General features: G+C 41.8%; 7 protein-coding genes, 1 long non-coding RNA gene and 1 other non-coding gene across 9 annotated transcripts in view; 4 read left to right on the top strand and 5 right to left on the bottom strand.

Annotated features, from left to right (window-relative positions):
- The first annotated feature begins 16,394 nt into the window (after window positions 1–16,394).
- Window positions 16,395–65,428, top strand: shoc1 (shortage in chiasmata 1). Its single transcript, XM_007906517.2, has 25 exons — window positions 16,395–16,456; window positions 18,474–18,667; window positions 20,430–20,592; window positions 21,189–21,294; window positions 24,572–24,728; window positions 26,119–26,235; window positions 27,437–27,566; window positions 28,091–28,185; window positions 29,467–29,709; window positions 30,372–30,674; window positions 31,180–31,299; window positions 34,116–34,292; window positions 35,484–35,591; window positions 37,257–37,441; window positions 37,818–37,890; window positions 40,464–40,530; window positions 45,854–46,038; window positions 48,198–48,315; window positions 53,670–53,781; window positions 54,245–54,369; window positions 55,821–55,914; window positions 57,527–57,658; window positions 58,847–58,996; window positions 60,674–61,853; window positions 65,285–65,428. The coding sequence occupies exons 1-25, from the start codon at window positions 16,395–16,397 to the stop codon at window positions 65,383–65,385; spliced, it is 4,497 nt and encodes a 1,498-aa protein (XP_007904708.2). The 3' UTR covers window positions 65,386–65,428.
- LOC103187140 lies at window positions 27,505–29,668 on the top strand. Its single transcript, XR_488853.2, has 3 exons — window positions 27,505–27,566; window positions 28,091–28,185; window positions 29,467–29,668. It is a non-coding gene; the product is annotated as an uncharacterized LOC103187140 (long non-coding RNA).
- Window positions 65,429–67,874: 2,446 nt separating the features above from the next.
- Window positions 67,875–77,999, bottom strand: gng10 (guanine nucleotide binding protein (G protein), gamma 10). The gene is made up of 3 exons (XM_042332640.1): window positions 77,693–77,999; window positions 70,336–70,466; window positions 67,875–68,795 (listed from the first exon to the last, which is right to left on the bottom strand). Exons 1-2 carry the CDS (start codon window positions 77,771–77,773, stop codon window positions 70,341–70,343), a joined length of 207 nt encoding a protein of 68 aa, XP_042188574.1. The 5' UTR covers window positions 77,774–77,999; the 3' UTR covers window positions 67,875–68,795; window positions 70,336–70,340.
- A 6,085-nt stretch (window positions 78,000–84,084) lies between these two features.
- dnajc25 (DnaJ (Hsp40) homolog, subfamily C, member 25) lies at window positions 84,085–91,484 on the bottom strand. The gene is made up of 4 exons (XM_042332639.1): window positions 91,084–91,484; window positions 88,770–88,922; window positions 86,843–87,313; window positions 84,085–86,155 (listed from the first exon to the last, which is right to left on the bottom strand). Exons 1-4 carry the CDS (start codon window positions 91,408–91,410, stop codon window positions 86,033–86,035), a joined length of 1,074 nt encoding a protein of 357 aa, XP_042188573.1. The 5' UTR covers window positions 91,411–91,484; the 3' UTR covers window positions 84,085–86,032.
- Window positions 91,485–96,043: 4,559 nt separating this feature from the next.
- Window positions 96,044–127,879, top strand: smc2 (structural maintenance of chromosomes 2). Its single transcript, XM_007906518.2, has 24 exons — window positions 96,044–96,307; window positions 100,881–101,030; window positions 104,038–104,160; window positions 104,956–104,994; window positions 105,359–105,469; window positions 107,259–107,303; window positions 109,546–109,779; window positions 111,055–111,204; window positions 112,145–112,378; window positions 114,036–114,195; window positions 114,413–114,530; window positions 115,069–115,207; window positions 115,448–115,567; window positions 115,793–115,997; window positions 116,854–116,989; window positions 117,910–118,034; window positions 119,549–119,742; window positions 121,893–122,036; window positions 122,119–122,313; window positions 123,586–123,786; window positions 124,995–125,111; window positions 126,119–126,279; window positions 126,715–126,862; window positions 127,497–127,879. The coding sequence occupies exons 1-24, from the start codon at window positions 96,140–96,142 to the stop codon at window positions 127,677–127,679; spliced, it is 3,600 nt and encodes a 1,199-aa protein (XP_007904709.2). The 5' UTR covers window positions 96,044–96,139; the 3' UTR covers window positions 127,680–127,879.
- A 3,152-nt stretch (window positions 127,880–131,031) lies between these two features.
- LOC103187143 (neuroendocrine protein 7B2) lies at window positions 131,032–142,970 on the bottom strand. The gene is made up of 6 exons (XM_007906519.2): window positions 142,828–142,970; window positions 142,177–142,397; window positions 137,609–137,758; window positions 135,938–136,050; window positions 132,900–132,950; window positions 131,032–131,454 (listed from the first exon to the last, which is right to left on the bottom strand). The coding sequence occupies exons 2-6, from the start codon at window positions 142,388–142,390 to the stop codon at window positions 131,356–131,358; spliced, it is 627 nt and encodes a 208-aa protein (XP_007904710.1). The 5' UTR covers window positions 142,391–142,397; window positions 142,828–142,970; the 3' UTR covers window positions 131,032–131,355.
- A 6,610-nt stretch (window positions 142,971–149,580) lies between these two features.
- ecpas (Ecm29 proteasome adaptor and scaffold) lies at window positions 149,581–211,097 on the bottom strand. Its single transcript, XM_042332638.1, has 49 exons — window positions 211,027–211,097; window positions 203,706–203,836; window positions 203,149–203,265; window positions 202,515–202,633; window positions 201,299–201,448; window positions 200,061–200,217; window positions 199,005–199,144; window positions 195,506–195,587; window positions 194,513–194,632; window positions 193,362–193,447; window positions 191,821–191,899; window positions 190,921–190,970; window positions 189,672–189,738; window positions 189,459–189,581; window positions 188,640–188,743; window positions 188,258–188,384; window positions 187,738–187,818; window positions 185,396–185,606; window positions 184,587–184,678; window positions 180,920–181,051; window positions 180,482–180,644; window positions 180,220–180,392; window positions 178,851–178,952; window positions 175,967–176,090; window positions 173,784–173,929; window positions 173,330–173,384; window positions 171,925–172,039; window positions 170,621–170,689; window positions 169,434–169,551; window positions 169,110–169,277; window positions 168,501–168,580; window positions 166,938–167,043; window positions 166,690–166,737; window positions 165,190–165,311; window positions 163,454–163,604; window positions 163,286–163,351; window positions 162,714–162,803; window positions 161,734–161,800; window positions 160,817–160,908; window positions 159,373–159,439; window positions 157,907–158,098; window positions 156,833–157,044; window positions 156,002–156,045; window positions 155,608–155,800; window positions 154,985–155,120; window positions 154,233–154,338; window positions 154,042–154,130; window positions 153,875–153,946; window positions 149,581–152,861 (listed from the first exon to the last, which is right to left on the bottom strand). The coding sequence occupies exons 1-49, from the start codon at window positions 211,046–211,048 to the stop codon at window positions 152,722–152,724; spliced, it is 5,496 nt and encodes a 1,831-aa protein (XP_042188572.1). The 5' UTR covers window positions 211,049–211,097; the 3' UTR covers window positions 149,581–152,721.
- Window positions 211,098–215,011: 3,914 nt separating this feature from the next.
- Window positions 215,012–215,083, top strand: trnak-cuu. Its single transcript has one exon. It is a non-coding gene; the product is annotated as a tRNA-Lys (tRNA).
- Window positions 215,084–286,950: 71,867 nt separating this feature from the next.
- The window catches only part of LOC103187146 (leucine rich adaptor protein 1-like), a 13,516-nt gene continuing 12,108 nt past the window's right edge, over window positions 286,951–288,358 (bottom strand). The window contains exon 2 of the mRNA XM_007906522.2: window positions 286,951–287,727. Within this exon, the coding sequence (XP_007904713.1) occupies window positions 287,338–287,727 (390 nt within the window). The 3' untranslated portion in view covers window positions 286,951–287,337. The remainder of the gene's footprint in view (window positions 287,728–288,358) is intronic.

Genomic DNA, 288,358 nt, shown 5'->3' with positions numbered 1-288,358 from the left:
TAAAGTGAATTGACTATATTTTGCTGACAACCTGCGGCAGCCATTTGCGCACAGCAATGTCCAACAAACAGTCGTGGATTGAGTGAGCAAATTATTAGTGTAGTATTTTTGAAGGAATTATTACCCCGGGAAAGCGATCCACTAATCAAATAACAAATGAGTTCCTGCTTACTGCTAGGTAAACAACAACAACAACAATAACTTGGATTTATATAGCGCCCTCCACACAGGACGGTGTCTCAGAGCGAAAAGAAAGGTCTTCAGCAGAGACCTGAAAATGGGAAGGGAGGGAACGAGACGAAAGGAATGAGGAAGGCAGTTCCAGAGCCTCGGGGCATAGTGGCTGAAGGCACGGCCACTGAGGGTGGAGCGGAGGACTCGGGGGACGAGGAGGAGGCCAGACCTGGAGGTACTGTGTTGAGGAGAGAGGAGGTCAGAGAGGTAGGGGGTGCAGAGGAATGCAGGGACTTGAATATGAGGGTGAGGATCTTGAAATCTATCCTCTCAGGGACAGGCAGCCAGTGCAGTCTGGCAAGGACTAGGTTGATCGGGGAGCAGAGTTCATGCGGTGAGAATTCGGGCGGCAAAGTTTTGAATGATTTGGATTTTATGGATGGTAGTGGATGGGAGACCGGCGAGGAGGGCGTTAGAGTAGTCCTGCTGAGAGGTCACAAAGGCATGGACCAGGATTTCAGCGGCTTTTGGAGAGAGGTATTGGCGGAGAAGGGCGATGCGTTGGAGGTGGAAGAAACAGAGGAGTGTGGAGTATAGAAACTTGCCTAAGGTTTCGCCTTGCCCGGGAATTGAGTCCAGGTCCTCTCACTTGCGAGGTGAAAGCTCTAACCAATACGCTACAGTTCCACTTTATGTATAATTTCCTTTTATCTGTCATGCGGTGTGCAGTCTCTCCTTGGAGCGATGTACCTTATTTATCTAATCCCAGAGAATTTAGATGCAGATTGGCAGGAGCCAAGTCTTGGAGACCCTAAAATTTACATTGGGATATTGATGGAGTTCAGCAAGTTGAAATCACAGAGACTACCATTGGAAACCATTGGAGAGTTTCCCTCTGCTTATTTAGTACCACCATAGTACCTGTTAGGGCTTTGTCTTTGAGAGCTACCAGGAGCCAAGTGAGAAGAATCCCAGCCTCCAATGACTTGTCTGCCCTTCCCAGTCCTGCCAGGGAGGCTGGTCTGCATCAACAGAGCCCCGTTGACTCAGGTATCAGCCCATTGAGACTACCACAGGATCGACTTGCCAAGAATGTCACTTGCAGAAAACTCATCCCCAAAACCCCCCCCACACAACCCCCCCCGAAAAAAAAAACTTCTGTTTTATGCCCTTGCTAGGTTTTGATGGTTAAGAGATGCTTAAGAGAATCCAACCAAACTGAGAATTCCATGCAAACCACTTACACATGGAAATCCCTGTGTATTGGAATGGAATGCACATTCTCGCCCTGGAGGGAAACATCCTCCTTGCTCAATTCTGGAGCGAATTAGATGGATAGCAGATCACTAGAAACTGCTTGTGATTCAATATAACTCTGAGACCCAAACAATATCCACTGAATATGACTACAACACTGTATAAAACGTTATGCTACTAAATTCCTAATCTCATCCTTCACCTTGTGATTTCTCTTGCTCTGTAGAAAAATGTATTTGTTTTGCCACGTTTGCCTACAAATACAGTCACTCCATTTCATAGTAATTCCTGTGCAGCACTTTGAGACGTCCTTCCGATGTGATGAGGCACTATATCAAATGCTACATCAAATTATTATAAATCTCTAAACAGATTGTTTCTAGTTCAATCAGGATCAAGTGGGGATTGCTGTAAATAAATAAATAATAAACCTTGCATTTGATATAGCACTTTTCATGTCTTCTAGATAATAATAATAATAATAATAATAATCTAGATGTCTCAAAGCGCTTCACAGAATATACTGTAAAGTGATTTGACTGTATATTTGTGAGCGAAACACGGCAGTCAAATGCGCACAGCAGATCCCACAAACAGTCATGGAGTGAATGACCAAATTATTATTTTTTCTTGAGAGATTATTATCAGGCATATGTTTAGAGTAAGGAAACTTGCCCAAGGTTTCACTCTACTGAGAATTGAACCCAGGTCACTCGCTTGCAAGGCGAGTGCTCTAACCACTGAGTTACAAGAGTGTATTGCTGTTCATATAGAAATATGAAATTCTACAAGTGATCTGTGAGTTCGAAAGCCCCCATCCGCTCAAATGCCTGCAGCATATCTCAGTCGTGCAGACTCCAACTTTGATTTACTACACACTGGGTTATTTTTATTTATTTTATTTATTTCTCATTCCTATATCTGGAGACACCAAAATATCAATAAATAATGACACGGAAACACTCCTATAATAATAATAATAATCCTTGCATTTGATATAGCGCTTTTCACGTCGGGAGGACGTCCCAAAGCGCTTCACAGAACACACTGTAAAGTGAATTGACTGTATATTTTGTGGGCGAAATGCGGCAGCAATTGCGCACAGCAGTGTCCCACAAACAGTCGTGGATTGAAGTGATCAACTTATTATTTTTTTTCTTGAGGGATTATTATCAGGCGTGTGGAGTAAAGAAACTTGCTCAAGGTTTCACCCTGCCAGGAATCAAACCCAAGTCTCTCGCTTGCGAGGCGAGTGCTCTAACCACTGAGATACGGGACTCCACGGTAGATGAAATTTCTATTTGGATAGGAGCATAGGCGCATGATATCATATAAAGGCCATTGCAGAGAACAACCATCCTGGGCCAATATTAATGGTTAAGGCAACAATGCAGCTTAGCGGTGTGAATAAGCACTGATACATTTTACTGTATTTGCCCTCTGTATACAGTGTTCACAAAGTTCTGTTGCTGTCACGTTTTTTTTCAAAAGTGAAGTGACCAACAACTGAAACATGTGGAAGAATGATGATAATTATATTTAGAAATACTTAATTGTATTCGGTACAAGTGTTTAACTGTATTTAGATGTCCAGAGGGTCAGTGTGTGTGAGCTCCATCATTTTCATGGCAGATAATGATCCAGGTTCAGTGCCACAACTTCAGTAACATGCATGGAGTGACGAGGATGTTACTGGTATCAGACATTGTTACACTCGACTCAACTGCAACAGAAAATAAAAATTCACTGTAAGAAAAAAAGACAGAGGGTGAACATCTTTGTTCCTTACTGTTAAAGACTTGTTTACAACTTCAAGTTTCATTATTTAATCAAATCGATTAGATTACTTTTAACAAAACTACTGCAGATGCTGAAAATTTGGTATAAACATAGAAGTCGCTGGGAACACACAGCAGGTCAGATTACTTTTAACATACTTGGAAAAATATATATATTTTTGAAGAGTATGTATACATCATATGTATCTCCAAAAGCAAGCTAACCACACACCTTTGAATTTTTTTTATGATGTCCTGTCTGTTATATTTCTTGATGGAATATGGCCAATAATGGAATTTGACCAAATGTGAGTGATAATTACTGACATGGGTTTTTTTGTTGAAGTACAGCTTGAAATCAGGCATGTAAAGTTAGGGGAAACGTTTTGCATTTCTGGTTAAGGGTAGGTATAAATATAGTAACTAAATTATTTACTGTATATTGCACAAAAACAAGTTTAAATATTTGAGTTATGCAAATATATTTGCTATCATACAGGTACTACATCTTTACTTTTCAGTTTCTCAAGTTTGAGAAAATGAAATTGTCACTGGTACGCAAAGCACATCCTCAGGAAGGAGCAGATGACTTCAAGTTTATAGTTTATGATAATTTGTCAATTAAGCTTATGCTTAGCTTTTGCTTTTGTTTAAAAAAGGAACTTCTCAGTAGCCACTTTCATGCAGAAAAAAGATTTCTCAATCGTTATAGGACTGGCAGGGTAAAACCTTGGGCAAGTTTCCTTACTCCACACACCTGATAATAATCCCTCAAGAAAAAAAATAATTTGGTCACTCAATCCACGACTGTTTGTGGGACACTGCTGTGCGCAATTGGCTTCTGCGTTTCACCCACAAAATATACAGGCAATTCACTTTACAGTATATTTTAGAAGTCATGAAAAGCCCTATGTCAAATGCAAGGATTATTATTATTATATTGTCTCTACCAGTTCAACTCCAGGTAGATTTGCTCTGATTCCTGCATTTTAAAAAAAACATTTTTTGGTTCAAATTATTTTACTCAATATAGCAAATTGTTTCAAGACTTAGGACTACCACCTATTGGCTATTTGTGGAATTAATTAAAGATATATAACTGTCACTCATTGAAGTACCTGAATTATGGGGAGAAGGTCTGTTGTACATTTTGTCAATTAGATACACAGTTAATGGGTTCTATTATTACCTCATTGTGACAGTATGATTAGGTTTTATTATTATGAATAGCAATCATTAATACCTCGTTGTGACAGTATTATTGCCTCCATTATTGAAAAGAAAATGTAATAATAATAATAATCCTTGCATTTAATATAGGGCCTTATCATGTATTCTAGACTTCTCAAAGCGCTTCACAGAATATACTGTGAACTGAATTGACTATATTTGTGGGTGAAACGTGGCAGCCAATTGCACACAGCAGTGTCCCACAAACAGTTGTGGATTGAGTGACCACATTTTTTTTCGAGGGATTATTAGCCCCAGAAATGTAATTCGCCAATTAACTAACAACCAGGTTTCTACTTACTGCTAGGTAAACAGAGGCATGTGGAGTGAGGAAATTTGTTCAAGATTTCGCCCTGCCGGGAATAGATCCCAGGTCTCTCGCTTGCAAGGCGAGTGCTCTAACCACTGGATTCCCACGTAGAGTTCTCCTCAATGTAGAGAAACAACACGCGATCAATAGGGTATTATTGCCTTTGCTCACAAAACATAATCACTGCACTTTTCAGTTTATTCTGTGAAGCACTTTGGGATGCCCTCCCAACAGGAAATGTGCTATACTAAATGTAAGAATTATTATTATTATCATTTTATTCTTACATATTTCTATTGGGCTTCCCATTATAAATATGTAATGAAAGGATTGCTATTTTTAGCAATCACAATTTGATTACCCCCAAGATGTGTTATGGGTAAATAGCACTCACATAGAAATTTGTTTTTAATGTTAATTATGATGTGATCCTTGACTACAGATTAATGTGCAATTGGCTTGATATTACCTGCTGATTTTTTAGATTGTGCAGAATAGATAATGTATCAGACATATCATGCCACTGATAGGCAATTGGGTATTTATGCAAATAGAAAATTGTGCTTAGATGAAGCATTGCCCTACATTATATAATGTAGATACATAAAATTTTGCATGAAATCAATCTTTCAGCCTTTGTGAGAAGAAACCCAAACCCTGAGCTAATTACACAGGTCCCGAAGGATGAAGCCCAAATAGCATCACCTCACAATTGCATTAAATTAAAATCTGTTCCTGTTCATCAAGCAAATAATCATAGAATCTTTGCATTTATAATAGTGCCTTTCACAATGGTTTCATAGGATATTCTGTAAAGTGTAACAACTGTGTACTTTGTAGGAGAATGTGGCAGTCAATTTACACACAGAAATGACCCACAAACAGCCAAGGAGTCAATGTTGGGGGTTGTTGGCCAGGAAAAACTCCTTCTCATTTTGAAAAGCATTCTACGATCTTTGACATTTGAAAAGACAAACAGGACCTCAATTTAACATCTTGTCTGAAGGACGGCACCTCGTACAATGCAGTAACCCCTCAGCACTGTATTAAAGTGTCAGCCTGACTTTGTGAGTTCAAAGTCTTGACATGGGCCTTGAATCCACAGTCTTCTGACTTAGGCGAGTGGGCTACCAACTGAGCCAGTCTGAGATCTAAATGCCACTTAATACAAAAGTGTTGAAAGGGTTTCTGCTCTATTTCTAACTACATAATTTATTAGTAATGAGGAGACTGGGTGTAAATTATTTGTATAACCAGTCTCCACCTTATTAGTCAATTTTCGAGGTTTTTAGGTTGGGTAACAATGTTCTACCCACTGTGCAGAACATTGATGACATCTGTGGAAAAATAACTTTTCATATTTGTAAACTGAGAGGCCCTCCAAATTTCAAAGTAAAGAATATTTTTTGTTAAGCAATGGCCTGAAATAGAATTCTTATTTCTTCCGTATTTCATCACTTTGATTATCAAATTCCCAAAGACAGACTACAATATTAAAAAAAATTTAATGAGAAACTATTTTTCAACAAAGAAACACATTACAGTCGAACACTTTTAAAGTAATATTATAAGAAGTAATGGTAAACAAAGTGTGTCTCTGACATTTAACTTTTCTTTTCACATGTTTTAATGTTTATCCTTCCATTGATTTGCTGCTGGAACTATTTATTTAAATTGTTACCTGAAGAATGACATGAACAATAATGCAATGACATGAATCCAATTGTTAGTCGATTAGCAGATCACTTTTTCGGGGGTAATAATTCCTTCCAAAAAATAATAATAATAAATTGGTCACTTCAATCCATGGCTGTTTGTGGGACACCTCGCTGCTCAATTGGCTGTTGCATTTCTCCCACAAAATGTACAGTCAATTCACTTTACAGTATATTCTCTGAAGCGCTTTGAGGTGTCTTGAAGACATAAGGCGCTATATCAAATGCAAGGATTATTATACATTGACCGAAATGTATTCGTTCTCAATTGCTAATATTGCTGAACCAGTGCTTCCCCTAATGGCCAAGTTGGCAAAGTCAACCATTAGCATTGAGTAATACACAAAGCTGTAGGTTGAATCGTTGTAGCTGTTCTTTTCTACAGGTGGCCTCAGCATCCTTGGCCTATGAGAGAGAACTGAGAGAAGCTTCTCCTGGTTACTAGCTACTGATGCTGGAGGACACTGGCTGAGGACATGATCAAATTCATCTTTAATGGCCCAATTCATTGTCAAGACTAACACAGAAAATCTGTACTGAAATGGATTCAGCATTTGCTAATGTACTAATTTACTTAGGATGCCAACATGCAGAAATTTCTACAAATATTTTGAGGGCACATTATTTGTGAAACATAACACCGCCTGATAATGTCTCCAAACTGTAATCATATCTATTTAAAATAAATATTTTAGGCAGTACACTCTGTATGTTACAAATCAAAATGGAGTGATCAGCTAGTGACTTAGAGATATCATACTTACTATATCTAATATAATATATAATTATATTGTACTAGCTATAATACTAAAGAAAGTAGTTGAAGATTTCGCAACATTGACAACTACAGTGAAGCAGACATACACTTACTTTCATACAAAAACAATTCTATTAAATGATGTTTCCACTACTCATTTTAATGTTTATTCTAAATCCTTTCCATTTCTATCTTTGGTACAGGTTTATGTCAGTGCATTCAATGGACTTATTCAACTTCACTCATTTTTTTATCTGGTCTTATTTTGTTTGCTTTTCATTTGTTGAAGTTCCACGATACACTTTCATAGGTATCTGCTGTTTCCTGTCAGAGATATTGTTGTTCCCCAAATACTTAATACTTTATTCTCTCTGTATTAGAGTTCCTGCAAAACATTTGTTGGTTCCAGAAAGGCAACTAATCAGTTCCTAAAAAGGTCTTTTAGAGCTGGCCAAACTGACTTGGCCTGTGATACTCCCTCCTTTGAGGAAGTGCTGTGTCTCTGTTCACTCAATGTATGAACAGAGACATTCACTCTATAATAATAATAATAATAATCCTTGCATTTGATATAGCGCTTTTCACGTCGGGAGGACGTCCCAAAGCGCTTCACAGAGTACACTGTAAAGTGAATTGACTGTATATTTGTGGGCAAATGTTCACTCTATTTGGAGAATTTGGATAAACAAAACCCCATGTAGCCGAGGTAATGGGGAGGTGGGGCAGAGATTTGGTCTGGCAAGCTGGAATTTCCAGCTAAATGCAATTAGCTCTTTTCACATGTTTCAATGTGTGTGTATGTGGGGTGGGGGGGAGTTTAAACCCTTCAAAGTTTCAAAGGAAAGTTTAAGTGCAGGAAACCTCCTTCATTTAAATCTGCTGTATCCTCGTGCCTCAAATTCACCTATTTTCCTTGGGTTCAAAGCTTTGACTGTATGGCACCCTTGGGATGTGCTCTTTATGTGAAAGGTGCAACAAAGATGTAATTTGTTGTTATTGTAATTCCATAACCAGTTTCCTACTGTATAATAATCTTAAGTAATTAGATTCGGGGAGCGGATGAATTCCGACCCCGGTGTGGTTGAATCCTTTTCAACACCATGATCCTCAGGGACATTTTCCCACTCCCTCATTGCACAATATGGGTGTAGGGAGGAAAGTAAAGATTTGGTAGCCAACAATTAGGTGTAAACTGAGAGCTGAATCACAGCAATGCTGTGAAGGTTTACTCCTCTAATGCCTGGTAACTGCCCTTTTCCCAAAATATGGCCATTGCTCCCACCCTGGGGCGTTTTACAGGTTTCAGTTAAATATTCTTTAAAATTACGCACCCGCCCAAAGCTGTTTATTCACAGTGCGGTTACCCCCGTACTGGTTTCCTACTGTGCACTGACCCAACAGCTGAAACGTGCGGACGAATGATGATAATTGTATTCAGAAATGCTTAATGGTATTCAGTCCAAGCGTTGAACTGTATTTAGATTGTGCAGAGGATCGGTGTGTGTGTGTGTGTGTGTGTGTGTGTGAGTGAGAGCGCCACCGTTTTCATGGCAGGTTAACCATCCGTCTCCGGGAACAAGGACGGAGTGACGGGGAAGTTGGGAGCAGACATTGCTGCACTCGAGTCATTTGCAATAGGAAATAAAGATTAATTGTAAGAAACCCCCCCCCCCACACGATCGTCCAGGTGACTCTGTGGCTGCCGTGCACCACACAAACCCCAGCCCACGCTGGTCAGGTTGGCTCCAGGGCTCTCTGGGCTCTCTGGGCGGCCCGGCATCAAAACAGGTTTGTAGCCCAAAGGAGTCAAATAAGTCGCCCAAACGTAGCGCAAGGTCACGTGCCGCCTCCCACGCGCCTCCCACGCGCCTCCCTCTCTCGAGACCCAACCGCCGCCAACTTCAAACCGAACCGGAAACCTCGCGCGAGCGGCCACGTGCTGAGTGCACGGGGGGGGGGGGGAGAGGGGACACGGCGTCACCATGGTGACGAGGCGGTGAATGGGAGGCGGTGATTGGCTGGCGGCGGCGGCGTCAGCGTCGGTGTGACGCGCGGAGAGGAGGGGCGGGGTGTGTGTGGGGGGGGGTGTTACCCTGGAGTTGGGTGCAGTGCCCCCTCAACCCACCGCGGCTTCAAAGCCACTTGACAGGATTTTTACCTCATCTCTCCATTGAATCTGATTTAAATGATGATTTGGTAAAAAAAAAAGCTCAATGTTCCAGATAGTGAAGCTCAGAGGGAAGGCATTAATTGCTGAGGAAGTGGTAGCCATTATTTTTCTGGCCATGTAAGATTTTAGTGAGGAAGATGATAACGCAGCATCGATGACCTTTTTTTTGTAAATTATCCAATGCCTTAAATTTGCGTGCGTTTCAAATGATTAGATACGGTAGTTTCCCGCAGCTCCGTGGGCTGCACTTTGCAGAGTGAAAACCTTTTTTTGCTGTACTGTTAATTTTGCAAACCTCTTATTTTGTTCACTGTCGTTTCCCCTTTTTTTTTTTAAAAAAAAGCCACGTTCAAAAATTGCGTCTTTCAGTTTAAAATATTTGGTTCCCAAAAAAAGAATTGAGTCTCCGACGACCTTTGTTTTCTAGAACAACGCAAATCATGTTCATTTGTATATGTACCCTATGGAACTACCTCCCTCGAGCTTGACCTTGGCCCCTCTGCTCGTCTTTATATTGCGCCTAAAGACTTTCCTCTTTGACGGTGGCTAAAATCACCTCCTTTCTCCCCGGCTCGCGTCAAACTCTGCCGTCGTTCAGTACTCTTGAGGTGCTACCCCGCGTGAACCGGGCTACCTACCTGCCCGTACCCTCCGTTCCTCCGGCTCCGGTCTGCTCCACGTCCCCCGCCCCAATCGCCCTACCATCGGTGGTCGGGCCTTCAGCCTCTCAGCCCCGAGGCTCTGGAACTCTATCCCCCAGTGCCTTCACCGCCTCCTCCCTTTCCTCCTTCAAGGCCGGTCTCAAGACCTTTCTCTTTGACCGAGCCTTCAGCTCCCCTCTCGACTCTCTACCCCCTCCTCGCTCCCTCCCTTCCCTCCCCTCACCCTGACCATTTCCCCCCTGCTCGGGTCATGACCCAACTGTGCAGCGCCTTGGGACGTCCTCCTGACGTGAAAGGCGCTTTATAAATGGAATCTTGTTGTTGTTGTTGTATATGAGTACAAATTGTTGCATGTGATGTTAATGGCTGTTTACCCGTAGTAGAATCCCATTATAACTCCTCGTTATTAGGCGGATTCGATAACAGGGGTTAGAGTGAGATCTCCTTTTACCTATGTATGCTGCAGCTGGCCAGCTCATGCGTTCACAAATATTTCCCCACTGTGAGATTGTAATGTTACTATCAAAGTTTTATTAAGAAATTTGGATTGCATACTGGAAATTGCAATTGATCGGATTTAGCACTTTCTCTCCTTGTTGCAGGAAGTACATATGGTGAGGATATCTATAGTGTCGTTTTCAGTGACACATCAGAATGTTTGCAGCTGTTAAATATTGTGCCATGGACTATCTTCATGAGGTAAAGAATAACAATATTTGTGTTTCGAGTGCAGAAGAGCAAGTGTTTGCCGTGTTAAAAAATGTTAAAACAATTTAAATCAAATATATCCATATCTGTGCTAGGTACCCCCAATTTCGCTTAAATAATAACAGTTGCATTTAACAATTCTTTACCATGTTGTCGAAACATCTTAAAGCGCTTCACAGGATTTTCTGTGGAGTATAGTAATTGTGTATTTTATAGGCAAAAATGCCAACCAATTTACATGGCAATGTCCCATAAATAGCTATGAAGTAAAGAGTGTCATGGCTGAACAGATAAGATGGGAACTCTGTATTCTTTCTCATCCAATTGATGCACCTTCGCCAATGCCATCTCCCCCCTCCCGTGTCAGCCTAGATTCTGAGCTATGTTGGGATTTATTTGGACTTCGTCCCAATGTGAGGCTTAAATCCACATTCTTCTGACTCCGAGGTGAGAATGCTATCAACTGAGTCTTGGAAGTTTACTTTTTGACATCTATCTGAAATGCTTTCATACCTACATTGATCATATTTATCTTCAACATGACTGACCTATTGAATTGATAATTAGGCCTCTCAACATGTGTGTAATGGGAAACAAACAGACCTTTCTTGAGCATACATTTCAGAGTGAAATAATAGATTGATATAGCTAGGAGGCTTTTCAGGAGGAGCTCTGCCTCCCATTTTACAGAATGTCAAAGAATGCAAAAAATTAGTTGGCCTTTGCTCAGGACTTTTTTCCCCTTTTTGAAACTGGTGCATTTGTATTTGAAGTTTGAGCTTCATACAAAAAAGGAGGAACACCACATTTAGAGAAGGTAAACTATCATTTATTTCCTATTTTTCTCTTTTAATCCTACTTGGCACAATGTGGCTAAGATCCATCAAGTATGAAAGAGTGAAATATTGAAGAAAAAACATGGTGGGTCTAAAGCTATGTGTCATTTAGTTTACATAGATAAAGATTAAAGTTGTTGTTGCTTAGTTAGGTTAATTTAATTACAACAATGTTTTAATTTTAAAGGCTAGTAAGATGTTTGCATTTTTAAATGACTTGGAGGGAGATATTGGGGGCAGGGATTCTTCCCACTCAGCTCCTATTAACCCTGCAAGCCAAAGCCCTAATGGGGAGGGTGATCCTAGCTGGACAAACAGCAGGAAAGTTTGCCAGACAGTGATATCAATGGCAAGCTATGTGGTTTTAGCTGGTTAGACACCAGCAGTGCCTCACTTTGGGGGTCTCCAAGCTTGTCAGTTGCCAACCTGTGCCTGTAACTAATGCTCTCTGGAATTAGGTAAGCAGGATGTAACCCTGTAGGGAGAGAATGGAATTGCATTCCAGTGCACAGGAGTTTTCCTGTGTAGGTTTGAGTACTCAATATGATTGAATTCTGCATTAAGTTAGAGAGGGATATAGTTAAATCCGAGGCAAGTATTCTGAATTTAAATAAGGCTAATTTTGTAAGTATGAGGAAAGATTTAGGTAAAATAGACTGGAGAATAAGATTAAGAGGTAAAAATGTAGACCAACAGTGGCAAATATTTAAGAATGTAGTGCATAATTCTCAGCGGTCGCATAGTCCCTTGCGGAATAAGCGTACCACAGGGAAAGCAATTCATCCGTGGCTAACTAGAGCAGTTAGGGAAAGCATCAAATTAAAAGAAAAAGCTTATAAAACTGCCAAGAAAAGCAGCAAATCTGAAGATTGGGAGAGTTTTAGAAACCAGCAAAAAAAACCTAAAATCTCATTAAGAGCGAGAAAAAGGAGTATGAGGATAAGCTAGCTAGGAACATTAAGTCAGATTGTAAAAGTTTTTATAAATACATTAAGAGGAATAGGTTAGTGAGGGTAAATGTAGATCCACTTCAGTCAGAGATGGGAGAAGTTGTAATGGGGGATAAGGACATGGCAGAGTCCCTAAATGGGTACTTTGCATCTGTCTTCACCCGTGAAGACACAACACGTCTGCCAACAATAGAGATGCACCAAGGGGATAAGGACAGGGAGCAACTTAGGGAAATTTTCATTAGTAGAGAATTGGTGCTAGGGAAACTGTTAGCACTAAAAAGTGACAAATCCCCTGGTCCGGATGGCTTGCATCCCAGGGTTTTAAACGAGGTAGCTTGTGAGATAGTGTCTGATCTTCCAAAATTCCTTGGATTCTGGAACAGTCCCCATGGATTGGAAGATCGCAAATGTCACACCACTATTTAAAAAAGGTGGAAAGGAAAAGATGGGGAACTGTAGGCCAGTTAGTCTCACATCAGTGATAGGAAAATTTTAGAATCGTTGATTAAGGATGTAATAGTGCGGTATTTAGGAGAGCACAATATAATTAGGCCAAGTCAACATGGCTTTACAAAAGGGAAGTCATGTTTGACAAATCTCATAGAATTTTTTGAGGATATTTTGAGTAAACTAGATAAGGGTGAATCAGTGGATGTGGTCTATTTGGACTTCCAGAAGGCATTCGATAAGGTGCCGCATAAAAGGTTAGTCCAAAAGATAAGGGCCCATGGAATTGGGAGGAGCATATTAACGTGGATTCGGGAATGGTTAACGGGTAGGAAACAAAGAGTAGGGATAAACGGGTCCTTTTCAGATTGGCGGGATGTGACTAGTGGAGTGCCACAAGGATCAGTCCTTGGGCCTCAGCTATTTACCATCTACATCAACGATCTATATGAGGACATCAAAGTTAATATATCTAAGTTCGCGGATGACACAAAACGAGAAGGAAGTGTCAACACAGAGGATGATATTAAAAAATGCTGCGGGACATAGATAGGTTAGGTGATTGGGCAGGTAGGTGGTAGATGAAGTATAATGTAGGGAAGTGCGAAGTCATCCACCTCGGTAGCAAAAATAGTAGAGTAGGTTATTTTTTAGAAGTCTGCAGGTGCAGCAGCAATTAGGAAGGCGAACGGTATGTTAGCATTCATTATGAAAGGATTAGAGTATAAGAGTAGGGAAGTCTTGCTGCAACTGTATAGGGCCCTGGTGAGACCACACCTGGAATATTGTGTCCAATTTTGGTCTCCTTATTTAAGGAAGGATGTACTTGCCTCGGAGGGACTGCAGCGTAGATTTACTAGGTTAGTACCAGGGATGAAGGGGATGAGTTACGAGGATAGGCTGACCAATTTGGGCCTATATTCTCTAGAATACAGAAGAATTAGTGGGGATCTTATAGAAACCTATAAGATCATCAAAGGGCATGATAGAATAGATAGTGGGAGATTGTTTCCCCTGGTTGCTGAAACTAAAACCAGGAGTCACAACCTTAAAATCAGACGCCAGCCCTTTCGCACTGAGTTGAGGAAGTACCTCTTCACTTAAAGGGTGGTGAATGTATGGAACTCACTACCCCAAAGGGCTGTTGATGCTCAGTCCTTGAACATATTCAAGACTGAGATAGATAGACTTCTTATTGCAAAAGGTATTAAGGGATATGGGGATAAGACAGGTTTATGTTATTAGCTGCATTAGATTAGAATATCAGCCATGATTGAATTGCTGGGCAGGCTCGAAGGGCCGAATGGCCTACTCCTGCTCCTATATGTTATGTTAATGTGTGTTGGGGTACTGCAGAAGTCTAAACAGTTAAAAATGCATAGCTTGCCATTAATATCGCTGTCTCCAAGCTTTTCCACTCCTTGTCCAGCTAGGACCACCCTATCCGATAAGGCTTTGGCTTGTAGGGTTAACGGGAACTGAGTGGGAAGAATCTCTGCCCCCATTGACTGGTCTGCCCTTCCAAGTGCTACTGCTGAGCAAGTCTGGCTGTGTTGTTGTGAGCAGTGCCCAGGATTACTGCGGACCCGCCTGCTCAGGTCCCGGACAATGGCTCGATTCTGACAGTCCACTGCCAAACAAAAGGAAAACCTCTTAAGCATGGTGGTTTGTTTCCGCAAGTATCAGACACCCGGTTGACCAAAATAAATAAATAAATAAATAAATAAGATGTAATATTTGTTTTAACTGGTGTAGGTGTTGACCAGGCAAAAGCTTACAGTAAATTGGCTACTACTTCCAGCACCCCACCATCTAGACTATGTAGACAACTACTGCTACAAAGGTAGACTCGACAATGATACTTACAGAAGGCCGTGGACCCGAGGTACCTGTTATTTTTACTTTTGGTTTGTTAAATCTTTTGTTAGTTCGTGCCAGTCTAAAATGCATTTCTTATTAAGGAATCCAAGTTGTAAATTACTTCTTCTGGTAATCAGAAACTTACCGAAAGTACACTCTGAAAATACGTTTTGACCTCATCGATCTGCATGGATGCTCACTCCATGTTATGAGCCAGTGTAGAACCTCAGTGTCATATTTGACCACAACCATCTTTCAAACCCTACATCCAGGTTCTCACTCACTTGGCTTTTCCTCACCTGCAACATCACCTATTTACAGAGGAGTCCTGTAGCACAGTGGTTAGAGCACTTGCCTCGCAAGCAAGAGACCTGGGATCAATTCCCAGCAGGCAAAAACTTTGAGTAAGGCAAGTTCCCTTACTCCACACGCCTGATAATAATCCCTCAAGAAAAAACAATACTAAATTGATCACTTCAATTCACGACTGTGGGACACTGCTGTGTGCAAATGGTTGCACCCTCCATGCAGCAGGTCCCACCTGATCCGTTCCGCCATTGGTGTGGGAGCTTTCGGACATTCTGCCCCCATGCTGTTTTGCACACAAATATACAGTCAATTCACTTTACAGTATATTATGTGAAGCACTTTGAGAAGTCGAGAAGACATAAAAAGCACTATATCAAATGCAAGGATTATATTATTTATTATTATTTACACCACTACCTTTCTTCCCGGGCTGCTGAGACCCTCATTTATACTTTCATCATCTCAAGTCTTGTCTATTTGACAATTAATACTCTGCTCACCAGAATTCTTAGCTTTTCTCTCGACAAGCTGCGGACCATACAGAACTCTGCAGCCCATATCCTGTCGAGCACCAGGCTCCAAAAGTTTATCACTCACATACTCCCTCGGATCCACTGGCTCCGTATCTCTCAGCAAATTTAGTTCAAGATCCTTGTCATTACATTCAAATGCCTCCATGGCCTCTCCCCTACCTACCAACCTCATGCAACCCTATCATCTGGTTGCTCCATCCACTCAGTAGGTCCCACCTGATCCATTCCGCCATTGGTGTGGGAGTTTTCAGACGTTCTGCCCCCATCTTTGAAACTCCACACACAGACAGGTGGAGAGAGAATGGGAGGAACAGCGCAGGGCTGGCACTTGGTGTGTGTGTGAGTGTGTGTGTGTGTGTGTAAGGAGAGAGGCACTGGCATTGTATAATTTCTATTGTGACAGTATAAGTTACGATAAAAGGTTTTGTTTAGTAACTTTCATTGTATTTTGCGTGATGACTACATTGTAATTACATCCACAATAAGTGTTGTCCCAGTGACGTGGTTCTCTGCTGCAGCTTATTTCATGAATAGTTGTACTACAAAGTCAAACATTTGAATGTTGTCGTAAATTTTTTTTAAATGAAGTTATTTGGTGCTTTATTAATTTTTAAAGCTTTTTCTTTAGAAGAAGAGAATGCTAACATGCTGAATTACACTTGGTAGGGACAGTGATTTCTTCCTGCAAACTACTGATGGATGGTTGTGTATTGACTGAATGGAAGAAACATGTCTACATAGATGATTTTCTTGAGAGGTACTATCCAAGCGTTTGCTTTTTAAATAATTTTCTAATGTTGACTTTTAATGCACTGCATGTTACAATTTTTTACTACCCTTTATGCCCGTCCATGATATTTCATTTCTCAAGGTCTGTCCTCATTGTTAAAATTATATAGTCTTCATGTAACCTTTAGTGCGCCCCATGGTTTGGTAATTCTCCATACAAGGAATTGTGAAGGTTACTTTGAGTCCTATCACTCCATTGAGCATTGTGCTGGTATAGTAACTCAGCAGGGAGCGTTTATCATTTTCAAAAGAGAGAGAGGGTCTGTTAGATCAAAGCATGCCTGTGGCAATTAAGGAATCTGTTTATACTAGTACTCTGATAGGAAAATATTAAGTGTAACTTGGAGCTCATTGGCTGAACTGCATATCAAAGACATTATCTGGAGAGTGGATAAGGCAAGAGATTAATTAATGCACTGACGTGTAAGCTTTTTATATTCATCAGACTATTCTGTCTGTTCCTGTAAGTTATCCTTTAGAAAATGAAAAAAACATCATTTTTGAGGAGAGAATTCCTGATTGTATTACACTAGACAGTATTCAACAAAAATCTTAATTCAATTTGTTAACGTTATGGTATTTTGAATGTATGCTAACAGAAGTGGAAAGAAACCAGTTATTTTTAGAACCTGTTGAAGTTTTTCTGTTAAATGGTGTATCAGAATTTCTCTAAAGAGGACATCATAGTAATCTGTGGTCTTCTGCGGTCACATAGGATGCAAGATTATATTTTACTTGTTTAATTGTTCTCATAGTCTTTTGTGTCATATTGTTGCTCCTGTGGTATATACACAGAGCAGCAACAACAACAAAAATGAACAGTGTATAGAAAATGTCCGATCTTGTCTTAGAAAAAGAGGCAGCACTTTCTATAAAAGGAGATAGTTCAAAACTATTATTAAAAAAATTATTTATCAGGCAAGCATCTTGTTTTAACATCTCATTTGAAGAACAGCACCTCCCATAATGCAGGACACTGCCAGCACGATTGTCTGTAGGACTTGAACCCACAACTTTCTGACTCATAGACACTGGATATTGTTACCATCCAGTTATTTGTTATGTTTTAAAATCAAATAAAACTTGCAACTAAAAATAACACCCAATGTTATAGCTGATAAAGATAGGCAAATGGGATGAATAGATTAATAAATACCTAAAAATAACATTCTAGTTAAATTAGACAACATTCGTGTATAGCTGTAATCAAGTTTATCTTCTGGGGAGCCTGAAATGTTGAAACGATAATACTTGTATGAATCTTTTGATGGGACAGAACAGTAAATCTGTATGCATGTCAATATCTTGGGGCTTTTTTCATCTTGGCTTATTCATATATGTGATGATTGCTTAGTTGCACGATCCTTTTTTGTTAATCTGCAAAAAATTTCATTCATCTAAAAGATAGTAGGTCAATAATTATATAATAAAAATGGAGGATCTTTCAAAGCGCTTCACAAGATTTACTGGGCAAAAGATCACAGGAAAATTTGCAATAAAAAAATTAAAGTTGATGCTGATTTTATAATGCTGGTTGGCTTGTGCCTCCAACTGGCCAGTGATGAAATAGCAAGTTGATTTTTGTAATTTTGGGGGACAGCCGGGTGTCTGACTCATGCAGAAACCCATCACCGTTAAGAGTACCCAAACCAAACTGAGATTTTTATGCATCCCACCTACACAAGGAAATCCCAGAGATAGATTGTTAGAATGGAATGTACACTCTCTTCCTGAAGGGATGAATCCTGTTTACCTAATTCCAGAAAGAATTAGGCGCAGGTTGGCAAGAGGATCCCAGAGTGCGTTGGGGTACTGCTGGAGTTTAACCAGCTAAAGCTCCATAGATTGCCATTGATATTGCTGTCTGGCAAGCTTTCCCGCCAGAGGGGAAATCTATACAAAAGAGAAGTGATTTCTTAAAAAAAACTATGTAAACCATGTTCTCATTGGTTTCTTGTCTTCTTGCAATGTTTGTGTTTTTTTAGGGTATGTGTTTCTTTGGTGGATCCCCCAATTGGTGTTGACAGTTTGGAGATTGTGCCAAGTTCAAATCCTAACTCTCAGATTGACATAGATGATGTGAGTTCGTTTTTAAGGAGCAATGTTTTGCATAACATAAACGATGAGCAGGAGACCTTTGAGAAGGATGCTAAACCTGCAGACGTGAATTCACAAACAGGTACTGTGCTGATATTGGTCAGCGAAGAGGAATTGAATTATATCAAACCAATCAATGAGATATGAATACACTGTAGCTTCTGTAATGTCTATCTAACTTTATGGGACTTTGTTGTGTGTAATTCCTGTGAGCGATTTGAGATGTCTTCCCGATGTGAAAGGCGCTATATCAGAAAACAAGGATTTATAGTGAAGCTCTGATAACAATGCTACATAGCTCAATATCCTGACTATTTCCCATAAGAAGTGTTAATTATGATTCTCTGATAACTAGTTCCGGGCACCACACTTTAGGAAGGATGTCAAGGCATTGGAGAGGATGCAAAGGAGATTTACCAGGATGGTACCAGGAATGAGGGACTTCAGTTACCAGGAGAGGCTAGAGAAGATAAGATTATTCCCCTTGGAGCAGAGAAGGTTAAGAGGAGACTTAATAGAAGTTTTCAAAATTATGAAGAGATTTGATAGGGTGAACAAGGAGAAAATATTTCCACTGGCGGGTGGGTCAGTAACCAGAGGACACCGATTTAAAATAGTTGCTAAAAGAAACGGAGGGGAGGTGAGGAAAAATTTATTCACACAGCAAGTTGTTCGGATCTGGAATGCATTACCTAAAAGGATGGTGGAAGCCAATTCGATAACAGCTTTTAAGGGAGAAGTAGATAATTATTTGGGGAGGACAAGTTTGCGGAGTTATGGGGAGAGCGCGGGGAAGTGGGATTGAATTGGATAACTCTTTTCAAAGAGCCAACACAGACACAATGGGCCGAATGTATAATAATCTGATTCTATGATTCTAGTCACTCTGGATATCTCAGAACATCTCAGGATTTCTCATTTTTAATATAGTGTTTCATGTAAAATACCTTTGATAAATCATCGATGGACAAAGCAAACCCTCAGTTGCAACAAAGTATAAAGTGCCAGGACTACACTTATTGATTGGATGGTGGGTAGGTTTTGGACCATGGCATTTTCTTATCCAAAATGCATGGGCTCACTCCATTGCCACTTCAATGCACCTGCAGAAAGATGAAATGGCACCCGGTATCAGAGGAGCACAAATGTCTGACTTCCAGGTTATTAGGCGGTCGACAACATCATTTCTTGCGCATTGTGCATGTGGCTGCGACCTGGTGACCCGGAAGTCGGTTATTTTGATATTCTTTGTGCCGGCAATGTTTCCTGTTTGCGCATGGATGCGCAGCTAATGCAGAAGCATTGACCAGCCCATTATAGTGCTGATTGGGATTTTGTGTACCCCAACTAACATTGTTATAATGGGGGTCAACAGTAATTAATGGAATATGATTGGGAAAAGAATATTTGTCAAGGAAGCCAAATCTAATAGAATGGAATTGTGGATTGTTGAGTCAAGTTATTAATAATAATAACAAAAAAATCCTTATCTTTGGTAAAATACCATTTACTTTGGGAGGACGTCTCAAAACACTTCACACCTGTATACTGTAAAGTGGAGGGACTGTGAAAGCTGGTCTTGTCCAAGAGACGTACATTGCCTTCTCACGAAAGCGTGTGGATTGTGAGTGGAGAGGGCAAACAATAAGGTTGGTTCAGGGAGCTAAACTGTAGGTATAAATGATTATAACTTTTACAAACTTCAATGTCATCATATATAAGATTGATCCAAGAATATGTAGATGATTAAAAAGGTTGAATGGAAAGTAGCACATATTGATGTTTTTCCTTGGGTGCATAAAATGCTTGTGTTTGTTAAAGTGGATTTCCTATTTTTTTTCAAGATTTGTTTATGCAGAATGAAGTGGTATTTGTTGATTATCTGCCAGAGTTTTGCAAACAGTTACCAAGGTTGCACAACCTTTGTGGCAGATTGAAAATGCATGCTTTACAAGATCCTTTTGTAAATGCCGAAGGAGAGCTTTTGACTGAGGGGTTACTTTTCAGGTAAATAGAAAATAAAAATTGCTATGCTGTTTCTAATGTCTCCCCAAAAGCACATGCTGCTGCTCCTTCCTTTTCTTTCCCCAGCTCCCATTATCTATTTTAGAAGCTGAGAGCAATTTTTGAAAAAGTAATTTTTATTGGCTCAAAACTAAGTTTAAAATCTTGAGATTTCTTAGGAACACATTTATTAAGAAGGCCCTGTCAATCAGCAGAACTTCAAAACAAAGTTAGGAGTGGGGCCTGAATGCACCACAAATGTAAATCAATGATCAGGGCCTCCAACGAATGATGGCACCCACTGAAGTGGTGATGCCTTATCACTAGTCCAATGTACCTCCTTGTTAATAGTAAGGATTTTTAATTCAAATGACTACTGTATATCTTGTTTATAAAGAACCAAAAAACATTAAGCTAAAGTTTGCAGTATTACGACTGTTCTTCAATTGTAGGCTTTTGTTACTGAACCATGATATATGAACAGTAAACATATATTTATCTAAACATTTCTAAAGTATCTTGGTCTTATATAATTTTGTAGGTGATCTTAGCACTTAACTTACCAAATGTGGCTTTTGACTATTTGACGCATCTTTTAGGGATTGCTTGGTCTATCAGTCAGAGAAGGATATTGCTGCTGCAGAAAATACTGCAATAGATTTGGCTGAGGAAGATTTTAGTGCATTTTCACAGTTGGATGAAGAGGTACGTATATACCAGATCAGGATTTTGCTTTTGGTGGGCAATAAGGAAGGGGAAAATACTTTGGAAGCAAGGGGGGGAGCAAGGAGAAGGACCGGTGGGATGGAGTTCCAGAGGGTGGGGGCAGAGAGGCTGGAGGAGTGACCGCCGATGGTGGGGCGGACCAGGCGGGGGACGTGCAGCAGGCCTTCTGAGAGGAGGTAGTGGACAGTTCGATATGGCATTATCAGGTCACAGATGTAGGGAGGAGCAAGGTCTCAGAGGACTTTGAAAGCGAGGACGAGGATTTTTAACTCTATCTTCTGGGGGATGTAGAGCCGGGCGAGAGTGGGGGTGATAGGATCACAGAGCCTTGTGTGGGAGATGACACGAGCTGCAGAGCTCTGAATGATCTGCAGCTTGTGGAGGAAGAGTTGGGAAGGCTGACAAGCAGGAAGTTGGTGTGGTCGAGCCTAGATATAACTAATGCATGGATATGGGTTTTGGCGGCTTGAGGGAGAGGCAGTGGTGGAACTGGGCGGAGGTGGGGGAAGGCAGTGCGGGTCATGGCGCAAATGTGGGGTAGAAAGGATAGTTGAGGGTCAAACAAGACCCCAAGGTTGCAGACTGGCTCAGTGAGGTGGAGTGTGCAACCGTGGATGGTGATGCTGTCAGTGTATGAGGTGAGGAGGCGCTGACGGGAGCCAATCAGGAGAGCCTCGGTCTTGTTGAAGTTCAACTGGAAAAAGTTGGCTCTCATCCAGGACTTGATGTCTGACAGACATTCTGTCAGGACAGCAGTGGGCCTAGAGTTCGGGGGGGAGGAAGAGAGATAGAGTTGGGTGTCATCCGCATACATGTGGAAGTTGACCCCATGTCTGCGGGTGATGTCACCAAGAGGGAGTAAGTTCAGGTTGAAGAGGAGGGGACCAAGGACAGAGCCCCTTGCCACACGAGACGATGCGGGGGCTTAAGGAGAAGCCGTACTTGGAGACAAAGTGTAGATGGTGTCAGAGATAGGATATGAACCATTCGAAGACAGAACCATGAAGGTTGAGGTGAAAGGAGAGAGGATAGAGTGGTCAACAGCATAAAAGGCAGCAGAGAGTTCAGAGGACGACGAGATAGAGGGAACCTTGGACACAATGTGATTTGTCACTTTGACCAAAACTGTTTGTGTACTGTGGGTCTTGGAAAGGAAAGGGAGGTAAAGCCATAATAATTATGTTTCTCTAGTGTATAAAAGGGAGCAAAGAATCTCTGGTCCTTCCTTAAAATATCAGGAGAATGGTAAAAAGACACTGAAAATATATTTTGTGTGTGTGTATATATGCACAAGAGAGAGCTGATTCTTTGCACTAATTTACATTGTGTACAATTGTAGAGTCCTGTAGCTCAGTGGTCAGAACACTCGCCTCGCAAGCGAGAGACCTGGGTTCGATTCCCGGCAGGGTGAAACCTTGGGCAAGTTTCCTTACTCCACACACCTGATAATAATCCCTCAAGAAAAAAAATAATAAATTGGTCATTTCAATCTATGACTGTTTGTGGGACATTGCTGTGTGCAATTGGCTGCCACATTTTGCCCACAAATATACAATCAACTCACTTTACAGTCTATTCTGCGAAGCGCTTTGAGACGTCTAGAAGATGTGATAAGGAGCTATATCAAATGCAAGGATTATTATTATATCACCTGGGTCAATAGAAAAGTACAGACGCACTTTTCGCCAGAATTTGTCAAACGCTTTCCTCCACTACAAACCTGCTATAACTATAGTTTCAAGCCCATGGGCCTCCTGGCCGTTTACCTGACGTCACTCTGGGAGAGCGGCTCCGGACGTCATGCACGGTGTAGCGCAAGGAGCAAATGGGCTTCACTCAGAGGACCCGCTGTTGTGATTGTCTGTGTGTTTGTGTGAGAGAGTATGTGAGTGTGTAGGATTGTGTATGTGAGAGTGTGAGTGTGTAGGATTGTGTGTGAGCATGTGAAGGTGTGTGAGTATGTAGGATTGTCTGTTTGTGTGAGAGTGTGTGAGTATGTAGGATTGCCTGTGTGTACGTCTCTCTATAAGCATTTGTGAGTGTGTGTATTTGTCTTTCCCGCGCTGTTTGTGAGTGTCTGTGAGTATGTCTGTGTCTCCCTCTCCTCTGTGTGTTTGTGGCTGTGACTGTGTTTCTCTCTATGTGTTTATGAGTGTCTCTATGTGAGTGTGCATCTTTCTCTGAGAATGTGTGTCTCTCTGTGAGTGTGTGTGTCTTTCTCTGTGTTTCTGAGTGTGTGTGTGTCTCTTGTCTGTGAGTGTGTGCGTCTCTCTCTGCGTCTGTGAGTGCGTGTGTCTGTCTATGAGTGTGTGCGTCTTTCTCTGTCTGTGAGTGTGCGTCTCTCTCTGTCTGTGAGTGTGCACCTCTCTCTGTGTCTGTGAGTGTGTGATTCTGTCTGTGAGTGTATGCGTCTCTCTCTGCATCTGTGAGTGTGTGTGTCTCTCTCTGTGTCTGTGAGTGTGCGTCTCTCTTCGTCTGTGAGTGTGTACATCTTTCTCTGCGTCTGTGAGTGTGTGCGTCTCTCTTCTGTGTCTGTGAGTGTGTCTCTCTGTGTCTGTGTATGATAGGGTTAGGGTTAGGGAGTCCTGCAGCTCAGTGGTTAGAGCACTCGCTTTGCAAGCGAGAGACCTGAGTTCAATTCCCAGGCAGAGGGCGAAACCTTGGGCAAGTTTCCTTACTCCACACAGAGCCTAATAATAATCCCTCCAAAACCCAAAACAATAATAAATTGGTCATTTTCAATCTACGACTGTTTGTGGGACATTGCTGTGCGCAATTGGCTGCTGCGTTCGCCCACAAATATACAGTCAATTCACTTTACAGTGTGTTCTGTGAAGCGCTTTGGGACGTCCTCCCGACATGAAAAGCGCTATATCAAATGCAAGGATTATTATTATTATGATAGGTTTGATAGACATAGATATCATAGCTTCTATGCTTTAGATAACTTTTTTATTTCTGCTTGCTGTATTAATGCAATTTAAGTTTAAAGCATGAGATCGGAACATTTTAAAAAGGTATTTTGTTGCAATGAAACATTACATATTTGTGTACAATAAATTGTCTTTTAAGTTTTAGGTGTTTAATTCTGAATTATGACGAGTGATATTTCATAGCAGTGGATAGCATGGGGATAAATAATGGGGATTGTGAATGATTAGCAGGTGGTGTGCATGGACTTGGGGAGTCTAAATAATAAAAATGGGACAAGCATCAATAAATAAAAAATAGTAATAAGATATCTTTTCTTTGACAGTCCTGGATGCTGCCTGTTGAACTGGATATTTGCAACACAATGGAGTTTAAATGGATCACACATGGATCCCCACATGGTTCAGAACTTAAAGAACTTTTACATCTGATGGCAGAAGATGTGTCAGGAATTCAATCACCAGAAGTGATTATAAATAATGGTGAGATATTTGGAGATGAGGGTGAATAATCACTGGATGCCCTCCAACCACATTTACCCACAAAGTTGAGCTACCAAAACTGGACTCAATATTACACATGATGTCTCCAGCAGCACTGTCTGCTATGCTCCTAAATGTATGGGATTGTGTAATATCCCCTATATATACAAAAATATTCACTTGCATTTATATGATGTCCTTCCCATGAGGTATCATTTTGGAGTGCTTAGAGGCACTTTTGATGCAAATATCATGTAATCTGTTATTATCTGACCTAGGTAGGCATGTCCATTTTACGCAATTGATAAAAAACAACAAAATTTCATTTATAGAGCGCCTCTCACGTCGGGAGGATGTCTCAAAGTGCTGAACAGTCAGGTGTCGGGGCCTGAGCATGGCAGAGGGGTGGTGTAGGGGTAAGGGAAGCCAGAGAGGTGGGAGGGCGACCAAAGGCACGATTGGAGAGATTTGAAAACAGATTTAAAAATAACTACCCTGCTCTGAATGTGTTCATACAAAACTCTGCCGCCCGCGTTCTCACCTGCACGAAACTCCACTCCCCGATCACCCCAGCCTTGCCAGACTGCACTGGCTGCCTGTCCCAGAGAGGATCGATTTCAAGATCCTCACCCTTGTATTCAAGTCCCTGCATTCCTTCGCACCCCCCTACCTCTCTGACCTCCTCTCTCCTCAAAACAGTACCCATTGCCTTCGTTCCTCTGGGTCTGGCCTCCTCCTCGACCCCCGAGACCTCTGCTCCACCCTCGGCGGCCGTGCCTTCAGCCACTATGCCCCGAGGCTCTGGAACTGCCTTCTTCACTCCTTTCGTCTCACTCCCTCCCTTCCCATTTTCAGGTCTCTGCTGAAGTCCTTTTCGACCGCGCCTTTGGTCACCTTCCCACCCCCTCCCCCTGGCTTGGTCCTAGGATCCGTTACTATAAAGGGCTCTGAGACGCCGTCCGGCGTGGAGGGCGCTATATAAATTCAAGTTGTTGTTGTTCTTGGTCTGACCATTTGGCAGAAACCCATTTCTCAGGAAGGAAGCAAGACCTGACAGAATATGACTGAACCATTCATGCCCTCCAAACATCAGTTCATGATAACGATCAGGGAACACCCATAACATTTTTTCTTACTGACTGAAGAAAATGTATGGCATGGGAATGCAACCATGTGATTCATTGTTGTGGTGGCTGTAAACATTAGTAAGTCAATCAGTCACACCAGTTGGTGTAAGATTTATTACCTGCAACTTTAAACCAAACAGTAAAAGAATGCTCCTGAGGTTAGCACGTTATAAAAATCTACCCTGAATTACACAGTTCCACAATTTAGCAATTAGAGAAATAGACTGACTTATGTAAGACTGACCAAATGTTCTTTCTTAAAGATTTCAAAACTAAGCTTATGATGGATCTGGAAATCTCTGAATTTTGTGACAGTACAAATTATTCATTGAAAGATAATGAAGCAGTTATTAAAGCCACACAGGATATTATTGATCCAGGTAGGTAATATTTTATTCAGTGCCTGCCTTATGTTATCCTGTTGTAGTAATCCTCATATTTGATATAGTGCCTTATCAAGTTGTTGAAACATCTCAAGGTGCTTTAGTTTACAGGACTTTCCTGTGAAGTATGTTAAATATAGTGACTACAGTACTTGTAAGTGAACGTAACAGCCAATTTGCGCACAGGAATTTTCCACAAACAGCCACAACTAAATGTATCTGTGGGATTGTTGGCGAGGACAGGAGAAGAAACTCCCTCCTCTTTTTGAGTAGTGCTATGGGAACTTTAACATCTACCTAAACAGACGAGCAGGGCCTTGGTTCAACCAATGGATGGCTCCTCCAACAATGCAGCACTCACCCACTATTGCATGGAGTGTCAGCCTAGATTTGAGGTCAAAATCCTGATCTGGTGCTTGAGCCCTTCTGACAACCTTCTGAATCAGAGGTGCGAATGCTACCACTGAGCCAGGCTGATAAAAATACGATTGACTGTTTTAATTAACAACAGCAACAACTTGCATTTATATAGCGTCCTCCATGCTGGGCGGCATCTCAGAGCGCTTACCAATGGCCGAGGCCGAGCCTGGGGAAGGGGGAAGGTGATGGTAGAATCAGTCAAAAAGGAAGGTCTTCAGAAACGACCTGAAGATGGGGAAGGAGGGGACGAGGCGAAGGGGTTGAGGGAGGGAGTTCCAAAGTTTTGGGGCGTAATGGCTGAAGGCACAGCCGCTGATGGTGGAGCAGAGGATTCGGGGAATGCAGAGCAAGCCGGACGCAGTAAAGCGGAGCCAGCGGGTACTGCTGTGGGGAGAGAGGAGGTTAGAGAGATAGGGGAGTGCCAAAGAATGGAGGGATTTAAACACTAGACTGAGGATCTTGAAGTTGATCGGTTCTGTGACAGGGAGACAGTGGAGATTGGCAAGGACTGGAGTAATCGGGGTACGAAGTTTGGTGCGGTTGAGAATGCCGGATGGCGGTGAGGAGGGCGTTAGAGTAATCCAGCCGAGAGGTGACAAAGGCATGGACAAGGGTTTCAGCAGCTTTTGGGGTGAGGTAATATCGGAGGTGGTCAATGTGGCGGAGGTGGAAGAAAGTTGTGCTGGTCAGGGACCGGATGTGGGGGAGGAAGGATAACTGGGGAAATGGGTGAATTAAAATCGGTGAATTCCAATATTGTCATGAATTGTGTTTTCAGTTTGCTGTAAAACGATTAGCAACTTGGAAGTAGAAACTCCATTGACTCCTCCATGTTCAACCGATCATATGGAAGTGACTTTCTCAACCAAAGCACTACAAGAGGAGGAACTCTCTCCAGTAAAAATTGAGTAGGCATAATGTATTTATTGAAGGATAATTTCTGTGCATATTTTGAACAAACCTGATTCATGTTTTTCTATGATTTAAAGACTTTCTTGTAGAAGCTTTTATAACTCCTTTGCAGAAATGACAGTTGATGTCACCAGCTTCCCATTCACTATGTTTTCAGGAAATCGGTGATGTTGGTTTCTTTGTATTACAGCTTAAATCATTTGTCATTCATTTAGCTTACATATACAAAGATGATATTCCCAATATCCCATGAGGCAATACTTTCTTTTCGACAGTCCTAACCTGATAACCTTGTTCCTCCTAACTATATAAGTATAGCTCTGTTTTGAGCTTCATTTTAGTTATTTTTACCTTCCTTTGGAAATATTGTACAATTCGGTTCCCAATTTATTTTCTACATTATTTTAAATTTTTGAAGGATGCATATTTCGTTCGATATTACAGAGACAAATTTTTGAAGGATGCGCATTTCGTTCGATATTACAGAAACAAAATATCCTGTTGTTTTTTGCTTTTTTAGTAGCTTTTTATCCAGCACAGAAAACTATTTACTGGAGGTTCAAATCAGGCAATCGGAAAATGTCCTCAGATCTTTTGAAGCTCTGATGTTGGGAGGTAAAGTTCCTAAAATTATATTGCTAGTAAATAAAAGGGGAAAAAATCACTTAAACACTAAATCGGATATACACACTGTATTTGTCAAGATTACAAACTGTCAAAACAGAATGTTTAATCAAAAATAATCGTTACCCACGTCAGAATTACAAATTACTATTTTATTTTTGAAAGAAAATAAATACATCCAACCACTGGCCTCCTTTTGTTTCTTTATCTAATCATTTAAATGTGTTTCCCGTAAGCAACAATCTTGAACCTTGAAAAACATACGTTTTCCACATGTTTATGGAGTAATTAACCTTTTTAAAATTCAGAGCAATTACTTAACTTAACATTTTCCATTATGTAAAGCATAAATATGTCACATTTGCCTTCATCCATGAAAATAATAAGGAAAGGAAGGGTATGAATTTGAGTAAGAATACTTACAGTATAACAAGAACACAAAGAGAAAAAAAACTTTTGTGAAAACAATCGAAGGAAACAATAAGGTTCAATGGAAACAAAGATTTCAACAGTGGATAATGGACAGAAACAAATTCCAAATAAACCAGTCTTTGAATCATTTCAACATTAGCCTTTAAAAGAAAACACGCAGCAACCAAGTAAATAAATAACCTTGTTTCACTCAAAACCATTAAGCCGAATCTATTCAAGAGATTATTTTCATTCAGAAATCTTAAGTCAAAAGTCAAGGCACATTACCAAGGTTGAGATTAGTAAGAGGAAATTTAAAAGATGCCTTATTTTTACAGAATATTATTTAGTTTATTCCAATACTCCAAAAGCAGGAACAAGTACACCAATGCAATAAGGTGATTTAAAAATAATTTGGTCACTCAATCCATGACTGTTTGTCAGACACTGATGTGCGCAATTGGCTGCCGCGTTTTGCCCACAACATATACAGTCAAATTACAGTATATTCTGTGAAGCGATTTCTGGCATCTTGAAAATATGATAAGGTGTTATATTACATTTAAGTATTATTATTAAAGTACATGTGTTGAGCTATGCAGAAATGAATGAAAAGGTGATGAAAAAGTGAACCTTTGCTATAATATATTGCTGCTTACAAATTTGCAGAAGGAGTCATAAATTCAGTTCTATGGTTAAATCCTTGATAGCGTTATGTTGCTTATGTTTGCAGTAATAGTAACAATTTAGAGGAGCAAGTTAAATTTCACCAGTTTAAATTTGAAAAAGTCTGACCTATAAAATATTTTGCAATTGATTTGTTTGTGATTCTTAAAATGTATTGTATTTTACTTTTTATAGAGCCTCAAATAAAGCAACCTCCTTTTCACCACACACCAGTCTGTGTGACCTTTGAACTGCTAAATGCCCAGCCAGAGGAGGTGACAAAGTCTTCAGTAAAAGCATTGTGGGAGGAATATATAAAATCAAATAGAGTGCAAGAGGACAAAATCGAGGAGCTGCATGCAGATCAGTGCGAAATAAGAGATTTACAAATTGTGAAGATGGAAGAATTTTCATTGGTTACCATGGATCAATTTGAGAGTAAGTGCACCATGCTTAAAAAATATAGGTACTTGTATGATACTGTGTGTCTCATTCTTGAATTAACCATTTTTTTCTCAATCTTAATACTTAATTTGTCTGAATCTTCCCCCAATGCATTAAATATTCTTTTGTAGGTAGGTGCTTAAATTATAGAATAGATTATAAATGCCTCAAATGTGCCTGACCCACAGAGGGTTGGCTCGATTCCGACATTCTGTTGCCAAGCATGTCACATTAATAATAATAATAATAATCCTTGCATTTGAGATAGTGCTTTTCACGTATTCTAGACGTCTCAAAGCACTTCACAGAATATACTGTAAAGTGAATTGACTGCATTTTTGTGGGCAAAACGCGGCAGTCAATTCGCACAGCAGTGTCCCACAAACAGTCGTGGATTGAAATGACCAACTTATTATTGTTTTTTTTGAGGGATTATTATCAGGTGTGTGGAGTAAGGAAACTTGCCCAAGGTTTCTCCCTGCCGGGAATCGAACCCAGGTCTCTTGCTTGTGAGGCGAGTGCTCTAACCACTGAGCTACAGGACTCCATGTTAGAGCCAGCTCAACTCTTGAGGAGATGTGGTTACCTTCCCCCCCATGAGAGCATAGTCATCAATTACTGTGGTGATAAAAAGTTATTTCCTTCTTGTTTTCCAGAATGTTCTGATAACTCTGCTTTAGTTGCTGAGAGTAACACCACTGCCATTCAAGCATACCATGAAAATGAAGCAATGCATTCCTGTGAACAGCAGGACAGTGGTGTTAAAATGTTACCCTTACAGTCAGAGAACATGTTGGCTGTTCCCTATAACTTATGGTTTCATGATACTGTGAAACCATCTCCGATAATATCTTGTCAGGATGACTGTGATCCTCTCAACAGCTTCATAATGCTAAGGTCAAAGCAGATTCCAACTCTCTGTCAGACAAAAGGTGATACTGAAAATCAGATAGACAACTGTGAGTACATAATTCTTTCTCCCATTTCAGTTGAGGAAATTTTGAGTTAATCAATTAAGAATGGATAGTATTATGTTAACTTATATTACTGGGTAACTAGGAATGATAACAGTTATCATTCCTCATTTAATATTAACAGTACTTTGAGTATAATTGTTGGTTATTATTTTCCACAATTAATTAACCACAGCATTACTATACACTGACTAAAATATCAATTGTTTTAGCAATAGAATGCACAACTTCATCACTGTCTCACTGGTTAAAATAAGCTTTGAATCTGTTGATTTTAATCAGTTGCTATACTTTTCTACAATACGCATTTTACATTAAAAACCTGTGAAGTAAGGAGAATCCCCAAAGTCAATCCTTGAGAATTTCATGTATTGAGATACATGAATTTAATTTTTTTGTGCTTTTCACAAAAGAATGTTTTTGACCTATTTATTGAAAAATTGTTTATTTTCTGTTTAACGTTTTGAATTGCCTTTGTTTTATATTTTAGTTTCAAAAGCAGATGAAAATGCTTGCAACATTGCAGTGAGCAGTGAATTGGTAACAGCTTCACCAAAGAAACCTGATCAGTTGGATTTAAGTAGTAACTTGATAGAAGTTCAAGCATCAGGTATTCAGATCAAAAGCTCTGGTTGCTGCCATGTTAAATTCTCTTAGGAAGGAACATTTTCAAGCTCTGAAAACTGACTTTTAGTGTGCTATTTCCAAACACATTTTAATGACATGCCTGATATGGATAAAATGCATGTAGGAATACCACAATTTTGACATTGTTATTCATTTTATGTTTGGAATGTTATTTTTAGTCTGATCCTTGCTCCTTGCATTATATCGGATCAAAACAACAAATAGAACAGTATATAAGAGAGTGGACCAATGTACCTTTGGCATTTTTGTTGTAGATTCAGAGCTGAGTTTGCCCTATTAACTTCATGTCAGCAAGAATTTTAATTTAACTTGTTTGTTGGCATCAGGTGTAGAGCTGCAATGGTAAATTCGGAAGCAGCTTATTCAAATGCTAGTTTATCAAACTAGCTGAACTTCTTATTATCCCTGTATATAATGATTTAAATATTCATCACTCAATGGAAGTGATGTTTGTCTGAGCTGTGAGCAGGAAGATGGTGACAATGCTGTCATTGCTGAGCTGATACTGAGCTATTTTGCTCACTAGGAAGCTCGCAGGGAGTTCCTGGTACCTGCCATCCTCCTACTGAGGGTTCAATTCTGCACTTGTTGGATATGAAATGACCAACTAGTAACTGTCCTCCACTGGATTGTTGGAGTCTCTTATAATTTTGGCCTGGTCTCTGTAGATAGCTCTCCCTGGACACACAGCTCACTCGTTCGATACTCTTTCAGATACATTGCTCATTTTACTTCACTCCTGAAATGTGCATAGTGAGTATACTCTGATTTTTCTGCAGCTTTTAAAATGGTTGCCAAATGACTGGTTAATTTGATTAGGCAAAACTTCTAGTTAGGTCTGCTATCTAGTACAAGGCCTGTGATTGATCTATTAATTAACATAAACAAAGGAATATGCACTGCAGATGATAACATTTAACTGCTTGAGATTAAACAAAGCTTTTTGAAAGACATCTGGTTAAGTCTACTTTCCTTGGAATGTGTGTTTGCCATTGATTATGTTCAATGAATGAATGAAAACATTGGAACTTCTTATATAGCCATATGGTTTAGACTAGAGTATCTTGCAGTCTTTGGAAACACAGAACACGGTGTCCAAGAGAATGTTTCATCTGAAAGACCTTGTTTATGAACTGAGACAACATAAAAACAGCCAAGAACTGATAGGCTTGTATAACTTAGTACATACTTCACAGCTTGTTATGAGGTACAGTAGGAGCACAAATTGTACATCTGATAATGTTTTTGAACAGGTTTTGTTCACACATCATAACACTACCCTCAATACAATGCAATTTTAGCATTGGAGTTCTGTAGCTTAGTGGTTGGAGCACTCGCCTCACAAGTGAGAGGACCTGGGTTCAATTCCTGAGAAGAGTGAAACGTTGGGCAAGTTTCGCTTACTACATGTGCTGCCATTCACCTAGCAGTAAGTAGGAACCCGGTTGTTAGTCGATTGGCGGATTGCTTTTCCAGGGGTAATAATCCCTTCAAAAAATAAACAATATAATAATAATTTGGTCACTCATTCTACTACTGTTTGTATGCCAATGTTGTGTGCAAATAGCAGCCATGTTTCGCCTGTAAAATATAGTCAATTCACTTTACAGTATATTCTGTGAAGCGCTTTGAGACACCTCAAAGACGTGATAAGGTGCTATATCAAAAACAAGGATTACTATATTTTCTTTTGACTTCAAAGAAGTCAAACAAGAGAGTTGTAATTAAAAAAAAGTTGCTGTTGTACTTTAAATAGAAATTAGTGGTATTAAATAGAAAAAAGATATGAAACTAAATAATTTTGTAATGGTGTTCCTCTTAAAATTATCCCTAATGGTGAGACTATTAAAGGACGATGCTGCACTGCAAGTGTCAACTAGACCATATTTCTGGAAGGGCTTCAGGTTTCCGAGACTTTTTATATACTGTCATTTGCAGACCCTAAGTAAAGAATGATTGAACGTTTGTTGTGCCAAGATTTTAAACAGTGACAGTGGCAGTGACTTGTTTGAAATTGCCAAACATAATATTACTATCGGTGAGGAAACTTTGCAGTAATCATATTTAGAGCATATGGAGAGCAGAAGCTTGGTACCTTTCCTTATGGAAGGAGGGAAAATTGGGTGTTACTCCAACTTGCTCTTGGAGTACAGGACTCCACTTGTGTGGAGTCCTGTAGCTCAGTGGTTAGAGCAGTCGCCACGCAAGCAAGAGACCTGGATTTGATTCCCGGCAGGGTGAAACCCTGGGCAAGTTTTCTTACTCCACATGCCTGATAATAATCCCTCAAGAAAAAAACAATAATAAATTGGTCATTTCAATCCACAATTGTTTGCGGGACACTGCTGTGCGCAATTGGCTGCCGCATTTCGCCCACAAATATGCACTTTACAGTATATTCTGTGAAGCATTTTGAGACGTCTAGAAGACGTGAAAAGCGCTATATCAAATGCAAGGATTATTATTGTTGTAGGCTGCATCTACCAACTCAGGAAAAATATTGATAGATGTCTTCAAGCGGGTCAGCCTCTTCTCCTTTGGGAAATGTTGTGTAATAGGGAAGACATAAAGAGGGTAAAACAAGCTCAAAAACAAGCATTAGGATAAAACAGAGCACTGTCACTACTTCAGTCTAAAAATGTTTCAAACTCAGATCCAGTGGATGAAAAGTGTTCAGTACCATTCAATGTTTCTCGGTATAATCAGATGAAATTCACAAATGAGGTCTATTTTTATAATGAAACACTAAAAATATGTTTTTTTCTTTCCTTCTTACAGCCAGCCAGTGCCAAGCATATTATCTGTTGGAGGCTACTGCAATCCCTGTGCTCAAAAATTTAAAGAGTTGTGTTGCTCCCATGGTGGTAGCAAGGACCTTTACTGAACTCAGTTTTGACCACAGTAGGTTTTTCATGAAACAGCAGGAAAAGGTAGTCAGTGACAGCGTTGAACAAGGTTAGTCTCAAAATGTTTTCCATACTAGTTGAAGTTTGCCTGGGCAAGTCATACATTTTAAACACAAATAAAATGTAGAACAGGCACTAAGACAATGAATGGAAAAGAAATATGATTTTTGATTTAGTTGACCAAAAAAAAGCATCCTGACTTAACCTAAATGTTTATTTTCATATATTGTTGTTCTCTGTATGGCATAAAATAGCTTTAAAGTAAACACCTGCTCTATCTTTGGATCGAACTGAAAAAAATCTACTTTGTGACAAACTATTATAATAATTCACAATCAGTGCCTCACCCTATCTCTGTAACCTCATAATTCCCTCTGGTCAGCGGGCACTGGCCTGCTTCACATTTCCCTCCCCGCCGTTGTCAGTGGGCTTCCATCAGAATCCCTTTGACGTGCTCCTTCTCTCAACTCCGAGGTCCACCTCAAGACCTTCCTCTTTGACTTTCAGTCATCTTCATCCCCCGCCACCCTCCCCCTTGGTCCCAACCCCATAGCCCCCACCCCCAGTTTCAGTCCAAACCTTAGGATGCCTTGAAATATCCTCATGATATGAAAGGAGCTATACAAATTTTCATTTGTATTTTATCCTCAACTATTTATGAGAAAATACCCTGTTGGTGGCTTTATCTGACATTTTCACATGTATATTTCCATAAAATGATGCAGTTTGGTAGTCAGGAACAAGAGCCCTGACAGATTGTCCCTTCTGTAACTCAAGGGCATGGAAGCAAATTCAAACACTGAGTACTACTCCAATTGAAATGAGTTAATAGCACAGACTGGGGATCAAATGTGGGATATTACTGATCCGTATGATTCGAACTGAGAGTGGGGGCTGAGGGAGTGGGAGGTGAAGGAGTGAGAACAAGGAGTGGTGGGGGAAAACATGGACGAAAACATAGTCAAAGGGAAAGGTCTTGAGGTGGACCTGAAGAAGGGGCAAGTCAAAGGGGCCTTGGATGGAAGACCAACTGTTAATGGTGAGATGGGGAACGTGAAGCAGGCCAGTATGTGTGGTTTTGAGGAGGTCACGTGAGTTATTACAGCACAGACTGGGGATCAAATGTGGCATCTTCCTGATCCGTGTGGCTGAGCATTGGATAAATACACTGAGCCATTGACACAGCCTTAATATAAGTTATTCTGATGTGTAAACACCACTTATATATTTTCTGTTCTAGGGAGGAGTGATCAAAAAGAAGTTCAATTGTATAAACATGCAGCACTTCTGCATCTTTTGGTGACAGTCCGTGATCTTCTAATGATGTGTGACCTGGACACAGCTATAGGTATAGACAAGAGGATAGGAGCCAGTGGGTTCACATAACTGACTCGAGTTAAACTGGAATTAAGACACAAGACTAAATACTGATAGAATTATGTTTCCTTTTTTAGAGCTTGTTTTTAAAAAAAGTTTTCATTTTTATTAAACAGATATAAGTTTAGGCCTGGTTAAATCTGTGCACCTTTTTGCATCCCACAATCATCTCTTCGTGTACCTCATCATGTAAGTTCTGGCTATTGTTTTGGCTCTTTTTAGAACTTCCACCATCAGTTAAGATGATGCAACTGCCTTTGATATGGTACTGCAATCTCACTGGTTTTCAATCATGTCTTTGCCTGTTACATTTAAAAGAACAATAGAAAATATATTAACTTGTCAATATTTCTGTTTCCGCAAATATATTTTGTAATAAATATACAGACATTTAGAAAATAGAATTTTATAATAATAATAATAATCCTTACATTTGATATAGCGCTTTTCACGTTGGGAGGACGTCCCAAAGTGCTTCACAGAATACACTGTAAAGTGAATTGACTGTATATTTGTGGGTGAACGCGGCAGCCAATTGCGCACAGCAATGTCCCACAAACAGTCGTAGATTGAAAATGACCAATTTATTATTTTTTTTGGTTTTGGAGGGATTATTATTAGGCTCTGTGTGGAGTAAGGAAACTTGCCCAAGGTTTCGCGCTGCCTGGAATTGAACCCAGGTCTCTCACTTGCAAAGCGAGTGCTCTAACCACTGAGCTACAGGACTCCACAGGACTCCATTTTGCATGCATAAATATCAGAAATTATTTATCAAAATCTCTTCCATAAGAAATAGGCCATTGATATGATTATTTGCAAAGATAACAGTACATTGTTAGCTAATTACAACAACAACAACTTGGATTTATATAGCGCCCAGCACGCCGGACGGCGTCTCAGAGCACTTTACAGTAACGGATCCCGGGGCCGAGCCAGGGGGAGGGGGAGGAAGGTGACCAAAGGCGCGGTCGAAAAGAAAGGTTTTCAGCAGAGACTAGAAAATGGGAAGGGAGGGAGCGAGATGAAGGGAGTGAGGAAGGCAGTTCCAGAGCCTCGGTGCATAGTGGCTGAAGGCACGGGGCTGCCAAGGGTGGAGCGGAGAACTTGGACGAGGAGGAGAGCAGACTCGGAGGAACAAAGGCAACGGGCACTGTTTTGAGGAGAGAGGAGGTCAGAGGTAGGGGGGTGCAGAGGAGTGCAGGGACTTGAAATCAAAGGTGAGGATTTTGAAATCGATCCTCTCTGGGATAGGCAGCCAGTGCAGTCTGGCAAGGACTGGGGTGATCGGGGAGCGGAGTTTCGTGCGGGTGAGAATGCGGGCGGCAGAGTTTTGAATGATTTGGATTTTATGGATGGGAGACCGGCGAGGAGGGTGTTAGAGTAGTCCAACCGAGAGGTGACAGGCTTGGACCAGGGTGTCAGCGGCTTTTGGGGAGAGGTATTGGCAGAGACGGGCGATGCATCTTAATTAAAATTAATTAAAAGTAAAAAGTAAATTATGCAGTTCATACTGTATAAAAAAAACTGATAAGAAGAGCTACAGACCGTCCAAGAGTCAGCTATTTATGACTAAAAGCAGGAGTAATGAAATGGCTTGTTTTTAATCATGATGTATCAGTTACTTTCTCATTTACAGAGTATTTATTCAGAGCCAAAGAAATGTATGTCAGCACTTTGGGTTCCTGTTTAGAAGATATTTGGAAGAAACTACGAATTGTTCAATACATCAGTCAGAGAAAACAAGAAAGAAACCCTAAAGTAACCGAACTTCAGAAGCAGATTTCTACATGGATACAAATGGATCATACAAATGAACACAAGGTATTAACAATTTTAGAAGGCAGACATGCTTTTGGGAAATGTTATCCTCCTTTCCCTGGTGATTTTCTCCCTTCATCTTCTGAAGATAGTGTAGTTCCACAGGCTCCAACAGCCCTTCACTGTAGCACTCAAGTGATTCCTTTTCTTGTGTGAACCTAGAAAATGAATATTGGTAATTAAACATCATTCCCATACAAACTATGTTGCTTTTACCTGCTACAATTTTGCCTTTTGTTATGATTACATTACATTGAGGGTACTTCGAGGGCTATTTGTGATTGTAGTCTCTGGTCACTGATTTGACAGAAATAACTTTGTATTTTCATTTGTGGTATTTTTTGAATTTATTTGAAATACATAACCNTTTTTTTAACAGGTATTAATCATTATCAGAATGGATTCAGACTGTGTCAGAGCTACACTTACTAATAACCTCATCAAGGTGAATGGTAAGATATAAGGCTTGAAGCATCAAATCATGTGTGGAATATGTGTTCAAATATTGATTTGAGTGGGCCCAGTGAAATTGTGTAGATTGAATTCCACTTAGAATCCATTAATGTATTTGTTTCTAATAAGCTTATCATATTTCATAGCAAATGGGATTTGCAGCTAATAGGATTCAGCTGAATAAATCATCTGGCACAATGTTGGCACAATGAAAGAAGACTTAATTCAGTTCTGCTTAGTTCTGACATTTAGTTTCTTTAGAATTTTTTTTAGAATAACATACCATTTGACAGTTAAGATGTGGGTCTACTATACATAAAGGCATATTCATCGCCTGTCCAGCAGGCACAGTGAGCTCTTTTCTAAAACAAATAATTGGAAAATGCATAAATAAAAGACCTACTCTCCTTTGTTGCTGGTACAAAGTGAAAGCAACATGAGACAACCTTGTGTGCTTTGATACTGATGAGGCTAATCCAGAATTTTCACTCTTATATTGTATCTCTGTGCCTCCATCTTTGACTCCAGCACCTCTGCTGTCCTGCGGATTGTCTATCAGACATCAAGTTTGGATGAGAGCCAACTTTCTCCAAGTCGGAGGCCCTTATCCTTAGCTCCCATCAGCGCCTCCTCACCTCAGGTGCTAACAGCATCACTATTCATGGATGTACTCTCCATCTTACCGAGCCAGTATGGAACTTTGGTGTCTTGTTCGACCCTCAACTGTCCCTCTAAACCCCACATCCGTACCATGACATGCTCTGTCTTCCCCCACCTCTGCAACATTTCCTGCCTCCAACACTGCCTTTCCCCTCAGGCCTCCGAGACCTTCATCCATATATTCGTCATGTAAAGACTCATATATGCTAATTCCCTGTCTCCCTGGCGCTCACAACTCTTCCCTCCACTAGCTGCAGATTATTCAGAACTCCTGCACCAGGGTCCGTGAGCTGATCATCCCCTTCCTCGCACGGCTTCACCAGCTCCCCTTCCCACAGTGGATCAAGTTTAAGATCCACGTCCTTACTTTCAAAGTCCTCCACAGTCTTGCTCATCCCTATCTCTGGGACCTATAACACCTTACTAACATTCCCGCCTACTCACTGGTCTGCTCCATGTCCCCCGCACTGCCCACCCCACTATCGGCAGTCTGGACTCCGGCCCTTCTGCCCCACCCTCTGGAATTCGATCCCAGAATCCCTTGGCCTTACCTTCTCTCTTGCCTTCTTCAACGCCCATCTCAAGACCTTCCTGTTTGACTGTGCCTTTGGTCATCCTCCCACCCCCGCCCCTTTGTTTTTCACCCCTCTTGATTCCAACAGCCAGGTCGGGTGGAAACCCTTGACTCTCCATTGCTTTTGAAAGTCATCCTGACATGAATTGTGCTATATAAATGCAATTTGTTGTTGTAGTGCTTTTGAGGATCAGCATAATGAAAACACTGGTGCAATGTCATCTGTAAAAGAGGATTACAGCAACAACCATAAGCAAACCCATTTTACTTAATCTTATAGACTCAGTTTGACCTGTCATGAGGAGTGTGCAAGTCACAATGCAAGTTTTTGCTCCATTGCTGCATAAAATAGGTGAAATATAGCAAAGGTGAGATGTAATATGGGTAAGAACCTCTGTGGTCTAATTTGCAGTATTTTATAACAACAACAAATTCCATTTGTAAAGTGCCTTTCACATCAGGACGAAGTCCCAAGGTGCTGGACAGTCAGAGATTTGGACCTGAGCAGGGGTTTGGGATCAGGAGGGGTGCAGGGTAGGGGTAGGAGGGTGACTGAAGGTATGGTCGAAGAGGAGGGTCTTGAGACGTGCCTTGAAGGAGGCAACCGAGGGAACAAGGCAAAGGGACTGTAGGTTGGAGTTCCAGGGTGGGGGCAGAGAGGCTGAAAGTCCAACTGCCGATGGTAGGGTGGAAGGGAGATGTGGAGCAGATCAGAGCCTGCTGAGTGGAGGGAGCGGATAGGTTGATATGGGGTAGCAGATCACAGAGGTAGGAAGGAACAAGGCCTAGAGTAATAAATGCATGGCTGAGGGTTTTGGTGGCCTGAGGGGAGAGGCAGTGGCGCAGACGGGCGATGTTGCGGAGGTGGGGGAAAGCAAAGCGGGTCATGGCATGGATGTGGGGTAGAAAGGATAGTTGTTGGACAAGACCCCAAGATTCCGGACTGGCTCAGTGAGGTGGAGTGTGCAACCATGGATAGTGATGCTGTCAGCGCCTGAGGTGAGGAGGCACTGACAGGAGCCAATCAGGAGAGCCTCGGTCTTGTTGACGTTCAACTAAAGAAAGTTAGCTCTCATCTAGGACTTGATGTCTGACAGGCAGTCTGTCAGGACAGCAGTGTCCTGGAGTTGTGGGTGGAGGCAGAAAGATAGAGTTGGGTGTCATCCGCGTACATGTGGAAGTTGACCCCATGTCTGCGGATGATGTCACCAAGTACATGCTGAGGAGGAAGGGGACCCAGGACAGAGCCCGGAGGAACCCAGCGTTCCTGTGGGCCAGCATGACTTACTTCCAGTTAGTTAGTTGATTACCTCTGAATGTGTCACTTCCTTTTTGTAGGTTTAAAACCAGCTGCAGTGCTTCCGGAGGAAAGTGGTGTTCTGGGATGCCAGGAAATTTTAAACTGGTCAGTAAAATTCTGTTTTTAATCATCACTTTTCAATAGCTATGGAAAGGTGCAGAAGAAATACAACAATAATAACAAGATTACATTTGTATAGCGCCTTTCACATCAGGAGGACGTCCCCAAGTGCTGGACCGTCAGAGTTTTGAACCCGAGCTGGGGGTCAGGATTGGGGAGGTTGGAGGGCAGGGGGGGAAGCAGGGTGATCAAAAGAGCAGTCAAAGAGGAGAGTCTTGAGATGGGTCTTGATGGAGGCAAGGGAGGGCCGAGGTGGAGGGACTGGGGAATGGAGTTCCAGAGGCAGAGTAGCAGAAGCCTGCCCGCCAGTGGTGGGGATGGCGAGGTGGGGAACGTGAAGCAGGCCAGAGCCCGCTGAGTGGAGGGAGTGTGCAGAATAATAGGGGGTTAGGAGGTCGCAGAGGGAGCAAGACCATGGAGGGCTTTGGAGATGAGGAGCAGGATCTTGAACTGTACCCTCTGTGTGATGGGAAGTCAGTGGAGTCGGGCGAGGATGATGGTGATAGGGTCACAGAGACTGGTGCGGGAGAGGACACGGGCTGCAGAGTTCTGGATTATCTGCAATAACAACAACAAGATTACTTTTGTACAGCGCCTTTCACGTTGGGAGAACGTCCCAAGGCGCTGGACAGTGTACAGCATTTCTGACCCGTATCAGGGAGGAGAAGGGAAGGGAGGGGAAGGGGGGTGGCCGATTGTATGGTCGAAGAGGAGGGTCTTGAGGCGGGACTTGAAGGAGGCTAAGGAGGGGATGAGGTGGAATGATTGGGGTATGGAATTCCAGAGATTGGGGGCAGAGTGGCTGAAGGCTCTCCCGCCAATGGTGTGGCGGGTGGGTCGGGGGACGTGGAGCAGGCCAGAGCCGGCTGAGTGGAGAAAGCGGGCGGGTTGGTAGGGCGTTAGGAGGTCACAGAGGTAGGGTGGGGCGAGGCCATGGAGGGTTTTGTAGGTGAGGACCAGGATCTTGAACTGGATCCGCTGAAGGATATGGAGTCGGGCGAGAGTGGGGGAGATGGGGTCACGGAGTTTGGTGTGGGAGAGGACACGGGCTGCAGAGTTCTGGATTATCAGCAGCCTGTGGAGGGAGGAGTTGGGGAGGCCGATAAGCAGGGCGTTTGCATAGTCGAGCCTCGATGTAATGAATGTGTGTATGAGGGTTTTGGCGGCCTGTGGTGTGAGACAGTGGCAGAGCCGGGCGATATTGCAGAGGTGGTGGAAGGCACGGATGTGGGGTAGAAATAGGTAGAAATTTTCATGTATAAGCCCATTGCAAGTACGTAGCATCAAAGTCACTTAGCAGCAACAGGAATTTCATTGATTTTTAGAGACTGACTGTGAAACATCTGTAAAAGTAAATGAAAGAAAACTTGTGGATTTTCTGCTCTGCTTTGATTTTATGTCACAGTTAAAATATAGAAGCTTTTTTTGTTTGAGGTCAAACAGTCGGTATGTCACAAGGACTGAGTCGAATAGTCGTCCTTTATTCCATCTGACTAGTTCTTGGGTGGAATATGTTCCAAAGGTTCTAATGAGGAAGCTCACCGAATAGAGGACTTTACAAAGACAAGGCCAAGGCCCTTCACTGGGACTCAGTTTGAATTGCCTCACTAACTCAGAGTATTTTCTGCTGGCCATTCATACAGATTTGACAGTAGCTTTGGAGACTTTTGTAATGATCCTCAGTGGAAGGAGTTGTATGACTAATGGCAGGCATTTTTGGGAAGGCATCTGAATTTAAAATAGGGGAGGAAATACTTTAAAAATTAAAGAATTTATACATTAGATTGGTTCAGAAAATATGCAGCTTAAACTACTGTATGACTAGAATGGATATTTATCTTGTTGACTTTTACAAATTCCTCTTAAAAACACACTTTCTAACATTTTATAAATGAGCCTCATATATGTTGTTTGCCAGATGTGCAATACTGTGGAGAGACCTGCTCTTATTTACAAAAAAAATTAGCTAAAAGAATCTATAGCTTCATAGGGTCTAATTGTTAAGATGCAAATGATTGGATTCAAATGTGATGAGATTCAAATGAATCCTTTTTAAATGCTGGTTTACTGCAAAAATTTACTGAAAATTGAGGTAAATGAGAGATGTTCCATGCACAAGTCCTGTGAGAATCTATCAGGTGCCATGATGTGCACATCTATACACATTTCCTCACTCATACATTGCTACCTCAGTACAGTCCTTCCTCACCCAGGACAGCGGCAATATCTTGGACAAAATAGAATTTACCAAGGGGGAATTTTAAAAAAAATCTAGGGATGATAGTTGACCCATCAATCACCATGTTCAAATTGTGTGAGGCAGCAATAAGCAAGACAAGCAGAGTGCTGGGTTACATTGAATAATCTGTTAAATTCAGAATCCCAGAAATCAGGCTCATCAGTTGTTTGGTTAGGCTGCACCCGGAGTAATTGCTAAGAGTTCTAATCACTGCAGCAAAGGCATTGCAGAGGAGAACGATGAGAACGATTCTCGTGTGAAAAGGATGGGATATGAGGAACAACTAGATAAACTAGTTCTGTTCAGCCTAGGTATCTGAACGGGGAATCTTCTGGAAATACTGGGGATTTATAACGCACTTTGCTGAAGCAGTAGCTCACTTATAGTGCTGAAACCGTCATCCATGCATTTATTACCTCCAGGTTCGAGAAAGCCAACTCTCTGCTTGTTGGCCTTCCTAACTCTTCCCTCCAAAGCTGAGAATCATCCAGAACTCTGCAGCTCATGTCCTCTCCCACACCTGGCTCCGTGACTGTATCACCCTCGCCCGGCTCCACCGGCTCCCCATCCCCAGAGGATAGAGTTTAAAATCCTTGTCCGCGCCTTCAAAGCTTTCCACAGCCTTGCTCTTTCCTCCCTACCGCTGTGACCTGCTACCATATCGATCTGTCGGCTCCCTCCGCTCAGCAGGCTCCGATCTGCTCCATGTCCCCTGCCCGGCCTACCCCACAATCGGCGGACTGGCCTTCAGCCTCTCTGCCCCCACCCTTTGAATCTCCATCCCACATTCCTTTCACCTTGCTCCTTCTCTTGACTCCTTCAAGTCACATCTCAAAACCCTCCTCTTTGATCTTACATTTGGTCACCCTCCTACCCCGACCTTCTCTGCCCTCCACCCCTCCTGATCCCAAACTCCTGCTCGGGTCGAAATCCCTGACAGGCCAACACCTTGGGACCACCTCCCAATGTGAAAGGCACTATACAAATGTAATTTTCTGTTGTTGATATTGTCATGAAATAATGATAGGCTGGGAAATAATATTAATCCATGCATTTGATACATAACCTTATCACCGCATTGAAATGTCTCAAAGGACCTCACAGGGAAAAATGTAAAGTGGAGTGACTATTTTGTGGGCGAATTTTGTAGGTATTCCAAAAGGGTGAGAAAAAATGGCCAAAGAGCCTTCTGTATCCGAACCTATTCTGTGATCTTATGTTAGATTTCTCTGACTCTTCTATCAAATCTGTCCTGTGCCCAGCTGGCAGGTTAAATCTCCTTGTAATGTGACATGACTTATGTCACTTAACTCCTCTTCCCAAGTTAAAGTATTGAGTGGGGGCTTGGTCAAGATTGAATGATATTCAGAAATGTTTGATGAATGGATTAGGATTAGAGTAGTGTATCTCCATTATGTGGTACTCAAATGCAAAATAAAACAGAAGGTAACTGAGCCACCATATGGCCATTTTATAGTGTGGCAGGCCAACTCGTCAACACTGGAAGCTGGCTGTGCTTGATCATTGTGCCAGAGCTGCAGAGGGCAGGAGATGGATAATAAAAAAAAAATTAATATAACCAAATTGAAATAAAGCAGTTTATTGTATCTAAGTGGACTTTTTAATATTATGTAAAATATAGGTTCATATTCTTTGAGCAAATGAGATCCATTGATCAGATTCATTTATTGTATCATTTTATTAACTAGTTTTTTTCTATCTCATTCCCATTGTTTAGTACACAATCTTTTGGGTGTTGAACTCAGGTTGCACTGTATGCACGTACAGCTCATTAATTTGCAAAGTAACATGTGATTTGATATTTCCAACATGGTGCCAGGAACTGCTTTGCCATTAATTCATTCTGAAACTTAATCTGGTGCTAGGTAACATGTCTAACATAACCTAAGTAAAATTCTCAAAAGTAACTGCATTATCAAATTTCTTCTTCAATTAGACCTCTTAGGCTTATTAGGAAATATTAGTGGGGCTTGATTTCTACTGTAGCATATTCATACTCGACGAGATGCTTTTGCTATGGGTATTTAATTTTTTCACACATCACAAAACCACATTATACACAGCTTTCACTGATTCATTATTTAGTTGAAGCAATATCAAACAACACTTGTGCGAACTACAACAGTGTTCATGAAGCGGTTACCCAGCATTTGTCAGTGCATTTAGGAGAGCATTAGTGTAATTCGGAAGGGGTGGAGATAGAAATGGAGTCCTGTAGCTCAGTGGTTAGAGCATTTGCCTTGCAAGCGAGACACCGGGGTTCAATTCCAAGCAGGGCGAAACCTTGGGCAAGTTTCCTTACTCCACGCGCCCAATAATAAATCCCCCAAAACAAAAACAATAATTAAATTGGTCATTTTCAATCTACGACTGTTTGTGGGACATTGCTGTGCGCAATTGGCTGCCGCGTTCGCCCACAAATATACGTCAATTCACTTTACAGTGTGTTCTGTGAAGCGCTTTGGGACGTCCTCCCGACGTGAAAAGCGCTATATCAAATGCAAGGATTATTATTATTATTATGACTGTTTGTTGGACACTGCTGTGCGCAATTGGCTGCTGCATTTCGCCCACAAATATACAGTCAATTCACTTTACAGTCTATTCTTTGAAGTGCTTTGAGATGTCAAGAAGACGTGAAAAGCACTATATCAAATGCAAGGATTATTATTATTATATGCTGTGCAATATGCTTCAGATATTTCCACTCATGTTTTCCAAAGATATCCTATTTGTTTATGATGCTGTTGTTTATTATTTTGTAGTTTTTTTAACTCTAAACTCATCACTGTGAAGAAAACTGTATGTTGTCCCAAATGATAATACGTAACAGTCAATTTAAGTTTTTAGTTATGATAAGTATGTTTGCCACATATATTAATAGATTTTAACTATTAATGTGACTGGAAATATTTACACCACATCATTAAGCAGCTCTGTTGTTGAAATTGTTGTGGTAATTTGATGAAGATAATTATTTGCAAAACAGTACTGTTTATTCTTTTAAATGATGCTGTGATTTCCTGTGTGTTCTGTTCTATTTCTCAGTTTGCAAATGCATTCCTGTTTGGTGGCATACAACTATCACATTGGAGCTGATTTTCCCTGGGGCCATTTCAATCTGGTGGTGGAATATGATTATGTGGAGAATTCATGTTGGACAAAGCTTTGCAAGCAGCAGAATATAAATCATATGACATTTAAAACCATACTTCCTAAGGCTCCAGAAACAGGTCCGAACGAGTTTTATTAATTTATTGTGTATAAAATGGAATTAATTTGGATGGATTTCTTTGAAGTTTTATTTTAATTAATTCATTTGGTGATCCCCAAATGCAGTGTTACAGGCCACTATATTATCTACTATCCATCTTATGAAGGCTCAGACCTGTGCTTGCCAGATATCTGATAACCAATTAGTGACTATCCGGCAGAAAGGGGTGTAAGCATGGGCTGCTTGTGGTTGAACTGGCTTAAAAGGGTGATGTATACAGCAATAGAATATCAATATGTGGAGTCCTGTAGCTCAATGGTTAGACCACTCACCTCACAAGCGAGATACCTGGATTCGATTCCCAGCAGGGCGAAACCTTGTGCAAGTTTCCTTACTCCACATGCCTGATAATAATCCCTCAAGAAAAAAAAATAATAATTTGGACACTTAATCAAAGACTGTCTGTGGGACACTGTTGTGCGCAATTGGCTGCCGCGTTTCGCCCACGAAATATAGTCAATTCACTTTACAGTATATTCTGTGAAGCGCTTTGAGACGTCTAGAATACGTGAAAAGCGCTATATCAAACGCAAGGATTATTATTATTATCATTATTGAGTCTGTGGGAGCTGGATCTTCAGCACTCCAAGGCACTTTTGCTGACTGATTAGCCTGGTTCATTGGTGGCACTTGGAAAGGCACGTCAGTCAGTGTGAGTATGGATTCTTCCCAGTCTGCTCCTGTTAACATTACAAGCCAAAGATCTAACAAGTAGATGGGCTCTTAGCTGGATGAGCAGCAGGAAGTTTGCCAGGCAGTGCTCACAATGGCAAGCTTTGTGCTTTTAGCTGGTTAAACTCTAGCTGTACCCTAAAGCCACTCTAGGATCTTCAAAACGCAAAGTGCTTTACAGCTGTCTGGGCACCCAACCTGGGAGCATATTTTCATGCTAAAAAGTATTCTTGTATTTTGTTTTACAAGAATAAACTATTCAGCCTCAGAAAAATAGGGTTGTCTTTTCATTTTCAATTTGGGCTCCGTGTTCTGCCCTTTGCCAACATCAGTGTATGGAGGAAATAGATCACGATTCCTAGGAAGTGTTTGCTGTGGCAATAAACATGAATAATTTTGAATAACATCTGATTGAGCTTCAACTTAACTGCCAACAGTAAATTACGCTGCTTTATATCTAACATTGTATGTAGTGTTCACAGCTGGCAGTCTGTGAATTCACTTGGTACCAAACAAAGCCTTAACTCTTAACAGTATGAAAATAGTTTCTTAAAGAAGTTGGTTACCTTAGTGATTCAAAAATGTTCAATTAGCTTGTCTGCTAAATCCTCCCAAAGGCGTGTGAACTTGTAATTAAGAGGTCGAAGGTACATCAGGACATCTCAGTCAGCGCTTCTGAAATGATACAAATGAGCATTAAAGTCATCAAAACTGTTATCAACCTCATTCCTCTCAGGTCACTACATGGATTAATAATAAACATCATAATAATAATAAGCCTTGCATTAGATATAGCACTTTTCACGTCTTCTAGACGTCTCAAAGTGCTTCACAGAAGACTGTAAAGTGAATTGACTGTATATTTGTGGGCGAAATGCGGCAGCCAATTCCGCACAGCTTTACATTAATAATGTAATAATAATGTAACAGGATTACATTAGTTTTAAGAGGGAACTGTCACCATGGACTCCTCTCTGATGTTGAATAGCAACAGCCAGCACATCCTCACATCTCGGACTTTGTCACCATTGGAATTACTTTTTTCCGTGTTCTAGAAAGGTTTTTAGTAAGTCAGAATACACCCGGGATATACTATAAAATGTAGTGACTCTTCATTTTGTCTTGCTTACCTCTCTGTATGCCAGTCCAGATAGGCATCAAATTACTCTTTAAGTTGACCTTTTACACTCATCAGGATGAGCCTTGCCAGTTTTAGACAATGAAATGCATCATCCACTTTTGTCACCTCTATTCTCAGCATCAAGTAGTCTTTCACCATATATAGCACAGGTAGATGAAGAATAAGGAACTATTCACTCTGCCCCCAAATGGATCTTAACCCCAATCTAAACAGAGCACCTTACATCAGATATCCTTGACTTTTATAAAAATTTTTGTCTAAAAATGTGTAAACAGATATATGAATAACAGTCCTTTTAATTCTAGAAGACTCACTATTGATGAAATCTGAGTCATTGTTGTTAGAACTGCAGATTCCATACACTTTCTTGATGTCTGAAAGTTTATTGAACACTCCAGCCATGCTCCAACTTCTGGAATCAAGGTATTTGATATGTTTTATTAAAAGATAATTTGGCCATTGATTGCCAAGTCCCTGTGATGTCTCCTTGTTCTCGCTTAGTGAAGATAGTGGGAGTAGTTTATAGACTCCCGAACAGCAGTCACAGTATCTCTCAAGGTATAAATCAGGAAATTAGCAGAGCATGTAGTAAGGGAAAAACATTAATTGTGGGTGATTTTAATCTGCACATAGATTGGGACAACCAAATTGGGAAAAATATGATAGAGGAAGAGTTTATAGAATGTATTAGGGACAATTATCTAGATCAGTATGCCGAGGAGCCAACCATTTTGTGCAATGAAGCAGGGCTGATCAGCAAACTGGAAATTAAGGCTCCTCTAGGGCAAAGTGATCATAATATGATGGAATTTAGCATTAAGTTAGAGAGAGAAGTAGTTAAGTCCGAAGCAAAGGTTTTAAATTTAAGTAGAGCCAATTTTGCTGGTATGAGAGAGGATTTAGCCAAAATAAATTGGGAAATTAGATTTAAGGACAGTAAACCAGCAATGGCAGACATTTAAGGTTATAGTGCAAAATTCCCAGCGAGCACATATTCCTTTGAGGAATAAGAATGCCACGGGATAGGTGGCCCAACCGTGGCTAACTAGAGCAGTTAGGGAAAGTATAAAGTTAAAGGAAGAAGCCTATAAAACAACTAAGATGAGTAGTAAACCCAAGGATTGGGAGAACTTTAGGGATCAACAAAAGAGAACCAAAAAAGTGATTAAGAGGGAGAAAATGGAATATGAGGGCAAACTAGCGAGGAACATAAAGACAGACTGCAAGAGTTTTTATAAATATATAAAGAGGAAGAGGCTGTCAAAGGTAAATGTGGGTCCGCTACAGACAGAGACGGGGGGAAATTATAGTAGGGGACAAAGACATGGCAGAGTCATTAAACAAGTACTTTGCTACTGTCTTCACCTTAGAAGACACTGAAAACTTACCAAGAATAGAAGGGAACCAAGAAGAAAATATTAGCGAGCAACTTGGGGGAATTAATATTAGTAAAGAAATGGTTTTAGGTAAATTATCAGGTCTTAAAACTGATAAATCTCCTGGACCTGATGGCCTACATCCTAGGGTTTTAAAGGAGGTGGCTACTGAGATAGTGGATGGCTTGTCTTTGATCTTCCAAAATTCTCTGGATTCTGGAATGGTTCCCATTGATTGGAAGATTGCAAACGTAACACCACTATTTAAGAAGGGTGGGAGAGAAAAGATGGGGAACTATAGACCAGTTAGTCTGACATCAGTGGTAGGGAAAATTCTTGAGTCCTTAATTAAAGATGTCGTTATGGAATTCCTGGAAAACCATAACAAGATTAGGCAGAGTCAACATGGCTTTACAAAAGGGACGTCATGCTTAACTAATCTTTTAGAGTTTTTTGAAGATGTATCTAGTAGGTTAGATAGGGGGGAACCTGGAGATGTAGTATATTTAGATTTTAAAAAGGCATTTGACAAAGTGCCACACAAAAGGCTATTGCACAAGGTTAAGGCCCACGGGATTAATGGGAACATATTAGCATGGATTGAAGAGTGGCTAACAGGTAGAAAACAGAGAGTAGGGATAAACGGGTCATTCTCGAATTGGCAGGATGTGACTAGTGGAGTGCCACAAGGATCAGTGCTTGGGCCTCAGCTATTTACAATTTACATCAATGATCTAGACGAGGACATTGAATGTAACGTATCTAAATTTGCGGATGACACTAAACTAGGTGGGAGAGTAAGCTCTGAGGATGATGCAAAAAGATTGCAACGGGATATAGATAGGCTAGGGGAGTGGGCGAGTAGGTGGCAGATGGAATTTAATGTGGGGAAGTGTGAAGTTATTCACCTCGGTAGAAAAAATAGAAAAACAGATTATTTTCTAGAGGGGAGAGATTAGATAGTGTTAGTGTTCAGAGGGATTTGGGTGTCCTTGTACACCAGTCTCAAAAAGTTAGTTTGCAGGTGCAGCAAGCAACTAAGAAGGCGAACGGCATGTTAGTGTTCATTGCAAAAGGTTTAGAGTACAAGAGTAGGGAAGTCTTGCTGCAACTGTATAGGGCCTTGGTGAGACCGCACCTAGAGTATTGGTCTCCTTATTTAAAAAAGGACATACTTGCCCTAGAGGGGGTGCAGCGTAGATTCACTTGGTTAGTTCCTGGGATGAGGGGACTGATCTATGAGGATAGGCTGAATAAACTAGGGCTGTATTCTCTAGAGTACAGAAGAATTAGGAGAGATCTTATTGAAACATAACATTCTTAAAGGGCTGGATAAAGTAGACACTGAGGGTCTATTTCCCCTGGTAGGAGAATCTATAACCAGGGGTCACAGTCTTAAAATTAAGGGTCAGCCTTTTAGAACAGAGTTGAGGAAACATTTCTACACTCAGAGAGTAGTGAATTTATGGAATTCGCTACCCCGGAAGGCTGTAGATGCTCAGTCCTTGAACATCTTCAAGGCTGAAACTGATAGATTTTTTAAAAATAGAGGGATTAGGGGATATGGGGATATGGGGATAGGGCAGGTAATTAGAGTTAGGTCTGAAGATCAGCCATGATCTTATCAAATGGCGGGGCAGGCTTGAGGGGCCGAATGGCCTACTCCTGCTCCTAATTCTTATGTTCTTATGTTCTTTTACTGATGTGGTGTTGTCGCATGACTACATTTGTAGCATAACAGGTTTCCATATTCTGTGGTAACCGTTTCTATACCTAATTTCTTTAGAAATCTAAATATTTGAAGTTGTAATGGATGTTACACTCCTCATCCTATAATGTGTAACCAACTAGTGACTGTCTTCCTTGGGAGGGACCCGGGGTCTCCTTGGTTCTGGACTGGCTCCAGGATGACATGCTTGGAAATGTTACACATTAAAAGTATTGCTAGCCAGACTAATGTGAGGGATATCTAATCTGACGCATTGGAATTTCCGACTACGTGTACTACAATACTGGCATTATAGTCGCCTGTGCAGAACATAGCGAATAAGGCTGCTTGTGCTTCTGATGCTCTGGTTTCTGATGCTCTTTCATATGGAAACTGGATAAAATGGACATAACATAACATGTAGGAGCAGGAGTAGGCCATTCGGCCCTTCGAGCCTGCCCTGCCATTCAATCATGGCTGATCTTCTAATCTAACTCCAGCTAATAACATAACCCTCTCTTATCCCCACATCCCTTTTGCAATAAGAAATCAGTCAATCAGTCAGTCAGTCTGTCTGTCTGTCACTAGTAAACAAAATTGTGGAGAGTATTGAATTGAGAATCCTGACCAATACTAATTTACTGTTAGCAAGGATTCATCATGTTAGAGGCAATAATATACCAAGGCAGCGGGGCTAGAGGATCTAAATTCAAGTTGTGTATAAACCATACTTTCCTGCTTGGCTGTAATGTAGCTGCTCGTGAATCTTAAACATTTAAGACTATCAGGAAAAAGAAAAAGGAATGATGACATTTCTTCAAGATTCTTTAACAGGTAGATGTTTTCAAGTGTTGAGCATCTGTTGGCTGAATTTTAGCTTTCTTCTCCACCCCCTTACAATAGAAAACTTCAAGCCTAAGTTATCATACTGATTTTATATTGTGGTTCTGAAGTCCCAGAATTCACTTTTATATGGATTCTGGACTTCTGGCCATTTTTATAGTTAATGAATTCTATGCATGCACTGACATCTTGACATAATTGCAAAAGTTTTGTGATTCTGTGTCAACTTATTCCAATTCCACAAATCGTCACCACACAGTGAAGCTCCTGTACGTAGAGACAATATTTGTAGTTCATATGGAGTAATCTCATATTACTGGGAATCAAACTACTTCTGTCATGGAATCATAGAATTATACAGAAGAGGAGGCCATTCGGCCCATTGTATTTATGCTGGCTCTTTGAAAAGAGCTATCCAAAACAAATCCCACTCCCTCATTCAATCACTCTGCTCCAAGGAGAATAATCTTAGCTTCTCTAGTCTCTCCAGATAACTGAAGTTCCTCATTCCTGATAGCATCCTGGTAAATCTCCTTTGCACCCTCCCCAATGCCTTGACATCCTTCTGGTGCCCAGAACTGAACACCGTACTTTAGCTGAGGCCTAACCAGTGTTTTATAAAAGTTCATCATAACTTCCTGACTTTTGTATTCTAGTCCCTATTTATAAAGCTTAGTATCCTGTATGCTTTTTAACAGTTTTATCTACCTGTCCTGCCACCTTCAAAGATTTACTTATATGAACCCCCAGGTTTCTCTGTTCCTTCACCCCCTTTAAGATTGTACCATCAGCTTATATTGCTCATTCTTCCTCCCAAATTACATCACTTCGCATTTCTCCACATTAAACTTCATCTGCCATATGTCTGCCCATTTTACCAGTCTGTCTATGTCTGTCCCCTTGTAGTCTGCTACTATACTCCTCACTGTCTCCCAACAATATTCGCCCAGCTTAACAGCACCATTTAAAAGCACGTGCTTGCCAATCAGAATCTTTATTGCCTAGAAATACAATCGCTGCACTTTACATTAAATCCCGTGAAGAACTTTCAAGGATTCTGACCGCACAATTAGGCACTATATCATATGCAAGAATTTTATGTTTAGAGCACAGAATATTGTCCCATTGATTTTTCCACAATCACAAGCATGGTTGGTACCACTCTGCTCTGCAATCAATGACTATCTTCTGCTGGGAGAGTTAATTAACCCGCACTGGATGAGACTTTAAAACGAGGACCCGTTTGCCTGTTTAGGTGGGTGTTAAAGATCCCATGACACTATTCGAAAAGAGAAGGGAGATTCTCTTTCCCGGTTTCCTGACCAACAATCCCCCAAATAAAATTGTTCATTTACTCCATGACTGTTTGTGGGACATTGCTGTGCGCAAATGGCTGCCGTGTTTAGCCCACAAAATACACAGTAAATTCACTTTACAGTATATTCTGTGAAGTGCTTTGATATGTCTTAATGAAGTGATACGACACTATATCAAATGCGAGGCTTAATATTAGCCTAACACTGCATCTAGCAGCTCATATAAGCAACGGAGACTAGCTTGTTTAATTGACCAGCAGTCCAGAAAGTGAAAGTCACAACTTGATGGTTCAGAATCAAGTACTAAATAAGAGGAACAACCAGAACAAGAAAGATGTTTCTTCTCTTACAAATAAACAGTCCAGTAAAACTTTTATTAAGAAACAAGCAATTTTTTTTTACTAGTTAGTAGTGTAGTGCACTGATTCATTGTGGGAATTTGAATCCATTTTGGTTTAGTCCAGATGCCCACTATTGTTAATACATCTGGGTTCCTGAAAATTCCCCATTAATGCGTATCAGTTTACATTCCAGATATAATATTACCCTTTTGGAGAGAAATAGTAATCCGACACTACACTTGTTTGGAGGAACAGATCACTATGCTATTATTACAGTGGATGAATGCACAGCTATAATCATGCAGGTATGGGGGACGGGGAAATTATATCAGTGATTAAATTAGTACGCTTGCTGTGCGCAATTGGCTGCCTTGTTTTGCCCACCAAATTTACAGTCAGTTCACTTTACAGTAATATTCTGTGAAGCGCTTTGAGACGTCTCAACAACGCAATTATTATTTATGTTTCAAAGAAGAAACGTCTGAACACTATTTTTACTTTAACGGAAGAATAATACAGTGTTTGCACTATGTCCTATATAAAAACTCAAAAAAACAGTATGCTGCTCATACTGGTAATAATCTATTCAAAATAAATGTGGTCGCTCAATCCACGATTGTTGTGGGACACTGCTGTGTATAATTGACTGTTGCATTTCATCCACAAATACAGTCAATCCACTTTACACTATATTCTGTGAAGTGCTTTGAGATGTCTCACCGACATATATGGTGCATGGATTATTATTATTATAACAATTGTTTTTAGGATATTGAGGAACTGGCTACTACTGAGAGAGCCTCAGACGCTATTATCTTGAGACTAACAACTCTAGCATTGCAATATAGCTGTGTCTGGCTCATTTTCTACCCAAAGCAAGACCTCAACTCACAGTAAGTGGACCATCACATTTCCAAATCATTCTGTTCTCCCTTGAAGTCTTTGAATGTGTGTTCTGTAATGAGCTAACATCTCCACAGTCCAAGCTCTCAGCAAACCCAATCCTCATCGCACTAAGTCCACTTCCAAAGTAGTTTCATACTGAACCCTCCCCACCCCATCAAAACAAAATCCTACAAGGTCTGGGAGGCTTGATTGATAAGTGTTGCATAGTCGTTGTTTCCAGGATTTACCAGAAAGTTCTGAGATATAAATGTTTCACTTGCATCTAAGTCCTTATAAAATAGGCTATATTCCAAAATACAGTTCCATAATAGTCTTGAGACGACATTAGTAAAGTAGCTAATGGTAAAAGAGCTAAATCAGAATTGGGGTTGTGCCATCTCCTGACTATATTAAGAGTCTGACATTACCATGAAGAGGTACAAGAGTTTCAGCAGTGAGGGATTAGTACACTACAAAGTTATTCATGGAATTCTTGATTGGTTCAGTCATTTAAGCATTTCAAATAGGACCACAATGTCCTGGGTTTGACTCCTGGTGAGCCCTGGATTCCTGGTACACAACAACAATAGACATATCAAATAGTCACACTGTAGTGGACTATCACAGTTATAGTTCTGCTATCAAATACTAGTGGGTTTTAGGCTAAGTGTCCTTGTGCCAATACTTCTCTCCGAAAGCCACTGAAACCCTGGTCCATGCCTTTGTCACCTCTTGGCTGGACTATTCAAACGCCCTCCTCACCGGCCTCCCCTCCACTACTATCCATGAAATCCAGATTATTCAAAACTCTGCCGCCCGCATTCCCACCCGCACCAAACTCCACTCCCCGATTACCCCAATCCTTGCCAGACTGGCCTGGCTCCCTGTCCCAGAGAGGATCGACTTCAAGATCCTCACCTTTGTATTCAAATCCTTCCACTCCTCCGCACCCCTCTATCTCTCTGATCTCTTTCCTCAAAATAGTGCCCGTTGCCTTCGTTCCTCTGGGTCTGGCCTCCTCCTTGTCCCCCGAGTCCTCCGCTCCACCCTCGGTGGCCGTGCTTTCAGCCACTATGCCCTGAGGCTCTGGAATTCCCTTCCTCACTCCCTTTGCCTCGCCCCCTCTCTTCCTATTTTCAGGTCTCTGCTGAAGACCTTTCTTTTCGACCGCGCCTTTGGTCACCTTCCTCCCCCTCCCCCTGGCTCGGCCCCGGGATTCATTGCTCTGAAGCGCTCTGAGACGCCGTCCGGCGTGGAGGGCGCCATATAAATACGTTGTTGTTATTTGCTTTCAACTCTTGTTTATTCCACTTAATTAAGTTTATTCCACTTAATTAAGTTTATTCCACTTAATATTTCAGTGGAATAGGTCGCTTGTATATATTTAATAAAATGTTATCAAATTAAGTTATTTCATTATTTTTCAAATGATCTTTCTTATGATATCGTCACCTCTCAGGTACTGCTTTAATGGAAAAGTGTTTCACAATCTTGCCCTGATCTATGCAGCCTTGGTGCCATTTGTGCTGAAATCAGAAGAAACTGAAGTGAAGGTACAAAGTGATTAATCTGTTAAAGGAATTAAGTTTCCCTTGGTAATAATCACTCCCTCCCAAAAAAATGCTAACTTAATCCATGACTGTTTGTGGGGCACTGCTGTGTGCCTGCTGGCTACTGCTTCACCCACAAAATCCACTTTACAGTATATTCTGTGAAGCTCTTTGAGACGTCTCAACATGATAAGGTACTATATCAAATACAAGGATTATTATTATTAACATATTAGAGCACCTGGATTTGAAGGATTCTTAAATAACGCTCATAAATTTGAAGCGAGATTTTTGGTAAGTTATTTTAAGAACTACGTATCATTGTGAAATGATACAACCTTACCCAAATGAGGGAGGATCTGTGAGAAAGCATTCCTGTTGGCCCTATGTACACAAGCTGAGAAACCTGAGAATTTTACTTGTAAAACAATTTAATCCTTGTTATTGTTATGATAAAGCAGCTTGACATTGTAACCCTAGTGCACAACAAGATGTTAGGACATGGATTTTCACACATGATAATAGTAACTTAGCTGAGGTGGCGTATGAAAGAGTTCAAAGAAAGAAGAAAAACAAGAAATGCCATTCACATAAAAATGTCTTCACGTTTCCCACGTTGATGTTATTTGTTCTCACAAAGGTGAAAACAACAACAAAATTACATTTGCAAAGCACCTTTCATGTCGGGAGAAAATGACAGACTCTGCTGCACACATCTTATCAGCACTACTACACAATCTTCTTTTGAGACATCAACTTCTGTCCAGTTTTGTGAATCACACAAAGCATTAATTACAATTGAAGAAACGTACCAAATGAAGGTAAACAGTTTGATGGAGACTCAAAACTGTAGTGATGAGAAATATTAATAAAGTCATGGAATTATACATTTTACCAATAACCAAAGGATTGATTTAACTTTCTGGCACAGGAACCACAACCAAACTGGTCAACAATTAATTGGACCAGCATCAGCATTCAGTGCAACTGAAGCTATTGTACGTTGTGACATAGACCTTAGCCAAAAGTTGCTTTTTGCGATCTCGCCATCTTATTTTCTCTAGCAAGGACCAACTTCAATCCACACTGGCTCCCATCAGTACCATTTGTAAAATCATGTAAAATCAAGCCAGCGAGCATAAACAACAACAACAAATTACATTATTATTGCAGAACCTTGCACATTGGGAGGATGTCCCAGGTGCAGGACAGTCAAGGATTTGGACCCGAGCTGGGGGTTGGGATGAGGAGGGAGGGGAGGGTAGGAGGGTGACCAAAGGTGTGGTCAAAGAGGAGGGTCTTGAGACGGGCCTTGAAGGAGGCAAGGGAGGGAGCGAGACAAAGGGAATGTGGGATAGAGTTCCAAAGGGTAGGGGCAGAGAGGCTGAAGGCCCGACCGCCGATGGTGGGGTGGGCCGGGCAGAGGACGTGGAGTTAATGTCACATTAACATTTTAAAAAGGCTGTTTTAATGATATCCAATCCTAACGTTCCTGAATGTAGTAGTGAAGCTCAGTTCTTACTTTATAAAAAAATGTCTGTAAAGGACTGTAGAGCATTTAGTAGTATTTACTGAGTTAAACTGCAAATCCAGTTAGTTTGTGCTTTGCTTTTAGGTTGTAATCTTACCAGGAATTGCACAGACAGCCAAGGTGATTCGTCAAATAGCAGACTTAACTTTGATTTCATCTGATCGGGATCCATTCATCTGGCTTGACAGGTCTTGGCTTACCACTCTTCCAACAGAGGTCTGTTCCATGTTATAGTTTAAGAATATTACCTGTGTTTTTGTAGCCATCTAAAGACCCTATATTCCAAACAAAAGGCCTTGCCTTGCTAATATAAGCCTGGATTTGCAGCAAGGTTCCTGGTTGTCAGGCAGTTTGACCCACCTCTTTAAATATTAAAATCTACAGCAAGTGGGAAGTAGAAATTTTACCCCAGAAATGATGGTTCCTACTGGGAGTGGAAGCTAAGGTGGAAAGTTGAATTGAGGTTGAATATTTCTCAAATAAATAAATTTCTATCTCCACATAAACAGCGCATAAATGTTGGGAATCCTGCCTCAATGATAACTGATAGCCAGAGCTGTTTGAATTGTTGGTCCTTGACCATGTTTACATTGCTTTTGAGCACTAATTGAGAAATGATGTGCAGTTGGTTTCCAGGAAGCTGTGTGGCCATTACATAATCTGTTTACTGAGATGTAATCATAACTACAATTGCAGCAGTGAGTAACCTACACAGATCACATTTTTTGCACACTGGATGGATACTTTCATAGGATGTAATTATATGTTTAGTTGATCTTATTGTAAAAATTGCCTCTTTTGAATTGGTGGATCCCTGATTGTTTTAATGGAAATCGTTTACTGGTTCAGGCAGACTTACTGCTATTGTTTTCATAGAGCATTTGAGAAAAAATATTTTGTCAAAACAGGGCAGAAGTGCTTTCTGTAGAAACTATTTCCAAATTTATTTTACATATTAAAAAATTCTCCTACCTGCTAGCAGATGCCTATCTTTTTGGAATTCTGCTTTTGGGTTTTGTTTGCTGCGTGCCTGAGCTAATCAGGTGATTTAGGTTACAGGCCAGCTTGCCTGTGGAGTAATTTGTCAAGCCTCGTGGCCCTATATTAACACAGTACACCCATTCTACAACACACACAACATGCACTATCACGTATGTTACATGAGAGGAATAGAGAGCTAAAGTGGCTAGTTTTCATTAAATCTAAAATGATACAAGATAAGGTTACATGCTTAGAGAGGAAATATTGGAATGCACAAGACTGGAAAAGACAATTAATTATAGTTTGTCTATCAAGTCTCAAAAAAGCTATTGTGCTAATTTTTTAAAAATGAGAAGAGGTGGAAGGAAGTCCATTGTAAAGATATTAGAGATAATGTGATTGAATGGATTTTTTTTGTTTCAGGAAGAGAAGCAGCTAGTTGCTTTCCCTAGTTTAAACTCCTTGGTAGCACAGTTGATGTTGAACAAAGCTCCATCACTGTTGTGGATGTTGTCAGCAACTGTAAATGAACTACAGGAAATCCTTCGAGAGGTACCAGGAAAGGTTCTAAAGGTCTGACATTTATTTATATTTGAATGGTTTGAATTCTATACTGACGTCAAAGGCAGCTGAAGTACATGCACAATCCACTGTTTTAATAACATTGTAGGTCGCAAAAGTAAACCTTGAGCTGTTATTGTCATCATCAGAATCACAAGATTGTAAAATAGCCCAAAACTCACTCCAATCCACCTAAAGATACTTTTGTCTGTCATAAGGATCTTCTAAAGACCTATTTTGTATCATGTGACAGATGATGGGGGGGGGGGAAGTATAGTAAGTTTTTTTTACATTTATTTAATTAAACAATGTTTGATGTAAAAGAATCAGACTTTCTTGAGTTCATAGATTTTAAAATATACAGAACAGGAAGTAATCTGTGCTAGCTTCCTGAAAAGACTACACCAATTGTCCATAGTGTGTAGAGCATATAGTGTACAGTATTCGGAATTCATGGTGTTACTTGTGAAAACAATTAAACCACTAATTTTATTTAAAATTTAAAATTAAGTTCGGATTATAAAATGTTCAAAAGTGACTAGTGCAGTGCTTTGTGAGAGATGATAAGATTGTGATGCTCTTGCACCAATCCTGTGATCACCATTTAGACTTGCTTATGTTAAAACACGTCACATGTCTGGTACCTTACAAAAACTGCAAAGCACTATGAAAATGGTTTCCATTCATGTTACTGAATAGCATGTACTTATTTTTAATTTTTTTAAAAAAATTGTGCAAATTTGAAAGAAGTCACTAGGATTGAAAAGATTCTTCTCGGGTAAGCATGCAGGTTACAGGTCCCTTGGCTGCTTGATAAAAGTATTTTGCAAGATAATAAATAATAATCCTTACTTTAGATATAGTGCCGTTCATGGTGGAAAGATTTTTCAAAGCGCTTCACAGGATTTACTGTAAAGTGCAGTGGCTATGTATTTTTAGACAAACATAAACAGTGTCTTATGCAGGGAACCCCCTGTATGTCATACTGATATTTCACGACTGAGGTGTTATGACGTTTATGGGATTCCTTGCAGAAAACCCAGTTTGTGTCGTAAAGACTTCTGGCAAAAAGTTAGAACGCACCTGCAAAACTCTTTTTCAATCCCACAAGTTTGCAAAGTAACAAATAGCAACAACAAATTAAACACAATTGCATAAACGTTATGATTCGACAAACCACTTAATAATAATAATAATCCTTGCATTTGATATAGCGCTTTTCACGTCTTCTAGACATCCCAAAGCACTTCACAGAATATATTGTAAAGTGAATTGACTGTATATTTGTGGGCGAACGTGGCAGCCAATTGCGCACAGCAATGTCTCACAAACAGTCGTAGATTGAAAATGACCAATTTATTATTGTTTTTTTGTTTTGGAGGGATTATTATTAGGCGTGTGGAGTAAGGAAACTTGCCCAAGGTTTTGCCCTGCCTGGAATTGGCCTGTGGTAGTTTATAGCCTGTCTTTGGGTGTACAGTAAAACTCGCATAAGTCTGATCTGTAGAAATCAGCGTAAGTCGTAAATCTGCTCAAGATCCATTGAATTTCCTATAACTTATCCAAGTTTCACATAACTCATACTTTGCATAAGTCATTTTAAATGTATGGTCCAACTGATATGACTTTTGTGAGGTTTACTGTATAATGATTGTTGCACTGAATGCCTCATCCCAATGATTGTTTTAGCTTTTCAGTCAGATCACTGCATTGCACAAACTTAGCAATTCGGAGGGGCCGAGAAACGCACAGCATGAAAGGTCAACCTTTGCACCTCCCCTGTCTGAGCCTGCTGAGAGTGAGCTCTACCCAGAGATTGCAGAAAATGGTCACTGTGCTAGAGGTGAACTTAAAGAGCAGAAAAGTCTGGAAATGACTCATGTCCAGGAGGGAGAGGCTTCGTGGGAACCTGTGAAAGATGTGTCAGCTGTACAATTTCAGGAGGTAAAACCAGGTTTTGAAACCAGAGGTGAAACCTGCTCGGTGTATTCCACACAAACAGAAATGAGACAAAAGATAGAAACGGCGTTAAATGAGAGAAAAGATCCGCCACATTTTCTTGAAAGCTCTGATTATAATGCTGAAGCACAGCATCAGAGCATCGCACGTTCTCAAAACATTGTTCCCGTTGTGAATACTCAGCAAACCGCACCGCTGAGCAACAGCTTATTTGATCATCTTGATCAATTACTAATGAAGAATCACTCAGATCCCCTCGAGACTGACCTTTATCCTGAAAATGGTAAATTGTCATCATTGGAACAGCTTTGTAGTCGTGAGCACATATATACCACAAAGAACAAGTATCAAAGAGCGAATGAGATAAAGGGTATGAAAACTAGCAGTGACACAGAGCTTAGCTTCTTTCTTCAGCAAGAGGTAGATGTCAGCTATGGGCTGAGAAAAAAGGAAGATATGCTTTTGACAATGCAGAGGTTGGCCAAGACACAGCATCCAATACTACAGCATCAAGCTTTCCCGGACTCATCTGAGAAACATTTGGAAAATTTATTTCATCCGTTAATTGACCCTCTCTGTCATCAGGGCAATCGAGACATAGAAAACAATCCTAAGAAAATGCCATACATTAAACCTAAATTTACTGGTGATGACTCAGTTAGTCGTCAATATACATATGTTGACAAGCCTCACATCTCTGGTGGTTCTTACTTTCCCCTTAAAGGAACTGACTTTTGCAACAAAATCACAGATCAGACTTTTCATTCTGAGGCAGTTAAAAGAGGAATGGGAAAGAAAAGACTGTGCTCAGGAACACGGATGAACGAATGGATAGGGTCACCTTCAGCAGTTCCAGACGAAAGTTTAACTGACACAGCATCATTTTATATGTACACACCAACTTCATCAGGTAAATAGTCTATAAATTGTCAAGTTATTTATTGATTTTAATGCATACAGCATTGCACATTGCAACATGTTGTATATAATTCTTGTAATATGCATTCCATTCCCACCTATAATTGTTAAAGAAATATAATTTCAAATACTGAGTGCATATGAATCCTGTAGCCTTAATTTACTGGCTTGGAAAAGATTTAATGTGAGTTTTGAAATGAGTCATTTTACCTCATCTCAACAGGAAAGAGATTTCTTTAGGTCTCACCTTAAACTTCTTCCTAAATTTATTTCACAATTTTATGTGATTTTTTTCTGTACTTCTATGTGGATTTACATCCCTCTGAAGTGGACTATAGATGCCATTGTTTGATTCAAACAGTGCTTTCATATTATGAGGGCACAACCAGGGATAAATAATAATCCTTGTATTTATAACAATATTGCAATGCACAAACTGGCTACTGTGTTTTGCCCACAAAATACATAGCCAATCCACTCGACAATGTGATAAGGCGCTATATAAAATGCAAAGATTATTATTAATACAACCATGGATAATTCCAAATTAAGACATATATTTACCTCCCAAGGATACAGAATGTTGACTTTTTCAAATATCTTCCACTTTTAATTGGATTTGGTAATGGAATAACATTTTATAAGAATTAATAACAATAATAATCATTGTATTTGATAGTGCCTAATCACATCCTTGGAAACATCTCAAAGTGTTTCACAGGATTTACTGTAAAATATAGTGACTGTGTATTTGTATCTCTGGTGAGCGGTTGACCTCACCAAACTGTAGCCCACAAAGGCAGGATGTCTTCATAACCAGAGCAAGTGTTCCCTTTCATCAGCTGAAAGGACACTTATTTCTGCCAGATGGGATTGCTCCTATCGGGTTTCTTTCTCCGTCAAGATGGGCTAAATTACCATGAACACTTGAAATTATGTTATTGTTAAATTGTAATGGGAAACACTGGACTAAAGGCCTAACTGAGGGATAGCAAAATATCCCTGAAGATCAGAATTTCAGTGAAATTTGAGACTAGGAATCAAGTCTTGATGAAAGCCGCCAGGCTTCCTAGCACTTTTATTTGTCTGAGATATGCAAAAACATATTTACAGGTAAAACATTGGAATTGTAGTAGCACAATTATGAAAATGATGTTTCCACAAAGGGTTTGATTCCCAGGCAGGGCAAAACATCTTATGTTCTTATTTGCCTAAATTTCCTTACTCCACACACCTCTGTTTACCTAGCAGTAAGTAGGAACCCGGTTGCTAGTTGATTGGCGGATCGCTTTTCCAAGGGGAATAATCCCTCCCCCCCAAAAAATAATAATTTGGTCACTCAATCCAGGACTGTTTGTGGGATACTGGCATTTACTGGCATTTTTGGTGCCGGTATCAGCAGTGTAATTGTAATTGCAAGCAAGAGGTAGCGAATAAGATGTCTTCTGTTCAAGGGATTCAAACTGAGTCAAAGTTGATATCCATATCTGGCCACTGAAGGCCAGCGAGTATGGTGGGAGCGTTCTCGGAGAGTGGGCTGGCAGTTTAGTCAGTCCGAAATGTGGGATTAGCTGCAACAGAATAATCCTTGCATTTGATATGTTTAATGTTGAGAGGCTGTCACAAGGCGCTTTGAAGGATATACTATAAAGTGTAGTGACTGTTTTATTTTGTGGGTGAATGGAGCAGCGAATTTGCCTATACTACTGTCCCACAAACAGCCATTAAAATTTTATTTGGGTGATTTGTTAGCCAGGACATCAGGAGAAATTCCATTATCTTTTCAAATATTGCCGTGGGATCATTAATGTCCACCTGAACAGCCAGATTGGATCTTGGTTAAACATCTCATCTGAAGGGCGGCATCTCCGACAATACAGCTCTCCAGCACTGTTTGGGGTGTCAGCCTAAACTTGTGAGTTCAGGGTCCCGAAATGGGGCTTCAACCCACAGTCTTCTGATTTAGAGGCAAGAGTTCTACCAACTGAGCCAGGCTGATAACTTCAAAAATTCTGGTATGAGTTAATAATACCATTCTATGTGATAATATAATTCTGATCTTTTTAGTTTGGGAGTGGGGGAAAGGAACCCACCCTCAATCTCTCTTACTACCAACCAATTTCTAACTTGCCTTTCTTTGCTAAAGTTCTGTAACGCGCTGTTACAAGATGTTGAGGATACATTACAACAGCAACTTGCATTTATATAGCGCCCTCCACGCCAGGCGACGTCCCTAAGTGCTTAACAATGATGGAGCCCAAGGCCAAGCCAGGGGGAGGGGGAAGGTGACCCTAGGAACGATCAAAGAACAAGGTCTTTAGGCTCGTCCTGAAAATGTGGAAAGAGGGGACAAAGCGAAGGGATTGAGGGAGGGAGTTCCATAGCTTCAGGGCGTAATGGCTGAAGGCATGGCCGCCAATGGTGGAGCGGAGGATTCGAGGGACATGGAGGAGGCCAGAGCCAGTATAGCGGAGGCAGCGGGTACTGCTGTGGGGAGAGAGGAGGTTAGAGAGATAGGGGGGTGCTAAGGTGTGGATGGATTTAAACACTAGAGTGAGGATCTGGAGGTCGATCTGCTCTGTGACAGGGAGCCAGTGGAGTTTGACAAGGACTGGAGTAATCGGGGTACGGAGTTTGATGCGGGTGAGAATGCAGGCGGCGGAGTTTTGGATGAGTTGAATTTTGTGAATAGTGGAGGAGGAGAGACCGGTGAGGAGGGCGTTAGAGTATTCCAGCTGAGAGGTGACAAAGGCGAGGACAAGCATTTTGGCAGCTTGTGGAGCAAGGTATTGTCGGAGACGGACACTGTGGTGGAGGTGGAGGAATGCGGTCCTGGTCAGGGACCAGATGTGGGGGAGGAAGGATAACTGGGGATTGAACTTCAATTAGCTACATGATGTAATGAAAAACTGGCCGAAAATCCCACTATCACAATTGATCGTGACATGCTCCTTGAGAAGGCCAAGCCTTTTGCCGATCAGCTAGGCATGGAAAATTTCATCGTCAGTAATGGGTGGTTTAGTCACTTCAAGGCTTTGTGTACAAATTTTTTTCTAAGTCTGCTGACATATCCTGCTTCAAGGAAGTTATTATTCAAAAGGAGCAAGTGTTGCATATAAGTAGTGTACTCTTAAATAGCGCAGCAATTCTAATTGCAGCATTTTATACGAATTAATTGTGAATAAATGCTTCTAATTACAACATACAAATATGAAATGTATGTAGAGCTTCTAATGTATCTTCCAACATTTCCAGGCTACTTTCCATTTCATTCTAGTGAATAAACACTTTAACTACAATGAATGTGCGTACTCAAGTGGACAAAATCCGCTGGGTCCCTGCAATGTGGAAATAAACAGATAGGAGAGTATATTTAGCCATTGAGTAGCATTTCCTGATTAAATTTCTCTTTTTTACGATTAGAACTGAGGTACCAATTTTTACCAGAACTGAAGAAAAGGCGACTGACCTATGAAAAGGTTCCTGGAAGAATTGATGGACAGACTCGTCTCAAATTTTTTTAGAGCAGTTAGTCATAACTATTAATGGAGTTTTCCTTCAATAATCTGGTTTAATTTATTAAGCGTTGTACTCTGTGTAGTTAAATGTTTAAGATTTCAATTCACATTGTTGTAATTCAGGAAACACTATTGTGTATTAAAGTTACATATTAGGTTATCTTTGACACATTACATTAATTCCTTGTGTTGAATTGTGGTTCAGTTTATTTTTTAATCTAAAGCCAATATTGAAGTTGTGTAAAGGGAATGTGGGAAATAGAATAAATGTCACACAAAATTCTAATCTTGTATGAATGCTGGATATTACCTGGGGTTTAGCAACCTTGGACACTGTGGCACAGTTTTCCCTTGAGACGAAAGATATCAACAATTCCCCCATACTGAAATTTATTGATTTCACTTTTTTTAAAATCATTGATGCCAAGTGTATCCTTCCTATTGCTACCTCATCATAAATTATTTAACTCACCAGAAATCAGGGATGAAACCTGGAATCACTCTGATATCTATTTATCACATATTTTCAATTGTCTGGCTTCCCTCTAACAAATATCCTCAGTAATCACTACCAATTCTAGCCATACCTGGTTTTGATCCTTTGGGAGCCTATTCTACAGCTAGTATTCCATTGGCTGTTATGGACGTGCAAGCTTGAACTGAAAATAAGGATGGGAATTCATTCCTACCCCCCACCCATGAAAAAAAAGAGAAAACATTCACACAGGTGTTTTTTCTTGGCTAGGTTTCAATGTGTGCCTTTGGTATATTGCTTTCCTGTCACATGGAGACAATTGCTTGAAGGGAATATTTTTGTTGCTTTTGTTTAGGGACTTAGGTGGCATCAAACCCATTTGATATTAAAGCAGTCACATTCTACTGTTGGCCTCTGGCCTAAATTGCATAAAGAATTCAAGGTACTCAGCCACTCGCCATGTTTGGGTATATGTATTCTCAATACACATTCTCATAATATTAAAATAATAATCAAATACACTGTGCCTCTCACTTATTAACTGATACCTCCACATAGTACTTTACATGGCAATTGAAAGAAATGTGAAGCAAATAATTATTAGTGTGAATGTTTTAGATGTTCTAAGTAGAAGAACGTCAAGAGGAAACCTGGAGACAAACTTACTAAGGTCTTCAAGATCCTGCAAGAAATCAATATAAAGACGAACGGCAAGATATCCATCATTAATAACATGTTCCAGAACTAGAGGCCACATCTTCAGGTTGGAGAAAAGTCACTTCTGCAAGACATGAGGAAGCATGTCTTCACATAGAGAATGGTGGAGATCCAGAACAGAATTCCAAGTGATACTCTTTGTGCAAATGCTATTCACTCATTCAAAAGAGGTCTAGACAGATTTGCACGTTGCTTGCAAGATTTCTCAGAGATCGTTTCAGCAGCTACAGACAAGGAACCTAAACGTGCCACACTGCTTATGGCAATGTGTTGCGATAAAGGGTTGATTGGAAAGGCTTGTGTGTTGCTAGGGGCTTGGCTCTTCCCTGGACCTCAGTTGACTTCAGGGAGGGATTTTTCATTGTAACTTTTCTCCTGAATAGTCCTCTTTTTGTTTGGGTGGGGGTGGGTGGGTGGTTGTTGGGGTAGTGGCAGATAATAAGACAGAAGTGTAGTTAAGAAGTGTTGGGTGTGTTTTTTCCTGGGAGTGGGCTGATGGACATCTGATAGCCTGATCTTGGCTGGAATGCCTTAAGATATGCTAATATGAACAATAAATGTAACAATAATCCTTGGATTTGATATAGCACCTTATCACGTCGTGGAGACGACTCAAAGGATATTCTGCAAAGATTATGTATTTTGTTGGCAAATTTACATAGTAAATTTTTTAGTCATTAATTACCCTCTGGATAAAGAAATACTTCTTGGTGTCTGTCCTAAAATTGCTCTTTACAACCCTGATCCTGTCCTGCTAAAAGCTCCCATTTTCTACACCTTTCCTGCAAACTTCCCTTGAAAGGCAAAGTTCACAAAATCACCCAGGGTGCTAAATAGTGTGACTGGAATTGGAAATCTGGGACTAGGGTCACAATTATTTTCATAGATTTGTTGCTTCAGTAACTTCATTCCAAACACTCATCAAACAGATTGTTAACAAACTTTTGAAAGAACTTTTCGGGTGACTGAATCCTTTTTTTAAAATTGCACGTAATATAGTCTGGGCATTGAATAAATGTAATGCTTTAGCCGACATCACTATCAAGCACATTTGTTTTTAAGCCTATACCAATGGTAGGCAACTCATGGCCTACGGGCCAGAAGTGGTCCGTGAGGCCATCAAGCAATGGCCCATCGAACATGTGTACCATTCAGGGCGAGTCTGTTCCAAATCATTGTCTTGCGTACAGTAGCTACCGAATGGCGATGTCCAGGGTGCGACCATAACATGCTCAAATTAGAGCCCACAGAGGATGTGAAATTGTGCAGTGCTCCCAAGTATGAAGCAAATTTCAAAACAACGTTTGATGCAAAATTTGAATTTTATGGCTAGACTTTGCACCATTTTATCAACATTACAACAGACCTTTGTTTAAAAACATTTCAAACCCAATTTAATGATACCATTCAAATGTGCTGCATTACATATATGAAAGAGCTAATTGAATAACAAAAAAAGGAAAATGTTTTAAGTTATTGTGATAGGTGGAGTCCCAGCCATATCAACAGCAGTTTGAAAAGCTGTTGACAATTCTTTGGAATAATGTAATTAATAAAATTCATATATCAAAATATCCTGAACAACCCATTTTAGCAACAAATGCCTAATGTGTCAGCCAATACGAATGCAATTTTTGTTTTCATTGCTCCAAAAAGCACATGGACAAAGGTAAGCTGAGTAGTACTTTCCTGCACAATGCACCTATTGAGTGAATGTTCACACTTTTTAAGTATTACAGTCAATGGTGGAATCTGCTTATTATTTCATTTTGTAATAATTCTTTCACTCCTTATTTCAAAGAGTATGGTGGCACTTTTGTCAGCAGGCAAATCTCCAGAATATATCAGTTATTAATTTCCTGTACTTATCCCACTGTACACATGAGTTCAACTCATCTTTATTAAAATTTAATGCAGGCACGTTTTGTATTAAATTATAGCAAAGTTTGCAATAACTTTACATGTAAACAAATTTTGTTCTTAAAAATGGCAAACTTACTAGGAATTAAAAAGGTTTTTTTGTGTCAATAGGGTCAGTCAGTTAAAATATTCCAAATAGAAATTCTAATTTACAAAAAGGATTAGTAGGAAACTGTGATAAAGACACTAATAAATACAGAAAAAAATTGGCAAGTAAGAAAAGTAACGGTATAGGAATAGTTCTTCATAAAGAGGCAGCATTTATCCCAGTCAAGCTTCTTGCAAATGCTGAGAGTCCAATTTCCTGTAAGAACAGACAATAACAATTAAAGGTCAAGCTTTAAGGGGAGAACTGTGGCCAACTGACAAAAATGTGGTTCTGCGGCAGGATTCGAACTATAAGCAGCATTTGCATTTGTGCATAATATGAAGATCAAGCCCAATCAAATCAAGCCTTTGTTTGCATGATCCATTGGTAAGAACAGATCCAGAGCAATTTACAGAAACCTTGTACAGTTAAATCTGCAGAATACCTGGGAACTCAGCAATATGAATGATGAATCTCGGAAGTGATAGGGCAAAGCTCTACACACAAAGACTGCAAAAAGAAGCCTAAAAGTCTGTGTTTCTCGACTTTCCTGGATCATTGAGGTATGTAATGACTTTTCATCTGTCAAAAAATATTAATTTCACGAGTAAAGTACTGAATTTGGGCTCTTCCCACTACTCGCTCAGTTAGTCCTCAGCAGAATCTGTCCCTCTCTTTGTCAGTAGAATTTGTTGGTAGTTTCCAAATTCTCTTTCATATTATTGCCACAAGCAATTTTCACTCATTGGGGAATATATTTTGTTGAGCACTTTTTACTTCTAGCTTGTATGCGAGCATTGCCAACATCATCCTGCCCACAGTTCGAACACAAATCCCTACCCATTTAATGATAGTTCCACCACTTGGAAGTGAGTATCTTGTGCAGCACCTACTTACCTCTGCATATCAACGAAGCCCTGCTTATAGAAGTGTGTGTTCGTGAATCTGAAATACGAGTAATGGCTTTCAGCAGCTGTTATCCCAAGCCTTAGAGTTTCTTCTTCAGCGATTCCCTGGACATCTGACTTCAGGGTGGTGGAAGGACCTACACAGCACAGCTTGTGATGTGCCAGACACCTCAATGCCCTAGGCCAATGCTTACTCGACATTAACTGCTTCACCCACGTCCTCAAATGAGGATCTTTGACAAACAGACATATCCACCTTGAAGCCACTACTGGAGCCCTCACTCCCTCCAGCCACTTCCCCTTTTTACCACCAATCTCCCTCATTGCTTGGCCCTGGAATTTGGATAATCGCCAAAGGAAATCCCTCCCCTGCATGCCCAGGAGCTCAGAACTCTAAGGTTGAACTGTTTGTACACACATATTATATACCACAAGCTTAACCTGTATTGGGGCTTTGTTTTTATTGAAGAGACAAGAATAACCAGAATGCCCCTCACCCCTTCTTAGCACAGTCCCAAAAGACCGTGCCTAAGCACTGAAGGAATGCGTGTTGCAGGCTTGATAGCTGAATGAAGTTACCCACTTATGTTCCTACTGCCTGCCTGTTCAGGAGGATGTTAAAACTCTCACTGCATTATTCGATAAGAGGCATTTCTCCGGGTGTCACAGCCAACAAATAAAATTGATCATTTTCTGGCTGTTTGTGGTACGTTACTGTGCATAAATTGGCAGCCACCCATTTGTCTGCAAACACAGTCACTACATTTTACCAAAAAATCTTGTGAAGTGTGGGACACTGTGATAACTTGATAAGGTGCTATATCAACTGCAAGAATTATTATTATTACCCGATTTAAAAGAGAGAGCAGGACCTAGGTTCCCTGAAGGGATTGCTTCCTGCAGGTAATCCAACCAACAGGGCATCTTTGCAGGCGTTCTGGACACAATACTGCTGAAGTTCCATTGCTGCTTGCGAAACCTGCAAAGTGAAGACAAAGACTTTCCAGATCAGAAGTTGCATCTCAAACAGAAAAGAACACATAATAAATAGGTTTGTCTGGCTTTCAAAAACTACTTAACATTTTCTTTGTCTCATTTTTTCATTGTTTATTTTTAATTTCTTGGCTCAGACTTTAAATTCTTTTTACTCCACTAAAAATATATATCTGAGTCTATTCTGGTTTCCCCTTTCATTATGAGTTTCATCCTTCCTCTAGTTTATAGCACAAATTCAGTTCTTCCTCTGCAAAGCTGTGTTGAGTTGCTGTGTTGAACACTGCAGCATCCCACGCTGCTTCAACAAGTTTATGACAAAGAATTCCATATTCCAACCACCCTATGCAAAGCAATGCTTTCTATACTCACCTTTAATTCTTTTGTGAAGAAGGAAAGTTATCATGTAGGGTCCCAGTCTTGCTCAAAGGCATCTTAACAAGATGGGGAAAGTCTAAAATATATGTTATGTGCTGACAGGATGGATAGTTGGGAGAAGACACAAAAGCTTGCATTTATATAACAGCCTTCACATAGGGTAATGTCACAGTGTCCTTTACAGTGATGGGATCAGATGCTGAGTATAGAAGGTGACTATAGACAGTCAAAAAGGGAGGTGGTGAGGCAGGATTTGAAGACATACAAAGAAGGGGCAAGACAAAGAAGGGAAGAGGAGTATAATAATAATCCTTGTGCCTTATCACACCATTCAGACGTCTCAAAGCGTTTCACAGAATATATTGTGAATGACTGTAATTGTGGGCGACATTAGTTGTGTGGAGGGGGCAAGCAGAGGAGTGGGATAGGAGAAGATTAGAAAGTTCTAGGGTGTGAAGGGCTTTGTAGGTGACATGAGGACCTTGAAATTGATCTACTAGCACAGTGTTGTCCAATAGAAATCGGTGACCAGCCAAAGGGGTGGCCACAGCGACACATTTTAGCCACATGCACTAATTTTAATAGTAATAATCCTTGCATTTGATATAACGCCCTATCACGCCTTCAAGGCGTCTCAAAGCCATTCAAGGAAGATAGTGTAAAGTGAATTGATTTTATATTTTGTCGGTGAAATGCGGTAGCCAATTCCTCACAGCAGCGTCCTACAAACAGTCGTGGATTGAGGTGACCAATTTATTATTTTTATTGAAGGATTATTACCCCCGGAAAAGCAATCCGCCAATTGACTAACAACTGGGTTCCTACTTACTACTAGGTAAACAGGCGTGTGGAGTAAAGAAACGTGATCAACATTTCGCCCTGCCGGGAATCGAAACCAGGTCTCTCGCTTAGTAGAAATGCCTCACATACACTCAGGCAAAGGTACTTCACATGTAGATTTTCATATATATTTACTTAACAAACTTCTGCTTATCAAGCCTCTATCTCCATTCAGTCTAAAACTTTGCAGTCTTTTTCTTTTCCTTTCGTGAGATGTGCCAGACTGAGGTGACCAATTTATTATTTTTATTGAAGGAATTATTACCTGCTTTGTATTACCCTGCTATTATTACCCTGCTCTCCATCCAGGACGTGTTTGGATACTGCTTGCTCTTTGCCATGACGTGCCCTGTAGGAGCTGTTTGTTATTGGCTGGGCTATTCCCATTGACAGCTCCCCTCTCCATACAATATTGCTGGTATTTCCAATGGTGCTAAAACCTGGCATTTTCACCCATTTTAACACACTATTTTTGCAGATAACCAATAACAACAAAACAACAACAAAATTACATTTATAGAGCGCCCTACACGTCGGGAGGACGTCCCAAAGCTAAATAAGCAGTCACCAAGGAATTAAAGCACAAAGAACAATCAAAAAATACTCACACACGCTGCTTTTCATCTTACCATTTTACCAACAAACACATAATAATAATAATAATAATCCTTGCATTTGATATAGCGCTTTTCACGTCGGGAGGACGTCCCAAAGCACTTCACAGAATATACTGTAAGTGAATTGACTGTATATTTGTGGGCGAACGCAACAGCCAATTGCGCACAGCAATGTCCCACAAACAGTCTTAGATTAAAAATGACCAATTTATTATTGTTTTTGGTTTTGGAGGGATTATTATTAGGCTCTCTGTGGAGTAAGGAAACTTGCCCAAGGTTTCACCCTCTGCCTGGAATTGAACTCAGGTCTCTTGCTTGCAAAGCGAGTGCTCTAACCACTGAGCTACAGGACTCCAAAAGGCTCAAAGTACACATGCATATGCTATGGAAGTCTGAGTATTGAGATCACATTCCCAACGATGGTATCTAACATTAATGTTTTATTTACTAATCAAAAATGCAGTATCTGGATTCCCAATTTGCCACATGTGGCTAGTGTCTAAAGTAATGGACAACCCTGTGCTAGCAGACAGTGGAGCCTGGCGAGGACTAGGGTAATGGGCATGTGCAGTATGATGTGGGTGAAGATATTGGTGGTGGATTGTCTACAGAAGTACACAGTTTCAGTTTATCCACTTCATGTGTGACATCTAAAAAAATTCTCATTTCCCTAAATTTGGTGGCAATGCCTTTAGCCGCTAAGCCCTGAATCTCTAGAACCCCTTGCCTCAATCCCTCCTCCTTTCCCCTTCTTTATTGGTCTTCAAAGTCGCAACAGAAGATTTTCCTCTTTTATGTGCCTAGTCATATTCCTTTCTCACCGGCTTGGTGTCAAACTCCACTATTGTTAAGCACTATGAGACCCGACCCCATGTGAATGGTGCTGCATAAATGCAAGTTGTTGTTGAATACTGTCTTGCTAAGTTAACAAATTACGACATAGTATCAGGTATTAACATCCACTGCGTAGCTCGCCAACATTCCTACACCATTTTAGCCACTGAACTATCAGTATTTGCATTTCCACCTGCAGCAGGTCTACTGTACTTGAAAAGCTCAATGTTGTCTTTTTCACTCTGAGTAGTAAGTACACACTCTCAATCAAAGTTACTTTCTCTCTCCCGCCCCCTCCCCTTTTTATAGGCTATACAGTTCCTCTGGATTAATAAATTGCTCCATAAGGAATCAATCTCAAACTCACAACCCGCTGCTCGCTGAACAGTTGGAACAACCCATCATCAAAAAACTATTTGGTGACTTAATCCACGACTGTTTGTGAGACACTGCTGTGGGCAATTGGATGCTGAGTTTTGTCCACAAAATACACATTCAATCCACTTTACAATATATTCTGCGAAGTCCTCTGAGATGTCTCAATGACGTGATAAGGCGCTATATCAAACATAAGGATTGTTATTATTATCCCCACTATTGCAGACTTTTTTTGAGGTGGGAGTGTGTTACAATTTATTGTACATTAGGATTGTGGAAAGAATTGTGTATGTATATGTGTGTGGGGGTAGGAAGAGCTCCTTCAAAATTGCCGCCCACGATTTTTAATGATTAAAATCAGCCTCTAAAGTTCAAAGCTGCACTTTGTTGAAAGGAGCGTTCCGGGAGTGGCTGGATGGGAAGGAGAGGGAGAGAGGGAAGGAGGATGTGAGCAGGCAATAGTGAGTCACACCTCACTCCCCGCAAAAGCCAGGAATAAACAAAACAGCAGCTCTGACAGAGGCCAGACACAGGGCCAATTATTTCCTCTCCTTTAGAGAGAAAGAGTACACAGATAACTGGCAGACAGACAGGCCCCAGATGACGCCAAAGAATGAGATCAAAGCTCCAATAGTTTATAATTTCTTCAAACCCTGATATTATGTTAAGGGCCGCTGGCCTCTGACCCCCACCGTCAATCTTTCTCTTGGGGTGCATTCTGTGCACTTAATCTGAACATTGTTCCTGGCTGAACAAGAAATACATTTTGTTTTCTCATTGGTATGTTTAGAAAAACTTCTTAGATCACATCCCCAGCGTGGTGTGTGCATGTATGTGTTTGTATGCGTGTATGTGTGTACGTATACGCGCGTGTATGTGGAAATGGGGGGGGGGGGGAGTAGGAGCCTTTGATATTTCTTCAAAGTCTCCTCCCCACCCACCCCCCACAATACAGGAAGGTATTAACAAATTGAAGGAGGGGGATCTACTCGTATGAAACCCCAAAAGAATTGTTTCAGCAAAACGTAAACATACCACTTTCAAGAGCTTCACCATCATCTAGAATTAAATCCCTCACGCCACAGCATCAGGTATCTCAATTAACTTACACTTCTCACCCCTTTGCTTAGCAAACCTCGGCTTGCTGCACATCCCCCACCACCTCCACGTCAGTGGCCGAATCTTGAGAAACTAAGCTCCCACCCTTTAGTACTCCCTCCCCCTATCCCTCCATCTCACTCCTTCACAAACTGTCTTTAAATCGTTTTGCCCACAAAATACACAGACGATTCACTTTCCAGTATATTCTGTGAAGCGCTTGAGACATCTCAACAATGTGATAAGGCGCTCTATCAAATGCAAGGATTATTATTAAAAATTGTGAAGTCCCATAGCATAGCGGACAGCGCATGCAATTTGCAAGTGAGAGGACTTGGGTTTGATTCATGGCCAAGTTTCTTTACTCCACATGCCTCTGTTTACGTAGCAGTAAGTAGGAACCCAGTTGTTAGTCGATTAGCAGATCACTTTCTGGGTAACAATACCTCAAAACATTTTTTTAATAACTTGGTCACTTAATCCACGACTATTTGTGGGATACTGCTGGGAGTAATTGGCTATTGCGTTTCGCCCACAAAATATACAGTCAATTCACTTTCCAGTATATTCTGTGAAGTGCTTTGAGACATCTCAATGACATGATAAGGCTATGCTGTGGTCACCCCCCTCTCCGCTTCCTTGGTCTCCAACATCATTGGTGTGAAGTAGAATGCTATATAAGTTGTTCTTGTTGTACACAGTAATAAAACTCCTATAAAACCTGTTTGGGTGGATGATAAAGAACGCATGATGCTATTCAAAAAGAGAAAGGAGTTTCTCCCTTTGCCTTGAGTTGAAGAGTGCTGAAGACAAACTGATCATTAATTTTAGGGCTGCTGAGTGCAAACTAGCTGCTGCTTCTGTCTATAGATACAATAACCATTTTCAGGGTACAAAAATTACACTTTAACGTTATTATTATTTTTAAATTACTGCAGTACACATTTGTGCTGTTTTTTTTCCTATGGATTTTGGCTTCACTTGTGGGTGAAGGCTTGTAAGAAGCCATCAATTTATAGAAGTCACATGACAATGTGAAAAACAGATTTTTGGTCACTGGGTGTCTGACACATGTGGAAACCTATCACCAAGCTTAAGAATATCTAAACCAGAATGAGAGTTCCATGCATCCCACCTCCATGTAGAAATTCCCGTGTCTCGAATGAAATATGCACTTTCATCCTCGAGGTACACATCCTGCTTTACCTAATTCTGGAGAGTATTAATCTCAGGCTGGTAAGAACTAAGGCTTGTGGACCCCATAGTGTGCATTAGGGCACTGCTAGAGTCTAACCAGCTAAAACCGCATAGCTTGTTATTGAAAGAATTGTCTGGCAAGCTTTCCCGCTGCTTGTCCAGCTACAACCATCCTACCTGCTAGGGCTTTGATTTGTAGGGTTAACAATAGTTGAGTGGGAGGATTCCCTGCCCCAGTGGCTGGTCTGCACTTCCACTGGGGCAGGGATGAGCCAGGATAATATGTGAAAAATTAATACTTAGAAAGGTTTATGAACCTGGAGAGAGGTCTGTAAGTAGGAAACCATTCTGTCTGCAGAACACTTCCAGGCATTACGTAACCTGAAAGGTGCAGTATAAGTGCAAGTTGGTATGCACCCACAAAATACACTGTCAATCCACTTTACAATATATTCTGTGAAGTGCTTTGAGAAATCTCAATGACGTAATAAGGCACTACATCAAATGCAACGATTATTATTATTTGCAGATTGCTTCATTTTTGCACAAATTTATATATGCTTAAATACTTTTGAATGCTTTCATATTAAAGTATCCGCACTTTAATCCTTCTTGTGGATAGATTTACATGATTTGGGACCTGCCTTCCTCTGTTGCTCATCAAGCACCTTAAAGTGTAGAGAGATGTCTGTTCTCTCTTCCCCGCCCCACTCAGCAGTCTCCTCACTTCTTTGTTCTCCCTTTGCACTACATCTACCCACGGGCCATTTCCCATTGCTCAAATACTCTTTTTATCTCCATGTTAACACAACCTGTCCATTAATGGTTGTTGAAGTGACCAGATTCCGGTGTAAAGTTAGCCTTCAGTCTTCGTAGCACTGATCAGGGTTAGTTCTGCTGTAGAACATTTGTAGACATGAAATAAAACATTGATATCCAGAAATGGCAGCAGCCTTCTTAAAATGAGTTAAGAGGCAAATTACTGTATTTTAAAGCCATTTGAAAATACTCAAGGAAACGTTTCCAGATTTTAAGAATAACAGGATGCTTCTGAAACACTGACTGGTGCCTAAGCCTATACATCTAACGTTAGGAATATGTAGCTAAAGGCTACACAAAGCAGATACTGTAGCAATGCCCTGTATTCCTGATGAGTGAGTGAGTGCACTGAACGGGGCGGCAGAATACTGGGCATCAATTACATGGTGTATCTTCACAAACTCCCCGAATCCCAACCAAACACATAAGATATAAAACCCTAACCCTAACCTTCAAGATTCAGTAATAAATCACCGCAACCCACCCCCCACCCTGCCCCCAGCCCCAGCCTCACCCCCAACCCTGCCCCCAGCCCCAGCCTCACCCCCAACCCTGCCCCCAGCCCCAGCCTCACCCCCAACCCTGCCCCCAGCCCCAGCCTCACCCCCAACCCTGCCCCCAGCCCCAGCCTCACCTCCAACCCTGCCCCCAGCCCCAGCCTGGCTGCCCCCAGCCCAGCCCCAGTCTGGCTACTCCCAGCCCAGCCCCAGTCTGGCTGCCCCCAGCCCCAGTCTGGCTACTCCCAGCCCAGCCCCAGTCTGGCTGCCCCCAGCCCAGCCCCAGCCTGGCTGCCCCCAGCCCAGCCCCAGTCTGGCTGCCCCCAGCCCAGCCCAGCCCAGCCTGGCTGCTCCCAGCCCAGCCCAGCCCAGCCTGCCTGCGCCCAGCCCAGCCTGGCTGCTCCCAGCCCAGCCTGGCTGCTCCCAGCCCAGCCCAGCCTGGCTGCTCCCAGCCCAGCCCAGCCCAGCCTGGCTGCTCCCAGCCCAGCCCAGCCTGGCTGCTCCCAGCCTCACACAGCACGGCTCAGGCTGCTCCTTTGTAACATTTCACTCACCTTCATCCTCTCAATTGCCGCCTCAAACTTCAGCTGCTCCACTAACCGCTGCATGGTGGACAGGCTGGAGTTGGAGGACATGCTTATTCCTTTCCCTTTTCCCTTCTTTTCCACCAAGTTTCACTGGAGCCACCTCTGGCCTTGGCTGCTTTTTCTGGATGAAATGCGCTTCTCAGCAACGCTCCTGCTGGCTCCCACTCTCGGAACTGATGTCACCCGGATCCAGCAAAACCAAGCACAACAGTCCCACTGACTGCAAACATTAGCAATGTGTGAACACAAGATGGGGCCCGGCAACAGGCACTCACATTGCCACCTACAGACTAACAGCAAGGCTGCAGCAAAGCACTGTGCCCCGGGGAGGGGGAGAGAGCGAGAGGGACATCTGAATGCTGTGAGAGATAGGTTCACTTTTTTTTGGACAGCGGCGTGTCTGACACTTACTGAAACCCATCACTATATTTAAGAGTATCCAAACCAAGCTGAGATTTCCATGCATCCTATCCACACGTGGAAATCCCAGAGGGAGATTGTTGGAATGGAATGGACACTCTCTCTCTGCAGGAACCCATCCTGCTTACATAATTCCGGAAAGTATTAGGCGCAGGTTGGCAAGAGCCAAGGCTTGGGGACCCCGGAGTGTGTGTTGGGTACTGCTGGAGTCTAACCAGCTAAAACTGCATAGCTTGCCATTGATATCGCTGTCCAGCAAGCTTTCCCGCTGCTGGTCCAGCTGGGACCACCCTACCAGTTAGGGCTTTGGCCTGCAGGGTTAATGAGAGCTGAGTGGGATGATTCCCTGTCCCCAGTGACTGGTCTGCCCTTCCAGGGCCTGCCAATGAGCCAGACTGGCTGTGCTGTCATCAGCAGTGCTTTGGTAAAACTCTTTCTTGAAGGGTGGTTTTGTTCAAATCTAATCCTTTGAAAACACGTTTGCACTTATCGTGCGAGTAAGACTATCCGCCAATATCAGCCAGCTGACAGCTCAAGTAAATGTGGAACAATGCTTTCAGATATGCCGAGATAGCAGGACAAGTGGGAATGGGTATAGACCCTGAAAGAGAATTTTAGAACAATCACCAGGAAGTATTTCTTTACCCACAGATAATCAATAGCTGGAACATATTACCAGAAGACCGATAGAGGCCAAAACCCTGGGCTCATTGAAGAAATATGAAATTTCTTGTAAGTTCACCTCAGTGTGATACAAACCATTTAGTGAAATTAATATCCGCATGATTGTAACACTGCATGAAGTGTTAAGGCTTCCATCTGTGATAGCTTGTAACTTAGTTACATTCTGTTATCTGAGGACTGCCTGTTGTGAATTTAGTTCAACTGGTGCCTGGGGCACTTAAGAGATTCTGTTATGTAAATTGCTTTCTGGACTATTATAATAATCCATTTGATATAGTGCCTTATCACATCTTCGATGTCTCAAAGCGCTTCACAGAATATACTGCAAGGTGAATTGACTGTAAATTTTGTGGGCAAAACCCCTTCCTTGAAGGATAGTTCATTATTGAGTTCATCTTCAAAATTTAAATACTAACTTTAAGGGATTATTTTACTAGTTTCTGCTTTTTACTGTGTCCTGATTTACATTTTGCAAATTCGCTGGTATTTTCTGGTTGTTGTCAAGAGAAATGTACAGCATCAGATGAACTATTTGATTTGGACTGCAGGGTGTTGCTATAGTGCCAGAAACTTGAGAGTACTGCAATCAATACAGTTTGTAGTTGCTGGAAGGATGATAATGATAACTGGAGTTCAAATTAGGCAGGAATCTCACAAAAGTGACAAATTCATTATTGATCTACCACTGATAAATATTCAATATATAGGCACAATTTCAATGACATATACAGAAATATTCCTTTATTTTTCAAAGACAAATAGTAGACACGATAAAACATTGTACCAAACAGAATGAATAAAAGCAAATCATACTTTACAATTAGCAAATAGATGTTACAATCCAGTGTCATTAACAAGTATCATAGAATCATATAGCACAGGAGGAGGGCATTCAGCCCATCGTGTCTTTTAAATAGTTCAGAAAGGCTATTGTGTGATACGTGCAGAATATTTCACACGACTTTCATTTTTTAAAATGTAACTGGTCCGAAAACACTAATTTCCACAAACTATATTTTCACTTGTAGAGACTTTCATACTATTGTCCATTTCAAAATACTGCATTAAAAAGTGGAATATCAAAGTTAGCTCGCCAGGAATTTCAGATCAGTTTCATACCAGTTCCTGTTTGGAACATTGAAAAATATTACTACAATCCCTTTTGCCTTAAGATATATACATGGAATTTGCATCATCACGCCATAGAAGTTCTGTGCAACACATACAGGCCTTTAATCTCATGCACTCCAAAAATGTATTTGTCAATTGTGTACCAATTCTGAACAGGTGTATGAAGATATGTTGGAATATTGATAAAATGTTCTAAAAAGTTATGAAGCTGAAAAATAGAAATATTGTTAGGTCATCCGAATAATGTATATTTTAGTATTCTATCTGCAGTGTCAATTATAATTTGCAAATTAAAAGCACTTTTATTTTAAAAAAATCTAAATATTTTCAAATGCGTTAACAGATAAAAGGAAAGCACAGCACAGAACCCGCCCTGGTCAAGGTCACAAATGACATCCTGACCATCTGTGACCAGGGCTCCCTCTGCCTCCTCGTCCTCCTCGACCTATCGGCAGCATTCGATACGGTCGACCACTCTATCCTCCTCCACCGCTTGTCCTCCCACCTAAACCTTCAAGGCCCTGTCCTTGAGTGGTTTAGGTCGTACCTCTCCCACCGTCTTCACTTTGTCTCCACAAATGGTTTTTCCTCCACCCCCCGCACTGTCTCGTGTGGTGTCCCTCAGGGCTCTGTCCTCGGTCCCCTCCTCTTCACCCTCTATATGCTCCCCCTTGGTGACATCATCCGCAGACATGGGGTTAACTTCCACATGTATGCGGATGACACCCAACTCTACCTTTCCTCCTCTACCCTCAACTCCACGACCACCGATGTCCTGACAGCTGCCTGTCCGACATCGAGTCCTGGACGAGAGACAACTTTCTTCAGCTCAACGTGCGAAAAACTGAGGCCCTCCTGATTGGCTCACGTCAGCGCCTCCGCACCTCAGGCGCTGACACCATCAGCATCCAAGGCTGCACTCTCCACCTCTCAAAGCCGTCAGGAACCTCGGGTTCTGTTCGACCCTGAGCTGTCCTTTCTCCCTCATATCCGCACCACAACTGGCACCGCCTTCCATCACCTCCGGAACATCGCCAGACTACGGCACTACCTCACCCCTCACGCTGCTGAAACTCTGGTCCACGCCTTTATCACCTCAAGGCTGGACTATGGGAACTCTCTCCTCGCCGGCCTTCCCGGCACCTCCCTCCACAAGCTGCAGGTCATTCAGAACTCTGCAGCTCGTGTACTGTCCCGCACCAGGCTTCGGGACCACATCACTCCCACCCTCGCTCGCCTCCACTGGCTCCCCATCCCCCAGAGGATTGATTTCAAGATCCTCATCCTCACCTACAAGGCCATTCACGGCCTCGCTCCCTCCTACCTCTCCGACCTACTATCCCCCTACTTACCCGCCCGTACCCTCCGTTCCTCTGGCTCCGGTCTGCTCCACATCCCCCGCCCCAACCGCCCTACCATCGGTGGCCGGGCCTTCAGCCTCTCAGCCCCGAGGCTCTGGAACTCTATCCCCCAGTGCCTTCGCCGCCTCCTCCCTTTCCTCCTTCAAGGCCGGTCTCAAGACCTTTCTCTTTGACCGTGCCTTCAGCTCCCCTCTCGACTCTCTACCCCCTCCTCGCTCCCTCCCTTCCCTCCCCTCCCCCTGACCATTTCCCCCCTGCTCGGGTCCTGACCCAACTGTACAGCGCCTTGGGACGTCCTCCTGACGTGAAAGGCGCTCAATAAATGGAATCTTGTTGTTGTTGTTGTTGAAATACTCTGAAGAAGTTAATAACCAATTCAAATATTGGTGCAAAATAATAATAAACCAGAATAATTAATAGCAAATCGATTCAGAAATGGTTAGATGCAAAAGAATTGCAAACAATAGGTAGCTACTTACACCTTATACAAAAGATCTTCAATCTTCTTATAGAGACTTTGAATATTATTTACTCCATTATTAACAAAGGATACTCACTGAAGCAAGAATTATCAATGCGATAATGGCACCAAAAATACAAAAGTAATCACAGTCTTCATCTGTCAATGCACAGAATTTACTTTAAATGTACAAAACAGAGCAGTTTTCACGTCATAAGATTACAGCATAGATTTCCCATCCCCTCTCAGACTTTTGTCTTTAGTTGTATCCAATATAGAATTATACTTTTCAGATACAGAATTATACTTTTGTATATCAAAATGCTTCTGACCAAAAGATCTGTAGACAGGCAATTAGTAAGACTGGTGAGATCAAGCACTATGGAATCTAACTTTATCAGTTGACATGAAGGTGAAACAAAATGATATCAAACTTTTTATCGATTCGCATACCTGCTAACTGAAGAGTAGTCCTTGAGGAAGGAAACCAGTATTAAGACAATAATGGAATAGAGTGTGCCAATAAAGTTAGCACAAATATAGCCATTAAAAGTAGAGCATTGCATCTCAGCATTACTGCAAGTTGCTATTACTGTAATGCTATTGGAAATAGGTACTGTACTTTGAGGTAATGGATCTGAATGTCACCGCAGTCAGGTATGGATGCAAACCTAGTAAACTAATTAGTGCTAATAAGAAGGGATTAGCTTGTTCTTTATAGTTTCTGGCCCCAGAAAGTTTGAAGAGTGGATTCTTGCGCTAAAATTTTATTCAATTCCTCAATGTCCCCGCAATGGCATTGCACACCATGGACAGTTTACTCAGACTGTTTGCCTCATTGCTTTGGTTCTGCCAGCAGTTCATCTGATATGCACCTTATTATATTTACTTTTTATGTTTTCAATTTTGGAGTTGTATCAAAACTGTGGTTCTGCAATATTTTTTGTATTTTCCAAGTTTGTCCATATAAGTTAAATTGATTTAACCATTATTTACTCAATTTAAGAGGTTTGCACATGGACACACTGCACTAATGGATCTTTTCTAAATAAAATGTGGAAATATGCACAATCGGCAGAATTGTCAACACTTTTAATCTACTGACTAAGAAATTAACAAATAGGATTGTCCTAATACTTTCTATTCAAAAAGGTAGAAAAAGAATAGTCTGACATTACACTCCAAAAGTTACAGGTGAAAATAGTGATATTTATCCCTTTTCCTAGGAAGATTGCATGTTTATCACAAAACTCTGCAGAGTCATTTAAAAAAGGGATAAAAATCAACTATCATTAAAAGAAATAGTGATCAGGCTGTATTTGGGTTGCAGTTAATATTCCACTTGAGTTGAACACCATTTTTGAAGCTTTCAGAGGCCTCCTGTACCAAAGAATACGAAAACACTGTCAAATAGAGCAACATATGGTCTCAGAGACAGTAAGGGGTGTTATATCTTTGAAAGCTTTTTAAAAACATTCATCCAAAATAGCTTTGATAGTTATGTAAAAAATACAATATTTTGTACATAGATTGGGAAGTTTACAAGATAAAAACATCAACGCTCCGGATCATAATTATGTATTTAGAAGCATTACATTAAAAACTGCTGCTCATCAAGTGTAATTTAAAACCTCTGCATAACAGAAGTTTCTATTCGACTAATTAAAAGCGCAACAGGATGCAGAAATTGTTGTTCCAAAAACACATTTTTTAAAAAAATCATGTTAGATAAGTTAAATGTCATGAATTAGCAGTAAGAGTCCAAACCATGTTTCAATAAGAAATTGAATGAATATTGATCATAAGAGTGTAAACAGTGCAACATTGTTTGTTTCTTTTGTTATTTTTCTGTGAAAGAGCCCAACTTCATGTGAGGTAAAGCACCATTTTGATATTCTTTATAGATCATCCCAGAGCAGCAAAGGTATTTTAAAATCAAAATGGCTCAAAAGCTTGAGACAGGACTACAGATAATAATTCAGGCTCCAGTATTAGTTATCTAACCAGACACTCAATCTTCACAATTTAGGACATATGAAGCCTTTTGTAACTGCTTCCAATATACTCCACCCTCCCAGTGTTCTGCATTATCAATTTGAATTACTGGATTAAGGGATTGTGGAACTTTATTTCTACTCAAATAAAATTACCCAATATTGGTAAATTCAGTAACCTGGACAACCAGTTCAGATTGAACAATTGTGGTACTTTGCTTCTGACTATTTTCTGTTTGTTCCTGTTTAAAGGCTGAACACGGCAATGTTTTCCAAGTCAAAATCTGGAACGAATTCTCTGACAGCATGTTTTACTGGTATAAAGCAAAATGTTTATTGTTTCTCTCAGTTTGCCAGTCAAGCACAACCACACATTGTAATGTAAAATACAATTGATGCCCATAGAAACAATCACTACAAAACCAATTCTGCAAGGTCAGTATTGAACACATCCATCATTTTCTGAAATCAGTGCACATGAAGAGCAGACATTTTGAAATTACCCATTTAAAAGGGTTCTGAGAGACCTACCAGAAAAGATTAACCTCACGAATAGATCAGCAGTGCAAAAAATTCTCTATGACCAGTTTTACACAAAAATTAATCAATTACATGCTGTCAAACCAATTGTGTTTAATATCTGCTTCTGTGTTTTTATGTAAACATTGCTACTCAAAAAGAGTACAAAATACAATTGTTTAAAAAAGCAAAATACACTTTTTAGTTCAATTTGTATTTCTTCCTCAAATTAAGAGGTTCGTTCTTCAAAGATTCTGCAGCTAAAAATTGTTTCACAAAATGGGAATGTGCTCCCTGAACTTCTCAGGTCAAATTTGGTGGCTTGAACCATAGGATGGATGCACACACTGTGGCAAAATTACATGCATTGGGCATAACATTGTTTATTAACTAAACAAGTTCCATCTAGCACTGATACACTAGTCTGAACGTATATTACCTGACCAAAATAAGCTGTTCAATACACAGTAACATCTCATCTATAATATTATGTAAAAAATACTGTTCCAACCATAACATTTCTTACAAGCCATTTATGCATTGACCAGGAGTCAGCTATGCTAATTGCTCCATATCTATCACCGCGGAGGAGAGAACATCAACGTAAGCTTTGCACAAACTCCAGGATGTTAAGTTGCACAAGAACATATCTGATGCCTGCAGAATGGGATCCCAAATGTCATAATACAGGTCGGTGTTTGTTAACATGTAGCTATTATTAAAAACAAATTGTTACTTTTAATGAACAATGAACAAGAATGGACAATATCAAAGACAAAAAATCTACTTAGCAGTGGGAAATTATATTAACATTATTGTTTTGAATGCTATCAAATCTTTGACACCAACACTGTAAACATGAATAGAGCATTAATGAACAGCTGATGTCCAGATGTGCGGAGGTTTACTGTAGAATTACAGGCATTCTCTTCCAGTTTCCTATTTTAAAATGCCCTTATGAGACAAAGCAAAAGGATGGCACCCAGAATCACTGTATCAGGACCTAGCACCTTCACCTACCAAATGAAAAATGTACACTGGTGAAATCAATGGTGACCAAATTGAAGTTGAGGGCTCTAAAAATATAATTATTGCACCCAAACGGACGCCGTGTATTAAGGGGATGCAAGCAATAAATAAGATTAATGCAAACAATAACTTAGATTCACAAATCAGTTGTGTGCTTGTGAAAAGCTAAACATAACATATAAAATCAGCTTTAACCTAAGGAGCAGGTACCCATGAGATTCTACCATCCGGGCTGTGATATTCTGTTTTACATCCAGTCTAAAAATCCGAAAAGCCAACAATGGCTGAATGTTGCACATTTTGATTCCTTCTAAGCATATTAAGTTAAATTACAAGCACTACAGTGAACAAGCATCAGTGCACAAATCAATCCTGCACAAAGCAATGTTGGCGTTTCATATCTTCTCTCTCTATATATTAATATTTATATATAAAGTGAATAAGCAACCAATGATTTTTCATCAATTTGACATGTTCTTTCACAATTCAAAAATATAATTCAGATAATAGCAATAATATAGTCTGAGGTTATCACTAATATTTGGCAATACACCCTTTTTTGGATGAAACTAAATGTTGGTAAGGTTGTAAATCTGTTTTATATCAACTGAATCCTGAGCTATCGATCAACTTACATCCATATTCGATTACGAAAATATTTTTTTTATATAAAAAAACATAGTAAACATCGAAGTATAAGGCAGAGTATCTAATCATCAATGAAGGTTAGCCTTCCAGGGCCTTCAGTTTTCATCCACCGTCGATACCGTTTCCACCGAGGATCTAAAGCCACTTTCTTTTTAAGTTCTTCCTCTTGTTCCTGTTTATACACCTAAAATAAATAAAAATACAATCCTCATGTACAGGATACATTTTTTAGATTTGTTAAACTTGAAATTATTCTTTTGATACAAAGTGTTCAAACAAATATCAATAATTATCATAAAATCATAGAATTGTACAGTACAAAAAGAGGCCATTCAGCCCCTCGAGTCTGTGCCGGCTCTTTGAAAAGAGCAATGTAACATCAATCCCCCTCCCCAGCCCTTTCCCCATTACCCTGCAGAGCCGTTCTCCTCAAATACCCGTTCACCGCGTTTTTAAAAGTTGTTATCAAATCAGCCGCCACCACCCTTTCAGGCAATGCGTTCCAGCATCTTGCATTTATATAGAATCCTTCATGGGAACTATGGATTTAACAATTTGGGATAAATAAATTTATTTTTATCGTAAAATAAATGTAGGACAAGTTTTAATAAACTTTTATTAAATCTTTTGTATTACTGGGGAAGGACTGAAGTAAAGCTTTAGAAAAAATGACTTTGTCCAAACAAAATGTTGATTATTTCTTCAATTTTTTATATAAAGTGTAATTTTCTCTCTTTAGGTTCACTGAGTGTAACCAAGTTTACTAGCATCTTCATTAAAATAATGCCACGTAGCAAAGGCATTTAAAGGACATCTTTTAGTGCTAATTTACAAACAAATCACACTATAACCCTTGGAAATGAGAACATACCTCAAAGTTTTCTTTCAACCACAGTTTCCTTTCGAGAAAAGTCTCTTTCTGTTGATCTTCTAGACTGTCAAACTGGCCTCTAGACATAGACATATTTTTTCGGATAATGTACAATTTTTCTTCTTCCCCATATTCTTCCCCTTTAATACTAAAGCGATAGATCCAAGTACAGTACCAGATTACATAACTACACAAGTAATAAGGAGCCAATACAATCTGGAAAATTAATATGTCAAATAGCCTCGGTTTTTGATAGCCCCCTTTAATATCTATGTTATTTTTGATAATATCTCGAATAATTTCTTCCTCCTCCTCTTTGATTTCATCTTTCGATCGTCTGTTTTTTCCTTTCTCTTTAGCTCTGTTAAGTAGACCTTGCTGTTTGGCGATTTCTGTGGCCTGGATCCTGTACTTTGGCACAGTGGTGAGATAGTGAATGGCCTCATTGTAACTGCTCCACCAGCTGTAATACTGAAACATAAAGAATAATCCTTCAAAATAAAGTGGATAAAGAAAATGAAAAATTACCACCTAAAGCCATAAGTTATTGTTGTTTTAGAAAGAAGTCAAGACAATCAGTTACAATTAACTGAACCACTTAGCGTAAAAATACTGCATGTTTAAAAGATTATAAAAAAATTGGATATCAGTTTACTTTGTTTCAATTCCCTTTCCTGATCATTGTTTCAAAATTCTTTTCATTCTCAATCCATTCTGCATTCAGCCAAAAGTTACTGTCCGTAATGTTTAACCAACAATGTTTACATTAGGGTAATGTTTACCTTAACCCTTGCCCATTATCAAACTGGTCCATTAGCCTGATGCACCCGAGTGAGTTCCAAACATATAAACCAATATTAAGGCTAACAAAATTTAAGCACTCAACCATGAGAAAGAGATAAAAGAACTGTTCTCATGTGACGCTTCACCCAACGCTGCAACTGAAAAGATCACTTTAATTTCAGCTTCACACCCAGATTTCACAGAATTTTTCAATTCTTACCCAACAGTCATCACAGTGATGTTACATAATCCAAAATGAAAAAAAGTGATGAACAGTATCACGAGTTCCATCTACAACATACAATGGCAATTCAAGAATTTAATTGCAATCTTCTTCACAAATTAAGGTGTAAAAGGCAAACTATAAGATATACAAAAGTCACAAAAAATTTAATTAGACATTAATTGTTAAATGACAAAAATGGTTCTATTAATTTTCATACATTAATTAAATGGATTTCTTATTGGTTTCAATTGTTCACTGAAGTTAGAATTACATTTCTTTTTTATCATTCTCTTTGAAGAAAATATTTATATTTTATCAAGTTATTTGAAGAACCAAACCCTCTGTGCCTGTGAAAGATGGACACAAGGGATGCCAGGCAAGCATATGCCAACTATAGCTTTATGTACTGATTTGGGAAAAAAAAACTGATACAATTCATCATTAAACTCTTCCTTATTAATGAAGACACCCCCTCCACACACACACACCCTTCAGAGCATTATTTGGGGAAAGGTGATCAACCTTACATGTAATAGATTGGGAGAGAAATCTTACTTTTGTGACGATTAGGAAGTTCAGAATAGATGATGTGCAATGTATCTTAGGGATCAAATATCTGACATCATATTGTATCTAAAGGTAAGAATCAAGGGCTCAGTTCTCCATTTAATTTATGGCCAGTATGCATTCGGTCAGTCAATTATCAACCTGATCCAGTCAAGTAGAAACAAGATATATATGTAAGATGTGTAGCAGTCAACAGAAACTGGTCTAAATTTGATATTTACTAAAAGTCTTCTTTAAACTCCAAGGCTCAGTTTGTTTACCTCAACAACAAAACAGTTTAAATATTGCACTCACCTTTAACTATAATACCACAGAAATAACTATCATCACTGTTTACTGCTCCTACTTTACCTGGAAGAGTGATATAGCAGAGACAGTGACCAATATAACAATTCGAACATCTACTTTTGGTGCCAGCCTCCTCTTGTAGTAATGGTAATAATGTCTGTAGAATTCCTCAGGGTGGTCAAGCATGTAATCATAATCTTTCCTGGTTTCATCATCCTTTAAAGAAACAATTTTCTTTATAAAAAGGCACCATTGTATAAACTGACATAAAGCTGGTCAAATTACAGACTACCTCTTAAGAGCAGTGCCAAGGTTCGAGCAAGATCAGTTGTGAAAGATTTGTGACATGCCAGTTAAATACTATATAAAATGTGCTCTATTAAAATATCACAAGTAGAGCAAACATATAACTAGGGCTTCCATTTACTGCCTGAAATCTGATATTTACTGCATTTACTCCCATTTATTGCACTTCTTCAGACAGTACTTCTGTATTACTACATTACTAAAGTCTTCTTTAAAGAATGGACCTAGAGCAAGTTTTCTACTCTTCGAACAAAGTTTGAAACTGTGTGTAGTTATGGATCAGAAATTAACTACCTTACAAAGTTGTTGACACCCACAGAATACAAGACATGTGTTTGATAAAGGTCATAAGAGTTCCAGGGGATGTCCGTGTGCAGGAGTGTCACAGGAAGGAGAAGCTGGATGTGAAGCTTCATCGGAACAGGAGACCAGGAAAGGCCATTTGGCCCATCGAGCCTGTCCCACCACTTTCCAAGACGGTGATGGGTTTCTGCATGTATCGCACACTTGGATGACCAAAATAAAGTGTGGAATTCATGGCCGATCCGCAACTCAATTCCACCTCCACACCCCCTCTCCAGACCCCTTTTAATTTCTTCAATTGACTGTATCTCTATTTTCTTCTGGGGGAGTCAATTACATACTTCCACCAACTGTTACATGAAAAAATGTTTCCTCATTTCACCGGTTTAGCTGCAAGTTTAAGACTATGGCCTCTATTCCGCAATTCACATGAAACAACTGCTCACTATTCAGCCTGTCAAAACCCTTCATAATTTTATACACCTCGATCAGATCGCCTCGCAAACTACTGAACTCAATACAATCCAAGTCTTTCTACCCTTTCATTATAATTTAGGCCCTTCGCTACATACGCCTTTAGAAGAGATGTTTTTTTCTCTGAAACCTGTTGCATTTTTTCACATCTTATCACCTTTATACAATTATCTTGAAAAACCTGTCATCACATTGTGGTTATGCAACACCACTCTTGCATAAGTTGTTTCAAGATGCTGTGTTTGGGTCAGCCAGGTGGGCGACACATGCAGGAACTCACCACCACGCTTAAGATTCTGACGTATAGGTCAAAGTCAGATTTTGTTTCCCTCCCTGTGAGGAAGCATCTCATGTCTGCTCAATGTAATCAATGTACACATACATATATTCAATGAATGTACACATATATACATACTCAGCTATACAGTACATGTATATAGAGAGAGCAAGGATTTTTTATATATATATATACAACCATACATATAAATCATACATATACACACATATAATGTGTAAAATACACACACCTTCAAATATATATAGATACGCACACTAGTCCACATACATATACATGGGTACGCATACATATATCTTACAGGTACACACACATACATGAGTATACACACATACACAGGTACGTACATACCTATACTATATATGGGTGTACATTTATCACACTGGTACACATATATACACACACATACACTGGTACACCCATAAACACACACACATATATATATATATATATAGATGTGTATATACACACATATACAGGTTGACCAAAAAGACGTGATAGCATTACAATGTCTAATCAGTCTTAAAGAAATTATGATTTTTGGGGATAACAGGGCAGCTTCAAGGCTTTTTGTTCACCCTGTGTGTAGATATAGATACACACACACACACACACAGGGTAACAGCAGGAATATACATGCAGTTTAGTGTATATACATATATATGTGGGTGACCACATACATATATCACACAGGTACATACATGTACGCACACACGGACAGATATTTAAAGCAATGAGTGGGTTATGGGTGTTTTGGGGGTGAGTTGGTCTCTGCGCACACACTCACACTCACACACACAGGGAGTGAGGGGAGCTGCCGGCCCCCGGCCCCCAGCCCCCAGCCCGGCCCCCCAGCCCCCAGCCCGGCCCCCCAGCCCCCCGGCCCCCCAGCCCCCCAGCCCCCCGGCCCCCCAGCCCCCAGCCCCAGCCCCCCGGCCCCCCAGCCGGTCCCCCCAGCCCCCCGTCCCCCGGCCGGTCCCCCCTCCCCGGCTGCCTGACCTTCAGCGTCTCGTAGGCGGTAGCGATCAGCAGGAACTTCTCCTCGGGCTTCTCCTGGGCCTCGGTGTCGGGAGGTTTGTAGCGGTCGGGGTGGTAGCGCCTCGCCAGCTGCCGGTAAGCGCGGGCGATGTCGCTCTTGCTGGTCTCCCTGCTCACCCCCAGCACGTCATAGCAGGAGAGCTGTCCGCAGTACAGCCCCTCCACCAGCCCGTGCGCCCGGCCGACCAGGCACACAGCCTGCAGCAGGAGGCCCAGGCCACACAGCCACAGCGCCGGCAGCCGCCTCTCCTCCACCGGCCTCGCACGGCCAGCGCCAGCCGCCGCCATAGCGCTCAGTGGGTGAGCGGCAGCCCGACACGTCAGCACTCCTCCGCACACCACGCGCTCGCGCCCCCGCCCGCCAGCCCGCCCGTTTGAATTTCAAACCGCCCCCCACCCCGGAGCACGTGAGCAACCGCCCCCGTGCCAACCCCCAACTGCCACCCGCCCGCCACGTGCCAACCCCCAACTGCCACCCGCCCGCCACGTGCCAACCCCCAACTGCCACCCGCCCGCCGCGTGCCAACCCCCAACTGCCACCCGCCCGCCACATGCCAACCCCCAACTGCCACCCGCCCGCCGCGTGCCAACCCCCAACTGCCACCCGCCCGCCGCGTGCCAACTGCCTGCGCTGTGCCAACTGCCCGCACCGTGCCAACCCCCATCTGCCTGCGCTGTGCCAACTGCCCGCACCGTGCCAACCCCCATCTGCCTGCGCTGTGATAAATCCCGAATTCCCCTCCTCTTCAACATCTATATGCTCCCTCTTGGTGATATCATCCACAGACATGGGGTCAACTTCCACATGTATACACATGACACTCAACTCTACCTCTCTGCCTCCGCCCTCGACTCCAGGACCACTGCTGTCCTGGATGAGAGCTAACTTTCTTCGGTTGAACGTCAACAAGACCGAGGCTCTCCTTATTGGCTCCCGTCAGCACCTCCTCACCTCAGGCGCTGACAGCATCACCATCCATGGTTGCACACTCCACCTTACTGAGCCAGTCCGCAACCTTGGGGTCTTGTTCGACCCTCAACTATCCTTTCTACCCCACATCTGCGCCATGACCCGCTCTGTCTTCCCCACCTCCACAACATCGCCCGCTCCGCCACCGCCTCAAACCACAGGCCTCTGAAACCCTCACACACGCTTTCATTACTTCAAGGCAAACTCACTGCTTGTCGGCCTCCCCAACTCCTCCCTCCATAGGCTGCAGATCATCCAGAACTCTGCAGCCCGTGTCCTCTCCCGCACCAGGCTCCGTGACCCTATCACTCCCATCCTCGCCCGACTCCACTGGCTTCCCATCACACAGAGGATACAGTTCAAGATCCTGGTCCTCACCTTCAAAGCCCTCCATGGCCTTGCTCCCTCCTACCTCTGCAACCTCTTCACCTCCTAACAATCTGTTCGCTCCCTCCGCTCAGCGGGCTCCAGCCTGCCTCACGTCCCCCGCCTCGCTCACCCCACTATTGGTGGGTGGGCCTTCCGCCACTCTGCCCCCACCCTCTGGAACTCCCTCCGCCTCGCCCCCTCCCTTGCCTCCTTCAAGAGTGGAGTCCTGTAGCTCAGTGGTTAGAGCACTCGCTTTGCAAGTGAGAGACCTGAGTTCAATTCCAGGCAGAGGGCGAAACCTTGGGCAAGTTTCCTTACTCCACACACCTAATAATAATCCCTCCAAAACCAAAAACAATAATAAATTGGTCATTTTCAATCTACGACTGTTTGTGGGACGTTGCTGTGCGCAATTGGCTGCCGCGTTTGCCCACAAATATACAGTCAATTCACTTTACAGTGTGTTCTGTGAAGCGCTTTGGGACGTCCTCCCGACGTGAAAAGCGCTATATCAAATGCAAGGATTATTATTATTATTATTAAGACCCATCTCAATACCCTCCTCTTCGACCGTGCTTTCGATCAGCCTCCTTTCCCTCCCGCCCTCCACCCTCCTCGACTCCGACCCCCAGCTCAGGTGCGTAACTCTGTCTGGCCAGCGCCTTGGGACATCCAATGTGAATGGTGCCAAACAAATGAAATTTTGTTGTTGTTGTTGTGTAATCACAAGCCACTAAAGTTGGTAACTATTTATCAGCAGAACATAGGTTCATTCCCTGCAAGCAAGGGATGAAAAGTAGACTCGCCCCTCCTCACATACTCTTATGGCTTATTCAAAATAGCCCTGTTCTCCACTTAGAGCAACATTTTCAGAAATTTATGATCATATTTTAAATTCACTATTAGTAAGGCAATTTTTTTTCAGGGTGCCTCTAAATGCCCCCAAAAGATGAGGGAAATTAAGGAAAAGAGGGAGGTATTGTTCGATTTTAGATTGTTTAAAACAGCTTATGTTGGTGGACATATCTAACATGTACATTCTGAATGAAGTAAACTGGGGTTATTTTAGGAAGTATCATGATCGTCCACTAACGGTATGTCAGAGCACATGACATGAAGCAACATGGCAAATCTTTCAATTAAATATAGGTTCTGAGGTCAAATACTGTAAAATTGAAGTGCAGGTCGAAGTGTAAAGTCAGCTGGCTGGCTTCCATCTCACCTAAAACAGATAGAAACAGGTACCATGGACTTTGTTGTTAAGGTGATGAAACTAAATAAGAGATTGGTTCAAGGACATTAAATAATGCAACGCATTACCAAACATCCATTTTCAGGTCATTGTAAACTCAGCCTCCTGAAATGTCTTTTTTTATAGCACAACAGATTGGGTTTCCTGAAGTCCTATCAGAACGAGGGCTAGCTGATTTTGAATGAATGATAACCATACAGAATCCAGTGTGCTTTTGTTCCTCTCAAACCTGTGTTTGTAAAACTTGAAAAGCAAAATATAAATGCAAGTTGTGTCGTAAGACAACCGGTTGAAATACCTCTGTGACCTCCTAGCCCCCTACCAATCTGCCCACTCTCTCTGCTCAGCCGGCTCCGGTCTGCTCCACGTCCCCCGACCCACCATTGGCCGGAGAGTCTTCAGCTACTTTGCCCCCAACCTCTGGAATTCCATCCCCAAGTCACTCTGCCTCGCCCCCTCCTTGAGGGGACTCCATCCTGGAGCCTCACCGACTCACCACCTCCCTCACCTCCTTCAAGGTCAGCTCAAGATCTTCCTCTTTGAGTGTGCCTTTGATCATCCTCCCACCTTGTCCTCCACCTCGCTTGCCTCTAACCTCTCAGCTCGGTTGGAAACTCTTCACTGTCCAGTGCCTTGGAATGTCCTCCCGACATGTAATACGCTATATAAATGCAATTTGTTGTTGTTCTTGCAAATGATTTTTGCTCTTCATAACCTTGAACATGTGACTTCTTGTTCTGATGCTTTGGTGTATCTGCCTCTCAAATATCTCAAATCCTATATCACAAAGCAAATCCCTGAAATACTTTGAGATATCCTCCTGAAGTGAAAGGCCCTATATCAAATGCATGGATTATTATTATTAAGGTTGCCAACCGTCTGGTTTTAAGGGAATCTGTAATGGTGTCTGGTCAGAAGCACTGACTGGATACCAAAAGTGTGGTTATTCTTCTTATGATAAGATAAACTTACCTGTGAGCACGGGAAATGGCTAGGCTGTGTGCACGGATGTGTCAGCCTCGAGAGAATGGTTTGAATTGTTCTTGCGAGGCTACCACACAGCCTAGATGCTTGCCGTGCTAAGAAGGATTCTTTTTATCGTGGCCTGCTTTAGAAATGAGTCAGGACCTGCTCCCCACCTATGAATGGCACTGTAGCCGGAGGAAAGTGGCGGAGAGGCAATGTGGGGAAGAGGAGAAGCAGAAGTGGGCTGCCATTGGGGAGGAATACAACCTGGAGCAGGAGAAGGCGAGGCAGCCATAGTTTAGGGGAAGAAACCGAGTGGCGGAAGTAAAACTCTCAGCATCCCCATGGTCTGTGCAAAGCATGCACATAAAAACATGGTAAGGTAGTGGACCCTAGTGTCTGACTTTGAGAAACTGGAAAGTTAGCAACCCTAATTATTATTATTGTTATTAATATTATTAGCTTGAATTCTTCTGGGTTCACTTTCTCTATGCCACTTAGCATCTTATGCACTACTTGAAGGTCCCCTCTTGGATGTCTCTTTTCAAGACTGAGGAGCTTGTATAATCGTTGCTCACAGCTCATCCCTTTAGCACTAGGGATCATCCTTGTGGCCCTCCTCTGTACTGCCTTGGCGGGCCCCTGTACCACAGCGATCTGAACTGTACCCAGAAATGCAGGTACAGAGCACAATATCTTGAATGTGACCTGAAAGGTTTTAATAATAATAATAATAATCCTTGATTATAGAGCCTAATCACATCGTTGAATCGTCTCAAAGCGTTTCACAGGATATACAAATGTAATCTTGTTGTTGTATACTGTAAAGTCTGTATATTTTGTAGCCGAAATGCAGCAGCCAATTGCACGCAGCAGTGTCCCATAAACAGCCGTGGATTTAATTGGGACACAAAGAACAGTGGATTGAAACCAGTGTAATGAACAGCGATGGCCTAACCTCCCAGATGTCATTTACCCCCAGTCACCATCACCCACCGTTTTCCTTTAATAAATGATAGGGTGGCGGTCCCTTTAAGAGCAGCTGTCAATCTCCACCTCTCGCCCCGCCCCTCCCTGTGACGTTTCTTATTTTGAACTTGAGGCCCCCCCACCGCCGAGGACGAGGCAGGCGTGGACGGCGCCTGAAAAGAAAGAAAGAGTGGAAAAAAAAGCGGGTTTTGCAGCATAATAAATACTTACCAGTGCGCTGCGCTTCATTCATCGCCTTTTGCATCAGACCAAATAAAACAAGCAGTTGCCGTAAAATCGGTCGCCTGGGAGTGGAAATTTAGAGCAAAATTTAAAAAAAGAAAGAAAAGGGAGGCGGGCGCCGGGCGCCTCAGGGCAGGGTCCTGAGGAGGGGGGGGGTTTGGCGCCAGATTTGAAGACGGAGGAGGGCGGCGGCGGCGCTCGCGCGTCAGTCTGTGTGACGGTCTGTGTGACGGTCTGTGGGTCACATCATGTACATTAGATCCATCATCCTCGAAGGCTTCAAGTCTTACGCGCAGAGGACGGAGATCAATGGCTTCGACCCGTTCTTCAACGCCATCACCGGCCTGAACGGCAGCGGCAAGTCCAACATCCTGGACTCCATCTGCTTCCTGCTCGGCATCAGCAACTTGTCCCAGGTACACCGCCCCGGGAATGGGAATCCCCCCCCACACCGCACCGCCCCGGGAATGGGAACCCCCCCCACACACCGCCCCGGGAATGGGAATCCCCCCACACCGCACCGCACCGGGAATGGGAACCCCCCCACACACCGCACCGCCCCGGGAATGGGAATCCCCCCCACACCGCACCGGGAATGGGAATCCCCCCCACACCGCACCGCACCGGGAATGGGAATCCCCCACCGCACCGGGAATGGGAATCCCCCCCACACCGCACCGGGAATGGGAATCCCCCCCACACCGCCCGGGAATGGGAATCCCCCCACACCGCCCCGGGAATGGGAATCCCCCACACCGCCCCGGGAATGGGAATCCCCCCCACACCGCACCGGGAATGGGAATCCCTCCCCCACACCGCCCCGGGAATGGGAATCCCCCCCACACCGCACCGCACCGGGAATGGGAATCCCTCCCCCACACCGCACCGGGAATGGGAATCCCCCCCCACACCGCACCGGGAATGGGAATCCCCCCCCCACACCGCACCGCACCGGGAATGGGAATCCCACACCGCACCGCACCGGGAATGGGAATCCCCCCCACACCGCACCGCACCGGGAATGGGAATCCCCCCCCCACACCGCACCGGGAATGGGAATCCCCCCACACCGCCCCGGGAATGGGAACCCCCCCCACACCGCACCGCACCGGGAATGGGAATCCCCCCACACCGCACCGCACCGCCCCGGGAATGGGAATCCCCCCACACCGCACCGCACCGGGAATGGGAACCCCCCCACACCGCACCGGGAATGGGAATCCCCCCACACCGCACCGCACCGGGAATGGGAATCCCCCCCCACACCGCACCGGGAATGGGAATCCCCCCCACACCGCACCGCCCCGGGAATGGGAACCCCCCACACCGCACCGGGAATGGGAATCCCCCCCACACCGCACCGGGAATGGGAATCCCCCCCACACCGCACCGCACCGGGAATGGGAATCCCCCCCACACCGCCCCGGGAATGGGAATCCCCCCACACCGCACCGCACCGGGAATGGGAATCCCCCCCCCACACCGCACCGGGAATGGAATCCCCCCACACCGCCCCGGGAATGGGAACCCCCCCACACCGCACCGCACCGGGAATGGGAATCCCCCCCCACACCGCCCCGGGAATGGGAATCCCACACCGCACCGGGAATGGGAATCCCCCCACCGCACCGGGAATGGGAATCCCCCCCCACACCGCACCGGGAATGGGAACCCCCCCCACACCGCACCGCACCGGGAATGGGAATCCCCCCACACCGCACCGCACCGCCCGGGAATGGGAATCCCCCCACACCGCACCGCACCGGGAATGGGAACCCCCCCACACCGCACCGGGAATGGGAATCCCCCCACACCGCACCGCACCGGGAATGGGAATCCCCCCCCACACCGCACCGGGAATGGGAACCCCCCCCACACCGCACCGCACCGGGAATGGGAATCCCCCCCCACACCGCACCGGGAATGGGAATCCCCCCCACACCGCACCGCACCGGGAATGGGAATCCCCCCCCACACCGCACCGGGAATGGGAATCCCCCCCACACCGCACCGCACCGGGAATGGGAATCCCCCCCCACACCGCACCGGGAATGGGAACCCCCCCCACACCGCCCCGGGAATGGGAACCCCCCCCACACCGCACCGCCCCGGGAATGGGAATCCCCCCCACACACCGCACCGGGAATGGGAATCCCCCCCACACCGCACCGCCCCGGGAATGGGAATCCCCCCCACACCGCACCGCCCCGGGAATGGGAATCCCCCCCCACCGCACCGCCCCGGGAATGGGAATCCCACACCGCACCGCACCGGGAATGGGAATCCCCCCCACACACCGCACCGGGAATGGGAATCCCCCCCCACACCGCACCGCACCGGGAATGGGAATCCCCCCCCACACCGGGAATGGGAATCCCCCCCCCACCGCACCGGGAATGGGAATCCCCCCCACACCGCACCGGGAATGGGAATCCCCCCCCACACCGCACCGGGAATGGGAATCCCACACCGCACCGGGAATGGGAATACAGTACTTTGTGGGACACCGCTGTGAGCAATTAACTTCCGCGTTTTGCCCACAAAATATAGGGTTAATTCACTTTACAATGTATTCTGTGAAGCGCTTTGACAAGTCTCAATAACGTGATAATGCTCTCCTCTTAAATACCTATACGCTCCCCCTCCCTCTTGTTGACTTCAGCCGCAGTCATGGGGTCAACTCCCACATGTATGTGGATGACACCCAACTCTACCTCTCTGCCTTCAGCCTCGACTCCAGGACCACTGCTGTCCTGACAGAATGTCTGTCCGACATCAAGTCCTGGATGAGAGATAACTTTCTTAGTTGAATGTCAACAAGACCGAGGCTCTCCTGATTGGCTTCCGTCAGGAGGACCTGTGGAGTCTCAGAGGGATGGAGTTCCAGAGGAAGCCACAGTCTCTCCTCCTCCCTTGCCTCCTTCGAGAACCATCTCAACACTCTCCTCTTCAACTGTGCCTTCGATCACACTCCTTCTCCCCCTGCCCTCCACCCTCCCTTGATCCCGAGCTCCAGCTCGGGTCCGAAACACTGATTGTCCAGCGCCTTGGGACTTCTTCCCGACATGAAAGGCGTTATACAAATGTAATTTTGTTGCTGTTGTCAGCGCCTCCACACCTCAGGTACCGATAGCATCACCGTCCAGGGATGCAGACTCCGCTTCACTGAGCCAGTCTGGAACCTTGGTGTCTTGTTTGGCTCTCAATTGGCCTTTCTACCCAAATCCGTGCCATGACCGCTCTGCCTTCCCCTATCTCTGCAACATCGCCCAGCTCCGCCACTGTCTCACCCTTCAGGCCGCCGAGACTCTCATTCGTGCATTCATCACATCTAGGCTTGACTACGGCAACTCCCTGCTTGTCGGCCTTCCCAACTCTTCCCTCCACAAGCTGCAGATCATCCAGAGCTCTGCAGCTCGTGTCCTCTTCCGCACAAGGCTCCGTGACTCCATCACCTCCACCCTTGCACAGCTCCACTGGCTTTCTGTTTCCCATCCCCCAGAGGATAGAGTTTGAAATCCTCGTCCTCGCCTTCAAGGCCCTCCGCGGCCTCGCCCCTCCCTACCTCTGTGACCTGCTGACCCCAGGCTCTGGCCTGCTCCATGTCCCCAGCCCACTCCACCATCGGCAGCCAGGCCTTCAGCCTCTCTGCCCCCATCCTATGGAACTCCATCCCACATTCCCTTCCCCCCACTCCCTCCCTTGCCTCCTTCGAAGCGTGTCTCAAAACACTCCTCTTTGACCAAGGCTTCGGCCATGCTCCTACCCTCCCTGCCCTCCATCCTCCCCGAACCCAGCTCGGGTCCAAATCCCTGACTGTCCAGTGGCTTGGGACGTCCTCCCGGCGTGAAAGGTCCTATACAAATGTAATTTGTAATGTATTATTATTACTCCTCACACAACACTGCACAGTGAATGGGAATGCTTCTCAGAACGCACCACACTATGCGCTTTCATTTCCTGGCAGCTGTCTAGCAGATTCTAATAATAATAATAAATAATCCTTGCATTTGATATAGTGCATATCACTTCTTTGAGATGTCTCAAAGCGCTTCACTAAATGTACTGTATCTTTTGTGGGCGAAACGCGGCAGCCAATTGTGCACAGCAGTGTCCCACAAACAGTCATGGATCGAGGGATCAATTTATTATTATTTCTTTTTGCCCACTATCGTGTTATGGATTAATGATGATGACAGTCATTTGTTACAAGTTTGAGTATTGATCGATACTTTCTTTGCTAAGGTACAATGTGGTTTACATATGTTTTTTGACGGAAAGTTGCCAAAATGTATTTGGATTTTTATTTTGTGGATATCTATTCTTGCATTTGAGGCAATTGAAAGCAGCTTGAACTTTGCTGTTTATTTTGATTTGAAAACCTTCAGTAGATTACTTAGTGATACATTCTTGATGCTGATTCCCTGTGCCCCAATTAAAAACCAACTAAAATATAACATTCCTTGTAGTTGATATTACACATTATTATGCGCTTCAGAGTTTTCTATAAAATGTAAGTACAATCTTTGCACAGCAAAGTCTATATGCAACCAGGAGGTGAATAACCAATTTATCTAAAAGATAATTTGCCAGGCCAGCAGGAGAAATTCCCCTCTCTTTTCAAATATTGTTTTTGGTTTTTCAATGTTCACCTAAACAGGCAGACAGAACCTCAGTTTACTGTCTCATCTGATATACAGCACCTCCAGCAATTCAACACTTCCACAGCACTGCACTGGAGTGTCAGGCTAGAAACTTACCTCTTTGACCTATATTGACCTATGTCTATATTGTGCAGACTAGCATTATTTTGTTACTATCTAATTTTCTACATCTTTCTTTCCAAGCCTTATTTAAACTCCCGCTCGATAAAAGCTGAAAAGAGAAAGTAAAAATTACCTTCAAGAATTAAGTACTTTTTTTAAAAAAAAAACAAAAGCCTGTGTGGTACGTATTATTTCATTGAAATATTCTGTTTTCTGTTGTAAGGTCCGAGCTTCAAATCTTCAGGACTTAGTCTACAAAAATGGACAAGCAGGGATTACCAAAGCCACTGTTTCGATTACCTTTGACAACTCAGATAAAAAACAAAGTCCCTTGGGCTTTGAGACACATGACGAAATTACAGTCTCCAGACAGGTATGTTTTCAATTATTTTATTATATACCTTGACATTCCAAATCACTGAATAGGTCTATTCTTAAGGGAACTATGTCATACTATCTATTGGAGTATCAATGCATCTCGGCACACAAACAAGCCCTGTAACTTGATTCTCTTTCTCTCCAGAGTTGGCAGTTTCACTGTATGGCAAAGCAAGAGCTCCCAAATATTCGATTAGTTTTAGCCTTAACATTTAACTTCGCGCAGCATTTTGGGAAATTCTTACATTGAGTCTGAATTCGGAAGATGATTCTTTTAAGAACTGAAGAAAACGAGCTTCCAAATGAAGAACGAGTTTAAGAATATTCCACAATTCTGTACCACTTTAAATTTTACGACAAAATAATCTTATAGTTTAAGACTAGGATGAATTTTGGGCCTTTGTGGATGGACTTTTAAGATATGGGTACCTGGGGTTGTAGGGTTGTAAGCTAATCTTTGGGTTATGAAATTGTCTTCTGAATCTCTACCTTCTATAACCTACTAATTGTCCTTTGGTATCTGTTATTCTCCAAATGAAATCTTTGACAAAACCTAATGCAGCTTCTCTAGCCCACCACCGTCTCGTGAGGTGTTCCTCAGGGCTCTCCTCTTCAACATATATATGCTCCCTCTTGGTGACATCATCCGCAGACTTGGAGTCAACTTCCATATGTATGCAGATGACACCCAACTTTATCTCTGCCTCCACCCTCGACTCCAGGACCACTGCTGTCCTGACAGAATCTCTGTCGGACATCAAGTCGTGGATGAGAGCTAAGTTTCTCCAGTTGAACGTCAACACGACCGAGGCTCTCCTGATTAAGCAGCATCACCATCCATGGTTGCACACTCCACCTCACCGAACCAGTCCGGAATCCTGGAGTATTGTTTAACCCTCAACTATCCTTTCTACCCCACATCCGTGCCATGACCCGCTCTGCTTTCCCCCACCTCCACAACATCGCCCGGCTCTGCCACTGCTTCTCCTCTCAGGCCAATGAAACCCTCATCTACCCATTTATCACATGAAGGCTCGACTACGCCAACTCCCTACTTGTCGGCCTCCCCAACTCTTCCCTCCACAAGCTGCAGATCATCCAGAATTCTGCAGCTCGTGTCCACTCCCGCACCAGGTTCCGTGACCCCATCGCTCCCACCCTCGCCCGGCTCCACTGGCTCCCCATTCCCCAGAGGATAGAATTTAAAATCCTTGTCCTCGCCTTTAAGGCCCTCCACGGCCTTGCTCCTTCCTACCTCTGTGACCTGCTAACCCCATATCAACCTCTTCTCACCTCTAACCCATGGAGTCCTGTAGCTCAGTGGTTAGAGCACTCGCTTTGCAAGTGAGAGACCTGAGTTCAATTCCAGGCAGAGGGCGAAACCTTGGGCAAGTTTCCTTACTCCACACAGAGCCTAATAATAATCCCTCCAAAACCAAAACAATAATAAATTGGTCATTTTCAATCTACGACTGTTTGTGGGACATTGCTGTGCGCAATTGGCTGCCACGTTCGCCCACAAATATACAGTCAATTCACTTTACAGTATATTCTGTGAAGCGCTTTGGGATGTCTAGAAGACGTGAAAAGCGCTATATCAAATGCAAGGATTATTATTATAACCTGTCCACTTCCTCTGCTCAGCAGGCTCTCCTGCTCCACATTTCCCGTCTGGCCACCCCACCATCTTCGGTCGGCCCTTTAGCCTCTCTGCCCCCACCCTTTGAAGCTCCATCCCACAGTCTCTTGGCCTTGCTCTCTTCCTTGCCTCCTTCAAGGCACGTCCCAAGACCCTCCTCTTGAACCGCACCTTCGGCCAACTCCTGCTCGGGTCCAAATTCTTGACTGTCCAGCGCTTTGGCACGTCCTCCCGACATACAACAACAACTTGCACTTATATAGCGCCCTACACACAAGGTAGCATCTCCGAGCGCTTAACTGTGGCGGAGCCTGACTCCGAGCCGGGGGTAGTGGTGTGGCCATAAGCACGGCGCTATACAAGTGTAATTTGTTGTTGTCGACCTGCAAATCTATCTTTAATACTGAAGATGGAGAAAATTCTAAAATCCATTTGTTCAGTAATTTTGATGGTACCAGTGGCTGAAAATTTGAGCTTCCCTTATTTGAACTGTGAATAAAGTCTTGTACAGATAGTCTTGGTAACAAGTTATACTTATATAATTTCTCATGTCGAAAGAACGTCTCAAAGTGCTTCACACAGTCGGCTGAGCGTCAGGGGTAGGTGGAGAGATAGCCGAAAGTGCCAGCAAAATTCACCAACTTGGATTTGAACAGCTTATTACTCCAATCCATTTATCAAAAAGCGAATTGAGTTATATGGGCAGATACCTCTTCATTGTGGCAGGTTAAGTATTGACATAATATTTTATAGCTCTCTTCTCACCACAAATCCCACAGAAAGAAAACATTGGGATGTTTACTGAGTAATTTATTTTTAAATTACTGAGACAGCCAGTGTTTGGAGAATTCAGTTCTCTGATGCTGTTGCAGCTATAATTTATTCAATACAGTACTGTGGAGTTCTGTAGCTCAGTGGTTAGAGCACTCGCCTCGCAAGCGAAGGACCTGGGATTGATTTCCACCAGGGCAAAATGTTGGACAAGTTTCCTTACTCCACATGCCTCTGTTTACCTAGAAATAAGTAGGAACCCGGTTGTCAGTTGATTGGTGGATTGCTTTTCCGGGGTAATAATTCCTTCAACGAATAAATTGATCACTTCAATCCACGACTGCCGCATTTCGCCCACAAAAATATACAGTCAATTCACTTTACAGTATATTCTGTGAAGAGCTTTGAGATTTCTTGAAGACGTGTTAGGACGCTATGTTAAATGCAAGGATAATTATTATTACAAGACTTATTATTAATCAGAGTATCTGAGACCTCAGTAAAATTAAAAACTTTGCTTGTTTTACTTATTCGTTACCTTATAATTGTGATAATTACAAAAGGTTTCAAATTAAATATTTGTTTCCTCCAGGTGGTTATTGGTGGGAGAAATAAGTACCTGATCAATGGTGTGAATGCCAACAACACCAGGGTATACGATCTGTTCTGCTCAGTCGGCCTGAATGTTAACAACCCACACTTCCTTATCATGCAGGTTTGTAACTGTCAATCACAAAGCACAGCAAGCATTATCCCATTGGGATCAACGTACTTTCCTCGCATGTGGTAGTGTGTAAATGTTACGAGATCCTATTGAATATAAATTCTGTACAATATTGAATCTCCTTATTCGAATTTGATTTAGTTTCAGTTAGAGTTTTTCAGACGTGTTCCAGCTTGCTGAACTTTCAACATGGAAGCAGCCTTGAGGCCAAAATACAGTCCTTAAGAGTACAATTTTGTATTGGTTAATATGAGTAGATTTAGCCATTGATAATTCGATGATTTAAGATACAGATTGTGTAAGGAAGCTCCCACGATTTATGGTGACTCAATTGACTGAGACGTCAAAGCTAGTGATGACTGGCTGGATGTTTGTAGTTAGCGAAAATTTAGGAATGCTTTTCCACAGAAGTTGAAATATAAGAATTGAATATAAGGATAACATTGCTACAGAATGGATTTACACGAGAGACTTGGATGAACAAAGATGTTTGAGCGATTTAATCTTTCCAAAATATCCATTTGATTTTCTTCCCATTGCAGCATCAAGCTGTCCTGGTCTTAAGCACTCTTCTTGATAACACGTCAAAGCTGTTAATTACTCTCACTATAAAGATGGAATCCATCCTAAGTTTACAATTCACAACCCTGAACCTATGCCCACTTGTCTAGGTGTGTTTGAAAATATTATTCTGGATTTCCTTGATCCCATTTAGTATCTTTTACAACGGAGATTTAATAGAATTTTATTCCATTTTTAAATAATTCAATTTATTTTTGATTCTAGGGGCGGATCACTAAAGTCTTGAACATGAAGCCTCCAGAGGTGAGTGAGCACTGAGGTTTCACAGTTTTTATATACAGTACGATGCTGTGAATTTATCTGGGCAAAAGTGTGAACAATTATTCAAAGAATGACAACTTTTACAGGCAAAGTTCTGAAATATAAAAAGGTTATCATTCAAATGTTCTGATTTATTCTCTGAAGGTATTGCTTTAGTATTTCCCTGATTTCTTTGTTGCTCGCAGATTGTTTTAGGCCTTTGCTTGAAGCATAACCATTCTCAATCCTGGGTTATGCTAAGACTTGCTTTGTAAGTGCAAGCCTGGAGTAGTCCTTTTTCAAACAACTGAATGTGAAAGTTGTCCGGTTTTAGGATATTGTGTTAACTTTGATTCTCGTTGCTTAGATCTTATCCATGATCGAGGAAGCAGCAGGAACCAGAATGTATGAGTGTAAGAAGTTAGCAGCCCAGAAAACCATTGAGAAAAAGGAGAGCAAGCTGAAAGAAATCTGCACGGTAAATGGATTGTAGTCCCCTCTGTCTCTATGTTAAGTAGTTTACAGTGTGTTCTGTGAAGCGCTTTGGGACGTCCTCCCGACGTGAAAAGCCCTATATCAAATGCAAGGATTATTATTATTATGTTAAGTAGTGTTTCTGATCAATGCTTTCCATTCATACAAAAGGTTATGATGGTCACATATCCACTGGCTTTATTTGTTTGGTGCTGAAAGCACCATAAATCGAGAGAAGTACAGAACACACAAGTGAAATAAAACCAGATAGTGTTTACTTACATGTTTAATTATTTGTCTTCTGAACAAACAATGCTAGTTTCTTCAATGAGCTGTTTGTGAATGTGTTCTGAGCTTTTAAATATGTGGAGAGAGTCAAGCCCTGCAAATTGTGTAAATCCCTTTAAGAATATATATATGTGTAAGAATTGGGAATGGACATGGAATAAAAACTGAGCAATTTGAGGCCATGGTTGTATGATCAAGATCAGGAACTTTTGATTGAGGGTCTGGAGGAGTGATTGGGTATGTTGTTATATGGTGCACTTCAAATTGAGGCCATTTGCTCCTGAAACCAAAATGGAGGATATTGGCAGTTCAGGTGGAAAGTACGCAGTTAATAGGTAATCATTGAATTTTCACTCCCCGATAAATGTATGTTAATGCTGAACCATTTGTTGAATATTTGAATTGTCCTGTTTCTCTTCGGAGTATTCAGCAGTTTGCTGTGCAGTCAGTGTGCTATTTAAACAGTGTATACAATGATTGTGTGGCAAATGTCAAGAGTGTTTTTGGTGAGTGTGAGGGAATATACTGTTCCAAAATTCTTTCTGTTGTCACTAATTGTTCTTTCAATATCAGAGGATGTAGTAATGCATTATTAGGCCCCAACAGATTGGGAAATTTAGTGGGCAGGAACGTAAAGGAGGTCAGACTTGGCAGAGCGGTTGGAATAGCTGTTGAGAGTGTACTTGTGTGATGTTTTCACAAGTTGTGCTGTGGCGCCAGTGAGGGGTTTGTTCCCATTCCAGAAGACTGAGAAACGGTCTCAGAAGAAACCACTGGGTTTCAGTTACAAACAGCACTTACTAACAGCACCAATTAAAACACAGCTATTTGATTTTAAACAGTTGGTGACTTTGGGTGGTGTTGGGGATAATTCTGTTCAGATTGTTCTTGGTTCTGTAGAATAATGAATACAACTAATATTCTGTAAATTATAATAATCCCTTCAAAAAGTTTTGGTCAATCCACGACTGTTTGTAGGACACTGCTGTGTGCAATTGGGCGTTTCGCCCACAAAATACAGTCAATTCACGTTACAGTATATTCTGTGAAGTGCTTTGAGCTGTTTCAACAACTTGATAAGGCGCTATATCAAATGCAAAGGATTATTATTATTATTAACTATAAAACTATTCACGAGAAGTATTAAAGTAAGAAATGTTGTTACTAGAATTAAGTTTTGAAAACAGCAAGTTGAACAGTTAAAGGAGCAAACTGAACATTGGATCAATAAATGAAATTCAAATTTGATGTTGGGTAATTATTTAGCGATCAGTGATCGCTTTTATTTGCTGGTTTTGGTCGATGTGACAATTATCTACAAGGATATTATCACATGCTGCAATTTTAAGTAGAAGGACATACATGTTTATATTCTTTGTTATCACACTTCAGAAGTTGTTTTTAGTATTTTGATTTAATAAATGAATTTATGACTTGTTCTATCTACCTTTCTGTGACATATTTCTGGTGGTTTTGTTTTCTTGATGTTTGTTCTTTCATTCTAGATTCTGGAAGAAGAAATTACTCCAACTGTTCAGAAACTGAAGGAGGTATGCATTTAGCAGTTTCCTTCACTTTAGATATCTCCACACGATAGGTTTTACTTTGCTGAAAATGCTGCTTCACCATTTACCATTACACACTTTATTTTCCTCATAAGATATTGTGCTGATCGTGAACAGTAAGGATAATTTTATGATGAAGTTTATGAGAGTTGTAGTGAGACTGAGAAAACAACTTGCTTGTTTAACTGCTCACCTTTACTACACCAAAAGAGATGTACAGCTCAATATGAGCTGCCAGAAATACTACATTTAGTTAACCCAATAAATTTGCAAATAAAATAACACGAGAATGTTGGGTAACAAGTTCCATCACTTCCCTTATATCAGTGAGATCCTGATCACAGTGATGCAATGGGAGAAATGCAAGTTAAACCACCAATCTTTGCAGATTTAACCGCTGCTTCTTGTGATATTTCGCCCACAAATATACGGTCAATTCACTTTACAGTCTATTCTGTGAAGTGCTTTGAGACCTCGAGAAGACGTGACAAGGCACTATATCAAATGCAAGGATTATTATAAAAGAACAATGATTGAAAATTACAGTCCATTGCCACAAATTCAAACAGTCCTGATTTCCCCTTCCGACAGTATGCATTTCACATATTTGATGTATTTCTTCTCCTTTAAGAGTGATGCGCACCAGGCTGCAGGGAGTGAGTATTGTGCAGTCAACTTCAAGTCTGGCCCTCCTATTATGAGATCTCTAATGCAAACAAATCAGTAATTTGGATGGTGTTTGGCCCCAACCTTCTTGCATTTTCTGTGGACTGTACGTAAACTACAACTTAAACAGGGGTTCACAATTGTCATTTTAACAGCAACAACAAGATTACATTTGTATAGCGCCTTTCACATCGGGAGGACGTCCCAAGGTGCTGGACAGTGTACAGCATTTCAGACCCGAGCTGGGGTCAGGGGTGAGAAGGGAGGAGAGGGGAAGGAGGGTGACCAATGGTATGGTCGAAGAGGAGGATTTTGAGGCGGGACTTGAAGGAGGCTAAGGAGGCGGCGAGGTAGAGTGATTGGGGCATGGAGTTCCAGAGGTTGGGAGCAGAGTGGCTGAAGGTTTTTCCGCCAGTGGTGGGTGGGTTGGGGGATGTGGAGCAGGCCGGAACCGGCTGAGTGGAGGGAGCGGGCGGGTTGGTAGGGGGCTAGGCGGTCACAGAGATAGGGTGGGGCGAGACCATTGAGGGCTTTGTAGGTGAGGACCAGGATTTTGAACTGGATCCTCTAAGGGATAGGGAGCCAATGGAGTCAGGCGAGAATGGGGGGATGGGGTCACGGAGTTTGGTGCGGGAGAGAACATATTTTGAATACATTAAACAAATTCAAAATAAAATGCTTTGTGAATGCATTTAATGTCTGGAGGATATTTTAGCGTGATTCCAGATCCCTGATAAACATCGTTTTAGATTGGTTTATTTGGTTGCATTCTTGCCTCTGGTCAGAGATTGTAGATTCAAGCCCTATATTGGAGACTGAGCAGTCTAGGATGACTCTCCAGTGCAGTGTTGGGGGAGCAAAGTGCCTTACTTTACATGAGATAGTAAATCAAGGTTCTTTCTGTGGACGTGGACATTAAGGAAGCTATAACATGATTTGAAATGGGAATTTTTCTCAGTGTTCTGGCCAATCCTCCAGATCAATTGGTCATTCCATTTCCTGACAGTTTATGGGACATTCTGTGGCCAAATTGGCTTCCGCGTTTGCCTGCAAATACACAAACATTATATTTAACAGTAAGAAATATGAAGCTCTTTGAGACATTCCACTGTTAGAGAAGCTATATCAAAAAGGGAGGATTATTAAGGGAGTGGGGTCCTGTAGCTCAGTGGTTAGAGCACTCGCTTTGCAAGTGAGAGACCTGAGTTCAATTCCAGGCAGAGGGCGAAACCTTGGGCAAGTTTCCTTACTCCACACAGAGCCTAATAATGATCCCTCCAAAACCAAAAACAATAATAAATTGGTAATTTTCAATCCACGACTGTTTGTGGGACATTGCTGTGCGCAATTGGCTGCCGCGTTCGCCCACAAATATACAGTCAATTCACTTTACAGTCTATTCTGTGAAGCGCTTTGGGACGTCCTCCCGACGTGAAAAGCGCTATATCAAATGCAAGGATTATTATTATATTATTATCAACACCCAATATTTTCTCACTTTCTAAACAGACTGTATGTACTCTGAAGGTTCCAGTGCTGATTGTGTGTGTTGTGATTGTAGGAAAGATCTTCATATCTGGAATACCAGAAAGTGATGCGAGAGATTGAACATCTCAGTCGTCTGTATGTGGCGTATCAATTTGTTTGTGCAGAAGAGACCAAGCTACGCTCCGCAGAAGATCTAAAAGAAATGCAAGAGAGCATTATCCAGCTTCAACAGATCATTACAGATGGTGAGAAGAAGGTGAAGGAAATCAGCAAAGAAGTATCTGAGCTGGAGAAAATCCGAGACAAGGTACCACATACACTATTCACAGATGATCAAATTCTGTTTGTGTTAGAAAATAACACTGATGATTCTTGACAGGTTGTTGGAAATATTGCACAATATCTTATTAAACTTTCCAGACTAAACGGTTTAAACTGTAAACACAGTGTGTTGGGTAACTGTTTCCACCATATAACTTGAGGCTTGTGGAGGGAAGAGTTGGGAATTCTTACCTTCACAAGATGCAGATTATTCAGGACTTGCAGCATGTGTCCTCTCCCGCTTTGTGAGCTGATCACCCCAATCCTCGCCTGGCTTCACTGGCTCTCCATCTGCCAGAAGATCGAGTTCAAGATCCTTGACCTCATCTTTAAAGCCCTCCATAATCTTGCTTCACCGTACCTCAGCCACCTATTAAAATGTCACCAACCTGCCCGCTCCCTCTGCTCTGCAGGTACTGGCCTGTTCCATGTCCCCCGTCCTGTCTGCTCCACAATTGGCGGTTGGACCTTCAGCCTTTTTGCCCCACCCACCGGAATTTCATCCCTAAGCCCCTCCACCTCACCCCCTCCCTTACCTCCTTCAAGGCCCATCATTTTCGACTATGTCTTTGGTCATCTTCTATAGCTCAGTGATTAGAGCACTCGCCTCACAAGCGAGAGACCTGGGTTTGATTCCCAGCAGGGCGAAATCTTGGGCAAGTTTCCTTACGCCACACACCTAATAATAATCCCTCAAGAAAAAAAACCAATAATAATTTGGTCACTTCAATCCATGACTGTTTGTGGGACACTGCTCTGCGCAATTGGTTGCCGCATTTCGCCCACAAAAAATGCAGTCAATTCCCTTTACAGTATATTCTGTGAAAGCGCTTTGAGACGTCTAGAAGAAGTGAAAAGCGCTTTATCAAATTCAACGATTATTATCAAATTCAAGGATTATTTTTATCTTCCCCCGTCCACTTTCTCTGTCCTCCACTCCTGTCTGTTTCCAACCTGCAGCTCGGGGGTAAACCCCTCATTGTCCAGTGCCTTGGATGAAAGACATTATGTAAATGCAATTTGTTGTTGTTGTAAATGTACATTTGCCTAATTGGCTAATTCCTATTGAAAATATTGGAAATGAAAGGGTTGTCTTGAATTGATGCAAAACCTGGGAGTTGAACATAACGTTGTTTGTTCTTCCCCAGCCTTAGAGCTGTAAACAAAATGGCCAGAATCAATTTGCTGCAGCTAAATAGCTTTGTACTGAGTCTCCAATTAGTTTGGGTAGCCGTTTCATTTGCTGTTTGTTGCGTCGCAGGAGGTTGGTGGAGTACTTCAGTCACTAGAAGAGGCAGTGAACGAAGCCCACCGTAAGGATGTTAAAGTGCAGAGCTCACTCGATCACAAGAAGGACAGCCTTAAAGCAGAAGAGAAGAAACGTAATGTGATTGTCAAAACTATGGAGGAGGTGAGAGATGCTTATCAGTGCAACTTACACTGGAGGAAGGCTTTAAAAACATTCATATTTTACTTAGAATTCTTATGTTCTTGCCCCTCCAGCTGCTTTTCTTTTAAACCTCGTGCTTCAATGCATATTCTTTCAGTTTTTGAAGCACCATTTACAGTAAAGACCTGAAATAACGGTAGTTTTGGTGCATAAAATCCCAACCAAAGTAGTAATGAGACGCAATCATCGTTAAGCTTTTCTACATTCACTGTACGTGGGCTCGGAGAGGCAGCCGACTGCTGGCTGGGGTCAGTGGCTTGCAGCGGACATCACTTTCTGTGCTGCACTGCGCTTGCGCAATGAGCAGGAAGTGATGTCTGCAGTCGGCCATTATTTAGCTCAAAAAGCTGCTGTTGTGTGAGCGGACAGACCTTATGAGTATGTTTTGACTTGTTTTTTGGTAAATAAATCCCAGGGTCCGCACCACAATCACTCTAAAAGTGAACTCGCATTAAATTGAATTCCATTTGCTTTGCTAGAATGGTTACTTGGCCATCGAGAGCTGAGGAGTTTGAATTGAGTGAGATTTCACCCGTTGGGTTAAAATACAAAATTACATTAGTATAGTGCCTTTCATGTGGGGAACGTGAAAGGCACTATACTATACAATGCTTAAGGCACTGGACAGTCAGGGACCTCCGAGCTGGGGGTTGGGATCAGGAAGGGTAGGAGGGTGTCCGAAGACTCGGTCAAAGAGGAGGGTTTTGAGACCCGCCTTGAAGGAGGGAAGGAAGGGAATTGTGATGCAGTTCATTGAATTCCAGGATGCCACTAAGGTTTCATCTGACTGTCTGGTTTCAAATACCTAAGACTTAGCAATGCAACATAAATCTTTCAAAGCCTTGTTCTTTATGCAAAAACAAAACTAGATAAAGTAACTGCAGACTGGGTTTCTTGGCAGGATGCTACGGCTCTTTCAACAAATGAGAAGGAAGTGAAGAAGATTTCGGATGAATTAAAGTCTCTGCAGGAAACAAGTTGCCAAGATGGGGAGGCACTGGCAGCTGCTCAGAAGCACTTCAATGCTGTTTCTGCTGGTCTTTCCAGTAATGAGGATGGCGAGGCAGAGACTATCGCTGGCCAGATGATGACCTGCAAGAATGATTTAAGCAAAGCGGAAACCGAGGCCAAGCAGGTAAACTGCCATATTCTGAGGGTGATTTTCATCTGCAGTTTAAAAAATACATATGTTTTATGTTCAAGTAACAGCTTGATTATTCAGACACTTTGAAACTGGAAAAGTGTTTGAACTATCAATATGAAAAGTTTCTTATTTGTAAATCTGTATCGAGATCCAGTAAATACAATACAAAATTACATTTGTATAGCGCCTTTCACATCGAGAGGATGATTCAAAACGCTGATATGTGCATACAAGCTTGTCAAATTAATCTTGTTCACTGTGGCAAGCACTGAGGTACTGTCTATTAGTCTGATAGTGGCCATTGCAATGTGTCTCTAACTCTTGAGCTTGTGACTAAAATTGTTTAAAAATATATTTTCAATGTGATCCTGGTGTCTTTTGTGCACATTTTCAATATGAAGTTATTGTCTTTGACCCTCACCTCTGAAAATCCCTGTAACTCGCCCCATTTTTAATCTTTAAATGCTATATTAAGACTTGCCTCTGACTGTGCCTGTCATCACCTCCCCCTTCTCCCTTGCTCAGTGTTCAAATCTACCATTGTGCAGCCCTCAAGATGCTATCATGGTGAAGAGCAAAATGTGTACATATATATATAATACCATAAACTCCTGATAATGAGACACTGCCTTAAAAAGCCACAGGGCTTAAGTCATCTTATTGTCAATATCCTGGCCACTTCCCATGCAAAATGTGAATAAGGCAATCCGGTTTATTCATCATTCCACTTAAAAAATAAGCAATTGCATTCCAGAAACTCCCATAATTGAAATAGATTGGATAAATTAAAGGGACCTGAAGTGAACTTGCCTGTACCATGAGAAAATGTCAGCAAGCCGCCTGGCCAGCCAGGACCCAAAGTAAACTCCCGATGAGTGGCCTTCACTGTGGGAATATGTCACTGAACAGCAGTAGTATTACTGTAATTGTATTGCTAGATTGACAGAGTGGCAAGATGGTTAAACTCACCCAGTGAACCTGTGCTCTTATGTGAAATAGAGTACCTTGCAAGTTGGGAAGGGAAAGTGCATTTATAGGACAGGAGTGATATCTGACTGTGCCATATTTTATCATTTTGAAAATGATCAAGAAGACAGTTCAGTGTATTTTGTGTTGTGCAAACAGTTTATTACAAATAATGTTTAATTTTCACATATCACCTGGAAGTACAGTATCTTCTTTAATACACTACAGTACATCTCCCGAGACGTGCACAATTTCCAATAGAGTCACAGAAATAAGTCATAGAAAACAGAAAAGAAGTGCAATTATAGACCTATGTGCCTATATCTAAACATATACATAACTTAAATGAGTTTTAACAAATAAACTGTCAGTTGCGGGGAGGGGGGCACTTTGTCACACTGACAGCTGCTCACCTTGCTTGGGTGTAGTGTGTGTCAGTGTAGGCCCTACTGGCCACAGCGCCTCCAGTGACTCCGGGGACTTTTGCTTAAATTCCCACTCCCTTAGAGTGACAATTTATCCGGATGTTATTGTATCTGTGTGTATATATAATATACATGTATATTGTAATGCAATCATATAAATACTAGTTGTTGTTGTCCTGTTAGTTTTACCGTAAGTGTGTAAATATTCAAATATTAAAATCCCTTTCTAAATTCTAAACTGGATCACTATTCTTCAGGCTCACATGAAGTTGCAACATGCTCAAAAGGAACTGAAGACCAAACAAGCAGAGGTGAAGAAGATGGACAGTGGTTACAAGAAAGATCAAGATGCTTTTGAAGCTGTTAAAAAAAACAAAGAAAAACTCGAAGCTGAAATGAAGAAACTGAATTATGAAGGTTTGTCGAGTTTCTGAAATATGGACTGTGCTAATTCTGCTGTGACTATAAACAAACATCTCAAGCTCAGTCAGGGTATGTGTCTCCTGGCTCAGTTGGTACTGATCAAATTGCTGTAGATTTGGGGCTATTATATTTTGTTGTGGAAGTTAAAGAATTAGAATATTACTATTATTTGGTACTGGAATTTTTTTCTCTCACATGTTTTCTTTTTTAGATGGGAGAGAAGAGAAGCTTTTAGACCTGCGCCGAGACCTGTCACGAGCTGTAAATAAGCTCAAAGAATCCTATGAAACCTTGGTGGCAAAATTCCCTAATTTAAGATTTGATTACAAGTAAGATTGCTATTCTCTAGTCTTGATATTGTATAAGCACGCAGCGAAAAGCTGGACTCTTAATACTTAATACTATGTACCTTTATAAAGGTTAAATGTTTAAATATTTTGGCAAGTTATAAAGCAAGTGGATGCATGCATTGCCACACTGTGTTCTGACATTTTGAAGAACGTTTTGGCTGGTTTGACACATTAATGCAGTACAGCAGGGACTTATCAAAGCCTGTTTCTAAGCTAAACTCAAACATTTGTGTCTTGTGCACTGTATATTAAAAATAAATTTTGAATGAACTATTATTGTGTCTGGTGGGTGGGAGTATGCTTTGAAAAGAATACCATTAAAAAAGAATACCAGCACATTGAACGAATTTCTGTATGTCTTGGGTAATGATCCCTGTGCAAGTCTTTTTATCATACTTTGGATTATTGCTCTTGTGGACTCGAGAAATGTTTAGTACCTTCACTGTTGCAAATGGTGTTTTACTTTTAGTAAGATAATATTGAAAGCAGCTTTTTTGAACACTTATCTTCTATTTAGGGATCCTGAAAAGAACTGGAACTCAGATAGAGTCAAAGGTCTTGTTGCCACACTTATCTCTGTGAAAGACATCTCGGCGGCAACAGCCCTAGAAGTGGTTGCTGGAGGCCGTCTGTATAACGTGGTGGTGGACACAGAGGTAGGTGACAATTCATAACAGTAGCCATACATTGAGAAAAGTGACTGAGCCCAGATATTATAAGTAATGCTCTGAGCATAGTTTCTGGAGTTTATTTAAGTCAAGAGCCACAATTCTTAAATTGTGTTGCAATATTTGTTATCTTGGTGACTGAAGTTTTGAATTGAAGGTACAAAATTGTTTTCACCCCCAAAGTTAGGAGAATGAGGACTTTGCTCAATATTTTCCTCTCTTGTTTAGGAAACCGGCAAAAAGCTCCTAGAGAAAGGAGACCTCAAGCGGAGATACACCATCATACCGCTCAACAAAATTTCTGCTCGGTGCATTAATGATCAAACAGTGAAGGCTGCCAAAGATTTGGTAAGAACTACAGAGCTACAAGGGAATTGAAGCACAAAATCATTGCTTCGGATTTATGGTGTGCTGTGCATTCAGTCCAGTTTTACGGATTCAAGTCCTTTAGCTTGATTTGTATCAGCTGTAGGAGTTCAAAAAATTACAGTGATTTTAATGTATTTAAAGTAATCGTGACTTTTTAAATGCATTTCATGTCCCAAATATGGTAACACAGTCTGTGTGTTATAGGTGGGTGCAGACAATGTGCATACAGCCCTATCACTGGTTGGATACAATTCAGAGCTGCAGAAAGCAATGCAGCATGTTTTTGGGTCTGCATTGGTGTGCGACACTTTGGAAAATGCCAAGAGAGTAACCTTTGACAAGAGGATCATGACAAAAACAGTCACACTTGGTGGCGATACGTTTGACCCACAGGGAACGTTAAGTGGAGGTCAGTTTGTGCTGTTGGTGTGAATACATCATTAAACCTATTTGTGTCCTTTACGCTTAACATATGAAGGGAAGTAACTCTTCAATCTAACACATGTAAGAAAAAATTGAAGACAAAAATCTCCATTTACTTGTGGCAATTTAACAGCAAGTGGAGAATAACCCTTGGTTGGTAACCAAAAGAAACTAACTTGAACAACAATCAAAATAAATAGATTTGGGCTGGAGTAGGATTATGTTTAGCTGTTAACTTACGTACGGTCAACAGAGCAAATGTTAACACAATTTTAAGACTTAAAACTGAAGTCATTTTACACCGAAATATATCGCCTTGAATAGAACTTCTAGCTGTTTTCACCTTTTTAAATGTTTGGTTGGTTTGTTCAGATTCGTTGGCCTATGGGAACCATTAAGTATTACTGTATAAGGAACAGCTAATACAAAACATTAATGGGGTTCATATTGCGGTGTTTCTTAATAGGATTTCTTTAACTCCTTGATGCTGATTAGCAGGAATGCCCCTCCAAGTTGTCCTGTTTCAGTGTGGGGTTCCCTTGAGTCAGGGTGACCAATTTCTGGTTACCTGAAGGAGTCCCTGCATTAAGAAACACCACAAAATTGACCCAATTGTTGCTAAGCATATGCTATTGTCCTCCTGACGTGAAAGGCACTATACGAGTGTAATTTTGTTGTTGTATACTAGAAAATGGAAATCGTATTTGGATTGACGTGCTGCCACTTATTTTAGAATACATGTGCAGAGCTGGGCCAGGATAGGAATTTGTCCATTGAATATAGTGTGCGGTTTGTTTTTTTACCTGTTGCTAACTTGGCTGTGTGTTTATTTTGTAAATTAGGTGCCCGAGCACAGTCTGCCTCTGTTCTGAGCAAGCTTCAGGAGCTGAAAGATGTTCAAGATGAACTTCGATCGAAACAGACTGAGTTGCAGCAAGTAGATAAGGAGCTGGGGAGTCTCAAAAGCACAGTGGAGAAGTATGTCTGTGTAGGGTTATCAAATAAATGTTTTAGCATTATGTCTGCCATTTACCTTAGATAATATAAGATTAATAGAGTACCAACTAGCAGTTTATTCTCCAATGAGGGACTCCAGTTAAATGATGCCTCTCCTCTCCCCGCCACATTAAAATTAACATTCACCTCCAAAATACACAGTTACAACACTTTACAGTATGTCCTCTTGACAGGAAAGGCACTACGTCAAATGAAAGAATTATTGTAGCATTCAAAAAGTGGTTTATATGTGAGGTTCAGAACACAGATGAAAGGAGAAATGTGAACATGCACCGCAATAGATTTCCTTATGAAAATCTAAAAGGAAAAATCCCTCCAATAATTTTAAGAAACCCACATAATTATATTAATAATAATCCTTGCGTTTGATATAGCGCCTTATCACATTTGCCGACATCTTAAAGTGTTTCACAGGATATACTGTGTACGGACTTTTTTGTGGGCAAAATTTGGCAGCCAGTTTGCAGTGTCCCACAGACAACTGTGGGGTGATCAATTTTAATTTGGGGGGATTTATTAATTTTCATATTGTCCAAATGTTTGCCATTAAGTTAAACCTCAGTGATCCTCTATGGAAGACTCCGGTGGAGAAGCTGGGACCAACGCAGAAATGGAAGGCTGTATGGCTTCCTTCAGCACTGTAAATTTCTGTTAATAATAATAATCCTTGCATATGATATAGTACCTTATCACGTCTTTGAGACGTCTCAAAGTGCTTCACAGAATATACTGTAAAATGGATTGATTGTTTATTGTGAGTGAAAGACGGCAGCCAATTCTGTTCTGTTCAGTATGTTGCCGTCAGTACTGTAACATGTTCCTAATCCATTTTGCTCTTCATGTAAAACTAGTTGTAATTAACTAAGTTGCATTCTTTTCAGGTACCGTGAGCTGAAACTGCAGTGGGAGTTGAAATCGCAAGAGCAGGAAATACTACTGGTGAAACTTCAGCAGAGTTCCTACCATAGGCAGCAGCAGGAGCTTGAAACCCTGCAGAAAACTATCGGTAATGAATTCAAAGGGTGAACAGGACAAATAGTGAAATCGGTCCCAAATAAGCCAACTTTATTCATTTAGGAGTGAAAATAGCAATGTTGTTTTATTTAATACGGATAATGCTAAGTAACACATGAGTTCAATTTAACGATATATTTAAAGCATCGAATGGTCCCTTGATGTTCTTTTTTAATAGTTGCACCCAGAAGCCCACCTCATTGCGTTAGACTTCCTGCTCGGGGGCTGTGACATTACATTGCTGATTAGTGAAATATCAGCTTTTGATATTTTATTTTGTTTGTTTAAACAAAGTGCAGGAAATCGCATTTGAGGTGCTGCTCACGCACCAAATAGAAAGTTATGTCTAGTGACCAATTTTAAGAACTGTTTAAAAAATTAATGGTGGGAATCCATTTTCCTTAATTTGAAAAAAATGGAAATCCCAACAAATACAGGTGTACCAAATCATGAGGGGCTTTGTTAGGATAAAGATAAGTTATTCCCACTGCTGGGGGAGACAATAACTAGGGGACATAGGTATAGTATAAGGTGGCCACTATAAGGAATGAAAGGGGACTTAGGAGGAATTTTTTCACCCAGAGAATGGTTGGGATGTGAAATGTCTGCTGAGGTGGGTGGTGGAGGCAGATTCTATTGTAGCTTTCAAATGGGAAGTTGATTGGCATTTGAAAGAAAGGGGCTTGAAGGGGTATAGGGATAACAACAACAACAAGATTTCATTTATAGAGCGCCTTTCACGTCGGGAGGACGTCCCAAGGTGCTGGACAGTTGGGTCAGGACCCGAGCAGAGGGGAAATGGTCAGGGTGAGGGGAGGGAAGGGAGGGAGCGAGGAGGGGGTAGAGAGTCGAGAGGGGAGCTGAAGGCACAGTCGAAGAGAAAGGTCTTGAGACCGGCCTTGAAGGAGGAAAGGGAGGAGGCGACGAAGGCACTAGGGGATGGAATTCCAGAGCCTCGGGGCTGAGAGGCTGAAGGCCCGGCCACCGATGGTAGGGCAGTTGGGGCGGGGGATGTGGAGCAGACCGGAGCCAGAGGAATGGAGGGTACGGGCAGGTAAGTAGAGGGATAGTAAGTCGGAGAGGTAGGAGGGAGCAAGGCCGTGAATGGCCTTGTAGGTGAGGATGAGGATCTTGAATTCGATGGGATGGTGGGATTGAAGCGATATCCTTGCTCTGTGAGCTGACCCAGGCTTGAATGGCCTCTTGCACTGTAGATTTCTATTTTTCTTTTCTATGTTTCTGCTGATTTTTGCCATTTTTAAAATGGGGAGTTATGTAGTACAATTGTAGAAAACTTATTTTACATAGTTTTTTTTATGCTCGTTTTTTCTCCCTCCCCACTTTTCACCCCCCAAAAAAAGGTTTTGATTAGTAAGCTTGGGTGAGCTGAGTATTTCTGTCAGAAAGCAGTGCTGAGGATTCACAACCTTGCATCAAGTAATATATTGCAGTAAAAGTGGTGTGAACTTAAAAGTTACACTGACGTTATGTTCTGTCTTAAACTAGATGAATGTGAAGAGACGCTGAAGAAAACTAAGGAGGTACAAAAGAAAGCTGAAGAAAAGTACAAAGTTCTGGAGAACAAAATGAAAAACGCTGACGCAGAGAGGGAAAAGGAGCTAAAGGAAGCGCAAAAGAGGCTTGATGATGCTAAAAAAAAGGCAGATTCCTCCAGTAAGAAGACCAAAGAGAAGCAACAGGTGTGAGACATTGTAATGTGACCCAGCAGTCAGGGAACACAGTTGATTACAGTTGTAATGTTCAAAAGTACATAAGATTGTAGGAATATTCAGGGTGTTTCCAAAAGTCCTGGTACCCCCATGTGTTTTTTTACACAGTGCACTGATCAACAACTGAAACGTGGAAGAATGATGATAATTGTATTTAGAAATACTTAATTGTAATCAGTACAAGTGTTTAACCTTTATTTAGATGTCAAGAGGATCAGTGTGTGTGAGCTCCATCATTTTCATGGCAGAAAATGATCCATCGCCATGTTTGATGTGACATCTTTCATAACATGGATGGAGTGACAAGACGAAATACATCTCTGACAACTTGTTTCAACTCCTCCGTGATCTCGTGTCACTGTTTTATAGCAGGACTTTGTGGACACCCTGTACAGACCTGGAAAAAATCCCATCCCATCCGGCCAGTGTCAAAATTTAACTCTTAATAATCATTGCCTTCTGACGAAGGGTCGTGGACCTAAAACATTGACTCACTTTCCTTTCTCCATAGATGCTGCCTGATCTGCTGTGTTTTCCCAGCTCTCTCTGTTTTTGTTTCAGATTCCAGCATCTGCAGTATTTTGTGTTTTGATAATAATCATTGCATTTGACATAGCGCCTTATCACGTCTTCGAGAAGTCTCAAAGCGCTTCGCAGAATATATTGTAAAGTGAATTGACTGTATATTTTGTGGGCGAAATGCGGTAGCCAATTGCACGCAGCAGTGTCCCACAAACAGTTTTGGACTGGTGACCAATTTTTTTTTTTTGATGGAATTATTACCCCCAGAAAAGCGATCTGCCAATTGATTAACAACCGGGTTCCTATTTAAAGCTAGGTAAACAGAGGCTTGTGAAGTAAGGAAACTCGACCAACATTTCGCTCTGCTGGGAATCAAACCCAGGTCTCTCGCTTGCGAGGCGGGTGCTTTAACCACTGAGCTTCAGGACTCCACGATAATAGGGAAGGAATGTGATATTGGTAATAATTAGCACATCAAGCAAAAATGTGATTAAAGTAGTCAATAGTTATTCCTAACCTTGGGGTGCTTCACTACTCTCTAAAAATGTATTGTGTCCACTAATTTTCCATCGTTTCCCCTCTACTCCTGGTCTGGTCTGCTCTTCTGGAGTGCAATTCCACAGCCCCCGGTTGCCCCACCTCCCAAGTGGCCATTGTTGCTGCCTTTCTTGTGCGATTGTTCAGCCGTGGGAACTTGTACTGGGGATGAGTCTGTGGGATGTATATTCTTAAGATCTGAAAAGAGCACGTTACCTTGGTAATGACGGAATGTGTTGCAAAAAAAAGACCGGATATGCCTTTTAGTTTGTTTTTGGCTCCGTCCAGGTGGAGATTCGATCATTTCATTTGCAGAGTCTGTAACTTGATTAAATTCAAGCCCTTTTGCAGTGCATTAAATGACACCTGCAGGAAGTGCATGTCTCAGGTTTCTAACTGATTCGCCAAGGCATGATGACTGACTAACTTGGCTTCTGTTTAGAGTTTAATTGTGGTGACATGTTATTTACATTTAAAAAGAAATCCCAGTGCATCTTTATTCAGCTGTTATATGGTTGATTGATGGCAGGAGCCCGCTGCTGTGTGATCAGATGGAGAATTTTAATTTGACTGGTATACAACTTTGAAATCCCAAATCATACATATATGTCAAATTTTCATGGAACAAAGATTATTGCTGCTTTGCTACTAAACCACATATAAAACTCTCTGCTTAATGTTCTTAGACAAACTTTAGTTAACGTTTAAAATTGGGAAAGGCAGCAAAGTGGAATCTTGCAGGGTATTGGTTAGAGCACTTGCCTCGCAAGCGAGAGGACCGAGAGAATTCTCGGGCGGAAAGTTTCCTTACTCTGCACGCCTCGGTTTACCTAGCAGTAAGTAGGGACCAGGTGGTTAGTCGATTGGAGGATTGCTTTATGAATCCCTTTAAAAAAATATATAGTCAATTCACTTTACAGTATATTCTGTGAAGCGTTTTTAGACATCTTAAAGACGTGATAAGGTGCTATATCATTGGAAAGATTATGATTATTAAAGCCTGTCGGTTTGCCTTCGATGAGATTGGTAGCTTATAGAGATGTTTTTGGTGTAACTTGTAGGCAGTGGATGCTGTGCTCCTGGAAAAGGAAGAGTTGAAGCGTGAACAGATGGGGTCCAAACAGCAAATTGAGGCCATCGATGAAGTCATCAAGTCCTACAAGGAACAGATTGAGAACATGACTGAAGAAATGGGGAAGAATAAGGTATTGACACAGAAGAATATAAATGTATTGCTTGGAGGTGACATTTTGTTCAGTACAACAATGCTGTTCCTGGTATTTGCAGGAGATTGTGAAGAAAGCTCAGGATGATCTGGCGAAACAGAAGGAAGCCATAAAGGCTCAAAATAGTGAAATACAGGTCAAAACCACCACCATATCACAGCTGGTGAAACTGAAGAACGAAGCTCAGCTGAAGATTCAGGAGCGGGAACACAACATTGACAAGCATAAACGGGACAGCGCTGATGCTGCAGCTAAAGTAGGTGCACAAACCCAAAGCTTCAGTCTCAAATTAGACCACATAAATGATTCAGAGATTCGGCAAGTTAACCAGGAAAAATACAGTTTGAAATCTCATTTGTAAGATTTGCAGAGTGATTTGTATATAGTGGACCGTGCAGATTGCCATATGTACCTCAGGCTGAATCCCATCCTCAAAAAACCTTCCCTGGACTCATCCCTACTCTCCATCTATCACCCCATTTCCAACCTCCCTTTCCTCTCCAAGGCCCTGGAATGAGTCGTCACATCCCAACTTCGCTCTTTCCTCTTCCACCATTCCCTCTATCAACCCCTCCAATCGGGTTTCCATGCTGCCCACAGCAAAAACCTCCTCTTCGACCGTGCCTTTTGTTAATAATAATAATAATAATCCTTGCATTTGATATAGTGCTTTTCACGTCGGGAGGACGTCCCAAAGCGCTTCACAGAACACACTGTAAAGTGAATTAACTGTATGTTTGTTGGCGAATGCGGCAGCCAATTGCGCACAGCAATGTCCCACAAACAGTCGTAGATTGAAAATGATCAATTTAATTATTGTTTTTGGAGGGGTTACCCTCTTTCCCGGACCCTTCCCGCCTCCACCCCTCCTATAAGTTGCTTCTCTTTGGATCCCTGCCACACATCACTCCACATTTCTCAGAGATGGAGACCAGATAAGCTGTGTAGAGGCAGCTTGGAAGATTCACCATTACCAATGGAAGTGAAGATGTGTTTCTGGTGAGCTACAGCTATAACTGGAACTCCCTCCCTCAATCCCTCTTCCATTCCCCCTCCTTCCCTCTTTTGGATCATGACTGAAGACTTTCTTTTTCGATCTTCCTTACGGTCACCTCCTCCCGCCACTGTTAAGCGCTCCGAGACCCTGGCCCGAGTGAAGAGTGCTCTATATATGCAAGTTGTTCTCAGACTCTTCTGATTGAATTGAACTGCAGCATTTCTGAGCTGAGCATTTCTTACTTTGGTGAAAAAATGTCTGAACGTTCTGTGTGAAGAGGTTTTCTTTTCCCGTGTGGTCTTTTACCTTCGAAACATATGGAAGAGTTCAGTTATTCAAACACATGGGCATAAAGATTTAGGAGAAAATGCATGTTAAAATCTTTTCAGAGTTCATGTGTTCAGACAGCCTTTTTTTGTGTCTGCGCTGAACATGTAATTTTTCAGGGATTCTATTGAATGCTGGTTGATGTGTAATATGATCCCGGCTGTTTTTATTAGAATTGCTGACTTTTTTAATCCTCTTGTATAGGTGTCCAGAATGCTGAAAGAGCACAACTGGATTGCTTCTGAAAAACACCTCTTTGGCCAACCCAACACAGTCTATGATTTTAAAACTAAGCACCCTAAAGAGGCAGGCCAGCGGCTGCAGCAGCTCCAGGAGAAGAAGGATAAATTGGGCAAGAATGTGAACATGAGGGCAATGAACATGCTGAGCCAGGCTGAAGAACGGGTATAAATTGTTCATGAATTCATTTTGGGAGAAACTGGATTGACTTTCTCAGGTGTACAGAAATATAGGGGTGAAAATTGGGACATGCAGATTGGTTCACATTCCACAATCCCTCCCTACCTATCCCACTGTCGGAAGTTGGGCTTTCAGCCCATCAGCTTCCACTCTCTGGATCTCCATCCCGGAGTCCCTTCGCCTCTCCCCTTCCGTCAATTCGGTGTGAACTTTAATAACTCAATTAAAAAAAGTAAGGACTTTATCTGATCTCTTGGCCAACAATCCTCAAATGAATCAATCATTTATTTAACAATAGCTACCTAGTTTATGTACAAATATAGTCACTGCACTTGACAACCAGTATTGGTGAAGCATTTTGGGATATTTCAGCGCTATATTAAAATCCAATATTATTGAAACCTTTTGTAACATTGGTTTGGGATAGTGGTTGTCTTGACACTTTCGTGGACTTGTTTACCTAGATTTCTATTGTCAGTGTAAAGGGGCCCTTTGCTTCCTTTTGAAATTGTAATTGAAGATTTTCCCAGGAGTCACCTTTACCCATGTGAATAGAGTACAGATGTTGAGAGATTCCTAAACAGCAAATATATTCCACAATATTTAGCTACAGTTCTGTGTTTGTTTGCCTTTCCTCATAGAGCATTTGTTACAAGGTAATGCTCTCGTGGGGAAGGAGGAGAGCCTGGTAGAGCATTGATTGGACACCCCACAATTGTGGAGTACACCTGGTAGAGCGTGCCTCAGGTGACACAGACACAGGTGTTCTCCACACTGTGGGGTGGGTGCTGTGCGAAGTTCCCTTGTTCTATGATATTCCAGCACGTCTGCTCCATTAACTGGCTCCCCTGAGAACACAATGATTTATACTGTTTTTTAATAAAACAAAAAAGCAAAATTACAGCTGTTAAAGTGCTTTAGGTCAATAGCTGTAACAAGGACCTTATTTGTCCAATTCACCCTTAACGCTCCCTTTAAGTGATGACCGCAGTCGTCAATCATTTGAATATTACTAAACTATGTGCATTAGAGGTTAATGCACGGCAATAGTGATTTGACTGTAAACTGCACTAAGCTGGAGTCTCAGAGCAATTCACTGCTGAGAATGCAGTTGTATTAATGGAAGCGCCTCATTTCTTAGTTGTGTGAAGCATGAAACAAACTGAGTGAGCTCCATTCTTGGTTTTTCACAGTACAATGATCTGATGAAGAAGAAAAGAATTGTTGAAACCGACAAAGCAAAAATTCTCTCAACTATTGAAGAATTGGATCAAAAGAAGAATGATGCCTTAAATGTTGCATGGAAACAGGTAAACATTAACAACACTTTGAACTACAACCTTCCGACTCAGACTTCCTTTCTGAGTTCTTAAAAAACAACAACAAAATTACATTTGTATAGCGCCTTTCACACCGTGAGGACATTAAATTGATACAACAACAACAACTTGGATTTTTATAGCGCCCTCCAAGCCGGAAGGCGTCTCAGAGCGCTTCACAGTAACGAATCCCAGGGCCGAGCCAGGGGGAGGGGGAGGAAGGTGACCAAAGGCATGGTCGAAAAGAAAGGTCTTCAGAAGGGACATGAAAGTAGGAAGAGGGGTGAGGCGAAGGGAGTGAGGAAGGAAATTTCCAGAGCCTTGGGGCATAGTGGCTGAAGACACGGCCGCTGAGGGTGGAGCGGAGGACTCGGGGACGAGGAGGAGGCCAGACCCGGAGGATTGAAGGCAACGGGTACTGTTTTGAGGCGAGAGAAGGTCAGAGAGGTAGGGGGGTGCAGAGGAGTGTAGGGATTTGATTACAAGGGTGAGGATCTTGAAATGGGATAGGCAAGGACTGGGGTAATCGGGGAATGTAGTTTGTTGCGGGTGAGAATGCGGGCGAATGACAGTTCTAGAAAGTAAATGGAGATTTTTAACAAAATATAAAATAAATAGATAATGGGAAGGAAGGAGAAACCAATGTTGATTGTTGTATGTTGATTGCTTCATGAATCATAGAATCAGAGTCCAACAGCTTAAAAGGAGGCCATTCGTCCCACTGTGTCTCTGCTGGATCTTTGAAAGAGCTAACCAAGTAGTCCCAGTCCTCAGCTCTTTTTCCATAGCCTGTAATTATTTTCTTTCCAAGTAGATATACTATTTTCCCATTTGAAAGTTATTATTGAATCTGCTTTCACTGCCATTTCAGGCAGTGCATTTCAACTCGCTGCTTTAAAAAATATCTCCTCTCTGGTTCTTTTTGCCAATTTCCCATGAAACTTCTTATACTTTTGAAGTGAACACATCTTTATCCCTCTACTACTCCCTCTATGTAGGTGAACAAAGATTTTGGCTCAATTTTTTGTACACTGCTTCCTGGAGCAAATGCCACGTTGGCTCCCCCTGAAGGCAAGACTCTCCTGGATGGACTTGAGTTTAAAGTGGCCCTTGGCATTGATTGGAAGGAGAACCTCACTGAACTCAGTGGAGGTCAAAGGTGCGTCTTTTCCTTTCATTTTAAAATGTCTTGGTAATAAATATCTGCTTAATGTGAAGTTTTTGCTTCCTTTTTTTAAAATTTTGCTAGTTTTAGATTTGCATTTTGTGAGTCTTTCAATTTGATATTTGCAAATAGAAATTGCAATAAAATAAATCGCAAATTTGATTTACCAGAGACTAAGCTTTCAGTTGGAACACTGTACAGGAACATTTTCAAGGCTGGTGTATTCACCTTGATCAATCTTGGCTGCATTTAAGAATATGTTTGAAGATTCACACATGTACACTGCTTGTGAGTGGCTGCAAACTGCTCACTTTTGCTTTATAGGAACCTTGCATTTATCCTGTATGATGGATAAATTATTTAAATGATTATTTTAGTTCAAGGTTATGCTCCAGTAAGTAACTAACATTCTAGATGTGTATTATTTAGGTCATTGGTGGCTCTGTCTCTGATCCTGGCCATGCTGCTCTTCAAACCTGCTCCAATATACATCCTGGATGAGGTTGATGCAGCTCTGGACCTGTCTCATACCCAAAACATTGGACAGATGCTTCGCACACATTTCCGACACTCCCAGGTTTGTTGCTTTTCATTGGATAGGCGTATTTTGGGAGGGAGAAATTGGTGAGGTGTTTTTTGGGCTTGCCATTGATATCACTGTCTAGCAAGCTTTCTGGCTACTTATCCAGCTAGGACCACCTTATCTGTTAGGGTTTTGGCTTGCAGTATTAACAGGAGTGGAGTGGGATGATTCCCTGCCTCCAGTGACTGTTTGATTGGTGAGGTGTTGAACATCAAATCACACACATTGACTACAATTGTCATTCTGCATTTTAATTCCATAATGAAATTGAAGATTGGATATTAAGTATTGCATCATTGTGGTTTTTGATTGTCTTTTGGGGTATACAGTGGAACCATGTTATAACTTGCTTTGTTATTGCACAGATTTTCTTATAGTGCAAATAGCATATGGACTCCATTCCCTATGCATGCTCCGTGTGCATGCTCACTATCCAGTGAGCCTTGTTCAGTGACTACGTTATCCCTGTAAACGTTTCAAGACCTTTTCCTACATGAAAGGGGCTAAATAAGTCGAGCTGTTGTTGGAGGAGAAGAAGTTGAATGGAAATAAAATGATTTTCAAGAGGCTTTAATGAAAGGCAACCTCATTTTGTTTTGATAACTTTGTTCTTTTAAATCACTCGCAGTTCATCGTGGTGTCATTGAAAGATGGAATGTTCAACAATGCTAATGTCCTGTTCAAAACCAAGTTTGTGGATGGTGTATCCACTGTGGGAAGATTTACTCAGAACCAGATCACCCCCAATCACCCACCTGGCCAACGAGAGAAGACGAAAGTAAAAGACAAGAGGAACAGACTGAAAATGTAGGATTAAAAACCCCAATAGCTGTATAAACTGTGTACACTGCCGTATATATTGTATGTAATATTGTGCAGTAAAGCTCCTGTCACTTTTCATCTTCCTGTTCTTTAAATTGACTGACTTTAAAGTTGTATATTTCTATTAAATCTCTTTGAATGCAACTTTTTCTGTATCTTTTAAATAAACTTTCCTGTCTCAGTAAAAAATATATAGTTTCCCCGAGAATCATTGTCTAGGATGCTTACAGTTAATCATTACAGTGGAAGAGGTGAAAAATAAATGACTTGCAATTTCACAAATCTTGTGATGAAACAAAGAAATAATATAGAATATTACAGCATAGAGGAGGGTAGTTACTAGTTGGTCATTTGATATCTAGGAAATGTGGATTGAGCCCTCACTAGGTGAATGGCAGGCACCAGAACTCATGGCTCGGCATGAAAATCAAGTGCATTGTCACCATCTTCCTGCCCACAGCTCAGACACACATGCCTTCCCATTGAGTGATGGTTCCACCAGTTCGAAGTGTGGAGCTTGAGCAGCAGCTGCTGACCTCTGCAAACCAATCAGGATTAACGTCAAGCCCTGGGTATATGAACTGCATTCACAAACCTAAACTCCCAGCAGCTGTAATCCCAAAATGGTGACATTTCCTCACCAGCTATTTGACAGACATCTACTTAAACCAGATTCTCTGATGAGGGGCTTTGGTGTAAATCAGTGTGATTACCATGAAGCTGTCTCTGCCTCCAGGGTGCGCAGCAACGTCAGTGTAAACCAGAGCCCGCCCTTCCTTGCAACCGTTTCTCCTTTATATAACAAGTACACCTCAATCCTTGGTCCTGGATTTCACAAATAGGGCAAAGAAACATCTGCTGCATGCCCCCCATCTGCTGCATGCCCAGGAGCCTGGAGAACTATTTGGACGTGTCTTATATACATGTCTTCTAAACAAAGAAATAATATTAACCTGCTTTGGAGTCTTACTGTAATGAGGTGAGGATGACGTGATGAGATTAAAATGGGATGTGGAGTCCTGTAGCTCAGTGGTTAGAGCACTTGCCTCGCAAGCGAGAGAACTGGGTTTGATTCCTGGCCGGGCGAAATGTTGGTTACGTTTCCTTACTCTACATGCCTCTATTTACCTAGCAGTATGTAGAAACCTGGCTGTTAGTCGATTGGCGGATTGTTTTACCGGGGATAATAATCCCTCAAATATAAAAAGATTTTGTCACTCAATCAACGACTTTTTGTGGGACACTGCTGTATGCAATTGGCTGCCATGTTTCGCCCACAAATATGCAGTCAATTCATTTTACAATATATTCTGCGAAGGGCTTTAATACGTTGAGACTATGTGAGAAGTGCTATATCAAGGATTATTGTTATAATGACAAGCTTGCCCTTTCAGTGCGATCCAAAAGGGTGGTGTCTAAGCAAAGATTGGTGTTCACCACAAATCACACAATACAAATCAACAACTGGTGTATTGTATTCCAGCTGTAATGTCAATCGTATTGCTCTAGAGTGCAATTCAAGCTACAGAGTGCAATTTAAATGTAACCTGTTTAATGCATGCTACAGGTGTTGGAGAGAGTGGGGCCTAAAATGTGACAATCACAAAATGTGAATCTTGCAGGTACCTTGGGGTGTCTTAGACCAAAGCCACTGGATCTGCTCAGAAGCAGATCTCTTGTTTTAAGTTCTGTAAAGCTGGCAAAGTTTACTTCCTGACAGTTTGGATCACAGCTGATCAGAAACAATCCTGTGTCCCTTCAGGATTATTTACAAATTAATTTGCAAAAATCCCTAGGGGTTTTCAATTTACCATAATTTGCTTTGCGCATTGAGCTCCCGCTGATTGGGAGATACCCTGTGACTGACCAAACTCAGTTCATGTGGAGCCTTCATGGCAGATGGTGGAAACGATTTCCATCCAGTCTGTCAGGTCCAACGAGGTATCAGAGATTCACTTTAACCCACTCGGCCAGCGCCACCGAAATGTTTAGTTTTTTCATATAACGTATAAAAGGAAAAAGGATATGGTCAGAGGTTGCTTGACTGTCTGGTAATAAGCAAAACATTTGGAATAAGTTTTTCCATCCGAAATTGCCTTGCATTTTTTTTGTTTTCTCTTTTTCTCTGGAATTGTGATCAAGGAGACTTGCAGTTGAATATTATGTAGAAGGTGGAGTGGAATATTGTGAGGAAAGTTTGCAAAAAAATACATAGAATGTACAGCATTGAAACAGGCCATTCAGCCCAACCAGTTTAAGCCAGTACCCCACATGAATTTCTACTCACTCCTTACTCTTGGCTATATCCTTCCATTTGCTTCTCCCTCACGTGAAAGCCAAAGTGGAGTGGATTATCATTGTGTGGGAGCTGCAATGGTGGGAGTTCTCCCGGGAGCAGATTTGATGGGATCTCTGCGCCTTTGTTTTCTTCTTTCTTGTCCTGTTTACATATCTAAGTTCAATGTTTCAATAATAAATGATGGAAAGACTTTTAATTGATGTGCCAGCTTCCATTTCCTGGTTGCACTATTTAACAATACTGTTAAATACTACTACTTTTCAAAGTAAAACCCGTGCCACGTATATGTATATGGACTGAGCAGCTCCTTTTTGCAATGTAATTTTCGGAGGATTTTACATTCTGGGAACAATATGCAACGTTTTAGCCTCTTCCTGTGGCACTGAGCTCTGACAGGTGCAGACAAATGAACAGACTGGCTGAGATTCAGAGCTGAACTCAGGAGAGTCAGTTTTGTCACCTTTCTTGAATATGGCAACAACATCTGCTTGCTTCCAGACAACTGGAACCTCCTAAGTCCCGACTGACTCCCTTGTGATGTCTGTCAGTGCTACAAAAATCTTCTGCTTTGTCTCCCTAAATACCCCGGGGTACGGTTCATCCATCCTAGGGGAGTTGTTGGTTGTCAGCAAATAGAGCCTATCCAGAATCTCCGTCTCACGTGTTGAACTCCTGCAGCTCAATGTTTGCTTGATGATTTGCAGCACCATTGGAAGCCAGTTAACCCATTGTGTCTATGCCGGTGCGAACTTCCCCCACTGCAGCTATCTAATCCAATTTCCCTGTGCCCCTCATTATCTCACCTCAGGCAATTAGCCAAATCCTTTTAAACGGTGTTACAGACTCAGCAACAACTGCCATCTACTCTGAAGCATTTTGAGATATATCGACGATATGATAAGGTGCTGTATCAAATGCAAGGGTTGTGACTTGTGGTGAGGCATTCCACGTTCTAATCGATCTTCTGTTGGCTCCATCCTGATTGTCGGTGCTCAGCAACTGATGGGAGTGCAAACTGAGGTAGCAGTGTTTAAAGGTCAACTCGGAGCCATTAAATACTTTATTAATTCTCAAATGGATCATTAAAGAACAAAAAAGATAATGATTTTAAATGAACCGTATTACAGTTCAAGTTACAGAGGCTTGCTTGATTTAAATGACCACAGATAAAGGCACTCTCTCACAACATTTCTCATATAAACCTGAAACACTTTCTCTGCAACGGTAACATAACTCAAAAGCTTATTTCTACCATAATATTTTAAAACTGTAGATACCACTTGTTTGTGGACTTCAGTGTAAGACTGAGTCGGATGAAAGCCATGGAAACAAATGTGGGTGTGTTTTAGGCTGGATAGGCAGAGCTCTATTCCTTGATATTTTTGTCCTCTTCAGAGAAATGAGGAACTGATTTCTTGGCAACAACATTGTCCAGCCGTTGTCCTCGCAGGTATGGATTCGCACTCTGAAAAACAAAAGGATTCCTTCAGTCCACTACATTCCAATAGTATTCCTCACAGTATCCAATCAATACTTTTTTCAAATATTAAAACCAGTGGCATATTTTGTTTATTTTGAAGGTATTGATTGTTTCTCTTCTTCAATTCTCCTATAATAAGAAGAACATAAGAATATAAGAATTAGGAGCAGGAGTAGGCCATTCGGCCCCTCGAGCCTGCCCCGCCATTTGATAAGATCATGGCTGATCTTCAGACCTAACTCTAGTTACCTGCCCTATCCCCATATCCCCATGTCCCTTAATCCCTCTATTTTTTAAAAATCTATCAGTCTCAGCCTTGAAAATGTTCAAGGACTGAGCATCCACAGCCTTCTGGGGTAGTGAATTCCATAAATTCACTACTCTCTGAGTGTAGAAATGTTTCCTCAACTCTGTTGAGGAAGTTATCCCTTGTATTTGATATAGCACTTATCATGTGATCGAGATGCCTCAAAGCGCTTCACAGTTCTGTAAAGTGGCTTTGACTGTACTTTGTGGGTGAAATGTGGCAGTCAGTTTGCGTACAGCAATGTCCCACAAATAGCCATGAAATGAGTGACCAATTTTTTATTTTGGGGATTTGTTGGCCAGGAAACTGGGAGAAACTCCCTTCTCTTTTTGAATAGTGCCATGAGCTCTTTAACATGCACCTGAACAGGGAACCTCGGTTTAACATCTCATCCAAAGGACGACACCTTTGACAATGAAACACGCCCCCAGCACAGCATTGGAGTGTCAGTTTAGACTGTGATTCCAAGTCCTGACGTGAGGCTGAACCCACAACTTTCAGACTCAGAGGCGAGTGTGCTACCACTGAGCCAAGCTGAAGTGCACCATTCCTGGTTTAAAAGAGGCCCCATGGAAGCTGCTGCCAAAGTCTTAACAGGTAGAGCATTTCTGCTTAAACGGGATGTGTACCAATGCTTTGTGTTGATAAGGGCCTGATTACATAGCTTATTTCAAGCCAAAGTAAATATTTTGTATCATAGTTGCAGCAGATATGCTGTAAAGGTGATCAGTGTTTTATTTCCTCCTTACTCAGTTTAGATATTCCTGATCCACTCGTTCGTCTTTAGCTGACAGGCTAAATTGGCCAGGATATTCAGTCACTCCATTCCCCATTCCCCCATTTTATTCTATGTTCAATAGATGATCTTCAAACTAATTTTAAAAATATCTATTTTGGAGTAATTTGAGGAATCATAGCGTGATTCGTCATAGAAACAGGTCATTTGGCCAAGGTAACAGGTAATTAGAAACAGGTAATTAGATCTGTGCCGGTGTTTATATTCCACATGTGCCCACCCCTTGTATTCCCATCAGCTATAACCCTCTATATTTGAGTGAATGAATAGAATATGTATTCATATAAATAAATTATACATATGTCACTCATAGAAAACTAAATTTACCCTTCGCTTTCTTGGGCCGCCCTTTATGTTTCCATAAATCACATTCTTGTTCTGTATAGGAATAAAGATACAATTTTAGCACATCTTTTTAGCACATGATACAACAACAACACATTTAATTTGTATAGTGCAGATAGGAGATATGTGCAGATACATAACCTCTCCCAGAATCCTGTTCTGTGTTACTTCAACAATAGAGGTCATTCTTTGCGACATTTGTAAAGCAGATTCAATGGAGCAATTGTTTGTGAATTCTGTTTGTCAATATTGACAGCCATGTAGTTTGTGATATTCACACAATATCAATAGTAAGCGTAGGGTTCAGTGATGATAGTTGAAGCTAAAGAGAATACATGTGAGGTCATAAGCACTTGAATTATGTCTGAGAGCAAAACTCTCATGGGAGTTCAGCACTTAGTGCTGTAAAAGAGCAATCAGAACTGAGTTAATGCTATAGGTTAGCCCATCACTGCTCTCAGTGTCAGTCTCAAGCGGAGTCCTGTAACTCAGAGCACTCGTCTCAAGCGAGAGACCTGGGTTTGATTCCTGGCAGAGCAAAATGTTGGGCAAGATTCCTTACTCCACGCGCCTCTGTTTACCTAGCAGTAAGTTGGAACCCGGTTGTTAGTCGATTGGCGGATCGCATTTCTGGAGGTAATAATTCCTTCAAAAAAAAACAAAATAGATTGGTCACTTCGATTCACTTTGTTTGTGGGATACTGCTGTGCGCAATTGGCTGCTGCGTTTCGCCCACAAAGCACAGTATATTCTGTGAAGCGCTTTGAAACATCTCGAAGACGTGATAATGCACTATATCACATGCAAGGATTGTTTGTTTGTTTGTTTGTTTGTTTGTTTGTTTGTTTGTTTGAGTTAGTTAGTGAGTGAGTGAGTGAGTGAGTGAGTGAGTGAGTGAGTGAGTCAGTCAGTCAGTCAGTCAGTCAGTCAGTCAGTCAGTCAGTCAGTCAGTCAGTCAGTCAGTCAGTCAGTCACACAACGGCTATTTGAGATTTCTGAAGGTCGGGAAAGTGCATGTCAGAGCTGCAGATCCATTTCTCTTTTAAATATCCCTATTGTTTCAGTGTGTACAGCTTTGTTAGGTGGAGTATTCCACATCTTCACAAACTCGTGGTAAAATAGATAAAAGAGCTCAACTACTAAGGTAACACAAGGAAGACAATACAATATGTTCTATAAACAGCACTGTCTCTAAACCAGGTTATTTATTTATGCAGCAGATGTTCAAGTGTTAACGGTTGCTGAGGAACCAATGCTTATAGCACCTCATTGTATGGTAACTTGATGGATTATTAGAGAGAAACTGAATAGAAAGACACAGAAATAAAAGGTTTCTGGAAATAGTTAAAACATAGAATGTGAATCTATTCATTAAAACGTTGGATAATAATACTAATACTATTCCTTGCATTTGATATTATAATAATAATAATATAGTGCCTTAACACACCCTAAGTGCTTCGCAGGATATACTGTAAAGTGGATTAAATGTATTTTATTGGCGAAACATGGCAACCAGTTTGCGCACAGCAATGTCCCACAAACAGCCATGGAGTGAGTGACCAATTTTATTTTGGGGGATTGTTGGCCAAGACACCAGGAGAAACTCCGTTCTCTTCGAACATTGCCACAGGATCTTTAACTTCCACCTGAACAGGCAGATAAAAGCAAGGTGAGTGATTATTAATAATAATCTTACAATCAATTTCTGGTCAGTGAGTGTATCTGGCATTCTCATAGAATTTAGAGCAGTGTATTAGCCCATTCCTTGTCTACCTTATAATACTAATAATAATCCTTGCATTTCATATAGCGCTTTTCACGTCTTCTAGACGTCCCAAAGCACTTCACAGAATATACTATAAAGTGAATTGACTGTATATTTGTGGGCGAACGCGGCAGCCAATTGCGCACAGCAGTGTCCCACAGACAGTCGTGGATTGGAAATGACCAATTTATTATTCTTTTTTGTTTTGGAGGGATTATTATTAGGTGTATGGAGTAAGGAAACTTGCCCAAGGTTTCGTCCGGCCTGGAATTGAACTCAGGTCTCTCGCTTGCAAAGCGAGTGCTCTAACCACTGAGCTACAAGACTCCACCACCTTGACTTGCAATGAAAGCCTTCCTGAGCTGGAAATGCTTTGGGCTGCTGTCGCTCTTGATGTCTTATCAAGTGGGTGGATTGTTAGACTAACATTCGTTACGCAACCCATGTTGGCAGTAAGTGCAGGGTAATTTGAACTGGAACAAGAACATCTGTTCAGTTAGCGAGAATAAACAGCATAAGTACTGAGGTAACCATAGGGAAGGCAGTTAGCTGATGACTAACAGTAAGTAGCTTCGGATTTCAATTTTTTATTGGTTTATTATAAATAAAAGTGGAATCTGCTGTACAGATTTACATAGAATTAGTAGACCCAACAGTCACATTATTGTAATTAAATGTCTGAACCAGATCTACTGGACAAGTCTTTCTTATGCTTGTTAGGGTCTAAAATGCGTGTTGGACTAATAGTAACTTTAGTAACTTTGATTCTATAATTTAGTAATTATATAATAGCAATTTAATATATAGTAATATTTTAATATATAGTAATAATAGATCATTATTAATAATTATTAATATAATACTAAGAGTTACTTTAATATTATTTACTATTTAACTAGTAGTAAATAATAACTTTATAGTGTAAAGTGGATTGATTGTGTATTTTGTGGGCATTAGGTCTTCCTCTTGACACGAAAGGCGCTATACAAATGTCATTTTGTTGTTGTTGTTGAAATGCGGCAGCCAGTTGCGCACAGCAGTGTCCCACAAACAGTTACGGAGTGAGTGACCCCTTTTTTTTCTTATCCCAGGAAAGTGATCCGCCAATCAACTAACAACCAATTGCAAACAGACGCCCTGTAGATGACTCGGCATTGCCACTGTAATCCTTTTCACTCATGGTAACAACCTGCACTTCGGAGCCCAATAATGTGAGAATTAGGAAGCAGAAAGAATCAATGTCAGCACTTACCCATTTCCCCATGGCTGGATAGTCGTGTTCTGGGTCAAAGAGATGCTGATGAAGCTGATATTCTCGGCTGAATTCTGCTGTGTCAGGAGTAAGCTCCAGGCATCCATCAATGGCTGAAAGCAATCACACAACCACCTTCTGAGAGCTTGTAAATATGAACCCAACCCACTTAGTCTACCACATATTGAGGGCTTGCTAGAAGTGATAATTCTATGACATTCATGATAATAATCCTTATATTTGATACAGCACCTTATCACGTTGTTGAAACGTCTCAAAGCCCTTCACAGAATATACTGTAAATTGAATTGTTTGTATATTTTGTGGGGGAAATGTAGCAGCCAATTTCATACAGCAGTGTCCCACAGACAGTCGTGGACTGAAGTGACCAATTTATTTAATTTATTTAAATGTTTAATATTTATTTACTGGAGGGTATGTTTTGAGTGGCTCATTCATTCCACGCGAAAAGTGCTGCATAAGTGCAACTTTGTTGTTCTTGTACATTGTAAGTGGTCTGAGCATTTTGGAATATTTATTTCCCTCCTGGTGAAAGACTGGGAAGTTCAGCTCAGTGGCTCAGAGCAAGCTTGGAAAAAGGAATAAAAGGTTTTCCAAATTCTTTGTCTGCTGCTTGGACAGACAGAAACTCCACACCAACTACTGGGAGAGCATGGATCTGTTTCACTCTTGTACCTAGAGGGGACAAGTTTTTTAAAGTTATTTTGGGATGGAGAGAATTAATGCTTAGACTGCTATTAGATCCAGGGAAACGACTGTATCCCGGAGCAAGCTGGTTTTGCAGCTTTTCAGTTTGTGCACTGCAACCTGAAAACCCACTTATAACAATATAATAATATTCCTTGCATTTATCACGTTGTCATGGTGTCTCAAAGTGTCTCAAAGTGTCTCAAAGTGCTTCACAAAATTTACCTGTGCTTTCTAGGTTCAACACGGCAGCCAATTTACACACAGCATAATAATAATAATAATGATAATGATCCTTGCATTTGATATAGCGCCTTATCATATCATTGAGATGTCTCACAGCGCTTCATGGAATATACTGTAAAGTGTAGTGACTGTGAACCTTTGTGGGCGAAACACAGCAGCCAATTGCGCACAACTCTGTCCCACAAACAGCCATGAAGTGGCACGAGTGCAGTCACTCCACTCTACTTTGAGACATTTTGATAACATGGTAAGACATCCAATGCAAGGATTATTATTATTAATAGCAGAATCTACAAATAAAGTGGAAGGAAGCCTCAATGCTGCTGTGTTGTTACAGACGAGTGAGTCTATTAATATTGACTTAACGTGAACTTTGAGGTAAAGCCTATGAGACTGGAGAAGCAATCCTGGAGCAGAAGCACAACTTGATATCTTACACAAATGGGATATAGACATTATTCAAAAGGGTACAAACAGTTCTCCATCTTCAATGTATGACTACTAAATCACAAATATCAACCAACAGGTAGGGAATTTAATTTAATCCAAAAGCAAATTCTCTCATGGCAGTAACTATTTACAATGTTTGCAATGTTTGATGAGCAATAAGCAGCAATGAAATATTAAGTTCCAAACAGCATTGGATGAGCTCTGAGAACTGTTAAAAAAAATTGTTAACACATTTTGAAAGAGCTTCTCCTGAACTGCATGAATTACCTTTTCGCCCCAAAGGGCAGGGGTTGGGTGGGTCTGGATATCCTTGATCTTCTTTGAAATGTTTTGGTATGTTATCCCCGGTCAGTTCGGCCACAATGTTGGGGATGTTACCATAGGGGCCCAAGTGCTGCAATCCTTCATGAGCACCCCCTGGTCATCACACAGAGAAAACAACACAGATTTTACTCTCTGACATCTTCCGCTCACTGAAACCGGAGTACTGCACAAGTTAAACTCTCGAGTAAGCACTATTAAACACAGCACTAATTCTCACGATGGTCTAACCTTTATGGTCACCCAACAAAATTAATTTTCTTGAATGATTATGTCATAAATCAAGAAATATTTGATCTAGAGAAAACTGAAAACACACCGATTGAACTTGTGCGAATGTTCGGGAGAGGGGAAGAGCTTCTTGAGGTGCTGTGGGCCACTTCTGACCCCCGAGCCACAGGTTGGCCACCAATGGCCTAGCTGATAAAGGCATGAGGCAGCACTAGACCAAGCTGACCGTAGGTGACAGGTTTGAGTCACTTGCGTTAGCCAATCTCAGCACTTAATTTAGCAATCGTCACTTAATTTCTAATCATTTATATTTTGTAAAGTGCTTTGAGGCCTTACTTGATGTGAAAGATGCGATATAAATGCAATACAAATGCAAATTATTATTTTAATTACTAAGTTCAGGCTCGGACTCAAATGACCCATTTGAAATAATTTACCTGGATGCCTATGAGTAAACATTTCTCCAATAACATTTCTCACCACCTCGAAAAGATGTGGATGACAATCACCAAAAGATAATGAATTTGTTATTTTCCAATGGGCACAGGACAAAAAGTACTTAAAGGTTTAACCGTTTAAATTCCAAGGCTAGGGGCCCCAGAGTGTGCTTTGGATACCATTGGAGTTTAACCAGATTAAACTGTATAATTTGCCATTAATTACTATCTGGCAAGCTTCCCATGGCTTGTCCAGCCAAGACCATCCTACTCATTGGAGATTTGGTTAGCAGGGCTAACAGAAACTGAGTGGGACGAGTCCCTGCGCCTCTTCCCCCTCCAATTCCTGCTGATGAGCCTGGCTGGCAGGGTTGTCATCAACGGTGCCAGGAATTCCCTGCAAGCTTCTTGGTGAGCAGCAATAGCTCAATGTGAAATGTATGAGAGCATTGCTACCACCTTCATGCCCACAGCTCAGACACACATCCTTTACCATTGAGCAATGATTCCACCATTTAGAGGTGCAGACCTTGAGCAGCAGTTGCTTATCTCTCTTTATGCCAATCAACGTGTATTGCAGTGTGGCTCTCATCTCCCAGTCCCCGCTCAGTCCTATCCTCTTACTCCTCCGTAACGTTCCCCTCCTTTGAGCACCTTACCCTTTACCACCCCTCCAAACTTTCCCTCAAAATTCTCCTTATCGATCGCCCCCCCTGCCCCTCCCATACATTCCTCCCCGACATCTCCATCCTCCTATCTTCCCTCTCCCTCTGCTCCAAATGCCTCCTTATCCAAGGTGACTTCAACCTTCAGTTCACCCCTCCTGCTCTACTTCTGCTGACTTCTCCTCCCACCTCTCCTCCCTCAACCTCTCCCTCCACATCTACGCGGTCACTCTTTCGACTTGGTGATCACTTGGGGCCTCACTGTCACTGACTTTACCATCGCAGATAAAGCCATGTCAGACCACCATTTAATCTTTCTTAACTCCTCAATCTCTTTCCCCACCACCATGCAACCTACCTCCATTTCCTATCACCCCAGGAAACAATCTACCTCCCCTCTCTCTCTGCTGCCTTGGAGTCATCTGAACTCCTTACCCTCTGGGCTTCCTCCCCCAGTGGCCTATTCTCCTAGGTCACTCTTCTCCACAACTCCCTCTCCACCACTATCGATTCCCTTGCTCCTTTCACTTCCTGAACCGTCTCCAACTCATGAAAGTCACCCTGGTACACCAGCCACCTCCGCTCCCTTAAGGCACGTGTGCACGCCACTGAATGCACCTGGCTCAAATCCAACTTAACGGTCCATTGGCAGATCTGGCTGGACCTTAGTAAATCTTATTGCTCCGTCCTCGCCTCCGCTAAATCGTCGTTCTACTCCAAGACAATCTTGGAGGCCAAGGACAAGCCCAGGCTCCTCTTCTCCATCACCAACCGGCTCCTCCACCCACCCTCTAACATCTCGCCCGTCCTCTCCTCCCACGCCAACTACGAGGCGATGTTGCGCTTCCTCGAAACCAAAGTCAAGGGGATCTGCTCAACTGCCTCTGTGCTTCCATCTATTACCCACTCCTCAACCTTCATGGTTCTGTCTTTGAATGGTTCAGATCCTATCTCTGACACCATCTACACTTTGTCTCCAAAGAAGCTTCTCCTCAAGCCCCCGCATCGTCTCGTGTGGCATTCCTCAGGGCTCTGTCCTAGGTCCCCTCCTCTTCAACCTGTACTTACTCCCTCTTGGTGACATCACCCGCAGACATTGGGTCAACTTCCACATGTATGCGGATGACACCCAACTCTATCTCTCTTCCTCCCCCCCGACTCTAGGCCCACTGCTGTCCTGACAGAATGTCTGTCAGACATCAAGTCCTGGATGAGAGCTAACTTTTTCCAGTTGAACATCAACAAGACCGAGGCTCTCCTTATTGGCTCCTGTCAGCACCTCCACACCTCTCCGCTTCCTTCGATACTGTTGACCACTCTATCCTCCTCCACTGCCTCTCTTCTCACCTCAACCTTCATGGTTCTGTCCTTGAACGGTTCAGATCTTACCTTTCACACTGTCTCCACTTCATCTCCACAAACGGCTTCTCTTCTAGCCCCCACACCATTTTATGCGGCATTCCTCAGGACTCTGTCCTTGGTCCCCTCCTCTTCAATATCTATATGTTCCCGCTTGGTGACATCATCCACAGACATGGGGTCAACTTCCACATGTATGCGGATGACACCCAACTCTACCTCTCTACCTCCATCCTTGACTCCAGGACCACTGCTGTCCTGACAGAATGTCTGTTAGTCATCAAGTCCTGGATGAGAGCTAACTTTCTTCAGTTGAATATGAACAAGACCGAGGCTCTCCTGATTGGTTCCTGTCAGCGCCTCTTCACCTCAGGCACTGACAGCATCGCCATCCATGGTTGCACACTCCACCTCACTGAGCCAGTCTGGAACCTTGGCGATTTGTTTGACCCTAAACTATCCTTTCTACCCCACATCCATGCCATGACACGCTCTGCCTTCCCCCACTTCCGCAACATCGCTCGGCTCCAACACTGTCTCACACCGCAGCCTGTCGAAACCCTCATACACGCATTCATTACATCGAGGCTCGACTGTGCAAACTCACTGCTTGTCGGCCTCCCCAACTCCTCCCTCCACAGGCTGCAGATCATCCAGAACTCTGCAGCCCGTGTCCTCTCCCGCATTGGGCTCTGCGACCCTATCACCCCCATCCTCACCTGAATCCATTGGCTTCCCATCACACAGAGGATACAGTACAAGATCCTGGTGCTCACCTTCAAAGCCCTCTATTGTCTTGCTCTCCTACCTCTGTGACCCCCTAACCCCCTACCATCCTGCCCGCTCCCTCCGCTCAGCAGGCTCCGGCCTGCTTTATGCCCCCCATCTCGCCTGCCCCTCCATTGGCGGGTGGGCCTTCAGCTACTCTGCCCCCACCCTCTGGAACTCCATTATGCAGTCCCTCCAACTCGCCCCCTCCCTTGCCTCCTTCAAGACCCATTTCAAGTCCCTCCTCTTCGACTGTGCCTTTGATCACCATCCTTCACCCCCTGACCTCCACCCTCCCCAATCCCAATCCACAGCTCGGATCCGAAACACTGACTGTTCAGCACCTTGGGACATCCTCCCAATGTGAAAGGCGCTATACAAGTTTAATTTTGTTGTTGCTTTTGTTGTTGTTGTAGTTCATAGGATCAAAAGAGGGGTTTGAATAAAGTTTACTTGAATTATTAAATTTCAGAATACCCATCATAATGTCCTCCAATTAGAATAGCAAATTGTTTCTTAAAGGAGTGCAATGTCCTGGCTTTATGGTGGTTGAGCATAAAATAAGGAATACATTCAATCCAACAAAGTGGTAGAAATAATTCAGAAACAAATGCCTTACTAATTATTACAAATCAATGACACGGACTTGTTCAAAAGTGGAGATCTTTCCATCTTCATGCAATAATCCATTGCAATGCTCAGATTAAAAGCCTTTTATCAACACTTTGCAATCTAAACCCTTTGATCCTTTAATTTATAATGAATTAAATATTTTAAATATACTTTGCGGCATTATTATCAATGAATATAATTCAATTAATATATAATCCAGATACAATATGTAAACATTTAAAAAAATTATTTACTGTTATAATTATTTATTGCTTTCAGAATCTTTTCTGGGTTTACATTTTTTATTCAAATATTTAAAAAGAAACATTTTTATTTTTTTTAAAATAAAAAGATTTTATTTATTTCATTTTTTATTCCTTAAATGAATGCAACCATGTTCAATAATCACAACAACCTCCTCAACAGTGATAAGATCTAGTACCTTCAATGCTCTGCGGCCCGACCAGGTTCATTGCCTGGTGGGCTGGGTACTCAACTCTGGGCCGAGCGATACCTAACTGCTCCATGACTCCGTGCAGCAGCCGCTGGATCTCGGCTTCAGAAACCTTCTCTGGATCCAGGGGGCTGCGAGCTGAAGCCAGAGCCAGCCCGAATACTGCCAGAGCGGCCGCTTGAAAGATCATCGCTAACGCCATCTCAAAGCTGCAGGCACACAGAATATATAGCAAGGCAGATAACGGCAGTAAACAAAAGCGTTCCTTTAACTCGTTCCCCATAACATTCAATACAGTCATCTGTGATTAAATGCCATGAATATCCACAATGCAGCAGTGGAGAAACAGCACTGTTATGGTGACTGAAGTGCAAAATATAAGATTGAATCGACAGATTAAAATCGCTGCAGTGGCAACTTAATGAATGTTTGGTAAAGATGACTTTTGCTGAAATGAAGCGCTTCGTAGTGTTTTTATTTTTCACAGTCGTGCATATTTTAAGCATCATTTGCGTTTCCAACTCCTGGTTTACAGATGTCCTTACTAAACATACAGCGGCTCTTATTATACATAAACACTAAAAGATGTCTGCTGGATACACTATATTTTTTAGATGTTAACAGATAAACTGATCTTACCGTAGACAAGATACAATACCTCAGCCAGAGTGTTGTTAGAGATAACAGATGTGCTTCTTTTTTCCCTAAGATTTTGCAGGAGCCTTTTATCTTCTGTGAATAATTCATTTGCTGTTGCCTAGGCAGCAGGTCAATGACATCACTTGTCTGGACCAGCTGGCGTAGCGAGTTTCCATTTCACCAAAGAGGTCAGCTGAACGCGCGAATGCTACAAATTTTCTTGTGATGGCTCGTCTAAAAACATTTACTTGGTGTCATTTGTGAAACACTCTGCCAATATATATTTGGTTAAATATGGCTTTGTAACTAACAAGTATAAATAATATAAATCTCCTCCAGCGGCTTGGGACATCCTCACAACGTGAAAGGCGCTATACAAATGTAATTTTGTACTGCATTGTCTAATTCATTTGTAGATGAAAGAAATCACCAAGGTTTAGTTTGCATGAGGGTTGTATAGGCTGTTAATAATAATAATAATCCTTATATTTGATATAGTGCCTATCATGTCTTTGAGATGTGTCAAAGTACTTCACAAAATATAATGTAAACTGAATTGACTGTATATTTTGTGGGTGAAACTGTTAATTTTACATAAAATTGTATTAAGGTTAATTTTACACAAGACTGCATTTCAATTACTGTACACTGCTCTGGTTACTATACAAAAAAACTATAAGAAGGATATTGTAGCAACAGAGAGACTGCAGGTAGATTTACCTGGATGCTTCCTGTAATGAGAAGATACAACTGTCAAGAAAGATTGGGCATATTAGAGTTTTTCTCTCTGTAGATGAGATATTTGAGAGGGCATCTGATAGAGATCTTTAAAATCATGAAAAGGGTTTGATAAGGTGGATATAAATAAGCTGTTTCCACCGGTTAGTGAGTTCATAACAAGGACATGGTGTTTGTTCACAAAATACGTACACACTGCTTAACAGTATATCTTGCAAAATGCTTTGAGATGTTTCGATGATTTGATAAGGTGCTATAGCAAATGCATGGATTATTAAATTCAAATGGGCACAGACATACTACAGAGTATCTTCACTCAAGATTATCTGTGCACACTCTGATTTTCACTGCCAGTGTACAATTTCACTGATTTTCACTGTTAGTGATCCCAAATTTCCTGTCATTATCATTCTTTCTCTGATTCTGCATTTGGTCTATAGCTTTAAATTCAACTTCCTCTTCTCCCTGTTTGGTGCTCCTAATTGCCTCTGTAAAGTGCTTTGAGATACTCACCCCAACTGATAAGAGTGCTGTAGACTTGCAGGTGGTGTTGGATATGTAAGAGGCAGTGAGCTCTTGTAGGTACTGTAAGGTGACATTAATGCGAAATGGCAGTGGCCACCATTGGTAAAACAGCGGACAAATGTATTGGGCCTCTTCAAATTCCAGCGTGGCTGGTGGAAGTGGACCAAACAGGTGAGTGATATTACCTGTTCTGTAATGTAGATTTTGGGGTCCACCAATGTTGTCTCTTGCCAACATGTGCCTAATATTCTCTGGAATTTAAATAAGCAGGGTGTGTTTCTCAAGGAGATTGTGAGTATTGCTGCGATCCCACTTCATAACTGAAATTGTGAATATATGTTAACCCATGCAGTCAAAATAATTATTTTAATCAGTGGTTAGAAATGCCTGTGTTGAATAGACACCAGTTTGATTAATGGTTAAAAATGATGTAGCTAGGAAAATGTAAAGCTGACTTGTTTATTGTAACTGTAGGTTGTTGAAGATGTTTTCCCATAACAAATTCATGTTTGTGTTACAGATGTTTTCTATAACAATTCAAGTTTATGATTTTATGTTCTTGTATAACAATAACAATTCTGAGGTGGTGTAATAACAATTCTGCAGATTATATTTTATTATTATTTTATGTGAGATGATTGCTTCATGGCATGAGAATGGAAAGATTTTACATTCTCATCCTCACTTTGGAGAAAATTATTACAAAAGATGTACGGTTGAACTACAATTTGCTCAGCCTTGGACACAGCATATCGGGTGCAGTCCACCCAAGAGCCATCTTTCATGTGATGATATGAAGTGGTGAAGCAAACGTATTGTCTTCGGGGTTAATATCCATCAGACTTAAACTGTTCAATCAACTTTCGTTGACTCCAGCAATTTCAGGAAGGAAAACTGCAGAAATTCTAGAAGGTCTGAAATTGTTTGAAAAGTAACAGGTGAAGAATAACAACATTTAACAACTGTTGAGTAAAATACACAGCTCAGCTATACACCATTGAAGATTCATCATTGACGAACCCCGAGCAAGAGGTTTCTGGACTGAAGCAAGAGACTTTCTCTCTGATGCAAGACTTTTACCTGCTGTTTGTGAATTCACCAACTGATTCTACCAAAGAAGCAAAGATTCAAATGATTTACGGACTGACCAACTTCTGATTCTGTTACTTTGATACTGACATTTGTCTATGCTATTAACCTGTCTGTTGTATTTGTGATAATTGCAATAACAAACTTTATTTTGTCTCAAGACCTTACTCTTTGACCGTGCCTTCAGCTCCCCTCTCGACTCTCTACCCCCTCGTCGCTCCCTTCCCTCCCCTCACCCTGACCATTTCCCCCTGCTCGGGTCCTGACCCAACTGTCCAGCGCCTTGGGACATCCTCCCGACGTGAAAGGCGCTCAATAAATGGAATGTTGTTGTTGTTTACATTTCTTATTAAGTATTTTTAAAGCATGAGTTGCTGAGTGTCTTTGGTTCCTCTGTTCTCAGGTCTTTAATTAAAGGAAGGCTATGAAGAATAAGCTGGTCTTATTCTGTTCATTGCCCAGAACCCAACAGTATTCCATTCCAGACATGGAAATATCCAAGTTTAGGTGCCATACATATGTGGAACTCTATGTGGTCTGGATAATCTTAAGCATGGTGAGGGGTTTGGCAAGTCACAGTCCAAATAAAAAGGTCTCCACAATCCTCCCCCATTAAAAAGTTTTTAATTTCCTCAGTATTTTTAAAATCAATTTTATTGTGAATTTCGTATACATATTAGTACACTCAGATAAATATATCATATGAAATACAACATCCACATTTTTGGATTCTTCCCATTAGATTTTTTTCAACCATACGTTATTCCTCACAATCTTGGTCATTCCTCAACTGGAGCACATTTCCTTAATGCTTCCTTCACTGGTTTCAGGAACCGGATAATGTATTCTTCCGCATGTTTCTGGTGAAAAGTCATTGTTCTTAGCATATTTAAAGCATCACAAATTTCAACAATACATTTTTCTTAAAGGGCAATTTCCCCACAGTGGAGGATAAGTATCAATCCTATTGCATTTGGAGACTCAACAGACAAATTATTTGCATTCAGGATCATCTCCTCATTCGTTGAATGCAATATTGTATCAGATTTAAATACAAATGAATAGACATTATCATAATGGTGAACCTACATGTGTTAGTTTGGTGGAATTTATTTTTGAGTCATAAAGTTGTGGGTTCAAGCCTCTTGACAGAATTTGAACTCCCAGTTACCATGCAGTGCTCGGAGGGAGAAACTACATTGTCAGAAGTACCATAGCTCGGTTAATGAATTATATCTGCATCATATCTGTCTGTGGGTGTTAAAAAGTTCCTATGATACTATTTGGGAAGAGAATGGAGTTTCTCCAGGTATCCTGGCCAACAATCCTCCAGATTAGTTAGTCATACCATGGCTCGTTGGTGAACCATATTAATGCTATCCCAAGTCTACAAAATATAAGCCTACCCCATTATAACGTCCTTGGCATAACATGGATAACTTATAGCACAGTCTCACCATGGTACATTTTCAGGCACTGGCTTTTACTGACTGTCTTTGTTTTGTGCACAGATCCTGCCACTGTGATTGCTGGTTTCATGCACTGCCACAATAATATCACTGGTGACCCAGAAGTGCTGATTAGCAGCTATTTCTGTAGTACCTGTTAGATCACAGGGTTCTAACTTATGATCATAACCACCACGTTACAATGGGGGTGTCTGGACAGTGACTACACTGTCAGCAATTTCCTGTATTTAAGACATTTCAATATGATCGTGGTATAAAGATGTTCTTTCTTCTCTAAGCTCTGTGCTGCAGCTTCCCGAAGCCCTGTGAACACGTTTTCTACATTTTTGCCCTGTTGCCCTCTTCTGGTAAACCCAACATAGTAAAAATTATTGTTATGAATTGTGTGTTAACGATCATAACACAACATTTAGCCCACCATCTCTTATGAAATGCGAATTGGTATAATGAGGTAGTGATGAAGGCTAGAGAAAGCAACCAACTGTGTGTGAATCATTGGTAATGAAGCAGGCAACGAACCAAGGTGATTTCACCCACAGAATACACTTTACAATATATTCTGTGAAACGTGATAAGGCGCTATTTCAAATGCAAGCATCATTATTATTATTATTACTATGACCCCATCTACGATCTTGTCTGGCACATATATGGCCCACATAACGGCAAAATGTTTTGACAACATTCCAAACATGGGTTTTGCAACCTCCCACAGGCAAGTTTGGAAATCAAGAAACTTTTTGGACATAAGTAATAACACAAGTAATTGCGCGTTATCGTGTTGTTAAGACATTTCAGTGCTTCATAGGATTGTACTGCGAACTCTTGAGGAGAAAATAGGTCTTCTGGCAACAGTATAAAGCAACAAAAAAATTTAATTTATATAGTGATTGTATGATGATTCTATTTTCTCCTCTTCGTAAATTCCACCAGCAGACATCATCTATTGACTTCAAAATGTTCTATTCTCTTGTTTACCAGTAACTTTAAATTTAAAACATCTGTGAAGGGCAGGAACGAAAAAAAAGGATCCAAATAACTATTTTTCAGAAAAACATGCTATAATAATAATACTTGCATTTGATATAGCGCTTTTCACGTCAGGACGTCCCAAAGCGTTTCACAGAACACACTGTAAAGTGAATTGACTGTATATTTGTGGGCGAACGCGGCAGCCAATTGCGCACAGCAATGTCCCATAAACAGTGGTAGATTGAAAATGACCAATTTTATTATTGTTTTTAGTTTTGGAGGGATTATTATTAGGCGTGTGGAGTAAGGAAACTTGCCCAAGGTTTCGCCCTGCCTGTAACTATAACTAATCTACTTCAATAATTATTCATAAATAGCCAATGGGGTGAATGATTAATGTGTTTTTATGGTGAATTTGGATGGATTCAAATGCTTAATCTGCTGTCACTGTGATAGAACTGAACCCAATAGGCTTGGTGAGCAGTAATTATTAGTTGAATCCGAGCATAAATCTTTTTGTCCAAGATTTTTCTCTGCATACGTCACTGAGCATTTGAAACGAGTGAAGTAAAGGGGGCTTTCTCTGGGACTAGGGTGCATCCTCTGGCTGAACCAATGAAAAGGATTTCCATATATCCAAATTTGCTTTCAGTGTTGTGTAAAGGTGGTATGAAACTAGAATATATAGAGGGGAGGCAATGGAAGTACTGACAAAAGGATCAAAATGCAAAAAAAACCCAAACCACATATTCTGAAACCAAACGTGGTCACTGAGAACTGTGAACAGAGAAAATATATTAAATGCAGAGTTAAATGAGCTATTAACAACAGCAATCACAATAATAACTAAATATAATTGGCAACAAACATTCCTGGTGTGTAGTAACAGAATGAATCGCTGATGGTTTCATGAATAAAATGGAGATGATAGATTATAATTGTGCAGGGAAAACCACATGCTGAAAAAGACCAAATACAGAAAAAACAAATTCCACTGCTTTTCCTCTATTTATGTAAGTCTTTAGCTATGAAAGGTCAACAACTAGTTCTATTTTTCCATTTTGGCCTTGGGACACTGAATCCAAAATTAAGTTGTTTGTCATTTTCTGAAACTGCTGGCATGATTTAAAGTAAATAGTAACATTAAAACTGTGGCAAATAATTGGTATGATCAGTATTGGACTAGATGCTTCCTGTGTCAACACATTGTGATGTGGTGATAAACAATACAAACAGATTTCAAATTACCAATAGTTCTGCTAAAACTGCACTCCAGCTCTATATAGCACCTTTCACATTGGGATGATGTCCCAAGATGCTGTGAAATTAAAAAAGTTATACAGCTGAATAGTCTATCACTATTCCTAAAAATTCTTTTGTCTTTAAAAATCATAGGAACAGGATTCCCCCACCAGAGGAAATAGCTTCTCTGTATTAACTAAAATCATTTCAGCAAGTATCAGAGACCAATTTACCCAACATTCAAACCAAAAAAGGTCACATTGAATTGGTCTTATTCTAGTTAAGTGTCCTCAGGTGTGATTATCTGAAAATTGACGTCTCTTACATCGTCTCTGCTTGGAGACTACTCTGAGCCACAAAAGAATGTTCTTGAGGTTTGCCATGAACTCTTGCTATTGTTGCTATACATTTTGATTTTGTGCGTGGCTCCCTCTAAGAACACAACTTCAACCACAAAATATGCAGTCAGTTCACTCTACAGTAAATTCTACGAAGCGTTTTGAGACGTCTCAAAGACATAATGCCAAATGTAAGGATTATTATTATTACATTGCATCATACACTGCACTCTTAATATAACCTCTTGTTGCATAGTGGCATTGAGCTATCATTTTTATTTTCACTGCAGTTGATTACCACAAGTTTCATCAGTGACAATACCATTAAAGTGTAATGCACATTCATGAATATAAAAAACCTCAAAATTCCAATGCAATAATAAGTAGTACAACAGCACAAAAGCATTTATTGGTTTTGGCGATGTTAAAGTGTCTGTATTCACCACCCCGCAGCAATGTCTCACAGAAGACCCAAGCATAATTTTTTTTAATACATCATGCAAGCACAATTCAAATGGACATTTCTTTAAGGGGCCCACACTTATTCTCAAATAACCCTCATCTCCAGATCTGAACGGATCACCCTGGTTACACCAAGACACTGAATTAGATATATCTAGTGTATTATCACTCCTTTCGGCCAGAAAATGCTGTGGATTGTATTAAGATTACGCTAAAATGCAATGCCACCAAGTTTGAACAGCACAGGAATCAGTCTACTTCCACCAGTTCCTTTCATATCCATTTGCTTCAGAGTTGGCTTTAAACTGATATTGGATGGGGATTTTACTCTGATCTGTAAATCCATTTGCATCATCTCCACAATGCGTTTCAGATCACATTGGAAAGATTTGAAGCACTGGATGGTAACCCAAATCTACGCAGTTTAAGGGGATTTTGATTCAGGCATCTTTTCGAGTTATTAAAAGTTTGATTACAATTCTGCGCAAAACAATTATGTCAAGAACATGTGCGGCCATCCATTGTCAAATCAAAAACAAAACAGCAGGTTTCTTCTTCAGTACAAAGCTTCACTAGCAAATGGCAGCAGCAAGAATCGCCCACACTGGGCAAAAGATACAGTGTTCAAGTTATTAAAATAGTGCAATCATTCTTCATAGAAAACTTGAGGAAGGCCACATCTACCTGGCTGTGGCTGGTGCCTCACATTGACACTGTGCGCTTGTGTGTGTGTGTGTGTGTGTGTGTGTGTGTGTGTGTGTGTGTGTGTGTGTGCGTGTGTGTGTGTGCGTGACACCACCACTGTCTGTGGAGCAATAAAGTGAGACAACTGTTTTTCACATTTCTTTCAAAACCATCAAGAATTCTAAAAAGCAAAGCATCCTTAAATGACATTTCAGTCAAGAAAATAAACACATTGCCATTTACTGTACAATAGTAAAGTCAGTTTGGTATCAGTTATAAATCTATACTCAATACAGGTACGCAAAAGAACTGCACTGAAAAAAAAAGATAATTTAACCGAAAGACAAAAACAATGTCCAGACCATCTGCCATCAGACACCCACCAGGAGGGGAGGCAGTCAGGCTGCAATTCTCCACACTGTACAGAACAGCAATGGTGATCATCATCTGATGTACGAGCACAATTCAAGGAGCACAAGTCGAGTCATTAGTTTCCATTCTCTTGGGAACCTTTCATTTCTGTCTGATGTCCCAGCTAAAATCTTCTTTGTGACCCAACTACAACAATCCAACTGAGGCGGGTGGATTTGAACCACAAACAGTGCTGGAGCCAAACGTTCTACTACTTCACTTAAGAATTACAAGGACTATTAATTTGACGGGAAACGTTTCGGAAGGAAATTTCCAGCTATGTTTCAATATCATTCCTTCTGGAATTTAAAAAACATTTGCAAAGTGTACCTATAGACTAAGCCAGGTTTTAAAATTATATTAAAAAAATCTATTTATCATTGTGGAGATGCTTTTCTGATTAATCCCGAATCGGTAGCACATTCAAATTATCGAAGAATAGGTATCACCATTCTAAACTACTGCACTGACGTTCGAAAATGAGCTGGTAAAGAAACAATGCAGAATTCCTTCTATAGCTGTGCATGTTATCAGAATCTGTCCGTGTTCTAGTTTAAAAAAACAACTACTCTCAAGACTGGTATTTATTGTCTTAGTTGGCTTTGAAAAATTAATTTGCAGCATTTTAAGAATTCTTTTAAAGTAGGTCGCTAAAACATGAGGTGTGATTTATTTGGTTAAGAATACAGTATAATCTGAATAAAACCATTAAAATACAATTGAATATGAGATGCCCTAAAGTATTTATTGGCAAATTTGAGACATGTATGGAAAGAAGAGTGCATTAAGGATATGTGCAAAAATTTTGATAATTTGCTCGTGGTTCTTTAAACAATCATTGCATTTTCAAACACCTCCAACAAAATCTTTACTTATTAGACAAGTGTGAAAACTGTTAGCTCTTCAGTTCCCTGAAACTCAAAACAAGTCTACAAAGTGTATGTCAGGATGCAGAACTACTTAAAATAACTATTGGGTGATACCACTTCCACTTTATAAACAAGCAACATAATGAAGAAAGCCAGCACGGCAAAAAGGGTTATATAATGAAGAACAATGGATTTCTTGTTTCTACAGAACTCGACAATATTATGAAGAAATTCAACTCAATAAAAAGTTAAAAAGAAGAAAAAATATGGGTATGGAATAGATGTTGCCAATTCTTATTCTGCTGAATAGACAAGAAGTCCATATGGTTAACACATCAGACTCTGCATCTACCCCTATGAGAGTTAATAGATGAACTGCTTTCTGGTGCACTTTACATGCACACCTCAGACAGGATAAACTTTGACTCTTACTCCTTTAAGTACATTAAAAATGCAGGAACCAGTACAAGTTATAATGTCTGATATACATCATGCCATTTGAATGGCAGTGCAGAATGACCTATTAAAATGTAGGCACAATGTACCTTGCACAGTGGGATGCCAGATCTTATAAACCTGAACACAATCTACACGTCTTCAAACTGCAACATAACAGGCTAAAGTTTAACTTTAATATTCTGCTTTGTGTCAACTAAACTGAAGTGAACTGAACTATTTCAGTTGAATTGATTACTTCAGTACAGCTGGGTGCACCACCCCTCCAATTCTGAACCATCTACTGTATTTGAACCATGCATCACAATAAACATTCCATGACCTTACCCTCAGATTTCTTAGCTCTTCATTTCACTGGAGGAAGACAAAACAAGATGCATAGATATAGTTCGCATCTGATGCAGATACAGGATAATCTGCGTAATGTGACTAAATTTAACACACAAACACCCACATTTGAATACGGAATTCACCATACTAGCACTTCTTCTAAGCAGAAGATTCAGCATTTTTGTCATACTCTAGAACAGGTCTACCTGACAACGCAAACAAGATCTTAGGTGTCCAAACTGGACCCACATTTTGGTCACAGATCTTCAGCTGAAGTTACCCTGTTGAAGAATACAAACAGTTGCAAGCTTATGGGAGGTTTTTAAGCTGTTTCTTGAGCTGTGCGGCCTTGTCTTTCAGTTCTGGTCGATTGTCTGAATCCATGGTCTCCAGGGATCTGAGAAGCAAGTTCCTCTTTTCAGATGTCAATGTTGCCCACTGAGCGGACGCTAAAAAATGTTAAATTAATTTAAGTTAACATGAGAAAACATGCATTCTTGTAGCATCTCTTCATGTCTCAAAGCATTTTTCAGTAAATATTGCCAAGTGTAGTGACTATTTTATCGGTTAACATGATAGTTTATGTATTTTATGCACTGCACGGCTCCAATACGTGGCTGACGGAATCAATGACCAATTTTATCTGGATGACTTGATGGCCAGGACACAAGTCAACATAAAAAAAATGAAAACATACGTCTTTCAGATGCAAATGAACCTCTTTAAATTTTAGTCTATTTAAACAACTTGGGACTTCTATCATGCCTTTCATGTTGGAAAATGTTTCAAATTACTCGAAGATGCAGTGAGTGCCTGAGCAGAGTGGAAGGTGGGGAGTAGGAGTAGATAACCAGAGGCATACAATTTTTATATATATCATATAATATATATATATATATATATCATATATATCATAATATATATATCATATAATATATATAATACCAAATCAGCCAAATCTGGTCAACCAAATTGATACTGAAAACAACAGGAATGTGTGTAAAATGAACCACGATAATAATCCTTGTATTTAAGGTTAAAACATTTCAAAGTGCTTCACAGGCAGAAAAGCTCTAAAAACAGATAAAAATAAGCAAGTTTAGATTTATTCAGATATTAAAGAACATGGAAAAAAAGGAGGGAAATGGGATGAAAAGATAAAGATGTGAGCTAATAAAATGATGGTAAGTGCTCAATAGGCAAACGGCTTACTCTTCTTCCTATAATGATGGAATTCAAAGGCGGGTATCCAAACCCCAGGATTATATTTATTTTTTTCCCGCTACACCTTCCCTATGCTCAAGTTTTATTTTACTTGTGTGGGTGCTTCTAAGAGAAGTTAAGAGTTGCAATGCAATAAAGCTGGATTTTAAATTCAATACAAGTGCAAGAAAGAAATACAGTGAAAAAGAACTGTACAAAGACTGTTAGTCCAGTGTTTGAAACACTTTAAACTGCTTACCTTCCAGTTTGGTAAATAGTAATTCAACTATCAATAAAGCCTCCGCCCTGACTGAAGAGTAGCTCTTATTTTCTTGAAAAAGAATGAAAAAATTTTTTTTTGTTAGTGTTTGTTCCTCTTTTTAAATAAAGTTTATAGCAAGCAAATCTGCTAATTGTTTAACTCACCCAATGGAAATGTGAGAGCTGAGCAGGTATCCTTAAGGATTTCGGTTAACTCACTTGTCTCTTTGTTTTCCTTGTTCAGGAGCAATAATCTGTAGGAATAATTATTTGTTAACGAACTCTTTATAACACTTGGTCTTAAAGTAGAAATTGCCTGTTTTGAAATTAACTGTGTGTATATAAAAACATTTTACCCTTGAAAGTAGGCATTCATGGCTTGGAGTACTCCCAGCTGAACTCTCCATGTGCTCAGCTTTAACCTTTCACACATTAAATGGCACAATTCTAAACGGTATTGAGCTGCAGAGAGAACAAGTACAGCATTTTGATGATCACATTAATATAACATCTTCTGTATGCAACATAGAAGGAGAAAGTTGTAGAGTTTAATGAAGAAATATTGTAAAGTGGACTGTAAAGCTACAAGATCTCACAGGATTTTATAAACAAAATGGCCATAAATTATATAATTCAGCCACGAGACAATGCTACCATTTTTACATTTTCCTTGGTTATTATACGAGCACACAGAATTTGGAAAGTGGAAATGGGCAAACTAGCTGTTCCATTGACAAGTACAGTAAAGTCAGTGATTGTGCTGAAGAACAGTATACAAAGTAATCACGAAACAGCTCCTGAAGTCTCTCACAAGCAATGACCAAATTACACATTTTCCAAAATAATTTACAACGTGCTCAGAAGTTATCATCTCTAATATCATTATGCATTGCATCCTCTATAGCAAGACCACATATTTTTAACCATTTGTAAATTTGTGTAAATAGCCCTGAAAAAGCAGAATTCATTGGGAATCTTTCTTTTGTGACAATTAACCTGACAGAGAGATTGGATCGCATTCATGTTTGGGCCTTGCGCTAGTCAGAAGGAATAGCTGGCTTATTACCTGCATTATTAACATTTTTAAAGATTAATTTTGCAGTCTAACCTTGTATTGTTGGAGTTGCGGGCCATGCTTTGCCAAGAGTTTCAAAAGCACAAAGCAGATATTCCATTTGTAGCTCCTTCTCCTTATGATCTTCGTCCTCACTTTCTTCCATTGGTGTTCCTGCAGCGGGAGAACTCTAAAAACAAAAATGTTTCCATTCAACAATGGTCCTCAATTTTTTTCAATTCAATTTTACTTCTCTAATTAGTAACCGCTACTTTGATCAACCTTCCCCTCCACCCCCAGCTCTGAACCCCTGCCAGGACTGTCAAGTATCTTGAGATGGCCTCAATGCGAATGGTGTTATATAATGTGTATTGTATTTAGTATTGTATTGTTATAAGCCTAAGCACATTCAAATCCACCACTTTTTAAAGAAAGCTTTGGGACTCAAGAATGTAATCTAAAAGTAGTGTTAATGTGTTTGATGATTGGATGCTAGTTTTTTCAATGACACCTACATTTAGCATGCAGAGACCGTTTTGATAGATAAGGGCGAGTGCTGTACCTCTTTTAGTTAGGACACCAGTAAAATCTTTTAACCCTTTGTGATCATCAAGATACCACCTCAATAGGAGTTTGCTGTTCTGCTACTTTATCTAAGGCCTTGAATAAAAGAATACCTTTTTTATTACTGGAAACAGAATATCTGCCATTTCTTGAAAGTGATCCTCTTTTGTAGCCTGCAATATATTGGCAACCGACTTTAAAGCCACTATCTTGTACTGGAGATTTTCTTTACGACACTCTTTCAATATAACCTGAATGACGGTGTCTATGCTGGGTTGGTCAGGCACACTTTTCTGCAGCTCTGCACTAGAAACAAAATTCAAGACAAAATGAGGCCAGTACACAACACAAATTACCTAATGCACATAGAAACTCTTAATTCTTCAGAACTAATAATGCGATCTTGCATGATATTTATGCAGTGTATTAATTGTTGAATTCTTGCATCAAATAAAATTGCAAACTTGAAATTAAATGATAGTAATATCATGCTTCTTTGATATTTACCTGCATGCAGTCACCACACTGGCAACAGCTTTCAATAGCTCCTCCTGAAAGAACAAACATGGCTGTGGTTACAGTAATTTTGGCTCATCTGAAATGTTTATTTGAATAATGCTGGGTCTCTTCTAGTAACCCTAGTCTTCTTAATTGGAGGATGTGAATCTGTGTAAATCTGTATATTTTTTCTGACAACTATCACCTACATTGCAAAATCAATAAGTTTAATGCTTTATTAAGGTTGATTTGAGAGCTTTGAGATGTCCTCCTAATGTGAAAGCCACATTATATATATTTTGAATAACTGGGCTAGAGCGCCAAGCAGCCTGGTTGATCAACAGGACTTGGGAGGGTAGGCTGGTCACTGGGAGCAGGGATTCGTACCACTCAGCTCCAGTTAACCTTGTAAGCCCAAGCCCTAATGGTTGGGTGTTCCTAGCTGGACAAGCAGCAGGTAGTTTGCCAGACATCGCTCTCAATGGCACAGGCTATATGGGTTAGCTGGCTCTGCTCCAGCAGTAGCACAAAATATATTTAACAACAATAACTTGCATTTATATAGCGCCTTTCACACAGTGAAGTGTCCCGGAGTGGGATACCAGTATCTGGGATACCAGATTAAAGATCCCATGACACTATGAAAGAAAAGTTTTTTCCACATAAAAAAATGGTCATTCACTTAATGGCAGTTTGTGGGGCCCTGCTGTGTGCAAATTGGCTGCCGTGTTTGCCTACAAAGTAATTGTACTTTACAGTAAATCCTGTGCAGTGCTTTGAGAGGTTCTCAATGTGAAAAGTGCTAGATCAAAGGCAAAGCCTATTTATTTGTGCATTTACCTTTCCTGCCCATGTGCGACCCGACATTCCTTGCAAAAGTGCATTCAATATCATTCCTAAATGTGGCGGGACCAGTGAGCCAGTTTGCTGTTTGGCAATGGATGCCATTGCAGAAGCTCCCTGTGATTTCATCTTCCATGACTGAGACTGCAGTGCCTTCTGCGTAATACCTATTAATTCTGGCATGTATAGTCTGATTCCGCCAAAACTACCTGCAACAAAAATGTGGGCATTAAATTGTCAGTGCAAACAGAAAGTAAAATATTAGATCGCTTTAATCACTCACGTAAACACTATTAAACAATTATGCTGCTCAAACCAAAACTAGATGCTAATTTAAATGCTAGGAGGCAATTAAGCAAATCAACATGAAAAAGAAAGTCCACGGGATTAAATTAGAAAATGGAAAGTAAAAGAGTGAAAAAGAAGTGATTGAGTATCATAGAATCATACAGTACAGAAGGAGGCCATTCGGCCCATCGGGTCTGTGCTGGCTCTTTGAAAAGAGCTATCCAATTCAATCCCACTCCCCCGCACTCTTCCCATAGCCCTGCAAACTTGTCCTCCCCAAATAATTAGCTACTTCTCTCTTCAAATCTGTTATCGAATCGGCTTCCACTACCCTTTCAGGCAATGCATTCCAGATCCAAACAACTCATTATGTGAAAAAATTTCTCCTCACCTCCCATTTCTTTTAACAACTATTTTAAATCGGTGTCCTCGGGTTACTGACCCACCCGCCAGTGGAAATAGTTTCTCCTTATTCACCCTGTCAAAATTTTGAAAAGTTCTATTAAGTCTCCTCTTAACTTTCTCTCCAAGGAAGCCTCTCCTGATAACTGAATTTCCTCATTCCTGGTACAATCCTGGTAAATCTCCTTTGCACCCTCTCCAATGACTTGACATCCTTCCTAAAGTGTGGTGGCCAGAACTCTAGTTGAGGCCTAACCAGTGTTTTATAAAGGTTCATCATAACCTGTGTGAGATGAGATGTTTGTGTGTGGTTTTCCCCAAAGGTGTACAGCACACACAGATTTTAAGATGTAAATCTTCCATGAATAATGCTTAACTTACCAGGTACGTGGTCTTGCCACACTTCCGTCCACAACTCAGATTCAGAAGTTTCTACTTTCTCGTCATCAGCGATTTCATGCATTCCAAGAAATGCAAGAGGCAGAGCCACCACAGCATGGTTCTTAAGCACATCTGGGCTGTAGTGTCCAATAGCATGGACTGTTAGAGCACACCCTGATTTGTATACTTGCTCTATAAAAATACAAAGTGGCAAATTAAGACAATAGCAAATGTCTCAAATCAACTGATTGATAGTTACTTAACTTCTATTTGGTTGAATTTTTTAAAAAATCAATGAGACTCTACTTTGCTGTAATCAAGCATTAAGATAATTTATTCTCCCGGTTATTTCCCAATACAACAACAAAATTACATTTATAGAGTGCCTTTCACGCCGGGAAGACATCCCAAAGCGCTGAACAGTCAGCTGTCGGGATCCGAGCATGGGGAAGGGGTGGTGTAGGGGGTGAGGGAAGGAGACCAAAGGCACGGTCAAAGAGAAGGGCCTTGAGACCGGCCTTGACAGATGCGAGGGAGGAAGTGAGGCGAAGAGACCGTGGGATGGAGTTCCAGAGTGTGGGGGCAGAGAGGCTGAAAGCCCGGCCACCAATGATAGGTCGGGTCGGGCGGGAGACATGAAGCAGGCCGGAGTCCGCTGAATGGAGGGAGCGGGCAGGTTGGGAGGGAGTCAGCAGGTCAGAGAGGTAGGAGAGGGCAAGGCCATGGATGGCCTTAAAGGTGAGGACGAGGATCTTGAACTTGATCCTCTGGGGGACGGGGAGTCAGTGGAATCGGGCGAGGGTGGTAGTGATGTGGTTGTGGAGCCTGGTGCACGAGAGGACACGAGCTGCAGAGTTTTGGATGATCTGCAGTTTGTGAAGGGAAGCGTTCAGAAGGCTGATGAGGAGGGAGTTTCCGTAATCAAGCAATAGGTTTAGGTCTTGGGACACACACATCCACAGAACACCAGGGCTATATATACTGTGGGAGAGAAGGGTGTTACAACTCAACCACCTTGTAATGAGTGAAATTTTATGAGAGTATTTATATTTGTGGTACAAACTCTAGTAATTGGCTCAGGAAGGATGACACTAGTACAGTATGCATGCGATTTGCTCCCAGAAACCACTGGCAACCTTTTTGAGGAAACTCATTTCAAAAAGAAAGAAAAATCTGAAACTAAAGAAAGGTATTACTTAATCACATTCCTTATCAGCCTCATCAAAACAATCTGGTCTTAAACTTTTAACTGTAGCCTGAAGTGAAAAATGTTTCAGTCATCTTTACTTTACATTGGTGGAGCAACTAAATAGAGAAACTAAATCTATTATAAACAAAGAACACTAACAAAAAAACTATAGTGTAATGCCTATATAGTGCATTATATATTTTGTAACCATTAATCCATATTTTTCTTTTATATGAATTGCTCTTAAACCAACACAAACCATTGAACATGCACTTACCATCTTTTTCGAGATACCAGATGTTGAGTTTCTGGAATAACTTTTCAGTACTACTGTCACGTGCCGTCTGTAAAATTGACAGGAATGTTTGACATTTAACATGAAGATTAACACAATTTCAATAATTTAACTTGCAAGACATCAGATTTTGAAAATAGTCTTAATAACAAGTTCAGTATCAATTTAATTTATAGTTGTATTAAAACAGCCATAAATTGGAGGTTAAAAAATATTTTTAAAACCTATCAGAGGCAGGTTTTCTCTTGTTCCTCACACTTTTTGAGTTTTCAATAACGTATGTGGAGTTTACTTTTGTGTGGCAAGTGGACGTTATACTCCTTATACCACCAAAAATTCAATTGGGGTATGGCAATGAGAAACCATTTTCTGATCGTTCGTAAAACTGGCTGAATTTGTATAATACATAGTGAAGACATTCACACATAGGGTACTCTTTTGAAGACATTTTGCCCTGACGAGGATTGTCCAGGATTGCACATCGTTGTTACGTTTACTATTCCCTGTCTACTGAATAAACTACACAAATTAAATTAGAAAGAAACTGGCACTTCCACACACATGGATACAAATACTTAATTCCAAGAAAATACATTTTGTGAAAATACATAGGATAAAATGTTCCTCTGGAGACAAAGTGTCTCAACAATCATCTTCAGCATTGAATGAATCAAGGCTGCAAGAGCTATAGGCAGATATCTTACTCACACTTAAAATCACTATCCCTAGAGCAGAAGACCATTAAAATTTATACTTAGAAGCTGGATAGTTCATGAGAATAATCCCACAAACTTGGACAGTCTTAAATCAAGTCTACACGGAAGAGATCAAAGCCTCCTCTCTCAGATGGCTGAAGTGTTCCAAATTAAATTTACTTGTGAACTCTCAATCCAATGCTTAATGCATGCAAGTCCATTTCCCCAAACTTTCTTTTAAGGTTAGGTTGTGGAGTCCTGTACCTCAGTGGTTAGAGCACTCGCTTTGCAAGCGAGAGACCTGAGTTCAATTCCAGGCAGCGCGAAACCTTGGCCAAGTTTCCTTACTCAACACACCTAATAATAATCCCTCCAAAAACAATAATTAAATTGGTCATTTTCAATCTACGACTGTTTGTGGGACATTGCTATGCGCAATTGGCTGCCGCGTTCGCCCACAAATATACAGTCAATTCACTTTACAGTGTGTTCTGTGAAACGCTTTGGGGCGTCCTCCCGATGTGAAAAGCGCTATATCAAATGCAAGGATTATTATTATTATTATTTAGCAAAGCCATTTAGCTTCATCCCAAAATAATATTAATTGTTCAATAATCCATCATCTTAATGATAATGAACATCTGCATTTTGGCAAACATTAAAAAACCTTCAAAATTTATGTTGTTATTTAACACAAAGTCAAGTAACTCCTTAGTTGTGCAGAGACTTACCCCAACCAAATGACCAATTGCTACAGCAAATGCTTTTTGTATGACACTGCTACGATCAGTTAAACCATTCAGCAGGCAACTCATCAATTTACCTGTCAGAAACCAGAAATGACTCCATTACTAAGGCAGAATCAGATGGCAGTCTTCAACATATATTTTTATTAGCAGTGTGCAAGTCTTTTTAAAAATACAGGGTGACCAAAAAGTTGTGATACCATTACAATATCTAATAAGTTTTAAAGAAATGACGTGTATATGTATATATTTTAGATAATAGAGTAGTTTATTTATAGAGTAAACAACTTTTTGGTCATCCTGTAGATTGTCGGCCAGGAGAAACTCCCTTCTGTGTTTTGAATAGTTATGTAGAGTGATACGCACGGAAACGGGGCATTCGGCCCAGCTAGTACACACTGGTCTTTATACTGTGCATGAATCTCCATGCCTATTCCCTTCGCCTGCAGACCTCTACTCCCTTATCCCTCATGTATTCATCAAGTCTCCTCTTTAATACACTGATGTTGTTTACTTCAGTGACAGGATCTTTTAACACCCATCCTGAAAGCAAATGGGTCCTCGGTTAACATCTCATCCAAATGAAGACACCTCCAATGTAGTGCATGCCCTGCACTGCACTATGATCTCCAAGTCCTGACGTGGGACTTGAACTCACATTCACTGACTGAGTTAGACCGACATTGCCAGGCTGAATATTCATTCTTCATTTTTTAACTCAGTCAGTGCCACAGTATTAATGTACTCAGAACAATAGTAATGCCCAACAATTAAACCAATTCAGTTACTTGTGATGCTAATTTTATGTCATTTGATATCTGGAAAAAAAAGTCACAACCATACATAGTGTAAAATAATCACTAATTAATTGCTGTAGAACAGTAATGTGATTGTATAATTACCTGAATAGGGTTTCAAATCTTGTCGATATTGTGTTGTTAGAAACACAATTACATTGGCACAACCTCCCTGTAAATCAGGTCATCAAATTAATCTACATTTCAAAATGTTGGAATGTACAGTTAAGAGCACAATATACAGTTAAGGGATAATGTACAAGCTGAGAGATTTTAAAATGATACATTGCAATAGAACAGGTTAGGTTTTTATGAATCCTATTCACAATGTTAGAATGGGGCTCCACTGTACCAGCACAGGTAATGGAACAAGAAACTATAAAGACTTTCAAACCGAAATAGGCAAATTCCTGGAAATTAAAAGGATTCGGATTATTAAGCTGCAACACAGATGTGATGAATGAGCCTTTTTTGGCTTGATGAACTCGTTATTGCCTGCTGCTCTCTAATCCAGTTCAGTCAGTTTTCACTAAACATGAGAAATCCTAAATAAGGATAACAAAGTACTGAAGATTACCCACAAAAATGTTAATTTTTAGTCTCAAAATTCATTTTTGTTAACTAAGAAACAGGTGGTATGAATGGCATACTTATTTTTTCTATTTTCTTCTCCTGAAAAATGGACAGCTGCTGTGGTATTTTACTAAGGCTGGTATCTTTCCACAACCTTAACTGAGTGGTCATTCTTCACTGCAATTCTGAACAGATCATAGTATTGTCAGGCTGTTCAATTGTGGGGTGCATTTAAGTAAAATCTGTCACTATCTTCAGTAGATGCCACACATTAGACCATGGAAGTGGTCCTGGGAATATGCTGAATAGCCACTCATCAATATCTGAAGCCTAGTCATAGGAAATGTGTTCACTGGTTTTAAAAAACACAATAGGTTTCTACATTAAAAATACTGAGTGATGAGTATGCATGGAACAAATAACATCTCTGATCTGACATAACCCTCTTGCAGTTTTTTAAAATTTCATGTGGGTTGTTCACCTGTGAAGAAGTGGAATCTTTTAATACTCACTTTGGTTCCAAGACCTACTCCACTCTTTAGCAGTTCACAGAGTTTGGGAACAAGAGCTCCCAGGACAGACACATCCAAATGCTGGAGACACTATAAAATAAAGATACCAACCATGAATACTACTTATTACTACTTAAAAAAAAAGCTTAATTCCTCATAATTCACATTTGAAGAACATTTACACGACACAATTAAGTAATGGCATATAATACCTCTTCAAAGGGTTCCTTGAATACACATTTACCACGGAGAGAAAATGATTTGTTAAGATTTGTTAAAGGGGCAAAATTGATGTACAAAAACAGAAGTCACTGGGAACACTCAGCAGGTCAGGCAGTATCTATGGAGAAAGGAAAGTGAGTCACCGTTTTGAGTCCATGACCCATCGTCAGAACTCCAGCTTCTGCAGTATTTTGCGTTTTGGTGAATAATGTTAGCTAGGATTTCATGAAATTTATCAGAAGATTAGCCTAGAAAGGAAAATATTAACTCACTCCACAGTCAAGGTATTTTCATTTGTTTTTTTAAAATCTTAAATTGCTTTGTACCTACTTGGCTCTTTTCACACCTACCATGTTGATGGTTTCCATCATTGGAGAAGATTTAGCAGCGCTTAGTCTGGCACTGTCCATTGCAGTCTGGTACCAATTATAAAAAGAAAAAAGACGTTCACTTGATTAGATGATTCATTCAAAGTCACAATATTCTGTACAATGCAAACTTTGGATATTACACTTTACCTTCTCTTGTTCTGTGGCACGTAGGCTCAAGTAATTCAGGAATTGTGGCTCGAGAACGCTTAAAGACTCCAACAAAGCAGGAATAAGTCGTGGTGCATGTGGTTTTAACAGTGCACCTGCACTTTTGCTAATTTTCACAAGGGTGTTAATACTACAAACAGAAGGAAACAGAACCATTATTATAAACAAGAGTGTCAATTTTGTGATCCAACTTGGAAAATTACAGACACTCATCATTAGCACTGGTGAGCTTATAATAAGTGCACATACTGTCAAGTTACTTACTTGATTATTGAGGTTTTTAAAATGACTAAGTGCAATGATGCATAACTAATAATAGTGCCACCCTATTACTACTTTATAGTATTGATCTGTTTATAACACTATTGGGATGTGGATGTCAGTTACTGCATATATTTGGCTAACTTGTGCCAGCTGACTCTCACACTAAAATTGCTGACTTTCAGGTTATTAGGTTGCTGCATGCTGTACATGCAGAGCATATGAATGGTGGTGCCAGGGAGATGAGTGAAGTGTGTGTTGGAAAAGTCCAAGGAAGATGGGATAAAAGTGTAATTGAGTGGCATTGGGTGTCAAATATGGGTGCAGACTGGTATCCCAGAGGTGAAGGAAGGCGATCTTGTTGAGGGACCGGATGTGAGGGGAAAAGGAAAGCTGGGACTGGAACCAAGTGTCAAGGTTGCCACTGGTTCGGAAAGTTTGAGAGAGAACCAGGGAGGTTCAGGAGGTCAGAGCTGGAAGAGAGGAATGTTGGCAGGCGCCTAGATAAGTGGACAGAAAATCAATGGACCTGGAATCAAGACTGGAAATGTAAAAGCAGATTTAGGTATCGCCTGCATGATGCGGAAGTTAACCCTACATCTGTGAATGATACTGCCAAGAGGGAGCATGTTGATGAGGAAAAGGAGGGGGCCGAGAATGAGTGTGAGTAGGTAGGGGCACAAGCAGCTTGATGTCACTTTTTTCTTTAATAAAGAGTGTGAACTGGCCAGCCTGCAGGAAGGGAGCATGTGAGTGAAGAACAACTATCGCCTTGTTATGGTGGGAGGTGGGGGGTCTACAACAACAACAAGATTACATTGTATAGTGCCTTTCACGTTGGGAGGACGTTCCAAGGGTCTAGGATCTACAGATGCCAACAATCACCTTACAATGAGGTACTTCATTATTTATAGCACCTATTTAATCAAGAATGTCTGAAAGCAACCCAACGCATCATTTATTATTATGATCATTATTATTATTAATATACACAGAAGTTAAAAAAAAGTTTTTTTATAGTGCAAAACACAAGTGGAAAATGGAGGAGTTTTGCAAATACAGCAAAATGTCCACCTCCCTGTGTGTCAGGTACTTGGGACACACACAGTTAGTAACACATGCACACACCCACCACGTTTCCCCCCCCTCCCATCACTTCCTGCTGACCCAGAGGAAGGTATGGACTGAGTGGGAGGGTCCAAGGTCATTCCGAGGCTAGACACACACGTAAAACTGCCGTCGCCTCGGCCTAGCCTTCCTCATCATCTTGAGCACAGTCGGCTCCTAGTGACTCCGGCACAGGAGGGGGCATGGGGAGCAGCAACCTCCACACAGTGGCCTCCAGTCATAACATGTGTTCCCTGCCACTAGTAAGGGTGTGCTGCCACCTTGTGGCATGTGTGCCTGTGGTTGGCCACCACTGAATTAGAGGCTCTTTATAACTGGATACATACCTCTGAGATCGAACTTCAGCTACGTCACTCATAATACCTTTGTCGAGTAAGCAAGGCAAGAGAACAGCAATAGCTCGCTGACCAGCTGCACCATTGGATGGATCACACATGCGCACACACACCTACACAGAAAACAACTGTTAGGACATAAGCTAACATTAATTTTCTTTGGCTGCTCTTCGCTCCACCTCACAAAAACATGGCCACGTTGGTGTAATAATAAAAATAATAATAATCCTTGCATTTGATGTAGTACCATTGAGTGCTTCACAGAATATATTATAAACGAGGCGCAGAATATACTATAAACTAGGTACTACTACTAGGCGCTAACAGCATCAGCATCCAAGGCTGCACTCTCCACCTCTGAAAGCCGGTCAGGAACCTCGGGGTTCTGTTCGACCCTGAGCTGTCCTTTCTTCCTCATATCCGCATCACAACTGGCACCGCCTTCCATCACCTCCGGAACATCGCCAGACTACGGCATTACCTCACCCCTCACGTTGCTGAAACTCTGGTCCACGCCTTTATCACCTCAAGGCTGGACTATGGGAACTCTCTCCTCGCCTCTCCTCCCGGCACCTCCCTCCACAAGCTGCAGGTCATTCAGAACTCTGCAGCTCGTGTACTGTCCCGCACCAGGCTTCGGGACCACATCACTCCCACCCTCGCTCGCCTCCACTGGCTCCCCATCCCCCAGAGGATCGAATTCAAGATCCTCACCCTCACCTACAAGGCCATTCACGGCCTCGCTCCCTCCTACCTCTCTGACTTACTATCCCCCTACCTACCTGCCCGTACCCTCCGTTCCTCTGGCTCCGGTCTGCTCCACATCCCCCGCCCCAACCGCCCTACCATCGGTGGCCGGGCCTTCAGCCTCTCAGCCCCGAGGCTCTGCAACTCCATCCCCCAGTGCCTTCGCCGCCTCCTCCCTTTCCTCCTTCAAGGCCGGTCTCAAGACCTTTCTCTTTGACCGTGCCTTCAGCTCCCCTCTCGACTCTCTACCCCCTCCTCACCCCTCCCTTCCCTCCCCTCACCCTGACCATTTCCCCCCTCCTCGCTCCCTCCCTTCCCTCCCCTCACCCTGACCATTTCCCCCCTGCTCAGGTCCTGACCCAACTGTACAGCGCCTTGGGATGTCCTCCCGACGTGAAAGGCGCTCAATAAATGGAATCTTATTGTTGTTGTTGTACAAAGTGAATTGACTGTATTTTGTTTAAGGAATTATTACCCCTGGAAAAGCGATCCGCCAATCGACTAACAATTGGGTTCCTACTTACGGCTAGGTAAACAGAGGCGTAAACAGAGGCGTGTGGAATACGGAAACTTGCCCAACATTTCGAACTTGGATCCTAGGAATTGAACTTGGATCCTCTCGCTTGTGAGGCGAGTGCGCTATCCACTATGCTACGGGACTCCAAAATTAGATTCCAGCTTTTGATTAACATGGAAAAGTGTTTAATAAAAGTAAATTACATTCAATATATGCCAAATACTTACCTTACTCAGAGTTTTAAGTGCATGGTCTGCAGCTTTGCGGACCGACTCCTGTCAAAGAATTAATAAAAAGTTCCAAGTCAATATTAATTAAATTTACTACGTCTAACTTTTAAACATTTTTAAAAAAATGTTGCTTCTAATTTTAAACAGGGATGACTAAGGCAATCCCAAACCATACATTAAGTTAAAATGAATTTGTCCCTTCCAAACCCAGCTTACTGAAGAATATCTGAAGCTAACTTGTGTACCTTGATATCATCACGCACTCGGAAAAGTGTTTCCCATATTTCTGGAAGCTGGTCAATAATTTCATCCACTTGTCTCCCCCGGAGCAGGTCATTAATTGCTAAACAACTAAAAGTAATGAAAAACTATGTGAATAGTACAATTAATGGAATCACTCATTTTAGAAATAGGGGTAAAATTGGCAAAATTCCTTATTTAATATATGCAGAAACTGCATAGCTTGCGATTGAAAGCACTGTCTTGCAAGCTTTCTTACGGCTTGTTCAATGAGGACCATCAAACCAGTTACGGCTTTAGCTTGCAGGGTTAATAGGAGATGAGAGGGAAGAATCCTTTTTCCCAGTAACTTATTTGCCCTTTCAAGTCCTGCCAATGAGCCAGACTGGTTGGGCTGCCATCAGTAGTGCCCTAGAGTACACTGGCTAAGGGCACTACTGATGGCAGACCAGCCAGTCTGGCTTATCAATAGGATTTGGAGTGCCAGACCAGTCACTAGAGGCTGAGATACTTCCCACTGAATTCACTGCTAGGGCTAACGGCCTAGATAACTAAAGTTACCTTTCTTTGCTATACGTATGATCGATTGATAACACACTACCAATTTGTATTAACACTGCAATATCATTCAAACCAAAGTTTTACTCCACTTCACTATACTGTAAGAAAACATGTTTATGCAGTAACAATGATCCAAAACACATAAGCCATATGACAATTAGAATTTAACTCCTGTTTAAAGCTGATCTCCATGCCTTTGAATAAAAACAAATAAAACTAATAAACCAAATGTGTCTTGGGAACATTGCATTCACCTAGTATTTAACATACTAGTTACATTTTCTTTCCTTTTGTTGGAAAGCAGTTTAAAGTGAAAATAAATCTCATTAACAACTAGCAGTAGACCATAGGATTTTTTAAAAATAGCTATTTACCAAATATAATGGCTGAGATAAATAATGAATGCTAGTTACATAGGGGATGCTTGTCCAGCTAAGACCACTTAGACCAGTTAGAGCTTTGGCTTGCACCAGGCTCCGTGACCCATCACCCCCATCCTCGCCCGGCTACATTGGCTACCCATCCCCCAGTGGATAGATCAAAATCCTCAGCCTCGCCTTCAAAGCCCTCCACGGCTTTGCTCCTTCCGGCCTGTTACCTGCTAACACCATATCAACCTGTTTGCTCCTTCCACTCAGCAGGTTCAATCCTGCTCCATGTCACCTGCCCGGCCGCCCCACCATAAGTTGTCGAGCCTACAGTCTCTCTGCCCCACCCTTTGGAACTCCAACCCAGTCCTTTCGCCTTGCTCCCTCCTCTTCGACCGTGCATTTGGTCACCCTCTTACCACTATCCGCCCTATCCTTCACGACTCCTGATCCCAACCTCCAGCTCGGGTCCAAATCCCTGACCATCCAGAGCCTGGGATGTCTTCTTGATATGAAAAATGCTATGCAAATGTAATTTGTTGTTATTGGGATGAATTGTTTGGCATTTACGCTCCTGTGATTTGACTATTCCTTTACATAAGACAAGTCATCAGTTCAGTGACAGTTAACATTAAATACCTGGATTCACGAACCCTCCACAGATTGCTGGTCAGGTTGTTTATTAAATCCCGAAGAATCTCCTTCAAGTATTTGTCTGTCTGTTGAAAAGAAAGTATGATTAGCTACTGTGGAATACCCTTAATTGCTGTGAAATTGGTTCTCTCAATGTAGAGAGTTCTCCCACCAGCATTTAGTTGTACATACACAAGACTAGGCTTTTTTTAAGAAAATGTACAAGTCCAATTTACTTTTAAATGTTTCCAATAATAAAATGTTTGCTTGAAATTGGTCAGAGTAAAACCCAATTTGCATTGGAACATTGACTGATTTCCAAAAGATTGCACCGCCTATAAATACACAGTCACTACACTTTGCAGGAAAATCTTGCGATGTGCTTTGCGACACTGACATTGCGATAAGGCCTTATACAAAATTCAAAGATTATCATCATCACCTCGATGAAGTAGTTTTGCAGCACGGCTTAGAATAAAATGCTACCCATAAACCCCATTTATACTGCACCTTAATGTCAATTTTCTGCACTGAATCAACAGTTTAAAAGAGGGTACCAGAAAACTCAGTATGAATACTCTACACCTTGATCTGATATAATAGTTCCACACTTACAGCATTTTTATCCGTGACAAGCGCATTCCAGATACTGGTCATAGCTTGGCGGATTCCAGCATTTGGGTCAAACTGATATCGATAAAGACGAGGGATAAGTTGTGGTAAGTAAGGAGCCAGCTGCTCTCCAGCCTTGGTTGCTATAATGTTAAAACCAAAAGCAGCACCCTGGAAGGACAAAACATAGCAATGTAAGAATACCATCACTGCCACCTTCTACTGTTACATTAACACAGAGGACCCATAGGATCAGACTTTAAGGTGACATTTTTAAAAAAAATACATTTACACACATCACAAACACATTGTAAACAAGTAATTTACCTTTCGTGAATTCCACATGGCATGGTGATTAGCTAAGTTCATAAACTTATAAACAAGATCAGGTTGATTAAGATCACTGGCGAGCGCACAGAGCTCTTTGTAAGTGGACAATCCCTGTCTGGTGAAAGAGTTTTAAAAAGAAGAAAAATAGTCAATTACTGTCTTTGGTGTGAGGTACACAGATCTCCAACAACATGCATACGCTGGTGTCACTCAAAAGTGGATGGAAGAATGAACCCTGAACAACACTACCATATGCAAGTGACACGGGGCGGGGGCATGGAAAGGAAGAGATAACTTGGGATGTCTCAGAAAGTTTCAGTCCAAAATACAGTTAGACATTTTCTAAATGTTTTGAAAGACAACATTGGGATGATTGCTGCTCCTCTAGATGCAATTTCATTTGCACTTATTCATCCCCTATTTTCTACATATTCCACTGTTGTTTTAAGATTTTCCCTTCTGTTCCAATGGGAAACCCATTCCGAGATATCTCTGTTAAAATTACCAACTCAGTACATGTGGAAATGCTAGCAATGAACCTGCCATACCACAATTAAACAATACACAAACAGCTCCACTTCCTCTTTGCCATGTGATCCTACACACATTATTGCTCATACTGCTGGAAAGCACAATAAATGTTATTACTTTGAGGCTTGCGTTACTCCAAATGAAAATTACTGTATGTGTGGCTGTGGGCTGGGTGGGAGGGTCACTATTAGAATTTCTATCCAGCTCAGCAAAGTTGTATAACATTAAGGAGCAGCTCATCAAGATTTTGGAAAGTCGAGTTGTGCGCAGGAGGCTTGGAAGACAGAAGCTTGGAAGACAGAAGACACAGCTAATTATATAGCTGTAAGTGAGTTTCCAGTTTATCAACTATTATAAGAAATTAAAAATGATTATTTAATAGCCTGTTAAGATAAATGTGATTCCAATTTTACAGAAATTAATTTTCTGTAGGAAAACGTTCTAAATCTGATTTCACACTCAAAATAAAAAAATAATGTATCATTCAGTGCAAAGCTGAGTTCTACAATAGGGTTTTGTTAAAAACCATCTTGCTGCTCTGCTGAAAATATTCAATTGTATCAAAAAACAAATCATTCAAGCACAACTCAGGCACTGATCATCCCATCTGATACTTCCAAACCATGTAAAGCAGAATTTCTAATATTTCTTACCCATCAGGAGTCTTTCCCAGTGAAGTTCCTTGAAACACTTCAGTTTCTTCTGTAAGACGTTGCTTTGTCCTAAAACAGGAAATAATGTTTCAGTAAAAGCTCACATAAGGCATTCAGATGAAGAGGTCCCTTCAGTCCATCTGATCTCATCCTACTAGAATACTCGTCCTCTCATCACAGCATCAGGCTTTCCATGCCAATTACGCTTTGGGTAAAGGAAATACTTCCTGGTGTTTGTCCTGAAATTGCCTGTTTCAACCCTAAACCTGAAGGCATTAACCCAACCAATATCGCAACTTGCAATTAAATAGAAATGTGGCTTACATCTGAAACAAATGACAATTGAAATACAGCGAACAAGAGTTCAAAGAGGGCACAAGTCATTAAGTTCATAGAATCACACAGCACAGAAGGAAACCGTTTGGCCCATCGTGACATGCCAGCTCTTTGAAAGAGCTGTCCAAATGAATGTCCAAAAAGCTGTCCAAATTAATCCCACTCCCCCGTGCTCTCCCCATACCCCTATAAATTTATCATCCTCAAATATCTATCTACTGCTCTCTTGAAAGTTATTATCGAATCGTCTTCCACCACCCTTTCAGGCAATGCATTCCAAATCCGAACAACTCGCTGAGTGAAACAATTTCTCCTCACCTCCCCTCTGTTTCTTTTAACAACTATTTTAAATCGGTGTCCTTGGGTTACCGACCTACCTGCCAGTGAAAATAGTTTCTCCTTGTTCACCCTATCGAATTCCCTCATAATTTTGAACACCTCTATTAAATCACCTTCTCTGCTCCAAGGAGAATAATCCTAGCTTTTCTAGCCTCTCCTCATAACTGAAGTCCTTCATTCCTGGTACTATCCTGCTAAATCTCCAAGGCCTTGACATCCTTCCTAAAGTGTGTTGCCCAGAACTGAACACAGTCTCTAGCTGAGGCCAACCAAGGTTTCATAAAGGTTCATTATAACCTCCTGACTTTTGTATACTATGTCCCTATTTATAAAGCCGAGTATCTCATGGTATTTACCCGTTTGAACATTTAAATTTCAATGCAGAAATACCGCACACTTTGATGACCATATTCAAGGATTTCTTGTTGACTTTTTCTTTGGGTCAGCCGGGTGTCTTGACACATGTGGAAACCCATCACCATGCGTAAGAGTATCCGAACCGAACTGAGATTTCAATGCATCCCACCTACACATGGAAATCCCAGTTAACTCTTCAGAGTTAGAGTACTGGTACTTCTATGTTGTTTAAGCCTCATTCAAAATACGCAAATTGTGTGACTAACGCTTACCTTTTCCCAGTCATAAGTGTTTCCACAAGAATGGATACTAATTCCCGTTGATCCTGTTCACTGCCCAGTTCATATACCAATCCAAGACCTTTGGAAGCAACATCTTGGCTCAGCTCTGCAATGTTAGGCAGAAAAATAAATCAGTTTCAGTGAATCTGTTTAAGTGGCCGTGGCAGGAACATATTACAAACAAAATTAAATCTTTGGAAGTTGTGGAACAGCTATAAAGGGCACCGATGGATGCTCATATGATTTGTGAAACATTTGTTTAACTTTTTAGTTGATTAACCTTAAAAAAGTTTGTTCAAATTATTTCTAATGAACATCAATTTGGCATGACACTCTGAGAAGTTTGGATGAAGAAGGGTCCGTTGGCCCATTTATTTAATGTTAACTTTGAATACTTCCAATGGTAGCATGGTCAGATGTAAAGCTCCATCTTCAGCTCCCCAACAATATGCCTTGAGACAAACCTCAAATGTGAACATGAATTTTCCACACCAGCATCTCTGCTGCTATCCTGCTTTAGTATTCGATTTCAAGATCCTCATCCTTGTATTCAAGTCGCTACACTGGTCTGCATCCCCCTACCTCTACTGAACTTCTCTCTCCTCAAAACAGTACCCGTTGCCTTCGTTCCTCCGGGTCTGGCCTCCTCCTCGTCCCCCGAGTCCTCCGCTCCAACCTCGGCGGCCGTGCCTTCAGCCACTATGCCCCGAGGCTCTGGAACTGCCTTACTCACTCCCTTCGTCTCGCTCCCTCCCTTCCCATTTTCAGGTCTCTGCAGAAGACCTTTCTTTTTGACTGCACCTTTGGTCACCTTCCTCCCCCTCCCCCTGGCTCAGTCCCAGGATCCGTTACTGTAAAGCGCTCTGAGATGCCGTCCGGCGTGGAGGGCGCTATATAAATCCAAGTTGTTATTGTAATGGCAGTCTATGCAAGTATTCAACTGGATCCTCATCTACTGGTAATAGGACTGAAACTGCCCAAACTCTGTCCATTACTGTTGATGGTGAAATGATTATTATTTTTTATTATTATTATTCTTATTACAATATTGATTGAGGCCAGCACACTGGACTCCGTAGAATTTTTAATGTCCATCTAAAGAGGCAAACAGGACCTTAGTTTAACATCTCATTTTAAGAGCAGCGCATTCTACTATGCCGCACTTCCCAATACTATATTGGAGAGTCGGCCTAAACTGAGTTCAAAATCCGTATGGGGGGCTTACAACCTTCTGACTCGGACGTAAGAGTGTTTACCAACTGAGCCACCTATCTATCCAATATTTAACAGTGAGATTAAAGTTGTAACACAATCAATGAGTTCACTTGACCTTTATATTTCACTCAGCTGTGACCTTATGATAGGTTTAAACATGCAGCCCTCCAGAGGCACTTACCATCATTCTCAGACAGAACTGAAATGAATGCACTCTGAATTTCCTTCAGATGAGACTGTGAAGAAAAATGAACAGTCATGTTACACGTGTATGTTTCTTTAGATCAATCATGCCAATCTTTTTGGTCAGCCAACAAAATAAATGTCAAGAAAAACATGGAAACACACTGCCGATTGAACACAGCTTACCTAGACCAGTGTGAATGTTCAAGGGTGGGGGCTTTTTAAGACAGGCGCTACATTAGGTAGCTTCTGTAAAGTTGAGTTGACTGAACTGCAATACTATTTCAATGACCAAAATGTTTACACGAAATAACTACCTTGAGATTGTTTGCCACTTTAAAACTGAATGTAATGTTGATGAATTGAATCTTTCATCGAGAAGTCTAATTTCCATGGAATATCTACAACTAGTTTGAAAATGTCTACAGTATATATTAGACAAATGTACTGACCTTGATCTCCTTGTGCTGACTCAGTTTTTTCACCAGTGACAAAAGCCAGACACAGGAAGCCTGGCGGACATGGGAATTAGGACTAACAATGTATTTCTTCAGGATTATATCCAGAACCCATGGAACAACATCATTTACCTTTACATCTGAGAAGGAAAACAACATAAGCAAACCTTCCAGGAGAGAGCTTAACAACAACAACAAGATTGCATTTATAGCGCGCCTTTCACGTTGGGAGGACATCCCAAGGCGCTGGACAGTTGGGTCGGGACCCGAGCAGAGGGGAAATGGTCAGGGTGAGGGGAGGGAAGGGAGGGAGCGAGGAGGGGGTAGAGAGTCGAGAGGGGAGCTGAAGGCACGGTTGAAGAGAAAGGTCTTGAGACCGGCCTTGAAGGAGGAAAGGGAGGAGGCGGCGAAGGTCCTGGGGGATGGAGTTCCAGAGCCCAGGGGCTGAGAGGCTGAAGGCCCGGCCACCGATGGTAGGGCGGTTAGGGTGGGGGATGTGGAGCAGAGGAACGGAGGGTACGGGCAGGTAAGTAGGGGGATAGTAGGTTGGAGAGGTAGGAGGGAGCGAGGCCGTGAATGGCCTTGTAGGTGAGGATGAGGATCTTGAATTCGATCCTCTGGGGGATGGGGAGCCAGTGGAGGCGAGCGAGGGTGGGAGTGATGTGGTCCCGAAGCCTGGTGCGGGACAGTACACGAGCTGCAGAGTTCTGAATGACCTGCAGCTTGTGGAGGGAGGTGCCGGGAAGGCCGACGAGGAGAGAGTTAAGGTACCAAAGTTGGTGAGATGTATTCAACTTCAATTTCATACTTCAAAGTTCCGGAAAAAAAGATTATAATTGTCAAGTACTAGCTTTCAAGACTTCAATTTTTCATGAAAACATTTACCAAAACAACTGCTCGGAGGGAGTTTGTTTCTGTGCATGATCGGATTTTAGGAGTTACACTGAGCCAAATTCATACTAAAGTTTCAATTTTTTATGATTAAGTTACCAAAACAATTGCTCGGAAAGGTTTTTTTTGAGATTCAAAATTCAATCATTCCCCTACTTTTAACTGAATTAAAATTTGTATATATTATATATATATATATATATATATATACATACACACACTCAAATTAAGGAACAAGTTTCTATTCCCAAAAGATTTTGCACTTGGTGTTACAAACCACATGGCAGTTTACCAACCCATGAGGTTGTGCATTTTATGCTATTGAATAATTTAATGAAGTTGTTTTCTTTCCACCAGGATGTCCTGTTACAGTCTGTGACTAAGATTAATGTTATCATCTTAACGATGGGTTGTGGGATTCAGTAATTGGAAACTCAGATATTTTACAACAAAGAAGTTCAGGAAATGTATGAAGTATTTACTATTTGTGAGTGCTTATCAGAGGTGCGTCCATCGACTTTTGGGATTGAGAAAAGATCTCTTTTTTGTGCCTATTTTAGAATTCCTTAGAATATTTGTGGAGTCCTGAAGCTCAGTGGTTAGAGCATTCGCCTCTCAAGTGAGAGACCTGGGTTTGATTCCCAGCAGGGTAAAACCTTGGGCAAATTTCCTTACTTCACACGCCTAAATAATCCCTCAAGAAAAAAATAAATTGGTCACTTCAATCCACGACTGTTTGTGGGATACTGCTGTGCGCAATTGGCTACCGCATTTCACCCACAAATATACAGTCAATTCACTTAACAAGATATTCTGTGAAGCGTTTTGAGACATTTAGAAGATGTGAAAAGCGCTATATCAAATGCAAGGATTATTATTATTTATAAACAGTTTTAAAATATATCTGGTCTGATACATCTGATGGAGGAAAATAAATCTTTTGATCAGCTAAATTGAATTTATCAATGATTGACCAGTGTCTTGCAGGGAATAAACAGTTTATTCGAACTAGAATAATGCCGAAAACTTGTAGGTGAGGATTTACTTAACTTTTTTTTCTGACACACATGTTTGATAAATATCTAGCCTGGCAAAACTCTCAGAAGCTATTCAACTCATCGTGCCTGTTTTAAGCAATTTAAGTCAGAATAGCCAATCAAAGAAATCGCCTTGGAGTGAAACTCCTATCATGCCTTTATGCTAACTAGTCATTGGAAAATCAGTTGGAAGGAACTCATTGCACACAATTATTTTTTCGATCTTGGGATGTTAAATACACAACTTACCACTAGGAGGAGAATATTCATCCTCACTCACCATCCAGAGATCACGAGCTGCCACTGAACCGGTTCCTATAGCAGCATTGGTGATTGCTTCTCCAACTGTGAACTGTAATTCGATTTGCTTTGCCTAAAAAATGTTAAATTGTTGAAAATATTGGTCATGTACAGTAAATGGTATTTCTGAAAATAAGAGACTGTAGGCAAAACACGTTCCTGAGTTAAACCTAGTTAAACAATAACAACCTGCATTTATAAAGTGCCCTTCACATACAGTAATGTCTTAACTGTGCTTAAGGTCACCTCCCCTTTACAGGGATGGGGTTGGATGCTGACAAAGGAGGAAGCAGTGGTTGTAGCTGCATTTGCAGAAGTAGAAATTGAAGCAGGACATAAAAGACAGAAAGTCTTTGGATTAATAAACAATGTTCACCGTCTCAGAGATAACAATCAATTCACTTGCACCTGAAGACTTTTCTCTTCAACTGTGCTCAAGGTCACCTCCCCTTTCTCCCTGGCTTGCTGATAAACTGCTCTATTGCTCCTGACCTCACTTCTAACCTTCCTGGTTCTGCATTTAAGGTTATGCCCCACATAATGTCCCTTAAATGTAAACCCTTCTGGACCATCTAGCAAAGGAAAGAGTCGTCCACTCTAAAATAAAAGAAATTGGCAGGTTATAAACACCTCAATCAAATCATCACTCACCTCCTCTGTTCTAAGAAATATAGAAGCCTCTCCAGCCTAGCTACCATCATAGCTAGCCTAGGAGTTTCTAAAGTATGGTGGCCACATGGAGGGGAACAGCACCAGAGCATAGTTGGCCAACAGCACAATTTTTCTTTCCTGAAGTCAGGAATTTTTAAAACTTTGATGCCTGGAGAATTCACTGATTGAAAACAAATATGTCCTGCAATCAAACAGCAGGTATGACGGGGGATGGAAGAGAATGCTTAGACGAGAAAGAGAATAAGAGAGAGAGAGAGAGAACAGACCAATAAATTAGAACATGGCTGCAAAGAGAAAGAGAACAAAAGAAAAAATAAACCGGTCGCAATATATCACTGTCCTGGGAGGACTCCAGAGATGGATCTGGTTAGGATCTGGCTAAGTCTATGTGATGTTAAGTAATTGCAGAAAGTGAAAAAAATACATTTTCCTCTTTCTGCAGGTGGTTGTAAGGAACAGAACATACTCAACTTGCTGCTATTTTATTATTTGTATTGGGAGTGGAAAAATTCATATTTCAGTTTAGGATGCCAATTATGACATGCAGAAATCAGGAACTGTTGCTTAGAACAGAAGGTGCTTAAACAAGGGATCAATTATTACCTCTATAATCAAATGAACAATTGATCATAGAGGTAATCATCTAAACATTACCCCATCCGCCCAGCACTGAACTAATGCCTGCTTATGTTGTGGGAGCAGTAAAATGTGTGTACATTTTGTCTCCAAAAAACCACAACAGCTTTTTCTAGTACTTAACAAGTATTGTGACCAACTGTTGAAATCTACGGTTGGCCAAGTTTGCTTACTCCACACATCTCTGTTTACCAAGGAAGAAGTAGGAACCCGGTTGTGAGTTCACCCACAAAATATACAGTCAAATCACTTTACAGTATATTATGTGAAGCACTTTGAGACATCTCGAAGACGTGATAAGGTGCTATATCAAATCCAAGCATTATTTTAATAAGTCCAATTCTATTCCCTCTGGCTAAAGACATGAAAGAGACAAAGAAAAACATTCTTTTTGAAACAGAGAAAAAGAATTTGCAATTTTATACCATCTTGTCAAACTTCTCAAAGCTGAAATTATTTTTGTAGGCAAGCACAACAACCATTTTGTATACAGCAAAGTCTTGCAAAAAGCCACATGGAGAATGATTAATTTACCTGGAATATTGTTGACCAGGACCCTTGTATTTTCGAACAGTATCATGAATCTTTAATCTATTGAACAGGCAGACAGGGTCTTGGTTTTACTCACTGAACCAGTATGCAACCTTAGCTCTCCTTCTTTCCTTACATTCAGTCCCTGACCAACACTGCTTTTCTTCATTGTTGCCACATTACCCACCTCCGTCTCTATCTTACATAAAATGCTGCTGAAACCCTCAATCATACCTTTGTTATCTCCTGACTCTACTTCTCTAACACAATCCACACCAGTCTCCTCAATTCCACCATGAATGTGCTCCAGCTCATTCAAAACTCTGCTATCTGCATCCTCACATTCACCAAACTCCAATGCCAATCACCCCAGTCCTCGCCAGGCTCTACTATCTCAAGGTCAATTTTCAAGGTCAATTTCAAGGTCCTCACTTTTAACTTTCATGCCCTCACAACTCCTGATTTCTGCAAACTTCTACCCTACTCTTTTGTTTAACCCCTCCACTCAGGAAACACTGTCAAGCGACTGCGTATTTTGTGAGTGTGTATATAGATTTTTTTCACAAACAATTAGGAGATATTTTAGTTTGTTATAGAGGAAGGAGATATTTTAGGTTCTTTGTAAAGGAAGGAGATGGTAGAATTTATTCTGCTACTTTTAAGATATCTGCACTAAGCTGTGAAGAGGTCACATTTAAGAATGGTGAAGCAATATTGCCAGTAAAATAGTACAGAAGCTATTAGTGCTGAAAGAACTTTGAGCCCTTGCAAGTGACTGGTTCAGGGAACCCTACAGAAAATGTCCTGTACCCTTGACTCAGGAACACAAATTTCATTAGTAGGTCATGTCAAAGGACTCTTGCTAAGTTTATATGGCACCTTAATAAATATTCATTCAAAATGATATTGTGATTTTGATCGGATGTTGCCTGGTAGGTTCTGAGCATTAGATATTGGTTTTCTATGCATGCTTTAAGCACAAACTTTGGAGTACCTCAACTGAGTCCATCAATCCTTGCAGCAGTTTTTTTTGATGTGGAAAATCACCATCCCCAACTGGCAGATAACCAAGTGTTTGTACTATTCGTTCCTTCATCTACAGAAATGAAAAACAAAAGTACTGTACACGCTTCAACAACGGCAAAATCAACAATTTACATTTATTAGGGCCCTTCATGTGGATACAGTCTTGGAGCACTTTAGGATGGTGCTGGACACAGAGCAGCAACAAATTACATGTACATAGCACCTTTCATATCCGGAGGATGTCCCAAGGCTCTGGACCGTCAAAGATTTTGACCCGAGCTGGGGGTTGGGATCAGGAAGGGTGGAGGGCACGGAGAATAGGGGTAGGAGGATGGATGAAGGCATGGTCAAAACAGAGAGTCTTGAGACTGGTGTTATAGGAGGCAAGGATGTAAGCGAGGCAAAAGGACTGTGGGAGAGCAGGGAGGAATGAGGGAGGTGACCAAAGCAAGGTCAAAGAGGTAGGTCTTTAGGCAAGACAGAGAAGAAACAAGACAGAGGGGTTGAGGGAGGGAGTTACAGAGGAAAGGGTATAGTGGCTGATGGTTTGGCTGCAGATGGTTGGGTGGAGAAATGTGCAGAAAGTCCACATTCGTCGAGGGAGACGGTGACAGAGTTAGGGAGGAGGTTGGAAGTGATTTGTATGTGAGAATCTTGGAAGTCAATCTAGGGAGCCAGCAGAGTGTGGCGAGGACTGAAGTCAAAGGCATACAAAGTTTTGTGTGGGTAAGAATGCAGGCAATGAGGTTTGGGTGAGCTGAAATTTGTGGATGGTGCAGCTGGAGAGGCCAGTGGGGAGGACATTTGAGTTGAGTCTGGTGATGGCAAAGGCATGATCAAGGGTTTTGGTAGCACTGGGCATGAACAAGGGTTGGAAGCAGGCAATATCTTTAAGGTAGAGAAAAGCAGCTTTGGTCAGGGAGAGAGGGAAAAGAGCTGAGGATTGATGATAGGGCGGAAGACATACAGCAGGTCCGAGTTTGCTGAGGAGAGAATGCAAGAACAACAGCAACGCTGGAGAAGATCACAGAAGATTGCTGAGTGAATTAGAGAAAGAGGCTGTCAAGATTGAGGAAGAATAAGGAGGAACAAGGAGTCCTTGTCACAGAGGGAAAGTACATCATTATGAATTATTTTGACATTATGGCTATTTTGTTGGATGTGGACAGGAACTAGATTGTAGGGCCTGGAGCAGGATGTAAATGGAGAGATGGGAGCACACAAACAACTCATTGCTATCAATTTCTCAATCCTTAAAGATCTACTCTCATGTAGTATTAACTCTGGGTCATTCAGAAAAAAATGAAAGGAGATACCCGAACATGCTGCTCACTCACCTTGTTACTCTCCTTACTAGAGGGGATTTTTGTCAGCAAGGTTTCCACTACGTACAGTTTTGTAAACCCAGGACCTTCACTTGGCATAGGTAAAGCACCATTCCTCCCAATTTCACCTATTGCGGTACAAGCAGCCATGGCCAGAGAAGGGGATGCATCACCTAAAAATGAAGCTGAAAACACAAGACTTGTATTGTTGCATCTAGAAACACATTAATAAGACAATAATTATAAAAAATATTTTTGTAGCGCAGATAATTACCAATTGTTTCTGTAGTTGACTGGATTAGCTGGTCTTCATGTGGTGCTGCGGTATTCAACTGTTCCATATCTTCAATATCTAAACTTTCATTCATATTTCTAGCCAGGTAGCGACCTATTGTATATCCTAAAGCCAGCAAAGCTCCATGTTGGGTTTCTGGGCTCTGAGGAGGCAGAACATATGAAAATTGGTGAAGGAATTGTATTTTATTTGTTCCTGTCTTTAGACCTCCCATAATATGGATCACTACTTAGAGAGGCTAGGGGTAGACAAATGTTCACCAAACTCAATGTCAGTGCAATTCTACAACTGATCTCGGCAATATGGAGGTACGGCCTGTAAGGACAGGCCTTCCTTTTTCTCGGATGGTAAATGGTATGTGAATTGAGGAGATCCAAAAAGGAGAAAAACACATAATGAATTGGAATAAATGCTTACATGGTCTTTAGTGCTCCGTATTAGAGCCTGAACAGCCAATTGCAGTTCATTCCCAGACATTGTAGATAGCACCACTGCATAAAGCTGTGCTGCCAGTTCGCGCATCTCATCTTTGTTTGTATTCATCAGACCCTTTTCAAAATAAAAATACATTTTAAAACATTTCAGAAAAAAATCTATTACTGTCCATTCTTATTCAACAGAAAAAATAGAATTTTTTTTAAAATGAACATTTGAAAAAGACACTTTTTAATCTAAAGGTACTATAATCTGCCAAAGCACTAAAACAGTAATGTAACAACAAGATTCCATTTATAGAGCGCCTTTCACGTCGGGAGGACGTCCCAAGGCGCTGTACAGTTGGGTCAGGACCCGAGCAGGGGGGAAATGGTCAGGGTGAGGGGAGGGAAGGGAGGGAGCGAGGAGGGGGTAGAGAGTCGAGAGGGGAGCTGAAGGCACGGTCAAAGAGAAAGGTCTTGAGACCGGCCTTGAAGAAGGAAAGGGAGGAGGCAAAGCGAAGGCACTGGGGGATGGAGTTCCAGAGCCTGGGGGCTGAGAGGCTGAAGGCCCAGCCACCGATGGTAGGGCGGTTGGGGCGGGGGATGTGGAGCAGACCGGAGCCAGAGGAACGGAGGGTAAGGGCAGGTAAGTAGGGGGATAGTAGGTCAGAGAGGTAGGAGGGCACAAGGCCGTGAATGGCCTTGTAGGTGAGGATGAGGATCGTGAAATCGATCCTCTGGGGGATGGGTGCCAGTGGAGGCGAGCGAGGGTGGGTGTGATGTGGTCCCGAAGCCTGGTGCGGGATGCCTATGATCAGGAAATAATTGTATAAAATAAGACATTTTCTTTATTGATAACATATTATACTGGGGGAGCGGGAAGAGAGAAGGTCTTATTTCAATGTGTTCTGGTTTTACTACCGATGAAGTCTTGCATTAAACTCTACTTGAACAAAGTAAACAACAAGATTACATTTGTATAGCGCCTTTCACGTCGGGAAGATGTCCCAAGGCGCTGGACAGTGTACAGCATTTCAGACCCGGATCAGGGGAGGAGAAGGGAAGGGAGGGGAAGGGGGGTGGCCGATGGTATGGTCGAAGAGGAGGGTCTTGAGGCGGGACTTGAAGGAGGCTAAGGAGGGGATGAGGTGGAGTGACTGGGGTATGGAATTCCAGAGATTGGGGGCAGAGTGGCTGAAGGCTCTCCCGCCAATGGTGGGGCAGGTGGGTCGGGGGACTTGGAGCAAAGTTCTGGATTATCTGCAGCCTGTGGAGGGAGGAGTTGGGAAGGCCAACAAGCAGGGCGTTTGCATATGAAGGCATGAACAAGAGTTTCAGTGGCCTGAGGGGTGAGGTAGTGGCAGAGTCAGGTGATGGAAGGCAGAGTGGGTCATGGCTTGGATGTGGGGAAGAAGACAGTTGAGGGTCGAACAAGACACCGAGGTTCCTGACTGGTTTGGTGAGTTGTAGTGTGCAACCGTGGAGGTTGATGCTGCCAGAGCCTGAGGTGCAGAGGCGCTGACGTGAGCCAATCAGGAGGGCCTCAGTCTTGTTCACATTCAACTGTAGGAAATTTGCCCTCATCCAGGACTTGATGTCTGACAGACAGTCTGTCAGGACAGCAGTGGTCCTGGAGTTGAGGGTGGAGGCAGAAAGATAGAGTTGGGTGTCATCCGCATACAAATGGAAGTTGACCCCATGTCTGCGGATGATGTCACCAATGGGGAGCATATAGATATTAAAGAGGAGAGGGCCAAGGACAGAGCCCTGGGGGATGCCAGACGTGACAGTGCGGGGGATGGAGGAGAAACAGTTAGAGGCAACGAAGTGGAGACGATGAGAGAGATCAAACCAGGCAAGGGCAGGTCCGTGAAGATTGAGTAAAGCGGAGAGGCAGTGTATGAGGATGGAGTGGTTGACAGTGTCGAAGGCGGCAGAGAGGTTGAGGAGGACAAGGAGGCAGAGGGAGCCCTGATCACAGATGTTCAGAATGTCATTAGTGACTTTGACCAGGGCTGTTTCCTTGCTGTGGGCAGCACGGAAGCCGGATTGGAGGGGTTCAAAGAGGGAATGGCGAAAGAGAAAGGAGTGGATCTGGAATGCGACGACTTGTTCCAGGATCTTTGAGAAGACTGGGAGGTTAGAGGTGGGGTGGTAGCTGGAGAGGAGGGATGGAACCAGGGAAAGGTTTTTTCAGGATGGGGGTAATGACGGCTGTTTTTACGGGTGAAACTGAACCGGTGGACAAGGAGAGGTTGATGACGTTGGACAGGGGCCAGAAGGTGGAGCTGGGAGAAGAGAGACGGTTTGTAGTGAAGCCGGGGATTGTCCTTTGCCTCCAAGATAACCTGGAGTAGAAGGAGGATTTGGCGGAGGCAAGAGCACAGCGGTAGGTCTTGGTGTGGTGAAGCCAAATCTGCCGATGAACCGTTAGTTTGGATTTGGTCCAGGCGCGTTAGTTTGGATTTGGTCCAGGCGCGCTCGCACTTGCGCCTTGAGGGAACGGAGATGGCTGATGTACCAGGGGGATTTACGGGAATATGAGGCAGTTCGGGAGGTGAGGGTGGCAAAGGAGTCCAGAATGGAGGCGAGGGAGTTGTGGAGAAAAGAGAGTGAGGAGGGGAAATCGGTTAGTGAGGGCCAGAGGTGAAGGAGTTCAGATGACTCCAGGGCAGTGGAGAGGAATTTTTTTTTTCATGGACAGTATGCGATGGTGGAGGGTTGGGAAAGGGGAAGGGGTACGGAGGTGTTAAGGGAGATGAAGTGGTGGTCCGAGATGGCTTTATCGATGATGGTGATGTCCAAGAAGGTGAGGCCCCGAGTGATCACCAGGTCAAGGGGGTGGCCACGGTCGTGGGTGAGGGAGTGGATGAGGAGGGAGAAGTTGAGGGAAGAGAGGAGGGAGGAGAAGTCGGCAGAGGTAGAGCAGACGGGGGTGAAGTGAAGGTTGAAGTCGCCTAAGATTATGAGGCATTCAGAGCAGAGGGAGAGTGAAGCCAGGAGGGTGGAGATGTCCGAGAGGAAGGTGAGGGAAGGCTTGGGGAGACGGTAAACAAGGAGGATTTTGAGGGAAAGCCTGGAGGGGCAGTAGAGGGCGAGGTGTTCAAAGGAGGGGAAGGTTCCGGAGGAGTAAGGGGAAAGGCCGAGGGGTTCCGGGAGATGAGAGCCACACCACCGCCATGGCGATTAGGCCATGGGGTTTGGTGAAAGGTGTAACCTGGAGGTGTGGCCTCAACTAGTGGGAAGGTGTCGCCTGGGGTGACCCAGGTTTCGGTGAGGGCGAGGATGTCGATATGCCCACAAGTATACGGTCAATTCACTTTACAGCATACTCTGTGAAGCGCTTTGAGATGTCTATAGGACGTGAAAAGCGCTATATCAAATGCAAGGATAATTATTATTATTTTCCTCGATGGTGAGGTCATGGATAGTGAGGGACTTGTTGGTAACTCAATAATATAAGAACATTAACTATTAAAATGTTTGTTTGACACAAAAAGTAAAAATGTTGACCTTTAGATTGTTAGAACTGAGGAATATTCACTAATAACTAAGCATACTGTTCACATCTATTCCATTTAATTGTTTCGACATAACTAAAAATCTAATTTCTGCTCCCTAAAAGGGAGATTATCTACACAGAAGGACACCTGTCACCTTAAACATACCTTAATCCAGTCTATTTTATCTGTGAACTGTGCAGCCAATTTTTGTGGGTAGACAGAGACCATTTCCAAAAGACAATACATTACAGACAATCCTGAACAATGAAAAGGAAAAAGTTATTTTAAATACAAAATCACATCTCATTACCTGCAGTTACAAATTTCAGTTCAAAATAGCACATTTTTAGGCACATTTTTCTGATGGTGGATGAACATGCTGCATTATTGTACCTATGACTACCTGTGGAGTCCTGCAGCTCAGTGGTTAGAACACTCGCTTTGCAAGCGAGAGACCTGAGTTCAATTCCAGGCAGGACGAAACCTTGGGCAAGTTTCCTTACTCCACACAGAGCCTAATAATAATCCCTCCAAAACCAAAAACAATAATAAATCGGTCATTTTCAATCTACGACTGTTTGTGGGACATTGCTGTGCGCAATTGGCTGCCGCGTTCACCCACAAATATACAGTCAATTCACTTTACAGTGTGTTCTGTGAAGCGCTTTGGGACGTCCTCCCGACGTGAAAAGCACTATATCAAATGCAAGGATTATTATTATTATCTCATGAAGATCAAGAACCCAGATTTATGTGCGAGAAGGATATTCCTAGTTGTGACTAATTAAAATTAATTAAAAAAAACACTGAACTTGGGTAAACAAAAATAGACTATGCACTTCTGATGATCAATTGTTCAGACAATTTTTTTCGTCAGACAATTGTCTCTCTCTCTTTCTATATATATACATACACACACACACATATGGCCTCAACACAGTTACCCTCTTCCACTCTTGATTTGTTTAGCCTACCTCCTATGGTTGTCAGGTACTGCTGCAGGAGATCAATGTACACTTGCACTGGATTGGCTTCGCCATTCTTTGAGGATGATGATGAAGTAAAGCTATCAGTAGTTAGACTTCTAACATAACGGCCAATAGCTGGAGCCTGGTCGATGAAACTCTGAGAGGTAGGCAACAACCCTGCACTATGTGCCAGGCACATTCGCAGATGAAGGATAATCTGTAATCACCATAAACACTGTAAATGTCTAATTTTTAAATCATAAAAGCCTCACATTGCACAACCACCTTTTGTTCAACACACCAGTAAAATAACTCAGAAATAGCCGATCTCTTTAGAGTTTCACCAACTCATGACCCCGGATCACATTTTGGAATATTGAACTAAATGGGCAACATAATAATAATGCTTACACTTGGTATAACACCTTTGATGTTGGGAGTACAACTCAAAGCACTTCACTGGATTTACCTTAAAGTGCAGTGACTGTGTTTTGTGGGCGAATTTAGCAGCCAATTTGCACACAATGTCCCACAAACAGCGATGAAGAGAATGATGAATTTTATTTGGGGTATTGTCAGCCAGGACAGTGGGAGAAACTCCCTTCTTTTTTTCACATGCTGTATTGAAGTGTTGGCCTATTTTGTGAGCTCAAATTCCCTGAAGTAAGGTCCTACACTTTCAAGTTGNAAAAAAACATTTCAGCACATAGAAATGCAACTTGCAGATGCCTTTCACCTCCCCCCGCCTGACTCAAATTAAGGATGCACTGTACATGGATTTCAGAGGGTGCCCCAACGTCACAATAGTTCTGGAACTTGTACTAAACAGGCTGTAAGGTCTTACGTTTACATATCTGCGTTTGTGCTGAGTAAGATGACTGTCGGAAAGGCATTTTGGCAAATAGCAGCTTCAAAACGCGAAAGGTCTCTTCCTTAAAAATTAAACATCATTCATACTTTGAGTATTAGAACTTAAGTGGTTATTTGTATGTTCCATTAGTAAAAGCAAAGATTTCCACATCGTTTTCCACAGGAGGAGGAACAAGCCTCAGTTTAAAAGGACAGAAGGAATGCCCGCTGCGTCATCTTAGAAAATACAACAGATAACTCGGCCACATATAATTCTCTCAGTGCTCTAAAAAAAATCAGCCTGCTGTAAGATCCAATATCTTTGGAATATCATTATTACTGACAGTGAAGTTTCCTTTCTCAAAATGTCATAATCTGTGGAGAGTACTGTAAAATTAGGTGCAGTATAGCAATAGTAATTTACACTTATATAGCACCTTTCATGTCAGGAGGATGTCCCAAGCGTTGTCCTGACTTGGCACTGAGCTGAGAGTAGGCACCAAGGAGGGGTAGGAAGGGGAAAGAGTTTTGACTGTCCAACGCTTTGGGACGTCCACATAACGTGAAAGGCGCTATATAAATGCAATTTGTTGTGATTGAACACCTAATATTTTATTTTTTTGTGGACTGACAGATTGCTTTTCTGGGATAAACCCTTCAAAAAGAAAAAAAACATTTGGTTACTCAATCCACGACTGTTTGTGGGACACTGCTGTGCGCAATTGACTGCCGCGTTTCACCCACAAAATATTCAGTATACACTTTACAGTATATTCTGTGAAGCACCTTGAGATGTCTCGAAGACGTGATAAGGCACTATATCAAATGGAAGGATTATTATATTATTTCAGCTTTTTGTATTGAAGTTGCTGTACATTTTATTTTCCTCTCTTGCATGCTCAGAAGAGGGACTATTCGAAGCCTGCAAACAGAACCATAGAAATCTACAGTAAGACGACAGCCTTTTGGCTCATCGTGTCTGTGCTGCCTTGTTTAAAGAACAATTCTTTCAATCCCATTTACCCGCCTTTTCTCCATACTCCTACCTTTTAAGGTATTTAGCTGGATCCTTTTGAAAGCTAATAAGGATTCTGCCTCAGTTACCACTACTGGCAGGGCATTTCATATCGTAATAAGATGCCTGGAAAAAAAAATCTCCTAATCTCCCCGTTTGTTAGCTATATTAAATTGATGTCCTATACTGACTAATGCAAATAATTTTTCCTTATTGACTGCCATAACCTCTCATAATTTTAAAGAACTCCATCAGGTCACCCTCAAACCTTTTCTTTTGAAAGTTCTAGAAACCAATTTTACATTTCACTACATTACTGTATACAGGTAGAGCACACCATTCACATAATTAATACTTGCATTAGTATTGCCTACAAAATGCAGTCACTACACATTACTGAAAATTCAGTGAAGCACTTTGAGACAACCTCTGGGTGTACAATGCACTATATCAGATACAAGGATTATTATTATAATCTCCTTACCTCACTATAGGCAGCAGGGTTAAATGGCAGAATGTAAGTTCCCACAACATATTTTGCTGAAGTTTTTATCCTCTGAGAAGCCTGTTAAGGAGGGAAAAACAACTTGCATTTATATAGCATCCTTGACTCAGATTGTCGCTCCAAGAATTTAACAGCGGCGTGGCTTGATGCAGTAAATAGTCACAATACCTGCAACAACAGATGTAAGCAGGGCTACAAGGGTAACATTCTAAGTGTCCCTAAGTGTTTTTGAATGGGTAGTGCATGAAACTACTTTGTGAGAATTAATCTAGAGAATTACATTCATACTTCTTTATATAATTGTTATGGTCAATTATCAGGTCAAGCAACGCCACCCATTTTAAACAAAGATTATCAGCATAAACAAGACATGATAATTAGTTATATAATTGTACTATGTTTTGGAATAAAAAAACTCCTCTTTACCATTTTACTTCATCAATCTGGAAAACTAAATTAATGGGAGACATTCATTAAAAATGTTGTTTAAAAAAATTACCTTGTCCTGAATGTAATGGACCATTTCAGGAAAAGATGGCATAGGCTTTGGGGTGCTTTCCTTTTCGCTCGTTTGATTTGGCAGAGCCCTCAGTACACGTTTTGCTTCTCCTTGAACCTCTTCTTTTCTAATATTAAACTCTGAGTTAGATGATTTCATGTGGGACTAAAATAAACATTCAACAGTCTGTCTAATCTTGCTTTGTGCTTATTCATTGACAAAATATATTCTTCTTAACCAAATAATTTGGTTTCGAGACTGAGGCGAATAAAATTTGTTTTAAAATAAACACAGTACTCAATAATCAAAATTAAATAAATAACCTCCTCAGTGAACGTAATTCCTACAATATTCAGTTTCCATAAGAGGAGAAAATACTTACGGATCACCAGCAGCTAGTAATAGCATGTATCTGGATGGTATATGATCTGAGGCAAACACTGTGCTGGCAAACTTTACTGCCACTTGTCGGACCTGTGCTTCAGGCTGCAGAAAAAGAGAATATGTTTGAAATAGATGCTAGTTACACACACTGAGACCTGAATTACTTACGTTTTTGATAATTGAATGTTATACTCTTTGGATAAAAGTTCATATTTTCCAATCGAAATCAGTCATATTGGCTGCTTTTTACAGGATACTAATATTTATTACAAAGCTGTAGCAATATTATTTCAAAAAGTCCTTGTGCGGAGTGTTCAAATCAGTGTTCAAAACTGATTTATGGAATTTGTTTCACATTTTACAACTTTGACAGCTGTAACAGGATTTATATTGAAGTTTGAGTCTCACATGATACATTATTATAAAGATTAACCTTATTTAAGGAGTCCATTTTGCTCCTTCCTAAATAGCACTTTAAAAAACACTTGCATCTCTGTGTGAACCAATGATGAAAATCTGTCAATAAAAATAACACAACCACATCAGAGAGTAAATGGTCACAAAATGACAGGAGTCCATTACTTGTACTACAGCAGAATGTGATGAACCTATAAAGTTACCACAAGAGTTGTAGTAGCTTACCATAAAATAATATTCTACCCCCACCTCTGAAATATAATCACTTTCCTTTCATCCATTTTCTGTTGAACTCATCTGGGTTTCAAATTTACAATGGTCATGGAAGAGGAAGGAGAATTCTTCAGTGCAGAATGTGAATAGAGGTCTAGATTTTTTGACATTTAAAATGTTGACATACCTTTTCAAGGTAAGCAGCAACAAGTGCCTCCATTAGAGTAAGAGAAGCTCCTTGTAGTGAGCTGTAGGCTCCTACCATCATGGCCAAAGCTTCTTGAATAGAAAGCCTGATGTCAGAATTTTCCTAAAATATCAAAAAATAAAAAGACTTTAGGTTTAAATTTAAGTTTCAAAAAAAGGCATTGCAAAATAAAAATGTAGTTTTTCCACTCACCTTGCACATAGCTTCAAAAAACTGCTGCACAAGTGCTAAATCCTTAGTGAAGAGTTGTGGTAGACGGCTGTATTCATAAAATGGAAACAACTCAATTCATTGATAACAATGGTTTAACTTCAGAAGCTTGTTTCCTGGGTACAGATAACTGGCTTATTGAACTTAATCACAGTTTTGGTTTTGCAGTTCATAAATAAAGTTGATTAGATTATTTTTTTTCCTTGATATTTTGAATAGAAGTATATGCATGATGATTTTTTTTAAAAAATAGACTTTTCTCAATTTTAAACCTTTCTACTCTGTTTGAAAGACGTGCTATAATCACTCTCAATGGTTTAACTAACATTATTCTATAACTAGTTGTTTACAAGGTTTGAGCCCTTCAATTGTCCTCACTGTACTTAAGACAACGAGCAGTCCATGTGCTGAAGAAACCATCAAAAGGAAAGCTTTGATGTGGGACTACTTCAATGTAGACCCTTTTCAAAAATATATTCTGGTTCCCAAAATCTACTTTAACATTGCCTTATGGCTCCTTCGGAATTCCTTGGTGAGATAAAGGGTCTGCCTGCAAAATAAAGTTGCTCCTAGGCTGTCCTACTGATAGCATTTTTAAAAAAAATGGCGAAAATGTTGGATCTTTGAATAAGAGACACATCTGCAAATTCCTTTGACTGTGGATTGGGATAACTTGTTGGTGGGATAACTGCGATATATAACTACTTAGAAATACATTTTCCCTTAAATAAAAATGTTCAATTTAAAGTAATCTAATAGTTTTTGCAAAATTTGTATTCCAGCCTATTGAAGTGGTTCATAAAAATAGCATGCAACATTTAGTGTTGTGCAAATATACAACTGAAGAGTTAACTATTTTTATCATTCCATTTACTGTGTTCCTTTTGCTACGTGACACACTTATTCTCGTCTTTGTTTAAGATCATATTTAACAAAGGAAGTGAATTTTCAATGTTCTATGAATATGAGCCTTTTTATTCATGCGATGTGTGCTGATTATTTATATACCATGGATAATGGCTCACCTATTAAGATCAAAGTGTCATTTTCAATTTATTTAGATTTCTGGAAACACTGATGTGAAACAGTCGTCCAAATATCTTCAAAAACAAAGAGTTTGATAATATTTTTTATAGTTATTGAATTGTTTTATAAAACGCAGAGAGCGTAATAGAAAACACCTTCCTGTGCGGGGAGATTTTTATACAATATGAAAAATAGAAAAATTCACCTGGATAACTTCCCAACCGCTGAATATGCCATAGAAAGGGCTTTTGGATCCTTGAGTGAGAAAAAAAGGAAAAAAAATGTAAGAAATTATGGGTGTACAATCTGCTGAAAATGTTAAAACTTAATTGACAGGCGGGAATAACAGAACACATTCGGGAATAAGAGAACACATTCAAGAAATGCATCAAAATTAACCTGCCAGTGCTATTCAGCTAATTAAGTTTTGTTTTGAGGCGCAAATGGTTAACTAGAAGTCTGTGCTGTGTGAGGTGTCTGAGACAATGCCGCAGAGGGATGTTAATATAATTTCAACAATGCTCTATTAGGGAAAACGTGAAGAGATAAAAATTATATTCAGCAACTTCTCCAGAAGATGGGCATTTGTGAATGTTATGAGGACTGGATCGGGCTCAGCTGCAATGCTCACCGTACAACATGGTCAAAATCAAACATGGTCAGCTTGGTAATGGCTGGCATATGATAAACAAAATTCTCAAGTCTATATCTAAGTAGGCCTACTCCTACAGTATGTGCAGGATGCAAGAATGAAGACGAATGGTCACTTAGTGAGGTGCTGGGAGGCTAATGACATTCTTAGAGCTTTACTTCTAAATTAAAAAAATTTAGAATAAAAAAAATGCGGTCATTCACTCCACGACTGTTTGTGGTACACTGCAGTGCGGAATTGACTGCTGCATTTCGCCACAAAATCTGTAGTCAATCCACTTCACAATATATTCTGTGAAGCACTTTGAGATGTCTCAACGACGTGATAAATGCAAGGATTATTATTATAATTATTATCTCAACACAAGTCAGCATCTTCATTTGAGGAAGCAAGAAAGATGAAAATAATAGCTCAACACTAGTTCATGGATCAAATGGTTTTCAAGAGTCTTACCTCTTTATATTCATTGATCAACTTTGTGAGTCCATTTAAAAGCATTGGTCCTAAAGGCTTAATTTTATTGTCAGGGCAGCTGTGTGAATAATAAAACAAATAATTAGCACAATCAATAAAAAGCATTATACTTAAATAAGTTCCACCTGTTCCTATCCAAATGAATGTGAAAAGCAGAGACCGAGAAAACAATATTCTTTTCAAAACTAGAAATATTAAAGCAGTGTAATATTCCTGCAACACCTATTTCTTCCTTAACAAAGAAAACCTTAGCAGTAAATATTTTTTTAGGTAAAAACGGTTCATTTAAACAGCTGGATTTTGAGTCTGGCTCCACTGGTTAGCAAAATCTAAATCTTCCAACCAGATGTTAAGGTACTGAAATACACAATGAGGTTACAAACAATCTAACTTATCTCTATGAATGTGTCAGCAACCTCTGATGGCAGAAAATCAGTACTGCAGCTAACTACACACCTACCCTCAAGCTATTGATGTGGGTTTCTGTAGCCACATTATTTAACTCTGTTTTGTCACTGCGAATGTCGATGACATAGAATGGTTCATTTTGCATCACAGCAATTTAAACTTACACTTGATATTTTGCAATCATTGCATCATTTCGTGGCAAGCTTGGCTGAGCAAACATTTAAGAATGTGGTTAGGCTTACCAAGTTTCTCCTCATTTTGAAAATTATCTGTTTCACCCTTGACATATATTATTCCCTGACCAGATTGGCCCAAGAAACCTATTACCTTGCCTGGCCTCGAGCCAGGAGTCAGTTGCTGCACAGTTCAGCTGTCTCCTTCACAGTTGGAGCAGAAACTCCATTTTGCAAATGACTTTCCCAAGATAGTCCAAGCAAAAATTGAGGATTCACTGTATGAGTTATCAATGGCTCTGATCTGATCTCTGATTTTTCTTCAATAGGTTTTCAACTTAGCAGTCTTTAGAATTAACAATATAGTGTAAGAATTATGCCTGCAAAGTGTTTTAACCTTTTAATATACTTTCAAAATTCAGGTAAGATGGAACTAACAAAAAACAGCGATGTTGGATCTTTGAATAAAAGACACATCCTTCGACTGTGGATTAGGACAAACTGTTAGTGGAATAACTGTGATATATAACTACTTAGAAATAAAAATGTTCAATTTAAAATAATCGAACAGTTTTTGCAAAATTTGTGTTCCGGCTTTTGAAGTGGTTCATAAAAATAGCATGCAACATTTAGTGTTGTGCAAATATACAGCTAATGGGTTAACTATTTTTATTATTCCATTTGCCTGTAACCACAGAAAACATTTCCTCCATGAGTCGTGTAAATTGCATTTCTTCTCCAAAGAGAAGGGTGGACTTCTCAGTGCAGTACATACATCGATATGCAGCATTAATGTTATTCCTTGGTCACAGCAGGAAATGTGAAAAGGAATCCTTCCCAAATATTCCGCCGTTTTAAAAAAGTATTGTTGATTAGATAATCTTGTTTAGGTCTCAATTGCTGTAATGAACTGATCTGTCAAAATCTCCAGCCACTTACACTAAACATATATGATGCACAAACTGTAGGGTTAGGGTCCGCAACTTTGCATTTGTATTAGCACCAAACAGTCCATCGTACACCACCTGTGGAAATAAGATTGTGAATCAATACCATTTAAATAAATCCACATAGTCATTAATTTACAACAAGCTACTATTAGCAGAAATTTACAGTTTAGATTGTTCAAAGAACTAGTTAAAAACCCTTTCAAACACAGTTTTATATATTTAATCTTTTGACGCACAAAAGTATTCCAGGATAAAATCAAATAAATGACTCTACAAAAAACAGTCAATAGTTTACTAGCACAGAATCTCTGGTCATTTGAAGAATTCAAATTTGCAATACTGAAGTATCACAAACCACTTTTCAGGATAACAAGCATCCCATAACATTAGGTTCACTAAGATTATGCAAAATGTTGTAAAGTTGTTAAATTCAATATTAATTTGAAAGTCACTTTGCTCAGTGTTTAAGAACTCCACAGTTTGAGTAATAGCAGTCACATAATGCATCTCTTGCCACCCACTTTGTGGTTCAGAATGTTGATACTTCACAAACACTGCCACACAAATGCACACATTTAAAATTATAGCTCTGTGTTGGCTGATTGAGCTGAACCAGGAAGTTGACAAGCCATGTAGATTGGGAAAATCTCAGGATCAATGCCTGATCTGTGCTAAGTTTGCTGATCTCAGTCGGGACAGCACTAGAAGCATTATAATTGGCCTTATTACATCAGGTAAGGGAAGGAAAATCAGCCAAAGCTATCAATACTCTACAATAGGGACAACGGATGAGGAAATGTACAGGGTCTGATATGATGGCAGCCCAGTTCTCCCCTTCCCCGCCAACAGTCACCATTCAGGTTCACAGGCAAAACATTATAATTCTTATATTTGATGTGTTGCTACATGTGTGAACCACCTTTAGAAGAGAGGATAAAATACAAAAGAGCCAAAACAGAAAGGGGAATGGTTCCTGAGCAAGTAGCTACATGCTGTTAGTGGTTCATTGATTCATGAGGGAAGATATAAACTTTTCAAAAGAAAAGTGTACAGATTTTAATTCACATGTTTAAATTCAGGGCTGATTATATTTTAAAGTCAGTCAGTTTGACTGTGAGGATTTAAGCCGTCAGTGCATACCTGTATACTGGCTGGGAATATCTCTGCCGCCTGCTTGGAGCGCAACAGGTGGGGGAGAATCTTGAGTTTAACTCTGGTGCTGACTGGTTCCCGTTTTAGCTCTGGCTTCAGTGCTGCTCCCTGTAAAAGATTGACAGGCATTCCTGTTAAGAAAACTAGAACAGTAAAATAAAATAATAATAATAATAATCCCTCCAAAACCAAAAACAATAATAAATTGGTCATTTTCAATCTACGACTGTTTGTGAGACATTGCTGTGTGCAATTGGCTGCCGCGTTCGCCCACAAATATACAGTCAATTCACTTTACAGTGTGTTCTGTGAAGCGCTTTGGGACGTCCTCCCGACGTGAAAAGCGCTATATCAAATGCAAGGATTATTATTATTATTATTAAAACTACAAGAGCAGGCTACAAATTGAATGAACTGCAATGCAGCAGCAGTTTCCATAAGTCTCCACCAGCAACTGGACTCTGAAAACAATCTCACAAATGAGCAAACAGTGACATAGATCTATTCAATTGAGATCACATGGAAGGTAAATGTTTCATGCATTGCAAATTATTTCAGAAAGCTCCTGTCAAATTTCAGTGGCTGTTTTTCTTCTTTATTTAACAATAAGTATCGAGTGAAGATTATCTTTACTGTCAGAATGGCCCTCTTATTCTCTTTATACTGTTCGAAGCAAACCTATGTTGCTTCCAGCGCTGGTCAATGGTTTACCAGAGCTGAGCTCAGTTACACAGGTGAAGCAATTGGGATGCAAAATCTCTAAGGTCAAAGGATGATTTTGGAATTTGATTATAAATTGGCTAATAGAAAATAAAGAGCAAAGATCAGTTATAGTAATTCTAATTAAGCCTCTCTGATCTTCTGTTGTTCACGGTAATTACAAGTGATTTTTGTGAGGATGTTTAACTCTATTTACAGCTGATAAATTTGTGTGGGACTTCAGAATGTTCACAGGAAAGGTCAAACTGCAAAGAAACTTACCTCCTTTGTTTTCAATGGTATGTCTCCCAGGTAAATCTTATACAGTTTATTGACAATCACAGGATTGTTCCAGTCAATTATGCTGTGAAAAGATAGAAAGCTATAAAATCAGGATATATAACCTGTTGCATATACACGACACCTACATGAAAAGAGTAATAAAAATAGTGTGACAAGTGTCCTAGCTTCTATCACCTTTATTCTATATTGCTTTGTAAAGAAATACTTCCCCAGTGTCTATCCTAAAACTGCCTTTCACAACCTGTGCCTTCTTGTCCTGTTGCTTTGATAAAACTTAGGTGATTACACAATTTATACAAATCAGACTTATGCGAGTTTTATTGTAATGATATTCATGTGCATTTTGTTAACAAAGTTCCATTACGTACTGCTGAATTTCTAAATAATAATCCTTGCATTTTATACAGTGTTTATAATATGAAGAACATTACAATGTACTTTCCAAACGTTTCTGTATAGTGACAAGATATTTGCAGAAAAATGCCACAGCAATGTCCTAAAACAACCAAGTGAATGACAAATTTTATCTGGAGAACTGCTGGTTAGGACACCAAAGAAATTCCCTTCTCTTTACAAATCGCGTCATGGATCTTTAACATTCACCTGAACAGGTCTACGGGATGTTGGTTTAACATCTAATCTGAAGGACAGTACTTCTGACAATGCATTCTTTCCCCAGCTCTGCACTAGGACATCAGCCTAGACCAGGGGTGGGCAATTATTTTGGTTGGCAGGCCACTTCACGAGGTTTGATAAGTTTCATTTAATTACAGATGCAATGCTTAATAATAGCTCAAAATCAAGTCTTACACTTGAACATGCATAAAGTCTATATAATTGACATTCGTTAAAATTAGGTTAAATAAAAACAACTCATTGAGCAGACATTTATTCGATATTGATTCATTTATTCACATATTGATGAGAATGTGAGAATCTCACTCAATGGGAAGAATGAAAGCGCTGATATGCTTTAACCAGACAATTGAAGTCAGGCATCGAATCCGTTGTTGCAATCCAGAGTACTGCTGCAAGGTGGTCATCAGTCATCACAGATCTATGTTTTGATTTATTGAATTTCATCACAGAAAATGTCTCTTCGCATATGTATGTAGATCCAAACAGCACAAGCATTATCTGGGCATGAGTCTTTATTTTTTGAAAGGTATACTCATCAAGAGAGGCATAAAAACTGGGAAGCGGCACTGATTTGAATTGCTCCGCAAGCAATGGATCACATTGCAGGTCAATTTAAGCTTGAGTTCAAGGTCAAATGAAGCTTTGTCAACATCAAATGAGAAAGGTGAAGAGATCAAAGACAGGTCATTTTCGATCAAATTGAAATCCTGGAATCGGTGAGAAAATTTGGCACGCAAGTCAAGTAGTGACGAAGTACATTTTTTAAGGCTTTGATCATAAACAGTAATCTGCTGCAAAGTTGGAAAGTGGGCGAACAACGTGTTTCCTATCTGATGCGATAAAATAAATAATTTTGTCATAAATGACTTGACACGGCAATACAAATCGTGCACAAAGGCCTCCTTCCGTTGCAGTTTGGAATTCAGTTCATTCATGTGGCCCATGATATCAACGGCAAATGCGAAATCAGAGAGCCAATTCGCATCATTCAGCTGTGAGAAATCCAAATCTTTTTGTTTCATTCCCAAAAATAATCAATCTCTGCTCTCAGTTCTCACACTCTTTTCAAGACCTTTCCTAAACTAAGCCATCGAACATTCGTGTGATACAGAACATCTGTGTGTTCGGATTCCAATTCCTCGAGCAGAGTTACAAATTGCCTGTGGTTTAAACCTCTTGCTCGAATGTAGTTGACTACTTTCGTAACTGTGTCCACGACATTGCTTAGTTTTAGAACACTCTTACAGAGGACCTCTTGGTGGACAATGCAGTGTAGAAAAACAATATTCTGTTCTGGATTTGTTTCTTTGACTTGATCTTGAATTCTTTTCATTAACCCAATATTTTTGCCTGTCAGATTTGGGTTTCCATCGGTGGTCACATTCACCAATTTTTTCCACTCTATTCCTAATTTTAAGATACACTTATTTACTGCCTCCAAAATGTCTTCTACAGTTGTCATATCTTTCATTGACTGCATTGATGCTAATTCTTCTGTGAGTTCAAAACGTTTGGTGATACCTTGAATAAAAATTATCAAGTGGGCTGTATCCTTGACGTCACATCTCTCATCGAGTGCCAGTGAAAAACATGCAAAATTGCTTACTTTATTTTTTAACTGCAGATACAGGTTCTCAGAGATATCCTCAACTCGTCTCACAATAGTTTCAACTTGACAAGCTAATGTTCTCGAACTCTTTTTTTCTTGTCTGGGCATAAAATCGAGGCAGAATCAACCATATATTCCTTTATAAATTCTCCTTCAGAGAACAGTTTGCTATTCTTGGCAATTTTGTTAATTGCTATCACGTAACTCACTCTTGTAATCTCTTCCAGGGATGTAAATTGTTTTGTGAAAATGCTTTGCTCTTTTTGCATCTCATCAGCTTTCTTTCCTTTTTCTTCAGCAGAAAAATTCTTATATTTGCAAGGATATTTGCTCTCAAAATGGCAATTCAAGTTGTAGTCTTTGAGCACTGCCGCACTTTCTTTGCAAATTAAGCACACAGGTTTTCCACCCACACTGGTAAAAAAAAATTTAGAAGTCCATTCTTTGTTGAATATTCGGCCTTCAGGGTCCACTTTCCGCTTCTTTGATAAACTCATTTCGAATTAACATTCACGGTTTATGGGTGATATAAATACCAAATTGGCGCACAAAAAATACAAACAAGTAATAAACGGCTAAATCACAGTAACGTCCTCTTCAGTGAAAAGTATTAATGGCGAACGTCAATTCTGTGGTGGTAAGGCTTTACGCTGCTCGTGCCGTGGCCGACACTGTAAGTCAGTTGAGGTTGCCGCGCGCGTTTGAAAATTTGCCAATCTGTAAATTTCTGATGTCAGTCTGATTCGACACTTAAGGGAGCGTGCGCACAACTGAGCAGTGTGATTAGCTGATGTTCCTGGTCTGATTGAAATGCAAAATTTGAAGAGAAAAAAAAACTAACGACTTTAGCAATTAAAAATCGATGCTGTGACAAAAGAAACGTAAGGGACGCATTTAAAACTGCTCCTATCTGGGACTGAACGAACTATAATTTTATCTATTGCTAGACACAAAGACAGGCCAGATAGAATCATTTGGCGGGCAGGATATGTTCTGCGGGCCGTATTTTGCCCACCCCTGGCGTAGACACTATGAGCCCAATGTCCCAAAGTGGGACTTGAACCTATAGTCTTCTTATCCAGAAGTAAGACTGTTATCAAATGAGCCGGGCTGAGCTTAATCTAGAAAATATAATGCTGAATATAAAGCACCCTCAAAGCATCCATAATCCAGATTGGATGTATATCATGCAGAAAAGGCTATAAAAGTTCAAGCCTTGCTCTTTCTTACCTTTGTTTGCTCTTCACTTCCATGTCTGCAGCAGTTGCTACGCTGTGTCGTGTATCACTGGACGCTACCACCAGGTGAACAATCGCTTCATTTTCTGGTACCTGTTCTGCTTCAATGAATTTCACAATTCCCAGTTTACACTGTTTTCAAATAGAAATGTAGGGTTAGTCATCATAAGTTATACAGAATAGTAGTAGGTATTTCAAATTTAAAAAAACAATTTAACTTTAAAGATAAAGAAGCCAATGTAGAATAGAACCATTGAAATCTATGAGAATAGGAGGCCATTCAATCCATTTAATGGTGTGCTGGTGTTTGCTCTGTGTTAAAATTCTACTGCATAAAACACTTTTCAAATAATATTACTCTTCCAACAAACTGAACGATTTATTATTCGGGGTCATAGTTAGTTTGATTTACATATAAGAATTTAATGGCTTAAAACACCAACAAATAGCACTTACATACCACCTTTCACATCGAGAGGACATGTGAACATTACATCAAAATGTTAACTAAAAGAAACACAATCCACAGCCTGAGTTTATAACCGATTGAAACCAGACTGTTGTGATAAACATTCAAAGCTAAACATTCATAAATCCAGCCTGTTATCAGTCAAATCTTAACATTTTCAGCAAGACAATTTTAAATTACCCAAATTTTTTTAATAAGATTACAGACCACTACCGATTACAGACGGTTGAAAACCATGAAACTTTACCTTTCAGCCTAACAGTACAATGTTTTAGCCATTGTTACAGAATATTAACTTATTTTTTCTGTCTTCCTTAAATCTTTAATATTATTTAAATGAGGATCAGTCAGTACAATGCTTCATACAATTATTATGAGACAACTGTGAGGATTTTTTAGGGGTGCAGGAAGTGTGTTTACACATAATTAGCTTGTTTTTCTAGTGTGCCTCATCATACAAGATACCAATTAGTTAAAAATTTACCACAATAAACACGTAAGCATACCTTCAAGTTAGTCATGTTGTATTTCAAGAAGTTTACATTATTGTACTGCTGTTACTAAAGCACAATTCGGTACCTGTTCTAGCTGTTCAGGTGTCCACGGATTATCACCAACCACACGCTTAGCTGCATAGGAGCTCATGCCAGCTGGTGGCTGAGCAAGACCAACAGCACCACCATTGACACCTTGCGGGCCTTGGCTAGGTCGATTTTGTGGCTCACTCAATATAAACCTAAAATAGAAACAAACCACCCAAGATGCAATGAAAAATAATCCCCTCAATTTTCTGTTGCTATTGCTACAACATTTAGAGACATTACCGAATGAGAATAGGAAAGTTAGGTTCAACTAGCACCTTGAACATTTAAAATTATTTTTAGTTTATAAATTCCAAAATCAAAAGTCATCTCTGATTCTAAGCTCGTTTATTTTTGTTTTTTCTGTTTGCCTAAAACTACCCATTTGTTGTCTGCAGTAAAATAATAATCCTTGCACTGGATGTAGTACATTTTTACGTCGTTGAGACGTCTCAAGGTGCTTCACAGAATATATTATAAAGTGGATTGACTGTATATTTTGTGGGTGAAATCCAGCAGCCAGATGTTTATAAAACACTTCCGAAGGCTGGAAAATATGGTGCAAGAGGGGGGATTGATGTGAAGTGGACGGTGACCAGAGTTGCAAAAGCAGAGAGTACATGCAGGAAGCTATGGCTGGAGGAGATAGCAGAGGCAGGGCAACATTGTAAAGCATCGAGGATGGGACAAGGATTTTGAATTTAGAATTATGAGGCTAGTGAGGATGAGGATAATAAGTGTTAGGGAACCTGGTGCGTGAGAGGACACAGCTGAGAAGTTTTTGAAGAGTTGCAAGCTTACACTGTTGGAACGAGGGGGTGAAGCCAGTGAGGGGAATATTAAGAGAGTAAAAGCACCATATGGTACGATACTGAGCTCAATCAATCACTAAGGTCCAAAGTTCAACCCCAATCTGTTCACACATCTCAGTTAATACAGTAGATGAAGATTATATAATTAGCCACAATGTTGCCAAAATTTTAGAAGGAGCGAAAAGAGCTTTTAAAAAATTGCAACCAGCTTGTTAAGGAATTGTAACACATCAGAACTGCTTAAATAACACGAGGGCTCGATGGGTACCTGTTGTATATTTTCACTGGAAACAAAGTATAAAATAAGGCCTTGTTAGTTAGCCTGGTCAATACTGCCACTAGTGACTACACAATGTGTTTTAATGATTTCCAAAAGATAAACAGGCTTGAATTACAGAAAGATACAACTCTTTCACGTACTCACCCATAAGGCATCAACAGGACATCCAACATGAAGTCCAATAGCTGCTGAACAATCTTTGGTTTCTCTCCCAAGTTGAAAGGAGATGTTGCTTTGGTTACTTCCACTGCGTACTTCATATGATACAATGTTGGGATTAGTAACTGCATCAGGCTGAAAAAGAACCATAATTGGTCATAATTATCTTGATCTGCTTCGAATCGAGATTTAGTATGTGGCAGAGCAGCTATCTCAGTCTAAACTGTGAGGCAATCTGTTGTATGATTCTATAAAATTACATTTATGTAGTGCCCTTCAAGTGAATAGCATCTCAAAGTGTTGGGGGAGGTACCATCATTAACACATCATTGAAAGACGGGATTTCTACAAATTTTTAATAAATATCTTGTGAGCAATTGGCTGCCGCGTTTTGCCCACAAATACACAGTTACTATACTTTACAATGTATCCTTTGAAGCGCATTGAGACGTCTCGAAGGCGTGCTAAGGCGCTATATCAAATGCAAGGAATATTATTATAAATTGTAGTGATTTTGTATTATAGGCAAACACGGCGGCCAACATTACTATGTGCATGTTGACCACCATGTTTATCTATGAAGCGCCAGGAGTTGAATGTTAATTTCGTCTGGAGGACTTTTTGCCAGGAAAAACCCCTTTCTTTTCAAATAGTGCCATGATCTTTAATTTCCATCTGAACTGGCACGAGACTTCAGTTTTAATGCAATAATAATAATCTTCGCATTTGACAGAGAATCTTTATCATGTCGTCAAAACATTTCAAAGCTCTTCACAGTAAAGTGTACTGTACAGTGGTATGACTGAGTATTTTTGTGGGCGAACGTGTTAGCCAATTTGCACACAACGTCCCACAAACAGCCATGGAATGAGTGACCAATTTTATCTGCGAGATCGTTGGCAGGACATCAGGATAAACTCCCTTCTCTTTTTGAATAGTGCCATGGGATCTTTAATGCCAACCTGGTCCAACAATGCAGCACACTCCTAGCACTTTCTGATTCAGAAGTGAGAGTGCTACCAATGGAGACATGTTGACACAATGTTTTATCTGAATGTAGGTACCTCCAACAAAGCAACAGTCTCCCACTGGACTGGCATGTCAGTCTATGAGCTCAAAAGTTACTCAAAATAGAGTTTAACCACAGATGGTATTAAATCTTAGTGCTATCTTCAACAGAAGATCTAGGTTTAAGCAATACCTGTCTTGCTGTGGCTGAGGTTTGCTTTCCATTGCAGTAACCAAGGAAGGTGCCAATTCACACTGTTTCTCTACAGATAAACGAGGATAGCCCATCTTGATGTATATTATAGTGAAGTTCTGGAGTTAAAAAATAAAAACATAGCTTGTTACCTAGGTGCAAATAAACTGTTTGAAAGAAGTCCTTTATAAGCCAAGTAGTAGTGAAAACAAACATGTAATCTGTTTTTCAGTAAAAAGTTTCATTGTTCAGATCAGATTGAAGCAAAGTTTACTGGCATAATCCTACATGAGTGGAACAACTCTTGAAACGGATTTTTGTAAGAAATTCACACTCTTTTCCTACAAGTTATATGCTGAAAGTAGCACCTTTAAAATAGCCATATATCATTACCAAGTAAAATGTCTGCAAACACAAACATTTCTTTCACTAAGATATCGAATGTGCCAAATAAATCATGATTGATGCTTTAACAAATATTGCATTAATAAAACATTTTCTGAATGCTGCATATTTTGCATAAAACAGTATGCATCTGATTATATTATTCCTGTATGTAATTTGGGAACACATGTACACATAGTGATTTAAATAAATGAAAATGTCTTATCAGGTAATTTAGGCAGGTACTCACGGTGACAAATGACACAGCTGCAGGATCCTGATACTGAACCAGCAGAGTTTCCACTGGTAACTGAATTTTAGGACGGCTCTTAATGCGCTTGTTGAGATGAACCAATAGCTCCATGACCTGAATTTGAACACAGAATAACTGTAAATTGTACATCCACTTATATCCAACAAGGTTATTAGAATATTACTAGTTTTCAGCTGACCTAAAGGTCATGGGTGCATTTACTGTTCTCAGAAACCTGTGAGCTAATCAGTAATTTTCAAGGCACGAAAGAAAAACTGGCAATAGAAACAGCTCAAAGTGACTAATATTTATTGGATGACAAAAATGGTGTTCATCACCATTGATTAAGTAAAGGATCTTGAATAAACATGGCGGCATGAATAAACGTACGCCAAAGAAAATTTGGACTGACTCAAACATCATTAGTATCTAATGCACAAAGGAGGAAGATCAAATCAATTTTCTACATATACACACAAGAATAATGCATGTAATAATCTTTAGTCTTAAGAAGGTAAATCAAACGAGTAGCAAAATACTGTATGAAGATTTACCTTTTTACGAACTCCTTCCTGAACACTAGACAGCTTCAGCAAAACAGGAGGAAGAAACTTTGAGATAATACTTTGTAGCTGTTCATCTGTCTCAGCTAGGCCCAGGCGCATAAAAACCCGCTCAAGTTGGTCTAAAAATAAAAGATAAACAATGTTATTTTCCTGAAAAAACCACCCAATAAGTTTATGAGAATTCCACAAATCCCTCCAAAGAATATTCTACTAATTGAAGTTGATGTATGTTACTAAACAGCTTTAGGTGCTGGTAAGTTTTCACTTTCACAGATAGTTTTTATCCAGGTCGGATCCTGAAGTTTAAGTCACTGGAAGCAAATCTTAACTAACTAATGAGAATGACGGGGTTAGCCCGTGCATTATAACTGGAATTTTAATGTACTTGCTGCACGTCACTTTGTGGAGTTAACATGTTCAAATATTCTCGACCTACCGAAAACATTGTTTTATTATACTGTAATAAAGAAATCGAAATCATCACCCTATCCTCATTTTAGGATTCCCAATGAAGACCAGTGAGGTATTTTCGCCCTCCAGTTGACTTAAATTTATTAGGTCTTGGGGAAATATTATGTAATGAACTCTAAGGAACTCCTAAGTCTAGATAGTAATTGGACATTTTTCAGAAAAATACGTCCATGCATTCGATGTCTGGAGAACAACAACAACAAGATTCCATTTATAGAGCGCCTTTCACGTCGGGAGGACGTCCCAAGGCGCTGGACAGTTGGGTCAGGACCCGAGCAGGGGGGAAATGGTCAGGGGGAGGGAAGGGAGGGAGTGAGGAGGGGGTAGAGAGTCGAGAGGGGAGCTGAAGGCACGGTCAAAGAGAAAGGTCTTGAGACCGGCCTTGAAGGAGGAAAGGGAGGAGGCGGCGAAGGCACTGGGGGATAGAGTTCCAGAGCCTCGGGGCTGAGAGGCTGAAGGCCCGACCACCGATGGTAGGGCGGTTGGGGCGGGGGATGTGGAGCAGACCGGAGCCAGAGGAACGGAGGGTACGGGCGGGTAAGTAGGGGGATAGTAGGTCAGAGAGGTAGGAGGGAGCGAGGCCGTGAATGGCCTTGTAGGTGAGGATGAGGATCTTGAAATCAATCCTCTGGGGGATGGGGAGCCAGTGGAGGCGAGCGAGGGTGGGAGTGATGTGGTCCCGAAGCCTGGTGCGGGACAGTACACGAGCTGCAGAGTTCTGAATGACCTGCAGCTTGTGGAGGGAGGTGGCGGGAAGGCCGGCGAGGAGAGAGTTCCCATAGTCCAGCCTTGAGGTGACAAAGGCGTGGACCAGGGTTTCAGCAGCGTGAGGGGTGAGGTAGTGCCGTAGTCTGGCGATGTTCCGGAGGTGATGGAAGGCGGTGCCAGTTGTGGTGCGGATGTGAGGGAGAAAGGACAGCTCAGGGTCGAACAAAACGCCGAGGTTCCTGACGGCTTTGAGAGGTGGAGAGTGCAGCCTTGGATGCTGATGGTGTCAGCGCCTGAGGTGCGGAGGCGCTGACGTGAGCCAATCAGGAGGGCCTCGGTTTTGCGCACGTTGAGCTGAAGAAAGTTGTCTCTCGTCCAGGACTCGATGTCGGACAGGCAGCTGTCAGGACATCGGTGGTCGTGGAGTTGAGGGTAGAGGAGGAAAGGTAGAGTTGGGTGTCATCCGCATACATGTGGAAGTTAACCCCATGTCTGCGGATGATGTCACCAAGGGGGAGCATATAGAGGGTGAAGAGGAGGGGACCGAGGACAGAGCCCTGAGGGACACCACACGAGACAGTGCGGGGGGTGGAGGAGAAGCCATTTGTGGAGACAAAGTGAAGACGGTGAGAAAGGTACGACCTAAACCACTCAAGGACAGGGCCTTGAAGGTTGAGGTGGGAGGACAAGCGGTGGAGGAGGATAGCGTGGTCGACCGTATCGAATGCTGCCGATAGGTCGAGGAGGACGAGGAGGCAGAGGGAGCCCTGGTCACAGATGGTCAGGATGTCATTGGTGACCTTGACCAGGGCAGTTTCTGTGCTATGGGCAGCACGGAAACCCGACTGAAGGGGTTCGAATAATGAATGGGTGGAGAGGAAAGAGCGCAGCTGGGAGGCGACAACTCGTTCCAGGACCTTGGACAGGAAGGGGAGGTTGGAGATGGGCCGGTAGCTTGATAGCTGCGACGCATCAAGGGAGGGTTTTTTCAAGATGGCAGTGATGGTGGCAGTTTTTAAGGGAATGGGAACAGAGAAAGAGGAGAGGGTCAGGTTGACAATGTCGATGATATGTGGGGCAAGGAGGTGGAGCTGGGAGATAAGGAGTGGAGTGGGGATGGGGTCAAGGGAGCAGGTGATGGGTTTCAGGGATAGGATGAGTTTGGTGACAGAGGGTGAGGAAAAGGGTTCGAAGGTCTGTAGGGGAGGATGGGTAGGAGTCGGAGTGTGGGAGGGAGGGGGTGGGGGGAAGTTGGAGGGGAAGTGACTGCGGAGCGAATTCCCTTGATTTTGGATTCAAGGAAATCCAGCATCTTCTCGCAGTGAAGGTTGGAGGAGATGACCTGCGCGGGGTGGCGGGGGGGACGGAGGAGTCGGGATGTGGTAGAAAACAGAAGCCTGGGGTTGTTCTTCGCCTCCAGGATTATCCTGGAGTAGAAGGACGACTTGGCCGAGGCTAGAGTGGAGCGGTAGATTTTGAGGAGGTCCAGCCAGATTTGTCGGTGGACCGTTAGGCCAGATTTAGGCCGTTCAACGGCCCGCACCTGGCTCTTCAGTGAGCGGAGGTGGGTGGTGAACCAGGGGGAGCGAGCGAGAGTAGGAGACAGTACGGGAGCTGATGGGGGCAAGAGTGTCGAGTGGGGTGGAGACGGGGTTGTGGAGGAGGGTGAGAGGAGAAGAGGGGTCAGTGAGGGTTGAAGGCCAGAGGGAGAGGAGTTCAGAGGACTCCAAGGCAGCGGTTAGGGATTGTGGGGGTAACTTCTTCCAGGGGCGGTAGAAGATGGTGGTGGGTCTGGTGGAGGTGGGGAGGGGGTGGAGGTGGTGAAGGAGATGAAGTGGTGATCGGAGATGGCCTTGTCGGTGATAGTGACATCCGAGACACTGAGGCCCCGGGTGATCACCAAGTCGAGTGGGTGGCCGTGACTGTGAGTGGGGGAGTTGATGTGGAGGGAGAGGTTGAGCGAGGAGAGCAGGGAAGAGAAGTCCGAGGAGATGGAGCAGGAGGGGGTGAAGTGCAGGTTTGAAGTCGCCCAGGATGATGAGGCAATCAGAGCAGAGGCAGAGAGATGTAAGAAGTGTCGAAATATCGGAGATGAAGGTGGGAGAGGTTTTAGGGGGCCGGTAGAGGAGGAGGAGGATTTTGAGTGAGAGATGGGAGGGGTGGGAGAGGGTGAAGTGCTCGAAAGAGGGGAAAGAGCCAGTGGAGTAAGGGGATAGGGCAAGTGGTGTCCTTGAGATAAGGGCTACACCACCGCCATGGCGGTTGGGGCGAGGGATGTGGTGGGAGGTGTAGCCGGGTGGTGTGGCCTCCGTGAGGGGGAAGGTGTCGCCTGGGGTGAGCCAGGTTTCAGTTAAGGCCATGATGTCAACACTCTCATCAAGGAGAACATCTCAATGCGCTTCACATATCACTGCAAAATGTAATGATTGTATATTCACAGGCGAAAATGGCAGCAGTGAATTCAGTTATGCATTTTTATTTCACAGATACTGATTAAAATTGCTAGTCCAATATTCCAGTGATCTGGGATATCTAATCCCTGACTATTCAGCACCTTGGATGTCCTCCCGATGTGAAAGGCGCTTTACAAATGTAATTTTGTATTGTATCTAAAACTACTCTACGAAGCAAAAACTTTTCAGGGCAGAACAAGGAGCCCTCTCAACCGAATCAGAAAATCTCACCATTGATCAAAAATGTTTCAAATCAGAAACTTTAAAAATAATTTTACATTTTAGCATTAGCCATATTACTCAAATAATGTACAAGATTCATAACTGAAGTTTTTTAACAACATTCTGATGACAGTTCTCAGTTGGTTAACGAACTAAAGCATAGGAGGTCCACAAGTGTGAATCATCCTCATCCTGAAACCACTTCCATCAGGTGATGTTAAGAGCAGGGAACAAAATTCATGTTGGCTCAACCCCCACGAACACTGCATGTTTAGTGTAAAAAAAACAGCAACTATTATATGATTAAAGTGTGTGTGTATGTATGAAAGAGAGAGAAACAATAAAGTCAGCACACAAACAGACTTCAGTGTGATGTTCTGGGTTGTTATGTCCCTATCACGTTATATCCCTATATGCTTTAACTGTGAGAGGAGAGGCGGGAGGCTGCCTGGTGAAGACTGATCAATGTATCAACCCCAATATAAGAAAAGCTTTCGGAGGCGACATGACGACAACACTTAACAAATATTTACAATTACAGAAACTTATTGTGACCTGGTAAAAGCAGTTATGATTGATGGTATTCAATGACGAAAAAAACAAAAATCACTTAAAAGATTGCTGGGAAGATGCTTGGGTGGTAGAGGCATAAAGGAGTAAATCGAAAGGGCGGGGCATTGGTAACAAACAATCTGACAAGATCCAACAAACTGATGGAACAGGCTACAGATTCTGAATAGCTGACTCCTTCCTGTTCTTGTTTCCCTAAGTTCCCTGCTCTTTATTTGGAAGTTATCACAATTGGGCAAAAGAAAGCAGGGAACAAGCCACGCATCAGTTACTTTAACTGAAAGTGTCAGTGAAAGCATCCAAACTATTTTGAGCTACAAATCTGTATGCCCCTCTTCAAATCTGAAAAAGCAAGAAATATTTGAAATGTAAAGTGCACTCCTTATAATCGAGTGCAGTTGGGACTGGACAGACACCACGCAATTAATTACACGGAGTATCCAAATTGTGTGGGGCATGCAATTACACAGTATGCAATTATGCAGAGTATGCAATCATATAGAGTAGACAATTATACATATGCAATTATAAGATGTACATGCCGCGAATGCAATCATGCAGCATATAAGATGCAATTATCCAAACTTCTGATGTTAGTTCATAACTACATGTAGAATAAACGAACAATATATATTTATTCTTCAGGATTACATAAAGCATAACACAGTATATATCAGCAGTGAGTATTTATTACTTCAGGAGTGAGCTAAAGTAAGCATAGTATACCTCCTCTTAGAAGTTGCTATAACTGCAAGTAAAATTGTTTGTGGTCATCCGGTCAACTCCTCAAACAATGCAATTATCTGAACTAATTATACAGGTGTGAATGAAATCGACTGGCTATCATTCACGCATTTAACTGAATTATGCAATTATCCGATATGCATTTGATTGGAGTGCAATATCATACAAACAAATAGCAATTTTTTGGTGCCTAGAAATTGCTGTGCAATTAATTGGAGTATGCAATTATCAGATATGCCATTAAAAGGAGTATATTGTAGTTCCCAATGGAATTCCTAGTGATTATAACATGATTATTATTCCTTAGGGTGCCCACCACAGTGCAACGAGTACACCAACAGGCACTATGTCAAGTTTATAATAAATTCAAACTGGAATAAAATTACCTCAAAAAAATCAGTTGATGATAATAACAATACAAGTACCTGCATTTGGTTTAGCGGCTTATTACATCAGAAGGACATCGCAAAGCGCTTCACAGGAACTACTGTGAAATGAAATGACTGCATTTGTGGCAGCACAATTGCACATAGCAATGTCCCAGAAACAGACATGAAATTAATTATTTGAGAGAATGTTGACCAGGACACTGGGAGAAACTATCTTCTCTTTTCGAATAGGGCAATGGGATCTTAAATGTCCATCCGAACAGGCAGATGGGATTTCGGTTTAATATCTCACCCGAAGGAAGGTACCTCCAATAATGCAACATCCCACAGTACTACATTTGAATGCGTTCTTAGACTTTGTGATTTCAAGCCCCATATCAGGACTTGGACTATGTGTTCCAAGTCCCGAAGGGAAGCTTGAGCCCACAACCTTCTGCCTCAGTGGTGGTGAGTGCTACCACTGTGCCAGGCTGACTAATCAATGGTGAATTAAATATAGGCTGTGAAGTAGCATCCCTGGCAGTAATAATAATAATAAATAATCCTTGCATCTGATCACGTCTTTGAGATGTCTCAAAGCACTTCACAGAATATACTGTAAAATGAATTGACTATATTTTATGGGAAATTCATTTTTTTTGAAGGAAGTATTACCTCCGGAAAAGCGATCTGCCAATCAACTAACAACCGGGTTCCTGCTTACTGTTAGGTAAACAGAGGTGTGTAGAGTAAGGAAACTTGACTAACGTTTTGCCCTGCCGGGAATCAAACCCAGTTATCCTGCTTGCAAGGCAAGTACTCTAACCACTGAGCTACAGGACTCCTTTTCAGATACAAGTAATAAATCAGTCAATGTTTTGGGTCCATGACCCTTTGTCAGAACTAAGGGTCGTGGACCCGAAACACTGACTCACTTTCCTTTCTCCATAGATGCTGCCTGACCTGCTGACTTCCCAGCGACTTCTGTTTTTGATAATAAACCCATTTTGCATACTGGTTTGTGCATTACAAGCCTAGTTTCGTTTTCTTGTACATGGCCTTGTTTGACAAGAAACACTCCTCCTTTCCTGCCCAGCCAAACCTGAAAAGACAGGCCTGCAGCCGTTACTGTCAAAAGAGCCGAACAATTTTAAAAACAGAGAAACACAGAACGCTTTAAAGGTTGCGGCAAGACACCCCGAAAAAAAGCCACACATAAAAAGGAAAAGAAAAAAAACAAGCCATGAAGAGAGAGAGAGAGACAGAAACAGAGACAGAGGTAAAAAGGAATGATTCAAGCTGACGAGGAAAAAAAAATGAGGAGAAGTGCACTTTCTGGGCTGTCATGTTGCCCAGAGGCCCAGTCTGCAACCCTTCACCATCAGCACCCGGTCCCCTCCCCACCATCCCCTCCCCCACCATCCCCTCCCCCCACCATCCCCTCCCCCCCACCAGCCGAGCCCAAGACCACAGCAACATGAGGTTACACACACATTAAAAGCACAGCCCAGGGGAAGCGGGGCTGGAAGGCGCTAACACGGCAGCGGCTGCGTGTAACCGCCGACTCTCTCTCACTCTCTCTCACTTTCTGGGCTGTCATGTTGCCCAGAGGCCCACTCTGCAACCCTTCACCATCAGCACCCGGTCCCTCCCCGCCCGCCCGCCAGCACAGCACCGTGTGGGGCACAGACACACGAACAGCCCCACACCGGGCAGAGAGAGGCGGCTGTGACTGCCGCTCCCTCTCTCCTTCCTCTCAGCTCAGTAACTTACTCAGCTCATCCTGGGCCGCCATCTTGCAGCAGCGGCGCCGACCTTAACCGTGAGCCTCCGCGGCCCCCCCGCCAGCCCGGCCCCGCCCCCCCGCCAGCTCGGCCCCGCCCCCCGCCAGCTCGGCCCCGCCCCCCGCCAGCTCGACCCCGCCCCCCGCCAGCTCGGCCCCGCCCCCGCCAGCTCGGCCCCGCCCCCCGCCAGCCCGGCCCCGCCCCCCGCCAGCTCGACCCCGCCCCCGCCAGCTCGGCCCCGCCCCCGCCAGCTCGGCCCCGCCCCGCCATCTTGGCCCCGCCCCCCGCCAGCTCGCCCCCCCCGCCAGCTCGGCCCCGCCCCCCACCAGCCCGGCCCCGCCCCCCGCCAGCCCGGCCCCGCCCCCCGCCAGCTCGGCCCCGCCACCCGCCAGCCCGGCCCCGCCCCCGCCAGCCAGGCCCCGCCCCCGCCCCCCCGCCAACCAGGCTCCGCCCCCCGCCAGCCAGGCCCCGCCCCCGCCAGTCAGGCCCCGCCCCCGCCAGCCAGGCCCCGCCCCCCGCCAGCCAGGCCCCGCCCCCCGCCAGCCAGCCCCGCCCCCGCCAGCCAGGCCCCGCCCCCCGCCAGCCAGGCCCCGCCCCCCGCCGGTGTCACTGTGGACAGATCAGCCCCAGGACAGGGACAGCAACTCCATATCCCGGAGGCACTGACTGCATTGGTCTCTTTTCTGCAACGCCATGCAATAACATCAGTGCATTGCTTCTTGTATGTTTCCTCTGTGTACCTCGCAGTGAGCAGGAATCCGCTTGTTAGCCCATCGGTGGGTCCGTTGGGAATAATTCCTTGAAAAAATTTGGCTACTCACTCCATCCATAACTGTTTGTGGGACGCCGCTGAGCGCAATTGACTGCCGTGTTTCACCCACAAAATATACAGTCAATTCACTTTACAGTATATTCTGTGAAGCGCTTTGAGACATCTCGAAGCTGTGATAAGGCACTATATCAAATTCAAGCATTATTATTATCATCAGGAAGTTTGATTTATATATCCTGCCGTGCACTGCATCAGGGGTATTAAGAACACATTAGTGCCCTATTTTGGAGTTCTGCACATGTGATTCATGGTGCTGTTTAGATAACTTGAATGAATACAATCCATTCATGCAAAAGAAAACGCTAAAGAAACAGAGAGCCCAGCAGCGTGAGGAGGGAACTGAATGAGGTGGAACAGAGTGAGAATACAGTTAAGGAATTTGCTGAGAGTGGTAATTCAGTGCAGAGGGGGAAAGAGGTGCATAATTGTAAAATATATAACAGATATATTAAAATAATATAAAACATGTCTGGGAATATGGCAGAGCAGCTGACACATTGCATGCACCACATGTGCCATGTAGGAACTCCAGGATGCTTTATGTGCCCTGGACAGACACGTGTGTAGGAAAAGCCTCCGGCTGCTCAGCTCAGATTGTCTTTCAATCCTCTTGCAAATGTTACTCCCCTGTACAAAAAGGGGGAAGAAGGATAAACCCAGGAACTACAGGCGAGTCAGCCTAACGTCGGGAAAACTTCTGGAGACGATAATCCGGGACAAAATAAATTTTCACTTAGAAAAATAAGGGTTGATAAACACAGATTTGTTAAAGGCAAATCATGTCTGACAAACCTGATAGAGTTTTTTGATGAAGTAACGGAGAGGGTGGATGCAGGTAGTGCAGTTAATGTAGTTTATATTGATTTTCAAAAGGCATTTGATAAAGTGCCACATTAGAGAATTGTAAGCAAAATAGAAACCCACGGTATTAAAGGGACAGTGACAGCCTGGATACAGTGGTGGTGATCGTTTTTTTTCTGACTGGAGGGAAGTGTGAAGTGGTGTCTCTGGGACCACTGCTATTTTTGATCTGTATAAATGATCTGGATTTGGGTATAAGGAGTACAGTTTCCAAGTTTGCAGATGCAGACATGGCAGACTGCAGATGGACATAGACAGATTGGAAAATGGACAGAGAACAACAACAAGATTCCATTTATAGAGCGCCTTTCACGTCGGGAGGACGTCCCAAGGCGCTGCACAGTTGGGTCATGACCCGAGCAGGGGGGAAATGGTCAGGGTGAGGGGAGGGAAGGGAGGGAGCGAGGAGGGGGTAGAGAGTCGAGAGGGGAGCTGAAGGCACGGTCAAAGAGAAAGGTTTTGAGACCGGCCTTGAAGGAGGAAAGGGAGGAGGCGGCGAAGGCACTGGGGGATGGAGTTCCAGAGCCTGGGGGCTGAGAGGCTGAAGGCCCGACCACCGATGGTAGGGCGGTTGGGGCGGGGGACGTGGAGCAGACTGGAGCCAGAGGAACGGAGGGTACGGGCAGGAAGGTAGGGGGATAGTAGGTCAGAGAGGTAGGAGGGAGCGAGGCCGTGAATGGCCTTGTAGGTGAGGATGAGGATCCTCACACGTGGAGATGAAGTTTAATGTGAAGAAATGCCAAGTGATGCATTTTGGGAGGAAGCACGAGGAGTGGCAATATAAGCTGAGGTACAATCTTAAAGGAGGTGAAGGAACAGAGAGACCTGGGGGTTGACATAAGTAAATCTTTGAAGGTGGCGGGACAGGTAGATAAAGCTGTTAAAAAAAGCATAGGGACACTAGGCTTTATATATAGGGGCATAGAATACAAAGGTCAGGAAGTTACGATGAATGTTTAGACCCTGGATAGGCCTCTGCGAGAGACTGTGATCAGTTCTGGGCACCACACTTTAGAAAGGATGTCAAGGCATTGGAGATGGTGCAAAGGGGATTTACCAGGATGGCACCAGGAATGAGGAACTTCAGTTATCAGGAGAGGCTTGAAGAAACTCGGAGTATTTCCCTTGGAGCAGAGAAGGTTAAGAGGAGACTTAATAGAAGTTTTCAAAATTATGAGGGGATTTGATAGGGTGAACAAGGAGAAAATATTTCCACTGGCGGGTGGGTCGGTAACCAGAGGACACCGATTTAAAATAGTTGTTAAAAGAAACAGAGGTGAGGAGAAATGTTTTCACACAGCGAATTGTTCGGATCTGCAATGCATTGCCTGAAAGGGCGGTGGAAACCAATTCGATAATAACTTTTAAGGGAGAAGTAGATGATTATTTGGGGAGGACACGTTTGCAGGAATATGGGGAGAGCGCGGGAGAGTGGGATTGAATTGGATAGCTCTTTTCAAAGAACCGGCGCAGACACGATGGGCTGAGTGGCCTCCTTTCATGCTGTATACTATGATTCTATAATTCTATGATTCTAAAGCACATAACAATTGGAGTAGTGGACACTGAGCAACAAATGGAGGGAATTTAGAGGGATTTAGAAGGGGAACAGATAAGCATGTTTTGGATTTTTGCAAGTTTTTTTGGTGGTGGGGGAGGGCAGCCGAGTGTTTGGCACATGCAGCAACCCATCACAATGTTTAAGAGTATCCAAACCAAGCTGAGATTTCCATGCATCCCACCTACACATGGAAATCCCAGAGATAGATTGTTGGAATGGAATATGCACTCTCTCCCTGGAGGGACACATCCTGCTTACCTTAATCCGAAAAGTATTAGGCACAGATTGGCAAGAACCAAGGCTTGAGGACCCCAGAGTGTGTGTTGAGGCACTGCTGGACTCTAACCAGCTAAAACCGCATAGCTTGCCATTCATTTTGCTGTCCAGCAAGTTTTCCCGCTGCTTGTCCAGCTAGGACCACCCTACCCGTTAGGGCTTTGGCTTGGACAGGAGTTGAGTGGGATGACTCCCTGCCCCCGGTCACTGGTCTGCCCTCGCAGATCCTGCTGATCCAGGCTGGCTGTGCTGTTATCAGCTGTGTCCTGGAATACTGCGGACCCGCCTGGCTCAGGAATTGGACTACCGAGACTGCCACAGAAATCTGGCTTGATTCCGGCATTCTGTTGTCAGACATATCACCTTGGAGCCAGTTCAACTCCATGCTTACCTCCCCCCGCGCCCCAAGGAGGACAGTCACTAGTTGGTCATTTGACATCGTGGAGTCCTGTAGCTCAGTGGTTAGAGCACTCGCCTCTTAAGCAAGAGACCTGGGTTCGATTCCCTGCAGGGCGAAACCTTGGGCAAGTACACATGCAGACACTCTACATGCCTAATAATAATCCCTCAAGAAAAAAATAATAAATTGTTCACTTCAATCCATGACTGTTTTGTGGGACACTGCTGTGTGCAATTGGCTGCCGCGTTTTGCCCACAAATATACAGTCAATTCAATTTACAGTATATTCTGTGAAGCGCTTTGAGACATCGAGAAGACGTGAAAAGCACTATATCAAATGCAAGGATTATTATTATTGTAACAAGTGTGGGTTTGAGCCCTCACTAGGTGGATGGCAGATACCAGGAACTCCCAGCAAGCTCTCATGAGATGCGTGAGAGCATTGCCACCATCTTCCTGTCTGCATCTTGGGCACACGTCCCTTTCCATTGAGCGATGGTTTCACCAATTAGAAGTGCGGAGTTTAAGCAGCAGGTGCTGATCCTCTCTGCAGGCCAATCGAGATTGATTCCAGGCATTGGGCGTACGAACATGTGTTCATGAAACTTGTACTCCAGCAGCTGTCGCCCCAAGCCTCAGAGTTTCCTCATCAGTTATCTGGCGGGCATCTGCCTTCAGGGTGGTGGGAGCACCTTTACAGAACAACTTGTGATGGGCCAGCCACCAATGCTGTTTACTGTACCAGCACCAGCTGCTTTTTTGAGCAAATGTTTCAGGAACAGAGTTTCTTTTTGGTCAGCTGGTTGGCTGACACGCAGAAATCCACACCCATGAGTATCCAAATAAGACTCTAAATATAAGGCTCCATCTGGTAATGGATCTCCACTTAATCTCTCCTTGATTTCGATCTCTATTTAGATCTGGATCTTCTACACCTGGACACACAGTCACTCCATTTCACATTAAATCCTGTGAAGTGTTTTGTTATGTGCTCCTGACGGGAAATGCAGCATATCAAATGTAAGGATTATTATTTTTATTATTAATATCCTAAGGGAATGGAAATGAGGACCAGTTCAGACCATCACTGTCATTTTCCAGAGTTTCTAAACTAAAAATTCCATTTCCTACCTCCCGCATTAGAATCCTGTAAAATTCCTTCTTGAAAGCTTTGGTTGGCTGTGTTTTCAACACTAGGTGACAGTATATTCCAGAGCCTGCAGAATTTCTCATATTAAGATCTTTATCCTGTTCTATTTCCATAAGTCCCTGGTTAATTACCTGTTTAATTTAAAATTATCGTCACTAATTTCATAGTAACCTCCCAGTTATGTGTTGTTGTAAATAACTGGGAGCGCTAACCGGTGTGAAGGGCTCTATATAAATGCAAATTGTTGTATGTAGCACGTTTCACATCGGAGGATTGTGACAAAGTACAAGAAATGGAAACCTGTGCAGGCTGGGAGCTGCGAGCGATTGGCAGCAAATAGCCCAAGGGGTTAAAGAGAGACACAGTCAAAGAGAGACATGCATTAGACATGCTTTGAAATCAGGGAGTGAGTTAGGTGAAGGGATTTTGGAAAGGAGTACCAGAGAGTGGGGACAAAATGATTGAAAGCTCGTCCACTGAATGCTGGAGTAGAATGGAAGACGATAATGAAGTAGGCTGGAGATGGTGAAGTGGAGGGACTGGGGGTGGGAAAGTGAAACTATAGGACAGACGTGGCTAACCTACAGCCCACTGGCCTGAAATGACAGTTATGGTACCTAGAATATCAAAATGCCTTGATGTGCTTCACAAGTGCCGTTATCCCTCCATGTGATACGTTTACTTATGAATTTGAGCAGTAACATTTGTTTTACAGACAGATATATAATATATATATGCCTCAATACTGTGATCAGTATGAGTGTTCACCAGAGGCTTGTGATGTGATCTTATCTGCATTTGGGTGGTTCAAATAGCACTGAGCCAAGACAAGTTTTGCTTGGTTCATTCTCAGATAAGATTGAATTGTTTGTTATTTTAACTTGCTAACTGGAAAATTGAAGTTGAGCTACGTTTACCTTTTACCAGTGTGATTGATGCAGAGGAAGGAACAAAAATAATGCTTTTTGATTCACTTGGATACAGTATTTTCCCAGGCTGTAGTTCTCTCCCTAGTGACCAGACCAAGAAAATATTATTATTATTATTAAACAGATCTTAAAAAATAATGAACCTAAATTGAGTTAACCTATTAACAAATGTTTTATCATACAATCAGTTATGATGATTTCCTGGTCTCATAGCCACTTTCTCCTTTTGTTAATGTCATCATAATGTTTCCAATTCAGAGCTATCAATAGAAAATTGAGGCCTCTATCCCTTATTAGATATGTTACATACTTTTGCCCACAAAACACACTGCACATTACAGGATTATGATTGTTAATATAGATAATATAGTAATTTACATGATCAACAAAGGAACAATCAATCATAATTTAAAAATTGTTCCTATTCTTAAGACGTTGATTTATTACTGTCTCACTCTATGTCTGGAGCTTTGTGTTGTCATTGCTGTTCCTAGTTTACTCATTAAGTTTCTGCAGAAGGTTGTGAGGTCTGTGTAGTCAACAGGGTAAACAAATACGTATATGTCCTTTTAGGGATATATATTATTTTATTTAATATGTTTATAATGCTAGGCACAGGGACAGAGACTGCAGTGTTCCAATATGTATTCACGTTTCTTTAATTGATAGGAAAGTAAAGAAAGCTAGTAATCTACAAAGAATATGCCAAATAATAATAATATAATCTTTGCATTTAATACAGTATAGCACCTTTCATGTTGGGAGGACATCCCAAAGTCCTTCACAGAAATTATTGTGAAATGGAATGACTGTGCATTTGTAGGTGAAAATGGCAGCACAATTGCGCAAATATAATTAGAGATCACCCTCCCATGAGACATGACAGTGCAGGATCGGTGCATGTACAATGGAGCTGGGTATCATTAATGTGACATTTTATGAAACATGAGACCTCTAACCTAACCCAAGTCCCCTTGGGATGTTCTCACTCTATCTTGGACATGCCTCCAGATCTGGTAGGAAGTGCTTTCAACCAAACATACATCATACTGAGTATAAATATATTTGTTGATTCTAAATATGTTTTATTTCTCCTTTTTTGAATTTACAAGTTCCCTTTTTCTTCTTTCAGTGTTAGTGTTTATTTTTACTTTCTTGTTAATTGCAGCATTACAAAATGAAAAACCCATGAAAAAAAGAACTGCATAAAGTACAAAAACTGCATGATCAATGCCTTCGCTTTTGAAAACAACTTATCTTAAATATGTCACCTTATCAACCATTTTGACTTATCTTGTTCTTGACCCGTCTGGCAAGTATGACCTCAAATTTTGACTCTTATCAGATGCACGTTACCATATTGGTGCTGAGACTGCACTATGAAACCATGTTCGTGAAAGTGCTTAAATTTTAGCAGTCTGGAGTTACACTGGGGACAACTCTTGCTCTTGCTCTGTGCTGGGTGGAGGTGAAGTAGAATCTTGAGTTCTGTGGAGCCCATGCTTGAACACTAGTTCATTTTTAATGTTGATGAACAGTCAGTGGGGCTCACAGTTCTACTAACATTAAAAACATTAAGGGTGGTCCCATACCCCCAGCACCCCTCCCACAAAAATGTTTTAAATATAAAGTGTCATATGTTCACAGGCAGTGATTATGTAACTGGTGATGTGTCGTAGAGCAGGGTTCTCCAACTGGTCGATCACTGCTCGGTGGCGTTCTCGTGCATGATCAAAAAGACTAGAGGAAGGAGCGATAGAACTGGGTATTTATTTAATCCAATCGAAAATGAAAATGAAATGAGTATTTCATGCATTTCAAAAAAAAATATAAACTTTATTGTTTAAACTGCGATAAATAACACTCCTTCCTCTGTTTTTATTGAGCGAGATATCACCTTGTGGTGACGGAGTCCTGTAGCTCAGTGGTTAGAGCACTCGCTTTGCAAGTGAGAGACCTGATTTCAATTCCAGGCAGGGCGAAACCTTGGGCAAGTTTCCTTACTCCACACGCCTAATAATAATCCCTCCAAAAAACCAAAAACAATAATTAAATTGGTCATTTTCAATCTACGACTGTTTGTGGGACATTGCTGTGCGCAATTGGCTGCCGCGTTCGCCCACAAATATACAGTCAATTCACTTTACAGTGTGTTCTGTGAAGCGCTTTGGGACGTCCTCCCGACGTGAAAAGCGCTATATCAAATGCAAGGATTATTATTATTATTATTATTGACCGATTGGGGTCAAATGTCCTAAATGGTCTCACACTGCTTCTCTCAACTGATGCCATGATGATAAAACTACTTTCAGTGCAAAATTTACATTGAAATGTGCAAACAAGTAGAACCGGTGTTTTCAGGCATTGCTGGATACTTGATTAACAGTAAGATAACAATCAAATTAAGGTTTTCCCCTTTTCCATCTTCTATTTGGTTTGCAGACACTTGTTTCACTCTGGAGGCTCTATTCATTTTCTCCTTTATTTGCCCAGCCTTGTGCTCTATTAGTAAGTCCAGCATAGGGCTTTTGTTCTGTTAACTCCCTGCTTCAGACCATTGCTTGGTACCCATCCAGCATCGCTGCAGTATCCTGTTGCCGAGTACTTTACGAGTCTGTTTTGAAGCTGACATGGTGCCAGGTGCAATGCTCCCCTATCTGTTGCTCCTTGACACAGTACTTCATGTACTAAAGTATGCAGCTCCACCAGACAAAGCCGCTTTTGTTAGGCATTTTCCTCAGTGTTTTTCCATTCCCAGTTAATCAAACTGTTTCATTTTTAACAAAAATAGATGCAGCCTGCGTCACAATCCTTGTCAGTCACCTCAGTGAACAATAAATACAGCTCCATGTGCAGGGGAGTTAGCTGTTAATCCAGATAAGACCAAATGCCATCGGTACTTTTAGTTCCCAATATAATATATATATATAGTAACTGGTCATCTTTGTATTGTTTCAGATCTTGCACAAGGGAAACTTCACTTCTATATATTAAATATTCAACGCCTCATCCATACCAATATTTTATTTAAGATAAACTTCTCCTCATTGTAAATACATAACAATATATATGGCAGTTGATTACTCTTTGAGTAAAGAATACTTCCTGTTGTTGGGTTACCAGGAAGACCAGTTGAGGCCATGACTTTGGACTCACTCAAGAACAGCTCAAAGCTTTAAAGGGAAGACAGTAGGGCAGTTATTGTATCCCTCCAGGGAGAGAGTGTGCATTCCATTCCAACAATCTCTCTCTGGGATTTCCATGTGTAGGTGGGATGCATGGAAATCTCAGCTTGGTTTGGATACTCTTAAGCATAGTGATGGGTTTCCGCATATTTCAGACAACTGGCCGACCAAAAAAAGACAGTTATTCTGGAAGGATGAAATCAAATCCTTCCAGAATAGGGTCTTCATCATAATCTGTCTAGTGATCATGCAATATTGTAAAATTAGCTTTCATGTGAATTAGATTTGTCCTTTTAGGGCCAATTCTGAAAGGTGTAAGCAGACTTGGCCTTTGGTACTTAATCAAACCACCACTTTGAAGAGATACGGTTTCCAACAGATTTTTTTGTGACCACCAGCTAGATTAAGCAATCCTTACTAAAGATTGGCACACCAGGCCCTGCAAGTTTTTACGTGCAGGGCTTGATTTTTTTTAAATGACTAAATGAGTTATTCATTTAAAAAAAATCTTTTGCAGTATAAATGTTACAATGTCTTAATGACCCCACTTTGTATAAAATCCTCCAAAATCAGGGAGTTAAGTCTTATGTGCATTGATAGGTCTCAAATCCACATCAATTAATAAAGACTTCTAAAAAATCAAAAACATTAGCTTCACATTTCATTCTGTGCCAAATCACAGGGACAAAGTCCAAGGATGTCCACAGCATCTTCTCTCTCCAAAATGATTCAGAGGTTTTAGTTTTTAACTTTCTGCTTGTCCAATGAGGCTGATAAACAACAACAACAAAATTACATTTGTATAGTGCCTTTCACGTCAGGAGGACGTCCAAAGGCACTGATAAAATTTGGGAACAATTATGAAGCAGAAGATAAAGAAATGCTTCCTGCATTGTAACATTGCAACAGGTACAGAAGTGAGCGTGGCTGTATGTGTATATATGGGGAAGCCATTTAAGCGCTCCGAGATGCTGAAGGGAGCTATATAAAATCAAGTTGTTTTGTAGCTGGTGAACATGTCTACAGGGCACCAATGGTAAAGGACCTCAGCTCCCTTGGCTGCTCCTCTCTAGACTTTATCCTGAGGCTTCTCCCCATAACCAATCCCTTTGGCTTCCCTTTCACAGATGAGCCTGGTTGTTGCCCATTAAGACACAGGACACTCTCCCTAGTCACTAGAGAGCACTGTTCCCTGAGGCTCTCCTCCTTTACTGTGCTCTGACAGAGTATGTGTGGGAGAGGAGAAAGTGGATGTTGGAGGGGAGAGTTTGGGTAGTGTGAAGGGCATCAGGGAGATAAATCTTATGAGCTATCCTGTGTGAGGAGTGCTATATAAATGCAAGTTATTGTTGTTCGAGGGTTTGGGGGGGGGGGGGTGTTGGGGGAAGAGGGTATATGGAGAGAGAGGTTGGGGGAATGTTTTGATGTCAATAAGCTGATTTACATGGAATGTTTGCTCAAAGCTGTTTATTCAACTCAAGGAGTAAGTTTTAAGCAATGGTATAAAACATGTTTTTTTCAGAACAAAGATTTCTTCAGAGCCATTTACTAGGGTTTAATTTAATAATCCTTGCTTTTGATATAGAGTCATTGAGACCTTTCAAAGTGCTTATTGTAAAGTGTAGGGATTGGGTATTTTGTAGGGAAACAAAGAAGCCAATTTGACTGCAGGCATCCCACAAACAGCCATGAAGTGAATGACCCATTTTATCTGGGGAATTGTTGGCCAGGATAACAGGAGAAACTTCCTTTTCTTTCTGACCTGCTGACTCCCTACCAACCTGCCCGCTCCCTCCGTTCATCAGGCTCTGGTCTGCTCCATGTCTCCCGCCCAACCCACCCTACCATCGGTGGCCGGGCTTTCAGCCTCTCTGCCCCCACACTCTGGAACTCCATCCCACAGTCCCTTCGCCTCGCTTCCTCCCTTGCCTCCTTCAAGGTCGGTCTCAAGACCCTCCTCTTCGACCGTGCCTTTGGTCTCCCTCCCACCTCTCTGCCGTCCCTCAGCCCTGCCCCACCCCATGCTCGGGCCCCGACACCTGACTGTTCAGTGCTTTGGGACGTGCTCCCGATGTGAAAGGCGCTCTATAAAGGTAATTTTGTTGTTGATGAATAGTGCCATGGGATATTTAACTTCCAACTGAACAGGCAGACAAGACCTCAGTTTAACATCTCATCCAAAGATTGGCACCTCTGACAATGCAGCATTCCCCCAGCACTGTACGGAAATGTCAGCCTGGACTATGAGCTTGAAGTCCCGACATGGAGCTTGATCCTACAGGCTTAACAGAGATGAGAGTGCTATCGACTGAGTCAGGCTCACTCACTTAATTTGGTTGCTCAGTTTCTTCATTCCCAAAAAGTGACTGGTGATATTGAAGAGTGAATAGGCTAATAAACCACTTCTTGAAAGGCTACCCTTTAAATTTAAATTCAAACCCGTTTTAAAGGATTGGTCAGGCAAGATTTGGTTATCAAGAGTGGAACTGGCCAAGAGAATGTTTTGGCAGTTTAGCATAAAGTTGACATTTTGTCAAATGTACCTTTGGCAATTTTTACCTGTTCATTATTTTGCACTGTTAATGAATCACTGAGTATTAATAATTACTACCTGAGCAATAAGTTACCAATTGTTAAATGTTGGAATAGATCAAAATAAATCTACCAATGATTTTGTGTCACTTTTTTGTGTGCTTAAACATGTGAAGTTCAGATAAATGTGAAGTGGAGTATCTTATCTTCCTTTTGAAGGACAAATACTTGGGTTGCAGATCTACTCAGTATCTTCTGCTGTAAGTGTTATTCATAGCACTTTGCATTTCATTAATATCAATCACAGTACAATAACAAAGGAGTTTTGTGCGGTTTGTATGCAAATTAGACATTTATATGTTAGCTGCAATGAAGTATATTATATAACTGACGTAAATTAAACAACGGTAACAGATCTGACATATAGTATGTAGGAATACCAGTACCTTACTACTGAATTTCAGTGAATTAGTATATAGCAATGCAAGCCTCCCATTGTAGGCACTAAACTGCATTTTAAATGTGTTCAGTGTCCTGGCCTCCCTTCCTGGTAACCTGTGGAGGTGTAGAACCTCTCTATTTGTGGAAGGAAGAGGGGAAAGCCAATTATAATAGTAATAAAGCAATAATTCTTGCATTTGATACAGCGCTTTTCACGCCTTCTAGACGTCTCAAAGCGGACTGTATATTTGTGGGCGAATATACAAAATATACAAAAAAACTTATGCCACTCTTGGGCTTATCGCTCACAAAATATACAGTTAATTCACTTTACAGTATATTCTGTGAAGCGCTTTGAGTTGTCTTGAAGATATGATAAGGCACTATATCAAATGCACGTAGTATCCCTTTAAAGACTTTTAGACAATCATAGTAAAGTCAACCACATTTGACGCATAGAATGAGGAGCAGGAAAAAATGATGAAAACTGATTTGCAAAATGCGGTGATAATTTATTATGTCCTTTTGGCTTTATTTCACCACCAAACAAATGACTGTATAAAATTTAACAGGATGATTAAACTAACTGATTAATTAAAGTGTGCAATGCCTGCCGGCATCAGGAAGTTGGCAACAATATCACACAAGAACAGACATGACTGTTTCATATTCACTTGCCTGATGGAGAGAACTCCCGTGTGCATTTGCAGCTGTTTGTGACATCTTTATTGTTGAATTGACTAAGGAAAGTAATAGGCAAACATCAATCTACAGATGTCAACCAGCTTCTGTTCCTGGATGAAAGAGAAGTAGACCTTACTAGCTATAGTGTGGCATTAATGAATTGCGTGTCCAATTGTGTGAGCTGCTCCCCTGATAAACAAAGCAAACCCACCAACCGTGATGTTGATTTACCTCATTTTTAATCACTGGTGCACTTTAAGTAACTTTACCAATGTTCGCCCTGTAGCAAAAAAAATCATTTTAGTTCATTTGCCCAAACACGTTCTTTGCATCTGCAAACTAGGCATTCTTGCAGCAGCTCTCCTCCTACAATGTGCCAACACCCTGTGATTCACTTTATTATAGCTGATTGGAAATATGCTTCGTTCAGTCAATCAGCATTCTTGAGGAGACCCAGGTGCATAGAGACTTTGCAAACCTCAACAGTCAAATGAGAAAAAAAAATCCAGAATATCTTTCCATTCTGCCAAACCGGTCGCCTTCCTCACATCATATCCCAGCTCCAATACCACAGGAATGTTTATGCGTTGAGAATAGTTTACATGATTTATATAGAAAGTACAGCACAGAAACAGGTTGTTTGACCCAACCAATTTGTGCTGGTGTTTATACTCCATGAGCCTCCACTCTCTTCCATACCCTTATATTCCCTTCTCCCTCAAGTGTATATCTAACTTCCTCTTAAATGTCTCTACATTATCTGTTTCAACTACTGCTTCAGGCAGTGAGTTCTATTCTGACTACCTTCTTGTTGCTACCTTATATTGACTCCCCAACAAGTCCGAGCAATCTATTTATGCTAAACATATTGGACCTTTTATAATTTTAAGCGCATCTCCCCTTTTAAATATCGCTTCTGAAGTGAACAAAGGCTTAACCTATCCAGCCTATCCTGAAACTGTAACCTGCCAGCCCTGGTATCATCCTAGTAAAGCAATGCCAGTGTCTCTCCGTTACTGTTCTATCTTTCCTGTAGCGTGGAGACCATAAATGAACACAGTACTCGAAATGTGGTCTAACCAAGGTAGTAAATAAATTCAACATCACCTCCTCACTTGTATACTCTATCCCTCTGAATATAATGCTTAGGACCCCATTGGTACCTTTTTTGGCCTTATTAACCTGTGTTGCTACTTTTAGAGATTTGTGGATCTGAATCCCTAGATCCCTTCGCTCCTCTATGTTTGCTAGGTTCCTAGCATCTATGTTGTAGATGGATTTTTTTTTCTACCAATGTGTTCATCTCACTCTGCACCTATCATCATATTATTATCACTCATGCACACGCTTGCCCAGCATCAATTGCGTTTTGTTGGGAATCTTCTTGACATATCCGTGATTTGGTGGGGAAAGAGAGAGAACGAGGCACAATTCGCATTGACAATCTGCTTAAGGTTTATTCATTTTGAAACTACCCCCTCTCGTTGCTCTCATGGCCATAAGCTTTCTTATATTTAGTTCATATATGCCCATGGTTATTTTAGAGATCTGGCTCATGTACCCTCTCAATCATTCCAAGAACTCGTTCAGCTCTGTGAGCCTTGCCTCATATCAGTATACATTTGCGGGTAGTTAGAAGTTTAAAGGAATTCCTCATTAAGTAGATTGGAAGTAGAGACAAGATGACAGGAGCTGGCAATTGAATTGCTAAGCATATGACCCTCCAGAGGAATTTATTTGCTGTAAATGAATGATTTCAAAAATGACCTTGTATTAATTAGGTGCTATTCTACTATTGTTTGAGGAGTGTTCTGACATACTGAGCAAAAGAATCTAAAGCATGCCTGTAAAGAAATTCAAACGTTAGATTTGCTGCTTCAAGTTTAATGTATGTATCAGTTCTATTGAGAAAGCAAAAATTGTTCTAAATTACACAGAAGAAATGGTAATAAAGATAAGAATGATTAATGTCAGTCCTGTTAAACCCTATACTTTATAGAGTATTCATTACTGGTAGGATCATTTGTTTGGTAGTAAAACATAGGAAAATGATAGGATAAGAATCTGTTTGACATTTCATGGCTGTTTGTGGGACATTGATGTGCGCAATTGGGCTGCCGTGTTCGCCCACTAATACACAGTCACTCCACTTCACAATAAATCCTATGAAGCGCTTTGGAACATCCTGATGCAAATGGTGCTATACCAAATGCAAGGATTGTTATTATTATATCCGTGCATGGTGGGGGGGGCGGGCGGGGAAAGTAAAAGACATGATTCTTATCCTTTATTTGCTTAAGACTTATTAATTTTAAGTCTCTTCCCCTTTAGTTCTAGGTTTCTACACTATTGGAGCAAAGGTTGGTAAATGGAGTTGAGGTACAGATCAGCCATGATCTAATAGAATGGAGGAACAGGCTCAAGACCCTGAATGGCCTACTCCTGTTCTTATGTAAGGCCCCCCCTCCCCCCAATTACTCCATTATTCAATTATTTGTTTTACTCCGGGTGCTTTATTCCTCTGTGGTTTCCAAAACAACAATCCAGGGGTGAAGAATGCAATGTGGGCAATGTGGGCATTAAAGTGTATTAAAGTGTTCCTTAACTTATTTAAAGAACCATCAGCAGGTGGCGGCCCATCTCCAGGTAAGTGTTTTGTTCCTTTTAGGGCTGTGGTGCACCATCTTGTGATTCTGAGGCAAGAGCGACTTTATTTTGTAAATGTTAGACCCCATACTGGGCTCTTGGTTGTTTTCTTTTATGTACTGTAGGTTTTCCCGGGAAGACTTGCCTAAAAGGCCCGAAATCCATGCCTTCTTCTGACCAATAATCCCCCCCACCCCAGTAAAAAAAAATTGGTCACTCACCTCACTGTTGGTGGGACAAATCCAAAATGCTTTGGGCTAGATCATTGTGCCACTGTGATGACTTAGGGAAGGGTGTGTGTGCAAGCTCACGTCTTCATAAAAAATGCAATATTTCTTGGTGGATTTGAAAAATACTTAATCTGTTCAGCCCACAGTGGTCAATTTGTGTATTTGGATCTTCTTGTAAGTTTTCACCACAACCACTTGCTCGATCTGATAGCTCAGAGACTAGGTCAAATGTTCAACCAGGGTGAATCCACTGATGTCAGATGTCTTCGGTGCCAGTATTTTGTTAATAATTGCCCCCTTACCTGTACTATTAAGTCGTCCTTTTGTAGACTCCAAACATTTTTCATTGATGGACACAAAGGGGAAAAGGAATTTGAATTTTACAAAATAACAGATGGTCACAGGATGGATTACAGCCCTTGGGGATACCTCGGCTAGTTTGGGGTTGTGTGTCCCTGCGCAAGTGATGACTGGCTCTAACACCAGCCCTGTGCGGCCTGCACATCTGCAATTCATCTCAGCCCATCTATTGTTCAATACATTATTGCCCAATGAATGTTACAAATGTACTTTAATGCATGGGTGTTTACTGGATCAATAGACTGACATGATTTAGCAGCCGAAGTGGGTAGAAGTTTCAAAGGCATTCCTGATAAAAGAGACTGGACTTAGAGACAGATGACAGGGGATAACGACTGAATTCCTAACCATGTGTGTGACCCATCAGAAGAGGTTATTTTCTGTGTTTTAATGAATTCGGAAGCGACCTTTAACTAGGTGCTATTGTACACGGCTTGAGTTTTCTGATGTCCCGAGGAAAGGAATCCAAAGCCTGCTCATAAGGAAATTCCTTGGTATATTGTTAAGCTATTTGAGAGAAATCGGAAAAAAAATATTTTTCTGTAATACAACAGAAATTTTGCACCATGTTTTGTGAAGTGCTGGTGCATTGTAAGGCACAAACATGAAGTGATCAGAGAAATAATTAAAAGGCGATTTAATTTTCATGTCTGTTTCTGTGCTGTAACAGTCTCTTTTGTCAACACCCACAGAGATATCAGACCTAGTGAGAAAAACAAATAAAAAAAAACATTACATTTGTTACAGTGCCTTTCGCGTCAGGAGGACGTTCCAAAATGCTTCACAGAATTTACTGTAAAGTACAGTAACTGTGTGTTTAATGAGTGATTGTGGTAGCCAATCTGCATACAGCAATGTCCCATAAACAGCCAGTGAAGGCCCCATTTTATTGATAAGATTGTAAGCCAGGATATCGAGAGAAACTCCCTTCTCTTTTCAGGTAGTGCCATAGGATCATTAATGTCCACCTGAATAGGCAGATAGGACCTCTATTTAACATCTCATTCCTAAAGACGACACCCCAGTATCGCACTGGAGTGTCAGCTTAGACTATCTGAGTTCCAAGTCCTGATGTGGGGGTTGAACCACCACGTTGTGACTGAGAGGCAAGAGTGCTACTGACTGAGCCAGGCTGACAACTTAAGTAACTCTGCTAACTGGGTAAAAATCAGTTTACGTGGTGAAGAATTTTTGCAAGAAAAAACACCGATAGAGTTATAGGACCCACATGGACATATCTATAACCTAGGTAGGCGATGGAGCTGACAATAACAGATGTGGATTGTAGCGTTGGAGAAAACTGTAAATTATTTATATTTATGGGATTATGGAGGATTTATTTACAATCCATCATAAGACTGTGGATATTTCTAACCCTGCAATACAGAACCTAGGGTTGAACTCTCACAGGAAGCTTTTCCTATGACACCACAGGAACCTCTGGCATTCCAACCACTTGAAGAAACGTTTGGAACTGTGCCTATTTGTCTGAAAAGCAGCATGAAGCTTTTCGGCAGACTGAATCTGTAAAATATATTATTTTATTATTATTGCTGCATTATTGTTAAAAAAAGTTCATCTACATTGAAATGTCAGTGGGCGAAAATATATTCGATTGTTGCAACACTGAAGGAGTTACAGGAACAGGAGAATTGAATGACAGTGTTGTTCTCTGGGTGTTTAATAACTACAGTATAGAGCTCATTGGTTTGACTAAATAAGATAAATTCCTTGCATTTGATATAGCACGATTGTTGGAGGTGCTGCCCTTTAGATAAAGGGTTAAACTGGACCCCTCGGACTTTTCTATTCCTGTACAATGTTCTACTGTCAATCAAAATAGTTTTATTTGAGAGAGAGAGAGACAAAAACAGCAAGAGGCTGAATACTCTCTCCAGGGTAGGGGTTGGCTGACAGAAGTGAAATCACATCACATTCTTTATTTGTAGCCCTGTAGTATGTGGTTTGGTTGCTTTGTAAGTTATGTGTTTTTGGCAAAAGTGTTTTTTGTTAAAAAAAATCCAGATATTTCTTGCCTTCCATGTCACAGGATCAAAATACACAATCGTGTCTGAAAAAATTAATGTTGGGAGTGAGCTACGCAGCTGAAGCAACCATATGGAGACTACTATGTACACTGCTGGAGATATTAGCAGCCTTTTGGGAGCTGTTAGAACTTGACTGATTCATGTTAAAGACTATCTGCATTGAATTCCAACTCTGAAGCTAAAGAGCCAACAGAACTTTACAATGAAGCTGAATTATGTTCCAGTACTCGGGCCTGTTGTCACTCATCCTCATCAAAGTAGATGGAAATTACCAGGAGTGAGGGAGCTGGGAGCTAAGTGTGGGAAGAGAAGCCAAAATAAGACTACAGATTCACAACTCGCATGCCGTCAACCTAGAGACCAGTCTTCAGATTTAAGATTACCCATATTTTACTTTTAAATTCAACAACAATAATTTACATTTGTATTGCGCCTTTCAAGCTGGGAGAACTTCTTAAGACGCTCTACCCAAGTGACTGGGAGCCCAAATGGGGGGAGGTGGCTGAAAGTGCAGTTGAGAAGATAGATCTTAAGGTGATTTGGGAAGATGGGGAAGAGGAGGGACTTCAGGTGGAGCTCTAGAGAGGTGGGGCAGTATGGTTGAAAGTTCGCCTACTGATTGTACAAAACAATCTTAAATTCAGACTTAATTTGGAAGCCGGTTTTTCAGTTTATAAAAAGGGACGGAAATAGCAACTGTGGAAAACCAGCCTCAAAATTACGACTGAATTGAAGATTATTTTGCAGAATGTTGCACAATCTTATCATCTGGGTCCCAGACACACCTTTTCTCTCTCTGGTATGCCTGTTTTGTTGCAATTTCCCCCCGCCCACTCCCCTGCCTTTGTTTGTATTAATAATACCTCTATTCACTTGTTTTGCTGCAATCCCCCCTTTGTTTTGCATCATTAACATCTCTTTAACCCATCATCCCCTGTCCTCTATCCCATTTTCACCTTTGTCTTCCTTGCCCTGCCACCTTGCTCTGTTAGCCCTTAAAAGCCTCTTCCTCTCAACATGCCCCAGTTCTGACAAAGGGTCGTGGACCCGAAATGTTGACTCACTTTCCTTTCTCCACAGATGCTGCTTGACCTGCTGAGTGTTCCCAGCAACTTCTGTTTTTGTTTCAGATTTCCAGCATCTGTAGCATTTTCTGTTTTGCCAGCAGAAACTGTTTATTCAAAATGTTTGTCCTGTGAACATTTTATTTCAATCCAGGGTGTCATTCTACTTTAGTGCTGGGGGAGCTCTGCATTGTCCAAAGTGCCATCCTTCAAGTGGGATGTTAAACTGAGGTGACATCTGCCTGTACAGATGGGAGAGAATGGAGTTTGTCTAATATACTGACTAATAATCCCCAAGATAAACTGATAATTCACCTCATGGCTGTCTGTGGGACCTTGCTGTGTGTACAAATAACTGCCAAAACCTACACACTTGACAGCAATTCGCTGTGAAGAGCTTTGAGACATTTCTACATTATAGGCACTATATTAAATGCAAAAATAGTCATCATCAAGAATGGGAAAGCTTTCTCCAGTACCCCTCTCTTAAAGGGAGCAATTGCTCCCAGTTCTGCGTTCAAATTCTTCTTCGGAAAATATTTCAGTAATCAACAAGAACAACAACAAGATTATATTTGTATAGCGCCCTTTCATAGCAGGAGGACGTCCCAAGGCATTGGACAATGTACAGAATTTCAGAGTAATGATCCCGAGTATGTGCCATGAATGCATGGCTAAGATCTGTCCTCACTCAGGTTACCCAGTTCATCCATTTCCCTGCCCCATCACGATTTATGGTGAGTCCTAAACCCAATCTACTTTGAACGGAGCTTGAGTTAACAGTTGTCAACTAAATCTATCTGTTGCTGTCTTTAGATGATTGTGTCAGCCTGAAGGTGTAACTTTAAAGGGTCATAATGTGAGGGTGCAGTTCAGGGCAGCAAATAAAGTCGCCATTTTCTGTTACAAGGAGATGGACAGATTACGTTTTTGGTTTGCCTGAGGCTTATGTGAAAGAAACTGGGAGGAACCCTATTTGTTTGTTATTAGTGAGCTGAGAAGCACTTGGGGAGACAGAAAGACATTGGCAGCTCCAAAGGAAATTATCTGCCTGCATTAAACTGCTTCGGGGGTGTAGTGTACAAAACACTGAGTCATGTCTGTGTGCTCAGTACGTGGCTTAGTAAACTTCCCTATTTAGAATAGAATCAAGTTAAGCTGCTGTAGGTGAAGGTGGGATGATAAGAAAAGTCAAAGGTGAGGAAAGCCCATACATCATAACTGGCCAGAGGGTTCCAATGCATTAACTCTCCCATCTTAATATCCAATTGTAAACTACTTGGAATACCCCAAATGGTTTGCCTCAATTACCTTGTTCAATGAATGATTCCAAATAATTTTCGTTCTTTGAAATAAAGAAATATTGCCCTGTGTTTTCAGAATGTTCTTTTTGCTAATAATAACTCGAAATATAGGGGTACTGTGTGTAGTGCTTTCTTAACATATTCCTTATTTTGATTAACACATGGAATGGGTTAAGAAACAGCACCACAACAAAACAACAACTTGCATTTATATAGTGCCTTTCAAGTGGGGTAGCGCCTTTGAATGCTGAACAGTGATAGAGCTTGACGCTAAGCAACAACAACAACAAGAAGATTCCATTTATAAAGCGCCTTTCACGTCAGGTGGACGTCCCAAGGCGCTGCACAGTTGGGTCATGACCCGAGCAGGGGGGAAATGGTCAGGGTGAGGGGAGGGAAGGGAGGGAGCGAGGAGGGGGGAAATGGTCAGGGTGAGGGGAGGGAAGGGAGGGAGCGAGGAGGGGGAAGAGAGTCGAGAGGGGAGCTGAAGGCTCGGTCAAAGAGAAAGGTTTTGAGACCGGCCTTGAAGGAGGAAAGGGAGGAAGCAAGGCGAAGGCACTGGGGGATGGAGTTCCAGAGCCTGGGGGCTGAGAGGCTGAAGGCCCGACCACCGATGGTAGGGCGGTTGGGGCGGGGGACGTGGAGCAGACCGGAGCCAGAGGAACGGAGGGTACGGGCAGGTAGGTAGGGGGATAGTAGGTCGGAGAGGTAGGAGGGAGCAAGGCCGTGAATGGCCTTGTAGGTGAGGATGAGGATCTTGAAATCAATCCTCTGGGGGATGGGGAGCCAGTGGAGGCGAGCGAGGGTGGGAGTGATGTGGTCCCGAAGCCTGGTGCGGGACAGTACACGAGCTGCAGAGTTTTGAATGATCTGCAGCTTGTGGAGGGAGGTGGCGGGAAGGCCGGCGAGGAGAGAGTTCCCATAGTCCAGCCTTGAGGTGACGAAGGCGTGAACTAGGGTTTCAGCAGCGTGAGGGGTGAGGTAGTGCCGTAGTCTGGCGATGTTCCGGAGGTGATGGAAGGCGGTGCCAGTTGTGGTGCGGATGTGAGGGAGAAAGGACAGCTCAGGGTCGAACAAAACGCCAAGGTTCCTGACTGGCTTTGAGAGGTGGAGAGTGCATCCTTGGATGCTGATGGTGTCAGCACCTGAGGTGCGGAGGCGCTGACGTGAGCCAATCAGGAGGGCCTCGGTTTTTCGCACGTTGAGCTGAAGAAAGTTGTCTCTCATCCAGGACTCGATGTCGGACAGGCAGCTGTCAGGACATCGGTGGTCGTGGAGTTGAGAGTAGAGGAGGAAAGGTAGAGTTGGGTGTCATCCGCATACATGTGGAAGTTAACTCCATGTCTGCGGATGATGTCACCGAGGGGGAGCGTATAGAGGGTGAAGAGGAGGGGACCAAGGACAGAGCCCTGAGGGACACCACATGAGACAGTGCGGGGGGTGGAGGAGAAGCCATTCGTCGAGACAAAAGCAGGGTGTGAGGGGAGGAGACTGTAGGCAAGGCAGGAGAGAAAAGCCTTCAGGTGTGATCTGAAGATGGGCAAGGCGGGGAGGTTGAGGCATGTTCCTGTTACTTAAGTAGCACTGCTGTTCCTTGACCAACACTAACGTGTTCAAAATGTGATTCCCTTGGGCTCTGTTGTCATGCAGCTGGTTTTCACATGGATTGTTTCTCCCCCCCAAACGGAAACTGATTTTATAATTGGCTTCCTGGTGTAGGCCAATTGGAACAATTTGTCATTCCAAACAAGGAGTTTTAAATTGGATATTCCCTGAGGAAACAAATGGGAGTATTCTTTAACCTTTTCCTTGTACTAAGTAGTAAGGAACGGATTAAGAAACTACTGCAAATGTTAAACCCTAATTTTTCAAGGTTGAGACTAAATTGAGCAAAATAATTTGAATGTAAGGCCAAGTGTGAATTGAATGTGAGTTGTCTCAACTTGCCTTCTGTTGAGTAATATCCTCCTGTTCTGGCTATATACAGGGTGACCAAAAAGTTGTGTTACTGTTACAATGTCTAATACGTCTTAAGAGATTATTTTTAGATAATAGGGTAGATATCATGACTTTTTTGTAACAATCTAGGAGTGTTTTGATTGCTTTACCACAATGTCTGGACAACAACAACAACTTGAATTTATATAGTGCCCTTCACATGGGGTGGGGTCTTGGAGCATTTAGACATTGAAATTGGTGTGACTACTGTTTCTAAGTGGCTAACTTTCTAAGTGTTTATGCTATTATTTGATTCCATTCATTGCACACGTACACCCAATGTTTTCTCTCCCTGTATGCAATTCATTGCATTGTTGAGCATTGTCTATCAGGTGTATATCTAAATCCCTTCACAAATCCTTGGCTGTGTTTCAGCTGTGGCACTCCCCCACTGTTTATTTAAAAGTTTAGTTGCTTCATGACTGAGTTTTTTTTTGTTCGAAATTCTCTTCTTGGCATACAGTCATGCTTAAATGTGAATGTCATTGAATTGGGGTCACTTTGAAACTTTCCTGTGTAAACAAACGTAAAACATTGCCTGTTAGCCTCAAAGCCCTCCGTGGCTATGCTCCCTACCTCTGTGACCTGCTAACTCCACATAGACCCGTCCACTCCCTCCACTCAGTGGGCTCTGGCCTGCTCCATGTCCCCCACACACCCCACCATTAGCGGTTAAGCCTTCAGCCTCTCTGCCCCCACCCTTTGGAACTCCATCCCACAGTCCCTTTGCCTCATTCATTCCCTTACCTCCTTCAAGGACCGTCTCAATACCTTCCTCTTCGATCGGGCCTTTGCTCACCCTTCCACCCCTGGCCCCCCCTGCCCTCCACCCCTCTTGATCCTAACCCCCATATTGAGTGTCTGACTGTCCAACACCTTGGGACAGCTTCCCGACGTGAAAGTGGCTACACAAATGTAATTTGTTGTTGTTGTTACACAGTTTTAACTTTAGGTAGAATATAGAACCATAGGAATTTACAGCACAGAAGAAGGCCATTTGACCCATCATGTGCTGGCTGTTTTAAAGAGCAAACCTTTCAGTCCCATTTACCTGCCCTTTTCCCATGTCCTTGTAGCTAACTCCTTTTTAGATATTTATCCATTTCCCTTTTGAAAGCTAATATGGATTCTGCATCCCCTCCTCTCCCATCGCAACTTTTAAAATGAAATATAAAATTTACTGATTTATTTACATTTGAACTTTCAGTCTTGCAGGTTACAGGCTGGAGTGACAGGGAATGACTGACTGCGTGTACTGAGTTTTTTTTCTGATAATGTTGTAGGCTAGAAAAGACTTGTGTGAGAAGCCTGGTAGCTGGGGAAATATTTATTTAATGGGTGGAACTATGTACAAAAGCTATTACAAAAAATAAACATCTATTGAATACATTCCCCTCTCTTGTTTTCTCTTCCCTGGTGAACTCTGGCACAAAGATGCTTTTCAGCAGTGTGACAAATCGCCTCCCCAGAAGATTAACACAGCAGGGATAAACATTGACTGTCTCCGGCCTCCTGCATGTCCCTTGCGACCTATGTTCCACCATTGGTGGCTGCGCTTTCAACTACCCTGCCCCCAAACTCTAGAACACTCTTCCTCTATCCCTCCGCCTTGTCCTGTGGAGTCCTGTAGCTCAGTGGTTAGAGCACTCGCTTTGCAAGCGAGAGACCCGAGTTCAATTCCAGGCAGGGCGAAACCTTGGGCAAGTTTCCTTACTCCACACACCTAATAATAATCCCTCCAAAACAAAAAATAATAAATTGGTCATTTTCAATCTACGACTGTTTGTGGGACATTGCTGTGCGCAATTGGCTGCCGCGTTCGCCCACAAATATGCAGTCAATTCACTTTACAGTATATTCTGTGAAGCGCTTTGGGACATCCTCCTGACGAAAAGCGCTATATCAAATGCAAGGATTATTATTATTATTGTCTTCCCCTTCCCCATCTTTCCCCATCATCAGGCTCAGGGATGCTACCCCGTGTGAAAGGCGCTATATAAATGCAAGTTGTTGTTGTTAAGCATGACCTGTGTGATGTGATAATTATCACCCTTGATATCTCAACTCTTGATTGTAGCATTGCTCTTGGTTGGTTGTCACCAAATGTAAGTTGCCCCCAAACAAAACCAAGCCCAAGGTATCACTTGTTTCAGAAACTGTCTGTAAAATTAATTATTTTGCACCTGTCTGTGCGGTGCACCACAATGAACGCTATCACTGATTCTAATAAATGCAACTTTAAGCATCACGATGAGAGAAGACAGTGCTTTGCAGCTATAAACAAGCAAATAAAGATACTTTGGGAACACAAATATGTGTTTTATTCACACATAAACCAAAGCAAACCATAACCAAATGAGTAATAGCAAACAAATAGCTCACTCTCAACCCCCCACGTCCTTCTCCTTGAATCCCATGTATGGTAGTGATGCACACTGAGACTAGTTCTTTCCGAAATAGACTGCTGACTTCCATTAACTCATTAGTCCTGGTCTTTAACTGGACTTGCTTTGTCCTCCCAGAGTGAGCTCCGTTTGGCCCTTGTCATAACTATGCAGAGCAAAATAGGTTACTTTTGCCCCACACATCCCAAGCCATTCCTGCCTTGACTGAAATCCTGGGAACATAACTGGAGAAATCACCTAGAAGTAGTTTATACTTGGGATCTGAACCTCTTCACTTGACTGATCTCTAGAGGGAAGAAAAAAAGCTTAATTGTGTGACTTAGCCCAACTGCCCACTGCTGGGATCTTCTGCTGCTGCAATTGATTTCTAATTGATCAAACAATCTCAACGTGTCTGGTGTTACCAGTTATGAAAGCCTTACTTCATTTTGTGATATGACAGAAATATTAACATGAAGCTTGAGTAACCTGTCGCCAAGTAACCCAAACAGGATGTTACTTGATAAATGGACTATTTGAAGCTCCCAATTAATCCTTACTCACATAGCAGAGAGATTAATTATAATGAGATAAAACAAAACTTTGAAGAGCAATTGTGAGTATGTGTGGCCATGTTACTGAATACTATGTCACTGCTAAGTCATATATGGTGCGCCAAATTCTTTGGTGAAAAAAATAGAATATATATTAGTCACCAATTGACCTAAGCGAGGAGGAGACTTGAGCTGGACTCAAGAAAGATCATAGGTGTCAACTTGGCTCAGTTACTAACCTTTTGCCTCTGAGTCAGTAGCTTGTAGGTTCAAGACCCTCACTGGGACTGTGAAGCTCATTTTCCATGACACATTAACCTGAGATTCCATCTACCTCTTCATGTGGATGTTAATATAGCACTATTGATGTAGTCCCATAGCACCATTGGAAAAGTGAAGGGAGATTCTCCCAGTATTCTGATCATTTACTTCATTGATGTTTTTGGGACTTTGCTTTGTACCAATCTGGCTGCTGTGTCTTTCCACAAACACAGTCACTACGTTTGACAACAATAACCTGTGAAGCATCTTTGATCATTAATAGATACTGTATCAAATGTAAAGTTAACTATTAATATAAATTATTGCCTTCAAAGCATTCACTACAAAACAGAAAAACGATTATGATATTTTCTGGCCATTTTTGACAATTGTCAATAAATTTGAGGTTTCAAAATATAGGGCAAACTTTTTTTAAACTTTGTTTTAGAATAATTTGCTGAATTGTGTCAGGAAACTCTTGGTATACTAATAATCTAGGGATATATCATGATAAAAGCAATTTGTTGGAATTTCCAGATTTATAATAATAATAATCCTTATTTGATATAGCGCCTTATTAGGTTGTTGAGACGTCTCAAAGCGCTTCACAGAATATACTGCAAAGTGGATTGATTGTATATTGCCAATTGCGCACAGCAGCGTCCCACACACAGTCGTGGATTGAGTGACCAAATGTATTTTTTTTAAGGGATTATTACCACCGGAAAGCGATCCACTGATCAACTGACAACCGTATTCCCACTTACTGCTAGGTAAACAGAATTGTGTGGAAAAAGGAAACTTGCCTAAGGATTCGCCCTGCCCAGGAATCGAACATGGTTTCCCTCGCTTTGAGGCAAGTGCTCCTTACCAATACGCTGTGGGACTCTACGTTTTGAGTTCTGTTTCCTTGAAAGAAAATTAGTAAAGCCCATTATCTCAGTGGATAAATGAGGTGCTTGGTTTTGACCTGATCTATGTAGATTGATAGTCAATTTGATCCTTGAGCTATGCTTAAGGGAACTCACCCAAAGGAGGTCTGTCCTTGGACTTGAATCTGGAGTATGATGTCTTGGGATCTGAACTCAGCCAATTTGGCAATCAAGCTGTTTGCCTTGTTTATTGCTGCCTCACACAGCTTTAATGATGAGTCAACTAAAACCTCTAGATCTCTTTCAGCTTCCCTTCTTGGCAAGTTCTACACCATAAAAAGTGACAATGGATTCAGCTCCTAAGTGCTGGCTGTTAACCTCAGGTACAAGCTGAGTGAAAAGAGAATTTGGTTAAACTGTGAACCTGGTCAAATAATTGTACCAAATAAGATGTGTCTGAAGCTCTATAATTCTCCCTGGAATAATGACGGCTGCTTCATTAAACCCTCTTTATTAGGTTGCTGGTCCCTCTCTCTTATCTCTGTGACTTTGTGATGCTGCCATATTTTCTCTTTTTTTCCTTTTTGCCATGTTTGTCTATTCTAACAATGGCATTAATAATAATAATAATCCTTAATAACAATGATAATAATCCCTAACAATAATAATAATAACAACATCTTTCTTCAGCTCAACATGCGTAAAACTGAGGCCCTCCTGATTGGTTCGCGTCAGCGCCTCCGCACCTCAGGCGCTGACAGCATCAGCATCCAAGGCTGCACTCTCCACCTCTCAAAGCCAGTCAGGAACCTCGGGGTTCTGTTCGACCCTGAGTTGTCCTTTCTTCCCCACATCCGCATCACAACTGGCATCGGCTTCCACCAGCTCCGAAACATCGCCAGACTACGGCACTACCTCACCCCTCACGCTGCTGAAACTCTGGTCCACTATGGGAACTCTCTCCTCGCCGGCCTTCCCGGCACCTCCCTCCACAAGCTGCAGGTCATTCAGAATTCTGCAGCTCGTGTACTGTCCCGCACCAGGCTTCGGGACCACATCACTCCCACCCTCGCTCACCTCCACTGGCTCCCCATCCCCCAGAGGATCGAATTCAAGATCTTCACCCTCACCTACAAGGTCATTCTCGGTCTTGCTCCCTCCTACCTCTCTGACCTAGTATCCCCCTACCTACCTGCCCGTACCCTCCGTTCCTCTGGCTCCGGTCTGCTCCACATCCCCCGCCCCGACCGCCCTACCATCGGTGGCCGGGCCTTCAGCCTCTCAGCCCCGAGGCTCTGGAACTCCATCCCCCAGTGCCTTCGCCGCCTCCTCCCTTTCCTCCTTCAAGGCCGGTCTCAAGACCTTTCTCTTTGACCGTGCCTTCAGCTCCCCTCTCGACTCTCTACCCCTTCCTCGCTCCCTCCCTTCCCTCCCCTCACCCTGACCATTTCCCCCCTGCTCGGGTCCTGATCCAACTGTACAGCGCCTTGGGACGTCCTCCCGACGTGAAAGGCGCTCTTCAAATAGAATCTTGTTGTTTTTGTTGTTGTAGTAATGATAATAATCCTCAGTAATAATAGTAATAATAATAATATTTACATTTTGCCTTTCATGTCAGGACATCCCAAAGTGCTCTGCAGGATATACTGTAAAGTGGTTAGATGGTGTATTTTGTGGGCAAATACAGCAGCCAATGTGCCACAACAATGTCCCACAAACAACTTTGCATTTGACAACACCATCACATTGTTGAGATGTATCAAAGCGCTTCACCGGATATACTGTAAAGTGGTGTGACTGTGTATTTGCGGGCAAACTACCAGACATACCCCAATACGTTCCTGAAGCCAATAATCACCTTGTTTTGGTCATTGTTGACTATGTTTACATAAATACAATTTGTTGTTGTTGTTGTGGGCAGGAATGGGGCTTCAGTCTATTTAATTGCTCTTTTGAGTTGCGCAGAAAATAATCGTACTTTTTAACTTTAAAAAAAAGATCCTATTAACTCTCTCAGAGTAAGTTCACTGAAGCACTTGTGTATTCACACTATCTGGAGCGAGAGTGGATCAGAATGGTTACTGGTCAGAGGGTGAGAGAGAGGAACTTGGAGCAGCACTCAGGAAGTAAGGAGTTGCTGAGACCTGCTTTTGAAGGACCAAAATATGAAAACAGTGGAAGAGACTTTTAAAACCATCAGAACAAAGGCTGGCAACTCTGGTTGGAAAACTGCTATCCATCAGCAGTTCTGTAAGATCCACAATATTGTCTGTAAATAACTACTGTTTATCCAACCATCGGCAAGCAAAGCCATTTCTAACTTTCAAAGTCATCCTCCATTATAATAATAATAATCCTTGCATTTGATATAGCACCTTATCACGTCTTCAAGACATTTCAAATCATTTCGCAGGATATACTGTAACGTGAATTGACTGTATATTTTGTGGGTGAAACTGTATGATTATTATTGCGAACATTAACACCATCTGGAAGGTGGTAGCAATTATGAGGAAATGAACAACGTCTCTTAAGTCAAGCATCTTTGTCCGCCTTCAATACCTGTGTACTATTAGCCACACTGGTATGTAGAGTCCAACAGCCTCATTTAAAATGTTGAACCAACTCCCAAATTGATGCAAGTTTAGATGATATAGGTCAGAATATTAATGTTCTAACACTCAAACACTACATTGTTAACACTGCCAAAGCTTATTTATGCCCAGAACGCTGAATGTCTATATATTTCGTCTTTGGAAAGTTAAAGGTTTCTGTCAAAGAAATGTGTCAGACTGGCTGAGTTGGTAACACTTGTGTCGCTGACATCAGAAGGTTTTGGGTTCAAGTCCCACGTTGGGATTTTGAGCTGATGCAGTCTGGCCTGACACTCCTATACATGCTGGTGGAATGCTGCATTGTCAGAGGTGTCATTTTTTAGATGAGACATTAAACATTGTCTGCTGGTTCAGATGGATGTTAGAGATCCCATGGGACTTTTCAAAAAGAGAAAGGATATTCTCCCGGAGTCCTGGTCAACAATCCCCCAACAAAAGTTGCCATTGACTTCATGGTTGTTTGTGGGACATTGGTATGGGACAAACTAGCTGCTGTGTTTGCCGACAAATATGCACTCACTCTATTTTTCCGTAAATCCTGTAAAGCCCTTTGAGGCATTTCAATGACGTGATAAGGTGCTATATCAAATGCAAGGATTATTATTTATTAACAAATCCAGAATAGGCAGGTGACCTGTACAAGAAAAGACATTCACCCTTTCAACAGGATAATGACTCACACACCTATCAACTCCTTCAGCATAATGAAAATAGAGCATTGCATTTTCAGTTGCACAGTAAACATTGGGCATTAACCCCTGAAGTATAACAGAAACAAGTGTGTGACAAGTGGAAGACTTATTTAGCTCCCTGGGCTAATAATAATAATAATCCTTGCATTTGATGTAGCGTCTTATTAGGTCTTTAAGACGTCTCAAAGCATTTCACAGAATATACTGTAAAGTGAATGGACTGTATATTTTGTGGGTGAAAGTGTATGATTATTGAGTGTACCACCATCTGGAAGGTGGTAGCAAATATGAGGATGTGAACAACTTCTCTTAATTCAAGCGTCCTTGTCTGCCGTCAATACCTGTGCACTATTAGCCACACTCTTATGTATAATCCAACAGCCTCATTTAAAATGTTGAACTAAAGCCAAAATTGATGCAAGTTAAGATGATGTAGGTCAGGATATTAATGTTCTAGCACTCAAACACTACATTGTTATCACTGTCAAAGCTTCTTTATGCCCAAAGCGCTTCACAGAATATACTGTAAAGGGAATTGACTGTATATTTTGTGGGTGAAATGCAGCATCGTGCCCCACAAACAGTCATGGATTGAGTGACCAAATTGTTTTTCGATGAGATGGAGGTTATATGGAATTGTTGAACACAAAAAAGTGAAAATAATCCAATATTAATTTGTGTGGAATACACATGGTGTGAATTTAATTGGACACAAGGTTAATTGCAAAAACGCACAAATTAAATCCTTTGCCAGCATTTCCCACGATCCGTCACTTCCTGGTACAATTTAACTGATCCAGTAAGGTTTGATTTGTCTTCAGTTTCTGTGAAGATTAGTTCTGGAGTATGCTTCACTTTGCAGTCTTTTCTTTTTATCCATTTCACTGCTTGCCAAGGGTTCAATTTAATTTGATGTTATTTGAGTGAAACAAGTTTTTGGAAACAAGTTTGCATTGTGTAAAATGGCAGGAAAAGCCAGCACTCAAGAGTTGAATAGAAATCAAATTTTTTCTTAAGGATGCGTGGAAACAGCTGTAATTTCTCTAATTCCACTAATCTAATAACCTGAGTGTTTCACACACAGAAATGTGAAAAGATTTCATTGTTCTGTGAAAGAAAGTTGAAGCTGTTTTCTCTGTCACTGCCTCTGATGCAGACATATTTTAGGCCTGTTAAACAAATCATTTCACCTCACTACACAGTTTACAGTTTACATTAGACACACTCACTCTCCACTTCCTGCAAGGCAAGTTACATAAGAAAGGTGGTAGACCATATGGTTTTCTGACTCTGACCTGTTGTTAAATCTATTTCTCTGCCTGTTTCCCATATCTTTTAATATCTTTGTTCAGCAAATAGCTATCTTTCTCTCTATCTCCCTCTCGAACATGTCCACTGACTCCATGGTCAAAATTCTGGTGGATATTCCCTGAAAGACTTAAAGGGTTTCAAATTTAAAAGAGTAAAAATGATGCCATAAATTCTGATGAGTTAACAGCACTCAGTTCTGGCATGTGAACGATAGTCTCTGGAAGGGTCTGAACTGTATGTCAAAAAATTGCCAACCAGAATGAAGCTACATAATAATAATCTGTGCATTTGATGTTGGTATGACACCCCAAGGTGCTTCACAGTCTATAATGTAAAGTGTAGTGGATGCGTGTTTCGTGGGCAAATGCAGCAGTCAATTAGCACAAGCAATGTCCCACACACAGAGCCAGGAAGAGAGTGTCAAATTTTATTTGGGGATTGTTGACTGTGGCACCTTCTCTTTTCGAATAGTGCCATGGGATTTTAACACTACCTGAACAGGCAGATAGGGCCTCAGTTTAACATCTCATCCAGAGGACGGCACCTCTAACAGTACAGAACACCCCCAGCATTGCATTGGAGTGTCAGCTTAGACGACGTCCCAAGTTAAGAATGGGGCTTGAACTCATAAACTTCTGACTCAGAAACAAGAGTGCTACCAACAGAGGCAGGAAATTCTGTGAATCGCTATCACCAATTGGCACCACTTTCTCCTTTGTTTCTTCAGCCTTTGAAAACTGTAAACAGTTTTCTCTCTCTGATATCTGATCTAAATTTTCATGTGTTAATATTAATTTCTGTTGGTAAAATTGAACAGACATTTCAGAGTGTTCAGTAATTGGTATGATTGTATTAATGACAATTATTTGGTTCTGTTTTGGGGAGGAAAGAGTCAACAATTAAAATAAATAACACATATGTCTATATTTATCTATTTTTACTGTCAAATTCAGTAACTATTTGCACCCAGATGATCCCACAAACAGCTAGTAGGTGAATGATCAATTGCTCAGCGCCTTGGGATGTCCTCCCGACGTGAAAGGTGCTATATAAATGTAATTTTGTTGTTGTTGATCTGGAGGATTGTTGACCAGGCACTGGGGACTAAAAATGGATCTTGGTTAAAGACTAATCCGAAAGACAGCAACACCTACAATACAATGCTTCCATTATCATTACAGATGTCAGCCTTGACTAGGAGCTCAAATTACTAACATGGGGTTTGAACCCACAATTTTCTAACCCAGAGGCAAGAGTGCTACAAACTAAACCAAGATAAATTGGCTTTTTTACTCAGAAAAGTCAAAAGGAAGGATGGAATAGAAATGTCTCACTTGTGCAGTAGATGGCAGCAGGAGGTTAGTATTTAGTATTTATCTAAAAAAGTAACTGTGGATGCACTCTGTGTGATGTATGTGTGAGTGTTTGTATTTTGAGTGCACACATGTCTATGTGGGTTGGGCGTCTGTGCGGTGTGTGTATGAGTGAGTGTGTGAGGAGTCTGTGCAGTCTGTTTGTGTCAGGTAGTGTGTGTGTGTATGTGTCAGGAGGTGTCTCTGTGGTGTGTGTCTGTATGTCAGGCAGGTGTGTGTGTGTATGAGGTAGTGTATCTGTATGTGTCAGGTGGTGTGTGTGTGTACAGGAGTGTGTGCACTGTGTGTGGTTCCTGTGGTGGATCGCAAGTACCAGGAATTCCCAGAATAAAAATTGAAACCTGTGAAGCCATCTACTCCTGTTCTTTTAAGACCAATTCATCTTAAAATTTGATATTCTGCAGAATTGTGGACTAATCTTAAATTCAGTCTTAATTTGGAAGCTGGTTTTCCGCTGTTCTTGAAAAGAAATGGCTTCCAAATTAAGACTGAATGTAAGCATTTTGCATGATTTGAAATTGTAATTTGAAATTGTATGGAAGCCTTTGATGTGTGAACGATAGTGAAACAAGCACGAGGCGTTGTAATGAAAGAAACAGTCGATACTATCCATAATTGGTGCACAAACCGATCCAATGTTATTGGGACCCAATGTTAACAAACTATATGTGGAGGGCAACCATAGGAAGAGACATAAGCTCTCTGTGACCCCCTTCCTCTCTCTGACCCGCTCCTCACTCTGACCCCCTTCTCTCTCAGCCCCCCTTCTCTCTCAGACCCCCTTCTCACTCTGACCCCCTTCTTTCTCAGACCCCCTTCTCTCTCAAACCCCCTCTTCTCTCTGACCCCCTCTTCTCTCTGACTTTCTCTTCTCTCCGAGCCCCTCCTTTCTCTGACTCTCTCCTCTCTCTGACCCACTCCTCTCTCTGATCCCCCTCCTTTCTCTGGAAGCCACGACACTGGACTAATTTATGGAACTATTTGTTATATGTAATCGAAAGAAGCTGGGTACCTTATTCTGGAGGGATGAGATCAAATGGCCTATCTGAACACATCCTGTGATCTAAACCACCTATTTCATCTCATAGTATATAAGACGTGCTTTGATTTCAAGGATGCCTCTGAAATATCGTTTTTTTTTACTGTGTTTGCCTGTGTAACTACATTCACTTCCGTTTCTCACCAATTACAGTTTGTAAAACGCTTCACCATGTTTATTGTTATGTGAAAATTGTTATGACCCAGCTCGGGTCTGAAATGCTGTATGCAGTCCAGCAACTTGGGATGTCCTCCCGATGTGAAAGGCACTATACAAATGTAATCTTGTTGTTGTTGAAAAGCACTATATAAATTCAAATCAGTGTTATTCTCAGAGTCGTTAGCTGTTTTGAAAGACTAAAAGCTGAAAAGTACCCTATGGCAACAGTGTGAAAACAAGTCAAGAGAGCACGTAAAAACAGAGAGTATAAACAGAACACCTTGACAGTGCCCCCCCTCCCACTGCACCAGTGTAAAATGATGCCTCATGGTCCAATATCATGTGTTCGGCCAAATTCAGGTAATGAGCTCAATGTTTGTTGTGAAGTGCTCCTGTAATCCATTGCCAATGCATTTGTGAAGCAGAGTGAGGTCATTTTAATGGATGCTTAATCAAAGGAAAACCTAAAGATGGATAGGTTTGCAGCAGCCGCAAAAATAAAACTTTCTTTTCCTTCTATAGTAGACTCAGTTGGGTGGAGATGTAAAGGGCTTGAAGAGTTTAAAGCAGTCACATTTTGGACCTGAAAAAAATCGGAGGCTGTTATCACTTCATAACATCCCCCAGCAGATCGAGTTCAAGATCCTCATCCTAACCCTTAACCTAACTCCTAACTCCCATGGTCTCACCCCACCCTATCTCTGTGACCTTCTTAAATCCTAACACCTGTTCGCTCCCTCTTCACAACCTTTTTTATGTCCTGCCCTACGGACTTTCAGCCTTTCTGTCCCCAATCTGTGGAACTCCATTCCAGATTCCTTACGACTCACCCGCTCATCACCTCCTTCAAGGACCACCTCACAACCTTTCTTTTTAACTGCATCTTTGGTTATCTTCCCCCCCTTCACCCTCCTCATCCCCCACCCATTTGGCCCCCACCCCCAGCTTGGGTGCAAACCCTGGACTGTCCAGCACTTTGGGACATCCTCCTGATCTGAAAGGTGCTGTATAAATGTAAATTTGTTGTTGTTTTACTATTGTTTTACTATTGACTACTCTGACTGTACAATGGTATTTTGAGGCTTCTGCCCTGAAGGGGACCACCCTGGTTAATAATAATAATAATCCTTGTATTTAATGTAGCACTTTATCATGTCCTTGAGATGTCTTAAAGTGCTTCACAGAACATAGTGTAGTGACTGTGTATTTTGTGGGCGAAACCAAATAATAAAAATAATAGTCTTTACATTTGGCATAACACCTCTCACATTGGGAGGACATCTCAAAGTACTTCACAGGTATTTTTGTGTGTGGGGGTGGGTGGGGGGGGATGATTGTCTCTCAGATAGAATGGTCTCTTTAAATTTCCCCTTCTTAAGTTGCTCTGTCCTCTCCTGAAGCTTCCGACTTCTGCCAAGCTGCAATTCCATCCCATGTATCACTCCAGGTCTTCATTACCTTAGTCCCTCTCACCACCACAAACCTAGGAACTCCTTTTCTCTCCACCCCCCACCATCACCTATCATTAACTCTTGCTGCATTGACCATTAGGCTAACCTGAAAAACAAATGAGAAACCTTTACCAGATTAAGACACTATTCCCCATGTGCTACACAATGAGCGTCAATGAATACTTAGGAAAATTGAGAGCTGTTTAACAGCCCACATTACATGGACGAGGGCAGAGGAAGGAAGGAAACAATGCTGGAGAACAACCTGACCTTGCAAAGGTCATTGAGCTTTATCCTTCCATCATGTTACTAATAGATTGCCTGGGGTCAGCCAAACAAACCGCTAATGAAATGCTCAATATTTTGCTACCATCAGTATTGACAGCATTGGAGATCAAACAAAGGCTTGCATTTAACCTTGAAATACCAATTTGTTGAAAAGTATTCAAGCATTGTTTGAGATTTCTATGCCTTGTAGGCTCCTTTCGTCAACCACAAAAATACTGTTTTAGCTGAAGTTTACGCATTTATGTTTGGGGGAATCGCATGTCAAAATGCTATTACAAGCCTTACTTTATTTTACTTACTTTACGTTAATGATTCTCTGTCCTGCACTCAATGTGCGTAACTTATATGAATTCAACATCTCACATATATTATTAATGGGTACCTTCTTCATAAAAACAGATTTAGCAGTGGTGGAAGTGGGTAGCGATGGGGTTCACTTTCAGTTAGCAGTAGTATTTGCACTATTGGATCACCCTGAAGACTGCACTGCTGCTTGCCTTAAGACCCATGAGGGTTGCTCTGTGAATGAATGAGTGAAACGATAGGTTTATTATGAGCTGAAATTGAATGCATGATACAGGCACAGCTCTATGTCATGTTGGAAACAATCTCCTGGCAGCACAGTGAAGGAATCCATGTCTAGGCTGACAGTCCAGGGCAGTACAGGAAGAAGCACTGCATCGTTGGAAGTGATGTCCTTCAGATGTTATGTTAAACCCATGCTAAACTCCGTACCTTCATCACAACGGGTCTAACCAGGCTCTACTGGCAGATTTATTTCAAGATCTTCACAGTCGTCTTCAAATCCCTTCATGCCATGGTACCTCCCTACCTCTCCGACCTGCTTACTCCCCAACCCACTACACGCTGCCTCTGCTTGACTGGCTCCGGGCTCCTGCTTGTCCCTCATGCCCTCTGTTCCAACATCGGTGTCCCCACTTTCAGCCACTCTACCCTGAAACACTGGACACTCTTCCTCTAACCTTCCATCCCCTCCTTCCACATCTTCAGGTCGCGCCTGAAGACCTTTCTCTTTGACTGTGCCTACGGATACCTCCCGCCCTCCCCCTGGGCTCAGCATTGTTCTCCGCCACTGTCAAGCGCTCTGGGTCCGTCCTCCTGATGTCAAAGGCACTGGATAAATGTCAATTGTATTGTAAATGTGGACAAATCAATATAACTGAATTGTGACTTTTGGTCAGTGTCAGTTGACTCTGTTGAGCAGTGAAATGTTTTGACAACATCAAAAACTTGCAAGATGTAACAGAGATTTTATATGAAGGAGAAGGCACTGTTACTTTAACTTTGGTATTGGACAATAGTAATGATTGCCTTTTGAAACCGTCGATGGCCTTTCACACAATGTGAACAACTGGGTGCATAAATTTGTTATAGTGTGAAAACCAGCTATCTTTTAACAGGTTGTTTTGAAAGCTTAAAATAGGAAAAAACAGATGGACCCCTGAGTAAGACTGACTGTGAGATTTACAGCTCTCAGGAGGTAAATCTGTCCTGGGGTTTAAGTGACATATGCAGGCAGTGCCACCCTCAGACACTTCCTCTGTGACCCGATTGTAACCTCAGTAAAATACAGCTGTTAAACTCATTACAAAGCTACAAGTGAGCAATATATTTACTTGGTCAGAGCATTGCAACTTAAGATGTTATTGCATGTGTCTCATTAATACGCATACATTAAATATTAATATTCAATTTGCAAAATGCACTGGCCATGGTTTTCACAATTCTGTGGGACGTACATGTTGTTTTAAATCTTGAGATGACGTAATCACTGGGATGATATTACCTCAGTGTTATTTCAGGCTCTTTGGACCAATAAAAAGTTTTTTTTAAAAATAACTGCTTTGAAAATTACAGCAATGTTTACACCAAATATTGGGCTTAAATTTGACTGCCTCCTGGGATTGTAACTCAGTCAACTCTTTGTACTTGTACTTTGAGTCTGTGGATAAGAAAATCCTAATTCAAGTTAAAGTACAGTCCTGGGTGTGATTATATTCATTATTTTCAAGGAGAAGATTTACACAGTCAATATTATGGGTATTTTGCAGATACACTGAGCTGAGTTAAAGTTACAAACAGTATTTTGACTACATGGTTAACAGAGGCCTCACTGCCCTAGAGTTTGACCCACATACTTGCTGTGAGAGATTTCCCATGCTGTTACCCGTATGCACATTTGGTCAGCGGTAGAGTATAAAACTTGGCCAACTATCAATATTTCTTTAGATAGAAAGATAAATTCACACAGGAGGGATAAAAGAGCAGTAGGAATTATATTCTGAGGAGGCCACAAAATTATCCAACTCTCTGGAGAGTGTTTATGATCCCCGGACTTGGTTTCAGCATGGAGAACCAGCTGAAGCAATGAGTCTATGGAATTACATAGGCTCAGGGAGGAGCTTGAGTGACTAAGGCCACATACCATACAATAGGGCCAATAGTGCCCCTGTACTAATACACATGGAGTAAATTAGTGTCTGGGGAGTGAGGAAAGAGATTCCCATAGTATTCGAACTGCCAGTACCCTCGGTACATGGAATTTATACAGCGTGAGAAAGTTCCAACCAACAGATTTAGATGGAGTTCAGTGTTGTTCTATTTTTCTCTCCAACTCAAGCCAGAGACAACAGACCGTAATTCTGTGCTTGAGGTGTTATTGTTTGTCTGGTCAGACCTCTCACCATCAAACATTATCATGCAATGCAGTACCATGTGGATATTTATGGGTGCTCCAATGTTTGCTTTGACTTAACCTAACAGGAAACGATCAAGGAAGTGCAGTCCCATATGTGCCTTAATGGGTTTCCAACCTGCTTTGGGTTTGGTATAATTTCACAGACGTGGTGACAGGTTCCTGAGATCCTTCACAAATGAACAGTTCAGTGCTCCTGTCACTTGAAAATATTTTTTTTTAGTATCTATTGATGCTCTTACATCTGTCTCTACATATTCAGTCTTGATATGTCACACAATGCAAAGTGGAGATTACCAAAAGATTAGCCTTTCTGTGACTTCAGACAACATAACAAACAAGAGTAAAGAGAAAACTGAATTAACATGTCCAGTGGCATAGGGTGATTTGATATTATAATATTAATCCTTGCATTTGATATAGCGCCTATCATGTTGTTGAGACGTTCCAAAGTGTTTCTCAGAATATATTGTAAAGTGAATTGACTGCATATTTTGTGGGCGATACTTAGATGTAATATCTCTTAGGTTCCAGTTTTTATGTATCAAGCAGTGTATTATTTTGAGCATTTCTGCACTGCGTAATCATAAGTGTTAGAAGAAATGGTCTGATGGAAGAGTTAAGTCTCATGATATTAAACATTTGAAAATGGTACAATCTGCTGCATAAACTTTTATCTTCGCCAATTTTCTCACTTTCATTTCCTCTTCAGAAGTCATTCGACTCTTTTTGATTATGTTTACTCCACTAATGTTTTACATCCCATACAGCACTTTAGACAAGTGGTCATTTTTCATCTGCGAAATCCGTTTAGTTCAGCCTGGTGTCTGACACATGTGGAATTGCATCACCCGTGCTTAAGAGTATCCAAACCACACTGAGAATTCCATATTTGTATGCCACCTACACAATTTTGACTGTGGCTGGAATGGAATGCACACCCTCTCCCTGGAGGGATGCATCCTGTTTATCTAAGTATTAGACACAGGTTGGCAGGAGCCAAGGCTTGGTGACCCCCAAAGTTTTCATTGGGATATTGTTGGACTTTAACCAGCTAAAACCGCTTAGCTTGCTATTAAAAGCACTATCCGGCAAGCTTTTCACACTGCTTATCCGGCTAAGACCACCCTACCCGTTAGGGCTTTGGCTTGCAAGGTTAACGGGAGCTGAGTAGGAAGAATCTCTGACCCCCAGTGACTGATCTTCCCTTCCAAGGGCTACTGATAAGGCTGATAAACTAGGCTGGCTGTGCTGTCATCAGCAGTGCCTGTGCCTGGATCAGGAACTGGACTACCGAGACCACCACAGAGGGCTGGCTCGATTCAGATATTCCATTGCCAAGAATGTCACATTGGAGCAGTTCAGCCTAAAGCAAACCCCGCTTACTCCCCCCCACCCCCCACTCAGGACAATAGTCACTATTTGTCATTTGACATCTGACAAGCACAGGTCTGGGTCCTAACTTGGTGGGCGGCAGGTACTAGAACCCAACTATTTGATGGACATCATCCTTTAGTGTGGGGGAAGGACCTTTGCAGAATAGCTTGTGATGTGGCAGCCACCTTGAAGTTCTAGAGATCCAAGTCTTCTAGAATATCCAGGTTGTCCTGACCGACGGCCTGTCCGACATCAAGTCCTAGATGAGGGCCACCTTTCTCCAACTCAACGTCAGCAAGACCGAGGCCCTCCAGATTGGCTCGCGCCAGCGCCTCCGCACCTCAGGCACTGGCAGCATCAGCCTCCATGGCTGGACATTCAACCTCACTAAGCCAGTCAGGAACCTGGGTGTCTTGTTTGACCCTGAACTGTCCTTTCTCCCCCACATCCGCGCCATGACCAGCACTGTCTACCACCACCTCTGCAACATTGCCAGACTCTGCCACTGCCTCACCCCACAGGCTGCCAAAACCCTCACCCACGCATTCGTCACCTCAAGGCTCGATTATGGAAACTCCCTCCGCATCGGCCTTCCCAACTCTTCCCTTCACAAGCGGCAGATCATTCAAAACTCTACAGCTCATGTACTCTCATGCACGAGGCTCCATGACCCCATCACTCCCACTCTCGCCCGACTCCACTGGCTCCTCATCCCCCAGAGGATTGAGTTCAAGATCCTCATCCTCTCCTTTAAGGCCATCCTACCTCTCTGACCTACTGACTCCCTAACCTGCCCACTCCCTCCGCTCATCAGGCTCCAGCCTACTCCATGTCCTCTGCCCGACCCGCCCTACCATCGGTGGCCGGGCTTTCAGCCTCTTTGCCCCCACACTCTGGAACTCCATCCCACAGTCCCTTCGCCTCGCTTCCTTCCTTGCATCTTTAAAGGCCGGTCTCAAGACCCTTTTCTTCGACCGTGCCTTCGGTCACCCTCCCACCTCTCTGCCTTCTCTCACCCCTACACCATCCCTCTCCCATGCTCGGGCCCCAACACTTGACTGTTCAGCGCTCTGGGACATCCTCCCGAAGTGAAAGACACTCTGCAAATGTAATTTTGTTGCTGTTGTTCCTCCTTGTTTACCGGCCTTGTTTACCCTCCCCCCAAGCCTTCCCCCACCTTCTTCTTGGACATCTCCAACCTCCTATCTTCCCTCTCCCTCTGCTCTGAATGCCTCATAATCTTAGACGATTTCAACCTCCACTTCACTCCCTCCTGCTCTACTTCTGCCGACTTCTCCTCCCTCCTCTCTTCCCTCAACCTCTCCCTCCTCAACCACTCCCCCACCCACGACCATGGACACCCCCTTGACCTGGTGATCACCTGGGGCCTCACCGTCTCAGCCATCACCATCGTCGATAAAGCCATCTCGGACCACAACTTCATCTCCCTCAACACCTCAGCACCCCTTTCCCCTTCCCAACCCTCCACCATTACATACAGTCCATGGAAAAAAATGTCCTCCCTCTCCACTGCCCTGGAGTCATCTGAACTCCTACACCTCTGGCCCTCACTGACCGATCTCCCCTCCTCACTCTCTTTTCTCCACAACTCCCTCTCCTCCATTCTGGACTCCATTGCTCCCCTCACCTCCCAAACTGCCTCATCCCCCTGGTACACCAGACATCTCCGTTCCCTCAAGGCACAAGGTCGAGCTGCCGAACGCGCCTGGACCAAATCCAAACTAATGGTCCATCGGCAGATTTGGCTTCACCACACCAAGACCTACCGCTGTGCTCTTGCCTCCGCCAAATCCTTCTACTCCAAGGTTATCTTGGAGGCAAAGTACAACCCCAGGCTTCTCTTTTCCACCACAAACCGTCTCCTCTGTCCACCTTCCCATACCTTGCCCATCCTCTCCTTAAACGCCAAGAGATGTGAAGAGATGCTGGACTTCCTCAAATCCAAAATCAAGGGGATATGTTCAGCCAACTCTGTCCCATCCACAGCCACCCCACATCACTTCTCCCTCATGACCCACCCCCCACCCATCCCCCCTATACTCCTTAGACCCTATCTCTCCCTCCTCCCTCACTACGACTGTCTGCAAACTCAAACCCATCACCTGCTCCCTTGATTCCATCCCCACCTCTGCCCTCATCTCACAGCTCCACCTTCTGGCCCCCTTCTGTCCGATGTCATCAACCTCTCCCACTCCACAGATTCGGTTCCCACCCCCTAAAAACAGCCGTCATCAACCCCATCCTGAAAAAACCTTTCCCTGGTTCCATCCCTCCTCTCCAGCTACCACCCCACCTCTAACCTCCCAGTCTTCTCAAAGATCCTGGAACAAGTCGTCGCATTCCAGCTCCACTCCTTTCTCTTTCGCCATTCCCTCTTTGAACCCCTCCAATCCGGCTTCCGTGCTGCCCACAGCACGGAAACAGCCCTGGTCAAAGTCACTAATGACATTCTGAACATCTGTGATCAGGGCTCCCTCTGCCTCCTTGTCCTCCTCGACCTCTCTGCCGCCTTCGATACTGTCGACCACTCCATCTTCATACACTGCCTCTCCGCTTTACTCAATCTTCATGGACCTGCCCTTGCCTGGTTTGATTCCTATCTCTCTCAACGTCTCCACTTCGTTGCCTCTAACTGTTTCTCCTCCAGCCCCCCGCACTGTCACATCTGGCGTCCCCCAGGGCTCTGTCCTTGGCCCTCTCCTCTTTAATATCTATATGCTCCCCATTGGTGACATCATCCGCAGACATGGGATCAACTTCCATATGTATGCGGATGACACCCAACTCTATCTTTCTGCCTCCACCCTCAACTCCAGGACCACTGCTGTCCTGACAGACTGTCTGTCAGACATCAAGTCCTGGATGAAGGCAAATTTCCTACAGTTGAATGTGAACAAGACTGAGGCCCTCCTGATTGGCTCACGTCAGCGCCTCTGCACCTCAGGCTCTGGCAGCATCAACCTCCATGGTTGCACGGTTCAACTCACCAAACCAGTCAGGAACCTCGGTGTCTTGTTCGACCCTCAACTGTCTTCTTCCCCACATCCAAACCATGACTCACTCTGCCTTCCCTCACCTCCGTAACCTCGCCGACTCCGCCACTACCTCACCCCTCAGGCCACTGAAACTCTTGTTCATGCCTTCATATGCAAACGCCCTGCTTGTTGGCCTTCCCAACTCCTCCCTCCACAGGCTGCTATAATCCAGAACTCTGCAGCCCGTGTCCTCTCCCGCACCAAACTCTGTGACCCCATTTCCCCCACTCTCACCCGACTCTATTGGTTCCCTATCCTTCAGAGGATCCAGTTCAAGATCCTGGTCCTCACATACAAAGCCCTCCATGGCCTCGCCCCACCCTACCTCTGCGACCTCCTAACCCCTACCAACCCACCCGTTCCCTCCGCTCAGCCGGCTCTGGCCTGCTTCACGTCCCCTGACCCACCCTCCGCACCATTGGTGGGAGAGCCTTCAGTCACTCTCCCCCAACCTCTGGAATTCCATCCCGTAGTCACTCCGCCTCGGCCCCTCCTTAGCCTCCTCAAGTCCCACCTCAAGACCCTCCTCTTCGACCATGCCATCGGCCACCCCCCTTCCCCTCCCCTCCCTTTCCCTCCTAACCCCAGCTCGGGTCTGAAATGCTGTACACTGTCCAGTGCCTTGGGACGTCCTCCCGACGTGAATGGCGCTTTACAAAAGTAATCTTGTTGTTGTTGTTGTCACAAGCTGTCTGGTGAGTTTGGTAGTGAGTGTCAACAGATTATTTGACAATGGGATACTCACAGCTAAGCCCTCACCTAACACTTACATGTGCAAACCTCTAAAAAAGGGAGGGAGAACATGGAAGAAAAATATTGTTTTAAACAATGGATAAAATTTAGTTTCAGAATAATTTGTATTTAATAGTGCCCTTCACATAGGATAACATCTTAGAGCACTGAGACGTTAAAGCAGAGATAAACAAGCAATATAGTGGACTGCAGTTATTTTTCAAATGTATATTTAACCGATGTTTGAACCAGTTTTACCAACTTGCTTCATTCTGAGCTGTTGAAACCTAATCCCATAATGTAGAAGTTAGCGGCACTATATAGCAGCTGAAGGGTAGTAAAGTGCACTGGATGATGAGCAATGAACTGCACAGCACTCTCTGGGGACATTGTATTAAATAAGGCTGACAGGAACATTAACAGATGTTCGTTTCTCCTTACTATGATCACATGACTGCATTTACAAAAGGGCATATTTTATACTACGAAACGCCAATAAAAATCAACTTCAAATTAATTTCTCCTCATTTCCCCTCTGGTTCTTTTGCCACTTATCTTAAATCTATATTCTCTGGTTACCGACCCAGCCGCCAGTGGAAACAGTTTCTTCTTATTTACTCTTTCAAAATCCCTCATAATTTTGAACGCCTCTACTAAATCTCCCCTCAACCTCTCTGTTCTAAGGAGAACAAACCAAGTTTCTCTGGTCTGTCTCTCCACATAACTGAAATTCCTAATCCCTGGTATCATTCTCATAATGAAGTGTTTATAACTCTATGAGGTCATGTAACATTTCTCTACAATTACGCAGAATGCAAACTGGTTGGATATCCCTCTTCTCGTGATAATTTTCCAGCAAATTATGATCTATATGGAGAAATAAACTGATCCATTAACATCCACAATTTGCCTTGAATTTTCACATTGATCTTTTTCCAAACGTGAGAATCGCGGGAGACATGACTTAAGGTTTTTTTTCTTCTAGTAAATATTTCAATCCTCAGTACTCGAAGGTTTTGGCATTGCTTGCACCCATTGATGACTGGCACAGTGGTAACACCATGCCAAGGTTAGGTGCAGCACAGCTCGGATGCATAAAACTGCCCATTATTGTTCCCTAATGAGAACCTCAGGATAGAACTGAAAGTGAAACACGTTCTAACCCCTTCCCTTATGTCTTCTTTGAGTGAGGGTGTCAAAATGTTCCCAACTAGCATCTATGAACCAGATGTGTGACTGAGAAAGAATGAAACAACTCGAACAGGTCGCCAAGAAGGGTGGTTGAGGCCAGGACACTGGGCTCATTTATAAAAATGAGGATTTGCATTTATATAACACCTTTCATCCGGGGTAGCATCGCGGAGCGCTTAAAATTATTTAAAAAATCAACTTGATGCAACAATAACAACAAAATTACATTTATAGAGTGCCTTTCACGTAGGGAGGACGTCCCAAGGCGCTGGACAGTCAAGGGTCAGGATGCAGAGATGGGAGGTCAGTATGGTGAGTTTCTGGAAGGATGAGATCGAAAGGTCTTGTTTATCTGATTCAATCATGTGATCGTGTAAACTCTTACAGTGCTCGCAGGCCTCCGGAGGTTTATCCCAGAAGTGATTGGTTCAGCGCATTGCTAGCTCAGTGTTGTTTACTGAAACATTAATATTCTAGTAATTAAGGTACTCAAACATCAGCTAGAGGTTTATTATTGAAACATGAACCCCAGAGTACCAAAACAAATACAAATAAAGGTAATGTAAAAATAAACATTCTTAAAATGTACCAGCCTTGTCATTCCTGCTTTGTTCTGTTTCTCCTTCCTCTTGATTCTCTGTCCCTTTAAAATAATATTTACTGTCCTCCAGGCATTTGACATCATTTTTACCTGTCTAATCTTGCTTTTTTTTCTAGTGTTTCTGCTATTTGTAAAAGGCAAATTTGATGTCATTCCTATCCACCCATCAGCTTTGTCAGATCACCTTACTCCATTAACAATGAATGGAAGCAAAACTAGCTGCCAGCCATATCGAATGTGACACACAGACAGGAGAATAGCAGCGGTTACGCAGCACTATTCTGCTTCTGTGTTAATGGTACATTCCAACACATTCATGGCCTCTATGTAGTAATGCTATCCCAAAGTGTATTAATTTACTCTACTTTTTTGTACAGCTAATTCGTTCTTCAATGCTTTTCCCCCTGATTAATTTGTCTGCTGCTTTCTGCAGAGGATTTAATTACTTGTTACCTGATGAGTAGGTGTACCTTTCAGTGGGAGAGCAATGACGTCAGCTGCCTGCAATTCTATTCTCTTCTATTTTACACTTGCAGCTAGGAGCTCGGTTACCACGAGCTTCATTGTGGTTCATGTCGAATAAATATCACTTCTCCAGTGCTTTTCCTTATAAATGACACCTAACCAGGAGTGGGATTTTAGGAGCAATGAGACATGCTACAAATACACTAATGTATGCAAGAGCCATTTGCTTAAGAAACCAAATATATAGATGTGGCTCAAAGTGGAGGCCAGTGCCATCAAATAAACACATACACGATTCAAACTCCAATAGAATCAATAGGTTAAGTCAATTAAAGTTGCAGTATCTCTCCATTGCATTGTTGGAGATACTGTCCATTGGATGAGACTTTAAACTGAGGTCTGTCTGTTCATGTGAATGTTAAAGATTGAAGGCTTTATTTGAAAAAAGAAGGGAGTTTCTCCTGGTGGCTTGGCTGACAATCTCCCACATAAAATCGATCATTCGCTTCATGGCTGTTTATGGGACATTGCTGGGTGCAAAGGGCTTCCACATTCACCTACAAAAATAGTCATTACACTTCATAGTGAGTCCTGTGAAGTGCTTTGAGATGTCATCCTGATGCGACGTGCAATATAAGGATCATTATTATAAAGCAATAGAGATCAGGAGCAGGAACCTTGGCTATTTGTTTCCTCCATAACCCATGGTTGCTAAAGTAGCTCTCCAACCACTGAGGGAGGTGACCATGCTTATGGCTACCTCCCCCCTTCCCTTACTTCAGAGTCAGGCTCTGCCACTGTTAAGTGCTCTGAGACGCTACCCTGCATGGAGGGTACTATATAAGTGCAAGTTCTTGTTGTTCTTGTTGTTGTTATCAACTTTGTGTTGTCCTCAGTGGTGCCTTTAGTCATTAGGCCATGTGGCAACTCAGGCCTGAGGTTTGGAATTTTTTATCTTCTCTGATTCCTGGGCCAGACACAACTGAGCAATGCAAAACCAGACTATCCCCATAACATTGCTAAATGTCACGCTTCAGTGAGCCTTGACCCTCTGAAGACTCCACTTCCTGTGCAGCTGTTACTGTAAAATGATGACAATGATTTAGAACTAAAATAAGCAGATGATTTTTCCAAACATTGACATTTTCACTGTAAAACCCACTGAGGAGGCCTTTTGTAATCAGCAGGAATAAGACTGAAAACAACATACCGTAAAACTCATGTAGTTGTGTGGATTTTCTTGTGGAAATGCGACATAGGCCATACTGCAATATTTCAGGTTTGGGATGGCCTGCTCCTTTAAATTACACAGGGGACGACGTGTGAACAGGCACTGTTGTGGCCTCCAAAGATTTTGCCTTTTAGAGTAAGCCACAGCATTGTCCCTCAATGAGAAACGGGCGATTAGGGCTGAGCCACAGCATCGAAGACAGGTGAAGTCATTTCTCTTAAAGAAAACAAGTTGTAACTTACCACAAAATACACATATTTTTTACAGAAAATCCTGTGAAGCAATTTGAGATAAGGTTCTGTATCAAATGGAAAGATTGCTATTACAACTACCCATCAGCCTTAATAGTCTTTATGGGGGTACCAGTTCCTGTTGGTCATTTGATCCTGATAGTGGGATATTGGTCCACGAACACATAGTCACTGCACTTCACAGAAAATCATGTGAAACCCTTTGAGATGTCTCGATGATGTGATTAGGTGCTGTATCAAATACAAGGATTATTACTTTTTGTTGTGGTAATTCCTTTAATCGCAACTAATCTACTCAGGAGCCTTGTTGGACAGTGAGCTTGTGACTTTGTTCCTATCCTACTCTTCTGCTCATCATTCAGTAAGCTTGGGCCTGCTGTACCCCCTTCACTGCACTAACTATCCCATCATTGGTTTTGACTTGAACAACTGTGCCCCTTACCTCTGGAACCCCCTCCCTCTACCCCCCACGGTCTTTAAATCCTACCTAAACACCTATCTCTTCAACTGCACCTATAATCACCTCTCCCATCCTTTTCCTCCCTTACTCATTGTCCGACACCTTCTCTGTGAAGTCCTCTGAGACGTTATCCTAAGTAAATGCAAATGTTGTTGTCGTCATTGTTGTAATGTGAAGTGCTGGTCAGCTGAGTTGTATCTTGCAGACAGTGTAATGTAGAGCGACAGAAAGCAATCCAGTGGGGCAGGGAGCCTCAGAGGGAAAGTTGGCCAGAAGATATTCTGAAAAGACGCTTGTTGAACTACTCATCGGAAGTTCCAACTGGCAACTGTCCGGCTCAGGATAAAAACATCTTCACTAATTCAGATAATTCAATTCTGGAGACAGTTACAAACAGCCTGTCCTGAACACTCAAGAGGCAACTCCCCATCTTAGTTCCTGGGGAATGTTTGCACTGTGGCAGCTCTTACATCTGATACACTGTAAACGTTTCAATGTGGGATTGCATTAGTGTTTCACCACAAGTGGTTATTGAAGCTACCACCTTCACAACATTTAGACTGGAAGTGGATGAGTATTTGAAAAGGAAACAATATAAAAGGGACAGAAGAAATTAGGATTTAGAATATATATCTGCAAATGGGGGAAATGGCATCAGGACAGGTTCAATGGGCTGAATGATGGCCTGTGCTGTAATTTCTATGATTTTAGTTTATATAAAAATTAATATTCATACAATTCATGACACTGTGCACAAACAAGCATTATATTTCCAAATGCTTTGTTGCACCTTTCTCTTTCCTGTGTGTCAGACTGGCACAGTGGTAACACTCTTGCCTCTGAGTCAGAAGGTTGTGGGTCAAACCCTATGTCGGGACTTGGAACTCACAAGTGGTAAACCTCTGGCTTACTGGACTCCGGGTATCCGGAATTCCAACCTAGCTGAACTGGGTCCGACTCTGAAAAATTTTAAATAAAAAAAAGACGCCCGATTCCTAACTTTCTGCGCTGTCTTCTGCTCATGGGATTCAAACAGTTCCAATGCTGGCATTGTAATTGTAATTGTACAGTGATGGTGCTCTACTGCATTGTTGGAGGTGCCCCCTGTCAGGTGAGATGCTAAACTCCTGTTCAGGTGCATGTTAAAGATTCCTCGGCATTATTGGAAAAGAGAAGGCAGTGTCTTTCAGTATTCTGGTCAACAATCCCCAAATACAATTGTTCATTCATATCATGGTTGTTTGTGGGACATTGCTGTGTGCCAATTGGCTGCCACGTTTGCCCACAAAACACACAATCACTACATTTTACAGAGTAATAATAATAATAATAATAATAATCCTTGCATTTGATATAGCGCTTTTCACGTCGGGAGGACGTCCCAAAGCGCTTCACAGAACACACTGTAAAGTGAATTGACTGTATATTTGTGGGCAAACGCGGCAGTCAATCGTGCATAGCAATGTCCCACAAACAGTCGTAGATTGAAAATGACCAATTTATTATTGGTTTGGGTTTTTGGAGGGATTATTATTAGGCGTGTGGAGTAAGAAAACTTGCCCAAGGTTTCGCCCTGCCTGGCGTATCCTTTGAAGAGCTTTGGGACGTCCTCCTGATGTGAAAGGTACTGTACCAGCATATAAACACATAAGAATTATTATTAATATTTTCTAACAACTACACTAACTTGGTGCCATTTTTCCCCCAGTGTAAACATGATTGTGGTTTTTGTGTTTCCTATATCTTGCCGCTTGCTGTATCTTGGAGGTGTATCAGTGACAGATCAGTAACTATCCTCTCCTTTTGACCACAAAAGAAGCTTGCTTGACTGCAAAGAAACATGATATGTTGTATTTCAGTAGAGAAGGCAGGTGTCAAATCCCATGGGAGGTAGGCTTGTTTATCAAAACGACCTCCCTGCTCGAATGTAGAACAATGAGCAGAGATTAGGTGAAGGCTCTCGACAACCGTTTCCTGCAGATCATACTGACTGAAGATGAACTGTTTCCCACCTCATGCAAAGACACAGTTCACTGCTTTTCAATAGGAGCAAATAAGATCACATAGCAGGGGGTTTAATGGGAGCAGCAGGAAGCGATGTTGGTACCCTGCACCACAGACCCAGATGAGTTCCTGCAGAGCGACTCACAACTAAATACTCAGATAAGGGTACAAGCAAGGTAGTCGGCGAGACAGTGATTGGGTTCTGGGACGCTAGCCTGTATGAAGCACGCATTATAAATGCAAATTGTTGTTGGGTGGTACACAGAATACCACAGAGGTAAGGAGTGTAGTTAGCAAGAAGTACAGGTTAAAGACAAATCCTTACAAATGTACACTGGGCAAGTGAAGGGGTTGCAATGGCCCCCATTTCACCTTTTGAATAAACATCTGGCTGAACATTGCAGGCACAGAGGTTGTTGGTAAATCTACAGGTGACATTGCACCAGTAGGCTGGGGTGGGGTGGAGAGAACTCAATGTTGCTGGTGTGTTACCTGTGGAACAGCCAGTCTCTCCACTAATAATAATAATAATAATAATCCTTGCATTTGATATAGCGCTTTTCACGTCGGGAGGACGTCCCAAAGCGCTTCACAGAACACACTGTAAAGTGAATTGACTGTATATTTGTGGGCGAACGCGGCAGCCAATTGCGCACAGCAATGTCCCACACAGTCGTGGATTGAAAATGACCAATTTATTATTGTTTTTGGTTTTGAAGGGATTATTATTAGGCTCTGTGTGGAGTAAGGAAACTTGCCCAAGGTTTCGCCCTCTGCCTGGAATTGAACTCAGGTCTCTCACTTGCAAAGCGAATGCTCTAACCACTGAGCTACAGGACTCCACTGATTGAACAAGAGAGAGATTTGGGTGAATACAGCTACCCAAAGCTCCCATTGGATGTTTAACACACTCTTAGACTTTGTAGATAGCTTTTATTTATGGTTTTAGAGAAAATTAGCATCGCTTTCATTCGGTGTGAAGTAGGTTGGCCTTTTTTTGTTATTGTTTTATAAAAAAGCGATGGCCTTTTTGTTTGATGAAATACTGCTATTTGACTCAGTTATTCACCGTGTCTTTTTTATGCCATACAATTACAGTCCAGTTTACGCTTATGTAGCTCTTTCATGTCAACGATGCTATATAAATGCAACAGAAACAACAAATTGCATTTATATAGCGTCTTTGCTTCTCAGCTTCACTCCTTCCTCTCCTACCACTCCCTTCACAAGCCCCTCCAAATGGGTTTCTGTGCTGCTCACAGCATGAAAACTGCTCTGGTCAAGGTCATAAATGACATCCTGTCCATCTATGACCAGGGCCCCCTCTGCTTCCTCGACCTCTCTGCTGCCTTCAAAACCGTGGACCACTCCATCCTCCTCCATCGCCTCTCCTCTCACCTCAACCTTCAAGGTTCTGTCCTTGAATGGTTCAGGTCTTATCTATCACACCACCTCCAATTTGTCTCCGCCAATGGTTTCTCTTCCAGCCCCCGCACAGTCTCTTGTCCTCGGTCTTCGGTCCCCTCCTCTTCAATCTCCACATGCTCCCCTTTGGTGACATCATCCGCAGACTTGGGGTCAACTACCACATGTACATTAATGACACCCAACTCTATCTCTGCCTCCACCCTCAATTTCAGGTCAACTGACAGACTGTCTGTCTGACATCAAGTCCTGGATGAGAACCAACTTTCTACAGCTGAATGTCAGGGAAACTGAGGCTCTCCTGATTGGCTTGTGCCAGCGCCTCCGCATCTCAGGCCCTGGCAGCATCAGGATCCACGGATGCACACTCCACCTCACCAAGCCAGTCAGGAACCTGGGCATCTTGTTTGACCTTCAACTGTCCCTTCTCCCCCATATCCATGGCGTGACCTGCTCTGCCTTTCTTCACCTCCTCAACATTGACCGATTCTGCCACTGCCTCAACCCTCAGGCCGCCGAAACCCTCATTCAAGCATTCGTCGCCTCAAGGCTCGACTATGGAAACTCCCTCCTTGTCGGCCTCCCCCACTCTTTCCTCCACAAGCTGCAGATCATCCAGAATTCTGCAGCTCGTGTCCTCTCCCGCACCAGGCTCCGTGACACCATCATCCCCACCCTCGCCCGGCTCCACTGGCTCCCCATCCCCCAGAGGATAGAATTCAAATCTTCATCTTCACTTTCAAGGGCCTTCACAGCCTTGCCCCCTCCTATATCTCTGATCTCTGAGCCCCTATCAACCTGGCCGCTCCCTCTGTTCAGGAGGCTCCGGCCTGCTCCATGTCTCCCGCCCAAACCCTCTACCATCGACGGCCGGGATTTCAGACTCGTTGGAACACCATCCCACAATCCCTTTACCTTGTCTCCTTCAAGGCATGACTCAAGAAACCTCCTTTTTGACCGACAAGGGGGGAGTTTCCGTAGTCGAACCTTGAGATGAGGGTTTCAGCCGCCCTCCTACCTCTCTGCCTTCCCCCATCCCAACCCTGCCACCCTACACTTGGGACCTGATCCTTGATGGTTCAGAGCCTTGGGACTTCCGACGTGAAAGGCGCTTTACAAATGTAATTTTGTTGTTGTCATCTTTCACATCGGGAGGACGTCCCAAGGTACTGAAGAGCGAATGGTTTGCACCCAAGCTGGGGTTGGAATCAAGTGGCATGGCGGGCAAGAGAGCTGGGGGGTGGGAGGGTGACCTCAGGCACATTCAAAGAGGAAGGTCCTGAGACTGGCCTTGAAGAAGGCAAGAGAGGGTGTGTGGTGAAGGGATTATAATAAATAATAATAATAAACCTTGCATTTGATATAGTGCTTTTCACGTCTTCTAGATGTCCCAAAGCGCTTCACAGAATATACTGTAAAGTGAATTGACTGTATATTTGTGGGCGAATGTGGCAGCCAATTGCGCACAGCAATGTCCCACAAACAGTCATGGATTGAAAATGACCAATTTATTATTGTTTTGTTTTTTGGAGGGATTATTTCAAAGTGTTTAATATGAATTTTGCACAAAACAAAGGCTCATTACTTACCAACAATTAATAGAGCAATGGTCAAGTCTGTTTGGCATTTCAAAACTTTCCACTCTTTCATCATTCTCAATCGCAGGGTCCTTTTGACTTTGTTGGTTTAGAATTTTCTATAATTAGAGATTACTGGATTAGCGTTGAGGTTTGGTATTCCTCTCCCCCCACCCCCAGCCTCTGAGAATACACAGAATGCAGTGTTATTACTCCAGATCCACCTAAACGTAATTCAGATTTTGCAACAAGGAAATCCAACTCCTTATCTCACTCTTGGCATCTTTCCCAAATCTATTATTTCATGTGAACGATGGAATCTTGGAATTACTTCAAGCGAGCTTTGAAAACTCACAAAGCGTCAATAATATGGCGGCAAAATGCCAAACCGACCTGAAAATCCCTGGAAAAAGCTGAATGAGATAAGTGTATTCACCTGAATTGCTGCAGAAAGTATTATAAATAGTACTCTGTGCGCTTAAGTTTCGTCCACAAAACACACAGTCAAAACCACTTTACAGGGTATCCTGTGAAGCACTTTGAGATGTCTCTATATTATCCCAATATCAAATGCAAGGATTATTATTATTATTATTATTATTATTACGGAAGCTATCTGTTGGTATTTATTTTATGCATTAAAAGGGCCATTCCTATCACTAAAGTGTCAACTTCTTCTCCCCTGTTATTCGCCAAGCATACAACGTAATGTGAATTGAAACGTGGTTTTACATTGCATAGAAGTACTCTATACAGCTGTATTGCGTTAAAAACAAGGTTGTGGGTAATACCTGCACATTGTAGATATACCAGGATGATATCAGAGCTGGCAAGTTACTGCTGTCAGGATATACTGGATTAGTTTGGACCTTTTTTCACTAGAGAAGCAACGTTTAAGGGAATCCCTTATAGAAGTGTTTAAAATTATAAATGGATTTGATAAGGTTAATATAAATACGTTGTTTCCACTGTTTAGGGAGTCTGTAACCAGGAGACACAATCATAAAACTTCTGTCCTGACCACCCAAATATTTCAATATATACTAAAACATGTGAGTATATATTTTTACATAAGTCAACAAAGGTGCTGTGTAAAGTCCTTGTTAATTATTATATTTGTTCAGATTGAACACATAGATTACAGTCTTACAAGCTGCAGCATTGCCATTGAAGTAAAGGTTAAGGAAATTATTTTATTAGGGAACAACTTCACTTGGTTCCATTTTTAGATTAGTTTTTTTTCTGCCTCGTGACATTGTTGATGACGGATCAGCCATTCTGATATATCAGCAGGACTTGGAGAAGCAGGGATTCTTCCCACTTGACTCCTGTTAATGCAAAGCTAGGGTGATCCTAGCTGACCAAGCTGCGGAAAGCTTGCTCGACAATGTTTGCAATGGCAAACTCAAGAATCACTCAGGCCTAGGATCTTGATAACCTGCGCCTAATTTCCAGTTACCACCAAAGAAAGACTTCAATGAGAGTTCCTGCTCTCGAACTGCAACCTAGCAACCACTTTTGGAAGGTGTGTATGCATATAATAATAATCCTTGCATTTGATGTAGCTCCTTATCATGTCGTTGAGATGTCTCAAAGCGCTTCACAGAATATATTGTGAAGTGGATTGACTGCATATTTGTGGGCGAAACGCGGCAGCCAATTGTGCACCACAGTGTCCCACAAATAATCGTGGACTGAGTAAATAGTTTTTTTGGAGGGATTATTAACCCCGGAAAGTGATCCACCAATCGATTAACAACTGGGTTCCTACTTACTGCTAGGTAAATAGAGATGTGTGGAATAGGAAACTTGCCTAAGGTTTCACCCTGCCTGGGAATTGAACCTGGGTCCTCCCACTGCGAGGTGAGCGTGCTAACCACTAAACTATGTGACTCCATATGAATACTGGATGAAATTGGTCAGGTCTCCAAAGCCTTTCCAATAACCTGAATTGTACCTGGTAGAAAGGGGCAGAATGTAACTTGGGGAAAAGTAGCTGGGGAAAAGTGTCCTGAAGAGGGAGAGAAATGTGTTAATAAATAGGGGTAAATCAAATGAACTTTACTAATACAGTACCATGTGAAGTGTCATTAACTTTTATGAGTCATTGTTGGAACTGGTTGCACACTGAGCAGTATTGACTACAGAGCACGTGAGCAAAGCTAGGCTGTGTCAAACTACATCCCTCAATAGTTATCAAGGGATGTTCTGTGAAATACAGTGTGAACGTAATGACATTGCCCCAGAAACAGATTGCAATGTTGTCCTATTCGCTGGGAAATGAAGCAAGGGAAACAAGTTGCCAGACTATTACAAGCAAGGTCGGTGATTGCAAAAAATAATGCGATACAGGGTATGTGACCTGGGAACACAATTTACAGAGTGTATTGATGTGCCAGCTACAATACAGTATATTGAAGGGGAGCAGCCATCTGAAATACCACAGCAATTAGCCAGTCTGAGCTGTAGGATGATATCACAGGATTAGTACTTAATAGGAGTCCATTGGATAAATCTTCAGATGAGCATCGGGCACAGCAACTTTGGTGATGTCGGCCACGGATGGGAATTCCCATTATATGCTTTGTCACCAAAGGAGCTACACATGACCTTCAACAGAATTGTTACCCCAGAGTTCTTAAGCAGTGATCTGAATCTCAGCTCCCCCAGAGAATGAAGTCTGTGCTACCTAACATAATCTGTAGCTCAGTGGTTAGAGCACTTGCCTCGCAAGCGAGACACCTGGTTAACAAAACAATAATAAATTGGCATTCTCAATCCTTGACTGTTTGTGGGACACTGCGAGATGACTAGAAGACGTGAAAAGCGCTATATCAAATGCAAGGATTATTATTATTGCTATGATGTACTGTGGGTGCTCTATCTGTCACCTCAACCTACAGGAATGCAGATGATATCATTTGTACCAAACCAATGACAAGCCTTTTATGACTGCTTAATTATATGTTCCTCACAGTTGCTGCCAAGTTAGGTTTTGTTTGATTGTACACTGAGAATCTGAAGAAGAAAACCAATAAAATGTTCTGTTTAAAAATGAAGCAACATTGGGGTGTGTTTACTGTAGCTGCCTGTGGGATTGTTGTATCTTCGATTCCTCCAACGTAACCATTCCCTACTGTGACTCCCTGAGGTGGGATGATTTGATCAGGGCTTTCTCGTAAAAAAGTTGGAGGCCTCAGAAATCCTGGCTCCGAGATGTACAGCCTGGGAAGCAAATCAGCCTTTTTGCATTATTTCTTAATTAAAAAATCCGTGATGCAGGAATGTTGTTCCAGTCTAGTTTTTGGAGCACAGTTCCTCAAGTTCAAATGATTTGCGTGATGCATTTCCATTGGTTGGACAGTGTCCAAACTCGGGTTTCTTAATTAAGAAATACCGCAAAATCAACCCATTGTATCTCCTATCCCTAGAGTGATGCCACTATAGATCCGAACAGTTTTCTTTATACTGTGAGACATTGCTAGACAAGGTTTTTTAAAAAATCTTAGAACTAGCAAGACCAAAGAGTAAAGCAACGTATAAAAGCATCAGAATGCTACAGTAATTTGAATGAGTCATACCGAGAGTTTAGATTCTGTAAAAGTGACCTTAATTGTTCTTTGCTAAAGGACATCCACAGCCAAATTCTCAACCTGAGCAGTAATCAGACCCATACCTTAATGCAAGCACAAATACCAAATACATTTATACAAATGAATCTTTGTCGTCAAGGGACTGTGGAGAGTTCCACTCAAAGCAAGCCTTTCTTCCCTTTCTCCTCCACTGTTGAAAGCAATGATGTGTGCTGGGAATGGTATTGGTGTTGAATTAAATTAATAGTATTAATACAGTGAACTCCAGATAACTCCACTATCATTTAAGTTGTACGTCGTCAATATCCCAGCTGCTTCCCAAAAATATTAATAAGGGACTCAGCTTTACTTGTCACTCTGTTTAACATAACTCATCGTATTCTAGAAATTCTTGCAAGTACTTACAATGCAAATTGATCCTATAAGTTGTCCTTGTCCTATAAGATGGCATGTTTCATAGCAGAGGCCTCCCATCCTATCCTGTGACTGGTGCAGGTGCTTAGCGGAAGTTGGACGCACATGCTTAGATGCAACATCTATGGCGAGTGGATGCTAGCGGAGTGAGCGAGAGAGAGCAGTGCCGAGGAGCCTGGGAGCATACGTTCTAACAAATAAATTTATACTTATACCCTTAAAATTAAATAAGTTTTAACAAATAATCTGACAGTTGCAGGGGCCAGGGCCGCTCCGTCACACTGACAGTATCTGCGCAGGCCCAGTGTGTGTTGGTGTATAGCGCTCTGAGACACCATCCAGCATGAAGGGCGCTTTATAATTGCAAGTTGTTGTTGCTGTTGTACATGCTCACAGGGCCCCCTGTGGCCAGAGAGAGGACCTACACCTAACTCGCCATATCTGATGACTCATCACTGGACCCCTTTCCCTTGGAGCGATGAGTCATCCAGAGTTTACTGTATTAGTAATAATAGGATTGCTATTGAATGGACTTACTTTTTTGATTGTGCCTAATGTTCACCTCTCTCTTCGCCTCAGCCCAACCCTATCATTGGGCAGCGATAGGGATGCTGTCTTACATGAAGAAGACTATATTGATACAAGTTGTTGTTTGTATTGGTGCAGACAGACACACATACAATTTTGAGGTGGGGGAGTTGGGGTGGGGTATGGTCGCTTGGTAGTGATTAAGAGTGGGAAGCAGAGCTGATGTTTACTTTAATTTTCCCCTTCCAAGTTCAGAAGAGCCGAAGCCAATTGTAGTGCCCTGACCTTCTCGTCCAAATGAGACCTGATAGCTCGGCCCAGACTGGCAATTGAACCTGGGATTTTGATCTGTGTCACAATAGGGGCCGTCATTGGGAAAGCAATCGTTTTTAATATTCATGTCTTTGTGACATAGACCACAAATTGTCAAGTTCTGATTTAATAATAATCCTTGCCTTTGATAGTGCTTATAAATCTGCAAACACTTTACAGGTAATTGCTTTTAAGTCCCCTGACTATTTGTAGGCAAAACTGGCAGCCAATCTGGCTGAGATTGATAGACATTGGTTAGCTAAGGGAATCGAATGGGGTTGATCAGCTATGATCTCATAGAATGGTGGAACAGGCTGAAGGGGGTGAAGGGGTTACTCCTGTTCCTGTGTCACACTCTCGCCTGGAGCTGTTAACATTCTGGGACCAGATCAATGACCTTTGGGCCCTGATTATCAACTCTTAAAAGTTTTGGTCTGTTACACAGGCCGAGATGTAACAATGGTTTATTTGGCAGGAAGGGAAGGAAGTAACTCCAAGTGGTGAGAAGGCCAGGATGGTGAGGGTTAAAAAGGAGCGACAGAGGCAACATTTTTCTGCTGAATGTCTACAATCCGAGTTAGGTGAACACACGTTAAACTTTCACAGCAGCTGTTGTTGCTCAGTAACGCCATACAATATGCTCATTAGAAATGCTGTGGGTAAAACTGTCAGCACTTGTAGCACCCATTCCAGCAGAGGTAGAGACAAAGTGAGCGAGCAGATAAAACACAGAAGTTAATTAATTATTTACCTAAATTACCAAGCACTGAAATCTGGGGCAGGAGTGCGAGTCCATATATGTGTTTAAATCTATTCTAAACTTAAGTGTAAAAGGTAAGAATTTATATGTGGCTGATCATATAACATGATCTGATCATACACATTGTCTCAGCACAGCGAGGAATTGCTTAGCCAATGCAGAGCTGGGAATGTTTGCTTTACTGACAATAGCATTCACAAAGCAGACACAATCGTTTAGATTTTTTAAACAAAAATGTATAGACATAAATGTACTGGTGTCTACTGTTAAAACAAGCAGGTAATTGAAATATATTTGATGGATTTCCTTCTGGAAATACAAAAAATAATAACATAATATTTCTTGTATTTGATGCAGGGCTTTATCACTTCATCAAAACATCGCAAAGTGCTTCACAGGACTTACTATAAAGTGGTGTGACTGTGTGCAAACTGTGGGTGAACGCAGCAGTCAATTTGTACACAGCAATGTCCCGCAGACAGGCATGAAGTGAATGAAAATATTATTTAGGGGATTGTTGGCCAAGACATTGGGATAAACTACCTTCTATTTAAAATTTGAACAGAGGCAGCGATTGCTACCAAGACTTGAATAATTTAGGGTGTTAACAATAAAGATGTGTTCTACTGTTGACGAGTTAGCTTTAAATTGTGAATTATGGCTATCCCTGGATGGTTTCTAATCATTAGGTTGAACTAGATTAAAGGGCAATTTTGTGAAATAGAGTATTATTATGTGTGTTCCTGGTGCCTTGATATGCTTTGGATTTCCTGTATAATGCTGGCACTTGTGTGTTTATTTTTAAATGATATTTGTGAGTTTTTTCAACAATATTTCAATCTCTTCCAGTATCTAAGCTGAAAATCCCCCAAATAAAATTGATTGCTTGCTCCACGACTGTTTGTGGGACACTGCTGTTTGTAACTGGCTGCTGGTTTCATCCACACAATACACAGTCAATCCAGTTAACAGTATCTCCTTTATGGCAAAAATGAAGAAATATTCAATCAAGAAAATGTATTTTGTTGATCTTCCATAAAAGTTGGCCACTACTGGGCTAAGAGAAGAAGTTTACTGTTTACTATGAATTAACAGGTTGTGTGTCAGCCTGGCTCAGTTACCTCTGAAGCAGAAGGCTGTAGGTACAAGCCCCAGGTTTTGAATGTAGTCTAGGCTGATACTCCAGTGAAGTGCTAGGACTGTAGTGCATCGTTGGAGGTGCCATCCTTTATATGAGACACAAAACCAAGGTCCTGTCGGCCTGTTCAGGTGAATGTTAAAGATCCCATGGCACTTTGCCAACAATCCCTCAGATAATATAGGTCATTCAACAACAACAACAAGTTGCATTTATATAGAGCCCATTACACGGGGTAGCATTCTGCAGCACTTGACAGTGGTGGAGTCTGACAACGAGCCAGTGGGAGAGAGATGGGGGAGATGAAGGGGCAAGGCCGGGGAATTGAGTACATGAGTTCCAGAGTTTCAGGGCATAGTGGCTGAAGGCACGGCCGCTGTTAGTCGAGCGGAGTGGATGAGGGACAATCAGGAGGCCGGAGACATCTGAGTGGAGGTACCGAGTGGTAGAGTGGGTGGTAAGCAGATCAGAAAGGTAGGGAGGTGTGAGGACATGCGAGGTAGGGAGGTCGGAAGTCATGTTATCTGAAAGGCATCCCGAGATTTATAATAAAAGATTCTCACAAGGTTGAGGGTCTCAGGAGGAAGACAACCTGACTTAAATTTTGATCATCACAAAATCACAGTTTGAAAATATTCTGTTTAAACTTGATTTAAAACTTTTCAGCCTTTTTTTAATTGAAAAGAATTAGCGTTCCTGCAAAGATTACATTTTATTTTTTGGGGGATCATCGATCCCACAGAACTTTCTACTTTCAATTAGATAAAACTCCAATGCAATGCTGGGATTGCTAAATTATCAGAGTTGACATTCTTCAGCTGAGAGGTTAAACCGAGACCCTGTTTGCCTATCCAGGTGGATGTTAAAGATCCCATGGCACTATTCAAACAGAGAAAGGAGTTTGCCTCCTGGTGTCCTGGCCAACAGTCTGATGAATTAGTCATTCAATTCATAGCTGCTTGTGGGATATTGCTTGTGCAAATGTCTCCTGCTCTTGGCTCCAAAAAGGTACGTATTTGTGAAGCTCTTTGACATGATAATGTGCTGTAAAAATGCAAGTTATTTCTTTCTGTTTCCTGTTTCCTGTGCCAGATTTTTTTTCTTCTCGGCAAGTTTTGTCTATGGAAAAACTGTGTGTTGTTTGTGAAGAGTATAGGAGGAGGTTACAGGCCTGGAAGAGAAAATGTTGTCTACATTCCTCTCGGTTTACTCCCATTTCCCCAGATCTCTGAGGCCTGACACCTGTTGAAAGCATTCATTTTCATATCAGATAGCCTGCTTCTACCGGAAGTCTGCATTCCTTCACTGAGCAAAGTTATAGTACAAACAAGACATTTGTTTCCAAGTGAATGGCGCAAACCCAGCAAAACGTCTAATTTGGCTAAGCATCTCACTGAAACATTTTCATCACAAGCCAGTGAAATTATTGGCCTCAGAGGAAATAATTATACAATTATTTCCTCAACTCCTGATGTCCTGTAACAGTCTCCAGATTGCGATGTGAATTCGAGCATCTCGTCCTTACGTCTCTTATGTGGGTTTTGTTACTCCCATACTCTTCATTCCCTTCAGCTGTAAACATGCCTAACAATCTGTCTCCATAGATAAAATTGGTCATTCACTTTATGGCTTTTGTGGGACATTGCTATTTGCAAATTGCTGCTGGATGGGTTCCAGAGAGCAAGGGGTGGACTGACTGAATGCTCGCCCACCAATGGTGGGGCGGAAGCGGCAGGCATGTTAAGCTAGCTGGTGTTTGCTGAGTGGAGGGAGTCGCAGAAGAAGTAGGATTGCTGGAGGTCACAGAGGGAGGATGGGGTGAGTGCAGGGGAGGCATTTGAAGCTGAGGACAAGAATCGTGTATTTGATTCCCTGGAAGATGAGGAACCAGTGGTACTGATATGCCTTCATTGAGCAGAATGAAGGAATGCAACTTGATGCTTGGTAACTCTGATAAGTTAGCACTCCCAGGATTGCTTTTGAGTTTTATCTCAAGAATACTCAAGCCCATAGGAATGGAGGCAGGGATGTGTGCTTGACATAAAAGGGTCAGATGATGGGGTGATAGATTTGCAGAGCCTGCAGGAGAGGATGTGGCCTACAGAGTTGTGGATGGTATGCAGGTAGTATAGGGAGGATTTATGGAGTCTAGAAATCAGGGTTTGAAGCATTCAATTCTGGAGTAGATTAAGGCATAGATGAGGGTCTCAGTAGAGGTGAAGGTGGGCGATGTTGCAGAGGTGAGGGAAAGCAGAACGAATGAGAACTCTCATGTAAGGTTTGATGTCTAGTCAGGATTAGCTGTTCTGCACCAGCTCTGCGAGATGAATGGAATAAGGAATGGAATGTAGATAATTGTAAAGCATTAGACCTTGATAGAGGACACATGTCCACATGAGAGATGTATGTCCACCTTCTTGTTCCTTCCTTCCTTCCTTCCTTCCTTCCTTCCTTTAAAAACCTATATAAAAGCTAGAAAAGAAAAAACTAGAAATGTTCTGATTGAATAGCCTTTGACTGCAGCATTTTGAAAAATAATTTGGGTTCCTATCAGGGTGAAACCCATTGAATATCAAGGTTTGTCTCCTGCCTGGTGAAGAAGTGGGGGTTGAATTCCTGGTCAAATGCAGGGATCACCGCCGACATGAGGAATGAATGCAATAGGACGTAGGATGAACATTCAAGCTGATTTGTATGTTTGATTCAGTTCATTTCAATTCATAATGGTCTAAATCTAAAGTGCTAAACATCAAATGGTCAGTAGGATAAACCGTAGGATAGGATAATCTCTTCCCTGCCAGACTCCTTAGATTTCTCCCTCCAGGCTGACACAATGGATGTTCACAGTACCACTGTGGATCACCTTTCTACCAATAATCCATATTCTGTACTGAATCTCTGCTGTCATTTTGGGCATTCTCAAGGTTATAATAATAATAATAATAATCCTTGCATTTGATACAATGCCTTATCAGGTTATTGAGACCATAGAACCATAGAAACCATAGAATTATACAGCACAGAAGGAGGCCATTCAGCCCATCGTGTCTGTGCCGGCTCTTTGTAAAGAGCTATCCAAATCAATCCCACTTCCCCTGCGCTCTCCCCATAGCCCTGCAAACTTGTCCTCCCCAAATAATTATCACTTTTCTCTTAAAAGTTGTTATCGAATCAGCTTCCACCACCCTTTCAGGCAATGCATTCCAGATCTGAACAACTCGCTCCTCATCTCAATTTCTCCTCACCTCCCCTCTGTTTATTTTAACAACTATTTAAAATCGGTGCCCTTGGATTACCGACCCACCCGCCAGTGGAAATAGTTTCTCCTATCGAAGCCCCTCATAATTTTGAAAACTTCTATTAACTTCCTCTTAACCTTCTCTATTCCAAGGAGAATAATCTTAGCTTCTCGAGCCTCTCCTGATAACTGAAGTCCCTCATTCCTGGTACCATCCTGGCAAATCTCTTTTGCACCCTTTCCAATACCTTGACATCCTTCCTAAAGTGTAGTGCCCCAGAACTGAACACAGTCTCTCGCTGAGGTCTAACCAGTGCTTTATAAAGGCTCATCATAACTTCCTGACTTTTGTATTCTATGCCTCTATTTATAAAGCCTAGTATCCGATGTGCTTCTTTAACAGTTTTACCTGTCCCGCACCTTCAAAGATTTACTTATATGACCCCCAGGTCTCTCTGTTCCTTCACCCCTTTAAAGATTGTACCATCGGCGTATATTGCCTCTCCTCATTCTTCCTCCCAAAATGCATCACTTCACATTTCTCCACATTAAACTTCATCTCCACGTGTCGGCCCATTTCCCAGTCTGTCTGTGTCCTCGTGCAGTCTGTGACTATACTCCTCACTGTTTACTACTTTTCCTCGCTTGGCGTCACCTGCAAACTTGGAAATTGTACTCCCTATACTCAAGTTATATAGATCAAAAACAGCAGTGGCCCCAATCCCGACCCCTGGGCGACACCACTGCACACTGCCCTCCAGATAGAAAACAATAGTTCACCACCACTCTCTGCTTTAATCTTGTTGTTGTTGTTGTTTCTGTCTCCCAGCCAGTTCTGTATCCTAGCTGCCGCTGTCCCTTTGATACCGTGGGCTTCTATTTTGCTCAAAGCACTTCACAGAATATACTGTAAAGAGGATTGACCTCGAGTTGATTCCTTGGTGGAAGCTCAGCACTACCAATAGCCAGGAATGGGGAAAGGACCCTGATTTTTTTTTTACAGTGAATTAGCCTATTCTGTGCTAAAAAAAATCTTTTCAACATTTTCTAGATTCAGGAGCTGAGAGAAAACCCCTCTTTGTCTTTGGCGAAGTCAAACATCTGCATTTCATCCCTGCAGCTCTGAGGGCCGTAAGTCCACTCTGCTGCTGTTGTGGCCTCACTACTCCGCAAGGATGAAACAACTCCTTCCATCTCAGTGATGTGTGTATTCACTGAGCAGATGTGCCTTTTTTTAAACTGAAATCTTTCTTTCAATTCTTTCACTTTGGCACTGAAGCTATTAATATTTTCATAACTTCAGCTCTGACGTTCCCATCATTCTCAGATTGTTTGTCCAGTCCGTATCCCCTGCTCATGCAACAAAAGAGGAATTTGTGCTGTTAGAAATGAGCCATGTGGGAGTCTTAGTTAAAATCCTGGCAGCCTCCTCTTCTTTTCTTCACCCCTTCCTCCATAAATGTTATTCTCCCCCCATTTCACTCTTGTTGTTGATTTCTGACAACTGGCAACTTGTTTGTTTCCTCCAGTCGATAGAATGTGTAGAGTTCTGGGTGCAAGACCTTTCTTTGCATTTAAAATTCTAAATACCAGGCTGCGCTTAAACCATACAATGTACAAGAAAAGGCTTGTGAATCCCCGAGGAGCTCAGTCAAAAATTCTATCTCAAAACTGGTGGAACCTGTTTTTCCATATTTACTATTATATGTATGTTTTAGTGATTGAATCAGATGTGCTGACAATAGCTCGGTTATTATATTTTTTATATAAATAGACAGTCAGCAAATTCTTTAGCAGTAGCTGACGCTAACTCTGAATTTATGAGTGAGATAATTTGATAAGAAAGGCAATTTCATAAGTGCTGTCGCTTTAGCTGGTGTCGACAAATGATTGCCCATAGCAACTCTTTTGGGAAATATGATTTAATCCATGTCCCTACATTTACAGCTATGGTCCACTGCCTTCAGCATTTATTCTAAGAGGCCGTGACTGATATGTATCAAGAGGATTTCAGGTTTCACTAGGGATGAAATGGTGGCAGAAATAAGACTTTCAGAGTAGGGATCTATGGATGAGTAGAGCAAAGGCTCATTTTACAGCGAGAGAATGTCATTTTGACATGATAGAGAAAAGGTATTGGAGACAGAAACAGCAACAACAAAATTACATTTGAATAGCGCCTTTCATGTCGGGAGGAGGTCCTAAGGCGCTGGACAGTCAGTGTTTTGGACCCAAGTTGGGGGTTGGGATCGGGGAGGGTTGAGGACACGGGGAGAAGGAGGGTGATCAAAGTCACGGTCGAAGAGGAGGGTCTTGAAGGAGGCAAAAGAGTGGGCGTGGCTGAGGGATTGCGGGACTGCAGCAAAGTATTCCAGAGGGTGGAGGCAGAGTAGCTAAAAGCTCGTCCGCCAATGGTGGGGCGGGTGAGCTGGGGCACGTGTAGTAGGCCGGAACCCGCTGAGCAGAGAAACAGTGGAAAAAAACACAAAGAAACTACAGTTTCTGGAGCAGTGGAGCTGACAGTAGGCCAGCTAGTTTGCAAATGTTTTGCACTTTGAGTGGATATGTCAAAAATAAAGCAAAAAATGAAAATAGCATTGTAATGAGTGATTGATGTGTAATCTGGGATAGGATAACTACACCTTCTTCTCTGGTCCACATCCCGACGTGATTTGGTCAACACACAAAAGTGAGTGAATTCTAGCTTCTGCTCCATAGAAACATAGGAATTAGGAGCAGGAGTAGGCCATTTGGCCCATCGAGTCTGCCCCACCATTCAATAACCTAACTCCATCTGCCCGCCTTATCCCCATATCCCTTAATCCCTCTATCCTTTAGAAATCTATCAATCTCAATCTTGAATATGTTCAAGGACTGAGCATCTACAGCCTTCTGGGGTAGAGAATTCTATTAGCTTTCCTAGTTGCTTGCTCTACCTGCATACTAACTTTTTGTGACTGGTGTACAAGGACACCCAAATCCCTCTGAACACTAACACTATCTGGTCTGTCCCCCTCTAGAAAATAATCTGCTTTTCTGTTTTTACTACCTAGGTGAATAACTTCACACTTCCCCACATTATATTCCATCTGCCACCTTCTTGGCCACTCACTTAGCCTATCTATATACCTTTGCAATCTTTTTGTATCATCCTCAGAGCTTATTCTCCCACCTAGCTTAGTATCATCCGCGAATTTAGATATTTTATGTTCTATGTCCTCGTCTAGATCATTGATATAGACTGTAAATAGTTGAGGCCCGAGCACTGATCCTTGTGGCACTCCACTAGTCACATCCACCAATCTGAGAAGGACCCATTTATCCCTACTCTCTGTTTTCTTCCCATTAGCCACTCTTCGATCCATGCTAATATATTGCCTTTAATTCCATGGGCCCTAATCTTGTGTAGCAGCCTTTTATGTGACACCTTGTCGAATGCCTTCTGAAAATCTAAATACACTACATCTACTGGTTCCCCTCTATCTAACTACTAGTTATATTCTCAAAAAACTGTAAAAGGTTTGTTAAGCATGACTTCCCTTTTGTAAAGCCATGTTGACTCGGCCTAATCATGTTATGGTCTTCTAAGTACCCCACTACGACGTCCCTAATTAAGGATCCCTGGAATTTTCCCTATCACCGATGTCAGACTGACTGGTCTATAGTTCCCCATCTTCTCTCTCTCACCCTTCTTAAATAGTGGTGTTACGTTTGTGATCTTCCAATCAATGGGAACCGTTCCAGAATCCAGAAAATTTTGGAAGATCAAAAACTCCACTTTTGTTCAATGTTATGTAGGTTTAACTCTTGAGGGAGGAGGCTAACTTCATGGATCAGTTGATGGTTTTGGTGAAATATTTTAGTTCCCACGTCACAATCTATGCAGATTCTAGAAGGGGGCTGAAACGCCCAGAAAGCACTGAACTGGAGGTTTCTATAAATATAAAAGAGGCACAGAATTGCATAGGTATACAACTTACCTTAATGATAACATTAAGTTTTGGGGGGAGAGTAAATCCATCTAATTTTTCCAAAGGAACTGAGGAGAAGATATCAGTCAACTTCAGAGATGTACCTACTCAGAGAACATCCAGAATGTGATCATGATCGAGTGAGCCCAGTTGTGCTGATCTCTTCTTCTACTCACAATGTATGCACTGTTAATTTCAACATGTAGACTAGCTCCCTTATCAATTAGAGATGAAGTGTGAAATTTGAATATTAGATACAGTATGTGTATAGGCATATCAGTGGCCTAACCATTCAATTATGATCACAGTGATGATATTCTCTATTTCCCAGATGTTCCATATAAGTCTTTCATTTTAGAAGAAATTTTTAAAAATTATATTCTTAATCCAGACAGAATCGATGAGGAATCACCATTACTGGGCCAGATGTATGTACAAATTAAAATTTGTATATACATGCATCTGACACCAGGAAAACAATTTCTTCATCAAGTACATTGGATTCCAGTGGGAATAGAAATGCTCTTTAATGCCTCTTTATTAAGAGTTGTCCTAAAATTCATGTTGGCAGATGCATGGTGAGGATACGATAGGTAACATTTATACAAGTGGATGAGGCCACATTGGTGGAAGGTGACAGTATGGAGCAATGTTTTAAGGCATCCTTTCAAAGGCTATAAATCAAATGGTCAATCCTCAGGGGGTGTTATAGAAAACAAGGAATCTCTGAATGAGATCACTGAATCTTTGGTTGCTTAATATATGTTCAATTTATTTTGCTGAGAACAGAAAGAGATAAGAAATAGATGAGGAATAATAATTAAAAGTCATTTTTGGACGTCCCAGGGGCACTGCACTTCTTATCAGAATTAAGTATTCTCCGTTAACTAATCTCTGTTCCCAGGATAAGAGAGTAATAATTCAGGCATGATTTTCATCAGTGATCCCTAACCAGTGACCCTCACCTCCTGTAGCTCTGACTGTGAGGAGATGCTGGAGATCTTCGAGTCCAAAATCTCTGCTGCCTTCAACACCATGGATCACTCCATCCTCCTCCACTACCTCCTCCTCTCACCTCAACCTTCAAGGTTCTACCCTGATAGACTCGCCCAGCGCCTCCGGACCTCAGGCACTGGCAGCATCAGCAACCACGGATGAACACTCCACCTCACCAAGCCAGTCAGGAACCTGGGGAACTTGTTCAACCTTCAATTGTCCTTTCTTCCCCATACCATGCCATGACCCGCTCTGCTTTCCTCCACCTCTGCAACTTTGCACGACTCCCCCACTGCCTCACCCCTCAGGCCGCCAAACCCCTCATACATGCATTCGTCACCTCAAGGCTCGACTACGGAATCTCCCTCCTTGTCGGCCTCCCCAACTCTTCCCTCCAGAAGCTGCAGGTCATCCAGAACTCTGCAACTCGTGTCATCTCCCTCACCAGGCTCCGTGACTCCATCACCCCCACCCTCACCCGGCTCCACTGGCTCCCCATCCCTCAGAGGATAGAATTCAAAATCCGCATCCTCAGTTTCAAAGCCTTCCATGGCCTTGCCCCGTCCTACATCTCTGACCTGCTGACCCTCTGTCAGCCTGTCCGCTCCCTCTGCTCAGCAGGCTCCATATATTAAATGCAAGGGTTATTATTATTATTAATATTATAGTCAGGACAAAACCACGTAAGGAGAAATTTCACTTCAGGCTGGTGGTGGTCTGCAAGTTTGAATTGATCTCAATACGAAAATTGCCATGCAAAACCTGTCTTGTTACCTGCCTGTAAGAAGTAATGAAACGCATGTATCTAAATAGACACTTCTCAGCTTTTAGGATTCGATGTAGTTAGCCACTGGGTATGAATTGATTGCAATGTCACTTCCCAAGACAAATTAGTTTCATGTCGATTTTAAGAAGCAGATACAATGTGGTGCATATTATACGTTAGTAACTGAATTCACTGCCAGCCTAGGCCAACCCTCAGAAAGGCAGTTGAAATATTCAAAGTATTTGCATGTGAAATACAGTCCATTGTAACTAGGGATTTCCTTTTATTCATAGTGTTTTTTTCCTGGGTTAATCGAAGATCACAATGCGGGCGTTCTAAACAACTGCAAAGAAAAACAACTCTCCATTAAAGTGGCATTGTTGGTGTTCCAAATAGTTATTTTAGTACAGATCCGGGAACAGGTACAGTCAGACAGAACTCTCCTATTGACCCAGAAGTGGTCCGCGGGTCACGGGTTGGCCACAACTGATGTGGGGTAATGTCTCAGAGTGCTTCACAGGGACAGGGTTGAACATGAAACAAGGGAATTGTAGGTGAGGGTGAGAACCTTGGAATCAATCTGCTGGGAGACAGGGTGACAGTGTTGACTGGCAAGGACCATCGTAATAGGCATGTGGAGTGTAGGTGAGGATGTGGACAGTGGAGGCTTTGATGAATTGCATCTTATCAATGATGGAGCTAGGGAGACCAGTGAAGACTGCGTTGAAAAAGTCTAAGTGGAATGTGACAAAGATGTTACTGAGTGTTTTAGTGGCATTGGGTGTTAGATAAGGGCAGAGGCAGGTGATATGGTGGAGGTGAAGCAAGGCAATCTTAGTGAGTGATCAGATGCAAAGGAGAATGGAAAGCTGGGATCAAATGCCAAATTTGCACACTGGTTCGGAAAGCTTGAGAGAGAGGCCAGGGAGATTTAAGAAGTCAAAGCCGCAAGAGAGGAAATGTTGGCAAGATTAAATAGGTGAGTTAAAAGAATGACTGTAATGAGCATCTCTTTTTCTAAATATCTAGTAAAATAGCATTTCAATTCCTTATCCAGGATGATGTTACTTTAAGTCTTATACCTCAGCTGGGAAAATATCGAAGAAGCATTCACTTCTTGGCAAGTGGGAGTGCTGTTTTTTAAAAAAAACGTTTTCACTTGCCAAAAAAATGTCACTCGAACTTAAAGCAGAGCAGTATCTCAGATGGGTTAAATGCACCTTTTGTGTAGTCTAGGAGTTATTCAGAAGGTTGAAAAAACCTGCACTGGATCACAAATAAGTCAGATACATTAAGAGGGTGTAGACAGAAGTGGTGAAGGGATTGAAGAGGAGAGAGATTGATGAATAGATTGAGGTTTCTTTCAAACTGACAAACTGCTTTGTTTTTCACCTCAACAGTAGAGTAGGAAAGTATGATTCTCCCTGAGTCAATGGAATGTGCCTACATAGAATGGACATTTCACACAGGAAACTTTGTGAGTAATGTAGTAATGAAAAATCATCCTGTATTTGAATAAAACGGCATTTGTACATGTGCAATATTCAGACCGATATACAATTCATTTCCACCCTGCAAAATTGCAACATTTACTCAATGAGTAATAATAATAATAATCTTTGCATTTGACATAGAGCTTTATCATGTCGAAGTGCTTCACAGAATATATTGTAAAGTGAATTGACTGTACATTTTGTGAGCAAAATGCGCAGCCAATTGAATATAGCAGTGCCACACAAACAATCATGGATTGAGTGACCAATTTTTTTTTGAGGGATTTTTACCCCTATGATAATAAACAGTGGGAAAGCTTGGCGATTTAGGTGGTTTGACTCCAACAGTACCCCAACACACGTTCTTGGCTCTTGCCAACCTGTGCCTAATAATTTTGAATTAGGAAAGCAGGACGCATCTCTACATGTAATATATTCCATAAACAGGAATTTCCATGTGTAGGTGGCATATTTGGAATTCTCAGTCTGGTTTGGATATTCTTAAGCATAATGATGCTTTTCTGCACGTATGTGTCAAACACCTAGCTGACCAAAAAAAAACTACCGCAGTGAGCTCCTTTTCCCCAACCACTCCCTCCACTCCATCAGCTCTTGTCTGGTCCCCCGAGTAACTCCTTCCACTGTTATATTTACTAAATATAACTTTGGCCTGACCAATTTGAAAATAAGATATGTTTTTTCACACCTCAAATAATTAGTGTACAGAAAGTCAGAATGCTCAAGTTCTAATTTGCAGTTTGACAGTATTAAGAAAACAATCTTTTTAACTGAGTACCAAATTGGAGAATGCCCAACATTATCATAACTGGATTATAACATCTTGCAAGAGATTTTGAAATATTTGTTCAACACTTAAATATGTATTGAAAAGAGGAAATTAAGCCAGCATTTCTTTACCTCGTACCTGTAAATGGAATCTAAGAACATGAACACACCTCATCATTCAACTATTGTGTGTATTTCATAGTTGCCATAGCAGCTTGTGTTGGGACTGCTGCCAGTAACTCATGTTGATTCAGGAATGACAAAATTTACCTGGAGGGGAGCAAGTCTGGCTCTGTTAGGAAGTTCATGTGTGTGTGCGTGTTTGTGGAGGGGGCTGGGGGAGAGAGGGAAGAGGAATGGAGAAAGGGAAGGAGAGGAAAAGATTATGGTAGTGCACGAAGATCTTAAAAAAAGATCAAAAATCTGAAAAATTTGAACTCTGCCTAAATCTTTATTTATTTCAAGGCTTGGAGTTGAACACTGAGGTTGAAAGCTTGATATTTCCTGATAGAGACTCCAGGAGTACGTCATGGGTGAGCCATGGGAACCTTGTTCTGGCAGGGGATATTATCAGAGCAGTGTCCTGGGGGTCAGAGGCACACATTCCCAGTTACTGGCAGCAGAAACTATTTGCAAATCAAAATCAATTTTAAATTTTTAAACCCTGGTGTAGCAAATTACCCAATGCTCTTGTAATTTGTAACCCTTTACACAGTCTAGGTCATAGAATCACAAGACCAGTTTGAGTGACGAAGCCACTTTTAGCCCACTTGATCTAATTCCTCCAGAATACACACCCTCCCGCGTTCCTGTCACAGCATCAAGCTGTTTTTGAACGACTCCAGTGTCCTGGCCTCAGCCACCCTTCCCTGGTAACTTGTTCCAGTCATTCATTAGTCTCTGGTTAAAGACAAACATCCTGAATTCACTCTTTGCAACTCTAAACCTGTGTCGTCATTCTACTGTTTTCGTGCATCATAAAGTGTATTTATAGTATGAACAAAGTATTGTTAATCCCATATAAAATTTTACACACCCCTATAAGGTCCCCAAAAACAAATTGACTTTGGAGTTCAGGAATGGTGTTGGTTCCTCTTGGATCACCGAGGGCAGAATACGTCACAAATTTGGTGGGAGGAATGACCTAAACGGAGCCCGAACAGTATTTTATAAGTTGTATTAAATTTTATAAACAATATTAATAAATTGGTTGCCGTGTCTTCGCCCACAAAATACACAGTCAATTCACTTTACAATATAATCTGTCAAGCGCTTTGAGACGTCTCAACAATGTGATAAGGCGCTATATCAAATGCAAGGATTATGAGGAGACTCATATAGAATTGTGTCCCAGGTCTGCTTGGAATTTTTTTCACTGATTGCCTGGTTTGGTGAGAGCAATGAATAACTCACTCTATTGGAAATTAGCAAGCCATTCAACATGTCACAGGGAATATCTGCAGGGTGTCTAGTCTAGTCCTATCTTACTGATTTCCAATCCTTATTGAATTACTTATGATTAAAGTTTAACAGCAGTGACAGAGAAGAGCGCTTATACACTGTGTTTCACCCACAAAATAAACAGTCAATTTGCTTTATTAATTAATTTAATATTCTGTGAAGTCCTTTGAGATGTCTGAACAACACGATAAGGAGCTATATCAAATGCAAGGATTATTATTGTTATTATTGTTACTATTGCTATTGTAATACAAGGTAAGTAGCTCTTCCCAATTGAAAAAGGAACAATGAGGAAACCACCCTTTGGTGATTCCTCTTGCTGTGGGGTTAGCATAGCAGCTTTTTATGCAGCACTGTTCTGTAGGAGGTGAATCCCTAAACAATGCCCATGTAGAGCAGATGTAAGATATCACCACTTTACTCTGCTGATCACAGTCACTTCACCCAGGCAAATGGTAATGGATGCTTTATTTACTTGGACATATTTTACGTTCATTAGCCTACTGGGATTGAATGTCAGGAAACTGATAGCCTCACGGCAGAGTTAGATGCGCTCTCCCCTTCCTCTCACTTTTCCTAGAGTGTGATGTAGAATTAAATTTTTCACTAGTTAAAATCTTAATAGAAAATTAACAATTTAAAGGGGCAAATTAAAAGCTCAAAGATCAGCTAGATTTGGAATGAATCTGAACTGTACTGATTGTGATTGTGGTTCACCTACAAATGCACCGTCACTACATTTCACAGTAAAATCCTGTGAAGGGCTTTGAGATGGCTCGACGATGGGATAAGGCGCTTTATAAAGTGTAAGGATTATTATTATTATAGGATTAGAATTTGGTTAGCTCCATTCCCTGCCATGTACCTGTGCTTTTTATAATAATCCTAATAATCCTTACATTTGATGTAGGGCCTTTCAAGTCAGGAAGACAACAACAACAACAAAATTACATTTGTATAGTACCTTTCACGTCGGGAGGATGTCCCAAGACCCTGGACAGACAGAGTTATGGATCCGAGCTGGGGGTCAGGGTGGGGGATGGTGGAGGGTGGTGGGGAAGCAGGGAGATCAAAAGCACGGTCGAAAAGGAGGGTTTTGAGATGGGTCTTGAAGGTGGCAAGGGAGAGGGCAAGACGGAGGGACTGTGGGATGGAGTTCCAGAGGGTGGGTGCAGAGTGGCGGAAGGCCCGCCGGCCGATAGTGGGGTGAGCAAGGCGGGGACATGAAGCAGCCCAGAGCCCGCTGAGCGGAGGGAGCAAACAGGGTGGTAGGGGGTTAGGAGGTCGGAGAGATAGGGGGGGAGCAAGACCATGGAGGGCTTTGAAGGTAAGGACCAGGATCTTGAACTGTATCCTCTGTGTGATGGGAAGCCAGTGGAGTTGGGCAAGGATGGGAGAGATAGGGTCACGGAGTTTGGTGCGGGAGAGGACACGGGCTGCAGAGTTTTGGATTATCTGCAGCCTGTGGAGGGAGGAGTTGGGGAAGCCGAAAAGCAGTGAGTTTGCATAGTTGAGCCTCGATGTAATGAAAGCATGTATGAGGGTTTCGGCAGCCTGTGGTGTGAGACAGTGTCAGTGCCGAGCGACATTGCAGAGGTGGGGAAGGCAGAGCGGGTCATGGCACAGATGTGGGGTAGAAAGGATAGTTGAAATGTGGGGTAGAAAGGATAGTGTGCAACCATGGATGGTGATGCGTCAGCGTCCTAGGTCAGGATGGGCGGACGGGAGCCAATCAGGGGAGCCTCAGTCTTGTTGACTTTCAACTGAAGAAAGTTAGCTCTCATCCAGGACTTGATGTCTGACAGATATTCTGTCAGGACAGCAGTGGTCCTGGAGTCAAGGGTGGAGGCAGAGAGATAGAGTTGGGTGTCATCCGTATATATGTGGAAGTTAACCCCATGTCTGCGGATGATGTCACCGAGAGAGAGCGTATAAGATGTCCTAAAGAGCTTCACAGCACATACTGTAAAATGAATGACTGTTTTTTCTGTGGGTTAACGCGGCAGCTAATTTTGTGTAAAATAATGTTCCACAAACAGCCGTGGAATAAATCACCAATTTTATTTGGGGGATTGTTAGCCAAAACAGTGGGAAAGAGAAACTCCCTTCTCTTTTTGAGTACTGCTATGGGATCTTAAATGTCCACCTGAACAGGCAGACGGGGCTTCAGTCCAACATTTCATCTGAACATACAACACCCCCCGGCACTGCATTGGAGTGTGAGTATAGATATCGTGGGGCTTGATGATATCCTTGACGTGGGGCTTGAACCCACTACCTTCTGAATATCATTCATTGCCCACTGTTTCTACATATGTTGTCACCGGATGCAACTTTGCTGCATCACTTCAATTTGAAAAGAGAAGAGAGTTTCTCCCAGTGTCCAAACCAATAAACCCCCAGATTAAATTGGGTAATCATCCCATGGCTGTTTGTGGGACATTGCTGTGTACAAATTGGCTGCAGCGTTTGCCTATAAAGTGCACAGTCACCCCACTTTACAATAAATCCTGTGAAGCTCTTTAAGGTGCACTTCTAATGTGAAAGGCACTATATAAAGTCATCCTCCCCATCTATGTCCCCTTCCTCCCCACCCAGGCCAACCACACCGTCTTCTCTCTCCACCATGGCTCCTGCCACTCCTCCCTCCTTACACTCCTTTGCTCCCATTTCTACCTCCTCCCTCTCAACTACAATCACCCGCATGAAGTTCACCACCTGCTGTCTCGACCCCCTCCCCACCCAGTTGCTGGTCACACAACTCCCCCTCCTCTCCCCCCTGCTGGCCGATACTGTCAACCAGTCTCTCTCCTCAGGCTCTGTTCCACTGCCCCTAAAAAACGCTTTATCACACCCCTCAAAAAAAACACTCTTGATTCCTCTAATCTCTCACACTACCAGCCCATTTCCAACCTACCCTTCCTTGCTAAGGTTCTGGAACGCAATGTTGCAGGTCAACTTCGGTCACAACTCTCCCTCTCCTTGAGCCATGCACCAACCCTGTACCAGATCAGTCTTGCCAGCCTCTCTGTGTGCCTTTATTCATCATTCAACTGAGGCAACATCTTCACATGTTTGAACAAGCACCTTTCTTCAGCACGAAAAAATGTATTTGTAAGTAGGTGTGATTATTGCATCAAAAGAACAAGAAATGAACTGAGTTGACAGAATAATATAATATGGATGCCTTCAGGGTATGCAGGAACTCTAAACCAGTTTGGTGTAAATTCACAGGATGGGTCTTTAAACTGGACACATCAGGCTTGGATGCTTTGATTGTACATTAAACTAGTCCAGCTCCATCTGGTTTTGCCTAGTTCATGCTTTCTACACTCCCAACAATAAATCCTAAAGTCCTGATGCTGATTTGAACCCTTCAGGCAATAGTACAATGTATTTTTTTTCATTGGACCTCTTCGGACCCAGTCAGTAGTTTCCAATAACTTTGCTAGTAGGTAAAACTGTTTCCAAACTGACATCGGATCTTTCCTTTGCCCTCTCTGTCTGGCTATGCCATGGGATATTAAAGATTCCATGTACTATTTGAAAGGAGAAGGAAGTTTCTTTTGATGTCCTGGTTAATAAAGCCCCCGATAATATTGGTCATTTGGTTATGGAATGTTATGGAACCCTGCTGTGTGCCGTGTGCCGTGTACCATGTGCAGGGTTCTGTGTGATATGTGTTGGGTGCAGGGTGTATTGTGCCGGATGATGTGTGCTGGATGCCTTATTTGTGTTCCGTGTTGCACACGCTGAACCAAAGCTGTAGCCCTGCCACAGCAAATGGAGGCCTGCACAGCCACACAAAGCTTTCTGCGAATACTGTTCCAAATTTTTAAAACATGCTTTACATTATCCAGGACAAAATTTGTTTATTCTATAAACAATTAAAGGTTTTTATTATTAATCTGTTTTGCCCCTGCTCCAGATACACAGTATAAACTCCTTTGACATCTCTGCATCACAGGACAAACTGAAAACAGCATTTTCCCTTTTCTTTAAAAAAATTACAATAAATTAACCTAGGTGTATGTATACGATCAATCCTATACAATAATTTTTTTTAAAAAAAACACCCTTTGGAAAGAAATGACAAAGTAATGTTGAAGGAGCATTTTACAACATGTTTGTGTAACGTTTGGAATGTATTTGGTGAACAATGTCCCCAAGCATCAAATTTAACAAAGTGCTAAAATCTCCATCTTCAGCAAAATGTCTATCTTCAAGTTAGCCTTGCATCTTCTTGGTAGCACCCAGGTTATCCGAAGCAGTAATATCCATCGTCGGAGTCGTCTCTGCAGGCCTTTTTGATGGGTTCAGTGTTGTGGGAATCATCTGTTGCAAGACCATCTGAGAAAGCATCCAAGTCATTGGGGGTGTAGCGGTCTGGTAAGTCATCTGCTAACGTGTCCAGATAACTCCCCACGGATATCCCGTCAAGTTCATCGCTGCCGTTTTGCAGGCTGTTACAGCTGCCTCGGTGTGAAGTGTCCTGGCTTTCGACTAAACTGTACAGACTGCTAGCCAAACTGCTGCCCCTGCTAGCCACGGTGTCTTTGTCCTCCATTAGCCATTTGATCGACTCAATACCCTCATTGATGGAAAGTAACTGGTGCATCAGCTTGCCATCGATTGCCCTCAGATGAGCCTAGGATAGAGAACAGGGAAATATTCAGTCTGTATAACCCACACGCAATTGGAAAATTTCAACAAAGTTTTTGACTGTTTGCCCAACACTGTGGAACTGTGGGTAACAGTTCTAATGTTACACATTTGACTTTAGAAACTTGATGTCTGACCTTTTGTTTCTGTTCTCGTAAGTTTTGGCATTGTTTTAAATAGCAAGTACGATAAATGTTATTGCTGGACTCTTGAGTTTGTTTACATTCCCATGCACAATAACTTCTACAGTTTTCCAGACAATCATTCTTAAAATGTGTTCGCCTACTGAATTCTTTAACACTGAATTAAAGATTTTTTCACAATCTTAAATTTTAAGATAAATTTCCAGGCGCAGACTAATGGGGACTTTGGCCTTTTGGCCTCTGAAGTAATAATAATATTAATAATCCTTACATTTGCAGCACCTGTCATGGAAGGAGGACTTCTCAGAGCACTTCACAGGAGTCACTTCAAAGTGGAATGAAAGGGTGACTGTGGCAACCAATTTGCACACAGTAATGCCCCCACCAACAGCCTTAAAGTTAATGATCAATTTAATTTGGGGGACTGCTAGCCAGGAAATGAGAAATAACTCCCTTCTCTTTTCAAACAGTGTT

Source organism: Callorhinchus milii, unplaced genomic scaffold (genome assembly GCF_018977255.1).
Source record: "Callorhinchus milii isolate IMCB2004 unplaced genomic scaffold, IMCB_Cmil_1.0 Scaffold1, whole genome shotgun sequence".
In the NCBI taxonomy this organism is placed as follows: Eukaryota; Metazoa; Chordata; class Chondrichthyes; order Chimaeriformes; family Callorhinchidae; genus Callorhinchus; species Callorhinchus milii.
Note: the sequence above shows the minus strand (reverse complement) of the source record. Positions and strands in the feature narration are given on the sequence as shown.

What these genes read in the sequence shown, in the direction of transcription:
- gng10 (XM_042332640.1), bottom strand. Translation starts at nt 77,773, where the DNA reads ATGTCCTCCAACTCCAGCCTGTCCACCATGCAGCGGTTAGTGGAGCAG. An exon ending in CGGCAATTGAGAGGATGAAG is followed by an intron (nt 70,467 to 77,692) that starts GTGAGTGAAATG and finishes TTCACTTTGCAG; the next exon opens with GTTTCGCAAGCAGCAATGGA.
- LOC103187143 (XM_007906519.2), bottom strand. Translation starts at nt 142,390, where the DNA reads ATGGCGTTAGCGATGATCTTTCAAGCGGCCGCTCTGGCAGTATTCGGG. An exon ending in CGGGCCGCAGAGCATTGAAG is followed by an intron (nt 137,759 to 142,176) that starts GTACTAGATCTT and finishes TGTGATGACCAG; the next exon opens with GGGGTGCTCATGAAGGATTG. An exon ending in ATCCAGCCATGGGGAAATGG is followed by an intron (nt 132,951 to 135,937) that starts GTAAGTGCTGAC and finishes ATTCCTATACAG; the next exon opens with AACAAGAATGTGATTTATGG.
- smc2 (XM_007906518.2), top strand. Translation starts at nt 96,140, where the DNA reads ATGTACATTAGATCCATCATCCTCGAAGGCTTCAAGTCTTACGCGCAG. An exon ending in AGACCAAAGAGAAGCAACAG is followed by an intron (nt 119,743 to 121,892) that starts GTGTGAGACATT and finishes TGTAACTTGTAG; the next exon opens with GCAGTGGATGCTGTGCTCCT. An exon ending in TAAATGTTGCATGGAAACAG is followed by an intron (nt 125,112 to 126,118) that starts GTAAACATTAAC and finishes CCCTCTATGTAG; the next exon opens with GTGAACAAAGATTTTGGCTC.
- dnajc25 (XM_042332639.1), bottom strand. Translation starts at nt 91,410, where the DNA reads ATGGCGGCGGCTGGCGCTGGCCGTGCGAGGCCGGTGGAGGAGAGGCGG. An exon ending in CTGCTATATCACTCTTCCAG is followed by an intron (nt 87,314 to 88,769) that starts GTAAAGTAGGAG and finishes TTTATGTTTCAG; the next exon opens with TATTACAGCTGGTGGAGCAG. An exon ending in GGTTGAAAGAAAACTTTGAG is followed by an intron (nt 86,156 to 86,842) that starts GTATGTTCTCAT and finishes TATTTATTTTAG; the next exon opens with GTGTATAAACAGGAACAAGA.
- ecpas (XM_042332638.1), bottom strand. Translation starts at nt 211,048, where the DNA reads ATGGCGGCCCAGGATGAGCTGA. An exon ending in GCGGTTGGGAAGTTATCCAG is followed by an intron (nt 189,739 to 190,920) that starts GTGAATTTTTCT and finishes TTATGAATACAG; the next exon opens with CCGTCTACCACAACTCTTCA. An exon ending in ACACTTATGACTGGGAAAAG is followed by an intron (nt 170,690 to 171,924) that starts GTAAGCGTTAGT and finishes TTCCTGTTTTAG; the next exon opens with GACAAAGCAACGTCTTACAG.
- shoc1 (XM_007906517.2), top strand. Translation starts at nt 16,395, where the DNA reads ATGGATGGTTGTGTATTGACTGAATGGAAGAAACATGTCTACATAGAT. An exon ending in ACAGGATATTATTGATCCAG is followed by an intron (nt 26,236 to 27,436) that starts GTAGGTAATATT and finishes TTGTGTTTTCAG; the next exon opens with TTTGCTGTAAAACGATTAGC. An exon ending in TACCATGGATCAATTTGAGA is followed by an intron (nt 29,710 to 30,371) that starts GTAAGTGCACCA and finishes CTTGTTTTCCAG; the next exon opens with AATGTTCTGATAACTCTGCT.